The sequence below is a fragment of the Sardina pilchardus genome, chromosome 6, assembly GCF_963854185.1.
Source record: "Sardina pilchardus chromosome 6, fSarPil1.1, whole genome shotgun sequence".
Lineage (NCBI taxonomy): Eukaryota > Metazoa > Chordata > Actinopteri > Clupeiformes > Clupeidae > Sardina > Sardina pilchardus.
This window is the reverse complement of record NC_084999.1, coordinates 32,585,921-32,870,235: the sequence shown is the minus strand read 5'-3', so window position 1 is coordinate 32,870,235 and position 284,315 is coordinate 32,585,921. Positions and strand designations below refer to the sequence as shown.

At 44.8% G+C, this 284,315-nt stretch overlaps 16 protein-coding genes across 39 annotated transcripts in view; 7 read left to right on the top strand and 9 right to left on the bottom strand.

Moving 5' to 3' along the window:
- Positions 1-10,226, bottom strand: part of rbm12ba (RNA binding motif protein 12Ba) — a 10,660-nt gene extending 434 nt beyond the window's left edge. The window contains exons 1-3 of one of the 5 annotated variants that reach the window (XM_062539559.1): positions 10,150-10,226; positions 5,894-5,980; positions 1-1,803 (exon numbers count right to left, since the gene is read on the bottom strand). The exon at positions 1-1,803 is cut by the window's left edge and continues 434 nt beyond it. In XM_062539559.1, the coding sequence (XP_062395543.1) occupies positions 185-1,792 (1,608 nt within the window). In that variant the 5' untranslated portion in view covers positions 1,793-1,803; positions 5,894-5,980; positions 10,150-10,226 and the 3' untranslated portion in view covers positions 1-184. Of the gene's footprint in view, positions 1,804-2,007; positions 2,581-3,064; positions 3,217-5,893; positions 6,120-10,149 lie in introns of those variants that run through there. The other 4 variants (XM_062539558.1, XM_062539560.1, XM_062539557.1 and 1 more) reach the window with 4 other exon arrangements.
- tmem67 (transmembrane protein 67) lies at positions 2,135-19,389 on the top strand. The gene is made up of 27 exons (XM_062539555.1): positions 2,135-2,411; positions 3,506-3,594; positions 3,867-3,963; positions 4,193-4,292; positions 4,869-4,938; positions 5,388-5,459; positions 5,629-5,691; positions 6,805-6,959; positions 7,050-7,158; positions 7,244-7,330; positions 11,548-11,613; positions 11,726-11,882; positions 12,065-12,188; positions 12,272-12,377; positions 12,948-13,004; positions 13,144-13,242; positions 13,344-13,442; positions 13,820-13,906; positions 14,858-14,957; positions 16,210-16,490; positions 16,920-17,000; positions 17,151-17,267; positions 17,598-17,714; positions 17,862-17,966; positions 18,132-18,234; positions 18,447-18,589; positions 18,843-19,389. Exons 1-27 carry the CDS (start codon positions 2,219-2,221, stop codon positions 18,921-18,923), a joined length of 2,958 nt encoding a protein of 985 aa, XP_062395539.1. The 5' UTR covers positions 2,135-2,218; the 3' UTR covers positions 18,924-19,389.
- Positions 19,390-21,508: 2,119 nt separating this feature from the next.
- Positions 21,509-50,426, top strand: LOC134083293 (complement C4-B-like). Of its 2 annotated transcripts, none has more exons than XM_062539554.1 (41): positions 21,509-21,666; positions 21,765-21,960; positions 22,204-22,381; positions 22,476-22,546; positions 22,633-22,721; positions 22,978-23,060; positions 23,388-23,475; positions 23,604-23,742; positions 23,836-23,965; positions 24,103-24,215; positions 24,467-24,628; positions 33,122-33,292; positions 33,483-33,668; positions 33,936-34,088; positions 34,184-34,313; positions 34,414-34,485; positions 34,747-34,956; positions 35,207-35,303; positions 35,387-35,457; positions 35,589-35,728; positions 35,818-36,033; positions 36,116-36,167; positions 36,850-36,939; positions 37,028-37,234; positions 37,342-37,417; positions 37,977-38,172; positions 38,300-38,404; positions 38,541-38,703; positions 38,895-39,097; positions 43,629-43,787; positions 43,903-43,962; positions 44,587-44,677; positions 44,817-44,988; positions 45,233-45,323; positions 45,440-45,514; positions 47,279-47,381; positions 48,891-48,980; positions 49,261-49,356; positions 49,583-49,666; positions 49,776-49,908; positions 50,129-50,426. In XM_062539554.1, exons 1-41 carry the CDS (start codon positions 21,602-21,604, stop codon positions 50,262-50,264), a joined length of 5,142 nt encoding a protein of 1,713 aa, XP_062395538.1. In that variant the 5' UTR covers positions 21,509-21,601; the 3' UTR covers positions 50,265-50,426. The 2 variants fall into 2 exon arrangements, with proteins under 2 accessions (XP_062395538.1, XP_062395537.1); XM_062539553.1 differs by having other exon boundaries at positions 35,192-35,303.
- Positions 50,427-66,749: 16,323 nt separating this feature from the next.
- On the top strand, positions 66,750-82,916 carry LOC134083292 (complement C4-like). Of its 3 annotated transcripts, none has more exons than XM_062539551.1 (41): positions 66,750-66,927; positions 67,026-67,221; positions 67,461-67,635; positions 67,729-67,799; positions 67,886-67,974; positions 68,110-68,192; positions 68,520-68,607; positions 68,736-68,874; positions 68,968-69,100; positions 70,124-70,236; positions 70,476-70,637; positions 71,504-71,674; positions 71,864-72,049; positions 72,320-72,472; positions 72,568-72,697; positions 72,798-72,869; positions 73,134-73,343; positions 73,594-73,690; positions 73,774-73,844; positions 73,976-74,115; positions 74,205-74,420; positions 74,503-74,554; positions 74,891-74,980; positions 75,069-75,275; positions 75,388-75,463; positions 76,067-76,262; positions 76,390-76,494; positions 76,634-76,796; positions 76,980-77,173; positions 77,427-77,585; positions 77,701-77,760; positions 77,960-78,050; positions 78,208-78,379; positions 78,624-78,714; positions 78,830-78,904; positions 79,336-79,438; positions 81,316-81,405; positions 81,708-81,803; positions 82,038-82,121; positions 82,231-82,363; positions 82,582-82,916. In XM_062539551.1, exons 1-41 carry the CDS (start codon positions 66,827-66,829, stop codon positions 82,715-82,717), a joined length of 5,169 nt encoding a protein of 1,722 aa, XP_062395535.1. In that variant the 5' UTR covers positions 66,750-66,826; the 3' UTR covers positions 82,718-82,916. The 3 variants fall into 3 exon arrangements, 2 of the variants coding, with proteins under 2 accessions (XP_062395535.1, XP_062395534.1); XM_062539550.1 differs by having other exon boundaries at positions 73,579-73,690; XR_009939723.1 differs by lacking the exon at positions 82,582-82,916 and having other exon boundaries at positions 73,579-73,690; positions 81,708-81,807.
- An 8,882-nt stretch (positions 82,917-91,798) lies between these two features.
- On the bottom strand, positions 91,799-102,971 carry LOC134082190 (ubinuclein-1-like). The gene is made up of 15 exons (XM_062537837.1): positions 102,497-102,971; positions 102,278-102,379; positions 102,057-102,155; positions 101,580-101,708; positions 101,069-101,175; positions 100,482-100,935; positions 100,290-100,360; positions 99,767-99,896; positions 98,953-99,071; positions 95,135-95,257; positions 94,403-94,546; positions 94,212-94,262; positions 93,479-93,512; positions 92,659-93,211; positions 91,799-92,269 (listed from the first exon to the last, which is right to left on the bottom strand). The coding sequence occupies exons 1-15, from the start codon at positions 102,698-102,700 to the stop codon at positions 92,226-92,228; spliced, it is 2,364 nt and encodes a 787-aa protein (XP_062393821.1). The 5' UTR covers positions 102,701-102,971; the 3' UTR covers positions 91,799-92,225.
- Positions 102,972-105,750: 2,779 nt separating this feature from the next.
- Positions 105,751-130,177, top strand: ptpn23a (protein tyrosine phosphatase, non-receptor type 23, a). 3 transcript variants are annotated; one of them, XM_062539548.1, is made up of 25 exons: positions 105,751-105,968; positions 107,407-107,481; positions 107,925-108,052; positions 108,343-108,419; positions 108,596-108,645; positions 108,915-109,046; positions 110,640-110,720; positions 110,842-110,973; positions 113,636-113,683; positions 113,780-113,836; positions 113,940-113,998; positions 114,092-114,171; positions 114,370-114,484; positions 122,073-122,138; positions 122,242-122,387; positions 122,921-123,226; positions 123,547-123,701; positions 124,056-124,207; positions 124,351-124,530; positions 124,706-127,472; positions 127,744-127,928; positions 128,072-128,176; positions 128,304-128,442; positions 128,592-128,705; positions 128,834-130,177. In XM_062539548.1, the coding sequence occupies exons 1-25, from the start codon at positions 105,885-105,887 to the stop codon at positions 129,446-129,448; spliced, it is 6,048 nt and encodes a 2,015-aa protein (XP_062395532.1). In that variant the 5' UTR covers positions 105,751-105,884; the 3' UTR covers positions 129,449-130,177. The 3 variants fall into 3 exon arrangements, with proteins under 3 accessions (XP_062395532.1, XP_062395531.1, XP_062395533.1); XM_062539547.1 differs by having other exon boundaries at positions 128,831-130,177; XM_062539549.1 differs by having other exon boundaries at positions 105,905-105,968; positions 107,925-108,090; positions 128,831-130,177.
- A 308-nt stretch (positions 130,178-130,485) lies between these two features.
- scap (SREBF chaperone) lies at positions 130,486-160,724 on the bottom strand. Its single transcript, XM_062539546.1, is given in 24 exon segments — positions 130,486-134,582; positions 134,886-135,092; positions 135,308-135,388; positions 136,311-136,477; positions 136,589-136,671; positions 136,854-136,939; positions 141,902-142,433; positions 143,815-143,930; positions 144,326-144,527; positions 147,241-147,387; positions 147,762-148,111; positions 148,299-148,511; positions 148,751-148,849; positions 149,006-149,100; positions 149,761-149,873; positions 151,162-151,288; positions 152,597-152,769; positions 153,501-153,606; positions 154,189-154,409; positions 154,641-154,798; positions 155,338-155,458; positions 159,953-160,083; positions 160,086-160,155; positions 160,482-160,724. Coding segments are annotated over 24 exon segments (3,855 nt in total). The 5' UTR covers positions 160,493-160,724; the 3' UTR covers positions 130,486-134,336.
- A 3,937-nt stretch (positions 160,725-164,661) lies between these two features.
- On the top strand, positions 164,662-168,171 carry LOC134083288 (2-iminobutanoate/2-iminopropanoate deaminase-like). The gene is made up of 6 exons (XM_062539545.1): positions 164,662-164,828; positions 165,730-165,832; positions 166,027-166,081; positions 166,167-166,235; positions 167,078-167,133; positions 167,467-168,171. Exons 1-6 carry the CDS (start codon positions 164,764-164,766, stop codon positions 167,521-167,523), a joined length of 405 nt encoding a protein of 134 aa, XP_062395529.1. The 5' UTR covers positions 164,662-164,763; the 3' UTR covers positions 167,524-168,171.
- A 6-nt stretch (positions 168,172-168,177) lies between these two features.
- Positions 168,178-178,474, bottom strand: LOC134083287 (skin secretory protein xP2-like). Its single transcript, XM_062539544.1, has 4 exons — positions 178,069-178,474; positions 172,025-173,059; positions 169,705-169,782; positions 168,178-169,539 (listed from the first exon to the last, which is right to left on the bottom strand). Exons 1-4 carry the CDS (start codon positions 178,157-178,159, stop codon positions 169,523-169,525), a joined length of 1,221 nt encoding a protein of 406 aa, XP_062395528.1. The 5' UTR covers positions 178,160-178,474; the 3' UTR covers positions 168,178-169,522.
- Positions 178,475-181,529: 3,055 nt separating this feature from the next.
- LOC134083286 (large ribosomal subunit protein eL30) lies at positions 181,530-184,716 on the top strand. The gene is made up of 5 exons (XM_062539543.1): positions 181,530-181,626; positions 181,736-181,784; positions 182,724-182,869; positions 183,093-183,223; positions 184,615-184,716. Exons 2-5 carry the CDS (start codon positions 181,764-181,766, stop codon positions 184,668-184,670), a joined length of 354 nt encoding a protein of 117 aa, XP_062395527.1. The 5' UTR covers positions 181,530-181,626; positions 181,736-181,763; the 3' UTR covers positions 184,671-184,716.
- Positions 184,717-185,289: 573 nt separating this feature from the next.
- LOC134082189 (matrilin-2-like) lies at positions 185,290-204,226 on the bottom strand. Its single transcript, XM_062537836.1, has 14 exons — positions 204,059-204,226; positions 194,526-194,687; positions 193,273-193,845; positions 192,618-192,734; positions 192,009-192,131; positions 190,970-191,092; positions 190,030-190,152; positions 189,568-189,690; positions 189,294-189,416; positions 187,752-187,880; positions 187,107-187,517; positions 186,728-186,880; positions 185,879-185,969; positions 185,290-185,791 (listed from the first exon to the last, which is right to left on the bottom strand). The coding sequence occupies exons 2-14, from the start codon at positions 194,659-194,661 to the stop codon at positions 185,734-185,736; spliced, it is 2,283 nt and encodes a 760-aa protein (XP_062393820.1). The 5' UTR covers positions 194,662-194,687; positions 204,059-204,226; the 3' UTR covers positions 185,290-185,733.
- A 1,088-nt stretch (positions 204,227-205,314) lies between these two features.
- On the bottom strand, positions 205,315-220,079 carry LOC134083285 (lysosomal-associated transmembrane protein 4B-like). The gene is made up of 7 exons (XM_062539542.1): positions 219,834-220,079; positions 217,963-218,074; positions 215,908-215,981; positions 215,452-215,574; positions 214,635-214,730; positions 212,229-212,324; positions 205,315-207,411 (listed from the first exon to the last, which is right to left on the bottom strand). The coding sequence occupies exons 1-7, from the start codon at positions 219,924-219,926 to the stop codon at positions 207,331-207,333; spliced, it is 675 nt and encodes a 224-aa protein (XP_062395526.1). The 5' UTR covers positions 219,927-220,079; the 3' UTR covers positions 205,315-207,330.
- Positions 220,080-220,702: 623 nt separating this feature from the next.
- mtdhb (metadherin b) lies at positions 220,703-233,561 on the bottom strand. Of its 2 annotated transcripts, none has more exons than XM_062539518.1 (13): positions 232,824-233,561; positions 231,916-232,023; positions 231,038-231,128; positions 229,794-229,955; positions 228,361-228,417; positions 227,149-227,319; positions 226,835-226,900; positions 226,450-226,524; positions 226,143-226,279; positions 225,119-225,226; positions 224,412-224,567; positions 223,840-223,963; positions 220,703-222,430 (listed from the first exon to the last, which is right to left on the bottom strand). In XM_062539518.1, exons 1-13 carry the CDS (start codon positions 233,160-233,162, stop codon positions 222,363-222,365), a joined length of 1,662 nt encoding a protein of 553 aa, XP_062395502.1. In that variant the 5' UTR covers positions 233,163-233,561; the 3' UTR covers positions 220,703-222,362. The 2 variants fall into 2 exon arrangements, with proteins under 2 accessions (XP_062395502.1, XP_062395503.1); XM_062539519.1 differs by having other exon boundaries at positions 228,367-228,417.
- A 583-nt stretch (positions 233,562-234,144) lies between these two features.
- ubr5 (ubiquitin protein ligase E3 component n-recognin 5) lies at positions 234,145-270,624 on the bottom strand. 13 transcript variants are annotated; one of them, XM_062539495.1, is made up of 60 exons: positions 270,392-270,624; positions 265,185-265,229; positions 263,713-263,794; positions 263,403-263,479; positions 260,857-260,976; positions 259,893-260,175; positions 259,262-259,487; positions 258,884-259,033; positions 256,818-257,029; positions 255,993-256,109; positions 255,685-255,795; positions 255,338-255,492; positions 254,981-255,098; positions 254,592-254,776; positions 254,236-254,378; positions 253,283-253,395; positions 252,591-252,734; positions 252,126-252,237; positions 251,856-252,010; positions 251,530-251,727; positions 251,012-251,294; positions 250,425-250,551; positions 249,965-250,116; positions 249,720-249,815; positions 248,785-248,908; positions 248,536-248,633; positions 248,252-248,406; positions 247,963-248,054; positions 247,627-247,773; positions 247,090-247,208; positions 246,639-246,765; positions 246,142-246,271; positions 245,858-246,018; positions 245,080-245,319; positions 244,780-244,903; positions 244,564-244,675; positions 244,320-244,451; positions 242,971-243,228; positions 242,241-242,509; positions 241,725-241,936; positions 241,049-241,282; positions 240,877-240,950; positions 240,618-240,701; positions 240,191-240,363; positions 239,908-240,033; positions 239,542-239,759; positions 239,099-239,219; positions 238,364-238,709; positions 238,152-238,202; positions 237,977-238,064; positions 237,718-237,862; positions 237,430-237,560; positions 237,203-237,263; positions 236,899-237,077; positions 236,688-236,772; positions 236,378-236,533; positions 236,141-236,254; positions 235,521-235,665; positions 235,212-235,297; positions 234,145-234,874 (listed from the first exon to the last, which is right to left on the bottom strand). In XM_062539495.1, the coding sequence occupies exons 1-60, from the start codon at positions 270,451-270,453 to the stop codon at positions 234,662-234,664; spliced, it is 8,796 nt and encodes a 2,931-aa protein (XP_062395479.1). In that variant the 5' UTR covers positions 270,454-270,624; the 3' UTR covers positions 234,145-234,661. The 13 variants fall into 13 exon arrangements, with proteins under 13 accessions (XP_062395479.1, XP_062395480.1, XP_062395486.1 ...); XM_062539496.1 differs by having other exon boundaries at positions 239,920-240,033; XM_062539502.1 differs by having other exon boundaries at positions 251,084-251,294.
- Positions 270,625-277,486: 6,862 nt separating this feature from the next.
- Positions 277,487-280,760, top strand: LOC134083274 (Krueppel-like factor 10). The gene is made up of 4 exons (XM_062539528.1): positions 277,487-277,622; positions 278,114-278,344; positions 278,616-279,399; positions 279,752-280,760. The coding sequence occupies exons 1-4, from the start codon at positions 277,587-277,589 to the stop codon at positions 280,015-280,017; spliced, it is 1,317 nt and encodes a 438-aa protein (XP_062395512.1). The 5' UTR covers positions 277,487-277,586; the 3' UTR covers positions 280,018-280,760.
- A 221-nt stretch (positions 280,761-280,981) lies between these two features.
- Positions 280,982-284,315, bottom strand: part of azin1a (antizyme inhibitor 1a) — a 9,481-nt gene continuing 6,147 nt past the window's right edge. For both annotated transcript variants that reach the window (XM_062539524.1, XM_062539523.1), the window contains exons 10-12: positions 284,278-284,315; positions 283,817-284,025; positions 280,982-282,052 (exon numbers count right to left, since the gene is read on the bottom strand). The exon at positions 284,278-284,315 is cut by the window's right edge and continues 78 nt beyond it. In XM_062539524.1, coding sequence (XP_062395508.1) covers positions 281,938-282,052; positions 283,817-284,025; positions 284,278-284,315 — 362 coding nt within the window. In that variant the 3' untranslated portion in view covers positions 280,982-281,937. The remainder of the gene's footprint in view (positions 282,053-283,816; positions 284,026-284,277) is intronic.

Sequence of the window (284,315 nt, the reverse complement as noted above, 5' to 3'; positions counted from 1 at the left end):
CGAACAAAAAACAAACAGTGCTGCAGACCTAACAAATCTGATACAGTCTTCATGAACACGAGGGGTAAAGCTGCTTTGTGTTTTACGTGTTGGCTTGGTTTGTGCTAACATTTAATGTTACCACTGACACCATTATGGCCACTGCAAACAAAGCATTGTGCCCACATTTAACCACGAAATGATATCAATCATTAAGCGTCTGCCCTGATAACATGCTGTCCAGCTGTTGAGGGGTGATGAGGGTGAGTAGAATTTCGTTTCCAAGGAACTTGCTCCTGTGTAGGGAAAGGGTTTCCCTAGCAGTGGCCTCGGTACCAAATAACACGACAGCCTCACCAAGGCCGTTCCCCTTGTCATCTCTTAACAACTTCACATCCTTCTTCTTCGCCACAGGAAACTGATGAAAAATATCTTGGACTTGCACCAATGAGACATCTGCGGGTAAGTTTCTCACGTATACACAGGTTCTACTCAAGTCATGCCGTCTTTTTGGTTCAGCCATCATCATTTTCTTGCTTGAGCACAACTGGGACATCATCTTTTCCCTGGTGATTGATGACACATCCAGGACAAGTGTTCCAAAGCGACTGCCGCTGAGGTTCATGGCAGACACATAATCCTCCACCCGATCAAAAGCAACAAAAGCTGTACTGGTGCGCATTGAGTTTTTATCAAGCAGGTGCTGGACCTTGTTTTTTGGAAGATGGGGACAGCCCAAAAGGGTTTTTATCTCTGTCTTAGTCATGCTGGGCTGGAGGTTCCTTACCATTATGTAATATTCTTCATGCTTCTCCCTGCAAGGTTTTGAGAAGCGATCTCCAGAGTGAGGCCTTTTACGTGTTGGAATGCATGTTTCTTTTTGATCCAGATGTACTTCTGATGAGAGAGTGACTGTTTGCATCTGCGGTGAGGAGCCCCTGAGTTTCATTGTGGCGTAGGTCCACTGCTTCACTGTAGCTTTCCTGATCTTCACAGGAAATGAACGAAGGCTTTTACCATTCCTCTGCAGTCCTACCTCCACCTCGTCCTCGCTGGCTACCTTAACTAGACAACCACGGCAATCCCCCAAACGGACATTCACAAGCACCTTTTGAACACAGAGCCCATGGAGAAAATGCATGATTTCAGCTTCAGTGATAGTGTGTGGAAGGCCATATAGAAACAAGTAACCTGGATCACAGACTGATGCTTCCATTTTCAACTGTTCCTTTTCCACTTTTTCACTACTGGTCATTGGTAGTGAAGGACTAACAGCTGATGGCGAATGACTGGTTTGAGTTGTCCGCAAATTTATGAGAGATTTGCTGCTATTGGGATCCTCTTCGGTGGGTGTTTGTGTTTTTGATTCCAATGCCTGAGCAATACACAGGGCTATCAGCAATGTTGTGGCATCCGGCTGACTATTGCTCAGAGGCTCCACTTTTTCACAAGGTTGTTTAGTTGAGTCCACAGACTGGGTTTCAGGGGAAACTTTGACTTTTGTGGAATCTTTGACTTTTGTGGAATCTTTGACTTTTGTAGAATCTTGCTTCAATTCTTCCTTCAATTTTTCCTTCAATTCTGCTAGGCTGCTGATATGCAATGTTACATGTGATCCCTTCAGAACTTTTCCAGATCTTCTCATGGCAAGTTGGCCATCTTGCTCTGAAGAAAATATGATAAAGGCCTCTCCCAGCTCCCCTCCTGTGATGTGGATAGCACCCTGGGGAATCCATAAGCCACGAAAAAACTCTCGAATATCGCCAGGTTCAGCCTCAATGGTTAGACCCTGTAGACGCAGCACGATGGCCATGGATGGAATTCCTACAGAGAGAAAATAGAATATTTCGAATTAGACAAGCAGTAAACATAAAACAAACGACACAAACCTGCATAGAAGGTCTAATAAAAATCCATGTATTTACTCCCAGAAAGAAAACGACTAGCACGCATGGCTTTTGCACAAAGGTTTAGCCACTCAATTAGCCTACTTCTCGATATGATCAACTTACTGAACATGAAACTCACCAACTTTCCAAGTTCACATATACACAATTGCACTAAGTATGTAACGGCTAAATACTTTATTCACTTAACTAAAACGAACACCGTTCCCGTACGTAGGCGTCACCTCCAGGTCTCCTCTGAGAGAAACGCGGGGCATGTAGGCGCGTGAGTATGCGTGGGTGGGAGGAGGAGGAGGAGAGGCAAAACAGGAAGTTGAAGTAGTCTCTGTACCATGGCGACGAGGACGCCACAAGCGAATATTTGCAGAGCAACTTTTATCATTTTACTTCAATTAAGTGCTTATTCTGGTCAGCTATTCACAATATCATTTCAAGGGCCATCAGACTGTGGGAAAGAGAGCGTTTTTGACATCTCAAGTTTATCCTGCGTTAAGTGCGGACCAAATCAAGTTCCTAGTAAATCTGGTAGGTGCTCGCTAACCCGCGAAGTTAGCCAATACAACCCGAATACAACACGTTAGCTAACAGGTTGTTGATTTGTTGTTTCGTCAGAAAGACCTTCTCAAGTTAATGGAATTGAGTTTAAAGTTACTTAATAACACATAGACCCCTGCTTATTTTACCAGGTTGGTTGTATAAGTGACGTACCTGTCTTGTGCATCCCAGATAACGGTACTTAATTGCCCAGCTAATCTTAACTCCATTAGCATTTTAACGTTATATCAGAGAATGTCTGGTTATATTAACTTTAACATCGCATACAGCGATGGACGTTAACATTTTGGCTTAACTGTCATGCTAGCATAATAAATGCATAGCATGGTGGATACTGTTATCATGTAAGTTAACGTGAGAAATAGTGTTAGCTAATATGACAACTAACGTTCGTTAATCTCTTTTTCTCTGGGCGATAATTAACGTTATTCATACCATGCACATTCAACAACGCTAACATGGTCGTTGTAAGAGCTAACCGCTAGCAAGATGATAAGCAGCTATTAAAGGAATCACTGTTTGAGAAATAATAAACAACCCCCATCATCAATAATGCAGATTGGGATTGTTAGGTAACTGAACACTGGCTGTAATACAATACTTATTAGAAGCTTATGTCAAACCTTAATTTACGAGGCTGAAGTGATCCGACACGGATTTTCTATTCTTTCATACAAACTCACGTCCGCGAGCATACAGTGGAACTGGTCGCGAGTTATCGTAATGCTGTGTTCACGTGCCATGGAAAAGATGCGATTTTCCATTTGTGTACTGGCATTTACCAGTGTGTTGCGTTCTAGTGCTTTTGTTGTCATACTGTTGGGAAATGAGCTCTGTCTTCATTTGCAAAATTAGCTTTTTATTGCAAAGTTTCGCTCAATGAAACGTTGCCATAAAAATCAACATTTGTCATTTGCAAATGAAGACTTTCTTGGAAGACTTTTTTCTACTTTCTTGGATATGATACGACAGGGGAATTTGACATTATTGCGTTTGACTGTTGTCATAGCTTTAACGGCATCGTCGTCCTGTCACACGAGCTAATGGACTTTTCTGCCACGCAGGTCTGATCTGTGAGTGCCAGGTTGGGTATCGTGTGCTTGTCAGCAATGGTGCTTCGGTTGCCTGTCAACGATGTCCTGAATCAAAACCGGTAACAACACATTGAACTTTGATTTGCAGCTAATAGCTTCCACTGTAAAAGCTGTCTATTAGTCGTGGTAGGTAGCTCGTACTTTTATGCCTGTGGATTTTGCTGCGGCTCTCACACAAATAGTCCGTCCATTCATTCAGTCTGGCTATCTAACAGAATATACCACTGAGATAATGCCATTATCATAATGGTAAACCTGACTGTGATTGTGTTTTGTGTGTTTTACATTTTGTGTGGATGTGTAATATGCTGACTTGTGTGTTGCACTGCAGGTGGTGACTAAGGATGGCTATGGCTGCATACGTTGTCCTGGACCTGGTGCCATTGGAGAAGACGGCACATGCCGCTGCCCTGCTAACCACATCCTTGGTGAGAAAGTCAGGGACGCAGATATGCTAGAATATTTGTCAAGTCTGAGAGAGACAAAAAAATAGCTATTATATATGTATGTCTGAGTGAAGTCATGTTCCTATAGATGTTGGTCAGGTACCGGCAATATTGCATGTGTGTTGCAATAGACCATATCAATGTATACAAAATACATCTTGCCAGCAGTTTGCAACACTGGGTTATGTTTGTGTGCCTGTGTCTTTGTCAGTGGAGAGAGACCACAGGGGAAACATTCAAGAAGAGGCCACATGTGAGCTCTGCAACAACTCTGATCCTGCCTTATCGACCCCAGATTCCACAGGGAGCAGGTAACACCCTAGCCTGGTTTACAGACTCACTACTTTGTGTTACTTTGTGAAGAGTGTCTGGCCTCTCACAACTGGGAAACGTTTCCAACTCTAGCATCATAACGGGTGTAGACTTCTACTACTCCCTACTTCGCCTACAAAACTGATAATGAACTGCATCAGCAGTCTGGGTATAACATATTTAGGGCTATCTTTACTGTACAAAAACGTACACATTCACACACACACACACACACACACACAGATACATAAGTAACTAGTGTCATCCCCTCTCATCACCGTTTGGCCCAGCATCTTGGATGTCCGAAGGAAATGTTATTGTATTGTCAGATGCCAGACTAATATTTTAGTGAAATAAAAATGAATAGAGATACTGTGGGGCCAGGCTAGTAACAGCATGCAAAACAACCTGTATTGTAAATAGATAAGTGGTCTGTGGGAGTGGAAAGTGTCACTTATGTTTCATTTAACCTTACAAGCGTCAGAGATACCAGGCGAATGTTGGTGAATGTGTGCTGATCTGCGGTGAAAATGCCAGAGGAGTGTGTGTTGTTGATACTGTGCTGTCTCTGGTAGGTGTGTGAGATGCCATGACTCATTCATAAACACATCCCTGTCCTGCCTATGTGGAGGCTCCAACACCCTGGTAAGATAGAGAGACATACTGCACCTCTTTATTCTCTGCACTGGCTCCCTGTGGCTTATCAATTCAGAATACTCAATTTAGCCTATAGAGCCCTTCATGGTCAGTCACCCCATCTTTCTTATCTCATTCACTCTCACTCTGCTCCCCTCACCCTCGGATCCAACAACCATAACCTGCTTGTCATACCCCACCGGTTTTATTCTTATTTTGTGCATTTTATGTTCGGCTTTCATTCTAATTATGTGCATTTTATTATGTGACGTAAAGCACTTTTCTATCAGTGAAAAGTGTTATGCAAATAAAATTCTTACTTAGATTGTATCATGTAGTGAGAAGTTCAATGCATTGTTTTCTGTTTTTGGATGATTTGTTTTTTTTTCAATTATTCATTTGTTGTTGTCTGTGCTCTCTTTAATATGCTGAGTGTTTATGGATGTTGTACATTATAGGCTGGAGGGCTGTGTCTTCCCCCAACTAGTCTCCCTACCACTGTGGTGGCCAGTGTCAACTTTGCTCAACTGGTAAGGGCACTGTACAGGAATCTGTTGATAAGGTACAGCTTTGCTAAATAGCGAGTGTTAAATGTATGTAACATTGAATATTAATTCTGCTATTGTGTGTGTGTGTGTGTGTGTGTGTGTGTGTGTGTGTGTGTGTGTGTATGTGTGTGTGAAAAAATGTCCTCTGCAGGCTCTTCCCATTCAGTCTGTGTGGTTCTCCAGTTTTCTTTACTCCTCAGCTGCCGCTTGTTTGGTAAGCTTGCAACGATCAGATTGATAAACAGTGACTATTACTTAATACACGGGTAGTTCTTTTATCTTTGAGCTATACATACTGTATTATGTCCCGGTCAGAATGTTAAGAGAAAGCACAGGCAAACAGAAACATGAATCTAGTTTCACCATATTTTGCATACACTTAAATCACACTCAATTGAACACTTTTAACAACTCACAGTTGATTATGCACACCCGTGACGCACTCTTAGATACTCCCAAACTAAAAAGGTAATCCACCAATCCCAATAGACGAATCCAGCCACCTGAAAAAGAGCAAAAATAACTCATGATGAGTCTTTAGAATAAAAAATAAAAAGATGACTCCAAGTCACAAGCTGATCAGTCTCAGTGGCTTCATGTCAACTACAGATAGCGGTCATTGTTTAGTTCTGAGTGGTCCTTGAGTCCGGTAAACGGTGGCGTTTAGCTGCTTCCACCATAAGCTTTCAGTGCACATATAGACACGAAATCGCCAGGTTGTGGCTCCAGTGGTCTCCCTGTGCGTGATACGCGCCGATTTGGCAGGTCTGAAAAAGTCCAAAAACTCAGCCTTTGGGCTGTTGACACTGGATTGGCCATATTGCCAGCCAGGGTTCCAGGGTTCATAAAGGGGTGTGGGGGGTGGGGGGTGGGATTGTTTTGTAGGGCTTTTGATGGTGGTTATTACACTCCTGTTAAGTACCTACCACAAAAAAAACTGGGTAAAAAAAATAATTTCAATCATTTTTTGAGAGTTTTGTTAGCTGGGGTCAAATTGACCCCAAGGATAACGAACGTCGGTAAGATTTGAGGACAACATGAGGGTTAAAGTGACTCCTGTATTATGTGGCAGTGCAAGCTTGTGTCTATAATGTAATAAAATATTATGACCGTAACCATTCAAATATGATATAATATGATTTTAATAAGATGTGATTTATTATTTAATATCATATACATATAATATCATATAATATAATATAATATAATGTAATGTAATGTAATGTAATATAACATATTATATCCTTCATTAACATGTGTGCGTGTGCATAGATTATTCATGAGGAGAAGAGTAATCTCTAGTGACCCTGTTGCTGCTCTGCTGCAGTTGTTCTCTAACAGGACCTCGTGTCAGGTGCTGGGGAACATGTGTGTCATGAACATGTACTCCTCCAGCACCATCAGCAATGACGCCTGTGGGCTCTACAACACCATCTTCAGAACCACGGCGGCTCAAGGCCACACCCAGGACATCACACATTGGTACTGCAAGGACTCAAGTGCAAACTAATGACGTATAGGTAGATTGGTATGGTTGGTGTATACTAATTATGACTGGTGTGGTTTGAACAGGAGAATGAACATGCCCTGGCTATATTATGGCGATCAGCCTGGTTTGGCATCACGTGTGTTACGAGCTGAACCACTCCCCATCGGCTATAGTTTCAGAGGACCTAAGCAGGTAAGAATCTGTGTGAAACATTAGTGCAATAACCACTCTTTGTGTTTATATACTGCATGTATGTCTTATTGTCCTCTCTCTCTAGAACACACAGATTGAGCTCATTGCTGCTGTTTACAATGCTGGAGGACTTTTCTTACGATGGGAAAACCTTACAAGAGGAGCTCTACAGGTACAGTATGAAGTAGCACACACACATACACATATTGCATACTTTATGAATTAGTCCATTTTCACTTTTGAGGAGGCACATATCAAATCACAAGCCAACAGCAAGAGGAGACTTGAACACGAAGTCAGCTGGACAGCTGACAGAGTGGGGGGAGGCTGATGGATAGTCATATCCTGAAGGTTTGACCCCTGACCTGACTATTTCAGGCACATCCTCTCACGTTGCTTCTCTCTTCTTTGCCCCAATTGTCTGCCTTTATTGCTGTTTACTAGTTTTAAAGTGTTAAGATAAACAGGATTAGAACAGGCTGCATAAAATCAAGCATCACTTTTTCAATACACTGTCAGACCTGCCAACCTGTACGCATTTTGCATAGCAACCACTGCCCACAGAGTTTAAAGCTCCGTTTGTAGACACAGTTAGAAAGGAATCTAAGGCTCAGTTTACCAACAGAGTTAGAAAGACATCTAATGCTCCGTTTGCCAACAGAGTAAGAAAGGAATTTAAGTTCCTTTTAGAGATGCGTTTGTGACTGTCAACAGAGTTCCCTATCCTTGCTTGTGTGTGGTGTTAGTAGGACTGAAATTTGAGACATAGCCCTTTTCATAGTCCATTTCTGCTGTATAACATGCTGTAAAAGACCCTGTTTAATTAGTCTTAAGTAATAAGAAAAGAGAAATAAGTCAAGAAAGCAGATAGTGTGTGGTACAGTTAAAATCTTAAGTCTATTAAAACAATATTGTATATGTATAGCTTTTCAAACATGCAGATGTTGACTAGATCACGTGATGAACTGAACCAATATATTCATAACAGTTAAAGAATATTATCTTTTAGGTGAGTTCACTCAATGTTAACCAATGGCAATACATATTGCCTACTGTGCCTCATTGGTGATAATGGACAACCAAGTCTTGTACTAAACTACCATCAGAGTCATGAACACGAATGAAAACATAGCAGGAATACTGACATGATTCCAGAGTCTAGCTTACTTGCCCCAAGCCGCCAACACAGAGCAGACTGGGTCCTGGCGAGCTCTTAGGGCCCAGGTCGTCTTAAGCACGTCTGATGTAACACTGCAGCGATATGCTATGCAGGTGCTTGAGTGAGGCCAGCAACACAGAGCGGTCAGTGTGCGTTGACAAGCTCCCGTAGTCCACGTTGAGCACACTTGACATTAGAGACTGAGACAAGACGTGACACACTAATGCTGGGCGCCAATTATGTGCTTGAAATTGAAAGCACAGATCAGGCTACCAATGCAGGCTATAAATGTGGGCGACGGTATCGCACAAAGCCCAACTTGCACTTAGACAGATGCAGTATGTTCAATAGAGATACCCTTCTGTGATGCTGCAACACAGCGCTTAAGTGATGGGGCCCTGTACCCTGATGCCTTTTATGCTGAAGCGATAGCCTCCACAAGTCAGTGGGCTTTGACAGTGCATGGCCCTCTGCTCGACCTTGAAACAGACAAGCAGTTCTTTCTAGGCATAAAATGTGCAGCCACAGCTGGCCCTGCCGTTTAGACATAGGGCATGCCGCTGAATGACTAAAGAGTCAGCTGCTAAAGGGTGAGATCAAGAGATTGCAAGAGCATTGTGGACTGTAGGGAAGAGGCACACTGGGGCTAAGAGCGGGTGTCATGAGGAACAGCTGCCATTGTAAAGCGGGGTGTGAAAATGCGCACACACTCTGGGCCAAGAGATGCTTTGAGCCTCACTCTGACTCTGACCAGGGAGACCTACAGTACACTATCCTTATGGATGTCTGCCCTGTGCTTGTCTGATGTTGCCATTCTGGAGCAAGACGCAGCAGCACCCTTGGAGAGCGCGTTGTAGCATATCCAACCTCTTACCAACCTCTGGAGGGCGGAGCCAGGGGCTGAGGCTGGGGGGGCCATAGTCTGCTTAGAGGCTGAGGTCTGGGTAGAGCACTCAAGGACAGCTCAGAAAATGGCCAGCACGAAAAGGCCGTCAGGATAACATCTGACTGCAAGGGTGGGGTGAGAGCTTGGCATGACTTCCCACATGCATGAGCATGGCTCAAAGCAGGGAAACTATCTGTGCCTGAACTTAACAGACATTTCTGAAACATATATGTCTTCAAACTTTAAATAGCATGGCCTGCACCTGAAAACAGTAAGTCCTGCATAAGCCTTCTTGGGGAGAAATAGGAGGTAGGTTTACTGCTGACCTAGTGTAGCTGGAGAGGTAGGCAACAACCACCTCCTCTACATGCGGAAACCAAGCCATTAAGGTCAGTGCACACCAAAAAGACTTCAGAAGACTGTACACAGCACGACTATCGACGACTGTCACTTGCCGTCTTTCTGAGTCCTCTAAAAAAAGTTGCAATTCAGAGCTGCACCGACATGTTGAATCGGGCGCAAACCAGCCGGCAGATGTCTGCCGATATAACCGTGCTTCACAAACCTCTCACATTTGGCATAACAACGCTCAAGGACGCCACCGATGCTATTAGACGGCGACGTCGTGGCGGTGTGCGAGGGCCTTTACTGTCGGTAAACTGTCTTCTAAATAAACTTTCAGCACACATACAATGTTGCCAATGCCTCATTTTAAATGTTAAGAGCCTAATTACACTGTCGACAAAGTGTGGAGCTCTTATTAACCTTGTAGATGGGTTAAAAAATAATGAGATATTGGGCATCTTACAATCGACTGGTACATTACATAAAGATATATACAGTTCCCTCCATAAGTATTGGAACACATGCTAAAGTTGACTATAAAGAGGAATATAAAATCAGCTTTTGGAAATTGATCTTCATGCCTTAAATAAAAAGAAAATACCTCTTGGTTTATATGCCAGTTAAGGTCTCTCAGGAGGGGTAGGGAGAGTCAGTGTCCGCAGATCGTCCGGGGGTTCCTGCCCTGCTTCTTGCGCTTGTGTTTAATTTTACCCCTTTGCTCACAGGCTTTACACCCTATCTTGAGCATATCTCATCCTGCCATCAGGAAATAGTTCTCTATTTCGTGTTCCTGTTTCTGCTGACTTCTCGCTGACTTCTCGCTGACCTCACACTTTCTTACAGTTTTTTACTATTAGTATGCCTTTGCTTAAGCTTGTTCAAAACACATTGTATCTATTCAAAACATCTTAAACTATTCAAAACATCTTACATCTAAACAAATTACCTTAAAGGGACACTTCACCGATTAGCATTAAGCTTTGTATCTTTAGAAAACCAGTCATGTTTTTGAATGGTCGTGCATCATTCCCTCAGTTTGCCTTGAGATGGGAGAAATACGGATTTCAATGTTGGACTTCCTGCTTTCAATGATGTAAAAATCATCAAGTCCTATTCATGGGTTTCATTGAAAGATTTTTCATATTTTCCATTTATTGCTGATGGTTAAAGTTTTCATAACCATAAGGCGCTCAGAGAGCGCAGACCTTTCCAAGGCCAAATACAGCCATTACAACGAGTCTGAAAGTGGACCTAGACTAAATATTTTAAGCTATTCAGGGATGAGTGTTCAATTTGTTTCATTCATTCGTCTTGATTAGTAGCGCGAACACAAGCAATAACAAATAATAGGCTTCCAGACGGAACGCTCTGTTGCTTTAGTTGGGATAATGTACACTGCCATCTGAAAGAAACTGAGTGCATGTGCAAGTGAAATCATTTGCATTAGTCAGCAGGTAAGAATTGAACATTGAATGCGTTAAAGAAAAATAAAAATGAAAAAAACTAAGCAAAACCTGTAGGCTTAGCAGATGTCCATAAGTCTACTGTAGCCTATATTCAGGTGAATTAAATATGTTGGCATAGCATGAGGGATATATTTCTTATATATATAAAAAATAGTAGTGAATTGAAAAGAGGTCATAATAAACCAGACATGATTGAATTGAGACCACAAAAGAAAATTGACAACATCCATGTCAGTCCATACTATCCACAATAAGTGTTTTTCATAGGTCAGCATTATTAGGCTCTAAAACAGGTGCCATTCAAAACATTTGTTCAAGGTTGGCAGGTCTGCACTATGGACAGATTCCCCTCATTCCTCTGATGGTTCTTCAGGGTTGTATGTATCATTCCTGGAATTTTCTAATGAGAAACCTCTGAACCACTGAGAAACTATTGTAACTGATCAGCAACACTGGATAATGTCAGTCAGTCATACTCTGAAGTGATTTAATGAAAAGCTCCGTTTTTTCCACTCTTGTTGCTACATCTCTAGCTCTGCCCTGACACCGTCATCAGGCAACAAGCTGCTTACACCTTTGGGACAGCCTACAAGCAAAGTGTGAGTCTTAAAATACACACACACTTATCTCATTCCGCAGAGAAATGCCAAACATTTCAGCGACAGCCATGCTTATTCCTCTGGCACGTGTGTGTTTGGGTTTGGGTGTCAGTGTGTGCTGCCTATTACGGAGATGCTGGCCCGTTTCCCTGAGCCCTTGTTCTATGACATCTTCCTGGTGCTGAGGTCCTCTCAGGGAGAAAGGCGTCTTGTGGCCCTGCCTGTTCTAAATCTCAATCTACAGTTCAATGGACAGTTTATCAATCAAGGTAATGATGCTCTCACACATAACATGCATTCATGCAGTGAACACTAAATCTCACTAAATCTCAGGTGTTCTCTCTCCTGTTGAGCCAGAGTTGAATGAGTTAAAACTAGTGAATGGGGTGAAGTGTGTGAAAGTGTTGGTGTGAGTATTGGTCTGTAACCACGTTGTATGTCTGTGTCGTAGGCTCCAACGTGAATAACTGGTACCTGACGCGCAGGCTGATGATTGTGGACGCACTGAGTGGGCGAGAGAAGAGTTTGAGCGCCGCCCCCAGAGTGCTGCGCGTGGCCACAGACATCAGGATCGGGTGAGACAGCAGGCCGGCCGTGGCCAGAATGTGCGGAGCTGACGCGGTGGTGCTGGTGCTGACGGTGTCCTGTTGTGTCACAGGTTCCAGATGGTGCCGCTGACGCAGCGGGGGGAGGTGTATCCCCCGCTCATCACCGTCTCCTACACAGACGTCCTCGTCACAGACCCTCTCACACAGACCGTCTCTGTGAGTCAACTCCTTCACTATTCATTTTATCAGCACTGAAAAGCACTGTTCATTTCTGAGGGTGTCCTAAGATGCTCAATGTAATATGCATATTATTTTGTCTTCATATATTGACATATGCCCAAAATGTATACTGTAAAACTTCAAATTAAAGCTGAATCTCTTTTACATGCCTGGTGTTCCTACAGGTTTGGATAAATAAAGGCCGGTGTCATAGATTTATTTTTTAATACAGTTTGTATATAATCTCCTAAATGGAAGATGCAGTTTGGCTATTTGGGGAAAAAGAAAACTTTGCCCTCCTTTATTAACATGTGACCAGACTTATACAGTATGTTCATTTTTGTTTCTTGTTCCTTCGGCTGACTCGCTGTGGTTATTTAAGATTCCACGACACTTATCCCAAAGAGTATCCCCCCGGTGTCCTGGCTAAATTCCCAATCTGGCTCCCTAATCATCCCCCAGTGTAAATGGCTCATTCATTCATTTATTCGAGCGTTTCGGCACATAATAGGTGCCCTGAAAAGTGTTGTTGCCTGTATTATTTTAATATTTGGCTGGGATTTTTAGGTGTCCTTCTCCATGGAGTATGAGATGGATCAAAATGAAGCCCAAGTGAAGACCGATGTGAGTTGTGTGCGTGTGTGTGTGTGTTTGTGCATCTGCAGTATTTTGTGTCATCTCTATATATCAGGGTTGGTGTGATACCCTGAAGTATGATATGTGATAAAGTGTCTTAATTACAGTATGTGTGTATGTGGGGCAGATTGCTCTAGGTGTACTAGGTGGTGTAGCTGTGATCTATGCCCTGGTGAAGACAGCCAGCTGGAAGAGAAGAATCATGTCTCAGATAATAGATCTGCAGGTAAACAACTCTTCTTCACAGTCTTGGACCGCAGTACACAGCTGTATAAGACAGCTGTCATTTAAAAAAAAACGTTGTCTCTCTGTTCCTGTCTTTATCAGACCATTCTGAAGTTTCTGGTGTTCTACGCTGGAGATTTGGCCAATGTCTTCTTTGTTATCACCGTGGGAACTGGCCTGTACTGGCTCATTTTCTACAAGGTGTGTGAGTGTGCAGTGCACTGTGCACATGAGTGTGTGGCTTTATATTGCAGAAGTCCTTGTGCCTAGTTTTGCCATTTTAATGTGTCTTCCTTCTTCCTCTTCTGCTTAAAAAAAATTCTGCATGTTTGCTCCAGACACTGGAGGCAAGTGGGGATTTTCCTTCTCTTTGTGTCTCTTTAGTTTTGTGTCTCTTAGTCTCTAGGCCGTGTTTCTTTTCTTCCTCTTTTTTTCAGCCTCAAAGGTAAAGGGCAATAGCTAATAACAAAGTGTGTGTGTGTGTGTGTGTGTTTGTGTGTGTGTGTGTGTGTGTGTGTGTGTGTGTGTGTGTGTGTGTGTGTGCGTGTGCGTCTGTGCATCTGTGTGTGTGTCTCCAGGCTCAGCAGTTTGTGTCCGTGGTGCTGCCGTTGCCTCAGCAGGAGGAGAGCTTTGTGACATACGTGGGCTGTGCGTTTGGTTTCAAGGTGAGAACAACACCTGCCCTCATAGCTAATTTCAACGAAATCCCTCTCCATCAAGTTGTGTCTGTGTTACCTTTTTGCTCTGCTCTCTGTTCTGTCTCGTTGTATTGTGTTCTCTTGTGAATTTGTACATCATGTCCGGCCTCTCCTTTCCTCTCCTCCTCAGTGTGTACACCACATACACTGTAGATGATGTTGTCAAATACGTCAGAAATGTCAAATACAACTTTTGAAGGTGGTGAAGGTGCTGACTTCTGGCCTGGTACCAGTGGTTATAACCTTGATATAGGGAAGCCATGTTTGTTTCCCCTCAAGGCCAAAGCAGGAGACAAAACAACCTTATTGGCCATTGAATTGTTTTCAGGAGTGAGGTGTAGCTATATTTCCGACATGCTTCTGAAAAGTGTCGCTGAGCAGCTGGTGGAAAAACAAGCACTGACTAGAGTGGTGGCTATCAGCTCCGTCGACATGCCACCGAGGCTTGAGGTTGACTTTGCCCTGATGAAGGCCTAGCCAAGGCCGAAACATGTTGCCATTTTTAATGATCATTCATGATTAAGCCCATGTATTTTATGCTTTTTAAGCTTCTTTGAAGAGTGCCTTGATCAATTCAGCTATAATCATGTCACTGAGGCTGTTGGAAAGCAGGGCTAACCAGACCCACACATCAATTCATGGTCCACAACACAGTCAGCAGTCTACAACCACTCCACCTCCACCCTGGTGCTCAAGCTGAATGTGCTCAGCTACTCACTAGAGCTCACAGTCCTATGGAATGCTCAGCTACATCATGCGTGCGCACAGTTATTTCCAAGTAACACTTCAGTATCTCCTTCACAGAGTGTAGAGGTCTGTGTCTGTCTTCAGTGTCGTTTCGATTGGTGGTACCTACCCTGTTTGTGTGATCCCTCACTCTCTTCTCTCATCTCCTCCGTGTGTGTCCTTGGTCTCTAGACGGTGCAGTTCCTCCATAAGCTGGCGCAGCAGCTCACCGTGGACATCTTCTTCATCGACTGGGAGAGGCCACGCAGCAAAGCACTCAAACTGGTGGAGGGTGAGCTCTTTTATTGGCCTCTGCTAATAGAGTTGGCCTGTTTACTTTGGCTTGTGAGATTTCTGAGTAAAGCTTACTATCTATTGCGATCCATCCCTACCACAGAAGGTGGCTGTTTCTGCTTGTAGGAAAAGACACGTGGACTAATTTCGGTATTTTCCTGCACATGCCGTTATTCCCACAGTGGGCCCTTAAATAACCTACTGTTCAAGGTTATGGGTTGCTGTGCACCATGGCTTTGCTATGCTTTTGGCAACGATAAGTTGGTCTTGACAGCTGTTAGGAGTATGAAGGTATAAAATGGTAGGGGAGCTGAGCATTGAATTTATTTCCGTTCCGATTCAAGTTCTGTCCAAATGAGTTATTATTATTGTCTGAGCCTTACGTTACACAGTGGGGTTGCCGCTTTGTTATTTCCAATGTGATCCCCACCATAACTACCCAGGTTACTGGATGAATGCAACATGTGCTGCATGTATGACTACGGTGTGTGCTGTATGTATGACTACAGTGTGTGCTGTATGTATGAATACGGTGTGTGCTGTATGTATGACTACGGTATGAGCTGTATGTGTGACTACGGTATATGCTGTATGTATGTACTGTATGAGCTGTGTGTATGACTACGGTGTGTGCTGTAATATGTATGACAACGGTGTGTGCTGTTTGTATGACTACGGTATGTGCTGTATGTATGAATACGGTATGTGCTGTATGTATGAATACGGTGTGTGCTGTATGTATGACTACGGTATGAGCTGTATGTATGACTACGGTATGTGCTGTAGGTATGAATACGGTGTGTGCTGTATGTATGACTACGGTATGAGCTGTATGTATGACTACGGTATGTGCTGTAGGTATGTATGTATGAGCTGTATGTATGAATACGGTATGTGCTGTATGTGTGAATACGTATGTGCTGTATGTATGACTACAGTATGTGCTGTATGTATGAGCTGTATGTATGAATGTGGTATGTGCTGTATGTATGAATGTGGTATGTGCTGTATGTATGACTACGGTATGTGCTGTAGGTATGTATGTATGAGCTGTATGTATGAATGTGGTATGTGCTGTATGTATGACTACAGTATGTGCTGTATGTATGAGCTGTATGTATGAATGTGGTATGTGCTGTATGTATGAATGTGGTATGTGCTGTATGTATGACTACGGTATGTGCTGTATGTATGACTACGGTATGTGCTGTATGTATGACAGTGTGTGCTGTGTGTGTGCTGGTGTCCAGGACACGGTGAGGGGAGGAGCGCGGCGGCGCCGGTCAGCATCTGGAGGACCTACTTTGTGGCCAACGAGTGGAACGAGATCCAGACGCTGCGCAAGATCAGCCCCACGTTCCAGGTGCTGAGCGTGCTCTTCCTGCTGGAGGTGGCGGGCTTCTCCAGCCTGGCCCTCAGGGACCCGTCGCCCGCGCTGCAGCGCCCGCCGCTCGCCTACGCGCCCGCCCACAGCCAGGTGCTGCGCTTCGGCCTGGCCTCCTGCCTCTGGCTCGCCGTGGGTCTGCTCCAGGTATGTGCGGAGATGAACGAGTAAACACACACTCACACTCATACACACGTTCACACACACCACAGTGTTGCGTTCTCATCTCATGTACCCTACATGATGTCATTGGCTGGGAAGATCAGGGAAGTAGGCCACAGAAGCCTCAGGATGTACACTTCATTCCTCTTCGTTGCACACTTGGGCTACTTCAGCCTAGTGAGGTGATATGACACCAAGGTTCATTTACATGACAAAGAGACATCAGACTACAAAGGTGAAATCCTACAACACCACAGATCCATGAAGGCTGTAGAGGCTGGAACTGACCGCAGATACAAGCTCCTGTGCCCTCATCGCTGTCATACTCAGACAGTAAGTCTGTCAGAAGGATGAAGATCTGAGATAACCTCTCTAAATCTCTGGTGGGGTCTGTGTTTGTTTGTGTGTCTGCAGGTGGTGTTCTTCACTGTTTTCCACGAGCGCTTTGTGGAGGATAAGATTCGTCAGTTTGTGGATCTCTGCTCCATTAGCAACGTGAGTCTGAGCACATGAAGGTTGTCATAGCGGCTTTTGTTTGACAGTCTTTGCTTTTTTAATATTAGGTTCTGTATATGATGTGAAAGTGTGATCTCTTTTGTTGAACTTTGTGTGTGTGTGTGTTTGTGTCACACATTCATGTGGTAGATCTCTGTGGTGGTGCTGTCCCAGCGTTGCTTTGGTTACTACATCCACGGGCGCTCTGTCCATGGCCATGCTGATACCAATATGGAGGAGATGAACGCTAACCTGAAGAGAGAGGCAGTAAGCCAAAGTGTGTGTGTGTGTGTGTGTATATCCAGATATGCAGTGAAAGCATGCATCACTTCTGCGTCTTGAGTTGAGTAACTTTGTTAGTTTATGTAGTAGAGAATCCTAACAATGTTCACTGCTAATTGTCTACCACATTCTCACGTCCTCCTAACACAGGAAAATGGACATTTTAACTTTGAAGAGCATTAAGAAGAATATTGTATATTAAACTATGACATGTGTTTGTGTTCACCATACATTGACATAACTTTTAAGCTTTCAAAACTAACACTGTGCTCTGGGCTCATGTTGCTGTCCACTCCATGTCTGCGCTGCATGTAGGATAATCTGTGTGGGCAGAGGGGCCTGTTGCCAAACTCAGACACGCAGACCTTCCAGATCGCCATCACTGACCGCCTACGGAATCAGTATGATCGCATCCTGGACCCTCTCAGCCGAGTAAGACTCTAAATACACACACACACACACACATACACACACACACACATACACACACACGCGCACGCACACACACACACACACACACACACACACGCAGCAATACTTGCACAAATTCGCAATCGCTCTTGTTCAACCTGTCCACAGAGACAAGGCCCCTCAAGACTGCTGGATGCCTCCTCCAATCCATTTGAGCAGAGCACAAAGGTGTACCACACCATGAACCGGTTCCTCAGCTCCATCATCGAGCATGTGAGTGGAAGGGCCATTGGTCAATAGATGAATGGATGGATGTATTAGGGAGGCTTCTGATCAGTACTGATGGATTGATTGTTTTCATGTTGTGTGGAAACTAAGGCTGGACTTCTTTCAGTTGGTTTTGAGTTGTGCAGTGAGCTGTGTTGTTGTGGCATGCAGGCACATCGGGAGATGGATTACATCGTCCGGGACAAGCTGCTGTTTGAGAGGGTCATCGGGATGGAGTTCATGGAACCAAACGAGAAAAGCATTTTTTACAACGGTAGTCATTCCTCGCCAATGAAACTTAACAAATGTCACAATAGAGCAGACTGTTTGTACTTGTAATGTTGTAGAAGTTGAAAAGAAATAGAAGTCATATTCAACTCCAGATAACAAACTGTTTGTTGTGTGCATGTCTGTGTTTGCCCGTGTGTGTGTGTGTGTGTGTGTGTGTGTGTGTGCATGTCTGTGTTTGCCTGTGTGTGAATGTAGATGAGTCTCACTCCTTCAGCGATGTGCTGTTCTATGGGAATGAAGCGACTCTTCTCATTTTCGACACGCTCTTCTTCTGTGTGGTGGACCTGGGCAGCCAGAACTTCATCCTTGCTGCTGCTCTCACCTACCTACAGCAGATGGTCAGTAGCTTTCATGTGCTGAAATGAAACCTGCCTCACATTGGTTTAACCTGCCAACCTTGTCTCATTCTTCCATTTCCCTCTGTCAGCTACTAGTTATCAGTTCTATATTCTACTTCCTGGTTACTGTTGAATTTTGCCATTAGTAAGCATGTCTGAATTGTATGCCCATGTTTTCTTTTGAATACAGTAAAGTTGGAAGATTAATGGAGTATATCTAGAGATATGATAAGCTTTGTTTTTTTCTATATAGGTATTTCGGCTCATCCGTGATGTATTCGGCAGGAGGAATTTGGCTATGAAAACTCTGGTGGACAAGCGATTCCTCATCTGATGTTTCTCAAGCTCCATCCTGTTACCTCAATGCTGTCAGCACAGAATGCCTTACAGCAGTATCCTATGATTCTGTTACAGAATCCCAACTAGAAAGCAAACACTAAGGCTGTGTGCTAACTCTACACCTGAGTGTAGAAAGGTGGCCAGGTTAGTCTCCGTCAAAGCTGGGGATCTCCAAGCTGAGGCCACTCCTTCAGTGGTGGAGGCCAATCACAGCACTGGCTCCACCTGGCTGTCCAGCCTGGCTTTGTATTTACATTCCCAACCACGGTGCCAGGTCAGTGGGCAGCTCTGTTAGAAACCCACCATCCCGCCAGTGTTGGTTTTTTCTTCTTTTTAAATGACATGTTTGTTTGTTCGTGCTCTAAGAACTGCACTCTTTTAATGTATTTGCTGTTGTAGAGTTTTGTATTGTACATGTTTACACATTTTTTTAAGGAATAAAAGAGATGTTTTTTAAATTACTTTTAGTCCCAATTGTTGTTTGTTTTGTCAGTGCAGCATTGACACTATCCATTGCAAAGGCGTCCATGAGACTTTGGTACCTGGGCAATCATCTGCTCGAGTTGGAGAGAGGGAGCATTAGCCTGAAGGATGGGGCCCAGTTAGCATGGCTGGACCATCAGCAGAGGTTTCACCATACATGCTAGTAAGTGGTAGAAAATCTTTCCAATAGCTAAAGTGAGAGATTATCTGAGCATGTACACAGAGTTCAGCATCATATTCGGTCAGCTAGGGCCTGATATTCATTAGGGTTCTAAAGTGTTAAGTGGCTCGACTGCAAAAGGCATAGAGGGTCCTAATTTAAACAACAGCCAAAGTCTGAAGTTGAACTAAAGCTAATTAAATTGAAAGTGTAACTTCGGCAAAAATGTACGCCAGGCGCTGCATGAAAATAAGCCTTGGAGACAGTCCATGTAAGGCATGTAATATGTCACATGAGATCTCAACTTTACTACCAGAAGAGCTGGTTGGGGGACAGTTGGTCTTCTTAAAGTGTAACTCTTGTTTCTGAAATCGTGAAGCTCTCCACGCGCTGTTGGAAATATAACAATTAATCATAAACCCCTGTTAAACCTAATAATCTGATTCTGCTTAATATAGAAAAGGTTTGGTTCAATTTATTATCCCTATTCATAGTAGGTTGATATTCCCACAATATAGACTGTCTATGAGAATGCCCAATGTCTTATGACATTCGCTTAGTTCTAGGAATAATCTTGTGCAGGTCTCTTCCACGGTCGGTTAATTCGGGCTGTTCCTAAAAATACAATTACTCCTACTACAATTACTCCTAGTTCTGAAAGATGGACAGAGGCTGTCTTCTATCCTCATAAGTGTGCCAAACAGTCTATCACATCCTAAACTAGTGGTTCAGGCTGAGCTAAGATTTGACCGTCTTGTCCAGATCATCGCTGACAAACTGTCCATTGCTATATAGCCTACAATAGTCAGTTCTACTGTAGCTTACCACTTCAGTTAAGTTAACTTCTACGGCGGCGATAACTAATCCTAGTCATTAATTGTGGTAACACCGTTATCTAAGAAAGGCTATGCGGATCTGAGTTTAACTATTTATTTTTCAGGTACAAGTTACTCGATCATCCAACACATTATAGAAGTCCATCTAAATTAATAATGTGAAAGTTACGAAAACAGGTTAAAGGAATATTTAGGATATCATGCGAAATCTTCAGACAATATTCATATTAGAGTGAATCAATCAAGACATGACCGTACATTTGATTACATTTCCTTGTCCAAGTTAACTTCTGTGGACATTAGGGTGCATCAAGTGCCCCTCTTTCTCTCAAAAACTCTTCTATGAGTGAGCGAGAATAAACGGTTCTAAAAGAACATCTTCCTATTGCTATAGTCTTGGCAGGATCAACTAACACTTCAAAATGAATATTGTGAAGCAGAATCTTTTATTCACGTTGCATAACAAATTCCTGATATTGCAAATTTTTTATTACTGATTTATTAACCATTATGGAGATATTCAAGGGTACATGGATTCATATTTCAATTGAGGCTGGCAAAAGATTAGTTGGGAAAGAAAACTCATCTGCCAAATAAAACGTTATGGCATATCCACCTTGATAGCCAGGTATCATACCACAGCAATACCACAGCAATCATTTGGTACAGCTGGGCTGGACTGGTATGAAGAAACCAACCTAAAACATTTGCTGACTTCTAACATGCTTAGTATACTTGACTGACTTTGTGAATATATGCATCTGGAAACAGCTCCTTGAAACATTTTTATAGTGTAAGGTAAGCATTTGTCATGATAGTTTACACATGCTTAATTAATGCGTTGTAAAAAAAGATTTATTAACTAGCTCATTGACATATTGGCAAAACATGATTATGGATGAAAGTTCAGGAGGAATTGGCATAAAAGCACCAACTTGACAAAGCGTGTTTTGCAAACAGCCCTCCCCTAAACGAAACCCAGGCTTTCTGTAAATCACGTGACTTAGGACGGTACATGGGGTCAGCCTGGTCAATGACCACACACTGATAATGGAATTTAGGTTTTGAGCTGTTAATGGTAGGAGTTGAGAAATCTGCCAATGATAAAAGCAGAGAAGGCTCTTCTGCAGTTACTGAAGGCAGGAGTTAGAAGAAGGAATACTTCTGCAGACAGAGCACACATCTCCGACCACGATGAGCTCTGCTGTCTTTTTGCTTTTCAACCTTTTGTGGACTACACAACTTGTCACCTGTGATAGGTAGGTGTCAAGAGCATACTCAAAGGAGTGCCCGCTTTTCCATCGTTATGTTGGTAAGTTTCCTGTTGCTAATGCTTTCTTGCGCTGTCTGTTGTGAGGTTCCTTGTGATGGCTCCCAGTGTGTTCCATGTGGGAGTAAAGGAGCGTGTGTCTGTGCAGCTCGGCCAAACACTCTTCAACAAGCCTGTCACTCTCTACTTAGAGGATGAGATTACTAGAGAGCTGATGTCTAAAAGGGAACAGGTTGTATTTAACAGTGGGGATGAAGGGAAAACCAAGACTGCTGAGCTTGAGGTACCACCAGATTGTATCAACAGTCACAAATATGTTCATGTCAACAAGTACAAAATGATCTATATGTGTTGTTGTATGAAAGTACATGTTTTATGGAGAACATATTATATTTATGAAGTGTTTACTTATTGATACAATCAATCTAAAATATTCCTGTAATCTGAAAACCTTTTTACCAGAGATATTACTCACGTTTTTGAGCTAAACATTCAGAGGACATTTCTAAACTGTTTTTCCTGACAGGTGAAGAATAAACCCTCAACGGATAAACCCTCATCATTGAATGCAGAGCCACCTTATCTACTGCTGGTGTGTGAAATTCAAGGTAAAACAAGGGAGAGCACCAGGGTGCTGGTGTCCAAACATAAAGGTTATATCTTCATCCAAACAGATCAGCCCATCTATAACCCCACTCAGAAAGGTAAAAAAAGCAACACTGTGAAAAATATTAAAACAATCATTTTAAGTAATGTAGACCAAAAACATATTATGTCCTCTGATATCCTTTATTACAGTAAAATACAGAATATTCACACTAGACCATGCAATGAGGCCTCAGGAAGAGAATCTTTTTGTGTCTATAATTGTAAGTAAACCTGAAACTAATCTCTCTGATATTTATTGGCTGTTTTTATGTGTTGATGTTTTCCTATAAATACACTTCTTCCACAGAATGCTGGAGGAAATCAAATTAAGCATTATACAGTAAAATCGACAACTGGAATAATTTCAAAGGACTTTGACATCCCTGATGTTTCAGAGTAAGAGTACTAAATTACACGTTCAAAACCTTGTTCTTTTCTGGGGGTTTTTTTTCAGTTCTAGTTAGAAGCACAATGCATTGTTGTCTCCGTACTTTTACTCTGCACAATGACAATAAAGTTTAATCTAATCTAATGTTATTTACAATGGCCTCACATTATACTGCTGTTCCACTTGCTCCAGTTAAACATGAGCATCTGTCAGCACTTGATTATCACACACATTCATTGTAATGAATTCATTCCTTAACCCTAGACCTGGAATATGGAGGATTATTGCACACTATGAAGGGGATGAGAAAAATGCTGCTACTCGAGAATTTAAGGTCCAGAAGTTTGGTAAGACGGAACTGCTACTCTCATTGCACTGTGATACAGACATCGCATCCAATTTGTTGTCTTTTTAAACACCTACAGAAATTAACTGCGTTGTGAGAGAGAACCACAATTAAACGATCTGCCACACAGAGTACTGATGGTCTAGAGAAGGTCTCATTTTCTTTTATATTTGCAATGCTTTGTTATGTTGTGCAATATACTCTATACACCAAAGGACAGGTGATCATTTCGAATACTTTCAAGAGTTATGCCTAAAGGTTTCAAGTAAACTGAATGGGAAAATGCATTACCTTCTCTTGCTTTATTCATTTCAATGTTTCTATTCAGTTCTTCCCAGCTTTGTTGCATCCATTAAACCAGAGAGAAACTTCTACCTGGCCAACTCTGAGAACTTCTTTTTTTCCATTGAGGCTAAGTAAGATGAGTTACATTGGTCAAAATGATAATATTACTGATGACACTTTAAACTATTTTACATTTCAGGTAGTACAGTGTAAATCGTTGAGCAGTGTAAATCATGACTCATGATTTGTGTTCTTCAAGGTATTCTTATGGGGAGCCTGTGGACGGAGCTTTCCACTCCCGATTTGGATTGAAAGTCCGAGGAGAAGAAGGCTCAAAAGAAAAGAAAGATGGACAGAAAGAAATCAACTTCATCAGGGGCATGGAGCAGACAGGAACGGTAAAAGACTGATCATGCTCAACATTTGGTTCAGTGAAATCATGAGTTGAAGTAAAATCAACCAATCTCTTGGCTCCTGGCATCTTGTTTCAGATTAAGAATGGGAAAGCGCTTATGATAACCAACTTTGAGGAATTCATCAAGCGAATGAACACATCAACACATCAACTGGCTGAAAAAGAGGCAAAGCTTTATATCGCTGTCACAGTCACTGATATAAAAAGTTAGTAAAGAGAGTATGTTTTTTATTTTTGGTATTCCTTGAATGTATTGTATATTTGTTAGAATAGATTGATTTTGCTTTCTAGTTCCTTGTGTAGTGTTTTGATGTTCCACCTGATTTCTGTGGTGCTGCTTGAGGTGGGGAGCTCCAGGAGGCGGAGGCGACTCTTCCCATTGTTCTTCACCCATACTTGGTGGACCTGTCACGGGTCAGCTCCCACTTCATCCCTGTGCTGCCCTTTGATCCAGCTGTAAGGAAAAGTTCCTATTATTAGTGAGCAACATTTGTGTTGAAATAAATTCAGTCAATGTATTTTGACTAAAAATGAATATAGCCTAATGATAGCACATTGGCTTGAAACATTTAGTAAAGATGTATTCATATACAGCTAAAATATGGGATTTCAGTATATTCTTTGATGGAAGAAACCCATGCTTTAGTGGCCTTAACTGAGCATTGAACCATGTTAATCTTTTTTACTGATGTTTTTGTTTTGGAAAGGTTGTTGTCCGGCTTCCAAATGGCTCTCCAGTAGCTATGATCCATGTGCAGATTGAAGTGGCAGAATCCCAAGAGAAACAATGTGACAAAGAAAGTAATAATGACGGAGTTGTGTATTGTACTTTTAACATACCGAGAGGAACAAATTCCTTAACTATTAAAGTAAGTAACTTATTTGTTGGTTCAGAATATCAGCGACCGGAATACTTTACCGTTTTTTCATATTAAACTATGTTATTCCCTTAAAGGGACACTTCACCGATTAGCATTAAGCTTTGTATCTTTAGAAAACCAGTGATGTCTTTGAATGGTCGTGCATCATTCCCACAGTTTGCCTTGAGATGGGAGAAATACGGACTTCAATGTTGGACTTCCTGCTTTCAATGATGTAAAAATCATCATTTTACATCATTGAAAGCAGGAAGTCCTATTCATGGGTTTCATTGAAATCGGTATTTCTCCCATCTCAAGGCAAACTGAGGGAATGATGCACGACCATTCAAAAACATGCCTGGTTTTCTAAAGATACGAAGCTTAATGCTAATCGGTGAAGTGTCCCTTTAATTAAGACGAGTTGATACCTCTCACATTTCATGCGTGCACTCACTGGCTCTGGCGCGCAACGCAACTTTGATAGCATTTAGCTAGCCCAATGCATTCATTAGGATCCAAACAGAGATGAAGTTAGAAGCGACCAAACACCTCCATGTTTTCCATATTAAAATACAGTTACACGAGTAGTCACACGACCAAGTATGGTGAGACAAAATAAAACGTGGTGCATTTCTAAGCAGGCAAAAGGGATAGCTACAGTATATTGTGTGGCGGAATAACATTGGGAGCACTTAGACTCTGCGCAGTAATACCCTCACTCCAAAGAGAAACTGAAAGTGCAAGAGTGAGGATATTACTGCGCCACACAATATAGCTATCCCTCTTACCTGCTTACAAATGCACCACATTCTATTTCATCCTTACTGACCGCCAGAGGCGGTGCTTCAAGCACTGAATAGGCGCGTTCAAGTTGGCTGCGCAGCACAAAAACTGCGCAGCACAAGATGCACGTGGTTAAAAATCTGTCCATGATGGTCTAGATGGGCGTGTTTTCGACTCGGCAGTCGGTATCACATGGCCTCAACTTATCGCGGGAGCAAGGCGTGGCCAGGCGGCTGCTCCGCAAAAGAGCAGCCGGTCTGGAGGTACTGCGGAGAGCAGCGGAGCCTAGACCCTGCCTTCATGACGTCAGGTCTTTGCCCTAATTGGCTTTTACATCCCTGACGTGTGTGCAGGTGTTTAGATGCCTCCCCATATCCACAAGAGTCCGTGCGGGTCCGTGCCTCGTGATTCGTCACATGGTCAAGTCTAGCCAAGTGTACACTACGGGAAGTAGAGAGTGTACAACTTCATAGCAGCGTTTGCATCCCCGCCCCTGCTGCCACCGGCAGCTCTCGTTGCTGCAAAAGGTCATTTGGAGTTGAACTTGAACACGGCTATTATAAGAACTGGAGAGAGGGACTAAGTCCCGCCCCCATTCATTTCAATGGCCCGTGCTAGGCTAGCTACTTCAGCCAAAAAAGTTTGAAATTGGCCGCAGCCATCGATACATCTCGCGCATGCGTAGTTCGAGTGTTTATACCAACAAAGTCACACGTGACCCCTGATGACCCCGGAGAAACCATATGTTCCGGTGTCATCAGAGGATCTGTTCCTTTTCATCTTCTCGCATCGTAGGTTCGTGAGTGTAGTGCTAAGGATCTAAAAGCTATTTTCATTGTTCGTTCGTTGCTGGTGGCCTCGTGGAAATTTAATTTTCGGAGCTGCGGGCTGCTCGCCCTTCAGATGCTGCAACGAACTCCCACCGAGAGGTTTGTTGGCTATTTTGTGTCTTCCTTGGCTGGTTACGTTTTGTTATTGGTTGTTTACTTGTGTCGGTGCAGCGTTTTCGCTCCTTTCCCCGTCATTGTGCAACCTATATTATGTGAGTCAGCTTGTTGTTACGTTTGTTGGTGAAGGCTGTGTTTTCGCTCCCTCTCCCGGCATTGGTAACCTGCGTTATTATTTTGTTGGAAGCTAACTAAGGTGTGCTTGCGGTAAGTACTGTATCGTGGATTGGTGTGCTTGCGGTAAGTAGGCTATTGTATCGTAGATTGGAGCTAGGTATTGTAATTAATCATTGCATGCCCGTTTACTCTTTTCTAACGTTGCGTTCTTTTAGTTGACTGTCGTCAGCGTCTTTTGCTTTGACTGCGCTTTGCTGTTTTCGTGCCAACTCGGTTGTGCCTGTTTCATTGTTGATGCTACTCTATGTGGATAGAGGTTATTATTTGGCTTCTACTGAGCAATTACATTAATTAATTAATAATAATAACGATAATAATAATATAATAATATATATATATATATATATAAAAAAAACTATATATAGGCTACAGGCTATATATGGCGGTGCTGACTCCTTGTTTTTGCAACATTTATTGGTGAAGGTTGTGCTTCCGCTCCCTCTCCCAGTTTCTGTCGCTGTTGTTTTTTTGCAACATTTATTGGTGAAGGTTGTGCTTTCGCTCCCTCTCCCAGTTTTCTGTCGCTGTTGTTTTCGCAACATTTATTGGTGAAGGTTGTGCTTTCGCTCCCTCTCCCAGTTTCTGTCGCTTTGCCGGTCGTCAGTATGGATGGCAGCCACTCCTGCTCGGCCTGTATGGCTCCCCTGCAGCTTGAGGATGGCCATGATCTATGTTACACACCTTGCCTTGGCCTCGAGCATCTTAGGGAGGGTCTTTCTGACGACACCTGCATGAACTGTGGTATCATGCCTTGGGCAGTGAGGGTTAGGCTGACTGAGGTGGAGCAGCTGTTAGGCCCTGCTTCATCTCCTGGACAGTTGACCCCAGCCCAGCGACTGGTTCCTGCACGGGCTGGTCCATCTAGACGACGGGCTGCTGAGACCTCAGGCCCCACTTCCGGGAAGAAGGCTAGAGTGTCTGGGCTTGCCACCAAGGTGGACCAATTAACAGTGGAGCTTGACAACATGAAGTCCCTCCTCCTGGCCTTCCAATCTGGGACTGGAGCGGGGCAATCAGGTTCTGTTGCTACTCCCACAGCCTCCTTGGTTTCGGAGGAGGATGTGCTTTCTATGGCAGCGTCGGCTGCCCAGTTTCATGACTATGCACCAGACGTGCTCCAGTTGGATGGATCCTCCCATCCCTCTGCGGTCGGCTCCCGATCGTCGGCCCATGGATCTGGTGGTACTGCTGGTAGTATTGAGGACTGCTCAATGGGGGCCACCATTCGCATGGCCCTAGCCCGTCTGCAGTTGGACGTGCCACAGGCTCAGCCGGCTCCAGCCAGTGCTTTCTTCAGGCGTGTCCCAGCCCCCGTTCACTTTACTGTACCTCCATCAGAGGAATATCTGAGGGAGTTACAGGCATGCTGGAGGGATTCTAGAGCCCTCTCTCATGCAACATCTGATGGCCGAACCCTGGCAGCTATGCAGGATGCGTCCAAGTTTGGCTTGGACCGCATGCCCGTAGTTGAGCCGACCATAGCGGCTTTGATTGTATCACCCGATGAGGCTCTGAGACAGGATGCAAGGTGTCCTCGTCCCCAGTGTCGGGTTACTGATGACTTGCTGTCAAAGGCCTATGATGCAGCGGCTCGCATGGCACGCATGGGTAATTCCATGTCCCACCTCCTGCTTGCCCTGTCAGCATCCCTACAGGAGGCTGAACTGGATGCTTCCATCCACAGCTTCAGCGATGCTTCCCTTCAGGCCTTTGCTTTAATGTCTAGAGAGTTGGGGCGAGTAATGTCTACTCTTGTTCAGGCTCGCCGGCAGGTTTGGCTGGCGCAATCTCCCCTCACTGAGGCCTGCAGGAGAACCCTCCGCAGTGTTCCGGTGGAACCGGGGGAGCTGTTTGGTTCCGCAGCTCTGGAAGCTCTTGAGCGCACGGTCCAAGCTGGAAGGACTCGCCAGCAGCTGTCTGGGCTTCAAAGAAGTGTGCCTCCTCCTAGCAGGCCTAGAGGTCCTCCAGCTGCCCCACAGCGCAGCTCTCGTCCACAGGCTTACCCCAGGGGCTACCCCAGGGGCTACCCCAGGTCTCAGCGCCCACATCCACAGCCTGCTCAGCAGCAGGCACAGACTTTTCGGGCACCTGAGCAACAGCCCTCTGGGCGACCCCATGCTGCCCGTCGTACCCCTGGAGCCTTTAGAGGCCGGGGGGCCCGGCGCTGAGGCCCCGGGGCCGGCCGTCGGCTGTTTTTCCCAGCAGCAGCTCAGCTACTGGGCTGCTTCCACCAGGGACCCGTGGGTGCTTTCCACCTTGACCCACGGGTACAAACTTCAGTTCCGACGCCGGCCCCCAAACCATGGCCGGGTCAAGATTACCATCATACGCGACCCGGCAAAAGCCCAAGCCCTTGCCCAGGAGTTGTCCGCCCTCCTGGACAAGGGTGCCATCGAGCCAGTAGATCCCCTTTTGCAACCCGGGGGGTTCTACTCGACTTACTTTCTTGTAGCAAAGAAAGATGGTGGACTCCGCCCTATCCTCGACCTGAGGGGCCTCAACCGGTTCCTGAAGGTCTTCAGGTTCCATATGCTGACCACTGCAGAGGTTCTGCGTACCGTTGCCAGAGGGGAATGGTTTACATCAGTGGACCTGAAGGACGCCTACTTTCATGTCCCTATAGCGCCACACCATCGGCAGTTTCTGCGGTTCGCTTTTCAAGGGCGTCATTTCCAGTTCCGGGTGCTCCCATTTGGTCTCTCCCTTTCCCCACGGGTGTTCACCAGGTGTGTAACGGCAGCCCTCTCGCACCTGCAGTCGCGGGGCATGAAGATCTTGCCATATCTGGACGACTGGCTCATCTGTGCGCCGTCCCAGTCTCAGGTGGCCCTGGACACAACGTGTCTTCTCTCCCACGTGGCCCACTTGGGCCTCAGGGTGAATTTCACAAAGAGTTGCCTGGTTCCATCACAGAGCACAGTTTTTCTCGGGGTGACTCTCAATGCGGTCACCATGAAGGCTTGCCCGTCGCCACGGCGGGTGGACGACATCCTCTGCCGCCTCCTCCTGTTTCGGGAGGGCAGGCTGTTTCATTATGTGGAGTTCTTGCGCATCCTGGGAAAACTGACAGCTGCTGCTGCAGTGGTTCCTTTAGGACTGCTGTCGTTGCGTCCCCTCCAGAGGTGGTTGCTCAGCTTTCGTCTGGATCCCCAGAGGCACCGGCACAGGAGACTCAAGGTGTCACACCGTTGCCTTCTTGTTCTGGCCCCGTGGAGGGAGCGTTCAGTTCTCCTCCAGGGTATGCCCATGGGTTCCATTGCATCCCGTCGGGAGACGGTCACAACAGATGCCTCCCTCTCAGGGTGGGGTGCTGTGTGGCAGAACCGGACTGCTCAGGGGCTGTGGTCTGCACGAGACCACTCACAACATATCAATGTTCTGGAGCTGCGGGCTGTGCACAGGGCATTGCAAGCGTTTCTTCCTCTCCTGGGAGGCCGACATGTGCTTGTGCGGTCCGACAATGTCTCGACCGTCTCTCACATAAACCACCAAGGTGGCACCAGGTCTGCCCAGCTACTACAAGCATCCCGGGACCTCCTGCTGTGGGCGGCTCCACGCCTGGCCAGCTTGAGGGCGATGTATTTGCCTGGGGACCGGATTCAGGCGGCAGACTTACTCTCCCGTTGCAAGCCTCCGCCGGGGGAGTGGCGGCTTCATCCAGAGGTAGTTCTCAATATCTGGGGCATGTTCGGCAGGGCAATGGTGGACCTTTTTTCGAGTCGACCCATTGCCCCCTCTGGTTCTCCTGGACAGAGGAGAGCAGTCCTCTGGGCCAGAATGCTCTCGCCCACGATTGGCCGGAAGTTCTCCTCTACGCGTTTCCGCCGATCCCTCTGATTTTACCGACGCCACAGAGGGTCCTCCAGCAGGATCACAGGCTGCTGTTGGTAGCCCCCTTTTGGCCAGGGAGAACGTGGTTTCCACTGCTGCACAAGCTCTGCAGCGGTTCACCATGGCACCTTCCCGACAGGAGAGATCTCCTGTCTCAGTTACAGGGTCAGATCTGGCATCCCGACCCTCTCTGCCTGCAGCTGTGGGTCTGGCCACTGCAGGGCCCGACCCGCTGCTGACTGAGTGTTCGAATGGTGTATGCAATACCATACTGAATGCGAGGGCGCCTTCTACCCGGGCACAGTATGAGTATAGGCGGCAGCTGTTTACTGCATGGTGTTTGGACAGGGGTGAGGACCCTGTGCATTGTTCCCTTCCAAAGATTTTGGAGTTCCTCCAGTCACTCCTTGATGGCGGCCGGTCCCCCGCTACTCTGAGGGTGTACGTGGCGGCCATTTCCTCTCGACATGTTTGGGTGGATAATGGCACGGTGGGCTGCCACAGACTTGTGTCCCTTTCTTGAAGGGTGCGTGGCGGTTGCGCCCCCCACGAGTACGCCGTGCCCCAGCCTGGGATTTGCACTTGGTGCTCGATGCTCTGTGTTTGCCTCCCTTTGAACCCCTGGCTCAGGCGGAGCTGAAGTGGGTCTCTGCTAAAGCTGCCTTTCTCCTCGCCATTACGTCAGCGAAACGTGTCGGCGAGCTTCATGCTCTGTCTGTGAGCGACTCATGCATGAGGTGGAACTCAGATGGCTCAGGGGTTTCCCTGTGGCCGAACTCAGCTTTTCTTCCGAAGGTTCTGTCATCATCGAACCTCAACAGTCCTATCCACCTGGCACAATTTGTTCCCCCAGAGGGGGAGGACAGGTTACAACCGTTGTGTCCTGTGCGGGCTCTGAGAGCCTATGTAGCCGCGACTGCCAGTATCAGGCAGTCGGACCAGCTCTTCCTTTGCTATGGTGGTCCTAGAAGGGGCTGTGCCCTCTCCAGGCAGCGGCTGTCTCATTGGGTGGTGGATGCCATTACCCAGGCGTATAAAGGAGGTGGTCACCCCCCGCCATCAGGGGTGCGGTGCCACTCTACCAGGGCGGTTTCAACATCGTGGGCAGCCTTGCGCGGCGTGCCCCTGGAGGACATCTGTGGGGCAGCATCATGGGCATCGCCGAGTACCTTCTCCAGGTTTTACCAGAGACACTATATATGAGGAGACACTGCACTGGAAAAATCGCCCATTGAAAAGCATGGGGTAACTTCGTAACGCGAAAGATGGCGGTTGTTTACACCGGTTGGCTATGGTTTGCACGTCCCGCCTCTTCCAGTGCCGTTGCTCCAATCATTTGGCCGATCCTTGGCGGTCACGCTTTTTGAAAGCTGCGTCGTGAAGAACAGAGCATGCGCAGTCCAAAATTACCAGTAAGAAAAAGGCTTTTAAAGCGTTAATTTGATACAAAACCATCAAACCTTTTCAGCGATTTTAGTCAGATTTTCATCGCGATTTCAAACATGTGATTTTTATGTCTCTTACACCTCGGAACACGGACATCCAGCTCTCTCCCCATTCATTTAGATAGAGCCTGGTCTTGTTCCGGTCAAAGTCGCTGCCCGACCCCATGGCCAATATGGCTGCCGAGTGACGTGACTTGCTTTAAAAAGACTTTGGTTTTACCGGGTGAATGTTGCTGCTCCCCATCCGTTAGGTGTGGTCCTGTTGCCAGACTCTGCGGGTTCATCTCACTGAGGTGTGTTTTAGATTCCTCGTGACTTTTTTGGTATGAGTCATCCAGTGCTTGAAGCACCGCCTCTGGCGGTCAGTAAGGATGAAATAGAACAAAAGTTACGTATGTAACTACGGTTCTATGAATCCTGGATGACCGCCAGAGCGTTCTGTCACTCAGAATCCTTGTGTACTCGCGAGAAGATTCTGTAGGAACAGATCCTCTGATGACACCGGAACATATGGTTTCTCCGGGGTCATCAGGGGTCACGTGTGACTTTGTTGGTATAAACACTCGAACTACGCATGCGCGAGATGTGTCATTCAGTGCTTGAAGCACCGCCTCTGGCGGTCATCCAGGATTCATAGAACCGTAGTTACATATGTAACTTTCGTTTTATTTTGTCTCATACTTGGTCGTGTGACTACTCGTGTAACTGTATTTTAATAGGGAAAACATGGAGGTGTTTGGTCGCTTCTAACTTCATCTCTGTTTGGATCCTAATGAATGCATTGGGCTAGCTAAGTGCTGTCAAAGTTGCGCCGGGCGCCAGAGTCAGTGAGTGCAGTCATATGAATTCAGACAGCACAACAACAAAAAAAGCCCCTTCCGTAAAAAGTCTGTGAACATTGCGGAAATGGTATGTCTGTCTTCAAGCGGCTTATATCTCCGTTTCTAGAAGACAAATAGGGATTTTGATGAAAACCAGCCACTGTTTAGCTTGGGATTTCTCAGGAATGGAGACACGTAGAAATAAACGGTTTTAACCCACTGAGAGCAGTCTCACCTTTCAAATGAGCCATAGTATGTGTCCATAACTATAACATAGAATACGCTGTGGCTCTACAAAAATAGTCAAAAATGATCTAGCTTGCTGGCACTCTGGGACATAGCTTCCAAAAACAGTGCGGCTTCCAAAAACAGTGCGGCATTCAAAGAGTTAATGGTCTTAAATATTTGAACAATAATGATATAGGCTACTAATAAAATCTCTGTAAGTACAGTATTTCAGTTGAAATGCACATAACATGCCTCTGTCTGTTGTGCCAGGTTACTGTCGAGGGCACAACTCATGAGAAGAAGGTGGTGGCTGCCTCCTCTCCCAGTAACAGTTTCCTATATCTCAGTCCAGTAAGCAAGGTTGTGAAGATTGGAGACCCAGTCAAGTTTCAGCTCAGAGCTGTCAATGCAGACCCAGTAGATGGCTTTTTCTACTATTTGGTGAGTGGGTGCAAATATATGGTGGCTTTATAAGGAGGGACTATACCTAATGGTCCATTCTGTGCTCATGGCATGCTGTTCATTGAAGGCATTGCAGAGCTGCTCAGAAGGCAATGCATTGCTGCTTATATCTTGCCCATAGAGGGCATTGCGGTGGCATCTGAGAACAGGTCTGTTTGTGGTGTTCCAGATTTTCAGCAAAGGAGAACTCAGACATTGGGGCTCAGTGAGGGCCACTGCGTTAACGCAGGCACAGATATTTGTCAGCCATGACATGGTCCCATCATTTCGTCTCGTTGGCTACTTTTACCACAGCAATGGTGATATAATATCAAACTCTATATGGGTGGACGTTGAAGATGTATGCAAAGGAACGGTGTGTAAAGCATTTTGATACTGCATGCATAGTATGTTAATGTCAATATGGGTGAATGAGGGTAATTCATGGGCTTATTGAAATGTTTTCCTCCATTTACTTGGTTTGCATATTACTCCTCTTTGATATTTGAACATTTTTGTTACATGATTGTGGTGTTAATAATGTTTTCCAGATAAGCTATGGTTAGATGGCTTTTTCTTAATATTACTATTAATAATGGCTAGTTAGTAGTTACTAATATTACTATTCTTTTGGCATCTTCAGATGTCATTGTCTCACAGTGGACGAAAGGCAGAACCAGGTAGATCTACCAAAGTGAAGATTGATCTCGGGAACCAAAAGGCTACTGTAGCCCTGCTGGGTGTTGACAAAGCCATCTATGGCCTGAATTCACCCAATAAACTCACTCCCAAACAGGTAGTTCTTTTGAGAGATGATATCTGACATGGCTCTGTACTGTAACGCACACTGCAGTAAGTTTAAATGTTAAATGGACCTTGTCTTGTGGGAAGGTGTTTTCCTCTATGCAGTCCTATGACTTGGGATGCTCGTATGGTGGAGGTTCAGACACAGCTACAGTCTTCAATCAGGCTGGGCTCTCCTTCATCTCCAGCAGCAGCATGAAATCTCAGACGAGGAAGGGTAGGATTACTGACTACACACTGACCATTTCTGTGAGGAAGAATATTCCATCCCAGAGGTGTGATCGAGAAGAACCATTGTTGTCTGCTATATTCCTCAGGGTTCAGCTGTGAATCAGGATTCTGGCGACACAGACGTTCCCTGGACCTGCAGATGAAAATGTCAGATAGAGGTACTCTCTAAGCCTAACCAGAAACATACAGTACTTCTGGTTGTATCGATGCCAAGAGATGAAAGAAACCATATTGGCCTCAACCAATCTGCTTTGATTTTCTATTAAATAAATGAACTGATTGTACACAGGACAGACCGTTTGTAGACGTTTGTGGATACTCTGTAAGCTACAGCTTTATTTCCTATTTACAGCAGTCCATTTCTGAATGATTCCCATTTGAATCATTAACGATTTCTCTCACCTTTCCCTGATTTGTAGAACAGCGCTACAGCGACAAGAGGCTGCAGAAATGCTGCCACAGTGGGTTGGTGCAAATCCCCATGAAGATGTCCTGCGAGGAGCGTGCCAAGAGGGTTGAACTGAGGCACGCAGAGGACTGTGTGGAGGCCTTCCTTGACTGCTGCCGTGAGGGGAAAAGGCTCAGGGAGCAGAAGATACAGGAAGACAAGCGCAAAGGAGTTGGCAGAAGTATGAGCAGTGTGACTGCCTGAAACACAGTAGTGAACAATGCAAAACTCACTGCTGATCAGGGCCGCGTTTCCCAGATCCGTTAAGAAGCTCTGAAGTGCTAAGAACTTCTTAGGAGCGTTCTTAGAACGTTCTTAGAGCGATTCTAAGAAGTTCTTAGCACTTCCCAACGAATCTGGGAAACGCGGCCCTGTACATTTAATGATTTCTATTCATATATATATTTTTTTCACAGCTGCTAGTGTTGAAGACATTGAGGATTTCTTTGATAATGAGGTGCAAACGATTCGCCATTACTTTCCTCCAAGTTTTGGTTTTGTTGAAATACCTGTGGATAAAAATAGAGAGTAAGTTAGTCACCTTACATTAACATTGGTCAATGCTATATACTGTGCTGTCATGCTCTGACTTGGCCTCGTCTGTTTCTTAGATACGATTTGACGATGCCAGATTCTATCACAACATGGGAAATTCAGTCCATCAGTCTTTCTCAAAGCAACGGTAACATCACACACGGTCTACTGTACTGTCTCAGTGTATAATGTACACATATTATGTAGTATGCCTCAGATGGTATTACAATAGCACATATTCTAAATGTTTACTTTATTGTTTGTTCATTACATTTATAGGTATCTGTGTAGCAGAACCTTTGGATATCACAGTTTTCAAGGAAGTCTTTCTTTCTTTGAGATTGCCTTACTCAGTGAAGCGTTTTGAACAGTTGTCCATCCCAGTGATTGTTTACAACTATGGAGAGACGCCTAGAGAAGTACATTGTGCCATACCTCTTTACGCTTTCATGTCTGTTTTTGATTAACACAGCCTTTATTTACAAAGCCTGTTTATCTTCCTATTCAGTTAGCTGTTCACATGAATCAAGTAGATGGACTGTGTTCTCCTGCTGCCAAAACAGCCAACTCTTATCAGAACATCCGCGTGGAAAACGCGTCTTCCCTCACTGTCACGTTCACTGCGGTCCCAATGACACTGGGCTCAATTCCAATCACAATTCAGCTTTATGATCGAGAAGAAGAGTTTGGTGTGGATGCCATTAAGAAGATGCTGTTAGTCCAGGTGATTTACATTAGAGCTTTGCTTCATTTACTTGGCTTCCTTCACTGTCATCGTCAACTTCACTTTCCCCTTCTCTCTCCAGACAGAGGGAGTGCTGGTGAAAGAGGAAGAGACATTTCTTCTTAACTTTAATGGTGAGGTGGCATCTATTGATTAAAAGCTTACATTTTCTAATGTTAAAGGTATACTATGCAGGATTGGCGATTTCATCGCCGGTTTCGCTTTCACTTTTCATTTTCGCTCGTTTTATGCTTGCATATTTCTCTGCAGAGTTTCTGCTACAGCTTTAGCGTGTATATTTGACAAAACTCCTCAATCGGTCAGTCTGCCGTGCCTTTTCATGAGACTTTACATGACACTTCCTGGAGTAGAGCATGGGTGCGTGCCCGGTGTCTCCTGAAGTTGCAAGTGTGGTTTTACCGCTACAGACCACTAGAGCGGCCAAAAAAAACACCGTTCGACCGGTAATGACCCATTTAATCATATATAACAGTATGGAACGAATTGATTAACTGAAAAACGTTGCATAGTATACCTTTAATACTAAGTTGTAGTGATTAATCACATGACAGGGTAAAAAAAATACTAGTTGAATCCTTTTGTTTCAACTCTTTAAAGTAGGGTGATGACAGAAGTTATTCCTGTGTAGTTTTTGCCCCATCTTGTGATGGCGTTTGATATTTGAAAGCACTTCATTAATGCGTTGTGGTGTGATGTTGTAAATTAGACCTAAGGCGTAGAGACTGGAATATATTCTTGTATTCCATAATAGCTACAGCTTAAACAAATGACCACAATATCCCTCTCCATTTGCAGGAACGTCCGAGAGGAGTTTTACCATTCAGGGGCATTTTCCAAACAGCACCGTCCCTGACTCTGGCACCAATGTCTTTGTCAAGTTAGAAGGTTCTAGATTCCATTCACCTTCATAATGAAATGTTGATGTTTCTGTGAAGTTGTTCTCTCTGACATCCCTGAATGCTCTTTGCTGTAGGAGAGGTGTTCGGCCAAGGCACCGCTGTGCCCATGCTCTCCGCCTCCAAGGTGAAGCACCTGATTGACGCCCCACAGGGGTGTGCTGAGCAGACCATGATGCTCATGTCCCCAACTGCCCTCTCTCTGCGCTACCTGGACCATGGCAACCACTGGGTTCAGCTACCACCAGGGAAAAGGGATGAGGCCATCGATTTTATTGAGAAGGGTAGAAATAAAGACGTTGTAGTACATATTTATACGTAAAAAATAGAAATGTCCTAATAAACGGTTGGGCAAGCGGTGGGTAGTGAAATCAGTGTTTCATCTTCTCAGGTTATGAAAGAATTCTGACTTACAAGAAACAGGACGGCTCATACGGCGCATGGCTACACCGTGAAAGCAGTACCTGGTGAGCTTTCCCTCTCCACAACTCTAAATAGAAGTATCTCCCCTTTATTTCAGCAATTTATTTTCCTCTTTTCTCAAAGTGATCTAAGGATCTACAGTAATTTCCTGTGTATTAGCCACATTGTGTATAAGCCGTTTTATGCAAGTGAAAAGAAACAAAACCAATACCACTTTAATACCATCATATGACTGTCCCTGTATATTAACCTCATAGCTGAAGAAATCAGTGAATAAGCCGCAGCTAATAGTTGGGAAATTACGGTAGGGACCTATATATTGTGCTTTACATATGACTGGGAATTTTCCAGTCTCTCTTTCCAAAGGTTCTAATATATACGTAAATCAGAATGGACTGACAAAACTGGACATGACAACATGAACTAGAATTGTATCTCTGAGGAACTGCAAGAATGGGCATATCGATTGATCGATCCCACTAATAATAAAGAACAATAGTGGGCTTGCTTGATCAAGCCAACTATTAATAAAGAAAACTTAAGAAGAACAGTAGTGGACTTGCTTGATCAATCCCATTAAGTAGATTTGCTCTTATCCTGTAGGCTCACTGCCCTTGTGGTGAAAGTGTTGTCACTAGTGGCCGAGCGGCAGGCAGCAGTCACTGGAGAACAGGGAAGACGAGAGAGAGTGATTACAGCAGAGGACATCCAGCTCTCTGTTCAGTACCTGGTGGGCATGCAAAACTCAACAGATGGCTCTTTCTCTGACCCTAAACCAGTCATTCATCGAGAAATGCAGGTGGGTGGCCATTTGTAATGATAAATGTTAAATGCAGTGATATTCAGGCTTGCGGCTATACTCCAGTGACCTAATAGACATGATCCTTTGTGAGTATTGTACATGTGGTTGTGTTGTCGGTCCACAGGGAGGAATTGGAGGTCTGGAGGAAGACGTATCACTGACTGCGTTCATCACCCTCGCCATCAATCATTCTCTCCCTTTCCTGACAAAAGAAGGGAAGGAAAAGGCGGTAAGAGGATAGAAATGGTCTTGCATAGTTTGTGATGAGTATTGGTTCAAAAGTACAAAACACAAAAGAGCTATGCACATGGATGTGTAGTGGCTGCTGTCCTGTAGCTGATTTTTTGTTCTCCTGAAACTTGCAGGAGGCCAGCATCTCTGAATCTACAAATTACCTTGTGTCCCGTGTTGGTGACCTGAAGACACCTTTTGCCCTGGCCATCACAACCTACTGTTTATCTACTTGTCTTCCTGACCGCATACTGTCACAGTCTGCTTGGGCGAGACTTAAGAGTTTTGTCACTAAAGGCAAGCTATGTTATGCTTTGAAATCTGTCTGGAAACACAAAATTATCCAGAAGCTATTATGTACTAGCACTTGTTTGTATGAAAAATATACTGTAGATCTTTCAAAGTCATGCATTTATGGAATTCCCATTTTGTCATGAGAATGTGCTTTGTGTGATACATTCAGCAAATCTATCTTTTCGTTCTATCAGAGGGAGAATGCAAAGTGTGGCGTGCAAATTTTGGGTTGGATGATAGAGGGCGCCATTATATTTCTTCTGAGGCACTGACTGTGGAGACCACTGCCTATGCACTGTTGGCTGCTGTGGCGCAGAAGGACTTGCCGTGGGCAGACGATGCAGCCTGCTATCTGGCAACCCGGGAGAGCTACAGCGGGGGCTGGAAATCCACTCAGGTTTGCCAATCATTCATTGCTAATCTGACCCTTGCCGCTGCTCGTCACTCTATGCCACACTGACCCCTCTGCTGGATGTTTTAGACTTTATAGCTCACAATCTCATAATCACCAGTAAATAGATTTGTTAGACTGTCTTAGTATCCAGTGCAATCCATGTACATGTATTTTCATCTTGTTGAAGAAAAAAATGGAAATCTCATTGTTTTACAGAAAATGGCATCAGATACAGTGAGGAGAAAATGTATTTGATACCATGCTAAAGTTGCCTAAAAAGAGGAATATAAAATCATCATTTGATAATTGATCTTAATGTCTTAATTCAAAAATTGAGTAAAAATAAAACCACTAAGTACCCCAATTTTCTTTGTGATTGAAGAATGTTTCGTAAATAAATAAATGTTCTTCCTAAATGCTAGGGGGAAGGAAGTATTTGACCCCCAATGTAACCCTATGGGAATTTAGCACATAGGGTTAACATAGGGGCAGGCAGATTTTTTAAGGCAGCTATTTCATGGATTCAGGATATTATGCATCCTGATAAAGTTCCCTTGGTCGTTGGAATTAAAATAGCCCCACATCATGGTGCTTTTTCCAGTAGGCCCATGAAGAGTCTTAGGCTGCGTTTACACTGCCAGTTTGAAGTGACCCAAATCCGATTTTTTGCTCTCATGTGGCACATATCCGATCTGTGCCACGACAGTGTAAACAGAAAAAAAACACATGAATTCCGATCTCCTCAGATCGGATACAGGCCCCTTTCGTATGTGGTTTTAAATCAGATATGGATCGGATTTGTGTGCATGTGTCTACAGTCTAAACAGACAAATCGGATATTCCAGTGCAATGCGTCCCACACGTCATTAATCTGTAACAATTTTGCGCCTGGTGACGTTAGGTTACAATTCCAAGTGGGCGCGCTGGCGGACTCGGAGCGTGTTAAAAGTTGCCCTATTTGATACTTTGATAGACTATTACGTTTCCGTAGACCATGTATTGAGAATAAAACATGTGTAGCCTACCTAATTATCTACAATCGTAGGCCTATAGCCATCCAAATATGAATGGTCTACTGTAAATAGCCTACAACCCAGGCGCGTAGGAACCGCGGGGGTCGGGACACCCCCAATGTTGGACCCCCTCCCGAAAGAAAAACGCTGCAAAGTACAGATGTTGTTGATTACTTAGCTCAATTATATCCTCCTGAGTTACGGCCCCATAACTATAGCTATCGCTGCGCATCGGAGGTCTTTTACATTGTGTTTTAAGAATGTTTCCCGAAACGAAGCCCGTCTCAATAATGCAGCATGGAGCACTTCCTCACCTTGAGTGTCTGAAAGCTAATGTAGGCTCCTCTCTCAGTCCAAATATTTAGTGTACGGCCTTCTTTCATTCTTTTCGAAATAGTAAAGAGGATAGCCTATTGTGGGTGAATACAGTAGTCTACGATAGCCTAAATATAGTCTTACAGCTGTCGCTTTTAAATGTAGGCTTATCACTTGCGAAATCGGACGTGGCACATAGCCTAATTATCTGGTTACCTGGATTTAGCAAGTCCATACACTTTATTCATCCTATTATAGGCTATGCTTTTAAAATTAAATGTGTAACAATTTGCCCCTTATTATAATCTACACACTGTCACGACGCACATAAGGTTACGGGCGGATATGAGCAACCGAAGGCCTCGGTTGACTTAAGATAAACGGGCAGAATGCCTGTTTACAAACTACGTCAAACATGCAACATTATCTAACAAATGAAAAAACACAAATGAAAGATGAATAGGCTACTCACTGCATTTTGTCACAAATTAAGCAATGAGTTCGTTCGTGGCCACCTAGCGCGCAACTTACGCGCTGAGGTGAAGGCCCGACAAATACTAATTAACACAAAGCTTCATAATGCACAAACAAACACCCCCTCAAAGTTCAGTGTCCATACGTCCAAACAATAAACATAAGAAGCCGACAGTCAAAAACGACAACGAGATCTCCCAGACACGAAAAACAATGTTTATCTCACAGTTTGTTGAGTATCGTTCCAACACTGATGCGCAAGGCAATCTCAGCTTTCATGTTCGTTAGCTGTATTCCAATGAGAAAAATCCACAAGGAAATGGTCACGGCAATGCAGCATACAGGAATCTTCTAACCACGTCACTTTGTTGAGCTGGCTGCATACAGGTAACAATAGCCACAGCGCGCTCTCCCTGCGTCTAAGGGCAAACCCATTCATTGTGCCCAAAACGCGCATCCATCTGTCAGCTGACATAAAATTTACTTAGATGGCATATGAAAAGTCAAGAAGAAGAAACATATTTTCATTTAAGCAACGTTTATGCAACCACGTAAAGGGAAGCATTGGGGGAGTCAGTTGTCCTACAGACTAGCTGTGTGCGTTTTCAGGGAAGAAATGTGTTCTGAACAGCCTATGTGCAGATGTTCTTCCCAGTTCCAAATAGGTTAAGAAAAAGACTGAAATACATATTTTCAAAGCGGCATCTTACAGAGGGCCATTAAAACTTCAGCAATAGGTTTTGTTTATCTCTTATGTGACTTATAATTCGCCCCCTTTATTTATTAATATAAAAAAATTGCGCGCGCAACGGAACTCAATCTTGTCCCCCCCAATGCTTAGGTCTACTACGTTCCTACGCGCCTGCCAACCAGAGATATTAAGCAAAAAAGTGCCAAATTCAAGCATCGCGATTTGTAGGCTATTAGCCTATTTTTTTAAAACTGCAACTGCAGTTCTGTTTGTTAAACTTTGCTTCGTGAAATTTGAATGTGTAGACTTCAATCACGTCGTTCATTTCGTCAGTCCCTCGATCTGTTTCAAGTTAACATGAGTGCCATTTGATTTATATAGTCACAGCAAATGCAATTAAATGAAAATAAAAAACATGACCTAGACATGTGCGGGTTAGTTGCATAGACAGTAAAAGAGTTAGTTGTAACACCCGTCACTGGCAAAATTAACTGATTTTATCGCGCATGTTGCGAGCAATTATGATTGCGAGTTATGGATTATTTTTATGTGCCGCGATCACACCCAATGAAAGTTAACACAGCAACTTCAAATATCAGTGTTGGACCAATTGCTTCAGACATGTAAGAAATAAGCAGTTCATCAACTATATTAACAGGTTTTATCAAGTCGATAGGACCAAAATAAGCCTATTTAAAGGTTATTGTGAGCTAGCATAATACCGTATGGTTTGCAATGGCTAATCACTCATACAACTAGCTTTTAACAGTCATACATTTGGACCTTTTTTGTTGATTATATATGAAAACATATGTTCTTTGTTTAAGCCAGCAGTGTTTTGTGTTAAAATATGTTATAGGATTCACGATTTTAGCACTGTTACAACCATGACGTTATACTGTTACAACTGTAGCCTACCGCACTTTTTAATGGCTGCGTAGGTTGGAACAAAGGTACATGTCACTGTTAAGTTAAGTTATTAACAAACTGCAACATATTTGTTACATTCTGTTTCAACTTTCATGGAGTAGAGATGTATGACTCTGTTCTGGTCAAGTTTCACTGCTCTCAAGGCTATCGTCTTTGTGTAAAGCTAGTTTGAACTGAGAAAATAAAAAAGTGTTACGATTGTGCTGGTTCTCCCCTACAAGAAACTTTTAGCCCATGCGCATGCGGGCCATTTCAAGTGTCTGGCAAATGTAAACACACATGATCGGATTTGGGTCACTGGCGAAAGTAGATGTAAACATGCAATCAAAAAAATCGGATATGAGCACAAAATCGGATATGAGCATATCCGATCTGCAGTCTAAACGCAGCCTTAATGAAGAGTGAGGCCCCCTGCTGACCACCTTTGTAATCTCAGACAGCCATGATTACCTCTGTCAAGGAGCAGCTCATTGGGTGATTGATGTCCAATTAACACACCTGTTAACATTCACACAGTGATGTATATCAATTACCTCAGAACAGAGACTGTTCACTCCCTGACGAAGGCTTCCAGCCGAAACGCGTCGGAGTACGTTTTTAATCAATGAATTGCCAAATAGAATAAAGGCTTTTTAACTTTTCTACTAGATGAGTGCCTTGGTGTCTTTCACTTTTCTGGACACTTACTAAGCCTTCGACCAAAGAGCACCATCTAGCACCACATTTTCCAGGTAGCACTCCAGCTCAACAATCTTTCTCTAGGCCCATGAAATAGCTGGCCTTTAGAAATATAAATCTGCCTGCCCCTATGTTAACCCTATGTGTTAAATTCCCATAGGGTTACATAGGGGGTCAAATACTTCCTTCCCCTAGCATTTAAGGAAAACATTTATTTATTTACAATACATTCTTCAATCACAAAGAAAATTGGTGTCCTTGGCGGTTTGATTTTTACTCATTTTTTGAATTAAGGCATTAAGATCAATTGTCAAATGATGATTTTATATTCCTGTTTTAGCATGGTATCAAATACATGTGCTCCTCACTGTATGTTCTTACTTGAATAAGCCAAAAGTAAGATTATGACTACCACATCTTTTATATGGTTCAGGACACCATCGTGGCCTTAGAGGCACTTTCAGTGTATGCTATGAGCAGGCCTGAGTCTCCCTACACTAAAATGGCAGTGCACTTCCATGTACCGGGAAAGAGTCAGACTGAGTCCCTTGCCATGAGTGGCAGTCGCCTTCCTGTAGAGGCAGACCTGAAGGTAAGTCAGCATCAGACCCCTCACACACTCCCTGGTATCATCTACAGTACCTTGTGAAAAACAAATGACTAAATCTTTCTGTCTGTCATTTTCTAATTTCTTGCCATTTTACTAGAGGTTGGTCGGACACAGTATAAGTGCAACGGTTAAAGGAGAGGGCCAAGCCAAAATGAAGGTCAGTGTTTATGTGTGTCTATAGCCCTATTCGCACGGGATTAGTATTACCTGTGGACCTCTGGTCATTTTCAAATTATCGCCCCACCTCTGTGTTACTTGCAGCGCATTCGCACGGGATAAGCAAAGTCTGTAAATTACTCTATTTTCACTGACATTACAGCCGGATATGTCGTATGCTAACGTCCGAAAACAACGCACAAAGTAGAAAAGATATGCAATTGCAATAGCAATCACTGAGATGCAGATTCGCACGGGATTAGTATTATCACCGGACGTCTGTGTTTGGCGAAATACAGTAGGTAATTTGCGGCGGAATTTTTACTTTACAAATTACAGACATGGCACATTCGCACGGGACTAAGATCTCAGACATTCTCCGCAATTATCACAAATCACCAAAGGTCCACAGGTAATACTAATCCCGTGCGAATAGGGCTTATGTGTGTTTCTTCCACCAGACTCAGTATTGTACTACCCATTCACTGCAGGACTACATTCCTCCTCAACTTCCTCCTTATTGCTTGATACATATTCAACAAGATACAGTACATTATAAAACATATCATATTGATATAAAACAAGACCAGGCACATGTTAAGACTCATGGTTTTGCTAAATCAAGGTTGTGAAGGTCTTTCATGTCTTGGATCCAGAGATGAGCTGTGATGATGTCGCTATCAGTGTGACTCTAGCAGGCAAAGTGGAATACACTGGTAAGACAGACTGATACAGCATTGTTAATATTCCATAATGCACCGCAATCATAAACAAAAGTTGACTAGAGAAAGGGAGTATGTCAACGTTTGTCATTGTCATTGGCAATCAACTGTATTGTTATAATGCCATGTCCAGAGGAGGTGGTTCAGAATTACAATGAGTATGAAGACTATGGAGATGAGAGACGTGAAGAAGAGGATGTTCCCAGAACGGCAATTGAGTGGTTTGATGCTCGCAGCAGACGGAAGAGGGACACAAAACAGAGCTTGAACTCACAAGAGAATGTTATGTACACTGTTTGTGTAAGGTCAGTAATAACTGAATGTACCATGCACTGACAAATGTGCCATACCATTACTAGGTAAACATTACACCATTACTGGATCAACTTTATTCTATTACTAGATAATCATTAGAATATTACAAAATGAACATTATACCATTACTAGAACGATGGTATGACAGTTCAATTTAAAACAAATTGCATTCACAGTTTTTGAAAAACATAAAGTCATGAATGGTGTATCTGATCAAGACTCTCATGTTCTCAGTTACAATCTGGAGCGGAACCTCACAGGAATGGCCATTGCTGATATTACACTACTTAGTGGCTTTGAAGTTGATGTTGCAGATCTAGATAAGGTGACACATCAAATATCTATTCTTTTCTTTAAAAAAAAAAAAAAAAAAAAAAACCCATTGCATTCATGTGGACACTGTTCAAGACCTCTATTTGCAATGCTCTGTTTACTTTCCAGCTAAAAGAAGGAAATGATCAATACATCTCTCATTACGAGGTCTCCCACAACAAAGTGCTCTTGTATTTTAATGAGGTAAGATGGCCTTACAAAGTCTGACCCTCCTCAGTTGTGTAAACTCATTCATTCTGGTCAAGAAATGTATTTACAGTTTTTTTCAATCGCTAACAAGCGTTTGTCCATTCAGTTGACACATTTTCAAAACTCTAAACACAGTTAGCACAGCATCGGTCTTTCATGGCCATACCATTCACACATTTCATGTTGTTTTCACACAGTATGCAGTCAGTGAATACATTTTCACAATGCTTAAATTTTCTTAACAGACAAACTATACCTCCCAACAAAATAATGGATCGTTTTTGTATTATTTTCGAATGTTAACACACAACATCCCACAATAGTTAAAACAATATTCGAAACCTTAGATACAGTATAAAAACCTCTGCTTCTGCAATGTTATCAATTCAAAAGCAATATATCTCAACTGATAATAAACAAACAATCGAAATATTGATACACAGATGATTTATGTTGGGTAAATTGGGCAACCACAGCTGATTTCTGTCTGTCTTAGACTCAGTGGCAGGGGTCTCTATTACATTGACACTTACACAGTAAAAAGAGGAGGTGATGTTTTTGGAAGCAGAAACGGAAAAAGACAAATACTGTAATGTCTGGACGAGGAAGAGTAAGAGTAAGGGGCCCAGGGAGAAGAGCAGGCCCAGTGAGAGATGCAGTGAGAGGTGCAGGAGCACTGAGAGGAGCAGGTGCAGAGATTAGACACAGTAATTTTGTGGGGGTTTTTTTTGTTCACCCCCTTTTTATCTGGGCTTTTTGCTGTTGTTTTTTGTTCCGAATGCTCTTGTGTATCATGGATATTTTGTTCACTGCAATGCTATAAAACGTTTTCTGTTCTATCATAGTCTACTGTAAACAGTATTTATACTTCACCTCCTGTAGGCCTAGTGAACAGTAAAAAAAAAAAAAAAAAAAATTTGCTTTTTACTGGAATGCATTTGAATGTGAACATTACATCTGGACATACAGTTCCCAACCAAGAAATTTAGTGTAAAAATGCTGGATTGCATGTTTTGCATGCAAATACCTGTAAAACTGAAACATAAAAGTCTATGCAGTTTTTGTAATGTCAACAGTAGCCAGTATTTTGAAACCTAGTGTACTCTGATTGACTGCATGTATCTTGTGAAGTGAAAACAAGCTTCATTCTTTGACAAAATAACTTCATTTTGAGTCAGGTTTCCAGTGTTTTGGTAAAGTTAGTGTGTGCAGAGAAATGACGAGTTAGTGTATATGTAACAAAATGTGGTGTAAGAACATGGGATGTGCTTTTGAGAGGAAAATGATCCGTTTGGCCAATTGTGTTTTGTAGGTGAGAGTCTGTGTTTAGAGTTTTGAAAATGTGTCAAATGAATGGACAAACGCTTGTTAGCGATTGAAAAAAACTGTAAAAAATCATTACATTCTAACTGGGGAACACAGCAAAATGGTCATGGCATTATGAAGCTAAGGGGATACACACAAGATTTCTTCATCCTGTTAATGCATCCAAATATTCAAGTTCTCAGTACAAGCGTTATTTTAAAGTCACACCATTTCAATGAAAGTGAACCTGTCTGGGGCACCTTCACCGCACGCCGGTGACCGGGGTTCGATTCCCGCCCCGTGGTCCTTTCCGGATCCCACCCCGACTCTCTCTCCCGTTCACTTCCTGTCATTCTCCACTATCCTATAACATTAAAGGCATAAAAGACCCAAAAAATACATAAAAAAGACCTCAACCTATTCATTGTGCATTGTTTGTCTGTAATGACATAGATTCTCGGTGGAAGAGAGTGTGTCTCGTTTGGAGCCAGACAGGTAGTCCCCATAGGCCTGATCCAGCCTGCCCCAGCAACGTTCTATGACTACTATGAGCCTGGTAGGTCCTTTGGATTTTACCTGTTTGGTTACTTTAGTTTTGTGAAACGTTGTATTGTTGTTATTGATGATATTCATGAACTTGCTTGACTGTTATGTTTTGTCTTTTACTTGGCAAATAATCAGTTTCCAGCAATACACATATCACACAGTCACAGGGCCGGTTAGCCTACCATATTTGGGTGGGCTGGTCGACATTTTGGATGGGCAACATAGCAAAGCAATCAAATTGGATCAAAATTGACATAAACACACACACAAAACAGGTGGTACTAATGTTGCTGGGCAGTATTTCTGATACATAAAATTGTTGTAGTTAAATTTTATTTATATCATCTGCATTTTATTTTGTTGAAGAAAATGGTTTCGTATTTTGTATCAAAATACTTTGTAGGTGTACTTTTGTAGTTTTAAAATGCTGGCAAATATTTTTAGTAAAAACAAAAAACAAATAGCCTACTTTTGGTGATGACATCATAAAAGTGCAAAACAATGAATATAGCCTCGACTGGTGACGTAGTCATTTAGCCAGACTTGTTGTGATCATAATACTGAAATTCAGGAAGATTATCCAGTGCAAGATGAGTAACTTATAGGTTGATCACACACACACACAATACACTGCCTGTCATACCAACACCGAGTCAGTGTGTACTGATAAAAGAATAGATTAAATAGACAGACATGGAAGGTTTGCAAAGTGATATCATGCTTGTTAAAGTGTATTTTTTAGTACTTTCAAAATACAAAAATACAGTATTTTTTTTTTGATTCATGGTGTGGCAAACGTATTTCGCCTATTTTATTTTTCCTATACTTATGATGATATTTTGTTTTAAAATACATTTTGATGTATTTTTGCCCATCCCTGCCGACAGCTACAGAAACCAGGCAGCTACAGTGCGACACTCTGGGGGCATCTTTAAAATCAGAGTGTCGTACTGTAGACCTCTAGCTATTGGCTGCAGCAACTTGAGCCACTTAGCACCGATTGGTTTCAGGTTTTTTTCTTGTACCGACAGTATTCAGTGACTTTGAGAATGAGAGATCTATGTGAAAAATGCCCAGATGTTTCCTGTAAGGCATCAGAAGGGGGTTTACTTAACATACCTAGATAGGCCTAGTGCACAGAGCTATGTACCAGCTAGCTACCAGTACACTCAACACCAACTCATCTACATCCATGTTGGGTTTGAGGTTGCACACTGCACAGATGCACAGCAGGAAAAAACTCAATGCTAAGACACAATGCTTGGGTGGGCTTAGAGCTGGCCCTGGGGAGTCATGGATTTACTTTTCTCATCTACAATTGGCTTTTTTGCAGACTTTAATAGTTCATTACAAGGACAAAAATAAAGGCCACCTGGTCACTTTCAGTGTTTATAAAGACACCCACCATTTCTCACACGTATTGCTAAATTTTGAATTATGATATGCTACTTTATTGCGATTTGGTTTCTACCAATGTCTTGTTCTTTTTAACCTAGATTGTGTCTTCTGTATTGCACAGATCGGAAATGTAACACGTTCTACTCGGCGCCAAAGAGAAGCAAGATGATATCCAAGCTCTGCTCTGAGGATGTCTGTGAATGTGCTGAAAGTAGGCTCTGAGATCTTTACAATAAGTCAGTCTGAATGGCAGGCATATACAGATTATCATCACCAACTCTCAGATTGATTGATTGATTGATTGATAGATTGACACGCTAAACTAAAATATACATTCTGATTTTGTTAGTCACTTTGAATAGGTAGATGCATTGCACATGACGACTAAAATACCTAAACCATAGTTTTGACCATGTATTCAGAAACACAGTTTGCTCACTAAGAAAAATGATAATTTAGCATGTTTTTCTGTGTGAATTTTGTTTCCTTAGGACCATGTTTCAGAGAAAAGACATTTTCAACAGAATATAAGATCAAGAAGTCCCACCGTTTCGATCATGCTTGTTACAATCCAGTCGTGGAATACGGTTTGTGTGTTTCTCTTGAATTCCAAATTGGCAGAAATAGCCTTATGAATAAATGGAGATATATAATGTAAGATCTTATGGCCAAATTGATCAGGTCAACACCATATGCTTCTTACATCCTGTGCAACCTGTGTCTCTCAGTGTGAGCAGTACAGTTGACTTTAACATGTTACAAGACCTACAGTGGACATCTAGCATTTGTCTGAGTTGACTTGGGTTTTTTTAGGGTACAAAGTCTTCATTAAATCAACCACGCAGAAAAGCAATTTTGAGCTCTACAGTGGCATCGTGAAAAGCATTTACAGAGCAAGTATGTATCCTTTTTATTTGATTGATTTATTTGTTTTTAAACTTTTTGAAAACAGTCCTGAACTTGATGAACTTCCGATTTCATGAGGATGTTCCGTGTTGTTTTGTAGCTGGGGACCTGTCAGTGGGTGTGGAAGACACTCGTGTGTTTGCCAAGAGGCTGCAGTGTAAAGGAAGTCTGGAAGTGGGGAAGACGTACCTCATCATGGGCTATGATGGGACCACCACAGATGCGCATGGACAGTAAGAACACTGATATTTCAGACTGATGAACAATTATAATTGTATATCATTGTGCATGAGAACGTGTAGATGTGTTTTTGATTCATATTTCATTAGAATCCAATGCATACATTTTCCTGCTGGATGGATAATTTAAACATAAAACAAGATACAGAATGTGAATACACATTAAATGTACTGCAGTGGCAGGTAATGGCTGCTCTTTCTGTCTTTCCTGCAGAATGCAGTACCTGCTGGATTCTAGAACATGGGTTGAACAAGAGCCTGATGGCTGCACAGCAACAAAGAAAAGGCAGTATTGTAGAGAATTTAAGGAGTTCATTACAGAATATGAGTTAGATGGTTGCACTCAGTAATCTGCCAAAGGACACACCTTCAATATCTAATTTTGTGTTATTTTTTGACAATATACATGTGCACCGGTATCCTCCAAGGACAATATCCTACTTAAGCTACTCCCTACTACTTGTAATGTGCCATATAATATAGCCTACTTATAAAATGTGAATGGCAAAACATTTTTGTCTTGATTGTTGGTCCATTCAAATCTATCGATAGTAGAGTTTGGTTTCTTGGGTGTCTTTAACATTTTTACTGATCAGAGAGACATTGATTATCCTGACAAGTAATACGAGTTTTGTCATTATGCTGTGGGATGCATGCACATTGAAGCCTGACCTTCAGGCTCAACTGAACCATCCAACACTGTATGTCGCTGGACTACCATGCTGATGGACCTCAAAAGCAGATTCCCCATAAATGTATTTGTTGTAAAATTAGTTTAAAAGTCATCTCACTCACAAAACTGTCCCATAGGTTGCTTAAGTTCTGCTCATAGTCTCAAGTTGCAATGATCAGATCTCTATCCCTTGGCACAAGTGAATTTTCACTTCAAAACACCATGGTGTTTCATGGCTATGAACTAACTGATTCATGTTAGAATTAAAGTCCTAATATTTATACATTCATACATGTACATATGAAAGATATCTGGTCATATCACAGTCACTCTGGTCACTCACACAGGGCTGCCAAGTCTCACGCTTTGAACCTGAGAGTCACGCAATTTGACCCATTCTCACACCACATGCCATACATTTCTCACGCAAAATATTTCCCCATTCAGTGCACTATATGTATTTATTTTTCAAAACGTTGGTCCTTCCCTTGCCGTGGTTCGAGCAAGTCTGATTGACTGACCGCAATAACCAATCCATCAGTCCTTTGTGCCTAAATCTAACCAACCACGGAAGGCATCACGCAATATAAACAAATCAGAGGAAGGCGGGTCTTGGCGTCTCTAATTTATCTTTAACACACAACAGCGCCGACTCCGAAAATTAGATTAAAAATGTTCGGTTACATGTCGGCAGTCCGACATCCTGCCAGTCCGACATCCCTTTCGTCCGACATGCCGCTATTCAGACATGGTGTTATTCCGACATGCTGCCAATCCGACACATTTTAGTACCCCCATTCCGACAGTTTACAAATCCTATTTTTTTCCCACGTCAATTTAACGGACCTATGAGCCCGACGGACGCAAAGTTATTGCGTCCGTTATTCTCTGTTACATTACTCCACGATTATTAGTCACAGCGAGATGAGACCTATATTGCATGAAAGAGCTCAGAACCGGGGCTTTCCAACGAGACTAGACACGTGTCTGTACGATCAAGTATGAAAATAAAAATAAAATCATGAATTTAAATGAAATATCATATTTACAGTCTATATTGCTCTGCGTTCACCCACGCAGCCACTGCTCTCGCTTGAATTACTCCGGGACCAGGCATCGCACAGACATAACACGCATATCAAATGAAAGAGGAGAAACAGAGCTTTCCATTGATACCAAACACATCGATCCTTTTGTGTTATAGAAACAGACGAAGTGACAAATAAATAAGAATCATATAGCTTCGGCTACCGCTTTCGTTTGATTTACTCGTGAAACCGTGGCTAAAAAGATACGGCTTGCATGTCAGATAAAAGAGGAGAGCTAGAGCTATCCACAGATACCAAATACAACCTTCTTAGCCATAAAATAGACGAAGTGATAATAACTTAATTTAGCTCCACTTAGTCCGCGAATGATGAGACAGAGAAGAAAACTGCTTTCACTTCCCCAAGTCGTGCACGCAACAGACACATAACCATATCAAGAAGTCCTCACAATGACATTTTAAATGTGAATCTTTATTATTTTACACAATTGGATATAGTTATGACATTAATAGCCTATTAATGACCTCATGTCGGAATGGCACGTTGTTTGAAAAAAAAAGTTAAATACCGCCACTGCGACCATGAAAAAAAAAAATGTCGGAGTGGTGGGACTTTCTCCCATAAGGAGACATGCCTCCACTACGACAATTGGACGTCAATGTCGGAGTGCTGGTATGTCGGAATGAACGGCGGTAGCCAAAATGTTCTACTGCTTTCTAGATTTTGTTCACTGTTGATTCGCTGTTTCTCCTTGAGTTTCCAAGTTAACGTTAAAGGAGAATTCCGGTGTGAAATTGAGCTTAACTGTACCGAAACATGTTAAGGTGTACTCACACGTGTTTTAGACGCACTTTCACTCACCCCCAGCATTCCGAACTCCTCCGTTTTCAGCCTAGCTTACAGTAGGCTTGAATCTATGAGATTGGGCATTACGTAGCCTATGCAGCTAAATAGCTATTTTTAAACCATTAAAAAGGTTCCATATGTATGAAAGATATCTGGGGCCGGTTTCCCGATAACGTTCACTCTTGGCGAGCTACGAAGACTCCAAAGGTATAACTTACCAAAGTTGTTTACCTTTCTAGTCGTGGTTCCCGAACTATCACTTAGGAGTCTTCTTACGAAAAGCTCCTTACGTCCGACGTAGGCTATAAGGCACTGTCCACCATGAAGGTGCTGAATTAGGTGACATCGATTGCTCAGAAATCGATTTTTTATTTCACGCGGAGGCTTGACAGACTTATGAAAGCGTTCTTTGCACCAAAAAACGTTGCTTATAATAGCCTATCGCCCCCACAACATTCACGCAACTTCAACGTGGATGAACTTATTAGCACACGATGATAAAAAAGTAGGCCTAGTCTAGAAATTAAATTATCTACATCCGCCAAGTAGGTTATGTTTTCATCTGTTTGTTTGTTGGTGTGTTAGTTTGTTTCCCGCATGGATAAAAACATTCGAACGCTTCATGTTTGAAAGCAGAGGCGCTCTCTGAGTGCTTTTCTAGTTTGTTTGTTTGTTTGTCCGTTTGTTTGCAAGATAGGCTAACTCTAAAAGTTAAAGATGGATTTCGATTAAATTTCCAGGGAAGATCTGAAATGACCCAAGGAAGAAACTATTTAATTTTGTGAGTGATTCGTATCACCGTCTGGATGCAGGAGGCGTAGGCTACATGTGTTTGCTTGGAGGAGGTTTGTGCTTTTCTAGTTGAAATAGGCTATGTAGACTTCTTTTTTCACAGCTGATCGACCAACATTCTCATTCAGTATTGTGTGCCTTTGGTTAACATTAAACATGACAGCAAGCCCGCACATTAGGCCTAAACATTGTAGGACTGTGGGGGGAAGCAAAGAATAAAGCGCCTTTAATTATTTTCAAATGCGTGCACGTTTCATATTTGTATGAAAACATTTCCAGAAACTATTTTCTAAATTAGCATACTACATAAAATCATTGGCGAACCAAAATAGTGATTTTGTATCATATGCATGTGTAACGAAAGTTGCTGTAGGGTACAGTGGCGGCGACTAGCGTTGCGAGTCGAAACATTGCTAAGGTGCAGCTAAGAGAGATCTGAGAGTGCTCCAGACCACTCTTACCAACGAACGACGTGCGAAAGACATTCGTAGCAAAGAAGGTTTCGGGAAATGCGTGAGGTACTTAAGGTAGAGCTTAAGATAGAGGTTACGAACTACGTAGCGTTAAGAAGGCTTCGGGAAACCGGCCCCTGGTCATTTCCTGTGCATTTCCAAAGTTCTCAGTATCTCGTTTTAAATGTCAGGACCCTCAGAAGTCTACCAATGCAGTGTGGAGTTACTTGGAACCTTTTTAATGGTTTAAAAATAGCGATTTAGCTGCATAGGCTACGTAATGCCCAATCTAATAGATTCAAGCCTACTGTAAGCTAGGCTGAAAACGGAGGAGTTCGGAATGCTGGGGGTGAGTGAAAGTGCGTCTAAAACACGTGTGAGTACACCTTAACATGTTTCGGTACAGTTAAGCTCAATTTCACACCGGAATTCTCCTTTAAGGCTGCTAAGTCTATCATTGTCCTATACTTGTTGCAGAGCTGTGTAACATTTATTTGCCTCTTTCTTGGTAAGTTCACACTTGAAAAAGCGACTATAATCGGAGCTGCCAAGTGTCACGCTTTGAGTGTCACAAAATCTAGAAAGCAGTAGAACATTTTTAATCTAATTTTCGGAGTCGGCGCTGTTGTGTGTTAAAGATAAATTAGAGACGCCAAGACCCGCCTTCCGTTGCTTCTGATTTGTTTATATTGCGTGATGCCTTCCGTGGTTGGACGGTCGACACATCTCATGCATGCCACTTTCTGAAACTTGGCAGCCCTGTTGCTATCTCAAAACCATATTATGAACGTGCCTTGCCATAGAGAAACACATGATAACGTTGAACATAGGCTATTATGCCACACAAAAACATGGGGTAGGCCTAAGTGGAACTAAATGAAGTTATTATTTTGCTGTCACTTCGTCTGTTGTATGGCCAGAAGGTTGTATTTGGTATCTGTGGATAGCTCTAGCTCTAGCTCTCATCTTTCATCTGCCATGCGTGCCATATCTTTCTGACTGAGTAAATCAAACGAGAGTAGGCTAATGGTAGCCTAAGCTATATTACATTATTATTTGTTTGTCACTTAGTCTGTTTTTATAACACAAGGATCGATTATTTGGTATCAATGGAAAGCTCTGTTTCTTCTCTTTCATAACTGCTAGAAATCATTAGCTACGTTAACCAAACGACCTGGTTATCATTTTTAGCATAGTTAACATTTTAACATACCTGTTAGAAATCATTAGTTAAGTTAGAACTGGAATGTTTAAGCTTTAAACTGTCTACCTTCAGACTATCAGCTTTCTTTAAACTATGCAACCACCATGTTTACCTTAGCTACCCCCTAGTAAACATATCTACATTATCTATACATTTTTGCATTTTCATGCACTGGTAATTCCTTGGAATTGCATTTCTAGTTTATCTTTAACACACAACAGCGCCGACTCCGAAAATTAGATTAAAAACGTTCTACTGCTTTCTAGATTTTGTTCACTGTTGATTCGCTGTTTCTCCTTGAGTTTCCAAGTTAACGTTAAGGCTGCTAAGTCTATCTGTCACGGCCACTGTGGCCGGGTTTAACAAAGTGGAACCAAATGCAGACACCAGTAAACTTGAGTCAAAATAATAGTTTTTAATGAAAGTTGTCTTCACACAGGAAAAACAGAAATCTTCAGTTCAATGCGTCCACGAAAATCCAAAAACAGTTCAAAAACACAGAAGATCAAAACTTGGTAGCTCACTTGAACGGCAACAGCAGGCAAAAACTCACAGGCCAGGCAGAAAGTCTCAAGCGGCAAAAATAGGCAAGTCCAAAATCCAACAAAGTAGAAAGATCCTAGGCAGGACAAAGGCGAAGACGTGGTCGTGGTCGTGGTCGAGGATGCAGAGAGGTTTAGCTTGGCTTGGCTCCTGACAACGTGTTTGGTGAGGAGATAATCCAGCAATGAAGGAGCTTCAGAGCTGGAGTTAAGTGCAGGCCCAGACGAGGGAGAATTGGCCACAGGTGTGTAGCTGCGCTGGGTAGAGGCAGAGACGTGGGCGGAGCAAAACCTGGAGCACAGAGAGGGAGAGAGCACATGACCTGGAGCACCAGACAGGGAAAACATGATCCGGATCAAAATGATCCGGAGCGGATCGTGACAGGACCCCCCCTCTTACGTGCGCCTCTTGGCGCACTACCTGGTGCCTCCGGGTTCAGCCGATGGAAATCCGCAACCAGACGTGGGTCGAGGATGAATCTCGATGGCACCCAACACCTCTCCTCAGGCCCATAGCCCTTCCAATCAACTAAGTACTGGAGGCCCCTTCCACGATGTCGGACCTTCAGCAGCCGCCTGACCGTGTAGGTCTCACCACCCTCAATGACCTTAGGGGGCGGAGGGGCTTTGACAGGGGGAAACAGAGGGCTGGAGGCCAGAGGGCGCAATTGGGAGACATGAAATGAGGGATGGATACGGCTCATAGACAACGGCAACAGAAGTTTCACAGTACAAGGATTGATAATTCTGGAAATGCGGAAAGGGCCAACAAACCTGGGAGCCAGCTTACGAGAGAGTACCTTGAGCGGAAGGTTAGCGGTTGAGAGCAGCACTCTTTGGCCGGGCCGATAGGTTGGGGCAGGGATGCGTCGCCGGTCAGCCATCTCCTTGTACTTCCTGCCCGCATGCACCAGGTGATGTCTGGCCCGAGCCCAGACTCTCCGACAGCGCCTGACAAAGGCCCGAACAGAAGGCACAGCTACCTCTTCCTCCTGGTTCGGAAAAAGGGATGGCTGATAGCCCAAACACGACTGAAATGGAGACAATCCTGTCGAAGAACAAGGGAGACTGTTATGGGCATATTCAATCCAAGGTAGCCACTGGCTCCAAGATGTGGCATTCTCGGACGTGCAACGTAGTGCCACCTCCAACTTCTGATTGGTGCGCTCGGTCTGGCCATTAGTTTGAGGGTGGAACCCAGATGACAAGCTTGCAGAGGCACCGATTAGCCTGCAAAAACCCTTCCAAAACAGGGCAGTGAATTGAGGGCCCCTGTCAGAAACAATGTCTTTGGGTAACCCATGTAGCCTAAAAACATGATTGACTAGCAGTTCAGCAGTACCTTTGGCCGTCGGGAGTTTCGGTAGGGGGACAAAGTGTGCAGCTTTAGAGAACCTGTCCACAATAGTCATGATGCATGTATTATCGGCTGATGAAGGCAGACCAGTGACAAAATCTACAGCAATATGTGACCATGGCCTGTGAGGAATGGGGAGAGGTCTGAGAAGGCCAGCGGCAGGTCGGTTACCGGTCTTATTCCTGGAGCAGGTATCACAAGCAGCCACAAAACTCTTAACATCCCTGCGCATGATTGGCCACCAGAAGCGTTGTGTCAGATTGGAGAGAGTCCGAGCAGTACCCGGATGACAGGCCAGGAGGGAGCTGTGGCCCCACTGAAGTACCTGAGGTCGGACACAGAGAGGTACAAAAAGTTTACCAGGAGGGTCGTTACCTGGACCAGGGTCTTGGGCAAGGGCCTGCTGGACAAGGGTCTCCACATTCAGCAGCGCAGCAGCCAAAAGGCAATGGGGTGGCAGGATGGTCTCAGTAACCACCTGAGAAACGGGACCAAACTGTCTGGAGAGGGCGTCTGGCTTGATGTTCTTGGAGGCTGGTCTGTAAGAAAGCACAAAATTAAACCGAGAAAAAAAAAGTGACCACCTAGCCTGACGTGAGTTTAACCGCCTAGCCGTTCTCAAGTATTCAAGGTTTTTGTGATAAGTCCAAACCAGAAAAGGGGTCTCCGTTCCCTCCAGCCAGTGCTGCCACTCCTCCAGCGCCAATTTTATGGCTAGCAGTTCTCGATCTCCGATGCCGTAGTTCCGTTCAGGTGGAGACAGTCTCCGTGAAAAAAAGGCGCAGGGGTGTAACCGGCCATCCTTTGCGGACCTCTGAGAGAGGACAGCCCCGACACCCGTGTCCGATGCATCCACTTCGACAAGGAATTGTGCAGAGGGGTCCGGGATCGCCAACACGGGGGCCGTGGTGAACATGGTCTTGAGGGTCGATAAGGCAGTCCCAGCTTCCTTGTTCCAAAGAAAGGGAACCTTGGTGGATGTGAGGGCAGTGAGTGGAGCGGCAATGGAACTGTAATTGCGGACAAATTTGCGGTAGAAGTTCGCGAAGCCCAGGAAACGCTGAAGCTCACGTCTGGAGGAGGGGATTGACCATTCGGACACTGCCTTTACCTTCCCTGGATCCACCTGAACCACCCCAGGGGAGATCGCAAATCCCAAGAAGGCTACAGATTGCTGATGAAAGTCACACTTCTCAGCCTTTATGAACAGACGATTCTCCAAGAGTCGTTGCAAAACTTGTCTCGCGTGTGAACGGTGGGCATCTATGGTTGAAGAAAAAATTAAGATGTCGTCCAAATAAACAAATGCAAAACGATAAATAAAATCTCTTAGTACATCATTTACAAGAGCCTGGAACACAGCAGGGGCATTAGTAAGCCCAAAAGGGAGCACCAGATACTCATAGTGGCCAGTCGGAGTATTGAAAGCGGTCTTCCATTCATCACCTGCTTTAATACGGATAAGGTAGTAAGCATTACGCAGGTCAAGTTTGGTGAAGAACTGAGCACCCTGCAGCAGCTCAAAAGCAGTGGACATGAGTGGTAAGGGGTACCTGTTCTTGACGGTGATCTCGTTGAGGCCACGATAGTCTATACAAGGCCTTAAGGACTTATCCTTCTTCTCAACAAAAAAGAACCCTACGCCGGCTGGAGAGGACGAAGGACGAATAATTCCGGCAGCAAGGGTCTCTGAGATGTACTTGTCCATTGCCTCCCTCTCGGGAGGAGAAAGTGAATAGATGCGTCCCTTGGGTGGAGACGTGCCAGGGAGCAGATCAATGGAACAGTCGTATGGCCGATGAGGAGGGAGAGAGGTAGCCCGAGACTTGCTGAAAACACGGCGTAGATCGAGATATTCTGGGGGAACATTTCTGACATCAACATCTTTATCAGGATCTGAGATCTGAGCACATACCGGAAGATGGGCAGAAGACAGACAGGTGGCCATACAGTTAGAGCTCCAGGAGAGGATGGAACCATCCTGCCAATTGATGTAAGGGTTATGGAGCTGAAGCCATGGCAGTCCTAGAACAAGGGGTACATGAGCATTATCCATGACAAAGAATGAAATTGACTCCACATGATTCCCAGAAAACTTTAAAACAACAGGCTCTATTACCTTAGAGATTGGGCTCAGTTTAGTTCCATTAAGAGCACTGGTCAGCAGGGGGTGCTCAAGCTCCTGTAGACTAATTCTGAGCTTTCTTGCCAAGGCAGCTTGGATGAGGTTCTGGTCCGCCCCAGAATCGACAAGGGCCTTGACGGGATAGAGTTGGTTATGAACAAGCAGGCTAACAGAAAACATAAACCTCCTAACAGGGGGAAACCTCTCGACCACACCCACCCGTACCCCTGTTACTACGGGCGGGCAACCCCTTTTAAAGGGCACTGGCGGGAGAAATGTCCTAGCTTGCCACAGTAAAAGCATGCGTTATCATCCCTCCGACGCTTCCTCTCCTCGTCCGAAATGCGAGTTTGCCCAATCTGCATGGGCTCAGGGTCGCTTGAAGGGTGGTCAATCTTCATGGGCAAGGCTGGACTAGGGAAAGTTCTTCTACCTCCTTTCAAGTTGCGTTCTCGCAGACGGGTATCCACTCTCGCAGTCAGATCGATGAGGCCCTCCAAGTGATCTGGCAGCTCATGAGGAACAATCTCATCCAAGACATTGCCATTGAGACCCTGGTAAAAGACATCAAATAAAGCACTGGCGTTCCATTCTGTGTTGCGCATCTCGTCTGCAAAATCTTCAGCGCTTAAACAGCAGGTGGCGCCAGAGTCCCAGACCGAGGTTGCCCACTCCCGTGCTCTGCCAGTCAGAAGTGTGATAATGTAGGCGATTCTGGAGCGCTCGGTGGAGAATGCTGTAGCTTGCAATTCCATTGCGAGGGAGCATTGTGACAGAAAGGAGCGGCATGCACCAGGTTCTCCAGCATACGGCTGTGGAGGGGGCAGGCGTGGTTCCCGGAAAGGAGATGGTGACGGGGGTCTAACACTCAGTTGCTGTACCTGGGCGGACAGGCTTTGCAGATTATCACCCAAAGAGGAAAGGCCATGGTTGACCTGGGAAATCTTCTGTTGGTGAACCCCGAGGAGAGAGCCCTGTTTCTCCAGTGCAGCCCTAATGGCACTGGCGTCTGCTGGTTCCATTTTACTGGCTGGATTATACTGTCACGGCCACTGTGGCCGGGTTTAACAAAGTGGAACCAAATGCAGACACCAGTAAACTTGAGTCAAAATAATAGTTTTTAATGAAAGTTGTCTTCACACAGGAAAAACAGAAATCTTCAGTTCAATGGAGTTGAAGTGCACGGAGTCCACGAAAATCCAAAAACAGTTCAAAAACACAGAAGATCAAAACTTGGTAGCCCACTTGAACGGCAACAGCAGGCAAAAACTCACAGGCCAGGCAGAAAGTCTCAAGCGGCAAAAATAGGCAAGTCCAAAATCCAACAAAGGAGAGCAGAGAAAAATCCAGGGCAGAAAGATCCTAGGCAGGGCAAAGGCGAAGACGTGGTCATGGTCGTGGTCGAGGATGCAGAGAGGTTTAGCTTGGCTTGGCTCCTGACAACGTGTTTGGTGAGGAGATAATCTAGCAATGAAGGAGCTTCAGAGCTGGAGTTAAGTGCAGGCCCAGACGAGGGAGAATTGGCCACAGGTGTGTAGCTGCGCTGGGTAGAGGCAGAGACGTGGGCGGAGCAAAACCTGGAGCACAGAGAGGGACATGGAGGTATTATATATAACTGGAGAGCGTGACTAAGTCCCGCCCTCCATACAAATGAATGGCCGATGCTAGGCTAGTAAATCCGGCCAATTTTCGTCAACGCCATATTGAACCCTGGAGCTCCGATCCAGCGCCAGTCGGCTCTGACCATGCGCAAAGATCCAAAGCTGGAAATGACGCATGGACCTACATTGATCTTTATTGGACATTCTGTAAAAAGAGAGTCATCCTCCAGTTCAGAGGGTGGCGATAATGCACATACCTTGCTTGCCGCGTAACAACAAGCAGAAAAAATTGCTCGGGAACGCACACCTGAGTGTCGCACGGAGTAATGATTGGCTGTAGGTACCCGTCCACCAACATGTACGCGCATGAGAGCTCGTGCCCAACACGGATTTTCGTGCACGGAGCTGGTTCTAAATGCTCCATGGGGCGCCATAATTGAAAATGGCGCTTGCTAACTTGCCGAAGCTAAACACCACAGCCTTGACCCCCTGGAGAGGGAGAGAGCACATGACCTGGAGCAGGGAGACAGGGAAAACATGATCCGGATCAAAATGATCCGGAGCGGATCGTGACACTATCATTGTCCTATACTTGTTGCAGAGCTGTGTAACTTTTATTTGCCTCTTTCTTGGTAAGTTCACACTTGAAAAAGTGACTCTAATCGGAGCTGCCAAGTGTCACGCTTTGAGTGTGACAGTAAAAAAAAAAATTCGCCGTCGGCGGACGGTCGACACATCTCATGCGTGCCACTTTCTGAAACTTGGCAGCCCTGTTGCTAGGATCTCAAAACCATATTATGAACGTGCCTTGCCATAGAGAAACACATGATAACGTTGGATTATGAACATAGGCTATTATGCCACACAAAAACATGGGGTAGGCCTAAGTGGAGCTAAATGAAGTTATTATTTTGCTGTCACTTCGTCTGTTGTATGGCCTAAGGTTGTATTTGGTATCTGTGGATAGCTCTAGCTCTCATCTTTCATCTGCCATGCGTGCCATATCTTTCTGACTGATTTCACGAGTAAATCAAACGAGAGTAGGCTAATGGTAGCCTAAGCTATATTACATTATTATTTGTTTGTCACTTCGTCTGTTTTTATAACACAAAAGGATCAATGTATTTGGTATCAATGGAAAGCTCTGTTTCTCCTCTTTCATTTGATATGAGTGGCATGTTTGTACGATGCCGGTCTCATGAGTAGCCTAATTCAAGCGAGAGTGCTGGATGCGCGGGTGAACGCAGAGCAATATAGACTGTAGGCCTAAATAGGATAGGCTATACCTACTTTGATTTAACATCATGATTTTTTTTTATTTTATTTTCATACTTGATCATAGAGACAAGTGCCTAGTCTCGTCGGAAAGCCCCGCTTCTGCTCTTTCGTGTAAAAATGTTCTCATCTCGCTGTGACTAATAATCGCGGAGCAATGTAAACACTAATCCAGCGCAAACTTTATGGGCGCTGCCATCTTGAATATCGCCATTACTGCGTGCCTGCGAGTGATGACGAGTGACACTTGCCTGTGCTTTTCAATGAAAGCATCCTGTCAGAGAATGTCTAACAAGCAGTGGTGGACGAAGTACATTGATTATGTACTTAAGTGAAAGTATAGATACCTTGTGTCAAATATTACTTGAGTAAAAGTGAAAGTACCCACTTTGAATTTTCACTTAAGTTGAAGTATAAAAGTATTTGCCTTCACATATACTTAAGTATTAAAAGTAAAAGTACTTCAATGAATTATGGTTCTAATGGCTTAATTATAATTATAATTTATCATTTCCACATCAAAGCTCCTGCTAAATCAGCTTACCGGTATATAAGGTGAACTACTAATGCCACTCTTCAAATAGTTTCTTACATTTCTCTATTTGCTTAGAAGCTATCTACAGTGGGGAGAACATGTATTTGATACCATGCTGTAGTTGCCTAAAAAAAGAAATATAAAATCATCATTTGACAATTGATCTTAATGCCTTAATTCAAAAAATGAGTAAAAATCAAACTGCAAACAAACAGATTGCCATGGTAGTTTTTCCAGTAGGCCTATTAGCCTGCCTGTTTGATGCTCATTGAGCTCAATGCAGGCCTATACTGGAAAAAGCACCATGCCAATCTCTAGCTGTGGTGAAGGGTATGATGATGTGGGGCTATTTTAATTCCAACGACCAAGGGAATGGGAAAAGGGAATTTATCAGGATGCATATATCCTGGATCCATGAAATAGCTGTCCTTTAAAAATAAAAATCTACCTGCCCCTGTGTTAAATTCCCATAGGGTTACATAGGGGCTCAAATACTTCCTTCCCCCTAGCATTTAGGAAGAACATTTATTTATTTACGATACATTCTTCAATCACAAAGAGAATTGGTGTCCTTAGCCCCCCCATTATGATAATAATGACAACGTAATTTTGTTGTAGAAAATACATTTGTTAAGAACTATGATGCTGTTTGATTAATTTATAAATGGTACACTGTCACTTTAAGACTTGCCGGCTGCCCTTTATAAAGCGGAGATATCAGTTATCAATGCACTCTCTCCCTTTCATGCATGCTCACACGTTCCCAATTATGTTATGAGTAACAAACGCATAAATTAGATTTGCTGCAATAGAGATTTCAAAGAGTAGGCTTTCATCTCTATGTAACATTGATATTGACATTGTAAATGTAAACGTTCTCTAAGAAGAGTGTTAGTTTGCAGTAATGTTAACCATTTTGGCAAAAAATGGAACGAGAGGGTTTTCATAAATATAACGGAGTAAAAGTACGAATTTTCACTTAAAAATGTAGTAAAGTCAAAGTACAAAGTCTCACCAAATATAAATACTTAAGTAAAGTACAGATACATCAATATGCTACTTAAGTACTGTAACGAATTACATGTACTTCGTTACTGTCCACCACTGCTAACAAGAGATCCCCCTCATGAAAGAAAATGTCAGGTGAAAGGGGACATTGGATCAATGATGTCAGACTGTGCCAAAACTTACCGATGAAGGTAATTTATTAGCAACATAAGGTATTAAGACATGTATTAATGACAGCTAACCTCTGCAACAGCCGCCTATGGAACCAAGGGGCTAATTTCTTAGCAGCCAGCCACGCAGTAATGGCGGCCCTGTGTTACTTCCGTGTTTCGCTGGATTAGTGTAGAATGGGTGTGTTTTTTTGACGCACTTTGCGTCAGTCGGGCTCATGTGCCACCCCATACAAGATGCCGCCCCGGGCGACCGCCCGGTTCGTCCTTACCTAAAACCGCCACTGCCATCCATTGCAAAGGCGTCCATGAGACTTTAGGCTACCTGGGCAATCATCTGCTCGAGTTGGAGAGAGGGAGCATTAGCCTGAAGGATGGGGCCCAGTTAGCATGGCTGGACCATCAGCAGAGGTTTCACCAAGTGGTAGAAAATCTTTCCAATAGCTAAAGTGAGAGATTATCTTAGCATGTAGGCCTACACAGAGTTCAGCATCATATTCGGTCAGGTAGGGCCTGATATTCATTAGGGTTCTAAAGTGTTACGTGGCTTGACTGCAAATGCATAGAGGGTCCTAATTTAAACAACAGCGAAAGTCTGAAGTTGAACTAAAGCTAATTAAATTGAAAGTGTAACTTCGGCAAAAATTTACGCCAGGCTCTGCATGAAAATAAGCCTTGGAGACAGTCCATGTAAGGCAAGTAATATGTCACATGAGATCTCGACTTTCCTACCAGAAGAGCTGGTCTTCTTAAAGTGTAACTCTTGTTACTGAAATCGTGAAGCTTCTGGAACTGGACCATTTTTGACCTCCTCAACAATGTCACTGCTTACTATTTCTGTTCTGACTTTTAAGGCTCCATTCAGCTACGACTAGTGAATACGAATAGTGGAGATTGGTGGTACCGCTGAGTGAAGTTTTCTTTCTCATATGCCTCATATTATGTGATAGGGAACATGTACAATGTTCACCAATGAATGTAAATGTTAGACATTCAAAATATATGCAGCTCACTGTTATGTTTTTTGTAACAGAAGCTAGATATGTCATTAATTGCCATTATTACATTTAAATGTAGTGTAAAGACCATTATTGGAAAATGACAAAAATCGGCCATATTGTCAAACTGAAGGTGCATTGTGGTAGGCCTACTCCTAGATTATTATTAATCTTCTCCAAACTTCATATTTATTGTTTATCCATCAACTGGCATAATAGTATCCACCATATAAGAGTTTTTGAGAGAAAGAGGGGCACTTGATGCGCCCTAGTGGACATGTGACAAGCATGTGACAGTAGGCCCACAATAGGCCCACACTTGTAGCTTATCAAGAGTTCACATGATTGAAAGGGATATCATCAGCCTGGGAATTGGGATTACTTACAATTTGATGTGTTTTCATGCAAAAAAAGAGCCTGGGCTTAATTTTAGTTACACTTTGATACCTTCACCAAATCTATTTAATTTAAACATAAACAAGATCCTAAGTGCCAGCATTGGTGGTGGGTCACCTCAGTGCGCTCACACGCCTCACAATAAGTTGAGTTGGTGCATAAACCTTCTTGATCGTTGCCTGACTACTTTGCCATTTTAATCATGGCTCACAATGTGCTTGGAGAACATTTAGCTGGTGACCAATTTTGATGTGCCATGTTGGGTAGAAGGTGTAATGAGGATGATGAGTTGTATCAGATGTCTGCAAGGTTAGACCAATGGCTTTGACCAGTGTTTGTAGACCCTTCGCGTTTAGGATTAGCTTGGCTCCGCCTGTCTACGTACTTCTGCTCAATGTCTTTTCCCTACAGTACTCCGTCTGGAATAGCTTGATCCGTCCTTGTTTACTGTGGTTTCAGGACACCCAACCAACCAGCAAGCGAAGGGTGTTCCTGAGAGTGACTACATTTAAGTTTCAAGCCTATCGTTATCGTTGTGTCGCCCGTGGTTAACATACGTCATTACCACACGTTAGTGATTCAACTCCAATGATTTCAAACTTCAGACAAGCGTCCACCAACCAGGGAATAAACATTTGCCAATGGATCTAGGTCAGACTCTGAATGAATGTCCTGAGCAATACTTCATACTGAAGCCCAACAGAATCCAGAGTGAGGAGGTCATTTTTTAAGCACTTTAAGTGTTCAGGCCACATGTCTACTGAGCATCTGTTGCTGGTGCAGAGAGAGAATAAAAGGTTCTAAAAGAACATCCTCCTATTAGTCTTGGCAGGATCAACTAACACTTCAAAATGAATATTGTGAAACAGAGTCTTTTATTCACGTTGCATAACAAATTCCTGATATTGCACATTTTTTATTACTGATTTATTAACCATTATGGAGATATTCAAGGATACATGGATTCATATTTCAATTGAGGTTGGCAAAAGATTCGTTGGGAAAGAAAACTCATCTGCCAAATAAAACGTTATGGCATATCCACCTTGATAGCCAGGTATCATACCACAGCAATACCACAGCAATCATTTGATACAGCTGGGCTGGACTGGTATGAAGAAACCAACCTAAAAAATGTGCTGACTTTGTGAATATATGCATCTGGAAACAGCTCATTGAAACATTTTTATAGTGTAATAGTTTTATAGTGCATATTTTTATAGTGTATAGTTTTATAGTGCATTTGTCATGATAGTTTACACATGCTTAATAGGGCTCGGGAACAAGCCTTGCATTCTAGGAATAGCCGCCATATTGGTAGCGCACCGAGCGTAATATCCATTCATTCAGATGCAGAAGACAAGAAGCAGAAATGTAGTATTAGCGATTATTTTCCTCTTGCGATCATGGGTGGTGCTGTTACACCCCACTACACAGCAACACACGACCAAGAAGGCAAAAACTAAGTAACAGGAACACACTAATATAGGCGGGAGTAAATCCATAGTAATCCATAGTAAACTTAGGAGTGAAGCTGCCAATATGGCTGCGCCCGCGAAGTTTTTTACGTCATGATCCCGAGCCCTATTAATGCGTTGTAAAAAAAGATTTATTAACTAGCTCATTGACACATTGGCAAAACATGATTATGGATGAAAGTTCAGGAGGAATTGACATAAAAGCACCAACTTGACAAAGCATGTTTTGCAAACAGCCCTCCCCTAAACGAAACCCAGGCTTTCTCACGTGACTTAGGACGGTACATGGGGTCAGCCTGGTCAATGACCACACACTGATTAGGTTTTGAGCTGTTAGGTTTTGAAATCTGCCAATGATAAAAGCAGAGAAGGCTCTTCTGCGGTTACTGAAGGCAGGAGTTAGAAGAAGGAATGCTTCTGCAGACAGAGCACACATCTCCGACCACGATGAGCTCTGCTGTCTTTTTGCTTTTCAGCCTTTTGTGGACTACACAACTTGTCACCTGTGATAGGTAGGTGTCAAGAGCATACTCAAAGGAGTGCCCGCTTTTCCATTGTTATGTTGGTAAGTTTCCTGTTGCTAATGCTTTCTTGCGCTGTCTGTTGTGAGGTTCCTTGTGACGGCTCCCAGTGTGTTCCATGTGGGAGTAAAGGAGCGTGTGTCTGTGCAGCTCGGCCAAACACTCTTCAACAAGCCTGTCACTCTCTACCTAGAGCATGAGATTACTGGAGAACTGATGTCTAAAAGGGAACAGGTTGTATTTAACAGTGGGGATGAAGGGAAAACCAAGACTGCTGAGCTTGAGGTACAGATTGTATCAACAGTCACAAATATGTTCATGTCAACAAGTACAAAATGATCTATATGTGTTGTTGTATGAAAGTACATGTTTTATGGAGAATATATTATATTTATGAAGTGTTTACTTATTGATACAATCAATCTAAAATATTCCTGTAATCTGAAAACCTTTTTACCAGAGATATCACTCACGTTTTTGAGCTAAACATTCAGAGGACATTTCTAAGCTGTTTTTCCTGACAGGTGAAGAATAAACCCTCAACGGATAAACCCTCATCATTTAATGGAGAGCCACCTTATCTACTGCTGGTGTGTGAAATTCAAGGTAAAAGGGAGAGCACCAGGGTGCTGGTGTCCAAACATAAAGGTTATATCTTCATCCAAACAGACCAGCCCATCTATAACCCCACTCAGAAAGGTAAAAAAGCAACACTGTGAAAAATATGAAAACAATAATTTTAAGTAATGTAGACCAAAACCATGTTATGTCCTCTGATATCCTTTATTACAGTAAAATACAGAATATTCACACTAGACCATGCAATGAGGCCTCAGGAAGAGAATCTTTTTGTGTCTATAATTGTAAGTAAACCTGAAACTAATCTCTCAGATATTTATTGGCTGTTTTTATGTGTTGATGTTTTCCTATAAATACACTTCTTCCACAGAATGCTGGAGGAAATCAAATTAAGCATTATACAGTAAAATCAACAACTGGAATTATTTCAAAGGATTTTGACATCCCTGATGTTTCAGAGTAAGAGTACTAAATAACACGTTCAAAACCTTGTTCTTTTCTGTTTTTTTTTTTCAGTTCTAGTTAGAAGCACAATGCATTGTTGTCTCCGTACTTTTACTCTGCACAATGACAATAAAGTTTAATCTAATCTAGACCTGGAATATGGAGGATTATTGCACACTATGAAGGGGATGAGAAAAATGCTGCTACTCGAGAATTTAAGGTCCAGAAGTTTGGTAAGACGGAACTGCTTCTCTCATTGCACTGTGATACAGACATCACATCCAATTTGTTGTCTTTTTAAACACCTACAGAAATTAACTGCATTGTGAGAGAGAACCACAATTAAACGATCTGCCACACAGAGTACTGATGGTCTAGAGAAGGTCTCATTTTCTTTTATATTTGCAATGCTTTGTTATGTTGTGCAATGTACTCTATACACCAAAGGACAGGTGATCATTTCGAATACTTTCAAGAGTTATGCCTAAAGGTTTCAAGTAAACTGAATAGGAAAATGCATTACCTTCTCTTGCTTTATTCATTTCAATGTTTCTATTCAGTTCTTCCCAGCTTTGTTGCATCCATTAAACCAGAGAGAAACTTCTACATGGCCAACTCTGAGAACTTCTTTTTTTCCATTGAGGCTAAGTAAGATGAGTTACATTGGTCAAAATGATAATATTACTGATGACACTTTAAACTATTTTAAATGTCAGGTAGCACAGTGTAAATCGTTGAGCAGTGTAAATCATGACTCATGATTTGTGTTCTTCAAGGTATTTTTATGGGGAGCCTGTGGACGGAGCTTTCCACTCCCGATTTGGATTGAAAGTCCGAGGAGAAGAAGGCTCAAAAGAAAAGAAAGATGGACAGAAAGAAATCAACTTCATCAGGGGCATGGAGCAGACAGGAACGGTAAAAGACTGATCATGCTCAACATTTGGTTCAGTGAAATCATGAGTTGAAGTAAAATCAACCAATCTCTTGGCTCCTGGCATCTTGTTTCAGATTAAGAATGGGAAAGCGCAGGTTGTGATAACCAACTTTGAAGAATTCATCAAGCGAATGAACACATCAACACGTCAACTGGCTGAAAAAGAGGCAAAGCTTTATATCGCTGTCACAGTCACTGATATAAAAAGTAAGTAAAGAGAGTATGTGTCAGGTTTCGGCCCGGGATCTTTAGGTCCTGGCCGTGTATTTCTTGTTTTCTGTTTTGATTGTATTCTTGTGTTTGCCATGTCAGTCCTTTTCATGTCACTTCCTGTTGTGTTCCTGTTTCCTGTTGTCATGTCCTTGTCTACCCTTGTGCTTTTGTTCCTTGACCCGATCCCTCACCCCGCATTCACACTGTCTCCGTCCGTCAACGGATCACGGAGGTTGGATCTGCCGTATCTGTATTTGCATACACGTGATCTGATTGGCTGACGGATCCGTCGCTGCCTGAAAAGTTGAAAATTTCTCAACTTTCTTGACGGAGGCAACGGAGCTGAAGCGACGGACGGACCCACAATGCATTTCGAGTCTGCCCCATGCAAAGTGAATGAGATCCGTTGACGGACGGAGACAGTGTGAATGCGGGGTCACCCTGCATTCACCCCGTATTCACACTGTCTCCGTCCGTCAACGGGGTCACCTGAGCCTTGTCCCCTGATTATTGCATTGTTCCTTTCACCTGTGTCTTGTTAGTCTTGTTAAGTTCTGTGTATTTAAACCCTGTCTCTACGTGTGTTCTTTGCTGGAGTCTTTCAGTCCTTGTCAAATCGTAAGTGTCCTCTGTGCAAAGTCTTGATTTTTGTGAGTTTTGACTATTTTTGGATTTCCTTTTGCCTTTTGGAATGTGGTTAGATTTTTTGGAGTTTTTTAAGAATCTTCTGAGTGTTGGACTATTTTTGCCTGTTTTGTGGGGTTTGTTTTTGCTGAATCCTGATTTTTGAACAACCATTTTGAAGCTGAGTTTTGACATTAAAAATTCTACGAATCCTGATTTCTTGTCTGCTTTTGGGTCCAATCCTGCGAGCCGGTCCTCAGACCGTGACAGTATGTTTTTTTATTTTTGGTATTCCTTGAATGTATTGTATATTTTTAGAACATATTGATTTTGCTATCTAGTTCCTTGTGTAGTGTTTTGATGTTCCACCTGATTTCTGTGGTGCTGCTTGAGGTGGGGAGGTCCAGGAGGCGGAGGCGACTCTTCCCATTGTTCTTCACCCATACTTGGTGGACCTGTCACGGGTCAGCTCCCACTTCGTCCCTGCACTGCCCTTTGATCCAGCTGTAAGGAGAAGTTCATATTATTATTCAGTCAACGTATTTTGACTAAAAATGAATATAGCCTAATGATAGCACATTGGCTTGAAACATTTAGTAAAGATATATTCATATACAGCTAAAATATGGGATTTCAGTATATTTTTTGGTGGAAGAAACCCATGCTTTAGTGGCCTTAACTGAGCATTTTGGCCTCTTATTGAACCATGTTAATCTTTTTTTACTGATGTTTTTGTTTTGGAAAGGTTGTTGTCCGGCTTCCAAATGGCTCTCCAGCAGCTATGATCCATGTGCGGATTGAAGTGGCAGAATCCTATGAGAAACAATGTGACAAAAAAACTAATGATGACGGAGTTGCGTATTGTACTTTTAACATACCGAGAGGAACAGATTTCTTAACTGTTAAAGTAAGTAACTTACTTGTTGGTTCAGAATATCAGCGACCTTAAAGGAATACTTCACCGTTTTTTCATATTAAACTATGTTATTCCCTTAATTAAGACGAGTTGATACCTCTCACGTTTCAATGCGTGCACTTACTAGCTCTGGCACGCGGCGCAACTTTGATAGCATTTAGCTAGCCCAATGCATTCATTAGGATCCAAACAGAGATGAAGTTAGAAGCGACCAAACACCTCCATGTTTTCCATATTAAAATACAGTTACACGAGTAGTTACACGACCAAGTATGGTGAGACAAAATAAAACGTGGTGCATTTCTAAGCAGGCAAAAGGGATAGCTACAGTATATTCTGTGGCGGAATAACATTGGGAGCACTTAGACGCTGCGCAGTAATACCCTCACTCCAAAGTGAAACTGAAAGTGCAAGAGTGAGGATATTACTGCGCCACACAATATACTGTAGCTATCCCTCTTACCTGCTTGCAAATGCACCACATTTTATTTGTCTCATACTTGGTCGTGTGACTACTCGTGTAACTGTATTTTAATAGGGAAAACATGGAGGTGTTTGGTCACTTCTAACTTCATCTCTGTTTGGATCCTAATGAATGCATTGGGCTAGCTAAGTGCTGTCAAAGTTGTGCCGGGCGCCAGAGCCAGTGAGTGCACGCATTGAAACGTGAGAAGTATGTATCAACTCACCTTAGTGAAGGGAATAGCGTAGTTTAATATGAAAAAACGGTGAGGTGTTCCTTTAACAATATTTTTCCTTAATGGTCTTAAATATTTGAACAATAATGAGATACTAATAAAATCTCTGTAAGTATTTCAGTTGAAATGCACATAACATGCCTCTGTCTGTTGTGCCAGGTTACTGTCGAGGGCACAACTCATAAGAAGAACGTGGTGGCTGCCTCCTCTCCCATTAACAGTTTCCTATATCTCAGTCCAGTAAGAAATGTTGTGAAGATGGGAGACCAAGTCAAGTTTCAGCTCCGAGCTGTCAATGCAGACCCAGTAGATGGCTTTTTCTACTATTTGGTGAGTGGGTGCAAATATATGGTGGCTTTATAAGGAGGGACTATACCTGTGGTCCATTCTGTGCTCATGGCATGCTGTTCATTGAAGGCATTGCAGAGCTGCTCAGAAGGCAATGCATTGCTGCTTGTATCTTGCTCATAGAGGGCATTGCGGTGGCATCTGAGAACAAGTCTGTTTGTGGTGTTCCAGATTTTCAGCAAAGGAGAACTCAGACATTGGGGCTCAGTGAGGGCCACTGTGTTAACGCAAGCACAGATATCTGTCAGCCATGACATGGTCCCATCATTTCGTCTCATTGGCTACTTTTACCACAGCAATGGTGAAATAATATCAAACTCTATATGGGTGGATGTTGAAGATGTATGCAAAGGAACGGTGTGTAAAGCATCTTGATACTGCATGCATAGTATGTTAATGTCAATATGGGTGAATGAGGGTAATTCATGGGCTTATTGAAATGTTTTCCTCCATTTACTTGGTTTGCATATTACTCCTCTTTGATATTTGAACATTTTTGTTACATGATTGTGGTGTTAATAATGTTTTCCAGATAAGCTATGGTTGTTCTTGGTTAGATGGCTTTTCCTTAATATTACTACTAATAAATGCTAGTTACTAATATTACTATTCTTTCGGCATCTTCAGATGTCATTGTCTCACAGTGGACAAAAGGCAGAACCAGGTAGATCTACCAAAGTGAAGATTGATCTCGGGAACCAAAAGGCTACTGTAGCCCTGCTGGGTGTTGACAAAGCCATCTATGGCCTGAATTCAGCCAATAAACTCACTCCCAAACAGGTAGTTCTTTTGAGTGATGATATCTGACATGGCTCTGTACTGTAACGCACACTGCAGTAAGTTTGAATGTTAAATGGACCTTGTCTTGTGGGAAGGTGTTTTCCTCTATGCAGTCCTATGACTTGGGATGCTCGTATGGTGGAGGTTCAGACACAGCTACAGTCTTCAATCAGGCTGGGCTCTCCTTCATCTCCAGCAGCAGCATGATATCTCAGATGAGGGAGGGTAGGATTACTGACTACACACTGACCATTTCTGTGAGGTAGAATATTCCATCCCAGAGGTGTGATCGAGAAGAACCGTTGTTGTCTGCTATATTCCTCAGGGTTCAGCTGTGAATCAGGATTCAGGCGATACAGACGTTCCCTGGACTTGCAGATGAAAATGTCAGATAGAGGTACTCTCTAAGCCTAACCAGAAACATACAGTACCTCTGGTTGTATCGATGCCAAGAGATGAAAGAAACCATATTGGCCTCAACCAATCTGCTTTGATTTTCTATTAAATAAATGAACTGATTGTACACAGAACAGACAGTTTGTAGACGTTTGTGGATACTCTGTAAGCTACAGCTTTATGTCCTATTTACAGCAGTCCATTTCTGAATGATTCCCATTTGAATCATTAACGATTTCTCTCACCACCTTACCCTGATTTGTAGAACAGCGCTACAGCGACAAGAGGCTGCAGAAATGCTGCCACAGTGGGTTGGTGCAAATCCCCATGAAGATGTCCTGCGAGGAGCGTGCCAAGAGGGTTGAACTGAGGCACGCAGAGGACTGTGTGGAGGCCTTCCTTGACTGCTGCCGTGAGGGGAAAAGGCTCAGGGAGCAGAAGATACAGGAAGACAAGCGCAAAGGAGTTGGCAGAAGTATGAGCAGTGTGACTGCCTGAAACACAGTAGTGAACAATGCAAAACTCACTGCTGATCAGGGCCGCGTTTCCCAGATCCGTTAAGAAGCTCTGAAGTGCTAAGAACTTCTTAGGAGCGTTCTTAGAACGTTCTTAGAGCGATTCTAAGAAGTTCTTAGCACTTCCCAACGAATCTGGGAAACGCGGCCCTGTACATTTAATGATTTCTATTCATATATATATTTTTTTCACAGCTGCTAGTGTTGAAGACATTGAGGATTTCTTTGATAATGAGGTGCAAACGATTCGCCATTACTTTCCTCCAAGTTTTGGTTTTGTTGAAATACCTGTGGATAAAAATAGAGAGTAAGTTAGTCACCTTACATTAACATTGGTCAATGCTATATACTGTACTGTCATGCTCTGACTTGGCCTCGTCTGTTTCTCAGATACGATTTGACGATGCCAGATTCTATCACAACATGGGAAATTCAGTCCATCAGTCTTTCTCAAAGCAACGGTAACATCACACACGGTCTACTGTACTGTCTCAGTGTATAATGTACACATATTATGTAGTATGCCTCAGATGGTATTACAATAGCACATATTCTAAATGTTTACTTTATTGTTTGTTCATTACATTTATAGGTATCTGTGTAGCAGAACCTTTGGATATCACAGTTTTCAAGGAAATCTTTCTTTCTTTGAGATTACCTTACTCAGTGAAGCGTTTTGAACAGTTGTCCATCCCAGTGATTGTTTACAACTATGGAGAGACGCCTAGAGAAGTACATTGTGCCATACCTCTTTACGCTTTCATGTCTGTTTTTGATTAACACAGCCTTTATTTACAAAGCCTGTTTATCTTCCTATTTAGTTAGCTGTTCACATGAATCAAGTAGATGGACTGTGTTCTCCTGCTGCCAAAACAGCCAACTCCTATCAGAACATCAGCGTGGAAAACGCGTCTTCCCTCACTGTCACGTTCTCTGCGGTCCCAATGACACTGGGCTCAATTCCAATCACAATTCAGCTTTATGATCGAGAAGAAGAGTTTGGTGTGGATGCCATTAAGAAGATGCTGTTAGTCCAGGTGATTTACAGTACAGCTTTGCTTCCTTTACTTGGCTTCCTTCACTGTCATCGTCAACTTCACTTTCCCCTTCTCTCTCCAGACAGAGGGAGTGCTGGCGAAAGAGGAAGAGACATTTATTCTTAACTTTAATGGTGAGGTGGCATCTATTGATTAAAAGCTTACATTTTCTAATGTTAATACTAAGTCGTAGTGATTAATCACATGACAGGGTAAAAAAAATACTAGTTGAATCCTTTTGTTTCAACTCTTTAAAGTAGGGTGATGACAGAAGTTATTCCTGTGTAGTTTTTTAGTTTAGTTTAGTTTTTAGTTCTTGTGATGGCGTTTGATATCTGAAAGCACTTCATTAATGCGTTGTGGTGTGATGTTGTAAATGAGACCTGAGGCGTAAAGACTGGAATATATTCTTGTATTCCATAATAGCTACAGCTTAAACAAATGACCACAATATCCCTCTCCATTTGCAGGAACGTCCGAGAGGAGTTTTACCATTTCGGGGCATTTTCCAAACAGCACCGTCCCTGACTCTGGCACCAATGTCTTTGTCAAGTTAGAAGGTTCTAGATTCCATTCACCTTCATAAAGAAATGTTGATGTTTCTGTGAAGTTGTTCTCTCTGACATCCCTGAATGCTCTTTGCTGTAGGAGAGGTGTTCGGCCAAGGCACCGCTGTGCCCATGCTCTCCGCCTCCAAGGTGCAGCACCTGATTAACGCCCCACTGTGGTCGGCTGAGATAACCATGATGCTCATGTCCACAACTGCCCTCTCTCTGCGCTACCTGGACCATGGCAACCACTGGGTTCAGCTACCACCAGGGAAAAGGGATGAGGCCATCGATTTTATTGAGAAGGGTAGAGATAAAGATGTTGTAGTAAATACTGTATATATACTTAAAAAATAGAAATGTCCTAATAAACGGTTGGGCAAGTGATGGGTAGTGAAATCAGTGTTTCATCTTCTCAGGTTATGAAAGAGTTCTGACTAACAAGAAACAGGACGGCTCATACGGCGCATGGCTAGGCCGTGAAAGCAGTACCTGGTGAGCTTTCCCTCTCCACAATTCTAAATAGAAGTATTTCCCCTTTATTTCAGCAATTTATTTTCCACTTTTCTCAAAGTGATCTAAGGATCTACAGTAATTTCCTGTGTATTAGCCACATTGTGTATAAGCCGCAGGACAGTGTTTTATGCAAGTGAAAAGAAACAAAACCAATACCACTATAATACCATCATATGACTGTCCCCGTATATTAACCTCATAGCTGAAGAAATCAGTGAATAATCCGCAGCTAATATTTGGGAAATTACGGTAGGGACCTATATATTGTGCTTTACATATGACTGGGAATTTTCCAGTTTCTCTTTCCAAAGATTCCGATATATTCGTAAATCAGAATAAAACTGGACATGACAACATGAACTAGAATTGTATCTCCGAGGAACTGCAAGAATGGGCAGGTGCAGATCGCCAAAAAGATTGTAACAGTACCTCGTTTTAGAATCGATTGATCGATCCCACTAATAATAAAGAACAATAGTGGGCTTGCTTGATCAAGCCAACTATTAATAAAGAAAACTTAAGAAGAACAGTAGTGGACTTGCTTGATCAATCCCATTAAGTAGATTTGCTCTTATCCTGTAGGCTCACTGCCCTTGTGGTGAAAGTGTTGTCACTAGTGGCCGAGCGGCAGGCAGCAGTCACTGGAGAACAGGGAAGACGAGAGAGAGTGATTACAGCAGAGGACATCCAGCTCTCTGTTCAGTACCTGGTGGACATGCAAAACTCAACAGATGGCTCTTTCTCTGACCCTAAACCAGTAATTCGTCGAGAAATGCAGGTGTGTGGCCATTTGTAATGCTAAATGTAAAATGCAGTGATATTCAGGCTTGCGGCTATATTCCAGTGACTTAATAGACATGATCTTTTGGGAGTATTGTACATGTGGTTGTGTTGTCGGTCCACAGGGAGGAATTAGAGGTCTGGAGAAAGACGTGTCACTGACTGCATTCATCACCCTCGCCATCGATCACTCTCTCCCTTTCCTGACAAAAGAAGGGAAGGAAAAGGCGGTAAGAGGATAGAAATGGTCTTGCATAGTTTGTGATGAGTATTGGTTCAAAAGTACAAAACACAAAAGAGCTATGCACATGGATTTGTAATGGCTGCTCTCCTGTAGCTGAATTCTTTTGTTCTCCTGAAATTCTGCAGGAGGCCAGCATCTCTGAATCTACCAATTACCTTGTGTCCCGTGTTGGTGACCTGAAGACACCTTTTGCCCTGGCCATCACAACCTACTGTTTATCTACTTGTCTTCCTGACCGCACACTGTCACAGTCTGCTTGGGCGAGACTTAAGAGTCTTGTCACTAAAGGCAAGCTATGTTATGCTTTGAAATCTGTCTGGAAACACAAAATTATTCAGAAGTTATTATGTACTACTTGTTTGTATGAAAAAGATGGATCTTCTAAAAGCATACATTTGAGGAATTCTCATTTTGTCATGAGAATGTGCTTTGTGTGATACATTCTGCAAATCTGTGTTTTCGTTCTATCAGAGGGAGAATGCAAAGTGTGGCGTGCAAATTTTGAGTTGGATGATAGAAGGCGCCTTTATATTTCTTCTGATGCTCTGACTTTGGAGACCACTGCATATGCACTGTTGGCTGCTGTGGCGCAGAAGGACTTGCCGTGGGCAGACGATGCGGCCTGCTATCTGGCAACCCGGGAGTGGTACAACGTGGGCACTCAGGTTTGCCAAATGCCAATCATTCATTGTTAACCCCTCTGCTGGATGTTTTAGACTTTATAGCTCACAATCTCATAATCACCAGTAAATAGATTTGTTAGACTGTCTTAGTGTCCAGTGCAATCCATGTATTTTCATCTTGTTGAAGAAAAAAATGGAAATCTCATTGTTTTACAGAAAATGGCATCAGATATGATCTTACTTGAATAAGCCAAAAGTACAAGATTATGACTATCACATCTTTTATATGGTTCAGGACACCATCGTGGCCTTAGAGGCACTTTCAGTGCATGTTATGAGCAGGCCCGAGTCTCCCTACACTAAAATGGCAGTGCACTTCCATGTACCGGGACAGAATCAGACTGAGTCCCTTGCCATGAGTGGCAGTAGCCTTCCTGTAGAGGCAGACCTGAAGGTGAGTCAGCATCAGACCCCTCACACACTTCCTGGTATCATCTACAGTACCTTGTGAAAATCAAATGACTAAATCTTTCTGTCTGTCATTTTCTAATTTCCTGCCATTTTACTAGAGGTTGGTTGGACACAGTATAAATGTAACGGTTAAAGGAGAGGGCCAAGCCAAAATGAAGGTCAGTATTTATGTGTGTTTATGTGTGTTTCTTCCACCAGACTCAGTATTGTACTACCCATTCACTGCAGGACTACATTCCTCCTCAACTTCCTCCTTATTGCTTGATACATATTCAACAAGATACATTATAAAACATATCATATTGATATAAAACAAGACCAGGCACATGTTAAGACTCATGGTTTTGCTAAATCAAGGTTGTGAAGGTCTTTCATGTCTTGGATCCAGAGATGAGCTGTGATGATGTCGCTATCAATGTGACTCTAGCAGGCAAAGTGGAATACACTGGTAAGACAGACTGATACAGCATTGTTAATATTCCATAATGCACCGCAATCATAAACAAAAGTTGACTAGAGAAAGGGAGTATGTCAACGTTTGTCATTGTCATTGTCATTGTCATTGTCATTGGCAATCAACTGTATTGTTATAATGCCATGTCCAGAAGAGGTGGTTCGGAATTACAATGAGTATGAAGACTATGGAGATGAGAGACGTGAAGAAGAGGATGTTCCCAGAACTGCAATTGAGTGGTTTGACGCTCGCAGCAGACGGAAGAGGGACACAAAACAGAGCTTGAACTCACAAGAGAATGTTATGTACACTGTTTGTGTAAGGTCAGTAATAACTGAATGTACCATGCACTGACAAATGTGCCATACCATTACTAGGTAAACATTACACCATTACTGGATCAACTTTATTCTATTACTAGATAAACATTAGAATATTACAAAATGAACATTATACCATTACTAGAACGATGGTATGACAGTTCAATTTAAAACAAATTGCATTCACAGTTTTTGAAAAACATAAAGTCATGAATGGTGTATCTGATCAAGACTCTCATGTTCTCAGTTACAATCTGGAGCGGAACCTCACAGGAATGGCCATTGCTGATATTACACTACTTAGTGGCTTTGAAGTTGATGTTGCAGATCTAGATAAGGTGACACATCAAATATCTATTCTTTTCTTTTTTTTAAAAAAAAAAAACATTCATGTGTGCATTCATGTGCACACAGTTCTAGAGCTCTATTTGCAATGCTCTGTTTCCTTTACAGCTAAAAGAAGGAAATGATCAATACATCTCTCATTACGAGGTCTCCTACAACAGAGTGCTCTTGTATTTTAATGAGGTAAGATGGCCTTACAGAGTCTGACCCTCCTCATTTGTGTAAACTCATTCATTTTGGTAAAGAAATGTATTAAAAAAATCATTACATTCTAACTGGGGAACACAGCAAAATGGTCATGGCATTATGAAGCTAAGGGGATACACACGAGACTTCTTCATCCTGATAATGCATCCAAATATACAAGTTCAAATATACAAAGTCACACCATTTCAATGAACGTGAACCTGTCTGGAGCACCTTCACCGCACGCTGGCGACCCGGGTTCGATTCCCGCCCCGTGGTCCTTTCCGGATCCCACCCCGACTCTCTCTCCCGTTCACTTCCTGTCATTCTCCACTATCCTATAACATTAAAGGCATAAAAGACCCAAAAAATACATAAAAAAAGAGCTCAACCTATTCATTGTGCATTGTTTGTCTGTAATGACATAGATTCTCGGTGGAAGAGAGTGTGTCTCGTTTGGAGCCAGACAGGTAGTCCCCATAGGCCTGATCCAGCCTGCCCCAGCAACGTTCTATGACTACTATGAGCCTGGTAGGTCCTTTGGATTTTACCTGTTTGGTTACTTTAGTTTTGTGAAACGTTGTATTGTTGTTATTGATGATATTCATGAACTTGCTTGACTGTTATGCTTTGTCTTTTACTTGGCAAGTAATCAATTTCCAGCAATACACATATCACACAGTCACAGGGCCGGTTCTAGCCTACCATATTTGGGTGGGCTGGTCGACATTTTCGATGGGCAACATAGCAAAGCAATCAAATTGGATCAAAATTGACATACACACACACACACAAAAAAGGTGGTAATACTGTTGCTGGGCAGTATTTCTGATACATAAAATTGTTGTAGTTAAATTTTCTTTATATCATCTGCATTTTATTTTGTTGAAGAAAATGGTTTCGTATTTTGTATCAAAATACTTTGTAGGTGTACTTTTGTAGTTTTAAAATGCTGCCAAATATTTTTAGTAAAACCAATAGCCTACTTTTGGTGATGACATCATAAAAGTGCAAAACAATGAATATAGCCTCGACTGGTGACGTAGTCATTTAGCCAGACTTGTTGTGATCATAATACTGAGATTCAGGAAGATTATCCAGTGCAAGATGAGTAACTTATAGGTTGATCACACACACACAATACACTGCCTGTCATACCAACACCGAGTCAGTGTAGTGATAAAAGAATAGATTAAATGGACAGACATGGAAGGTTTGCAAAGTGATATCATGCTTTTTAAAGTGTATTTTTTTAGTACTTTCAAAATACAAAAATACAGTATTTTATTTTGATTCATGGTGTGGCAAATGTATTTCGCATATTTGATTTTTCCTATTTGATATTTTGTTTTAAAATACATTTTGATGTATTTTTGCCCATCCCTGCCGACAGCTACAGAAACCAGGCAGCTACAGTGCGACACTCTGGGGGCATCTTTAAAATCAGAGTGTCGTACAGTAGACCTCAAGCTATTGGCTGCAGCAACTCGAGCCACTTAGCACCGATTGGTTTCAGGTTTTTTTCTTGTACTGACAGTATTCAGTGACTTTGAGAATGAGAGATCTATGTGAAAAATGGCCAGATGTTTCCTGTAAGGCATCAGAAGGGGGTTTACTTAACATACCTAGATAGGCCTAGTGCACAGAGCTATGTACCAGCTAGCTACCAGTACACTCAACACCAACTCATCTACATCCGTGTTGGGTTTGAGGCTGCACACTGCACAGATGCACAGCAGGAAAAAAACTCAATGCTAAGACACAATGCTTGGGTGGGCTTAGAGCTGGCCCTGGGGAGTCATGGATTTACTTTTCTCATCTACAATTTGCTTTTTTGCAGACTTTAATAGTTCATTACAAGGACAAAAATAAAGGCCACCTGGTCACTTTCAGTGTTTATAAAGACATCCACCATTTCTCACACGTATTGCTAAATTTGGAATTATGATATGTAAGGGATAATGTATAGAACGCCGGTCATTATCGGAAAATAATTCCCAACAGGATGAACTGAACCCCGACGTGCAGCGGAGGGGTTTTGCTTCGTCCTGAAGGGAATTATTTTTCGATAATGACCGGCGTTCTATATATTATCGCGCTTATTATACGGCTACTTGCCAAAACGAGAAAAGAAACTCATCTCAATGTGTCTTTAGCAATGACTTGGCTACCGTTTCGTGTTTTCCGCAACAACTAGCGGAGTGAACCTGTTACCATTGGCATCGGTCATTATACCTTCGGAGCGTTGATTATGCAAAAATAACTGACCGTAGAACGTTGGGGAGGTCCATTCAAAGTGAATGGGAGCTCCCTCAACATTCTAAAGAGCCGTATAATAAGCTACTTTATTGCAATTTGGTTTCTACCAATGTCTTTTTAACCTAGATTGTGTCTTCTGTATTGCACAGATCGGAAATGTAACACATTCTACTCTGCGCCAAAGAGAAGCAAGATGATATCCAAGCTCTGCTCTGAGGATGTCTGTGAATGTGCTGAAAGTAGGCTCTGAGATCTTTACAATAAGTCAGTCTGAATGGCAGGCATATACAGATTATCATCACCAACTCTCAGATTGATTGATTGATTGATTGATTGATTGATTGATAGATTGACACGCTAAACTAAAATATACATTCTGATTTTGTTAGTCACTTTGAATAGGATAGAGTGGGTAGATGCATTGCACATGACGGCTAAAATACCTAAACCATAGTTTTGACCATGTATTCAGAAACACAGTTTGCTCACTAAGAAAAATAATAATTTAGCATGTTTTTGTGTGTGAATTTTGTTTCCTTAGGACCATGTTTCAGAGAAAAGACATTTTCAACAGAATATAAGATCATGAAGTCCCACCGTCTCGATCATGCTTGTTACAATCCAGTCGTGGAATATGGTTTGTGAGTTTCTCATGAATTCCAAATTGGCCTTATAGCCTTATGAATAAATGGAGAGATATAATGTAAGATCTTATGGCCAAATTGATCAGGTCTTTGAACACCATATGCTTCTTACATCCTGTGCAACCTGTGTCTCTCAGTGTGAGCAGTACAGTTGATTTTAACATGTTACAAGACCTACAGTGGACATCTACACTAGCATTTGTCTGATTTGACTTGGGTTTTTTTAGGGTACAAAGTCTTCATTAACTCAACCACGCAGCAAAGCAATTTTGAGCTCTACAGTGGCATCGTGAAAAGCATTTACAGAAAAAGTATGTATGCTTTTTATTTGATTGATTTATTTGTTTTTAAACTTTTTGAAAACAGTCCTGAACTTGATGAACTTCCGATTTCATGAGGATGTTCCGTGTTGTTTTGTAGCTGGGGACCTGTCAGTGGGTGTGGAAGACACTCGTGTGTTTGCCAAGAGGATGCAGTGTAAAGGAAGTCTGGAAGTGGGGAAGACGTACCTCATCATGGGCTATGATGGGACCACCACAGATGTGCATGGACAGTAAGAACACTGATATTTCAGACTGATGAACAATTGTAATTGTATATCATTGTGCATGAGAACGTGTAGATGTGTTTTCGATTCATATTTCATTAGAATCCAATGCATACATTTTCCTTCTGGATGGATAATTTAAACATAAAACAAGATGCAGAATGTGAATACACATTAAATGTACTGCAGTGGCAGGTAATGGCTGCTCTCTGTCTTTCCTGCAGAATGCAGTACCTGCTGGTTTCTAGAACATGGGTTGAACAAGAGCCTGATGGCTGCACAGCAACAAAGAAAAGGCAGTATTGTAGAGAATTTAAGGAGTTCATTACAGAATATAAGTTAGATGGTTGCACTCAGTAATCTGCCAAAGGACACACCTTCAATATCTAATTTTGTGTTATTTTTTGACAATATACATGCACACCGGTATCCTCCAAGGACAATATCCTACTTAAGCTACTCCCTACTACTTGTAATGTGCTATATAATATAGCCTACTTATAAAATGTGAATGGCAAAACATTTTTGTCTTGATTGTTGGTCCATTCAAATCTATTGATAGTAGAGTTTGGTTTCTTGGGTGTCTCTAACATTTTTACTGATCAGAGAGACATTGATTATCCTGACAAGTAATACGAGTTTTGTCATTATGCTGTGGGGTGCATGCACATGGAAGCCTGACCTTCAGGCTCAACTGAACCATCCAACACTGTATGTCGCTGGACTACCATGCTGACGGACCTCAAAAGCAGATTCCCCATAAATGTATTTGTTGTAAAATTAGTTTAAAAGTCATCTCACCCACAAAACTGTCCCATAGGTTGTTTAAGTTCTGCTCATAGTCTGAAGTTGCAATGATCAGATCTCTATCCCTTGGTACAAGTGAATTTTCACTTCAAAACACCATGGTGTTTCATGGCTACGAACTAACTGATTCATGTTAGAATTAAAGTCCTAACATTCATACATGTACATATGAAAGATATCTGGTCATATCACAGTCACTCTGGTCACTCACACAGGGCTGCCAAGTCACGCAATTTGACCCATTCTCACACCACATGCCATACTTGACATTTCTCATGCAAAATATTTCCCCATTCAGTGCACTATATGTATTTATTTTTCAAAACGTAACTTGGTCCTTCCCTTGCCGTGGTTCGAGCAAGTCTGATTGACTGACCGCAATAACCAATCCATCAGTCCTTGTGCCTAAATCTAACCAACCACGGAAGGCATCACGCAATATAAACAAATCAGAAGCAACGGAAGGCGGGTCTTGGCGTCTCTAGGCGTCTCTAATTTATCTTTAACACACAACAGCGCCGACTCCGAAAATTAGATTAAAAACGTTCTACTGCTTTCTAGATTTTGTTCACTGTTGATTCGCTGTTTCTCCTTGAGTTTCCAAGTTAACGTTAAGGCTGCTAAGTCTATCATTGTCCTATACTTGTTGCAGAGCTGTGTAACTTTTATTTGCCTCTTTCTTGGTAAGTTCACACTTGTATAAGCGACTCTAATCGGAGCTGCCAATTGTCACGCTTTGAGTGTGACAGTCAAAACATTTTTCGCCGGATGGTCGACACATCTCATGCATGCCACTTTCTGAAACTTGGCAGCCCTGTTGCTAGGATCTCAAAACCATATTATGAACGTACCTTGCCATAGAGAAACACATGATAACGTTGGATTATGAACATAGGCTATGCCACACAAAAACATGGGGTAGGCCTAGGCCTAAGTGGAGCTAAATGAAGTTATTATTTTGCTGTCACTTCGTCTGTTGTATGGCCTAGAAGGTTGTATTTGGTATCTGTGGATAGCTCTAGCTCTAGCTCTCATCTTTCATCTGCCATGCGTGCCATATCTTTCTGACTGATTTCACGAGTAAATCAAACGAGAGTAGGCAAATGGTAGCCTAAGCTATATTACATTATTATTTGTTTGTCACTTCGTCTGTTTTTATAACACAAAAGGATCGATGTATTTGGTATCAATGGAAAGCTCTGTTTCTCCTCTTTCATTTGATATGCGTTGCATGTTTGTACGATGCCGGTCTCACAAGTAGCCTAATTCAAGCGAGAGTGCTGGATGCGTGGGTGAACGCAGAGCAATATTAGACGGTAGGCCTAAATAGGATAGGCTATAGCCTACCTACTTTGATTTAACATCATGATTTTTTTTTTTGTCATACTTGATCGTATACAAGTGCCTAGTCTCGTCGGAAAGCCCCACTTCTGCTCTTTCGTGTAAAAATGTTCTCATCTCGCTGCGACTAATAATCGCGGAGTATGTCGGTCGGGCTCATGTGCCGCCCCATACAAGATGCCGCCCCGGGCGACCGTACCTAAAACCGCCACTGCCATCCATTGCAAAGGCGTCCATGAGACTTTGGTACTGTAGGCTACCTGGGCAATCATCTGCTCGAGTTGGAGAGGAGCATTAGCCTGAAGGATGGGGCCCAGTTAGCATGGCTGGACCATCAGCAGAGGTTTCACCATACATGCTAGTAAGTGGTAGAAAATCTTTCCAATAGCTAAAGTGAGAGATTATCTTAGCATGTACACAGAGTTCAGCATCATATTCGGTCAGGTAGGGCCTGATATTCATTAGGGTTCTAAAGTGAAGTGACTCGACTGCAAAAGGCATAGAGGGTCCTAATTTAAACAACAGCGAAAGTCTGAAGTTGAACTAAAGCTAATTAAATTGAAAGTGTAACTTCGGCAAAAATGTACGCCAGGCTCTGCATGAAAACAAGCCTTGGAGACAGTCCATGTAAGGCATGTACTGTAATATGTCACATGAGATCTCGACTTTACTACCAGAAGAGCTACGTAGTAGGGGGACAGTTGGTCTACTTAAAGTGTAACTCTTGTTTCTGAAATCGTGAAGCTTCTGGAACTGGACCATTTTTGACCTCCTCAACAATGTCACTGCTTACTGTTTCTGTTCTGACTTTTAAGGCTCCAGTCAGCTACGACCACGAATAGTGGAGATTGGAGGTGGTACCGCTGACTGAAGTTTTCTCTCTCATATGCCTCATATTATGTGATAGGGAAAATGTACAATGTTCACCAATAAATGTAAATGTAAGACATTCAAAATATATGCAGCTGTTATGTTTTTTGTAACAGAAGCTAGATATGTCATTAATTGCCATTATGTAAATGTAGTGTAAAGACCATTAGGCTATTGGAAAATGACCAAAATCGGCCATATTGTCAAACTGAAGGTGCATTGTGGTAGGCCTACTCCTAGATCATAATTAATCTTCTCCAAACTTCATATTTATTGTTTATCCATCAACTGGCATAATATTATCCACCATATAAGAGTTTTTGAGAGAAAGAGGGGCACTTGATGCGCCCTAGTGGACATGTGACAAGTATGTGACAGTAGGCCCACAATAGGCCCACACTTGTAGCTTATCAAGAGTTCACATGATTGAAAGGGATATCATCAGCCTGGGAAATTAGGATTACTTACAATTTGATGTGTTTTCATGCAAAAAAAGAGCCTGGGCTTAATTTTAGTTACACTTTGATACCTTCACCAAATCTTTTTAATTTAAACATAAACAAGATCCTAAGTGCCAGCATTGGTGGTGGGTCACCTCAGTGCGCTCACACGCCTCACAATAAGTTGAGTTGGTGCATAAACCTTCTTGATCGTTGCCTGACTACAGAGGCGTTGTTAGACCTGGGCATTCGGGGCCCTGGATCTCCGTGCCTTACAAAATGATGAAAATCGCCAGAGTTTTTTTTATAAGGTTCAAATTGAATGCCACGGTCAGCAGCCCCTAGCCTGACGTGATTGCCGCTAGTGGCGTCTAGATTTCTAGGCTATTTCTTAGCAGTCACAACTTAGCCTGAGAGCCAGAAACACAGGTCTTCAAAAAGCGCTGGTCCAGTTACATTTGACAGTGTGATAAAGTCTCTAAATATTCAAATATTCCGATCACAGTGTAATTTTAACAGACACTACCTTACACTGACAGATTTTGACTGGGGATTTGGAAAACTGTTCCAACACACATCTGAATCTCTGCGAGTTTTTGTCATATAAACATATAGCGACACCATTAGAAACATTTAATCAACTAGTTTCCAAATATAGATGTTTTAAAAAGAAAATGTATAGATGTCGCTTTGTAAAAACAATAAAAGTAATTCCGAGGATTTTCAGTCATCTCACCTTAGAGGTTAGATTCTCTGCCCGAGCCCGAGCCCGACCCGCGGGCCGGGTCGGGCCGATATTTCCCGCCACTATCCTTGGGCCGGGCCGGGTCGGGCCTTTGATCAAGCATTTGTGTTTTTTAAAAATATATATAATTTCTTTATTAGCCTAACTGGGTGGGGAGACTGCCATTATCCGAAATATTAAATATATTTTTTAGCAAAGTAGGCTTAAGTAACAAAATGTGTAGGCTACAAAGTTGCAAGTTACAAAATGCAACACCTGTCATGCGCACGGTCTCCTCCACTGGCACGCATCACACTGCTGCTCTGCTGTAGAACATTGTGTGGCCTAGCTTAAGCGCAACATGGAGATGGACGATATAAAGAAGAAAATTAAATCAGGAGAATTAACTTTGAGCAAGTCTGGAGGAAAGTCGGACGTATGGAAGAGTTTCGAACAAGTCGTGGACAGTGACAACATTTGCGTTGGCGTTTCGTTTTGACATTTGCGTTTCTTCATTCGGATCCATTTGTGATCCATTTCAGAATAAACAAACAACGAAGTTTACATGCTTTATTATTCATTAAGATAGGCCTAATTCAGATTTATGTAGGCTAGTTCAAACAACTCGTAATTGTAGTTGAGAACGTCAGTTATAAGGCTCACGCATTTAAAAAAGTGTCTGGTTTAAATCGGGCTCGGGCTCATAATTACAGTTAATATGTCGGGCCGGGCCGGGCTCGGACACAACGTGCACGGGCTCGGGCCGGTTCGGGCTTAATTTTTTGGGCCCGATCTAAGCTCACCTGCAGCAGGCCCATTCAACTTAATTTGCATTTGAAAGAGCCATTCATCATGAGACACATTTACTTCTTCTTCTGACTTTTTTCCAATTTGTAGTAAAGTTGCTTAACATTTTTGAATGTTTTTCTTACTTTTATTTGGCCATAATACTGTACATGTTGTAAATGGCCTGTAATTGTCTTGTGATTTGTCTAAATGTAATAATATTTTTTACTGACAAAAATTGCCAATAAGTATCGGTATCGATGAAAATGCAAGAAAAAGTATCGGTATCGTATCGAATCCTTAAAGTGTGGCATCGCCCATGTTGGTACAGCAGAATAGTTTTTGCTGTGAGATGTACAAATATTATCACGAGCGGGGGAGGAGCTGTGAAGGGGCGTGCCAATCCACACCCACTGGCCAAGTCTGACAGACTACAGTAGCCTGTATGTGTGTGTGAATGTATGTATTCGAATAAAATTATCTTTAAAGAAAAAAAATCTTTGTATGAATGTATGTATGGGTGAGCAGTTAAGCTTTAAATGTAGGCTACAATATCATGATAAAAGAATTTGGCTGCCTGCATTCCTCAGCAGTGCTTGCCACGGTCATTAGCATCGTTAGCACCTGACCCTGAGTTATAGCCTATAAGCGGTTATGCTTTAACTTAAGCATAATAAAAGAAGCACCTGCATTCCACAGCAGTGCTTAAACTCTCTATGGCAAGGCTATTAGCATCTGTTCCTGCGCTATGGACAAGCAGTTATGCTAGAAAATTATCATAATAACAGACACGTGCATCTCTCAACAGTAGGCTATTTTGTTGTTGTTGTTAGAAAACGAACACAGCATGTAGGGAAATTCCATATAGCCTATAACTGCATGATTCTGAATTGATTATTATAAAAACAGTGTGCATTAACATTGTGCATGATTAAGAGAAAATAAAGATTATAAATAAAGGAATAGGCTAGGAAATATTTGTATGTGTCAGTAGCCTAACTAGGCTAACCTAAGGATCACAGTGGTGATTGCGTTGCTGAAATGAATGCCCAGCGGAACTGTAGCCTAATCAGAATATCAAATCATATGACTGCAAGGGTTCATTATTCGAGAGAGAAAAAAATGTTTCGACTTTATAGCCTAAACGGTGTATTATCCCCACATTTATCTCATTCTATCGACATTTCTGTTGGTTTTCTTTCAACAAGTCATGGGTCATCTCCTTCTTGCCTCCTGCCATATGGTGAGTGTGTTGTGTAACAATTCCAGTATGTTCAAGGAGTATTTATTTTGTTGTTGTTGGTGTTTAGCCTAAAATAGGTCTTGAGAGTTTGAGTCAGTGAAAACTTAACTGAAGTTCCTTTTCCAAAAAAAAAAGGCGACCAAAACATGGAAAAAAGATGCCAGCCGAACAACTAAACCGCTCACAAAAAGTAAGGAAACTTGACTTTGGCCCATTATATCTCCCCTTTAGTAATACCAACCAGTAAAGTGTTTCATATCACTTTTATCGTTGATATGTCACCTTTACAATGAGGTATAGCTTGTAAGCATAGGGCAATCATGGAATGAGCAATACAGCCAAATGTCTGAGTAGTGCCAACCAAAAATGTGCCAAAATGGCCAGTAATAGGGTTCTGCTGCCAGACATCTCATTTTGGGCTTCAAGTGCTACCAGGTGAGTTTAGATACCGGAATGAGATTCTGGAGCCAGTGGCAATTCCATATCTCCAGAATATGGGACCAAATGCCATCCTCCAGGATGACAACGCTCACCCCCATAGAGCTGGGATCATCAGAGAGTACCTCCAGAATTTGGGAGTGGAGAGGATAGAACGGCCTGCCGTGACGTGAGTCCAGACGTCAACCCAATTGAACACTTGTGGGCAGCTTGGGCGTGCTGTACGTGCCAGAGTCACCAACAGATCCTTATCGAGGAATGGAATGCCATCCCACAGCAGAATGTAGCCAGGTTGGTGACCAGCATGAGAAGAAGGTACCAAACTGTTGTGGCTGCATATGGATCCTCTACACTCTACTGAGGACCCTGACACTGAGTATAAAATGGACGAATGTATGCCCAACATGTTTTGTTTCCCTCATTTCTGTGGGAGAGTGCAATCGTCATTGCTTGAAGTAACAAAGGTGAATTCCAACAGCATAACAGGCCATTTTGGCACATTTGTCTTTGGCACTACTGTACCTCATTGTAAAGATGACTAATAAACTATGAAAATGACATAGAACACTTTAGTGATTGGTATTATTAAAGTGGAGATATAATGGGCCAAAGTCAAGTTTCCATACTTTTTGTGAGCAGTTTAGTTGTTCTTGCGAGTGAACATGTAGAGCTATACGACATGACCAACAAGTTATACCACTTAATACTGGAACTTACAAAAAATGGTATAAGTCAACGGTAAATAAATCACATTTTGTATACTACGTAATTCAGACAAGATATACAAATAAACTCATTTCATTCCACCAGGTCATTCACTGAAGAATGAGGAAGACGTCTTTAAACTGGTCGGAAAATCAACTTCTAGCTCTATATTTTTCACGGTGTAAATATTTTAATCAAATCTGCCTGTCCCTTTTCTGTGCATTAGTGATTATACACATCATGATTGCATTTTGTTTGGTGACTTGATGAAAGCATACCTCAGAACTATTATTGAGGGTTTTCATGTTGCAAGACCAGCCTAAAACGTTATACTGCATCTATGGCCTAATTATGCATCATTAGGGCACACACACACACACACACACACACAGTCTAATGGTAATGAAGTACACACCTCATTCAGGTGAATACATTAACATGCCTATGTGCACAAAACTAAACCGCTCACAAAAAGTAAGGAAACTTGACTTTGGCCCATTATATCTCCCCTTTAGTAATACCAACCAGTGAAGTGTTTCATATCATTTTTATCGTTGATTTGTCACCTTTACAATGAGGTATAGCTTGTAAGCATAGGGCAATCATGGAATGAGCAACACAAGCAAACGTGTAAGTAGTGGCAACGAAAAATGTGCCAAAATGGCCTGTTATGCTGTTGGAATTCACCTTTGTTACTTCAAGCATTGACGATTGCACTCTCCCACAGAAATGAGGAAAACGAAACATGTTAGGCATACATTTGTTCATTTTACACTCAGTGTCAGGGTCCTCAGTAGCGTGTAGAGGATCCATATGCAGCCACAACAGCTTGGCACCTTCTTCTCATGCAGGTCACCAACCTGGCTACATTCTGCTGTGGGGTGACATCTCCCTAACTCGAAAGACAGACCTTGTTATCATTGAAGGCAATCATCATGCAGTTAGATACTGGGATGAGATTCTGGAGCCAGTGGCAATTCCATATCTCCAGAATATGGGACCAATTGCCATCCTCCAGGATGACAACGCTCGCCCCCATAGAGCTGGGATCATCAGAGAGTACCTCCAGAATTTGGGAGTGGAGAGGATCTAATGGCCTGCCGTGAACACTTGTGGGATCAGCTTGGGCATGCTGTACGTGCCAGAGTCACCAACAAAACCAGGTTGGCTGACTTACAACAGATCCTTATCGAGGAATGGAATGCCATCCCACAGCAGAATGTAGCCAGGTTGGTGACCAGCATGAGAAGAAGGTGCCAAGCTGTTGTGGCTGCATATGGATCCTCTACACGCTACTGAGGACCCTGACACTGAGTATAAAATGAACAAATGTATGCCTAACATGTTTTGTTTTCCTCATTTCTGTGGGAGAGTGCAATCGTCAATGCTTGAAGTAACAAAGGTGAATTCCAACAGCATAACAGGCCATTTTGGCACATTTTTCGTTGGCACTACTTACACGTTTGCTTGTGTTGCTCATTCCATGATTGCCCTATGCTTACAAGCTATACCTCATTGTAAAGGTGACAAATCAACGATAAAAATGATATGAAACACTTTACTGGTTGGTATTACTAAAAGGGAGATATAATGGGCCAAAGTCAAGTTTCCTTACTTTTTGTGAGCAGTTTATTAGGCTGGGCGAACCCTGCCTGAACTTCCGGTGAATTTGGATTTCACCCGGCAGCTCAGGCTGGAAACCGGCACATCTATCTCCTGTTCCCTGCCAGAACTTTTGGCTCCAATCAGAAACTAGCTTATTGAAAAGACATACCGCATCGTTGGTCTGAAGGACTATCCAAGCGTACAGTGTCATTTGAACGATTCCCATTGATCACGCCTCTTGTGCAGTAGAAACAAAGCACAGCCTCCCCATACTAATGTTCAATCTTAAAAAGATTGAGCTTAGTATGGTGATAGCCAGACTACAAAACTATTACATACATATGAGAACCCATATTCAAAACTTTATTCAATGTATTTCTTTTCAACAATATTATATTCCCATTAATATTTAATATAAGTACAAAACATAGATATATCTAATGACACTAGTATAACACTTTTCTTTATGACCCTGTCACATACACACATGCAGAAGATTCTGTCTTTAGGATGTCAGAGCATAACCCACCAGTGCCAGAACTCACTGATCCACTTTGGCCAAAACAATCCAAGACTACATCAAGAACTATATGAAACACCCGTCTTATGTGGATTTGAGCCCTTAGGCCTAAAATGTCATAGCTCTGTCCCTTTTTTACACAGGACACAAAGGATCAAGACTGATTTGTAAGACCACACACTCCCACAACCCCTCTTGCTATTAGGAGTCGTTAAGAGCAGAAAGCGTGCCATCATATGCTTGGGATTAACAGCATAGACAGCTTCACTCAGTGGTATTTAGAACACAAGTATCCATTTCCAAAGAGATGACACAAAGGTGCCTCTTAGGTTAGTGTGAATGAGCAATGTGTGAGTGCGCTTGTGTGTGCACGCACACTGATCTCTCACTCACTGAAGTGTCTTCAGCCCCTTTGGAGGATTCTTGCCTCCACCTAAAAGAAATAAATGCCAAAATAAATGAATAATCAGAAACTCTATTGTTTTACTATTCGAGTTGGCAATCAAAAGGTTTCAAAGAAACACTAATTGTATGCTTGATGTGCTGAATTTGTGCAAGATGGGACCAAGTCCAGAGATGTGAATGTTGATGCTTGAGCCTCGTCTTTGTTACAGATCACTGGCAAAAGAAATGAAGCTTCTGACTGACCTCTGCCAACTAATATTTAAAACTTTTCACTACAGTAAGTAACATGTTAACCATAACAGACATGTTTAAGGTAAGGATGCTAACATTAGCAGTGCCATGTAGTTGTATTGACTCATAAAAGTTTCCAAAACTTTTAGCGCCAACTAGTGGTTAAATGCTGCGCTGCCATCTTACCATGAGAGACATTGTGCTGGACTCCTTCTGAAAGAAGGCTGGTGTGTGGCTCTGGACTTCCGTCCTTAAGAGAACAGGAGAGCATGGTCTGATTGATACCCTTATGAGGACCGTCCCAAGCCGGAGGGAGCTTGGCCTGGGGGAACGATGCCTGCAGTGCCCCTAGTGAGGCTGCACCTGAGTGGGGGCACACCTGGGCTCCCACGGCCCCCTCGGACTCTGCTGCCTGGCCTGGGGGAGGGGACAGGCTTGGGCCCAGGGGCTGCTGGGGCTCCACAGGCCGCTGGGGCTCCACAGGCCGGAAGACGAGGCTGGGGTCCCGGCAGGTCATGCCTAGCAGGGGCTTCGTCAGCTGGGGTGAGGGGGCTGCTGGGTGCCCCTGTGCTGGAGGTAGATGGAGCTCTTGGATGCGTCGCCTCATGTCGCCACTGAGGGCATTCAGCTCCTGACACACGACGGCCAGAGAGGGGGAGGGATCTGGGTCTGCCCCGCCCACAGAGGACAAGGGGATGATGAGTGGAGGGGAGGGCCTGACAACTTCCTCTTTGGATTTCTATGGGAGAGAAGAGAATGCAAAGCAGAGAATAAGCGTGAACAGTAAGCATGTAAGTGCATGAGAATAAATGTGTGCATGTGTGTGAGAGTAAAAAGAGTTGGGAAAGCACATCATGTGTAAGCAGCATACATCTTGATATGAAGGAAAAACATGCTCTGAATTCAACCTGTGTAGTATGCACACACCAAGTCAAGAGTCTGTATACAAACCAAGTAGTATGTACAGATACTTAGAGTAGATTTTAAGTGGATGGGTTGTACGCACCTTTAGTTTGGTGTTTGTGACTGATTTGTTTCGTCTGCAATGAACAAAGGAACAGATCAAACATCATTGGTCAATATTCAAGTCAATAACCTTGTCATTTAGCGTCACTGCAGCATGAGAGATATTTGTTTTGCTTAGTTGCTTACAAGCATTAAAGCTGCTCAGTGATACAAGAACAAGGCAGTTCACAAGTGCTTATATTTCTGTTTGATAACTTCATGGGGAAAATATTTTAATGCAAGAGCAGAATGGACAAATAAGCCAGAATCTGTTGCCTTGGTAGATTGCATGGCAGTGGGAACCATAGACTGTAGTCTATGGATGTCTGCTGGTAACCATCTGTCACAGAGCTGTGCAAGTAAGGCACCCTCATCCACTTTTCATTTTAATGTAATAAAGGCAATAGTAATGATAGCTAGTTGTAATTTCAAATGACACTTCCCTCATTTAAAATATTACCTTACCTAGCAGGATGGCTAGCTACAGGGTAGTGAGGAGTAGCCGCATGAACTGGAATAAAGTTATGTTTCTTCAAATCCAAACTCTAACAAGTTACACCAAGTCTTGAAATGATTTGTGGATTATGGCAAATTGTTCCTAAAAACCCTACGCAGCTTTTGTAGAACTTCCCATGTCTCACTAGCGGCTAATGTCTTCCAGAGTTAGCGAGTCTTAGTCTGGTGTATAGTATGGTGACTGATCTCTACACAATGCACACACAAGTTACAGTTACCTGATGCTGGTGGGGTTAAGATGGGCTTTGTGAGTCTCTTTCAGTAGAATGCTATAAAGGCACAGGGAAATAAGACAGTCATAAAAGGTGTGTAGTGGAAGAGCAGTATACTGTGATCATAAGGGATGTGTGGTGGAATAATAATGTTCTGTAAGGGATGCACATTGTTTCATAAGGGCTCCATAACGCACCTGGTGAGCATCCAACCTTTAGGCCACAGCGGCCTCACCTCGCTCTTCAGAAAGCTCCTCAGGTATTCCTCAGGGTCTGGCTGTTGTTCCTTCTCCTGTTCATGAAAACTCAGCTTAATCCGGACAACTTCGCACAAGAGAGCCCTGCAGAGACAGAGAGACACAGAGAGAGACACAGAGAGAGACACAGAGAGAGACACAGAGAGAGACACACAGAGAGAGACACAGAGAGAGACACACACACACAGAGAGACACAGAGAGACACAGAGAGAGACACAGAGAGACACAGAGAGAGACACACAGAGAGACACACAGAGAGACACACAGAGAGACACACAGAGAGACACACACACACAGAGAGAGACACAGAGAGAGACAGAGAGACACACACACAAAATCTGCTTCAAAGCATCTTATTGTGTAGCCCATTAAAGTGGTGCTACGACTGAGTGGTACATACACTGCTAGCATAGAATGAAGACTCAGACACTGTTCAGCTTACAGTATTAAAGATGAATGAAAACAGCATGTGGTGTAGCAGAAGACAGACGACACTGGTCCATTTTAATAGCTCCATGACGTAAACTTCATTTGGTGTGGAAGGTATCTACCAGCATTCATGTCTCTATTCATGTAACAGTACTGTGCAATACTGATCAGTGTTAATGTGTCTCTGGGAACTGTCTTTATGTGGAAGATATTGGTCAGTGTTAATGATGCATGGCTCTTACCTCAGCTCATCATTCCAATGGAACCACTTCTGTGGTGAGGTCATTCCCTTCCCAGCACACATCTCTTCTTCAGGTCCTACTTTCCCGTGTTCCATCTCACTCCCTTGGCCCTCATGATGAGCTCTAATCACAGTTCAAAGCAGTGTCTTAAGGATAGGATGGTGAATATCCTTTGGCAAAGTCAGAGCCCTGACTTAAATCCTATAGAAAATCTGTGGATTGACTTGGAGAGCAGTCCATCGCCATTCCCTACAGAATTTGACTAAATGTTAACATTTCTGCACAAAAATATATAGCAAAGCTATAATAGAGACATATCCAAACAGATTGATGGCTGTAATGAAAGCAAAAGGAAGCTTTACAAAGTATTAAGTCAGGGGTATGATGACTTTTCAACCCTGTTATTCTAGTTTTTAATTTTTTATTAATTTTCAGAACTGTTGACTTTTTTTTCATTATTTTGATGTTGTACAGCTAAATTTGTCAATAAAACTGGAAAAGATTTTTTTTTTTGGAAAGGGTTTTGATTTCAGGCTGTTTTTTTTCTGGAAAGGGTTTTGATTTCAGGCTGTAAGACAAAAAAAGTAACTATTTCAAAAGGGTATGATGACTTTCTATAGGCACTGTATCTCGAACCACACAGTATAGACCCTTACAATCAGATTTCCGGTTGAAATGTTCAGAACCAATGCAGATACTTTGAAATGAAAATTAATATGAATAGGACTTTGTACAACATTATGCTATCCTAATCCGCTATACAAAGTCGACTTTATGGAACACATGTCTTCCATTGTTTACCTACGCCAAGGAGGTATATGTTTTCGGCGTTTGTCTGTCTGTCTGTTTGTCTGTTTGTTAGCAAGATATCGAAATCCATCCATTACTTTTTGAGTTGAGATATTCAGGGAAGGTCAGACATGACCCAAGGAAGAAACATTACATTTTGGGAGTGATTTGTAATTCCGTCGGCATTTATGTATTTAGCTTAGTGGTGTAATGGCATGGTATGGTCACGTGGTGGCGATTTGAATAGTTTCGGTTCAACTGTATGACAACCTAGGAAGAACAATGCAGGTGGAGGTAGCTGCACTCTCCCGAGTGCTTTTCTAGTTACCATTACCATTGTTGGTCCATATTACCATCAGCTCAATGTTGTTTTCTGTGCCTCTGGAAATGCCTTAGGAACACACGTTTGTTTCTGCAGGGTCTAGGCCTATGAATACATGCATGCCCAACTGAATTTTGAATAATTTTGCTGGAGATTTGAGGCATTTTGCACGAGCAATTGTGGGTTTTTTGTGTAGAGTTTCGAAAAAATAGACAGAGTTTTGAAAATGTGTGTGAACAGTTAACAGAGTCAGTTAACTCATTAACTGCCATTGACGTCTTTAAACGTCAATTTAGACACAATGGGGAGGGCTCCTGGGTGGGCTTGGGAACGATCTGGCAGAGTTTCAGGCTTGTAAACAGACTGCACTAGCGATCCGAACCTCTAGATGGCAACAGTGCCATTTGGATCATTAGTATCTGCCTAGAGTGCACAAGTCATGCAGAGACAACTAGCAAACACACTGAAGATCGACCACAGTGGATCTAGTTTGCACGCGATGCAGGGCATAAATATGCTTACTTCTTACATCAAGGATGGAAAACACGTGAACGGTATGATCCATTTACATTGGATATTGCGATATAGACTAACAACAACCTTGCTAGTGCTAGCTTGCTAAGTCTAGCATCCTGTTCAGAGTCTATAGCGACCATCAGAGTCCCTAGCAACCATGACGAGACTGACGAGATAACAGTGCAATCGTGGTTGACATACTACTGAAACGCTAACGTTAAAAAGTTGATTTTCACAAAAAGATCGTTTTCTCCATGTTTTGGTCAAAAACAGGTGTTTTTAGCAAAACTAACCCATGTTCTACTGACGATTACTAAAGAACGGAAAACGATAGAAACAAGCCGTTTTTTCCTGGTGAAAGAAGAGAGTCTACTCTTTCATTTGGTACCTTCGGTGTTTACATAGTCATAAAGCTCACCGTTCGGTGGATCTTGGAAAAACAGTCAAAATGCTGTAAAACGTCTGGCAGTATGGAGCGCTCTGCACTGAAAATCGCTGGCAGCCAATGAGTTAACAGACAGATAAGCTTCAATTAGACACTTAGGCAACAGACATTAAAAATGAGACTGGGACAAAACGACAATAGTCGGCTTCACACTGTCGGGCCAAAGCCGAGCCAGCCGTGCCGTGCCGGGGCTAATTGCTTTCACACCTCTTGGTGCGGTGCTGACTGCGGGCCAAATCGGGGCTACTAGCCCCTGATTTCTGGCCCAACAAAGTAGTTGGGCCAGCCGGGGCTACTGTCGGGCCTGGGGCGGTGTCAAGGTGAAGGCGGAGTCAACCCGTTGCTGTGTGTGGAGTCGACAAACATGCACGTCTAATTTAGAGATAGCGGTTATGTCCATGTTAAAGATCATGTAGGCTAGGCTAACTCCATCCAGAGATCACCATGTAGCACAGTAAAAAGTGAAATAACATAACTAACATAGACAAGCGTCCCACTAATTTAGGCTAGGCTATATTCCTGCCAGTGTGCTTTCTACGACCAAAGATCCTTAAATATTATTAGCCCAGCTTGACGTTACATTATAAACTTTATCATGCTAGCGCAAATTTCTCCTTATAGTACACCAGAAGAATACATAAACGCCTGGACATGTAGTGATTTTCACCATAGACCTAAAAGATTTTCACCGCTTATGAAAATGCCATTGCAGGTCGTTTGTTTGTTTGGAACAGGAAATCGCGTTGCCGGGGACAACAGGACATTTTCACTGACGCACTCCGACCCATAGATGTATTATGTCTATGCTCTGACCCCTTTCGTTCGGAAATTCTAAAATAACTATGTTTGTTAATGCTTCAAAATAACATTTAATAAATGAACCTTACATTTTCCAGTAGCCATAGATTTGTGGATTTGAACAAAGTCCCGTTTGGTTCTTAGCAGGAGCGTCTACTACTGCCTTCAAAATATTTTCGTTAGCCTACTCTGCGCTCGGAGTTTGGTGCTAGGCTGTGGACTCGCGGCATCGTCGTGAAACTAATTCCACTGGAGCTCCATGCGGATTTTTCTGTCTATGGATTACTGTAACCTACACACAGCCTTACAAAAGTTTACTGCTCTTCCAGTCAGGTAAAATGTCATTTATGTTACATAACTCATTTAGATACACGTATGTGTCTGTGCCATGCGTTTCTTTAGGAATTCACCGTCATGGTTAGCCCTATAGAAATTAATAGGGACACAAACGGACAATAAATGGTGACTGACTGCACAGCATAGGAAAGAGAGATACGGGACTTTCTGCTTATCCTGCTTGAAAAGGTGTGGTAATGGTGACGTTTTCACAAGCGAGGGCGTGCCGAGATGTAATGCGGAGAGGCTAATGGCCTGACAGTCTGAACGCAAAGGTGAGGCTTGTGGACCCGGGCTATTAGCACCAGTTTGGCCCGAAGTTAGCCCGGCCCAAGCTGGCCCGACGGTGTGAAGCCGGCTATTGAGACAACTGACACCATAGCCATCGTCATTGATGCTGAGAGAACCCAGAATTGAGATCACAGACATAAATTATGCCAGTTAGGAAAACTGAGATTACAGACATTGCAGACAGTCAGCCATCCTGTGGGAAGCCAAATAGCTGTGTTCTACAGACTAATGAGTATACATCTGTGTAGGGTCACATATCCAGCCACAAATGGAGGAGGACTCAAGTTACTATCTAGGGTGGGTGTTTGTGTGAGTTCATACTTGGTGCTTTGGGTGGAAACAAAAGCCTGACGGTCTTCCTGGAAACAGGCAATTTGCTCAGGCATCGTCATGGCAATGGCCTCCTTGAGTTTGTGGAGGGCTTCCGGGAGACTCCCAATCTGATGATACAATCACACAACAGAGGAGAGTGTGTGTGTGTGTGTGTGTGTGTGTGTGTGTGTGTGTTAGTTGGTTTGTGATTAAGTTCTGTAGAGTTCTGGGGTATTCTCACTGTATTCTGGTGTGTTCATATGTTACTCCTGTGTGTAGTATAATGAAGAGAGGTCCATACCATTGTACATAACTTTGTCTAATACCAAAAGCCTGACCAGATGAGGACACAAAGGGAGGCTTAGGCCTGTGACTATATACCATCAAGAGCGTCAAACTGCCCTGTTGCTCAGGAACATGATCATCCATGATAAAATGGGAGATAGCGTGTTGTTCTGTTCAGGCTAGTATTTTCCATCTGGTCAGAGCCTTGTTTTGTGCAATGGTTGGAACCTGCCACGTTAGCATGATTTCCGTTAATATGTTTTTATAAGTATAACAGACTTTGTCTCGTCTTTGTCTTTGACTTGGTTTTGACTTGGAGACAGATTGAGGAAGCCAATCGAGGAGCATATTCTGTCAGGATGCTAAGCAGCCGCCCTGTGCCCTGTTGTTCATTGTTTTACCATCTACAATAAATCATCAATTCTGATCCACCCGTCAAACCTTACTGAGAGATCATCTTCAGTACAGACATTACAACTAAAACACAACGCAACAACCAGAGAACCCAGCAGCTCTCTTTAGGAGTGTGCACGTGTACCTGTGGCTTCAGTACGAGCTTGCGGGCCCTCTTCAGGAGCGTGTCTTTGCTGAAAGGCAGGTGAGTGGACAGGTGTGTGAAGACACGTGAACGTACTGCAGGACCCAACTCTCTGCTCCGCACTTCCACACTATGGCACACACAGAATTAAACCATGTTCAGGACAAACATTTGGGAGGAATAAAAAAGACAAGAACATTTAAGATAAAGGGTATTCATTGGCTTCATCAGGTCCCTTTCCACAGGTGTATACAATCAAGCACCTAGATTATGAGTGCAGACTGTATGGTGCTTGATTAACACAATTGTGGGAAGGGACCTGATGAAACCCATGAATAGAGAGGGAGGAGTTGGTAACACCACAAAAGAGGTTCAGAGAGAAAGGTATGAGAGTGAAAGATGAGAAGTGTGAGTGTGAAGAGAGGGAGAAAAAAGTAGACCTATGAGTGAGTGTGTGTGTATGTGTGTGTGTGTGTGTGTGTGTGTGTGTGTGTGTGTGTGTGTGTGTGAGTGTTCCACTCACTCCAGCAGTATGCTGTTGACTTTCTGAGTGAAGAACTTCAGTTTGCTCTCCCCCTCAGAGACCTTGGCAGCCTGTCAACCACAAGAAATCAAAAAGTCCAAAAGTGACCTGTATCATTAGTCTAAGCAGAGTGGCTGGGTTTTGTCTGTAAGGTTGAACTGTCGAGGCCGAGTGCAGCGGTTGTGTGCTCACCAGTGTGAGCTCCCTGATGCTCGCCCTGAGAGGTGAGGGAAGACCACGAGGGGGTGTGGACAGAAGCTTCTGGTTGCAGTCAGACACAGGCAGGTCAACGCTGGGCCCTGTGCTCTGTTTGGCCAAATCTGTTGGTGGTGTGTTTTGACCATTTACCCCAGTAGATAAAGTAATCTGATTGGCCAATGGGGGCGGTGGAGTGCTGTGATTGGCCCCACTAGTTGGGGGTGGGGAGAACTCCAGTGGAGTGGGGGGCGGGGCAATGAGAGGTCTGTCAAAATGGAACTCCTGAAGCTTCTCCTGCTGAAGCTTGCGGAGGACGCTGTCCAGACTCAACAGCCCTGTCCGAGGGCGCCTGGGCTTCTTCTGGGGGGGAGGACGCCCCTCCGAGAGCATCGGCTCAGAGGAGGTGGGGAGATCCTCAGGGAGGACAGACTCTTGCATGAGGGGGGAACTGAGGAGGATGAAGATGAGGAAGAAACTCTTTAATTCAGAGATTAAAGTTTAGAAGCATGACCAAACAAAACTTTATAGTAAGAATACTACAATTACTAACAAAGCTAGCAAAATAAAGTTTTCTGCTCAACTGTTTAATGCACTCCATAGTGATGTTTGGGAGTTTCGCTTCAGTGGTCGCCTCCTCCAGCTTCTTTTTTTTGGTCAACTTTTCACCTCCATCTTTCAGCTTTCGCTTCTAATGAGGACAGATCAACACAGCCTGACTGGATTATGTGCATACATGCGAGGCAAAGAAACGGAGATAATCTTATTTGGAAATTACAAGAAATTGCACAAGTGCTGCTACAAGAGACAGCCGTCTCTGTCTGGTCATCATGCCAATGTTTGTGGATAATAGGGGACAACAGATGCTTATTGGTTAACTGATCAATTCTATTCTATTTGATTTACTTTTTAAATTAATGTACCCTTATAATCTTTCATTTTCCTATGTTTTCTTTGCTGTTTAAACACACATTACTTTCTTAACCTACTATTTTTGCATGTTTTTGAATGCGCGTTTGTGAACCCTTCGAATTACCACCATATGTATTTTGTGCTATTAGAATAAACCTGACATGCCTGTGCGTGCATTCCTACCTTTATAGGTATATTGGGTTCCTCTGGGTCTCCGTCAGAGCCAGATAATTTGCGGAACTGGAGTGTGCCACAGTTGATGTAGAAGCCACCATGTTCCGTGGTGAGAGACGATGGCACAAACTCATCATACTGCAACAAGACACAAGCAAACACAGCACCACTGATTAGTGTGTGCACACACACACACACACACACACACACACACACACCCACCTTAGAATAAGTGGGTGTGATAAGATGCAACATCAACAACAGTTAAAACAAAAGGAGTTAAATGTGATCGTGTAAACACTGAATTCACTGGATTAAAATTTGGCAACATATCAGGAATATTGCTCATAATATCTTTACCTCAATGACAATGTCATAGGCCTACAGGCTGCTAATGAACAAGGGACAATAATTAATTTAAATAATCTCAAAAAGATGTTGGCAGTGACAAAATAGGGAAGGTGTAGGCAAGGAGTAGGGACTCACCGCCTCAGAGTTATCAATAAATGAGTCCTCATCATCATAGCCGTCACCAATGTCCACCAAGTCCGACATGCGGTCCCTTCTCGGTTTGTCAGGCCCTCCCTGAAAGATGGAAATGTGGATGAAAACAGAGGAAATGCTGGAGAGCGAGCAACAACTTAGCAAACAAACGCCTGTTATGTGTGTCCATAATGAAGAAGCCCATGTAAACACGACATGCTCACATATTTGGCTTCAAACTTTTTTGCCAGAGCCTCAAGTTCATTTCTCTCGCTTTCTGCGTCCACCTCTTCCAAAGTTTTAGGTCGTGCCTGCGTTTCATGGGCCTGAGGATCAGGAAACAAACGCTAATTTAGCATATAGCCACGTTAACATAAACGGCAAACACGTTGTAAAACTTAAAGACAACAGGTGTTTAGCTTCAAGCCAACTATTGTATGCACCTTGACCAACTCCGGATAGCAGAACTCTGGGCAGCGATGTTCGTTGGATGGAAATAGCTGCAGCTTGAAACGGACGGTTGCCACCGTCTCAACAACGGTCGTCTCCGGGTTGGACTCTTTATCGGGCAGCTTTGGTGCGGGAGCCGCAGGTAGAGGAACATTATCGGACAGGGTGGTGAACTGGATTCGACGCGGCTGTGCCATGATCCACAATAGACAAGGTGGAGGACACCAGTTGCAGGGGAGGAGAATCTACACTAATTGGACGCAGGTTCGCGGACCCGTCAAGCCAAGTTCCCACGAATATCTTCAGCCCCCTGAGGTCAGCTGAGATAAAATAAGTATGTACTGTAGCCTACCACCGTGCACACTTATTTCCGCGCGCGCTGCATTTGAGATCTCCGGTGCGCACGCACCTCAGTAATCACCCACCACCAGAGGCTGACATCACGGTTCAGAAAGTAGAAGTCCTATCAGGTATTTGATCCAACCATTTTGAAAACCAGCTCATCCTAATTAGCAGTCAGGTAGTAGCCTACAGATAATGAGTGATATCACCTGTGTTACGTGCAGGAACCGCGGGGTGCTCTGGTACCCAACCGGTGCGCACGTGCAATGTTACAAATTTGTGCATGCAGTTTACAAATCAGCCTGCTCTTTGTTTCCCCCTCACATATCAAGTCAATTGTCACATGTCAAGTCACATTTACAGTATTTACACACACAATGATGCAATTGACCCACATGCTCACAGAAATAAAATAGATAGGCCTACATACAAATAAGTGACAAAAAATAAAATACAGAAATAATAATAGCCTAATAATAATAATATCATATCGTCATCATCATCATAATAATGATTTTAAAAAAGTGATGAACTGATTATGATTGTAGATAAAAGAAGATATGTTACTAAAACTACTATAGGCCTTGAGAAAAATGTACAGTAAAGTTAAAGATGCTAGTTAATATAATGCTGAAAGGAAATAGAAATAAGATATATACATTAACAAACAGGGGGAGAATTAATGGACATTAAAGGCAAAAGAAAATAGATAGATCTTTAGTCTAGTGGAACAGGACTTCATTTATATGGAGATTATTCCAGAGTTGAGGAGCAGCAACAGAAAAGCCCTCACCTTTAGTTTTTAGGGTTGCATTTGGGACTGAGAGATGTTGTGCGGAAGACCTCAATGGCCTAGAAGGACAGTAGGGACTTAAAAGGTCACAGATATACTGTGGTGCCATCCAATTTTGGGCTTTGAGAACAAAAAGCTACATTTAAAAACAAATTCTGTGTTTGACAGGCGTAACCACCAGTGACAAAAGCTGCACTAAGTTCTATAGTTATTCTAAGCATTATCTGCGCAAAGAATATCATTGTGCACCTTAAGTAGAATAGATTCTGTGCTGTAAAGTTTTCTAAATACTAGTGTGTGCACATTTTCCTGAATATGCACTCATTTTACTAGATTGTGCTCTCATTTTAATAGGGCTCGGGCACACACGCGTTGCATTCTAGGAATATTGCCGCCATGTTGGTAGTGCACCGAACATAATAATCCATTCAGTCAGATGCAGAAGACAAGAAGCAGAAAATGTATAGTATTAGTGATTATTTTCCTCTTGCAATCGTGGGTTGCATTGCTACACCCCACTACACAGCAACATACTGTACGACCAAGAAGGCAAAAACTAAGTAACAGGAAAACACTAACAGGCGGGAGTAAATCCTTACAAGGCGCAAAGGGTTGGGCGCACTAAGGAGGGAGGCTGTCAATATGAAATAAAGTTTTCACGTCACAATCCAGAGCCCTATTGTTGAAATTGAGTGCACTATTTGGTCAAATGAGCACAAAATATAGTCAAATGTGTGCACAATTGAGTAAAATGAGCATACTATTTAGTAAAACGTTTGCACGATTTAGTCAAATGAGCCCACAACTAAATTGTGTACACAATATAGTAAAATGAGACCACAATTTTGTAAAATGAGTGCACAATTTAGCCTACTAAAATGAGCGCACATTCTCTCGATACACAAAAATATCTTGCAATGACACCTCTTGGGTTCCGTAGCATAGTCATGTACATTAATGGAACAATATGATTTCCTCTCATCCAGAAACTGCTTCTTCGGGGCCATGCAATCTTATCGAATGGAATGAGTTTTGCAAATGTCAGTAGGCCTATTTCGAATCTCTGAATTTGTAGCGTGTGTAAAGTAAGTAAGTACATTTAATTTATAAAGCACATTTACACACAGCATAAGCTGACCGAAGTGCTGTAGAGTGAAAGACTAAAAAAGACACAAAATAATACAAAGTAATAATAAAAAAAAGAAGATTTGTTAAAACATGGATAGTGAAATAAGTAACATTAAAGACAGGCCACACAACACAGAACATATAGAGAAAAACAGAAGTACAGGAATAGGGAATAAGAAAGGCCAGGGAGTACAGGTGGATTTTTAGCCTGGATTTGAAGGCAGAAATGGAGGGGGCAGATCTAATATCCAGGGGGAGCTGGTTCCACAGACGTGGGGCAGAAACAGCAAGGCTCTGTCTCCCCGCTGTTTGAGCCGTGAGCGCGGCACATGTAGGAGCCCTTTGTTAGTGGATGGAAGGGACCTTTGGGTAGAGTGGAGCTGGACAAGGTTTGTGATGTACGCTGGGGCCAGCCCATTAAGTGCCTTAAAAACAAATAATAAAACTTTAATCTGGACCCTAAAAAGAACTGGGAGCCTGTGTAAGTAAGGAGGCTAGAATGGGCATAATGTGCTCACGCCTCCTGGTGCCAGTTAGAAGGTGTGTGTGTGTGTGTAATAAGCTATTATTTGGACAGTCAGTAATTCTGAACGGTGAATTGTATGTATAATAATAATTAGTAATTCAGATAGACTAATAGTCTACATAGTAGGGCAGCACTGTGTCAGATAGAGGCTATTTAGGCCTAGCTTGCCTAAGAGTCATTGGGTAGCCTAATCTAGTGCAGCACACCTACAATCATACCTCTTCACACAGATAGATAAATTATCTTAGAGATACTACGACTACTAGCCTACTGTGCGCTTTCAATAATACTCACAATCGACAAAGGTCTAAAAAACAAAAACTTCCAAAGCGCAACTACATCACAGATTGTCTAGTTATATGATGGAGCAGTGATGGAGAGACAAACACGACATTTCCCACAATCCTTTAGAGATGACGTAATCTCCTAAACATTCTAAGCTTCCTGTTGGAGTGTAAATGGGGACATGACACAGACGTGTGTGGCATAAAATTTCAAATATTTCTCTGGGGTGTGTTTGTTCTTCACTGGGCCTGAAACATCATTGGATTTAAAATATTGACGCTTTGACCCGGCGGGGTGGTTGACTGCTATGGAAGCGGTACCTCGAATGCCGATGATATGGCTAGATTTGAAAGAAGCAGGGGAGTTCCAGTTTAGCACGTCTGTGAAGCAGGTAAGAAGAGGATGAGTTAAACATCACGATGAAGCATATTATTCATCTTACTTTGTAGAACGAACTAAGGAAAAGTACTGCCAGACTAAAATAACAGTAAAACAATGCAATTAGGTTTATTGTTTGCCTCTGCTAACGTCAGACTCGCCGGCCGAGTTCTTAGTTCGCAATCAGTGATTGCTAACTTGCCCTGTCAACTGCTAACAGCTAACGTAAATAACGTTTGCGCTGTCACAGTTTTAGGACATCTTGTTTAGTGTGTAGTTAGCTCAAACTCCCTGGACTGTATTATTGGATAAGCAGGCTAGCTAGCAATGACACAATCACCCCACCAGGTTACACCAGGTTACCTGAAGTCAGGGGATGATACCATGTCAAGCATGTTTTGTGCACACGAGTGCTTCTTAAATCCAACTAACGTTAGCTTGGTACCAGTCACAAACATCGTGAGGCTGAATTGGCAGGGATCGATTAATAAACTAACTGGTGTATTGAAATGACCTACTGTACGTAGGTGGTTGACAGAAGTTGACAGAAGTCTAGGTAGTTACACAGGAAAGTGTGTGTGTGTGTGTGTGTGTGTGTGTGTGTGTGTGTGTGTGATCTTGGCTTAGGACGTTGCAGTGATATTCTATTAATGTAAGCTACATTCACTGATATTGATTTTTAGACTCGTTCTCTTTGTCAAGAATTAATAAGTCAGAAGGAGGATGTTTTGGTCAGGAATGGTTATCGGACCTGAAAGACTCACTGTCAAATGACCTATTAGTCATCCTCGCTTCTTCCTCGTGTATAGATAAAGAAAGGGCCTTTGATCGTCTTGGCTTAGTGCCCGTAGAATCTTCTACTCTACACTCAATTAATGACTTCTCCAGACCTCACCTACACAGCCTACATTATGTTTTTGAACTGTAGCTGGTTGTTGTTGGCCCCTGACCCATCTTCTTAAATGATTCAGTTGTTCCTGGAAATCCCAAGTAGCTTAATCTTGTGCTGTTGCAGGGACAGGCTAGTCTAGCAGTAGTCAGGATCAGTCTGACTTGAGTGGTTTGTTTACATCATTATTAAGAACCTACAGCAAGGTAGGAGGAGATAACCTAGCTCTTTGATAATTAGATAGGATGACTGGATCAGAAGGGGCAGAGGCATTATGGCCTTGGGATTCACCAAGGAATTGAATATGCTTTTATAAGAGCTAAGTAAATATTACACATGATTTTAATAGATTTTTAAAAAGACTATATTGCTACCACGACAGTACAGAGTACAGGTAGGTGCTATAAAGATAACCCTAGCACTGTGAAGCATTTTGAGTCCCTAGCCAAGCTCCATGTAAATGCAATGTGTTGCATTAAACTAAAGTTATCTCATCTGACCAATCTGAAAAGAAAAGCAACAGTTCTGTTTTTGTGGTAAATAAAACCTTCCCTTTCCGTAGTTCATATTGAAGAACTATGGAGAAGATCCGGATGGTTACAATGAGCAGCTGAAGAAACTGGAACAACTTCGGCAGGTATTACCTTTGACAGAGAAAACTGTAAAAGAAGGACATTCATTTTCCTCACCACAATGCCATGGAGTCAGCAAACATGGGCTACCTAAAAGACTAGGAGAATGCAGGCTGTAATTGAACAGTTACTGAACATCACTGTAAACAAACCCACCCCTTCACCTACACCTTAACAGCACATTTTAGTTAACAGTGTCAGCAGATAGTTTGTTGTATAATCTGAGCATCTGTTGATAATCTAGACAGGACGAGCCAAGTTAAGTGTGCCTCAATTTTGTAAGTGATCTAAAAACAAATCTATTAGCTTAGAGTACAAGCTAATTAATTAGCCTTGTTAGTTTGATCAGATTGTATAAGTCTAACAAGGGCCTTTCCTTTGTACCAAATGTGGAATTCCTTTCATATCTAGCATTTAATATGTTGTTAAATGTATGTGTGGTTGGCAGAGTGCTGTAAACGTGACCCGAGACTTTGAGGGATGCAGCACACTGCGGAAGTACTTTGGGCAGCTTCACTACTTACAAAGTCGTGTGCCCATGGGGCCAGGGCAGGAGGCCGCTGTGCCCATCTCCTGGTGAGCGACCACATTGTGTCCCAAAACTGGAATACAAAGTAAATGTGTGCTGACTGAATAAAAGTCTGAATTAATTTGGCTATTTTGCAGTTTGAAAAATATAATGCCCTGCCTTTGGGAATGAGTGTTAGAATATCTGAATTCAGAGTTTCACCCTCTTGTAGATAGGATGCGTAAAGCTACATTATTTCTTAAATGTTTGTTTCCGAACATTTAATCTCTATGTGACCGCCATTTCAACTCTCTGCAATCCCTTACACATTCTATGTGCGTTTTCTCCTTTCTCACAGGACTGAGATTTTCTCTGGGAAGACAGTCAGCCATGATGACATTAGCTATGAGCAAGCCTGCATCCTCTATAACTTGGGTGAGTACCATTGTGTCCATTCCCCTAGACAGGGTGCATTATGAGAGCACAATAGCCTCAGTGTGGAGTGTGCTTTTGTCATCAGATGGCTTTGCTGCGTGACCGCTGGCTGTGTTCAAGCAGACCAGTCACAGACGGGCTATTTCCTGATGCTAACGCTGTTTGTGTCTGTTTAGGAGCGCTGCACTCCATGTTGGGAGCCATGGACAACCGGGTGTCTGAGGAGGTGTGTGGGAGCCTGAGGCTAAGCACAGGCAATACTGAGCTGAATTGAAGTGAACTGTCTGTCTGCATTGTTATTTGGGCAAATAGCTCCATAGAATCCATGTAAACATGGTCGTCTCCTGTCTGTTTTGATGGTGCTTTGTCCTGCCATTGTCTTTGTTTATTCTTCTCATTTTCTTTCTTTCTCACTCCATCATCATCACTCATATTATCTATCATGTCCATTTTATTCATGTTCATGCCTCTCCCCTCCTCTCTTCTCTCATCCAGGGAATGAAGGTGTCTTGCACACACTTCCAGTGTTCTGCTGGGGCCTTCTCCTACCTCAGGGATCACTTCAGCCACAACTTCAGTGTGGATATGAGCCACCAGATCCTCAACCTCAACATCAATCTCATGCTGGTAGCCACTACTGCCCCACACACTTGAACACACATGCATTCCACTTCTAAAGGTTTTAAAGGCCACATTTAAACTTAAGTAAACCTTGTGTGCTACTGGACTCTTAACTGTACATGCATATGTAACACACCTAAGCATTGCTTACTAAGCCTTAAATTAGTTGCCAGTGTTGAATAAATAGAATGAATAGGTACATACAGTGGGGAGATAATGTATTTGATACCATGCTAAAGTTGCCTAAAAAGAGGAATATAAAATCATCATTTGACAATAAATCTTAATGTCTTAATTAAAAAAAATAGTAAAAATAAAACCGCTAAGTACACCAATTTTCTTTGTGATTGAAGAATACATCGTAAATAAAGAAATGTTCTTCCTAAATGCTAGGGGGAAGGAAGTATTTGACCCCCTATGTAACCCTATGGGAATTTAACACAAAGGGTTAACATAGGGGCAGGTAGATTCTTATTTTTTAAGGCCAGCTATTTCATGGATCCAGGACATTATGCATCCTGATAAACTTACCTTGGCCGTTGGAATTAAAATAGCCCCACATCATCACATACCCTTCACCATAGATAGAGATTGGCATGGTGCTTTTTCCAATAGGCCTATTAGCCTGCCTGCCCCTATGTTAACCCTATGTGTTAAATTCCCATAGGGTTACATAGGGGGTCAACTACTTCCTTCCCCTAGCATTTAAGGAACACATTTATTTATTTACGATACATTCTTCAATCACAAAGAAAATTGGTGTCCTTGGCGGTTTTATTTTTACTCATTTTTTTAATTAAGGCATTAAGATCAATTGTAAAATGATGATTTTATATTCCTGTTTTAGCATGGTACCAAATACATGTGCTCCCCACTGTACATACATATCAATTATTAGAAATAACCAGAACATGTAATTCCGAGGAATTATCAGTTCATGAAAATGCAAGGAGGCATAGTTGACTGACAGTTGGAATGACTGAACAGTTAAATAGTTGAGTAGTTTAAGTAGTTATAGATTAGTAATTATTTAATAGTGAATTATTGTAATGAAGACTTTCATGTTGGAACAGTTATGGGCAGAGGAAACAGTTGAACAGGATCTGTAGTCTCAAGAGTCAATTGTGTGTTGACAGAGTAAATAGTTTAAAAGTTGAATGTAGATAGTGTAATGGATGTTGATAGACAGAAAATATATTCTGGGAGCCAATCAGATTGCTGGATTCCAACATTAACAGCAAATATACATTGCTCACGTGTCCTTTTCAAGACCTACGTTACAAAGTTTGAACTACGTTTCTACATGAAACAGTTGAAGCTGAATCAGACACAGACATTTTGGTTAGGAGAAGGAGAAGAAGAAGAAGAAGAAGAAGTAGTAGTCTGATCTCCACTGTAATAATTAAATAGAAATATTCAGAAGGAAATAAGATTATCAATATGTTTTTCTAGTCATCAGGAAGTCATCCTTTTTTTATTCTGCATAAGCATACCCTGCTCTAATGCAACACACCTACAGTACTTACACTGGCCTGCCCTTTTGGTCTGTTTAATGAGTAACATGCTGCAGTATGACTCTTGCCTCTGTCTTGGTTTCAGGGCCAGGCCCAAGAATGTCTCCTGGAGAAATCAATGCTGGATAACAGGAAAAGTTTCCTTGTGGCTCGAATCAGTGCCCAGGTACCTGATGACCTTTGACCTACTGTAACATTTGAATGACCTCATACTAAATCAGCCGTTTGCCATTACCATATACTGTACTTCATACATGTTTTGTCTCTGAAAATGGTGGTGTGTTTAGGTAGTGGACTATTACAAGGAGGCATGCCGGGCATTGGAGAACTCTGAGACAGCGTCCATGTTGGGAAAGATTCAGAAAGACTGGAAGAAATTGGTGCAGATGAAGATCTACTACTTTGCTGCTATCGCTCATGTAAGTTCCTGTAGAGACACAGAGGATTATGCTCTATATCAGAGGTTCTCAACCTTTTTGGAGCACACCAAAGGTCAAAAGCAAAACGTCAAGGCAAACCGACTTGTGGTTACTGATTATATAGTAGGGGTGGCACGGTTGTTGAAAAATGCTCCGAACCGTGCGGTTCGCATGTCACGGTTCGGAGTGTGTGTTCGTCGTACGGTCCTACGGTTCAGGCTAGTTATGGCATGCGCAATTGATTCCCATATGTGACGATGTGTTTCCCTTACGTGCGAGAGTAGGAGTATGGAGTTTTGAGTGCTGCGCGCGAGGTTTTAGAAATGACAAGTGCGAGAGATCATCCCTTGCGTGGTCAAACTGATGCACCTGACGCTGCTCGGGTGGAAGCATTTAGTTCTTCCGCAAATGTAGACTAATGCGCGCAACTTTACCAAACAGTAGAAGTAAACTCATTCTCCTTGGCCCGCTCTTGTGCGCGCTCAATGGACACCCGCCCTCGACATGCACATTAATCCAAATGAAACATTCACAATCGTGAACGCAATGACGCACAGAAGACGATTAGCTAAATTACTGTTAAATGCGGTTAGCATCATTAGAAGGCAATGCTGCAGACATTTGATAAAAACTCTTGCATTCAAGTTGACTGACCATCTCAATACCAATGTTTTCAACTCCCAGGCTTAAAAGGGCCTGTCCCAAGGAGAAATAGTATTAGCTTACCTTGAAACTAATACACATGTGGGGAGACTGAACAGTCCAACCAGTAGAGTATGATGAGCTTAGCCTGCGACTTTGTTTACAATATTTTGAGGCTTCAGCCAGACAGCTGAATTTAAGAGGTGGAGTTATAATGAATAGTAGGCTATAATCTGCATAAAGTTTGCTGTTATGGATATCAGACATGTCAGTATATAGAATGTATAAATAATTACATAATGTGTGTGTGTTTCAAATAAAGACAAGCTTTACATCTTGTTAAAAAATGATTCACACTATATGAAAGGAGAGCGATAAAAAAGATTGTGCTGGTGCACCATCCCTGCCAAATAAATTAAAAGATTGTTGAAATCATCAATGTCTTCCCTCTTGCTTTATCAAAATCTCAACTGTAGCTTAAAGTTTCCTCAGACAATAATGTGCTTTATGTGAAGTCAAATTCAGTTTGTGCATTCTCTAAATACTCTAGCCTAATTGTGGATGATTAAGCTATATGCTGAAATATGTTTCTGGAGTGTTAAAGAGTAAAAGAAAAAATAACAACAAGAGCCGTACCGAACCGAAAACCGTGACCCTAAACCGTGATACCAACCGAACCGTACATTTTGTGAACCGTGCCACCCCTATTATATAGTAGTGTTATGTCACACACATCACTATTAGGCTATAACAAGGGTGTTCATTCATATGCCCTTCTTTTTTCTATACAGTGTCCATGAGCTAAGAGCACTGCGACAGGCATATGCTCACACGATGCTGACTGACCTTTTTAATTAAGAAGCTGTGTCATTGGTGCATTAAAGAAATAGCCCAATAGCCCGTTTCATGAGGCTGTATAAGAAAGGCTTTGGGTTCTTCAAAATGCCATGGCACACCTTACTTTGCCTCATGGCACAGCAGTGTACCTCTGTACAGTTCAGTTCATTGGTTATGGTTATGGTGGTGGTGCTTAGCAGACACTTTTGTCCAAAGCGACATACAAACAAAACAACACTAATTCAATTTAGCAGTTGATCATACTACAGTAATTTCCCGCATATAAGCCGCATCGTGTATAAGCCGCAGGACAGTGTTTTATGCCAGTTAAAAGAAACAAAACCATATTAACGGCATATTAACTGCCCCCTTGTATTAACCTCATAGCGGAAGAAATTTTGCAAAATCAAAGTATAAGCCGCGGCTAATAGTCGGGAAATTACGGGTATAGTGTTGTTGACTAAAGAGAATAGCTACTTAACAATAAATAGTGTCAATATAAGCAATCCAATGAAAATAAAACAATGACTAAATAGGAGAATAGTAGATAAACAATAAAGTCATTCAATCAATTACAATAACAATAACTATGGAATAAAAAACTAAAATAAAACAATGTTAATTTAATCAATGGCCTAATGGTAACAAAACAACGCTAACACATACAAACTTAACCCTAAGAACATTAATAGATTAAATGCATATTGAATAAATATGCCTTCAGATTCCTTTTGAACCTACATTGAACAGCAGCATGGTGGTTAGGCCTACATTGAACAGCAGCATGGTGTTCTTGAACATTCCAAACTCCAAACTGTTTAGAACCAACCACTGTTCCATACAGCTGGCCTGAGGTGCGTTCAAGTTCACCTAACTTAGGCGAACATAGGCGAACATTTGCGAACGTTCGCAAACAGTATTCCGTTAGCCTTGAGTTTTTGGTGAATGTTTGCTAACAATCGCTAACAGTCTGAGGAGGTGGTGTGCCGCGAACATACAGTGGAACTGGACGTGAGTTTGACGAACGCAACAATGCAATTACTGTTAGAATGGAAGGTTAACACCAAATCGTTCAAATGTAACAGTTCAAAGAAAACATGTTCACCTCGAACGTTCGCCTATGTTTGCGAATTTGAACGCACCTCTGTTGTTTTGTTGTCCTCACTTCCCCTTCTGTCCACAGCTGCATATGGGAAAACAGGCTGAGGAGCAGCAGAAGTTTGGAGAGCGGGTATATATACACCAGCCAAACACGTCATTCTATCTCAACCTTTATCAGCTAACTATTCATTATTTTCACTTGTATTCCACTTTTTTTGTCCAACAGTTGGCTTATTTGCAGAGCTCTATAGATAAGCTCAGTGAAGCTATGAAGTTGGCTAAGGTATGTTTTCTTAAACCATAAATGATAGTCAGTAACATTTATGGTGGATAAAATAGGAAATGATCAATGTGATGTTGTTGTCTCACTTCCTTGAATGGTCCAGGGTCAGCCAGACAGTGTGCAGGAAGCTCTGAAGTTCAGTATGGATGTAATCGGCGGAAAGTAAGTGTCTCTGATATGACACACACACACACACACACACACACACACACACACACACAACAATTTACAATATTTTCTTTTTTACCTGTGTAGGTTTAATTCTGCAAAGAAGGACAACGATTTCATTTACCACGAGACTGTCCCATCTTTGGAAACACTACCATCAGTAAAGGGTAATGCAGCAAAAATTCATTAACGCCTATTAAAGTCCTTACTTGATAGTGTTATATTAAGGAAGCGTGCTGGTCTGTAGATTCAGATAGATTCTGTTCAACTGAAAACGGCTGTCTAGATGGACACCCAATTACTATAAAAGTGCCGTTCTTGGTCTTTGGTAACTACATTGCTCCTCCCGTTCCGATCCCACACAGGTGCTCCACTGGTCAAAGCCCTGCCTGTGAATCCGACCGACCCCACGGTCACTGGTCCAGACATCTTCTCTAAACTGGTGCCAATGGCTGCCCACGAGGCCTCCTCTCTCTACAGGTGAACAGTGCAGCCATCTGTGAGCTAATTTCAGACAGAGTGATAATTTGCGTTGTTGGTCCTGTAACACTGGCAGTACCATACACATTGGTTATTATAATCACTCTGTAAAATATGTGGAGTTTGGCTGGTTACGGATGACTGCTACCAGAATGGTGTGTCGTTTAGAACACAGGAATGAATCCAAGAATTATTTCTCAATTGCATTTATTTGCCATTGGCTTCTTTCTCTGTTGTTTTCTCCAGTGTGGGTTACAATTGCTGTATATTGCTGGTATCTACAATCAAACAAAGCAAGCTTTACTGATACAAATCATAATAATAATAAATAATAATACACTCACATAACCACAAAGGAAATCTTTAACCAAATGAAGCATTTAAGTTATCAAATTAATATCAGTGCAAAAAGATTAAATAAACTTACAAAGTCATAGACGCAGCAAACACATGTGGCAGGCCGAGGAGCAAGCAGTCAGCACAAAGAGACACACACACACTAGTGAGGCTGATTGACAATTATCATCAGGTGAGGGAAGCTTCAAGAAGTGGGCGTGTCTCCCAATAGAATAGCAGGAGTTTGACTGGGATTTTGAACAGCCGCCCCCAAATATGATGACATATTTGTCGGAAACAAAAAATCCCAATCATACAGTAGGATCAGCAGGAAAGGCAGGAAGAACGATCAGACGGCTGACAGGACGAGTGAATAGTTTGCCATCTATGGTGACCTCAGCCACTCGAATGCGGCCATCAGAACCAGGCAGGACCTTGGTGACCGTCCCTATAGGCCAGGAACTACGAGGGAGCTGGGGGTCCATCACCATGACAACAGCAGAAGATGAGACGGCGGGACCATCCTTCTTCCACTTCTGACGGGACTGAAGGTTTGGGAGATAATCCTTAATGAAGCTAACCCAAAACCTGTCAGCAAGGATCTGACTGTGTCTCCACTTCCTATGGGTCAAGAGCTCAGAATCAGCATACATCACTTGAGGAAGAGATGCGTCTCGCCGCCCCATCAGGAGAACATTTGGTGTTATCGGGTCAATATCTGAGACGTTCGATGACACATAGCCAAGGGGTTTTGAGTTCATTATTTCTTCAACTTCAACAAGTACAGTATGAAGAACTTCCTCTGTTACAACCTGAGTTCCTAAAGTGACACGCAGAGCAGATTTAATGGACCTCACCTCACGTTCCCAGGTTCCTCCAAAGTGAGGGGCATGTGGTGGATTGAATAGAAACCTGATTTGCTGCTGTGCCAGTTTCTCTTGAAGCGTAGGGGCAAGTTGAGCGTAGGCTTCTCTGAGCTCCCTTTCGCCACCTCGAAAGTTTGTGCCCTGGTCGGATATGAGCTCGAGAGGACGTCCTCTCCGGGCTATAAACCGTCGAAGAGCCAAGAGAAAGCGGTCAGTATCAAGGCTAGACAGGAGCTCAAGGTGAAGACATCGGGTAGTCTGACATTTGAAAAGAATGCCCCATCTCTTCTCATGCCTTCGGCCAATCTTGATGGTGAAGGGGCCAAAACAGTCCATTCCAGTTGACCAAAAGGGAGACGGAGTTTGGAGACAGGTAAGTCAGCCATACGAGGAAGAGAGGGAGAGCTCTTCCATTTCTTACAATCTACACATGTTTGCTGAACCTTCTTGACAGCTTGCCGGCCACGCAAGACCCAGTATTTCCGCCGAAGTTGGGCAAACACTCTTTGTGGCCCAGGGTGATGCAAGGAAGAATCAATTTCAGAGATGATTAGAGAGGTAAGATGATTCCTAGGGTCTAAGACAATTGGATGGATAACATCAAGCTCAAGATCCTCACTCCGACGGAGTCGGCCACCCACTCTGATCAGTCCTGTAGCCGGATCATATTCTGGGGCCAGTTCAGCCAGGCGACTTTGAGGAGGGACATCCCTGCCACTTTCAAGTAACTTGTATTCTACAGGGAAATCCTCTTTTTGAGCTTGACTGAGTAGATGGAGCTCTGCTTGGGCATGTTGTGGTTTAGTGGAGTCCAGCTGCATACTCTTAGCAGTAGCATCCAGTAGCGCTGTCCAGGTGCTGAACTGGGAATAGTCAGATGTTAATGGGCTGTCAGATTGCTGGACATGTCCACAGAACAGGGATTTTCTCAGTTCTTGCACAGCTTCATTGGGGGGTAAAACTGGGAGCTTCGGCCACTGCTCTCTGGGCAAGTACAGAAAAGATGGCCCTGAGAACCAGCGACTAGTATTAGTGAGTTCTGTCAACTTCCTGCCCCTTGTGATGTCATCGGCAGCATTATTGGCGGTATCCACATACCTCCACTGTTCGGACTGAGTGTGCTCAAGGATTTCTGTGATACGATTTGCCACAAAGACTTTGTATCTACAGGTGTCAGATCGAATCCAAGTTAGAACAGAGGTGGAATCGGACCAGAGTATGACATCATTTATGGGCAAGGTCAGCTCTTTTTGCAGAAGGTGAGCCAACTGAGACCCAGCTAAAGCAGCACACAGCTCAAGACGTGGGATGGATATAGTCTTCTTTGGGGCTACCCTGGAACGGGCCATGATGAAGGAAACAGACTCATCTCCATGTCCATCTGTTACACGTAAGTAGGCGACTGACCCGTATGCCTGTTCAGAGGCATCACAGAACAGGTGAAGCTCTCGGGTGCAAGTGGATGCATCAGTTCCTACTAAGCTGTACCACCGGGGAACCTGGACGCTGACTATTCCCGGTAACTCCTTCTCCCAGGTGGTCCAGGCCACTTTAATGCCTTCTGGGATATCTGGATCATCCCATCCCCTAGCTGGCTTCATCCACAGCTGTTGGAGAATGACCTTTGCACGTGTGGTGAAGGGAATAATGAACCCGAGAGGGTCATACTGCCGGGCAAGGATACGATATAGAATCCGCATGGTTGGGACTGTGTACTCCACTGGGCGGTATTTAAAGCTCAGTGTGTCATGTGAGCAATGCCAGGTGAGTCCAAGGGTCCCTTCACATGGGTCAGCGCAATCATGACTCAGCCAAAGCTCAGAATGGACAGAACGTGCTTCAGCAGGTAAGTGGTTGATTACAGAGACATGGTTACTGGCCCATTGACGGACCTCAAAACCCCCTTCAATCAAAGTGGAACGCAGTTTGTCGACCATGGCTTTGGCTTCGGGAACAGAGGATAGGCTTTGGAGGCAGTTGTCCACATAAAAGGAATTAAGAACTGAAGACTGGACATCAGGATGTTCTCCAGTAAGACTCTGAGCATGCCGTTGGAGTGCATATATGGCACAACATGGACTGCACGTTGTGCCAAAGGGCAAGACCTGCCATTCGTGGACTTCAGGGGGAGTGTCTCTCTTCATACTCCGCCAGAGGAAGCGCAACAGGGGCCGATCAGTGGGTAGCAAACGGATTTGATGGAACATTCCCTTTATGTCCCCACTGATGGCAACCTGATGTTCTCGGAAACAGATGAGAACTCCAAGCAAGGAAGGGCCTAATGTTGGACCTGGCAGCAGGTAAGTATTAAGGTCTTCACCCTGGTGTTGGTAGGAACAATTAAACACAAGGCCATTATGCTCCACTAGATGATGGGGTATATACCAGGCCTCATGGCTTTCTCCCACTTCACATGAACTCAGTTTCTTGACGTATCCGGCATCAATGAGTTTTTGGATCTCCTGCTCATAGATGACTGCACGTTCTGGGTTCTTGGACAACTGTCGTTCAATGTGACGTAAAGATGGCAGGACTGCTTCAGGAGGCGCATGTAGTAAAGGGGCATTTTTGGCTCTGAGCAAAGGAGTGGCATATCGCTGTATTCCATTAATGTCATGGCGCTCTGTTTGTTGTTCTAGGCACTCAAGGGCTTGCTGATCCTGCTTGGATCTAATCACAGTTTTAGGATTCTTAGAGTATGGGAAGATGTCGATCTGCCACAATCGCTCCACATCCCTCTGTAACTGGTCTTGATCAGGAGAAGCAACGAAGAAACAATGAGTATCAGAACTGGAGTCCTGGCCCAGAGAGATTGGTCCATGCAATGTCCATCCTAGACGAGTATGCAGGGCAGCTGGGCTTCCAGGGGGGCCAAATCTCACACGTTCCACAGAGCACAGGAGATGAGAATGGTCTGCTCCCACCAGCAGCAGTGGTCTGACTTTATGGAACTCTTGCAGCCTCAGGCCTTGGAGGTGCTGGTAACGTCTCTGCAGAGTGGTGACTGGGTAAGTCTGCTCAGGTAGACTCAGTTGCTTAGCAGTAAAGGCATTTTTGATTTCATATGTCTTTTGCTGATGGGAAGCTGATGAGATAGAAAAGGACACTGTAGCACCCTCAATTCTCTCTGTGCCTTGTCTGATTGTGCGTAGGACTAAGGACTCAGCCGCCCCATGGAGGCCTAAATTCTCCGCAGCAGAGGACAGGAGCATGGTTCTCTCTGAACCGTCATCCAGAATGGCATAGGTCTCCAGGGATTTTCCTTTATGAGTCAGGACGACTTTTACTACCTTAAGGAGTACAGAGTTGAATCCACTGGGCCTACTCAGATAGAGAATTTGTTGCTCACTTCTATGGATATTCACGTCATGCAGGATTCCTAAATGCCGATCTCTGCATTGGGGGCAGCCTCTCTTCAGGTCACAGTTGACGGAACGATGAGAACGTCCACACCTCCAGCAGCGGCCATTGTCCACAATCCACTTCCTCTTGGCTTCTACATCAAATTCCTGAAATTCAGGACACTGACTAAGATGGTGATCTTGACTGTCACAGAAAGCACAGGACGAGGATGCATGCTCACTCAAGAATTTCACATGTGGGTTGGTGTTTCGATTCTGGGTGTGAACTCTGGCACTCTCTTCCAGACTTACACCTTGAAGGAAAGTGGCAGTAGGGTGGACTGATTTCATGGTTCCTCCATCTCTGGCTGGTGGCCTTATGGCATTTCGTGCTTGCTCACTCACTCGAACAGCCAAACTTTGACATTCTGCTTCCTCCTCTAACCAATTTGCAAATTCTATAAGATTATACGGCACATCCGGTCTTAATATTCGGGCTTGTCTGGCAAAACTGGCAACTTGGTCAGCGGGAAGCTTACTGAGCAGTTGATGGACATGAGATGCACAGGCTAGCTCCTTTGCACCTTCATCATGGCCCCAGGACTGAAGCATGCCTACCAAAGCTCTGATACGTACGGCAAACTGACTGAATCCTCGGGAGTCTCCAGAGCGAACACTTGGAAGGCTCTGAATGGAAGTGATTTCTCTTAACACTAGGTGGTGTGGTTGGCCGTACCTCTTCTGAAGAGCTTTTAAAGAAGTGGTGTAAGGCTGTGGGTGATGAGCATAGGCAAGGGCAAGATGACGAGCTGAATCCAATTTCAAATGGTCAAGAAGAATATGATATTTATACTGCTCATGTTCCTCGGGTGGCAATAAGTTCTCCAAAGCCATATTTAGCATGGCAAACTCATGAGGGTCTTCTCTTCTAAAGAACGGGAACGAAGGCTTTTCATATGCTGACCTTCTGAGATGAGCAAGGGGCACTAGTGTGGAGGGCACAGGAACTGATGATTGGGCCGGAATACAGGAAAGAGTGGCTGCAGCAGGATGGGGCCTACGAGGATAATGCACCTGATCAACAGGTGCCTCATGAGACTGGGGCACTGACACGTTGGGAATCAAATCAACAACAGAATGGCACTGGACATTTCTAGGATGACTATCTGCATACTCTTCTAAGGGCCTAACAGGGTCAGCTAGTGCCGGGGCCAAAGGCAAATGGCGAGAGGAACGAACAGGAATATCTACAAAGTTATTGGCAGGGGCTGTCACTCTAATCTGTGAGGCTGGTGCAGGCTGGAGGGGAGCCTGAGGAGGTTGTGGTGCAGCAGCTATTGGAGCCACATACTCTGGGTGGACGGGTGGAGCATATGGCACATTAGGGACAGGATAAGAAAAATAAGGAGGCCTGAATAATCCACCATTTTGAAAGTAAGCTGGATATGATGACATTAGCGGCGGCATCCATGGAGGGCATGGAGGGCATGGAGGGCCTGAAAAATAGAAAGCATTTCCTGGCAGTTGATTATATTGGAGGGGGACATCACTCCTCGCTAACTGGGAGTCACTGGGATAAAGACCTGGATGACCAACTTCACTATAGATATGAGAGAACTCTTGGTTGGCACCTAGTGGCTGATTCAGGTACTGTGGAATCGGATTGAAATTCATAGAGGCTTGTGAGGTTAAGTTCCTCTGACAAGGAATTGCTGGCTCAGGATGTGCATGAACATTTAGGCCAACATTTATGTCTGGTGGTTCTCTACTTGCTCGGGCTAAGGGTGTGGGAAGCATAGAGGCAGGTGGAGGTGGAAGAGTGCTTTGTCTACTAAACCTTGGTGGTGAGGGGAGAGGCAGGTTTTGTCTTTCTTCCTGGTGTTGACGAAGACATTCTCCCAACTCCTGCACAAAGGATGTCCTAAAGTCCACTGGTGGATCTCTCTCTCCTGCCTGTCTCTCTGGAGATGGGTTTTGTGAATCGGAAAGGAAGGAAGAGCAATCACTTCGGATCTTCATATGCCTCATCATTTCTCCCAAATCTATTAGTATACCTTTCATCTGTTTTACCTCCTCAGTCAGAGATTTCACATCTGTGTTTCCATGTGGCAGCAGGCCTTCTGGATTTACTCCTCCTTGTGATTGACCTTGAACATTTGTAGCAGAAGAGTGGGGATGTACCATTTCATAATCCTGATGCCACGCAGGAGGCCTCACATGCCTAGCTGAACGCTTCAGTTTCCCAGGGTTGTCTTCTGACTCCATTCCAGCAGCCTCTCCGGCTCGAAGGACCATGTAAAATATGTGGAGTTTGGCTGGTTACGGATGACTGCTACCAGAATGGTGTGCACAGGAATGAACACAGGAATGAATCCAAGAATTATTTCTCAATTGCATTTATTTGCCATTGGCTTCTTTCTCTGTTGTTTTCTCCAGTGTGGGTTACAATTGCTGTATGCAAGCTTTACTGATACAAATCATAATAATAATAAATAATAATATACTCACATAACCACAAAGGAAATCTTTAACCAAATGAAGCATTTAAGTTATCAAATTAATATCAGTGCAAAAAGATTAAATAAACTTACAAAGTCATAGACGCAGCAAACACATGCGGCAGGCCGAGGAGCAAGCAGTCAGCACAAAGAGACACACACACACTAGTGAGGCTGATTGACAATTATCATCAGGTGAGGGAAGCTTCAAGAAGTGGGCGTGTCTCCCAATAGAATAGCAGGAGTTTGACTGGGATTTTGAACAACTCATATACGATATCAGGCAGTGGTAGGGTAGTGGCTGAAGAGCTGGACTAGTATGCAGTAGCCTGAAAAGTGGTAGGTTCAATACCTGGTTTTCCACCCTTGTGCCCTTGAGCAAGGCATTCCAGAGTTGCCCTGGTAATATAAATGAAATATGTAAGTCGCTTTGGATACAATTGTCGGCTAAATTGATACATGTAAATGTTTAGATAAGGTTATGATAATGAAGTACAACGACTGTCAATACTAATGAGATTTTCTCTCTCGTCTTCCCCTGATGAAGTGAGGAGAAGGCCAAGCTGCTGCGGGAGCTGGTGACCAAGATTGACGGCAAGAACGAGACACTAGAGTGAGTGGTTGAGCTAGACCTGACCCACCGGATCCTTTGCATCTCTGTGTTTGCCCAGGCAAATATGTCTGTCTAACTGAACTGGCCTTGTGTGTCCCCCCAGGCAGTTTATGGACTCTGTGAGCCTGGACCCAGACTCCATAGATAACATGGACATGTACAACACCATCCCTCCTGTGCTCATGGAGAAGTGTGCCGCTCTCAGCGTCAGACCGGACACGGTGAAGAGCCTCATTCAGTCCATGCAGGGTAAGACTTTTTTCCTTTCCTCCTCAGGCTTTCTTTTGTGTTTTTACTTTTTCCCTCTCTTCTCATTCTTTTCTTAATTCATTCTCAGCGATGCCTTGCTGGCTAGTTATGAATCATGCATGATGTAGAGATGTAAGACCCATTCACGTTGTTGGCAATGTTGCCGTTGCCTCAAAAATTTAAATGATATCAACTTTTGCATTGTGCTACAAGCACTGTGAACATTTTGTGCACTTAACACAGGCGTGTTCACTGTAGAGTTGCACAGATTATCAGCTGGTTTAGAGAATGGTTGGAACAGTATGCAGACCCGATTGGATGACTCCATGGTTTTGAAACCGAATTTAGTATACTGGGTAATGTTTTTATTCATTGAGATTTGTCTGGGTGGTTGATGAGACCTTTTTCTGTGGCTCAAAAGCTCAGAAGACATGTTTAAGATTTCGGTTTACATGGACTTCAACTGAGGCAGTTATTCTAGTTTATGGTGGAGAGCGCTGCACTGACCTCCTCCATCTCTGCTCTCTCCCCAGCCCTGTCAGGCGTGTTCACCGACGTGGAGGCGTCGCTCCGGGAGATCCGGGACGTGCTGGAGAAGGACGAGGCCGAGGAGCGGAGCCTGCAGGAGGCGGCGGGGAAGCAGGCGGTGCCCGCTCAGCCCGCCAGCCTGGCCGAGCTGCGGCGCGACCTGGAGAAGTACCTGGAGTACCACGAGAAGGCCAGCTTCACCAACACCGAGCTGCACCGCGCCATGAACCTGCACATCAGCCACCTCAGGCTGCTGGGGGGGCCACTGGACAGCCTGAGAGAGGCGCTACCCAGGCCAGAGCTCAGCGAAGGTGAGAGAGAGAGAGAGAGAGAGAGAGAGAGAGAGAGAGAGAGAGAGAGAGAGAGAGAGAGAGAATTTGTAAGTATGTGTATTTGAATGAGAGTGTGTAAACGTGAACCTGAATTATGCATAAATTAGTGTGAGGGAAATCTGCACAAATTAATATTAATGGTAGTCTTACAATGAACAGAGCTGTAAAATGTACATCTCTATGCTCTGTGGATATGCATAGTATATAGTCCCTGACTTAAGCAGCACAGATAATACTCTACATACAATAACATCTAAAGACGTGCCTGACATAGGTGTATACATCTGCTCTCACCACAGAGGATGCAGCGGGTCTGCAGTGCATCAAGAGGATTCTGGGTAAAGTGCAGGAGATGCGAGACCAGCGCGGCTCCCTGGAGAAACAGCTGCGAGACCTCATCCAGCAGGACGACATCACCACAGCGCTGGTCACCACAGAGCGCGCGGAGATGAAGGTGGTGCTTCTGTTCTGGCCTCTCACCTCGTCTGCTCAGTTCATTACATTACATGAAATCACTTTATTAGCTTACACATTAGAGCATGCAAGCAGATAATCACAACAAAGTTCAACTGACTTAGGTTAGTTACCCAGCTAGGTAGCATAGTCGAATAGCCTTGGATTCCTCTTTTGAATCTTTTCAAATGAATGCATAGGTATGAATGCTAAATTGCTACCAAGATTATACGATCAATCTGGACATAGACAAAAATGTATTATGAATGTATCTGTATCTCACAAAATAATAGTTCATAGTGTCAAATCGGTACATTTTTCCCGTTGTGTCTGATTGTCACACTTTTTATTTTAGAGGTTGTTTGAGGAGCAGCTGAAGAAGTATGACCAGGTGAAATTGTACATCGACCAGAACCTCTCTGCTCAAGAGAATATCCTGAAGGCCCTGACCGAGGCCAACGTCCAGTCAGCCAATGCCCGGAAGGCCCTCGCCGACACTGAACACAAGTGAGTAATAGTGGAAAGATTATATTCACGCTCACCATAGATTTGGTTACGATGGTCAGTGATGTTGGCTGCATCAGGCATGATGAAAGGAACCAGACAGTCCTGAGAAGATGGCTGAAGTCACTCTTTCCTTCCCTTTGCAGGTGGAACAGCACTGTGCAGACGCTGGTGGCGTCGTACGAGGCTTACGAGGACCTGATGAAGAAGTCCCAGGAGGGGAAGGAGTTTTATGAGGACCTGGAGGGAAAGGCCACCAAACTGCTGGAAAAAGCCAAGGCTGTGTGCCAAGCCAGGGAGGAGGAAAGGCAAGCTATCCTGGAGAGGTGAGATCAGTAGGCTTGAATGGGAACTACTGGGGTTGTAACTCATATTTATTAATAGGCCTAAAAATGATTCTGTTATTTGTTTTTACTGTAGTAAAGGTAGCGGTAAGCCTATTTTTCAGAAATGTACATTTACCATTCACTGTTTCCTTCTCAAACTATTTCAACTTCTCAGAGAGCTCCAGAAGAAGGCCCCACAAAGACCCACCGCTCCAAAGCCTGCACCGAAGAAGGCCGCGGACATCGACCCCAATAGCATTGAGGACCCCGAGCTGGCGCAGCTGACCGCTGCTATTCTGGCCCTGGGAGGAGATCTTCCGGAGGAGCTACTGAGCATGCCGCCCGAGTTCGCCCTGCCCCCCTCGGCGCACGCTCCTGTCCCAGGCGTGCCCTCCAGCTCCTCCATGCAGTGGCCTCCCACTGCCCCATCGGGGCTCTACGCCGGGCCCATGCGCTTCCCCCACAATCTGCCCCCTCCTGAGCTCCTGGCTCGCATCTCTCGCCTCCCCGCCCCAGGATACCCCCAGAGCCTGCCTCCAGGTCGCCTTCCCCACCAGCTTCCCCAGTTCTCCACGCCACAGGCGCCGACCTCTCAGCCCCCGGTGGTCTCTGCCTACGCTCCGCAACACTCACAGCCCCAGATGGGCCCACCTGTAGCTCCAGGCCCTGCCACAGCTCCGGCTCCTGTCAGGCCATCCACCACAACTGTGGACAGCATCCAGACTCCCATTCCTAGCTACGCGCCTATCCCAGGCCAGCCGATGCCACAGGCACCAGGTCCTCGCCAGCCAGTGCCACTGTCCACTGGGTACGCGCCACCCCCACAGATGGGCCCCTACCCTCAGTATATGCAGCAGCAGCAGCCGGGAGTTCCCCAGGGTTTGCCTCCACAGCAGCAGCAGCACCAGCAGCCCCAGCAGCAGCAGCAGCACTTTCCCCAGGCCCCTTCATCTATACCTGGCCATCAGCCACCGCACTATCAGCCAGTTCCCACACAGCAGCCAGTGTCCCGGCCAATGCCAGGGCCCCAGGTGCCAATGCAACCTCAAGGCCAGTACCAACAGTACATGCCCCAGCAAAGGCAGCCTGGGCCTCCGAACTTCCCACAGGCTTATCTCCCTGGGCAGGTCCCACCTGGGATGCCAACTGGGGCACCTTCTCCACATTCCCACCATGGTCAGTCCCAGCTTCAGCAGGGGTATCCCCCTGTGTCCATGGTCCCTGGGTCCCACCCAACACAGGTGCCTGTTAGTGCAGTTGCACAGAATCAGATACCCCAACACAGTCCCCATCCACAGGTGCCTCCCACTTCACAGCCAATGCCTCCGGCCTCTATGCCATACTTACCCCATGTGAGGCAGCAAATGCCCCCAGCTTCCCAGCCATATATGACCCCAGTCAACCCCCAAATGCAGCACTCTCAGCATCCTCAAATGCCCCTGCCCTCTCAACAAATGCCCTTGGGGCCTCATATGCAGATGCCACCGGGGTCCCAGCCAAGAATGGCACCCCCTAACGCTCAGTTGCCACCAACTTCTCAACCCATGCCCCCTGTATCTCATCCACAAATGCTGCCTGTGTCAAAGCAGTTGTCACCTCCACCTCACCCCCAAATGCAGCCTGGCCCGCAGCAGCCCCCCCACCCCGCTCACCCTAACCAGATGCCCCCTCAGCCCCTTCACCCACACACATTCCAGCAGACGCACTTGCCGAGGGGTCCTCAGGTCCAGATGCCCCCGGCCTCAATGCCCTCCCAGCCTCCCATGCACCCCAACGCTCTGCCACCTCAGCGCCACCCTCACCCTCAGGGTATCCCACAGACCCATCCTCAGATGCCCCCTCACATGGCCCAGCAGCCCATGCGTATGCCCCACCAGCCTCTTCCGCCCCACGCTGGCCCTATGGTCTACCCTGGAGCTCCTTACATGGTCCGCCAGCAGGGACCTTCGGTTCCCCCCCAACAGCCGCAGTCTCAGCCTTTGACTCCACAGCCTCTCACCCCCCAGCCCATGCCCCAGCCCCCCCCTGCAGCCTTCGCTCCCTCTCATGGCGGAAATGTGCCGCCTGGACCCGTACAGCACCCAGGCGCAGTGGGCTCTGGCCCAGCACCTCAGAACATGATCCCACCGATCCCTCCGTCGACCGGCGCGGTAGGGGCCCAAGCGCCCAACGTCCTCCCCTCCCCAGCCCCGTCTCCATCGCCCTCGCCCGGGCCCTCGTCTTTAGGCATGAACCCGCAGCGCCCATCCCCTGCCCTCACGCCTGTCGGGGTGACTCCGCTCCCTCAGGCTCCGTCATCCTCCACCTCTTCCTCCTCCTCGTCTTCCTCGTCCGGCCCTGCTTCGGAGTCCCTGTTCCAGCGGCAGAACTCCAGCACCGACGACCTGCTCTCCTCCAGCCCCGAGAGTCAACACGGTGGCACCAAAGACAACGTCCTGCTGCCCACCAAAGCCGACCCCCAGGAGGACGGTCAGAGGCGCAAGAAGTCCGAGGCCGTCCGGCTCATCGAGGGCGACCCATACCAGGCTCCGGAACGGATGTTGCGACTCTGCGCCGAGCTGGAACGTTTCCGAGCCACGGTGCAGTCACTGGAGCACCCGACTGGGGAAGGGGGTCTTTCGGAGCTGGATGCCCGATGGAAGGAGCTCCAAGACCAGCAGGAGAAGGACGCCAGGCAGCTCTCCATTGCCATCGCGCGCTGCTACACCATGAAGAACCGACACCAAGATATCATGCCTTACGACCGTAACCGCGTTGTCCTGCGCTCGGGCAAGGACGACTACATCAACGCGAGCTTCATTGAGGACTTGTCTCCGTACTGCCCCCGGCTCATCGCCACCCAGGCTCCCCTCACAGGAACGGCGGCCGACTTCTGGCTCATGGTGTACGAGCAGAAGGTGTCGCTGGTGGTCATGCTTGTATCCGAACAGGAACTAGAGAAGGTAGGGATACTAGTGTTGCCCCGCTTTGGGACAAGATGTACTTCCTAGCATAATGGTTAAGCATTATGTGAATGACTTCTGTTTGAATGTAAAGTTCTATGTGGGAAAATAAGATTGTGCCCTTAACCTCCACCGCTTATTTATAATGAAAATAGTGTTTTACCACAACAGAAGTAGCCTACACGTTATTTACAGTGCTGTATCATTGCTAATTCACAACATTTCATCTATTTCATTCCATCTGTTTTTTGGGGTTTTTTGTCGTCTGTAGCAAAAGGTGCTGCCTTATTTCCCCTCCGAGCGAGGTCAGCAGCTCGCTCAGGGACCAATCACGCTCACCCTCACCACCCAGAAGAGCACGCCCACACACGTGGAGCGCATGATCAGCCTGCAGTACCGTGACCAGAGCCTCAAGCGCACTGTCATCCACCTGCAGTTCACCTCCTGGCCTGAGCTGTGAGCCACTTCACCACACACACACACACACACACACACACACACACACACACACACACACACACACACACACACACACACACACACACACACACACACTCAATTACCTTCTTTTATCACCATCTGTCTCCCTTTCCTTGCAGTGGACTGCCTGACAGCAAGAGCAACCTGATACGCTTCATCCAAGAAGTCCATGGCCACTTCTTGCACCAGAGGCCTTTACACACTCCTGTTGTGGTGCACTGCAGGTGCAGAACCCTAGAGACCTCATTATCTATCAGCCTATCAAACAGAGAACCACAAAATGATGAATCTTTAACAAATGATTGAGCAGTGAACTCATCTCCTCAACTCACCTTTCCTTGTGTTTGTCAGCTCTGGCGTGGGCCGCACTGGCGCCCTCTGCCTGTTGTATGCTGCACTGCAAGAGGTGGAGGCTGGAAATGGCATCCCTGACATGATCCTGTTGGTGAGGAAGATGCGGCAGCAAAGGAAGAACATGCTGCAAGAGAAGGTCAGTGTGTCACATATCAGAGGTGTCTATGACAGGCCCGTGAGGGTAGCTTTTCCTAAGGACCAATAACTCCCGTGGAGTGGAAAGGTCAAGTTTGATTAACTTCAAAGTCGTTCTAACTATGTGATTCCTGATTCTGAATCCTTCAGTTGCACCTGAAGTTCTGCTATGAAGCTGTGCTGAAGCACACAGAGCAAGTCCTTCAGCGCCACGGCGTTGCTACGACCCCATGCAGTAAGACTGTCAACAATGCTGCCATTAAGGTAAAAATTATTCACAAAAATTGTGAATCTGTTGGGGGAAAAAAGTACATCAACTAAAAGAATGCCTTGCAGAAGGTTTTCTCCTTAGATAACTGATAATTTCCTTTCTCTTTCTGTCATCCAAGCAGCCCTACTCCAGACAGGAGTCCCAGGACATTGTCCTGGGCGGAGACCTGCCCATCAGCTCCATCCAGGCCACCATTGCCAAGCTCAGCATCCGGCCCCAGAGCGGCAGCGACTCGGAGCAGGACTCCAGCCTGGATCTGTACCCCTCTGCTCCAGCCGATCTCTCCCTCCAGGTGGCCCCCGAGTGCCCGAACGACACCGCGCTGCACGACCCCTTCCCCAGTGAGCCTCAGCCTTCCTCCTTCAGCCCCCCTCCTTCCGTCTCCTCGTCCTCCTCCTCGCCGGCCAAAGTCCAGTCCCCTTCGCCGCCGGCTAACCAAGGAAACGGGTTCGTGGAGCCTTCCCCTGGCTCTCCGACGTCCAATCACCACACCGCACCTGCCTTGGACTCATCAGGGACCGCTTCTCCTCCCCCTGGCCCCACCTCCTCGTCTCTGGACCTGCTGGCTTCCATGACGGCCGAGGCCTTCACGCTGGACGCCGCGTGCCGGGGCAAGCCGCGCATCAACAAGCAGAGCTTCCTCCAGCCCCAGGAGGGGCAGGGCTTGCAGGGGCCGCCTGAAGGCGACGACCCCCTCAGCAACCTGGATCCTCTCTGGACCCTCAACAAGACCTGAGGCGGCGAGAGACGCTCCCTCTCCTTCATCCATTTATCATGCCAGGAGATTCCTGGATCTTCTTCTCTTTCATCTCGACACCCTGACGTTGTCTGTGCCTGTGGGACCGTGTCACTGTGCGTCTGTTTATTTATATCTGAGGGACAGGGGAGAGGATCTCCACACCCTAGCACTCCCCAGCCTCCCCCCGCTCCCCCCCAGCCCAGTTTCACCGTGTTCAGCATTCCAGAACTGACCTCAGCATGCACCTCTCTCTCGTGTCCTTCACCAGCGCTGGACACTTCCATGGACTTGAATTCATTCATTCAGTGTCTTTGCACCAAAAACAAAATGATGGTTGACATGATTGAGGCTTTATGGTGAAGTGCGCTTGCTAGCAGAGAGAATGTTCTTGTACAGGAGGCCTTCTTAAGGACTGACAAGTTGGTTTCTGAATTGGCACGGTTCCACTTTGCTGCTTATTCTGTGGCTTGTCTCTTGTCAAGATTATTGCACACGTCTAGTGATATAGCGATCTGCTATATCTATCATATGGTATTAACAGTAGGGCCAAATTGTAGCTGGAGATTAAGACCTAGGACGTCCTAGACTGATTGAAGTACTACTTTTACACTTACTGAATTGGCACCTCTACATCATTGCATTCTAACGAGTTGATTCTTTCTTGCCTTTCTTTTAACAGTGTGTATATATCTCTCAATATCTTAATTAAAATATGAATCCTAGAAAGTGTCTTGTGCAATTTATTTGTCAAAAACAATGTCAGACAGAGAATTATGTAATACTCAATATAAAACCATCATCTAGAAATAAATATGGCAACAAACCAGGATACACCACTGAAATGAGCAAAAATCTTCTGATGCATGTGGAAAAAATGATCATGCAACTTTATAACACAAGCATTTGTGGTGTTTTATGTTCACATTTCCTATGGTAGATGAACATAATTAAGTAATCGGTGTACTTGCTCCCACAATTAACTATGAGTGGTCTGGCTTCCCTCTAGATGTAATGGAGACAGACAATAGAGACAGTTTAAGGTATCAAAGCCTTTTTATTTGTAAATTAGTACAAAGTCTTCTTCCTGTGTTAAAAATAGTACAGAGCATTATTAGTTACATCCTCTAAAGTTCTCCTGCCACTCTGTAGCAATGGGACGGGGAGGGAGTCACACCAAGCCTCAGTCACACACAGCAAAATAAAAATGTACACCCAGTCTCTCTCTCTCGCTCTCTTTCTCTGTCCCTCCCCTGGGAAACATTCTTCATCAACCCCCATAGGTCTGCAGTGCAACCGTGGTCGTCTCCCCAAATGCACAATCAAACTCGATAGGTCATGAAAGAAGAACTCTCGTGCCAGTAAAGGTCCGGTCTGAAGTCTTCTAGAGTTGATCCAACTCTCTTCACAAAATTATATGTATGAAAGAAGATATTTTTGCCAGCAGGAAGTTATAGGCTCAATATTCCGGTCAAGCTGCCAATTTTTCTTTGACTTGGAAAAAGTAGATGTTTCCAATGTACACCTACAGTAGGAAAGCATAACAGCTCAAAAGCTGTTCTTACCATAAATGGTGCCCACATCTGACCAAAATTGATACTGAAGTGATGAGATGATCCGAGGCATCTCTATGCATCACTAGGGTATGTATCCAAGTCTTTATCTTGTGTACAATGGCTATAGCCACTACTTGTCAGACCATCCATAAAATGAGCCTTGGTCCAATGACTGGATTCAGTGAATACTGACTACAGGGTACTGAGTGAACCTGAGTGAGCCGTGCCTGTGAGCCATGACTGGCCACCTGGTGGTCAGATGCCACACATGGATGTGGGGACACCCTGAAATGGCAAGAAAAGAAGGGGTGGATAAACAAATCCTTTTCGTTCTAATCAACCCGAACAACCTTCGTCTGTAGATGAACAAATCAGGAAAAGGAAAAAGTATAGAGAACACAGTGCAGCCTTAAAGCTTGTGACAATGGCATGGTCCCCTACATGGACAGGATCGATGCACTGCATTGTACTCATGTCCCATAATGAGCCTATGAAACCGGAGGCCGGGTCAGTTAACAAATGCAGGTGGCCCATTACGCCAGGATAGCCACATTACCGCAGGTATCTCATTCAAAACCAGCTTGGCGGCTCACTCCATTGAATAGTCATCCCAGCGAGGAGGCGTGTTAACCACTTACCACCGGCTCATGTGAGCACACACAAACCAGTTATCTGCAGGCCACTGGGCTACGAGGATTCTGATTGTGTGCTACGAATCTAATAACCAAAAACATCTAAGGAATGCTATGGGTTGGCTGGATTCAGGTGGTGGTGATCGGGCTCAAAACTGTAAGGCTAAATCTGACTACATGCTACTCGACTGTCAGAGGTTCAATCACTGAGAGAATTTGGACAGCATTCTTCACAACACTAAAAGAGACCAACAGGGAAAGATGACAAAAAGTGCCACTGTCCCACCCCCACTACCAAGATCATAATTCACATTTCAACCATCATTTCTATCTGGTTTTTGGAGAACCTTGAAAAAAAACAAAAAACAAATAATTTATACTAATAAAAAATCTACAAAATAATCTAAAGCTTTCTCAGTCACTATTTACATCGAAAAAAAGCTAATAAATTACAATAGACGTTGCTGTCTGTTCTGTGCATTCCTACTTGCTTGTATGGGTGTTTTTGCTTTCCAAACCAATCAAATCCTTGTAAAGTAAACCTTTGTGGTTGTCTACCAAGCTGTTGAGCACAACTAAGCATCCAAACAACCATGGATACAATTCAATAGTTTTCAAAGGTGCTTTAAATAACTATATTTGTGATCCTTTGAGGACCCAAAGAAAATGTGGAGAAATGGCATTTGAGAATATGTGTAATTCTGTATTAGTGTCTTAATGTCTCCACTTACATACATGGATTGGATGTGCAAATGTTAATGTGTGTGTTAGTGTTTTGAGTGTGCGTGTTACGTGAGACGTTTGTATGTGTGGCGTGAGAGTGTGGATGTGTGTTTGTGTGGCTGCAGAACCGACTGCAGCTGTACATTCTCCATACGCTGTTTGTTTAGTGGAGGAGTAGAGGCCTAAAGAGACTGCTGTACTGCTCGAACGTCTCTAGAAACACCCTCCCATGAACCAGTCCGCTCACGTGGACTCGACGACAGAGACGAGAATTAAACTGGCTTCTGCTGCCTTCACCTGGTCCAGACCCGTCGTCTCAAAACCATCAGACTTGTTGCTTCCCTTAAACATAAAATACAGTAACGCTCTCATCTGGTCCCTGTCCACAGCTCCACGACAGACCCAACTCTCTTGGAACAGCAGCTGCTACAGTTGCCCTCTGTAAACTGCCGGACTGCACTGGCCCATCCTTCCAATCAGCCAAGGTAAAAGAAGGTTGGCAAGCGATCAGGATGAGCCATTCTACAAACACGGAAAAATAATAATAAATGGCCAATCCCTCGATAACAGCTACAGTCATTGCCTAAAGCGCATATGGACAGCCAGTGTTTTGGCGGGCCTCCCAGCTACGAGTATGAAGGGAAGGATTAGCAATGATATAGAGGTCAGCTTAACGGTGACCGACGCAAACATATCGTGATGACGGATCACCAGCACAAATATACTCTGTACACGTCCACTGAATCAAGACTCTGGGTTGGGGTTCCCAGGAGTACAGCTACATGGGGTTGAGGTGTCAAGCACCCACCGACAATAAAGACCGTCTCACCTTTAATCTACACTCTCAGCTCCTGTTGATATTAATTTCATATGTATCGTCATTATTATTAGATGTTCAAGTTCATCAATTAAAAGATTCGATTTTTACTTCAACACTCCTGACCTCGTCTCCATCAATTATTATGCAAGAGGCAAAGGGTCAAAGGTCAAGTTTAGTACAGTTTCATACAAATTGTGTTAAAATTGTTTATAAATCCATCACTAATAAATAATAGATTTAAACATTTAAAAAATAACTAACAACCCCCCCTGGAGGCATCAATGATTACAGTATCTTTCAACACAACCACATCCGCAAACCACTCAAACATATAGCTTTAGATTATGCTCATCAGCAGTGTCTTCGCATTTCATTTGTCACCAAGCACTATTACCTTCGAACTCCACACGCACACACACGCGCACACACACACACACGCACGCGCACACACACACACACACACACACACACACACACACACACACACACACACACACACACACACACACACACACCCGCTCGTGACTGCTGTCCTTGGGCATACAGCTGCACAGCGTTCCCAACCGTGGGTACGCCACACGGAGGACGGGCTGCTGCTCCGCTCTGCCGAGAAGAGCGCTCCGGCTGGCCTACGTGGTGCCTACACGGGATCAACACGCAACAGCAGCAGCACTCGCACCATCCTCTGAGGAGTAGAAACACATTCTGCTGGAACAAGTCCATGTCCTACCAGAAAAATACAAAACTGCTTCAAAAAAAAAAGCTAGAGGCCAGCAGAGGAGAAAAAAGAAAAGAAAAAAGAAATGATTTCGAACCCTCCACCCAAGGCAGTTCTGCTTCATAGAGAGAGCCCCTCTGTGGAGGAGGAGTCTGTCCATCTGCCCTGGACAGACTGCCGGCTATTCGTTCGCCTGTGTGTCTACGTACGGCGAGAGCAGAAGAGTGCTACACAAACACAAACAAGTGAAAGCTCAAACCACAGCTGAGAATCAGACAGAAAAAAAGACAGACGGGTTTTTAAAAAAAGAGAGAGAGAGAGGGAGAGATAGAGAGAGAGAGCGCGAGAGACAGCGCCATCAGTGCAGTCAGGCCGTGGCAAGTCCTCCGGCCTGAGAGAGGTCCCTCTCGCCATCCTCTCCGGTTCCTCCTGAGCACGCTCAGTCCAGCTTCTCCAGCACGGAGGGCACGTAGACGAGGCTGAGCTCGCTGCCAAAGTCGCAGACGATGGCGGCGTTGTCCAGCACCAGCAGCTGCCGGACGCTCTGGCCCTCGCTGCTCTGGCCCAGGTACACCGTCTGCAGCAGGTCCCCAAAGTTCAGGTCCCAGAAGGAGACGCAGCCCTGACCGCCCGTCACCAGCAGGCTCTCCGAGATCACCCCCAGACTGGCCCCGCAGCCCACCTCCTGAGGGGGAGGAGGAGGAGGAGCAGGAGGAGGAGCAGGAGGAGAAAAGAGAGAGAGTGTGAGAGAGAGAAGACAGGAGGATGAATTTGACCCTGTAGGCCACCATTCCATCGTATTAGCATGTTCACTGCTGCTAGCATGGCACTTGAGCGTGCAGTGCTACATACACAACATGGAAACAAAGTACAACCAACTCACAGTTTGGGCAATGAACATATGGCCCAATCAAGAAGACAACAGTAATACGCACAACACCTACAGCCATAGCCACACACAAACACACTTGCAGACACAGACACACACCTGCTGAATGGAGTAGAGCTTGATGCCAGTGCTACGGTCCCAGATGCAGATGAGGTCGTCCAGCCCGCTGCTGATCACACAGGAAGTTGTGCACACCAGTGAGGTCACGTCACCACGGTGACCGTAGACATGACTCACCCGGCTTCCCGTCAGGACATCCCACAAACAGATGGCTCCATCCTGCCCCCCACTGGCCAGAACCATGGTCTGCGGCAACATCAGTTCATCATCAATACCAGTCCAACAACTTCAGCCAAAGACATTTCTGTTTTTCTGCAAGTTCCCATCAGTGCCAGACTCTGGTCACAATTCGTCAACTTATTGGATGTTATTTTGTTAACTTGTTTAACTTATTCGTTAAGAAGTTAAGACCATGAGCAGCAGGGACAGTTGAGGGGAGCTGGTCCGAGTTGTGTCCTTACCTGGTCTATGTAGATGGCAGTGATGCCTCCAGAATGGCCCTGCAGGGTGAAGAGGCAGCAGGAGTCCTCCAGACGGTACACCTGACACACACAGAGGACAAGACTCAATAGCACAAAGGGTCTTGAAGACGGCGCACTTACTGACTACAAGGGACACCACATGTGTCTGTGTGTGTGGGTGGCTGAGAAAGGGAGAGAGAGTGTGAGTGTGTGTGTGTGGGTGAGAAAGGGAGAGAGAGTGTGAGTGTGTGTGTGTGGGTGAGAAAGGGAGAGAGAGTGAGAGTGAGAGTGAGAAAGGGAGAGAGAGTGTGAGTGTGAGTGTGAGTGTGTGTGAGTGAGAGAGGGAGAGAGAGTGTGAGTGTGAGTGTGTGTGAGTGAGAGAGGGAGAGAGAGTGTGAGTGTGAGTGTGAGTGTGTGGGTGAGAAAGGGAGAGAGAGTGTGAGTGTGAGTGTGAGTGTGAGTGTGAGTGTGAGTGTGAGTGTGAGTGTGAGTGTGAGTGTGTGTGGGTGAGAAAGGGAGAGTGTGAGTGTGAGTGTGAGTGTGAGTGTGAGTGTGAGTGTGAGTGTGAGTGTGAGTGTGTGTGGGTGAGAAAGGGAGAGAAGGTGTGAGTGTGAGTGTGAGTGTGAGTGTGAGTGTGAGTGTGAGTGTGAGTGTGAGTGTGAGTGTGAGTGTGAGTGTGAGTGAGAAAGGGAGTGTGTGTGTGAGTGTGTGTGGGTGAGAAAGGGAGTGTGAGTGTGAGTGTGAGTGTGAGTGTGAGTGTGAGTGTGAGTGTGAGTGTGAGTGTGAGTGTGAGTGTGAGTGTGAGTGTGAGTGTGAGTGTGTGTGGCCGAGAAAGGGAGAGAGAGTGTGAGTGTGAGTGTGAGTGTGTGTGTGTGTGGGTGAGAAAGGGAGTGTGAGTGTGAGTGTGAGTGTGAGTGTGAGTGTGAGTGTGAGTGTGAGTGTGAGTGTGAGTGTGAGTGTGAGTGTGAGTGTGAGTGTGAGTGTGAGTGTGTGTTGCCCTCACCCTGACTGTGTGGTCCTGGCTGCCCGTGACCACCCTGCCGGCGGCGGCTTTGAGCACAGTGATGGGCTTCTGGTGGGCACACTGCACCGAGCGCGTCAGCTGGCAGCTGATCACGTCCTCACTGCTGTAACACGGCGAGGGGGGCAGACTGCCACGCCCAGGGGGGCCTTCAACAACAACAATCATCATCATCATCATCATCATGCTACAAACACCCCCTCAACACACAAAAGAAACACACACACACACACACACACACACAGAGACGTTGCACTCACCACGATACTGAAGCAAGCCATGAGGCTTGTTAATGTCCACGGTGAAGAAATCCAAAGATCCATTCAACCGGGCTGCTACAATCCTGCAATATCAACCAGAACCATCATGCACTGCATCTTGATGAGACACTAGGATAAGCACTATAGAAAATGCGGAGTAATAAACTCCGCTGTGGTCATCATCAAGGCAGCTGCACCATGACCCACAATGCATAAGCGAGTGTGTATGAGAGCGAATATGAGGGAGTGTGTGAGAATGAGATACCTGTTGTTGAGGAAGGCCAGTGCGGTAATCCCTGAAACTCCATCCTCGTTCCTGCATCTCAAGGAGCCCTCCACTGCGTCCCACAGCTAGGAGCAAAGAAAGGACTCTCTTAGACATTCCTCTCACCAACCACTACACCCCTTTTCATCATTCTTTCTTCAGGGTACCAACAAGATCCTCCAACTTCAATATGAGACCTTATAATACCATTTCAAATTAAATTCAATACAAACTTAGCACCGATTTGTTTTCCTAGAGGCCAAAGTGAACAGCCCACAACCAGGGTAGCTCGGTAGGTAGTAGCAGGTACTTCATGGGCTGCTGTATGCATGTACAGTACCCTCCAGAATTATTGGCACCCTTGGTAAAAGTTGACTAAAAATAGGTATAAAAAATAATCTTTAGGTGATTTATTGTACTCCCACAATGAAAACAATGAGGAAAAATATACCCTGCAAGGCAAGCAAATTTATTCTGAGAAAAAGGAAAATCTCATAAATAAATAAATATTTTTAACAAAAACAGCTTGCTCACAATTATTGGCACCCCTGAAACTTATTATGTACAACATTTAACAGGAGCATTTTCCTATGTAAATGCAACGTTTTAAAGTAAATCAGAGTGTCTGTGAACTTTCAGAAGTAGTTCATGGCGTTCTTTTTCACTATGGTATGAAAATGAAGTCACTCAGAGGCTAAATCCTCTAGTCATTTTTCAACATTGGAGAGACAAGAGAATACACTAAATTGAAATAAAAAGAAACTGTGTTGACATTTGTAAGTAAGAGAATGTCTATGGAAACTAGGTATTTTGTTGAAAATGCCTATATTTCCAGTTAAAATGATGACTAAAAGGTTCTAATCATCTGGAAATGTGGCAAACATGCTTGGACAAAGACCCATGGCTATTTTGCTCCCACGCACAGTATGGAGGATGGTATGATAGGCAAAAAAATCCATAAGAACCACTGTTGAGAGTTACAGATTATTTAGACAGCATGTCAGGTTAAAGCCAGTAGAGTCATTTAATGAACAATGTAAATGGCAGGAGTTACTGAATGGTACCATGACATGTCTGGGAGTGTGGTCTATTGTCAGATGAAAATAAAATTATGCTCTTTTGCAAAAAACACTTAAGGTTTCTTTGGCGTACATAGAAGAATGACTATACTAAAAAGAACCCCATGCCTAATCAGAATTATGGTGGAGGGGCTGTGCTATTGTGGGGCTGTTTTAATTCCCAAAGGTCTTGGGAACCTAATTAAGGTGCATGGCATCATGAACACCAAGAAAAACCTGAACATTTTCAAAGGAAATCAAACAATCTCTGCCAAGGCCCTAAAAGTTGGTCATGATTGGATCATTCATCAGGTCAATGAACCAAAACAAATGCACAGATCAAAACAAATATGGTTTACTGAACACAAAATCAAGCTTCAGACATTGCCATAGCAGTCCCCTGATCTAAACTCCATAGAAAAACAGTGGGATGAGTCAACGAGAAGAATGCACAAGTGTGGACCTAGCAATCTGGACGATCTGGGGAGGTTTTGTAAAGATGAATGGTCTTAAATCCCTTACTTTGTATTCTCAATCTTTATAGGGTGTCAGAGAAGAATATTACATGCTGTTTTATTGACAAAGGGAGGTTTAAGAAGGTATTACAAGTAGGGGTGCCAATAATTGTGAGTGACGTGTTTTTATTAAAAACATTTATTTCTTTATGAAATTTTCCTTTTTCTCAGAATAAATTTGCTTCCCTTGCAGGGTATATTTTCCCTCATTGTTTTCATTGTGGGAGTACAATAAATCACCTAAAGATTATTTTTTATACCTATTTTTAGTCAACTTTTACCAAGGGTGCCAATAATTCTGGAGGGTACTGTATGTACAGTGCCTATAGAAAGTTATCATACCCTTTTGAAATAGTTACTTTTTTTGTCTTACAGCCTGAAATCAAAACCCATTTTCAAAAAAATCTTTTCCAGTTTTATTTACAAATGTAGCTGTACAACATCAAAATAATAAACAAAAAGTCAACAGTTCTGAAAATTAATAAAAAATTAAAAACTAGAATAACAGGGTTGGAAAAGTCATCATACCCCTGACTTAATACTTTGTAAAGCTTCCTTTTGCTTTCATTACAGCCATCAATCTGTTTGGATATGTCTCTATTATAGCTTTGCACACCTAGATAGGGGAATATTTGCCCAATTTTCCGTGCAGAAAAGTTAAAATTTAGTCAAATTCTGTAGGGAATGGCGATGGACTGCTCTCTTCAAGTCAATCCACATATTTTCTATAGGATTTAAGTCAGGGCTCTGACTTTGCCACTCAAGGATATTCACCATCCTATCCTTAAAGGGATAATCCGGAGTGAAACGCACTTTAGATCAATTTTTCGGACTATTGGGAGTACGTACGTTGAGTTGACACCAAAATCATGTCATTCGGATGTATTTTGAGAAAGTTCGAGCTCACCGTTTTTAGCCAAAACTCGTTAGCCTGGAAGTGACTCGGGCATGTCCTTTCGCCGCTACAAAACGCTATTTTTATACCTCTTTTACTGTTCCAAACAACACTACACTTGCGCGGTAGTGAGTAGAGGGTCCCTAAAGCCAAACCGAAGTATCCCCACGTCTTTATGTGGTCGGATAGAGAGTCCAGAATGAATTTAATCGAGTCAGTACCTTTCCGGAAATGGCGCTGCTGCAGCTAGCAACGCTGAAACAACACTTTATTAACATTTCCGGAAAGGTACGGACTCGATTAAATTCATTCTGGACTCTCTATCCGACCACATAAAGACGTGGGGATACTTCGGTTTGGCTTTAGGGATCCTCTACTCACTACCACGTAAGTGTAGTGTTGTTTGGAACAGTAGAAGAGGTATAAAAATATCGTTTTGTAGCGGCGAAAGGACATGCCTCAGTCACTTCCAGGCTAACGAGTTTTGGCTAAAAACGGTGAGCTCGAACTTTCTCAAAATACATCCGAATGACATGATTTTGGTGTCAACTCAACGTATGTACTCCCAATAGTCCGAAAAAATGATCTAAAGTGCATTTCACTCCGGATTATCCCTTTAAGCCACTGCTTTGTTCTTTTGGCAGTATGTTTAGGATTTTTGTCGTGTTGGAAGGCGAATGACCTCCCCATCCTCAGCTGTTTAGGAGAGGGACGCAGGTTTTCCTCAAGAATTTTGGTGTACTTGGCAGCATCCATTTTCCCTTCTATCCTGACCAATTGCCCAGTCCCCGCTGAAGAGAAACATCCCCAAAACATAATGTTGCCCCCACCATGCTTCAAAGTAGGTATGGTGTGTTTTGGGTGTGTTTGGGTGTGTATACTGTGTTTGGTTAGCGCCTGGAGCTCAGTCCAAAAACTTAAATCTTAGTCTCCAAAAAGTTCGATCTTAGTCTCATCTGACCATATAAGCTTTTTCCACATGGTAGCAGAATATTCCAGATGTGTTTTTGCACTGAACTTTAAGCGCAATGTTTGGCGAAAACCAACACAGTACACCACCCAAAACACACCATACCTAGTGTGAAGCATGGTGGGGGCAACATTATGTTGTGGGGATGTTTCTTTTCAGCGGGAACTGGGCAATTGGTCAGGATAGAAGGGAAAATGGATGCTGCCAAGTACACCCACATTCTTAAGGAAAACCTGCGTCCCTCTCCTAGACAGCTGAGGATGGGGAGGTCATTCGCCTTCCAACACAACAATAATCCTAAACATACTGCCAAAAGAACAAAGCAGTGGCTTAAGGATAGGATGGTGAATGTCCTTGAGTAGCAAAGTCAGAGCCCTGACTTAAATACTATAGAAAATATGTGGATTGACTTGAAGAGAGCAGTCCATCGCCATTCCCTACAGAATTTGACTAAATTTTAACATTTCTGTACGGAAAATTGGGCAAATATTCCCCTATCTAGGTGTGCAAAGCTATAATAGAGACATATCCAAACAGATTGATGGCTGTAATGAAAGCAAAAGGAAGCTTTACAAAGTATTAAGTCAGGGGTATGATGACTTTTCCAACCCTGTTATTCTAGTTTTTCATTTTTTATTAATTTTCAGAACTGTTTACTTTTTTTTTCATTATTTTGATGTTGTACAGCTAAATTTGTTAATAAAACTGGAAAAGATTTTTTTAAAAATGGTTTTTGATTTCAGGCTGTAAGACAAAAAAAGTAACTATTTCAAAAGGGTATGATGACTTTCTATAGGCACTGTATGTGTATATGTGTTTATCAAGATAATAAATAACCTTGCTTGAGACAGACACAGTTCAGGCTAACATTGTCAAATACATTAGTGTAGACTAAGCTTGCACTGTAAATTTGATTTAAAATGTTTTAACCTGCAGCTTCGTCAGATTGCAGATTGTACTAGTTAGTATGCTTAACCAACCAGTAATCTTGTGAGAACAGAATTCACATTACATGTTAAGCTGTGTCCTGTAGGAAGGGGTACTCCAAATTAGGCCATTTTGACTACATCACGTCAATCATCATTGCTTTAGTCTTGTTTTGACACATGCCAGTTAAGGGGCAATTCATCTCTTATTCACCTTAATCATTCTTTACTATATGGATGAAGTTCTCTGTTAAAGTGGTCTGAATTTGATCCAACTTTTGCCCAATCTAAATGGTTTAAACGTCATGAATTCTTTATCACAGAAATGTGTTAAAGCCTATATAGTTGTACACAGTAGCCCAAATGTAAACTCATTGTAGACCTATTTTTAGTAAATACCAAAGTTTCAAAATAAACAAAACTTTGTTTATATAGGCCTTTGGAATCTATAATAGCATGGTATCTACTTACTCCTATAAAAGGAAAGAATATGACCTTGTGAATGAATTCAAAACTTTTAAGGCCTTAATTTAACAATATTAAATGTAAGATTTTTTTTAACACATTTAAGCCCCCGTGGGTAGCCGGTTTCTTTCTCTCCCTCCCTCTCCTGCATTCCTCCTCTTCTATCAAAATCTAGTTTTCTCTCTCTCCCTCTCCTCCATTCCTCCTCTTCTAACTCACCTCTAGTTTCCCGCTGCTCCTCCCTGCGGCGATCAGGTTGCCCCTGAGCTCCATGGCCCACACGGAGCTGTCCCAGTCGGGGGGTCCGGCGGCGGGGCGCTCCGGGGTGAGGGTGGGCTGGTCGCCCAGGCTGCGGCGCCGCTGGTGGAGGTGGTGTTGGTGGTGGTGGTGGAGGTGCTGGTGGTGCTGCGGGGGAGTGCCCACCGGCGTGTAGCTCAGCGGCGGCGAGGGCTCGTGCTCCTGGTACGCCTTCTCCACCAGCCCGCCGAAGTCGTAGCCGGCCGCCGGGTGCTCCTGCGAGGGCGGCAGGTCGCCGAAGTTGGTGTCGATGAGCTGCGTCAGGTCGGGCTGGTCTCCGAACAGGGCCGGCCGGGTCGGGGTGACCCGCCGCCGCAGGGGGAAGCCGTCCGCGTCGGTGCCGGCCGCCGCCTCCCTCCCGTCCATCCTGCACAGGCCGTCCAGCTCGGGGCCGCACATTGAGTCCCAGCCGTCGCGCTGCTCCCATCCACTACTGCTGCTGCTGCGCCGCAGCCTATACACACACACACACACACACACACACACACACACACACACACACACACACACACGTTCATCAAACCAGTACAAGTACAGAGCACAACACACCTAAACTACACACAAGCAGAACACAACACCCCTAAACTACACACAAGCACCGAGCAGAAGACCAAAACTACACACAAGCAGAACACAACACCTAAACTACACACAAGCACAGACCGCAACACCTAAACTACACACAAGCAGAACACAACACCTAAACTACACACAAGCACAGACCGCAACACCTAAACTACACACAAGCAGACCGCAACACCTAAACTACACACAAGCACAGACCGCAACACCTAAACTACACACAAGCAGAACACAACACCTAAACTACACACAAGCACAGAGCACAACACACCTCAACTACACACAAGCACAGAGCAGAAGACCAAAACTACACACAAGCAGAGCACAACACCTTAACTACACACAAGCACAGACCGCAACACCTAAACTACACACAAGCAGAGCACAACACCTAAACTACACACAAGCAGAACACAACACCTAAACTACACACAAGCACAGACCGCAACACCTAAACTACACACAAGCAGAACACAACACCTAAACTACACACAAGCACAGACCGCAACACCTAAACTACACACAAGCAGACCGCAACACCTAAACTACACACAAGCACAGACCGCAACACCTAAACTACACACAAGCAGAGCACAACACCTAAACTACAAACAAGCACAGAGCACAACACACCTAAACTACACACAAGCACAGAGCAGAAGACCAAAACTACACACAAGCAGAGCACAACACCTTAACTACACACAAGCACAGAGCACAACACCTAAACTACACACAAGCAGAGCACAACACCTTAACTACACACAAGCACAGAGCACAACACCTAAACTACACACAAGCAGAGCACAACACCTAAACTACACACAAGCAGAGCACAACACCTTAACTACACACATAAGCGCAGGATCATCAGGCCAACACAAGCACCGAGTACAACACCAAAACTACACACCACATCACCACAGGGAAACATGACAAATCAACACAACACTATTGCTGTCAGAAACCACCAAAAATAAACTAACCATATTGAATACATCAAGGTATCACACACATTCTCCTGTGACCTGTTATGGATATGTTAAGTGTCCTAAAAACACATTTATCTGATTTTAAGCTACACAGAAATATGTAATATTCAAGATAAGAGAAAGTATGCAAGATCGATGATAGGCAATTGTTTTTACCCTTTAAATATCAACATTTGCCATCTAGTTTGTCAGTGTGTGGGAGAGTGATGGAACATGTCCAATCAGGCCTGGTGCGGTGGTCAGATACTGATCAGGTCTTACCCGTTGTTGGGGATGACGGTGAGGCAGTCTCCTGTCTGGGCGTCCCACACGCGGATCTGTCCTGCCAGGCAACAGCTGGCCAGCAGCATTCCGTCGCTAGCCAAACACTCGATGTCCTGGGGAGACCAGAGATGCACACACACACACACACACACACAACTGAGAAACCACACACTCCACACTCGAGCTGCAGAACTGCTCATTTTCCAAAATGAGTATGCAGTACACATACAACATCAACACAGTGGTCTTCTGCAGGCACTTTGCTGAATCACTGCCAATCAATGCAGTTCATCAAGGTCAACTGAATTTAATCAGCCCATATTCAATCAGCCAATAAAACCCATATTCAAGCTGACAGCACATTAAATAGCCATGCATTTTGCATGCAGGCTGATAACATTAACACCTTGGTATTCTGCAGGCAATCTTGATACTGCTTTACGATGGTTGGCACGTGTGTGTGCCCGCACGTGTGTGTGTGTGCGTGTGTGTGTGTGTGTGTGTGTACCATGCTGTGTCCTCTCAGCAGCAGTGGTGAGATCTCGCTGATGGGTGGCGAGTAGCCGTACTCGTCGCAGGGCAGCTCTCCGCGCCGCCGTCTCCCGTGAGACACCCCGTTCTGCCCGTAGTTCCGCGGGCACAGCACGCGGTACAGACAGAAGAGCAGCAGGACCAGGAGCACCCCTGCAAACAGACCCAGAGCTGCCACTCTAGAGAGGGAGAGGAGAGAGAGAGAGAGAGAGAGAGAGAGAGAGAGAGAGAGAGAGAGGAGAGAGAGAGGGTAAATATGCAGTTTATTTTAAAGAACACAAGATCATTAAAGGAATACGCCACCCAAAAATGAAATTAAGCTAGTCTCGGTCACCCCCAGAGTTAGAACAGTGAAAAAAACCCGGTTAAAATCCGTTCGGGCATTCTCCTGCTTTGGGAGCAGCGATTTTAGCTTTAGCTTAGCACAGTTGCTGTAGATGATGGGTGTCAGTGAGCACGTCCTCCAAAAAAGTGACCGAGACGTCTACATTTTTTTCTAAATATATCTTGGGAGCCGTGTGTTCAAAACGAGTACAAATCATAATGCAAAATCGAACGAGACTATTACCTGGGCAGATCTTTACTTGGAACTATATTCAGCCTCATCGCCGACGAAGCACCGCTAGCTAGGCGCAAAGTTCTCACGTAGCAGTCTCACTGATCTATAAAGAATACCTGGATAGAGCATCTACGTCAAAATTCTGAAGCCTACATGGCGGCGGCCATTATGGGACCACTTGCCATAGGAATGCCAAAGATCGTATAGTTACTAAGATGAATCATAAAGGGGTTTTTCAATGGAACAAAATAGCAGCACTTCCTGCCTCCTAAAGGGGCGTGTTCAGTGACGAAATAATCGGTTTAGAAAGGTGTAGAATTATTTCTCCCATATAAATACCTCCGTTTGCCTCCTAAATGGGAGTGGCAGTTGCGTCACAATGAAACCAGAATTTACCCTCATATGAATCGTCTCGCTTTATAAACCGTCTCTGGGAATGCATAGACAGTAAAAGACAGTAAAAGAATGTTGCCGTTCTGCAACAATGGAATTGGAACACCACGCCGCCATTATGGGACCACTCGGGACAGTTCCATTGGCTTCATTGTTGATGGGTCAGTAACAATGAGATAGTCTATCCAGGTATTCTTTATAGATCAGTGAGCAGTCTTGTAAACTCCCAACTTCTAGATTCGACTGGAACTTCACGGGATGGGATTCAAGTGGTGCTACGTGAGAACTTTGCGCCTAGCTAGCGGTGCTTCGTCGGCGATGAGGCTGAATATAGTTCCAAGTAAAGATCTGCCCAGGTAATAGTCTCGTTCGATTTTGCATTATGATTTGTACTCGTTTTGAACACACGGCTCCCAAGATATATTTAGAAAAAAATGTAGACGTCTCGGTCACTTTTTTGGAGGACGTGCTCACTGACACCCATCATCTACAGCAACTGTGCTAAGCTAAAGCTAAAATCGCTGCTCCCTAAGCAGGAGAATGCCCGGACGGATTTTAACCGGGTTTTTTTCACTGTTCTAACTCTGGGGGTGACCGAGACTAGCTTAATTTCATTTTTGGGTGGCGTATTCCTTTAAGAGATTAAAGAATTAGCGATTAACGCTCTGATAACATAATATGATCTAAATAGCTTTCCAGTTTCTGATTACAAATACATGTCTCACTACCAAGACGAATGGACTCGTCAGCTCAGCTAAGAAACAGTGTCACTGGCCCATACATCACATTCTTCTGATACAGAAACGAATAATTGCAAACAATCGTTTTATACTATCCATAACATTTGCATAAATGTTTCTGTGTTTGAGGTGTCATGCAGTACAAGTGTGTACACACACTCACACACACACTTCAGTTACTTTGGAACTTCAGTTGCTTCTTGTCCAATCACAACCATACATATCTAAACTCTAAACTCAATGACCGATTGAGACTACTTATTAGATGTACCAGTCATTAAGCAGCATTAACCAAAGAGTAGAGTAGAGTAGAGTAGAGTAGAGTAGAGTAGAGTAGAGTAGAGTAGAGTAGAGTAGAGTAGACACACAGCTCCAGCAGGGGAAAACGCTGCTCTCCATTAGAGACAAGAGTTTACTCAATGCAGTATACAGGTTATGACTCATCACAGCAAGGGCAAAGAAGGAACTCTAGAAATACCAGAACTTCAACTGTGATCAGGTAACTCACCTCACACACACACACACACACACACACACACACACCTCTTTACAGAGTAGATGAACTCAACACAGAACTCATCAGATTTCACAACATGTGCAACTCTTCCTTCCTCTCCTCAACGACACCGAAAATGAGCAACCTCTGCGTTTAGTTTAGGACAGACAATGCCTTTTTATCAAAACACAATGTCCACCATAATGTTATATGGCATCAATGCCACTGAAATAACCGAAGAGAAGACTTACGTACATTATGCATTCCCTCATCTGGACGAGCGCCTACAGTACATGTTGGAGGGCTGCCGACACAAGGCAGCGCACATATTGATCAGCTTGACATGACCGCCAGTCATATCAACAAAGATGAGTCCCTGAACATCAAGGCTACAGTGAGGTGGCCTTGGAGGTCTGACCAATGGCCAACACGCTAGCCATATCTGATCATCAGACTTCAAAGCACACCCATGAGCCGACACACACACACACACACACACACTTTGACCCTGCAGGATACTGTCAAGCTGAAACATCACAGTTGAAAAGCGCCACAGGCATGTGTCCTATGCGGTGCCTGGAAACCCTCTACTCCCCAAAAGGATTCATCACTAGCATAAGATTCTTCACATCGCTGAGCCAACTGATCCAGAATGGCCCAGCGCTGTTTGGTGCGAAGTGTGGCGTGCTCGTGTGGAGACTGACTTGTAAAGGGTGAGGTCCGTCTGCAGGTCGGGGGCCCTGGGGTGCGGGGGAGGGGCGTGGCGCGTGTCCTGGGGGTGACGCATCTCCATGGCCTCTTGAGGCGTGACGTGCAGCGTGACCGGGATGACCGGAAGGATGCTGATGTACCTGCGGAGGGGGGACGGACAGACGGACAAACGGACGGACAGGCGTCACGGTCAAGGACAGAAGACGTGGACAGACATGATATGATATCCTACCTACATCTAGCAACAGCTGAATTCAAGTCAGCCCAGTCCAGCAAGTTCAAACACGGCTATTGAGCAACACCAAGTAGCAGATAAAAATGAAGGTCAAGTGTGCCTTAGTGGAACTGGGCCAAGTACACTGCGTACAGTACAATATTTGGAAGCAGTTTGTAAGCTTCTTCCAACAATTCCTCCACTTGTTGCTCGTGCAATGGGATCTAAAAAGGGTGTTGTGCACTCTAGACTGGGATCCTTATGGAAGAGGCCATATTGTGTGCTGAGGCGCATACTCACTTCTTGGCTAGCGTGATGTTGTAGTAGCTGAAGAGCGAGGGCCAGTGGCGGTAGGACAGTCTCCTCCAGCCCTCCTCGTCCTCCGGGCCCCACACGATCTGGGGGCTGCGGCCGTCGTGGCTGCCGTGGCCGTGCGATTGGTTCTCGGGGATGGGGGTGGGCTCGGGGGCGGGGAGCACGCTCAGAGTGCTGGTGGGGTCGCCTCCTGGGAAGACCGGGGCCACCCCGAGGTGGGGGGGCAGGCCAGCCTCTCCGAGGGGGCTCTGCTCGGACACCTGGGCGGCCAAATAGGTCCTCAGGCCGGCAGGGTCAGTGTAGACGAGGATCCCAATCCAGATGACCGTGCCCATCTGGACAAGAACAGCAAACAATAGCAGTGAGTTACCAACACGGTTTCATTGTCATTATTGTTATCAACAGAACGCTTATACATGCGTATCAACTTTCTTAAAGAAACTGACATTTCTGAGAGTGCTGTGATACAAAGTCTGCTAGTCAATTCCAGTGAGCTGTTGGTCCTGATAGCTCTACTCTTACCATAATGATCCGCTGGGCCAGGCGGGTGCGGGCCAGGAAGTAGACCACCCGCAGCCTCTTGGGCAGCCGAAGGTTCCGGAAGGCCGGCGTCTGGAGTGTGATTGTGTGGGGGGAGGGCCGCGGGGGAGGGGGCGTCTCTCGGGGGCGCAGAGGGCCAGGTTTGGAAGGGGGCATGCCCACCTCGGCCGGAAGACGTCTGTTCAGGTCAGCCAGCTGAGTGGGTGGAAGGAGGAGCGGGGGGACAAGACCGGGAGACCACAGAGAGATTAATCAAGGAGAGGGTGACGTCCAGCTTCAGAAAGTACTAGCAACCGAGACAAACGATTGGGATAAACAAATGTGCAGCACTAGCAAGGCATGATGGAGTCCATGTGTGAGCTCAGGGCACGGGGGGGGGGGGGGGGGGGGGAGAAAAGCAAACATGGCGCGCAAACAGAGCGCTCTGCTCTCACCTCCATGCGACGAATATCGATGGAGAGGATTGTGGTGAAGAAGAACATCTGCAGGAAGAAATCTGACACCAGGCCAACCACAGCAAACAGACAGAACTCCTGTGACGAGAGGACAAAGAATCAATACTGGAGGAATGATAACTAGAGTGTGCGTACAACGACTTGATAAAGAAGAGCCCCGTCCTCTCCCAACATAAAGTACATGAGAGAGTGTCTTGGGGAGAAGGGCTGAGTAGCTCTGGAAAACTGCAGTACCTGGATGGCGGGCACTAAAGTAAAGTATCCAATGAGGATGATGCCAAGCTCTGTAGCCATGTTCTTCATGATGGACCAGCTCTCATTGCTCAGACCTGAGACACACATTCACATTCAGGATTAGTCACAAAACAAACATTCCAGCCCAGTATGTCAAGAGGTTTAAGGCCACAGGAGTCAACGTGTGGGCTTCAAGGGAAGTAGTCCAGTCAGTGCACTTATAACCTTTTTCTCACACAGGGGTGTACTCTACTGTAAAAGTTAACGAAATCTGGTGTTTAGTCATATGGTCATAAACCGTCTCTCTACTAAGTTTGCTAAAAACTCATTTTGCAAAGAGCTGAAAAAAGTGGGTTTTTCTTAACGTCTTCATACGTCATATCATCAGTATATTGTTAGAATCGATCAACTAGCGTGGGTGAAATTTGAATTTACTCTGCAGGTTGGTCTGGAAAAGAACCCATTGTTTCCTAATCACCAAAAACCCACAAATACTGTACGTATTTTCTTTGGGACTAAGTAAACAACTGGATTTAAAACCTTTGCTGACAAGAAATGTGTTTGCTGCACTTCTGAAATGATTTGATAAGACACGCAAGTTTAATTTCACTTGTGAATACAGCTTTGGAGACAATAAAACCACAGGTTCGCCTGGGCTCACCAAGGCCATCAATCAACATTTACTTTAATTATACATATCAATGTATAGTATAATATCAGTGTACTTTGCAAACGCATACAGATTCTAATCTCACCTTGGGCAATACGCAGTTTCACCTCCAGATCAACAGGGGTGGACACCACAGACTTGGTAAGGACCAGTACATTCTCCAACCCAATGACCACCACCAGATAGGGAAATATCTCTCTGGAGTAATGAAAGACACATACAAACTCAAACACATGCATAAATACATACATACATACATACATACACATAGTAGTATACTGATACTGCACTACTCCCACCCTCTCTTCAATTGTATATTGCATCCTGCGTCTTGCCTGTGCCTGTTGGGGTGTCCACGACCATGGCATACCTTGACTGGGACAACAACAGGGACAACAGCCACACTCCCCTCCGGACAATTGTATTACCCTATCCCACCCATAACATCTATTTATTTGTAAATGTACATACTGTATTTATTCCTTTATTCTTATACATAGCTTATTGCTTATAGCTTGTTTTATGTTATTGTTGAGTAAAGTTTAACCGGTGTCAAATTCCTTGTTTGTTCACGCAAACCTGGCCAATAAATTCTGATTCTGATTCTGATATCCTGCATGTATGAGGAGAGCTAAAAACAGACAGTCAGCTCCTCCTGATATTAAACCTCTAGCATTAAACACAGTGGATTTATGCTTCCCCTATTTCAACACTGAAAAGAGGACAGGATATTCATTCTGCTTTCAAATGGCCCACAGAAGACGATAGCAACAGAGATAGCTACACTCCCAAAGAGGTATGCGGGGGAAAGTTCAGTGTGCAACTGGACTAGGCCAGTGCTATAAAGGTGTGTGTGTGTGTGTGTGTGGAAAGGCTGGAGGTATGTGGGTCAAAAGTGTTGTGTGTAACTGGATTAGGCGAGGGCCATAAAGATGCCAGAAGTGAGTCCACACACTTCAAACAAGGAAGGAGTTACATAACCCACGCTGCTGGGTGACCTCCTTGAAGGCCACCTTTGGTGTCCAGCTCTGCGTGTGCTCTGTGCTCTGTGCACTGTCAGGAAGAACCCAGTGATCTGAGAGAGAGTTGTGTGTGCTTGTGTGTGTGTGTGTGTGTGTGTGTGTGTATGTGTGTGTGTGTTTGCATGGTGTGAGCTCAGACCACTGTGACAGCAGACGCAGATGTTTCCTCTGATTGGCCCAGAGACGGCGGCAGTCCCCGCCCACCACAAACTATCCCGACACGGAATCCCCCGTCACAGCTCCCCCAAAACCACCGCCATGGCCGCGGCCAGTTGCACATTAACCTGCTCTTGACTTTAACCACTCCACTCGTCTGGAGAGGAGTCAATGAGCAGATGAGCATGCGTGTGATTATGTGTGTGTGTGTCAACATGACATGAATTTGCGCAAGTGCATGTGTGTGTGAGTATATAGTGTGCATGTAGCAAGTGCATGCAGTCTGTGTGTGTGTGTGTGTCTCTCACCCTCCGTTGAGGGTGGGCGTCAGGCCAAAGAGGGTGCAGAGGCCCACTGACATGAGCAGAGAGCTGAGCACGGTAACCACGGCAGCGAGGGCCAGACCCCATTTTGATCTCACCATGTCAATCTTGCCTAAGAGCACACAGAGAGAGGAGAGGAGAGGAGGAGAGAAGAGAGGAGGAAATGGACAGATACAGAGAGGAAGACAAAGTGAAAGAACAAAAATGTTAGTGTGGGTGTGAATACGTGCAGAGAGTTATCAGGAAATGTGTGAGCATGTGCATCTGTGTGGGAGACTTGAAGATTAGGAAAATCTCCAGCAGAAACTTGCTCCTGAGAGATAATTCCAGGAACTATGCAACAACACAGAAACACACACACACACACACCAAATCCACCCTTGTGTGTGTGTGCGTGTGAGCGAGCGTGAGCGTGGTCTGTGCACGAGACAATGCTGGCGCTGTGGTGGTGGGGGCAGAGGCGTTGGCATTGGCATCGACGGCGTCACCGAGCCTTGCGCCTTATCAAGAGTGAATTCTTGCGGGCTGAAAGCCGAATGTACCGTTCCGGGAGGATTATCCCCCAGCCAGACTGGAACAGCCTTGGCCACGGCTCAGTCAAACAAACCCTGCGGCTGACCTTCTCTAATCGGAGCCAGTGATCTCCTGCCAGGCCTCAGCTGCAGTCCGGAGGACACTGGCAAAGAAGTGGAGTAACCGCAGTTTGACTGATTTCACTAGGCCAGAGGGACTGAGCGCACACACACACACACACACACCAGAAGTACAGCACAGGGTATCTGAAATACATCAGTGAGAGCCAACATTTGGACTCAAGAGGTCAAGAGTAGGGCCTTGGTTGATGACCAGTCATGACTTGGGGACTGTCAAAGGCTAAAGAGCTTGGTATCATCCTCATCAAAACCATCCAGGTACAGCAGCACTCAAGAGATACACAGCCCTTATCTCAAAGATGCGCTTAGCTTGTTGTGCCTTGTGCTTATGTCTGATCTAGTACACTGATCTGTGTGTACTAGACTCCTAAGCGCTTGATGTTGGTAGAGGAATGGGCAGGTTATTCATATATGACTTCCAACATCAACGTATGTTTAAAACTTTTGTTTAAACAAAAAGTTTGTTTAGAAAACCGCAAAAAACACCTGATGATTCATGAACTGCCAGGAAATCAGCCCGTTTAGATTAGGTTGAGAGAGGCATGGGAGGATTAAGTTCTGTGGTATAATTGCAAAACTTTTGCCAGGAAGTCTTCAGTAATATGTGTTAAAAACTGTTAAAGTATTGAGAAATGATGTGTGTCACAAGGAATACTAGACATGGAGTAGGGTGACTTCACATATGATTAGGAAAGGAAGTGTATGTGAGTCTGAGTGTGTGTGTGTGTGTGTGTGTGAGAGAGAGAGTGAGATAGTTGGACACATACGAGTGGAGAAGTAGATGTAGGCGAAGAGGATGATGTAGGTGGTGACCAGGGGGATGAGCTCAGCGATGCCGATCTCCTCTTTGAAGTGAACGTGCAGCATGTGGTCGTCACGCAGGCTGCAGTTCACCGAAGGATGCAGCTGCTTCAGCCGGGCACGGAGGCTACTCAGGAACCTGCACGAGAAAGCAGCACACACACACACACACACAATATAAACAGGGCAAATGGTCAGAGGAAAACACACACTTATACATAAACAGAAGCCACCATAAACATATACACACACTAAACAAAGGAATGAAAGGGACTACACACTACAAAGCTGCACAGTTAAGCATGCACACCTAACAACATGTTCGGAAAACAAATAAAGACACACACACACACACTAAAAATAAAGCATCGGCCTGCTGCCTAAGCAGACTGGCCAAGAAAAACCCAAGAACAAGGTCACACAAATACATCAACACAAGTTAAAGGATAACTCTCGTACACATCCTTGACTGGCAAGATGGGAGCAGGCAGAAAAACCAAGTGAGTTGTTCAAACCTTTCGTTTAGTAAACTGTGTACACAAAGAATGTTCTCAATGCTTGAGTACATGTGTAGAGGCACTGATACTTCAAGCAAGTTTCATGTTGTCGAGTCTTCAGTGTTTTAAAAACACTGATACATGATGGCGCCATCATGTATCAAAATAGTAGTGCCCCTGTCATTCCCATTCAAAATGCCATTTGACCCGAAAAGCGCAACACAGACAAGCTTAAAAAGTGGTGCTTCCGACATTATTACGCTTTCAAACTAAAGTTTGACTCGGGTACATTCACCAAAACACCCTAGGATGCATCTTGGGCGAGAGTTATGCTTTAACATTCATGCAGTGTCCTGGTCTGGACTGGACTCACCGGGCGTCATAGTGACTGAGCACTATGGTGATGGTGTAGGTGACCGCACGCTTCCTTCCGTCCAGACTGACGCCTGTGTGCTTCCCCGGCACACCAAACAGCAGGTCTGAGACCAGAGAAAAGCTTGTTAGTGTCCCATTACACACCGAACTACATATGCAAAACAGCACGTGTGCTGGACAGGGCAAGATCAGGGGTTCATGGCCTGATGACCATCACCGCTGACATCCCCTTGGACTGGGAGCAGGATCAGAGGCTACTGTGTTTGGCTCCATTAATGATCATAATCTCAACTTCGATATAAAAAGAGAAAAGTTAAAAAGTATGAAGCTAAACAATGCATTTGATGGAACGATAACCTCTGCTTTAAAGGTAGTTGTGCAGTACTACTGATGATCTTCAAGTGAAATCAGAAAAGACCACGGACTCTTCAGGGGGCACAAATTCATTTGCAAATATAGACATACACAACAGAGAAGGCAAATGGCCAAGACCATCACAACCTTTCCAAGTGGCAGCCCTTTTGGCATAATCATCACCAAATGAACACCAAGGACCTTTGCACAGAGCTCCCCCCTCTCACATGCAGTCATCCAGACCCACCTTTGTATCCCTCCCTCTCTCCCTCCCTCTCTCTCTCTCTCTCTTGCTCTCCCTCTCCCATCCCTCTCCCTCTCCCATCCCTCACCTCTCAGGGTAGCGGAGGTGTGGAGGACTTTGGGTTCATGCTTCTGGACAGTCTTCAGGAGGTCAGGGTCCGAGTCAAATAAATCCTGCTGGTTCTGCCAGTAGTTGCCAGGGGAGACCAACAGGCAGCCGTGTTCAGGCAGGACTGCCCGCATGCGTCGTAACCCTGGCAACAGGTCAGTCACCTGCAGACAAAGCGCCTCCAGGCTGCGGACACCCGAGCTGTGAAGGATGGAGGGATAGAGACAGCCAGGGAGAGATGAAGAGAAAACATGAGACAAGAAAAGAAAAAAAAAAAGAGCACTCATGCAAAACTAGCACAAAGACTGAAATGGAAAACCTCATTGTTCAAATGGAAAATGAGAGCGAGAGTTACATCTAAGCAGGACCACACATGTGCACGTCCAGCTAGTGGAGCCTTAGCGCGGAGGCCCGGACGAGAGGCCAGCTCACCTGTCGGAGTACACATGGTTGCGGATCTCCTCCAGCAGGTTGAACACGCGGCCCAGGGGCGAGCGGAACACGTCCACCGGCACTAAGGTGTTGTCCCAGGGGGACACGGCAGCCTTGACCAGGACCTGCTGGATGTAGGCCACGGGAGGCCCTCGGTACTGAGAGAGACAGAGAGCAGAGAGGGAGGAGACGGAGCCGTTAGTCAGGAAACACCAGAGCCAGGCCTGGAAATGCACTTACAGAAATGTCCCTTTGGGAAGCTCTTGAAGAAACTTCCATTTCTACAAATGAATTAATAAAACTGTGGTGTGCTGACTCAAACAGAGTTTTTTATTTTTGCATGCAGCACAAAGCAAGGAAATAGTCTAAACAGACTTTTAGTAGAGTACAGTACTGTACAGTAAAGATTAAATATTTCCTGAAAGTCCGGTTTTTAAGCTCCGTTCAATTTCCGAAAGCCCATCATTCCATTGAATGAGCTTTAACAATTCTGGCCTGTCCTCACAAGAGAGATCTGGAATGCGAGTAGGTGTATTTGAGCAAGTCCATATCTGTGCACATTATGCACACACATTCACATTCATTCATACGTGGGTGTGGCTGCATTTGTGTGAAAGTGTGCTTGTGTACATGCCTTGCATCAGTATGCGACTGCACGTGTGAGTGTGTGTGTGTGTGTGTGTGTGTAAGCTCTTACCCACTCAGGCCGCTCCCCCAGGTCTCCCTGTGGCTCATGGGAGGGGACGATGTAGTCTCGCAGGCCGGTGGTGAACTTCTCGGGCCCTGTGCCAGGCAGGGGCAGCTTCAGCAGTGGGTAACTGACAAAGGAGGCATTTTAGGAAAGTTACATTGTGCAGAATACACACTTATACACACACAAACACACATACACACAGGACATACCTTGTGCGTGAGAAAAGGAGGAGGGTAAAATATGAAGTAGCTGAGACATGCATTCACACAGAACGCTCAAATACCACTGCTCTCCCATATGGAAAAGGCATGATGTTTTGGTAGCCAACCACAACGCCTTGCCTTAGAGCCTTCCCTCCCTCATCACAAACAAACACCCACAGTTCGCCTGTTGAGATGGCGCGGCGCAGAAGAAGCAAGGCTCTATTCACGGGGCCATTTCCAAGGAAATGGGAAATATTACAAAGCATGGGTTTGTTCCTGAGAGGGCAGCGCAGGGGGAAGAGGGCACGGGCGGATCATTTCTCATGGCCTCCGTGTTGAGATAAGCAGCCTGCAGCAGCACCCTGCCTGCCTGCCTTCCTGCCTCCACTCCCTCGGTACTGAGAAAGGGCTCTTACGAAACGGGGGCCCGCCGGCAACCACAGCACCTTCCCCTCTAAGCTCCTCTCACCCCAGGTGTGTGTGTGTGAGAGGGGGGGGGGGGGTGTGAGAGAGAGAAAGAGAGAGAGAGAGAGACAGAGAGAGAGAGAGAGAGACTGGGGTGAGAAAGAAGAGGGCGGGAGAGTGTGTGTGAGAGTGAGTAAGACTGTTCGTGTGATGCCAAGAGAGCGTAGGGACGAGCTCCACCACATTCTTCTTACTGTGCGTTCACACCAAGACCGTCAAAAGCGTCAGGAGTGCCGGAAATTCATTTTCTATGGAGAGTCGGCATTACCGGCGTCAAAAGCGTTCTGGGCGTGAGCGTGGCTTCATGAGCTTAACGGGCGTCAAAAAAAAGTTGAGCCTCAGTTAAACTTTGTGATAATTAGCTATGACACGGTTCGGCGTCAACTAATCAGAATGTCAAACTCCCAGGATTGCTGATTGTGGTTTGTCCGAATGTTTCACGTCATGGCTTTAACGCTTTCGGCGCTGAACTGGGTTGAGCGTCGGGCTATGAGCTTCACCAGCGTCTTTGACGCTTTTGACGGTTTTGGTCTGAACGCACAGTTACCGGTCGCCACTGAAGCCCCACGTGCTGTCGTGGCTACCGCTAGAAATGGAACAGAAGATCTGTGATTGACGCCTACACCCTGGGGCGGTCTCGTGCTGTTCACCTGCATTCTGTTTAGTGGGGGGAGAACACACTTAGGGGCAGTGCATGCTCTCAACAGGTGTTTACGGGCAACAGGGATGTGCTGCGATTCCTCACATTCCAGAGACTGAGGTGTTTTTCGAAATAGATGCCGTTTCGCAACGTTTGAAAATGGCAGGGGGTGCCTTCTCCATTTACTAAGCATTGCTGCTTAGTGTGAGATTTACTGTATTGCGAGATCTACAGTACATAGCTTACCCTGCATCTTGTAGACATGGCCTGCTAGACAACTAAAACACTGTTGTGTGATCAGAAGGGTGCAGTTTGAGAAAATCACATACAAAAACAGACTCAAACCCCACAGTGCAAAGTGGATCTTGGAACTTGGGTACAACATCCTGTCTGACGGTCAACTTTTATCTGTAACAGCCCAAAATACCAGTGTGTCCCAGCACAAAATCCCAGGCTTAGGACGTAGTCAACACAGAACCAAACAGTAACTGGAACTGCGAGAAACACACAGTCTCTTGAATTATACAACTATATATTCTATATTCAGAAAGTCATCTTTACACGTGTATGCACTGGAAACCTTTCCCACTTTGACTCAATGTCACCCTTCATAACCACTCGTGAAACATTAACCGACAGATTCAAATGAGTTACAGGAAAATTGATTCTGCGAGGGAGCACGTGGGATGCGTCTACGTTTTAATAGCGTCTCCGAGCAATCGGCCATTCCTCGGGTGAATGAAATTCTCCTGTACAGGGGCAACACAGAACACAGAGCCTGCCTTTCTCAGGGCGCCGGGCTAAATTGGCAAATTGTCCCCCCTTCTCGCCCTGCTCCCTGAAGCTGACTCAGGTCACTGTACCTCCACAAAGGCCCGTTTTGTAGCTCTGACAGCCTGGGAGAGACTCAGCAGATGCTGGTTCCTTTTCTCAGGGCGCCACTTTCTCACAGGCAGCTTCTTTCTTTTCTCCGCCTGGGGGTCTGTCCTTTAAGCGAGCTCCAGGACTTTTGATTCACTCAAAAGCTGACGGGGGCTTAAACAAAACGCAGAGCTTCTCTGGCGCTCGGACAGAGTTCTGAGAAAGCACTTTTTCAGTCTTCGCACTGGTGAGTTCCCCAGCGCCAGACTCGGGCCCTTTGATGTAATCTGGAGTGACCAGATCTGCCCAATTCGTGATCACAGCTCCGTCTAATCCAGCAGAGTCTGCAGTTCAACGGGGGCAACTCTTGTGTGCTTCATCACTCTCTGGCTGAAAACACTTGCAGTGGGCCTCACCCGTCCAAGCATCAGCATGGAAAGCCACATATTTTGGGACCTTTTTGAAGTCAAAATACTTCCTGAACAGAGTTTGCTTTGACGTCAATAAATGCAAAACTTTCACGTAACCATATTGTCATTTGCTTTTGTTGTCTTGCCTCAGCACGCATTTGATCTTTGTTTCAAAGGGTTACACATGGATAAACGAACACAAAAACACTCTCAAATGTTTGTTCGTTCATTTCAAGAGACCAATGCAACCAAGACAATGACAACTAACTAACTAACTGTTATTCACAAAGATTCTTAAGGCTAAAGGTAGCTCCTAACTGGTGAAACTCAATAGTTAAACTGCTAAAAGTAGCACCTAAGTCTGGGATGCACATAACGCCACCAGCAACAACCAAAACCATCAACTGTTGAAACATAAACTTGTGTAATATTGTAATGTAATATTTTAATATACATCAAATGAAACTACTTCCAGTCTATTTAAATGTGGTGTCATCATACAGCTCCATTTACAAATGTTGCAAAGATACGGTATCAATACGCAACGTGTTCCATTATGCTCCTATTTCATCGGTAGCCGCCCGGTCGTCTTTATTTATTTATCTTATGTCCTTCGTGGTACTCATGTAGAGCATGCCTACTCATCAGCCCAGACCTGTCACTCATCAGCCAAGCACTGAAGTCACTGCAAGCAAGTCTCTGCCTGAGAATTGACCTCAACCAAAGCAACGGAAAACTCCTGAGTTTCAAGAGTATTCTAAGTGGTAAGATCAAAAGATTATTCGACACTGGTGTAGGATGTGTCACTTTGACAACAGGAAATGTCCTCATCACACGTCATGGCCTCTTTTACGCCAGTGATCCACTAGCACGCGATGCGAACTCCGCATCGCACTATCCCCATTCATTTCAATGAGAAGCGAATTCGCATCCCGCATAGCATTCTGGGTACGCGTTGCGTCGAGAGCTGTGGTTGCGGTGCGTCGGAAAAGTTCAGCAATCCCCAACTTTATGCAAATTAATCAGTCCATCGCGAGCACATCGCGAGGCAAGTATCCAATAGTAGAGCAGGTCGCTCCTGACGTTCAACAACATGCATTTTCCGGTAGTCTTGGCTTTACCGCCAGTAAATCATTTGCCATAATATCAAACGAAAAACTGATTATTGGAACGTGAACTTTTCCCTGTGTGTATGATTGGACTCATAAAGGGACAGCATAATGTGCAATGAAGCACGGAGGAAGCGGAGATTGTTGATGATGAGGGTGAGTGTTCTGAAGTTGACGAAAGTACTTGACGAAACTACTTGTTCATGTGTTCAGATTAGACTGTTAGTAATTTGGTTGTCAGTGGGAAATTGGCTTGCACTGCTATCACAGTTGGCCAATAATTTAGCTTTTGGTTGGTTCGCCGTAGGCTACCTGTCCTGTTTCACCCATTAAAAAGGGAACGCCTACCAAAGCCTACCAAAGCGTCCACGGGGAGGGTAGCGTAGCGAATGAGTAGTGCGATGCGGAGTTCGCATCGCGTGCTAGTGGATCACCGGCGTTAGACTACCTGCGGTTATGCTATGCAACTGAATTGAATCACTAGGCTAGGTGAACCCTGCATGAACTTTGGAGAATTTGGATTTCAGGCTGGAAACGTGCACATCTACCTGTTCCCTGCCAGAACCTTTGGCTCCAATCAGAAACTGGCATCTGAAAGACGCACCGGATCATTGGTCTGATTGGTTGAAGGACTATCCAAGCATACAGAGTCATTTGAGCGATGCCCATTGATCACGCCTCTTGTGCAGTAGAAACAAAGCGCAGCCTCCCCCATACTAATGTTCCATCTTAAAAGATTGAGCTTAGTATGGTGATAGCCAGACTAATACATCAAAACATGACCTGTTAAATGTGACCCAATACTAGAGTGAACAGACTGAAAAACGGCACAAGTGCACCAATATCCAGACCGATCCCCTCCTCCACAGATGCACACAGCCCCTCAGCAGCAGCAGCAGGCCCAGGGCCAGCGGCGGGTCCCTCACTCACCAGCAGGTGAGGATGCTCGCGGACGTGAAGAGGATGATGGGCACGGGGTAGGAGGCGCAGAGCAGGCCGTGCCGGTAGAAGGCAGCCGAGATGCTCTCCCGAAGACGCTCTCGCACCGTCATCCTGCAGGGGTGGGGGTCAGCTGGACGCCATGGGCACGCGGCGGGCAGGCGAGCGGGGGGCACTGGGGACCATTCAGGGACCTGGAGAGGGGAGAGACAGGGTCAACGTTAGGTCAGTCACAAGCATAATCCTTGAGTGTATGGTCTAAGACTATTGTGTTCTGCGTTTGCTTTGACAACTAAACGACTTACTTAATACTTCAATGTAAATATTAATAAAAGTGCATAAACGAACATGTTAATTATAAAGAATGCAATCCCGGTCAGGACCATTCAAGAGAGGCTGGGTGTAGATGCCATGGGAAATGCCTCGTCATTATCAGAGCATGAGCAAAACAAAGAGAAAAACAACCCAGACAAACCAACCCCAGGCATGAGCTCCACCTCCACCTAATTTTATAACTCACTTAGAGCACATGTAGGCAGAGGATGGGACCCATGAGTGCCTGACGCAGCCAGAGAATTCAGCTCCCCTGGGTCAGGTGACTATATAAAGGCAACACACACAGCACAACAACAACAACTTTTATAAGGATCTATTTCCTTTCATATTATCCAGACTTCTTTAAGTCGATGGGTTGGCGTAATCAATAGTTTTAAAATAGATTCCTCTCTACAGTCAACACACACACACATTTTTCCAGACACATGCACGCACACACACACACACACACACATTTTTCCGGACACATGCATGCACACACGCACGCACACACAAACACACATTTTTCTGGATACATGCGCGCACGTACGCATGCATGCACACACACAAACACACAGCTAACTATGCCTGTAGTATCACCTACCTGCACATTCCTCCTCGGAATGTACCTCCAGAGTGTCTATAGCACACACAGTAGTCTCTAAATAATCCCCACCCACTCTCACCACAAACACGCTCTTTCAACTGACAACACTTCCACCACTACAACGCCTTCTCATTGCAACTGCCTGCCACACAGAAGCGTTAATCTGACGAGAGCTAGCCAGCGCCACAAATGCACTAGTGATGAAATAGCTGGTTGGGATCCATTTTGGAAGACTCCGAGGGTCAACTTGTTTACTAGTTTAAGGGGATATTTTCTGTGATGGACACTGGGATGAACTGCTGAACACCAGTCACCAGTGGAACCAGACTGTTTGTGCTTCTGATGGAGTCATGAATCACAACCCACATACAAGGTGCTGCTCACAGTCTGTGCTTCTTCCTCTCTCTCACACACAGACATACACATCTCACGCTCTGTCCATCCCTTCATCTCCATCTGTCTTGCTCTCTTTTCTTGATTTTGTCTTTGTAAAAGCCCATATTTCTCACCTCTCTAGTGAGGTTACACGAGTATGCCAGAGGCCTTGCTTTTGGCAGGTACTCAATGTTTCAGTCAGTGAGCTAATCCAGGATTGAGCTGCTCACAGCCACGCAAATGAGGCTCAGGTCCATCCCTCTTCTCTTTCCACTCCCCCCTTCCCGCTGGCTCTTCTCTCTCTCTCTCTCTCTCTCCCTCCCTCCCTCACTCACTCACTCACTCACTTGGCCCGTCTCATTATTTCCACTCTCTCCCAATGCCTCTCCTTCATTCCCTCAGTCTCTTTACCTTTGCCACCTGATCAGAGAAGCTTAAAGAGGTAACATGACGCACAGAGAGCAGACTCCACATCCCACCAACCCAAACAAACAGCAGACTCTACTGGGCTCAGGGTGTCTGTGTTATTATGAGCAACCTTAAATTCAAGAGAACTTGTCAGGTTTAGGAGTTCTGGCTCATGTCCAGCAGGCACGTGCTCCTGTGTACAGTACATGCAATGGTTCTGGCATTAAACACCAACATAAGCATTGGAGCTGCAGCCGAACAAAGAATCATTTAAACTGTATTAGCGGGGAGAGCAGTAGACTTATCGTTCATTACACTGCAATGGGGGTAGATTTTCATGCAGATTACATGTCATACACAATACAGTGGGGTCAAACTGAGGACACAGGTAGCAGCCATGACAGGAAAATAAAGAATCTAAAATAAAATAAGAAATGCCTAGGGCAGAATGAAAATGAGTAATACGCCACAAAAAGCAATTTCCTTACAGGCCGAAGGCAGAAGAGACCGTTCAGATAATCAGACATTAAAACACACTTCAATGCAAGATACTTCATATCATGGCTATTTTTACTTCATGGTCGCCACAATAACAGTTATTGTTCTCCCCGACCCTATGAAAAGACGGGTAGGACTACCACTTACACACGACTCATTTGACACGATTTAATTGACATTTTCCCGCCATTGGTGTCTTTACAAAGGTAGTTAGTGAATGTTAACTACTAGCAAAAACTCAAGTCTTGGAGGTTCACAGAAACATGTGCGCTGCCGCTACACGGTGCGCATTTGCTTCAGCTACATGGTGTGTGTTTGCTTGAGATATCGATGGCTTTGCTTGAACCCCCTGATCTAACCGAAATAGGCTGCTCTCTAGAACGCAAACGGTGAGCGCTTTCTCAGAAGTGAAAGGCAACAACAAGAAAACATGCCTGACTATGAATTTCAAACAAATGTCTATGTGGTCTGCACATTACTCCACCAAGTGACAGGCAAAAACGTGTACGACGGGGTGATGCAACACCAAGGTAACAGTAAACAACAAAGCTAACGTTACAGTAGCAAACCGCATGCCAGAGAAATGAAGAGAAACAACTAAACTTCTAGTGCTTACGAAAAGGCTGTGCTCGTCATGTTTTTTGCTAATCCATAGAAAGTGTTGCGACGCTAATTTAGCGACTGGCTATCAAACCAGTCTGAAGCCATTAACGCAAAGCAATTAGCGTAACGTCTCCTACGTGAACTACCGAGTCCACAAAACCACCAAGACAAATGCGCTGAAAACAACGTCCCATTAGAAGCATTGCATCCTGTTATTGTAACATGAACGTCATCCATTACTAAAATCTTTCTACAACTCACCTACATCACTGCTCTTCAATTTTCCCGCGATAAACTCTATATTGCGATAATTTTTACTCATATCATACTTCGGATACCAGGACATTTAACATCATCATCCATTGTAGCAGCTAACATAACGTACAATATGAAATAATCGATCTGGAAAACCATCCTGAAATATTAATTGGTGCGATATGTTTTCAAATTGTGACTGTTGTCAACATCTGGTGTGTTCTCAGCCACAGTCCAAGAACAGTGAAATTAAACCTCTCGAGTTACAGTAACAACTACGTTGACTTGAGATTTTAATCCCATCATGTTTCTGTCGGAGTTCGCGAGTTCATGACAGGTGCTGGCTACATGTCACATCATACACAAGAACCCATGCCATGCTTCAAACCATGCTGGAAAAATTGCTGTATGAGTCAATAATCAGAACATGTTTAATGTTAACTTCCGTATCTTTCAGCACATAAACTTAACGTTATGGACGCGATCAATATCCCATAACATTAACTCAATGGCAACCTGCAGCAGCATCCTGCTTGCTAAAAAAGCTAGCGTGTAATCTGTAATAAACATAACCACGAGTTCTCTGGATCTGTTCAGCCATTAAAGTACCAAGCTTCTGACTAATGTTTGAATATGGCAAACGTACATTTAAACATCTTTACTACGTATTCTACCAGCATCAGCTAGCTCTAGCAACACTGCTAACTTAATTAAGAGAAGTAACGTTACACCTATGCACCTCGCGGCTCGTTGTACTTTCAGGAGGATGAAATTAGCAGGGGCCTGAAGCTACCTAGCTAGCTGCTGGAGAGCAACTGGTACAACGTTAGCTAACCAATTTATCAGTGTCTCTAAACATTTAACTGGCACTTACCAAGACACATTGATCCCTCCGCTTTACCAAACACTCTTCTCCAGATAGTATTTTGTAGACGCACCATGAAGTATATTCCGCGCTAGCTCATGAGCAAAGCTGATTGCTACACTGCATCATGTCACGGCGGTACACAGCAGTAACACTACAGGCTAGTATCATACACTACTGGTAGTTGGTTCATCGCACAAAACAGTTCCCCCTATGCACAATGGTTCCCCAGTGCTCCATTGGCTTCAAAAACACACGTGGTTACCATAGGTGGTGGCGTATTGCATAGGTGGCTTACGATTAGCCTGAATTCTTTTTCTAAAATAATAATAATAAATTCATTCATGAATAAATTAATATAAAAACGTAACATAGGCCTACTTGAAAAATGGAAATCATTAACTTAGTAATATGATGCCAGTAGCCTATGTTACGTTGAATAATTAAAGCATGGATTAAATGGTTAACAATTTCTTTTTAAATCCAGAAAATAAGCAAAGGGCAATATTATTAAGAAAAGGGGCCAAAGGCAGGGTAACAAGAGCGAATTTGGAGAAGCACATCAGTGCATATGCTCTGGGGAAAAAAATGAAATCATTAAACTGAAAATGTGTGTGTGGTACTTAATTCATGATGGGTGCACATCCGAAACATGTGCATTTTCACATACACCCATGAGCTTTCGGAGGAGACTGATTTGATCGCAGCATATTCTATGGTTGTTTTCAGCTTTCTATGGTAGGCCTATGCACGCACAACGTACAACAGGCACGTAACGTCATTCAAGTAACTCATTGAACCGAAAACACATTCCTGGTTGGTTCTCTAGGATACGCAAAAGTGTCGCCGTTAAGCCCATTGCCGTTTTGCCCAACTATGTCCGCTATTATTAGAAGAATCGTTAACACCGCGAAGGCTCCCGCGGCTATTGGACCTTACAGGTAAGATTGTAGCAATTTTCTGTTCTACACGTGAGACATTTGGCGTTCAGGTGTTCAGTAAAACACCTGTGACTTAACTTCCCGAATACCGTGCAATCTTTCTTTGTGCTTATGGTAAAAAAATGTAGGCAAATACTTTGCACTTTGGTTTTAGGACCTTGCCGCAGACCATATTAATATCTTGATATTTTAGGAGAAATGAATGTAGGCTGCAGCCTAGGCTTCTTATGTTGGGGAGTTTCCCTTTTCTTCCAATGACAGCTCAGGGAGGAGTTTCTCTGTGGATGCAGCGTCTGCTCTGAATGCCTGATTAATGTGACCCTGGCGTGGACAATGTAATTGTTGTGCTATTGCCCAATAGCATAACTTTTCCTCATCTTGTGCATAGATGGTGTGTTGTGCAATAGTGTCAACAAAGCCTTTTCCAGTGAATTTGTCGTCCTAACTGGAATGCATTAACAAGACAGAAAGTAGGCTACTAGCCAACAGAGGGAGACAAAAAGGCATCAACACCGGTTTCCTCAGTAGGCTTACTCACATTGAATGGACAGCTATGTGACGAGATTTTGACAGGACAATACATAAGATCCTTGTCTAGTTGGTGAAGTAAACCCTTTTTCACAAAATGAAAATAGGCTGCACATAATCACATAGGCCTAGTTTTTTTTAGTCATATTTCCTACAAAGTTGCACTACAGAACAATTGTGAATTAAAGTACATTTCTTCAACCAGTATATGTTGTTTACGTTCAAAGTCATCATTGTTAATTTTAGACGATGCTATAGTTGTTCTATATCAGCTGATGCACTTCATTCATATGGTGGTGAATGTCACCGAGAAACAGGGCTTCACACAGATCAAACTTCCAGACATTTCCCTCTTTTCTGGTTCTTCATATAGCCAGGCGGTGGTGGTGGAGCGCACCGTGTACATCTCTGGTCAGCTAGGGATGGATCCAGCCTCTGGCCAGCTGGTAGCAGGAGTGCAGGCCCAGACCAAACAAGTAAGGCTGGGGTCACATCACTTGGAAAAAAATATATTATTAAATGAAAAAAGAAAATGAACATTACTTGATACATATGGTATTCCAGTTCATTGTAAGAATCCCTGCTGTGAGGCTTTTATGTTATTGATTTTCATTGAGAGAAAAATCTGTCGATAAATGCAACGCAACGCAAATGTGTTTTTGTTTCCAAGGCTCTCATAAACATGGGTGCGATTCTGAAGGAGGCTGGGTGTGAATATGAAAATGGTAAGAGTAAATACTGACCATGGTTGATTACTAATTAGCTAAGTCTAGTAAGTAAACACAATAATAATTTTGCCTCATGTTTCAGTTGTGAAAACCACAGTTCTTCTGGCAGACATCAATGACTTTGCCAATGTCAATGAAATCTACAAGCAGTGTAAGTACAATATAGTAAGAAGTGCACCAAGATATCAGACAGACAAGGTTAACCCCCTTCTCATCATCTTCCGATGACTTATGGAACGAAACCCACGTCGGCCTTGTTTTCATCATTTGAAATTCCTCAAATGTTCACTAGGTGGCGATCAGTCCTCTCTATATTGAGGATCTGCTGGGAAAAGAGGCGTGGGCCCAGGGGAGACATGTGGCACTTCTGTGCGGGGTGGATCCAAATATGCACAAATTGCAGGCTGGGCTTGAACAAGCTCCACTCTGATTATCTTCACTATGGCACTGGTTGTAAAAACCCATATAGTTTTAGCCAAACTCTTGCTGTTTAGTTCACATTTCGGGTCATGTAATCAAGTCCGTGGTGTGGTAATTGCTCATGAGGATTTACATAGAAAAGGGCCACCTAAGGTGTAATGAAATACCCTGGTCTTATTTATACCGTCTATGGGTTTAACAGTTGTCTTTAATGATTCATAGCTTGAACTAATTGCGACTGTTTAAATGATGTATTTAGCTGTTATTGAGTAAGATTATGAGTTTGAGGGTGCTGCCTGTTCACACCATAATTTAATACACTCCAAACTGGCAGAAACAGAGTTATGCACATGTTCACATGGCCTCGGGTGCTATTGCATGCAAAGAACCGGTTCTAGGAGGGGTCCTACCCTCTTGTTCATTTTGACATGGACATGTCTATTGTATTCTGAATATCACTGTTAATACCTGAGTAAAAGACAGAGTGTCTATCCACCCCAGGCCCTGTTCAACTGTAGGTACTTGTTCCATATCTGATGCAGCTAACCATGTTCTCGTTTCTGTCTCGTTCAGTCTTCCAGAAAAGCTTTCCTGCACGAGCAGCCTACCAGGTTGCCGCACTTCCTAGAGTGAGTACCATGTGGTGGGACTCGCCAGGTGTCCACATGTTTTTGTTCTAAAAATAAAAGTGCTTGATAATTTGCTTCAACTCCTCAGAATGGCATAACTTAAATATGAACCTGTCATTCAGGACTTAACTAGGTTGAATATGATGTACTGCCTGTATGCGCCATATTCAATCAGTCATTGTAAATATGCTGTTCACTGGCCGTTCATTCCAGTTTATGGAGAATTCTGATTCGGCATTTGTGGGCAATGATAGCTTCATAGCAACACTTGTAAACAGTCTACACAAACTGCTATTGTTTGCATAGAAGGTTGACTCTCTCCTCTCTTGACAGGGTGGCCTAGTTGAGATCGAAGCTGTGGCCGTCCTAGGCCCCATCACAGATGCCTGAAAAGCCTTACCGACACACGCTCTTCAACTGGACAGAAATCAACATTACCAAACATGTGCCTTGAAGATTCCGCTCGTGCACAACACTCACATTCTTCGTTAGGGAGGATATTCTATTTCCTCCATTTAAATGCAGATTAATTATGTTCTAATCTTAAAGGCATTAGAGTGCAGGGTTTGATTAGGCCATGTAGGGCCGTCCAGGACGCTGCTGGGATCCGCACCTCCCTCCCTCGTCACCAGGCTGCTTTCACTTGCCTCATTAACTGTTAATGAGCAGCGTTTGGGGCTGCTCTCCTGATAGCTGCGGCCTGTTTTGTTTTCCTCCGCTTCATATTTCAGCATTGTGCTGAGTGGCTGATCGTCCCTGAGGATAGCTGCAGCTCCTCTCTATACTAGTAGGCAGCTCATGGATGGCTTAGCTTAGCTTAGTTTGATTTAGCTTAGTTTACGGGGAAATTAGTATTCATTCTCATTCTCAAATCACAGAATACTGGCTGTCTGTAAAATAATCAACTTTTGCCCGGTCTGAATTTGTTTACTTGATCATCACTTGATCAGATTGACTTGACTTGAATTTGTACTATGTGAAATTGCACTATTTTCATTGAATATCAATACAAATGAAATAAAAATCATGGGAGTCGTATTTATTAGTAACAGCAACTTTATTCTGTACACTAAAAAGCTAGTGTGAAAGCTGAGAGATGAGTATATTACAGATGACAGTTGATCTCTGCATGTTACACAGTAAAACAAACATGTGAGGAAAGCACTTGTTCCTGCTTTTACAGGCCTACATGAACATGACCTAAATTCACAGTGAGAAAATGCACCAGGAATCCTATGAAAGGTGTGCAGATCTGATCCAAAGGCAAGAAAGTGAAGAACTTCGAGACTTTGTTTCCACATTGGTCCATAATTTGTGCTGATACAGTATCTGGAGGCAACACTGGATAGTTCATGTTGTTTGAGTGCAGCTGAGATCGCAGGTTGATCTCCCAGACCCAGAAGGCTGTATGTCAGTGGTGGAAGATAAACGGTAGAATTCCATCAGTTCCTGCTATAGTGTTTTGTGATGGCAACTGTCTGAAAACAAACAAATCCCAAATGTGCTCTAATGGGTCAGCCATACAAAATGCAATCTACCTTCAGTATCCAAAACATTTTTCTGCATAGATAAACAGACAGACATATAAACGACAAAGAGAAAGATAGAAAAAGTAGTAACATGCATGCAACGACAAATTAATTTTCCAGAATGATTAAGCGTAAGAGTACCTCCCCCCACTTCCGAAAAAAAAAAACCTTTATTGACATTCCACATTAGCAGGATTTAGAATAACATGCTGCGTTCACAAAGGCAAAGTACCCTTCTTTGGACCCTGCCTCTCATGCCTAGCGCCAGAACACATTCTCTCTTTTTTTCACAGTTGTTACATTTTTGGCTTGTTTTCCTCACATAGAATGAAAGATGAGTGTAGTAGTACTGGGCCTCTGTTACACACTCACAAACCACTGCACACAATCTCACTGGAACCGCCTGAAGATGATGACGATGTGTGTGGGTCTATGCACGTGTGGGGAGAAGTCGCCTTCACGTTCCGTCTCTCATATAAACCTGGAGTGAAGTGTTGTTTCCATGGGCAAGGCCTCCATTTTGCCTCTGTATGCCATTCTGTAATGGCGATTTTCCCTTTGAAAAAGCTCAGGTGGCTCGAGGCACTTTCATCAGCTTTCAAATACATTGCTAATACAAGTACATATTTACAAATGGTAGAATCTCCACTGCTCCAGATTTACAGGCAATAAAAGGCACCATGGTGTCAGATTAGTAATTATTCCATTTCTGACAAATGGTCTGCATATTGTTAGGGGTGTGTGTGTGTGTGTGTGTGTGTGTGTGTGTGTGTGTGTGTGTGTGCAGGCGCATGTGTGTAAACGTATTAATTTATTCTTTGGGCTACACGTCAACCATGTTTGCTGTAGGCGAGTCTCCTCTACTCTGCGCTGGCAGCTGAAAGACAATAGAAAGACAAGATTGATGTGAGTCACAAGAAAGAGGACACAAAAGATGTTGGAAAAGATGTTTAAGTGAAGCACTGTGTACACGACAGCCCCACACGTAAGCTGTAGGAGTTATGGGATCACTGCAGTGAGTTATGCTAGAGGCCTCTCTCACCAGGGGTCTCCTCAGTCTTGGGGGTTTCTACTGGCTCCTCCACTTTGGCCACCTCACTTCCTGTCTCTGCCACACCCCCTAGAAAACAGAACCAACAGACAGGAAGTGAGTTGCTGGCATTCCCATGAGGGGTTCCACGTGAGACATTCCATTAGCCTCACAGGAGAAAGCTGGAAATATCACAGCGACCCCCACAGCTGATTAGCAAGACAAGTAGCCGGCACACTGGCAGTCCTCAGTCGGAACAATGAAGAGTTCCTGATGTACAGGAACAGCTTGTTTCGGCGGAGCTGGTTTGGTGAACTCCAGTCCCTCATCGTCTCCCTGACACATTCTTAAGACATAAACAAACACCCCCAGACCATGGCGGATAGGGAGGGGCTCTGCTCCTATAGAGCCTGTGCATTAGGGAGAGTGGCTAGTGGCATTATGTAACGCCCCTCCTGCACGTGAGGCCTCTCTGCCCCAAAAGTACAGTGTGTTCTTTCAGTGTTTGAGAGAAACTACTGACAACCAGTTCAAGTACATGAGGTGCTTTTTATGGACTGAATCAATATTTGCCAGTGCTATTAAGCATTTAACTCCAATCAGTTTTATGGACATTTGAAGTCAATGGTGAATAATCAGTAATGTATATCTGTATACACATACAAGAGGAGTCTCCTGGAACAATTTTGTTATCATTTACCACCTTTACATCACTTTACAGTGGTTCCTGGTTGGAGTGCGGAGTGGGTGGATGTGTGTGTCAGTGTGTAATTGGGCCTTTGCCCCTTGGGTCTGTATGAAAATAGAAAACTGTTCTCTTTGCATTCACCTCATGGGAGGCCTCTCACTGAGTGATATGAGAACAGGATCCCACTTCCAGCTCACTGGAACTGGAAAGTCTTGATTGTAAACCTCAGCCACATGTGCTTGAAGTGGTTTTGGAAAATCTCCATTACAGATGGTCTTAGCGAAGGTAATGTATGACACATACATTGCAAGGAAGAGCATGTTGAATAAACAGTTATATAAATAACTAATACATTGTTTATCCATAGTTGTTTTTAACAGTCTAAGTGGACAAGTGAGGAGGATCTTGACTTGGAACAGCCATAAGTATTGCAGCTTGTTGGATCACAATAGGCATGATTATTTCCCAACCACACAGAGGGGGACCAGGTTCATTTGCATTGGAGCTGCTGAGCAGTGGATACACACACATCTTATGTAATCTGAGGCAATAGTGCATAAGTTTACTGTGGTCCTTGGCAGGGCACAAAGAGAGAAAGACATGGAGTGTGTGTGTGTGTGTGTGTTTGTGTGTGTATGTGTGTCTTCATGTGTGTGTGTGTGTGTGTGTGTGTGTGTGTGTGTGTGTGTTCGCACATGTCTGAGAGAGAGCCTGTTGTGAGAAACAACAGCGTCAAAGGAAGAGAGTGACACACTCCACTGCAGCATTCTAGTGCTGTGTGGGGCTGCTTTGTCTCCCAACAGCGTTAAATGTGCTGTTCAATGTTACAACAATATCTATTCTGTTCATCACCAAGACTAGACAAATCAAAAGGCCACTTTGTGTGGACAGATTCGGCCTTGACAAAGTTATTCACGAAACCTGGTAGAACTGACCCATATACATTGAGATGTCAATGTATGTTTTGTGCTAAATTCCTAGCGCTGCTGAACTCTCACTTCTCTGTTATGATGCTGGGCTGAACATGATTATGCTGAGTGTGTGTGCATGTGTGCTGTAACAGGATCTAGTCAGGGGAAACAGAGGGGATGTCAAAGCATACTTTAACGCCAACTCCTTCCCTTCCTTGCTGTCTACGACAGGAATGAATGTGAACATTTTAGCAGAACATCCCCAAAAAAAGTCCCACAAAAGTGGCAGTTTTGTCTAGTGGACCCTTGATGCTGCTTTAAGAGAGGCTTAGAGGTGGACACGGGTCTTCCACAGGTTTTACTATGCATCTACTCAGAAAATACAAGTAGACGTCAGCCAGAGGCCTGAATCACTGCCATCTTTGATCAGGCAGGGTCAGAGGTTAAAGGGTGACTTAAGTCAGCAGTACCAGACCCGCAAACTAAAATGGCCGACTGACAACTACAAATTCCTAAAAGGTCACCTAGGAGTGGCGGCACCAAAAAGGAATGTTTCAGTGACAAAACAAGACTCCTGCAGATGGGTGGATCACAATGCCTAGAAGGCACTTTTCCTGTTAAATGCGCTATATAAATAAAATGACTTGACTTGACTTGACTGTTGGTTAAGACCGTATTAGTTGGGAATGATCAACATCTACATGAGGACAAAAGTGTAACATTAATGGCGTACCCTCGGGGGCTGCAGCTGGAGCGACTTCCGCAACAACAGGCTCCACTGCTGCGGGGGCTGCGGGGGCTGCCTCTGGAACTGGTTCCGGGGTGCTGACTTCTGCTACAGGGGCCACCTCCACTGGGGCGGCAGGTTCAGGCGCCTGTGCTGGTGCTGGTGCTGGTGCTGGTGCTGCCTCTGGCTCTTTGGTCTCCTCTGCAGCAGCGACTGGAGTGGGTTCAGCTGTGGGGGCGGGGGTGGGCTCTGGTGCGGGGGTGGGCTCGGGCTCTGCGGGGGCTGCTGCTTCAACAGGGGCTGCGGGTTCTTCGGGAGCGGCGGCGACTGGCTCCTCAGCGGCTACTGGCTCAGCAGGTGCTACTGACTCCGCTGCGACCTCAGCTGCCGCCGATTCAGCTGGTGCAGCGGCCTCAACGGGGGCAACTTCAGCGGGGGCAACGGCCTCAACGGGGACTACAGCCTCAACAGGGGCAACGACTTCGACGGGGGCAGTTTCGGCCGGGGCAGGAGCTTCAGCAGGGGCTGCCGTTTCGGCGACTGCTGGAGCAGCTTCCTCAGCTGGCACTGCCGTTTCTACAGGTGCGGCAGCCTCTACAGGTGCGGCAGCCTCTACAGGTGCAGCCTCTACAGGTGCGGCAGCCTCTACCGGCGCCGCAACTTCTACTGGGGCCGCCACCTCGACGGCGGCCACGGCCTCCACCACCTCCGTTACCTCTACAGCCGCTGGGGCCTCGGCAGGGGCAACTGCCTCCACTGCCTCCACAGCCACCTCGGCCTCTACAGTCTCAGCGGCCAGAGCTGCCGTTTCAACGCTTTCCTCGGCAGCCGGTTCGACGGGAGGTTCAGGTGCAGTCACAGGCTCTGGCTCAGCGGGGGCTGCCTCCTCCACCTCCAGACTCTCTGTGGCTTCGCAGGCCTCGACGACTGGCTCCTCCACGGCCCCAGGCAGCAGCTCATCCGGTAGCGCACTCTGAACCGGCAGCTGCATCTGATCTGCAATGGTCTCCGTGTCCTCTGCGATGATCCCATTATGGGCAGCTGTCATAGGAGAGAAAAGGGAACAAAAAAAACAAAACAATGAAAAATGACTTCAAACATCAATCAAATAGTGTGGACAAAACATTATGAACACTAAGTGACATTGAAGTCAATTCATCACAGAACCGGAGAGGCCACATTGATTGAACTAACCACATTCTTTTTGTAATGTCTCTGGTATTAGAGGGGTGTGATTGGCAAGACTAGAAATTATGTATCAGTAAGAGTAATGTCATTTCAGAAAGTCATGGTGTTTATAAGGCTGTTGTCACATTGATGACTCCCAAGGGTGTCACTGAAATTACTTGAAGCAAAATTATCTACGCAGGTTATAATGTTAATCTCTTGTCATGGAAACAGACAACACTAAATCACCTTTTAAAAAGGCTTTGCTGAGACAATAGCAGCTAAGACAAACACGTATAGGATTAACCAACACAAATCATCATGACAACACCTGTTAGACCATTGCCGAGGTTAATATTTATCTTCCCACAAGTATGGACATGCGGTAGCCTAGGTTGCCATATCACCCAAGCATTTCATAACTTTCCTGGTCATTTTAATGGAATCACAGATTAGGAGCAACACAAACCTCAGTGAAAGTGGATAAGTAGGCTAGAGAGCCCTGACCCAATCTAGTCAATCCAGAAGAAATGAAGAACCCCAAAGGCTAGAGAATCCTGACCCATTCTAATTAATCCAGAAGAAATGAAGAACTCCATGCTGCTTTATTTCTAGAGCCACATTTCATCAACACATCATCCATGTGAAATGGCTCAAACAATGTTCAGTAGGTTTGGGTACTGAATGGTAAGGCATAAAGACGTACACACGTTATGTCTTTGGCAGACTGCATGGGAAATGTGGGTATCAGATCCATTGTTTCCTCTACTTTAGACTGGGACCATATCCAACCTCGATCTAATGAAATAAAAATGTAAACTGATGTAGAAAAAGACCGTTTAATAAATATTGGAATAATCCTTTACTACAAAACCACTTAACTTCTCCAGACAGACAGCATAGGAGAAGTCTTTCAGAACCACTCGACTTCTATAGACAGACAGCATATGAGAAGTCTTTCAGATGTGCTATTCAAACAATCTGAATAGACATTATGGACAAAATCAGACAATGACAGGAACCATATATAGAGATAGAGTATGTCAACTTCTATTAGCACACATTAATGTGCACAATTAATACTTTCCAAACAAACTTCACTTGAACAGCCATAGCAACAAGGCAAAAAGTACAAAATCTAACCAACAAGGCAAACAAAAGATACTATCTCGGTCAGGCCTGCACAAAGCCATTTTGTTCAGAAGAAATGCCTAAAGCCACGCATAGAACAAGAGTGAAAAAAAAAACAAATATCCTTTTTCCGTGGCTGGAAATGTGATTTACTGAGATGCATGTTTGTGTAAACCCTGGGAGATGGATCTGATGAGTAGCACACTCCCAAAACATGTGATGGGCTGCACTCTTTTACACCACCCTACCCTACGGTGACAACATGTCCCTCTACTCCTCGACCTGGAGTGTCCAATAGAGAATACATATACCTGAAAAACAGTATCAAAACAGACCAGGCCTGTGAGTCATAGCTACGCAGTGGCACAGTTAATCCCATCAAAACTGGCTCAGGGCTGTCTCTTTGAAACAATATGAGCGATTTGGGAATCATGCACGCCTGGTGAATCCCAAATGTTCAAATTAAACGCCTTTCCTCTGTTGATGCCCCCAACTTCCTGGTTGTGAATGTGGGAGCCCTCCCAAGGCATGAGAGAGAGGGCAATGACTGGAAAGGAATGTGATGGGCCAGCACAAACCACCAAAAGTGGAGCAAGGCAAAGCAAACAGCCAGTGTCCTTCGCAGAGCCCCCCAAAATGAACAGTGTGTGATGTTGACGGTTCATGGGCCCGATCTCTCCAAACACTGCGAGACGTGTGCGTCCCCCCCCCATCCCCCCCCTGGGCCAGCAGCGCTCTGCCGGACGGGTCTGCGTGAGACATGTCCTGTTGTAGGGGAGAGCGTGGCCAGTGGCCGCGCACATGGCAATGCCTGGCTTGGTTTAACTTAAAGAGTGCTGTGCAGCACGGCGTGGGGGAGGGGGAGGGAGAGGGGTCATGGAGCGCACCTGGCTCATATTACCCTTCTGGGTCACGTGCCTGGGTGGGAGCTGAAAGAGACGTTCAGGCTGGAGGCTGTGTGCATGTCCACACGTATGCTGCTGATGTACATATGTAAAGGCACTGGCATACAAAACACACACTCTCTTGCTATTGGATGCCTATTCCACAAGACGTGGGTCTTTTGGAACATCCTGATCAGAGAGAGAACACCACTCATGCACATCCTTGCATCCTTACAGTGTTTGCGGGTTCAGAAATTGTTGTGTCGAGATTAAAGTATGGTGAGGGATCACACATCATATAGCTCCCATATAAATTCTTTAATTGCCAATTAGCATTGGCAACAACATTGGAAAATAGAGCTTATATTTTTTTAGAATCTAGGCTGTACAGTGTGTGAATCACACATGTACTATCAAAAACACTTTATTCCACACCCACGCCATAAACTTCATTGGCATCACTGTGGAAGGTAAAATGCTTTGTTTTCTGATGGCGCGATATGGGACCAGTAGGCAGATAGGCTGTCACTGCCCAATGCTGGCATGAGAAAAAGACGGACCGAGACAGAGCCCTCTCACAGCAGAGCACTGGGGCCGGATGATTTGTGTGTCAACATGAAAAATGGCCAAGGATGACAGAGAACCCAGTCAAAACAGTCCTGGGCCGAGGGAGGAGGGGCACTGTAATGTTGGATGCAAGACAGTGACCGAGTACAATATATCACTCTCTCTCTCCCTCTCTCTCTCTCTCTATCACCATGCTGCCTTACCGGGACAACATGGCACAGTGTAGGCTGAGATGGTGACGTAAGTCTCTCGAACAAGCGTCTCTACATGTCCAGGTGACCAGCACTCAATGTCCAGACAAAGAAGAAGGCCAAGCATGGTTTGAGTGGTGCCAGGGACTAGCCACGACTGATACCAATCGTGCCTGCTTCTGCCTTTGGCCTGTCTCTGGAGAAAGAAACGCTGAAATGGGGCAGCTTACATTTCTGACCCGTTTGAAAATAACAAAACATTCCACTTCATTTTTGCCGAAAGCAAATATACACATCCAGTGGACAGACAATAGGCCAGTTCTTTCACATTTGCCTCGGAAGTATTGCCAATAAAATAACTAAAATTAAAGCAAGGTGTGAATTAATGAAACACTGATAACACAGACATATACAGCTACAGTCCCGCTTCAACACTGAAGAAATAGGACTGTAAAGTGGAAGGCTATATCCACATCCACATGGGAGTACAACAGCCTAGACAGCAGGCACACTCTGTACGTTAAAACACATTACATAACGTTGCCTCAGCTGGGGAGAGTGTGCTGCTGGAGCCATGCGATGCAAGGGCAATGAATGGACAATATGTGGCCTATATGTGTGAGTGTGTGTGTGTGTGTGTGTGAGTGAGAGAGTGTGTGAATGAGTGTGTGAGTGAGAGAGTGTGTGTGTGAGAGAGAGAGAGAGAGAGAGAGAGAGAGAGAGAGAGAGAGAGAGAGAGAGAGAGAAAAGAGAGAGTGAAGTAAGAAGTTCTTGCAAAGCCAAACAAATGGCCAACACCAGTTTACACAAATCAACAATGGGGGGGGGGGGGCATTAAAAGACTTTTCTATGTTATCTGTGGAATGCAAGCAGTAGGTGTTTGTTTTTTCTCTCCTCTCCCCAGCGTAGGAACCCCTCCCCCCAGACTTGCATGTCTTCAGACTGCTCGTGGCATATGGGTGACGTGTAATGATTGTCTACGATGCTTTTCACCACCATAGTTTTTGCTAAAACTTCACAAAATGTCTATTTATAGAATCATGTAGTCAATGGTGGGTTTAACTAAGGTGTTCCATTGCTAGCAGCTCCACCACTGATCAGGAATGTATGCTGTGAGCCTCTCCCAAATCTCCACTTCATAACAGTGTGCTAGTGCATTGTTTCTCGCCTTATAATAAACAGCCCCGACCAACGTCATTAGTCTTGTTGAACAGGTGTGCTTGAGGCAAATTGCACCTAGGAGTCCTGATGATGGACCCACTGAGGTGTGTGATCTCTATTTATCCACTTCACTGATTGGGCAGAGGAAAAGCAGCTCTGCATTCTTGCCCTAGGGGTGCAGATGTACTTGTTGGCATCCGAGAGTGAGAGTGTTTCATCAGAAATGCAAATGTTGTGCCAACAACCATCCAAAACCCTTCTGAGGTCTGCTTTTAATATCTTCCCTTTGTAACTCACAAGCCTTGGTAATAAAGATCAGTAGCTCAGTACAGGGTCAACAATCACTTAGTCAAATGTTATGATTTGTCACGCTCCAACAGTCTCTCCCTCCCTTATATCACTATCATTCCCTGAGATGAAACAAAGATTCAGGTCTGACTGGCACACTTCCTTTCCCTTCATATCCTGCTTCAGGTTTAGCCAACTCATACGCTCAATTAACTCTGTCACAGGAACACTATGTTCTTATACTGAAACTCTACTGTTATTATCTATATGAATCTATACATTTCGCCTAAGCTCCTTTATTAACAGATCATGTTACATAATCGATCTCCCAAATGCGTCGCAATATGCTGAGTGCACTAAACAATGCACACAAATACAGTGGGTTACAAACTTTGCGCACAATCGATGGCGCGTCCCATGCACTCAATGCCTTCCTTGTTAAAGCATCATATTCCTTCACTTAGCCTACCAATTACACGTCAGTAGGCCTATAAATGCATTGCAATCCTATGCTAAACAGGATAAATACAAAACAAAAGACCAGACTGGCATTAAAGCTGCTGAACTGAAATAACATATTTCAAGAGTGAGAAATGCTTAAAGACATTCTAGGAAACGCAGGCCTACATGACTTGGACAGAATGTACAGTGTGCCACTTACCGAAAGTTGTGTCTCCATTACTTTCTTCGGGTTTAGTGCCTGGTCGGTTCTCTTGGGCCACGGTCTGCGAGCTGGAAGAGGAACACCCCATTTTGTTTTATGCACAAAGAGACGAGGCAACTGATGGCTATTTTATCACTTCAGGAACGTATAGTACAGCCCTTATTCGTTCACAAAATAATCTGCAATGCCAGCGTCAGATTTGTGCAATTCACCGAGCTACTCGATATTTAGGAGTAGAGGCAACGCAGCATATCTCCCTGTCGGTTGTCTTAATGCATGACCTTCCAACCTCATTCATGCCCTAGACAACGACGCGTTGTGAGCTCTGAGTCTGACACAATGAAATGAGCGTGGAGAGGACGCTTTAAAACTGGCAAACTGTTGCTCTGAGTGTGGAAAAGTAAGTGCTTTCGAGCATGCGTGAACCAGTCTGGCTAGAAAGAGCCTGGCTACTTGTCTATGAAGTGCTGGAATGAATCCACCTAGTGGTGATGGCGATGGACGGTCGTGCGGTTGCAAGCATATGGATGTGTAGGAATGGTTATTTGTGTTTTTACCCAGTTCTATTTGAAAAAATGAAATTAAGAACATTGTATTTAGAATTAACCATTAATTAAAAAGTGTCCTCACATTATCACGCTGGGTTTTTTTCATCAAATATACACGCAAACCAGGCTTATTTGTAGCCTAATTGCATATGTTTGTGTGAGCCTATGCATGTTTTATTTCGATATGCTTTTGTAAGATCAATCTTTTAATATTGCCATCATACAACCCTGGCCTGAAGAGACGACACAGGGATGGTTTAATGGTGACAGGCAGTTAGGCTAAATGAAGGTATGTCGCCACCTATTGACATGGAATGGTGCTATTCAATGTTTTCTCATTCACTACAGATTGCATTATAGTGAATAATCATATTGTTGTTCACTCTGTACTGGATGAGTGGATGTCCAGAACGCAGACTAAGTCTGGTAACAGTGGGCTCTTATGGTAGGATCAATGGTATCCTATGATGATACTGAGAATGTGTAGGCTACATGTTATTTTGTTAGGGCCTTCAATGGGCCTTTTTAATTCCAAACATGCAATTATATACATGAATTATTCCTTATGTCTTGTAGGAGTTAGGAACCTGAACGCCTGAAAGCTTCACATTACAGACTGTGGAAATGGTAGACCTCCAAGAATCAAGAATCACCTCAAATCTATCATGTGGACTTTCTATCTATTTCTATCTATCCTTGTGCACAAATCAACCTTGCACTCAAATGTTATACAATCTCATTATCTCGTGGGTGCAAAATACAGCCAAGGCATCATTACACACACACACAAAAATCAAGTACCTGTGCTGAAAAGTCTTTCAAAATTGAGAAAAATGTATGCCCAGTAACTACCGAAGCAATTGTGTGAACAGTAGCCTAACCATAGATGTATTTTGCGGTATTTTGAACATTCATCTACAGGGATTCCTATTCAGCACAATGTCTTGACAAAAAGTCAAATTGTCTTTTTAAATAAATATTCCATCATTGACCCATCGCACCATTTACACCCTAATTAGCAAACATGTTTTCCACCAAAAAGAAAAAGAAAAAGAAATAAAGGAAAGTACATTGTTGCGTGATTTTAGAAGAAAGAAAAATGTGATCCAATTGTGCATGATGGATTATTTTATGAAATGTTACAATGTAGTGCAGGAGACAGGCTGAAATATGGCTTCATTAATTCCTGCTAAATATAGATGACCTGTCACTAATGCTACCCATTGAACAAAGGTGATACAGCAGCTACTGGGCATGCTTGAGCCCTGCTGGTGAATTTGGCAAGAACCAATAATTCATTATATTACATAAGTATTCACTCATTAATTATATAATTTTGCTTCGGACAAAAGCGTCTGCTAAGAACCAACAATATAAACATAATTATCTCCACCAGTACACCAACTTTGATCTTGCAGCATATTTATTCAAGTGAAAATAGATGACCAAACCAAACCAAATCACAGTTATTTGAACATATAGAACTAAAATTATACAATGAATTAGGGTAGTGTTCATTACCACCTGCACGCTGTGCAAAGGAGGAAAAGTAGAAAAAGCAGAAGAGCAAGAATAAACAGTAAAATAAAATTAAAAAGGTGAAGGTAAATAAATAAATAAATAAATAACTGCTTTAATGGGCTTATAAAAATGTAAAGAGCTGGAACAGTTATACATTCACGGTCCATAAGGCTTGGGGAAAGAAGTTCCTTCGAAGTCTTTCAGTTCTGACTGAGCCATACAAAAAGACTGTGGTTAGGGTGGTGATAGTCCTTTAGGATTTCCTTTGCCCTTGACTGGCAAAGGCTGATGCAAATGTCCTGTAACCCAGGTAGATTAGTCCTGACAACTCTCTCCTCACATCTGATCACACTCCATGCAAGGACATTGTATCCTGAGAGCTGCAATTTCCGTACCAAGTTGTTATGTTCCCAGAAATAACAGACTTTATTGTGGCAGAGTAGAAGACTCCACAGAGATCCACAGAGTAGAAGAGTGTGTGATTTCTGTGAAATATCCTCAGAGATGTTTATACCAAAGTATTTGAAAAGCTGCTTACTCTCTTTACAGAGGCACCATATATTTCCAGTGGAGTGTGATGATGGAATGTCTGCTTCTCTCGTCTGAAGTCTACCACCAGTCTCTTGGTTTCAGAAACATTCCGTTCTAGACTGTTTTCCTTATACAATGATGTCTGTCAGTGTCAGCTCCTCAACTTCATTCAGATAGGCTGTCTCATCGTTGTTGGAGATGATTCCTATCACCACTGTATCGTCCACAAGCTTTACAATGGAGTTGGAGTTGGGTATGGCTAACTGTGCAATCATGAGTGTATTGAGAGTAAAGCAGGGGACATCCTTGGGGAGCACCGGTTTTGAGGGTGATTTTATTTGAGGTGAAGTGCCCAATCTTCACCGCCTGAGGCCTATCTGACAGGAAGCTGAGAACTCAGCAGCAAAGACATGGGCTATGTCCTAGGTACTTAAGCTTTGTGACCAACTTGGTGGGCACAAATGTCAAGCTATAGTCACTAAACTATAGGCATGCGTAATTTCCCTTTCCTTTATCTAAGTGAGAGATAGTGGAGTGGAGTAGCCTACAGATATGGGATCATCAGTACTCTTATTTGGTCTGGATGCAAACTGGAGGAGGTCTAAAGAGCCTGGTATGGATGAACAGAAGTCCTTCTCTCAAAATATTTCATCACCACTGAGGTCAAGTTTTAGGCACCTGGGGACTACAGAGTTGGTTAGGGACAAATTGAAGATGCATATATCTCATAATGTGAGATAACCTTCATCTAGTACTCTATTTCCCCAGCTGTACATCTTCATCTATATCTTCTTATAGGCTACCCTCTTTTGTCAACAAAGGCCTTTATGAAAGGTCATTGTGTCAATGAAGTTACTTTGAATCGAGTTGAAATTCGCGCTGGTGACGACATTAAAGCGTTGCATCTTGGGACAATCTCTCTTTCTAGCCTAGGCCACATCGGAGCACACAACCGGTAAATAGTGTTGTGTGTTTCAGTGGGAATATCATTCCCACTTGAGACTTTTCAGTTGTCACATTCACAATTTGAATTGTTGAGATTAACCTTTATCTATTTCACTTAGGTGGGTCGGAAGGAATTCAACAGCAAAAATGGTTGCCGCAAAGAAAACGGTGAGTGAACTGCACTCCCACAACGTGCTAACTAGCTAGTTAGCCAAATCAGCGTAGGCTACATGCAAGGGTCGCTGCGAGGCATTTCACGTGGTAGTGACTAGACGCAACACATGGCGAAAATAACGTTGTGTATATCGTCATGTTCTCGTAAAAACACTGCGAGTTATCAAAAGTGTGTTATGTTATCCCAGTGTGATGGTGTTTTGGTAACTCGTTCTTGATTTACATTGTGGGGCAATAGTTCAGCAGTGGCTGGCTAGCTGACTGAGCTAACGTTAGTTCTTATGGGCAAACTCAACTTCCTGTACGTATGGGAAATATGCTGAAATTGTGAGCGAACATCTAATCAGAGAGGGGAGCGGTCAAGCAATCAAGGATCTTTGATTTAAATGCACTTGTTGCTTTTCTGGTACTAGTGATCAAAGAGTGATCTCTCAACCAAGTATCAGAATCTACTGATGACAAAAGTGTGACACAGCTGATCTCCCTCACCGCGAATCATTCTCGTCTGTCTGATCACTCCATGGTCTGCACAGGGCTAGTATTTCGCAAGATAAAAAAAACCAACACGAGAATATGCAGATCAGATCTCTACGGTCTTTTCTGTTCTCACCCCTGCCTTGTTGGTGACATTTAACTAGTAATACGGATGCCATCTTATGTCTACCATACACAGCCTTGACTTCTTTAGTACGTTTTGAAATGAATAGCAAGTTAAGCATTCAGGTATCAAGCATTCAGTCATTATAGTGCTGACGGCTTGCAGAGAAATCAGTACTTTAACCAGCACACATAATATGCAGTCAATTTAGCAGGCAGACAACGGGGAGTGATGTTTGTTTGTTTGTTTGTTATGTGGGGGAGGTAGTCATCCGAATGTATGTTGTGTTTTGATTGTTATGATGTCTGACCTTGGACCGTCGTGTGGTTGATCAGAAAAAGTCCCTGGAGTCCATCAACTCCCGGCTCCAGCTGGTGATGAAGAGTGGGAAGTACGTCTTGGGCTACAGACAGACGCTCAAGATGATCCGCCAGGGCAAAGCCAAGCTGGTCATCCTGGCCAACAACACCCCTGCTCTTAGGTAATTTAATGTGTTTTGGACATAAATTCTTGTATAAGACACTGGGGGATGCGGCACTCAGTCCCGTTTGGAGCTATTTGTAAGGGGTGGTAAAGGAAAAGGTTGTGGTTCAGATTTCAGTCTTTGATCATATCAAATGATGTAATATTGATACGATTACTGTTCTGCTCCCTTTGCAGTTGTTTTGTGGTGTTATGTTCTACTAATCATGATTTTCCTGCAGGAAATCTGAAATTGAGTATTACGCCATGCTGGCCAAGACGGGAGTCCATCACTACAGCGGGAACAACATAGAGCTCGGTACAGCTTGTGGTAAATACTTCAGAGTGTGCACATTGGCTATCATTGATCCAGGTGAGTACAGCAACACTTGGGGGCCCAAACTTGAATTATAGGTGAAGCGTCTTCAAGGACCTTCCTAAGGTCTTAAATCTAGCTAAAGCTAAATTAATAACCCAGCAAATTCAATTTGCTAATATAACTCCTTGAGCTAGACCTTAGCACAAACATTGATGAGTCGGCTCAGTACTACACAGTAGCTTTAGTTCTCCCACAAGAATTTTGCTTGTTGACAAGACTGCCTCCATCTATTTGAGGGCTCTAGATGTCAAATCAAAGTCGTTGTGGTTTGTTTTCAGTAGTCTTTTGAGGAAGGTGGTGCACTACTGGGTATTGGCATGCCATGTTTACTGGGGCAATCAGTCCATGCCTTGAAAGTGTGAGTTTGGGAGTCTAGTTCAATAGACTTATTGTGTTATTCTAGAGGTTTGTTTTGGGTATATGTTTCAGTCCCAGTCCTTGAGGATCCTGTCCTCCTTTCCAAAACTCAGATGAACATTTTCCTTAGGGTGGATTCCTCAGCCCCTGTGAAAATGTGCCTTGCATTTGCAAAACGCCAACCTTGTGCCTGTTGGTGTGAAATATGGATTGTTTCTTGTTGCTCTCTCTTTACTTCAAGAAGAAAACGTTTTACTTCATTTTATGCATGCCTTTGTATATTGTGTCCTAGTCCTTTGCGTTATTTCTCTTTTGCACTGGATCCTGTGGTACTTCTGGAAGAGTAGACCTCTAAATTACTCGTTGTCCTCTAGATTTCTGTGAGGTGTGCGTGGTGTGTGTGCGCGTGTGTACGTGCGTGCGTGTTCGCATGCTTAAAACTTCTAATCCTGATCTTCTTCATTGCGAATCATTCTCGTCTGTCTGATCACTCCATGGTCTGCACAGGGCTAGTATTTCGCAAGATAAAAAAACCAACACGAGAATATGCAGATCAGATCTCTACGGTCTTTTCTGTTCTCACCCCTGCCTTGTTGGTGACAAATATGGACTTTGTGTAATTGTCTGTCCATTATTGAAATCTTAACATTAAAATACAGACTTCAATTGGGAGAAAATTCCTTGGTGTAACATTTGTTCCTAAATACTTACGAGTTTGTATCGGGCTGCAGATTGTTTTTCTCTGATTTCTTCATGATTTTGGCTAGCACTTTAAGCTGTAACGCCGCCATGAGTCGTCATGTTAGACCCCTAATGTTGCCCCCTTCCCAACAGTATTCCCTTGTACTGATGTATACATAACCCTACATTCAGTCTTAAATCTGTGACTAGGGTAACCAGGTAGATGTGCTACACAGACCAATCTCAGTTTGTCAGTAATTGTCTCCCATACTGTCCAAGGGTTAGAGTTGGGAGTCTGGTGTGTGGTCTGGTGTTTTCTGTTACTCATACTGTGCTTTTTTCCACAGGCGATTCCGACATCATCAGGAGCATGCCCGACCAGCAGCAGCCTGGTGAGAAGTAACTGTACAGTCCACGCCCAAAGTTGTAATAAAAAAATATTACAAAAATTGTTCTCTTTGAATTCATTTTTTTCCTAACATGGCTATGGCCACTTTGAAAGGAGAATATTGTATACAGTGCAAGAGCCTCGCAGTTTTGTTCTGAAAGGATAGAATCTGTGATTGTTTTATGGCTGAACTCAAGTTTGACAATGAACAAAAGTCAGCAGTGTGTTTGAGTCAACCACAGAATTCAGAACTCATTTGGCAGAGGACCTCTCTTACTAGAATCTTCAAAGACGAGTCTTTAACTTTAACCATCATTAACCACCCAGGCTCATATCTGAATAGACATTTCCAAGTACATTAAGTTCGGTTTGTAAAAATAGTAGTACTTTTCATTTCTGAAGCCAGGTTTTCACATCTTGGTTCAGAAGGTCTACCACACAGCCCACAGCGTCTCTTCACATCTTCAGGAATAGTTTTATAGCTGAAAGTGCTTAAAAATATATATATATCTAACTGGTATATAGAAAATAATGTTGCATGACTGTGTCTATGGTTTAAGGCTTTAAGAAATAACATTTTGCGGGATAAATATATTGGCTCGATGTACAAGGGGTTACATTAAAATATACACACTTGTAATTTAAAAAATATCTTTAATTTATAAGTTCCCATATTGACAAAGGTTTGTCAGATTAATTACACATATCCTAAGTGTGCCGTTATTGTACGAGTTTCAAGATCAATAGTTTATTCATATATTGTTAGGAAATCAAGTTGTGTGAATTCAGGATTTGCTACCCAATGCCTATGCTGTTTGTGATTAGTAATGGTGTAGGTAAGAGCTTGTGTTTTAAAGGAACAAATTCTTTACTACCAAAGTTTACTTGGGTAGTATCCTTGAAACTGTATATAAGACAATATATAAATACAAAAATACAAAATGGCCCCATCATTCAGTGTAGTACATCTGCTCTAGCTTAAATGCAACTTTATAGATCCCTTCAATATATCCCCCAACCCACCCCACATACTGAACAAAAGGTAGGTCAAGGCCTCCATGGTACATTGGTCTCTCTCTCACTTGTGCCTTCTGTGGTTCTCCAGGCTTTCTATCTTCTTTGTCACAGCTTCCAGTATTGGCCAGTTAAGGAAAAGAGAAGCTGTACGACAAGTGTATTTTAAACGGACAGTCTGTATTGTCCTGGGATCTGAAAGGATATGTTTCTGGGTCAGTTTTTGGATTTGCTCTGCAGCCTGGTTCTGGAAGGCTACCAAACTGTTGCACTCACATTGGTCTGTAGGAGCTGGTTTACCTAGGAAAGAGCACACAGAGATGGACACAGTGCAACCATTAACAAACTTGAGTCATGTACAGTTATTAGGTTTGGCCAGTAGGGGGCATAGATGCACCAGTAAAATGAAGTCACTAAGGCCTAACAGGGACATTACATTTGTCATCTGTGTTCCTGAGCAAAATGGCTGTTGATTCAGCTTCGGATAGAATGGCATGGTCTCTGAAGGTCTGTGTCTGCCACAGATGGTAAGCATTTATAATGCCATTAATCATTGTGAGGTTAGTATACTCAGTCATAACTGTAAGTATGTACTAAAGATTGGCAGAGCTCAAAAAATGATCACCTGAATCACCTGAAAGGCGTATAGAATGAACATGTACATTGATAAAATGATCTGCATCAATCATTTGTTTTGATGAGGGCTCCATGCTTACTGTCTGTCTTCCAGAGTGTTGTAATGCCATTTTGCAACACATAACCTATAGCCTTGTGTAAATCATACATAAAAATACTTCCAAGTTCACTTTTATGTCCAAGACCTTGAAGAGGGGAACTGGTGCACCGAGTTCGAAGCTCAGGCAGAAACAGATGTGGCACAGCAGGCATTTCCTTATACTAAGAGAGGGACAAGTACTAGCCAGCAGCTTTGGACATCTCTATGTGGTACCATAAAGTGCTTCATGAAAGCCTTTCAGTTTCCCCAAAACTAGCCAGACATAAGATAATTTACCCATAGCGTTATACACAGAATGGCAAAAGAATGGATTCCAGGCTACCTTGACAAATCTCAGCCTTGAGTTTGTCAGTGATGTCTCCCATGCGATTCAAGTCCTCAGCGTAGTAGAGATGCTTCTCGTCTGGCTCTGAGGCAATCTCTCTGAGCTCGTCCTCTATTGCTTTCCCAACGCCCACAGCGTATATCCTTACACCTGTAGAGGAGAATCCTAGCAGTTAACCCCATGTCTGACACTGCACCTAAAAATATATGAAACTCAACAATAAGACATCAATAATGGGTTTCATGTCAAATTGACCTTTAACTCCAAGTCTGATGCTTTCAGTACCACACTACACAACAGAAACACACATATCATATCAAACATGTTCAACTCAAAGGCCTTAAGAACCTCCAGTGAATGTTGGCATGATAGGTACCCGCTTGTTTGGCTTTGGTGGCCCACCCAGACACATCGTCCTGCGAGCGGCCGTCGGTGAAAACGATACTGACATGCGGGACTCCGTGCCGGCCTCCCTCGGCCGTGGAGAAGCTGCGCTCAAACATGTGCCTGAGCGCCGAGCCCGTCATGGAGCCCCGGCCCATGTACTGCATGCTGGAGACGGCCTGCTGGATGGCCTGGGTGCGGTCGTGCTGGGCCAGGGTGAACTCGGTGCGCACCTTGGTGGAGTACTGGATCAGGCCCACCCGAGTGCCCCCTCTGGACACAGCCAGCGCCTCCACGATGTCGTTGACCCACCTCTTCACTCGCTCAAAGTTGGCTGTCCCCAAACTCTTAGAGCCATCTATCACAAACACTAAGTCCATGACCCCATCTCCACAATCAGACTCTGGGACACAGAGAGAAAAACTTCAGTGTGATGATCATTTTTAGTGATATATTTGGTAATACATTTTCACATTTTAGTTTAGTCTTCAGAAGGCAAGGGTAGTGCACTACATACCATTGATTGTGACATACATTCTAAATGGAAGTTAAATTAGAGTTAGCATCAATTGCCATTGCTAATCAACAGCACTTTATATTCACACACAACACAGTATGAGATCTGAAAACGTCGTACTTTTACAGTTCTTGCTATTCTCAGCCAGTGTGTAGCCCTCAAAGCAGATGCAGACGTAAGAATCAGATCCAGCCGTGCCAACACACTGATGCTCACAACCATGGTCCACAGTCTGACAGATGTCCAGGCCTGGTCACAAGAATACGCACAAGATAAAACTACAGCATTGTCATCAGGATTAAAATGGCTTCTATAAGTCTTATGTAAAGGGGAAAAAAATCATTTTCATTCAAACACGAGTAACCGTGATACCTCCTCAGAATTTGGAATTGAATTGTTGCCTATATGTATCACATTGAACATGTGCCATTAACAATTCCACGAGCGGACTCAAAGTCCAGTGGTCAAACAGCATCAACCACTGGTCTACACTGAAGAAAACTACTCATGGCCGTTCCTCTGCCCGAGGGTGGAAGTCGGGTCCCAGTGCACCTGCTGTCAGAGGTATTACGCATCTGTGCGGTTATGAAAGCAAGGCAGCATCTGTGCAGTGGGTCGGCCACTCTGAAGGAGGAGTTCTAAGCCTGACCCTTCACAAGGACAACAGCGCTGACGTCTCAGGTAAACATTACGTCAATGAATACATAACACACATTCTTTTTTCTATATAATGATAGTCTAGAAAATCACTCCTTTCAGAAGAGATGGCGTATCATTCTTAATGTCATAGTATTTTGAAGACAAATACTTAAAAATAGTGTTAGAAGATAACAAAATAAACAAAATAATACAGTACTAGCATTAAAAGAAAGTATCTAATATCTACAGACCAGAGAGAGTCACATCAGGACACAAACAAGCAATTAGGAACAGTGATATGAAAGGGACTGATCTCACTATGCAGTCAGACATGACAGTCACGCCGATGCGGTTGGATCTCCCACTAACAAACTAGCCACATCAGCTTTCTTCTTACTGTACATCACTTCCTACACAAGTCATACATTTTTAAAGAAGAATGTAAACATGACTTGCTCTTAATGAGCGGCAGTAGTGTGTGTGTGTGTGTGTGTGTAAGAGAGAGAGAGAGAGAGAGACTGTGTGTGTGTGTGTGTGTGTGTGTGTGTGTGTGTGTGTGTGTTTGCCTGCCACAGGGCACCCTGCCTAGTTGGCGCTAGCTGGTCCATATATTCCATTTAATCCTGGGGGTAAAAAACTCTCTCTCTCATGAGGACATGGATTAACGGCGGCCATGACATTCGTTCCCAAATTACATAACACAAATACCAGCAGCAAAACACAACGCCATAAGGGGAGGCTGTCACTGAGTCCTCTCATTTCCAGTACTCTGCCACTCTGAGCTAGCACATGAGGGGAAATTATTGACATCTTTTCCTGACATAACATCACTTACCGGTACATTACGTGACATCATTTCAGAAATACGGTATTAAAAATGAGAGACAGTGAGGAATGTAAATAAAGCATTACTGGATTTTTGTAACACTAATATTGAGATTTAAGGATAACAAGGGTAATCCTTCAGCTGCTTAAAGGTAAAGGAACTGTACAGGTAAACAGAACAGTGGCACACAAACTTACTTTTGCAGGTTTTGCCATCAGGTCTCAGTGTGTAGCCGTAGCGACAACGACACACAAACGAGTCGTCTGTGTTGACACACTCGTGTTCACAGCCGTGATCACCCTGAGCACAGAGGTCGATTTCTGCAGTGAGGAGAATTGGCAGTAGGTAGTAGCATGTGTTAAGTCATACAAACTAGACACTTTTTAGTCTGTGATGATATAACTGTAGAATGGAGCTAATGTAATGATTTCATCGTAATCTGCCTTGGGTTTCTGTGGGAATCGGTCTTACTTTTGCAGGTTTTGCCATCAGGTCTCAGCGTGTAGCCTTTTCGACAGCGACACACAAACGAGTCCACTGTGTTGACACACTCATGTTCACAGCCGTGGTCACCCTGAGAACAGCGGTCAGTTTCTGTGTAGCAAACAAGAGCACAGTGCATATTCTGATTTAATTATGAAAACACACACACACACACACACACACACACACACATTCTCACACACACACACACACACACACACACACACACACACACACACACACACACACTCCAAAAAACAAAAAGCTTATCCATTTAGGATAACAAACACTAGAAAAGAGATGCAAGTTTGTCTATTCAGGAAAGCACACCCTCAAAAAGAGATTTGTCCATTTAGCTAACAGCTACTCATATATTCACACAAGATGCTGTAGTTCTGATTCAAACCCTGAGGTGGTTCAGTTCAAATCTACAGCCAAAGACACACTTACTTTTGCAGGTTTTGCCATCTGGTCTGAGTGTGTAGCCTGTCCGACAGCGACACACAAACGAGTCCTCTGTGTCGACACACTCGTGTTCACAGCCGTGATCGCCCTGACCACAATGGTCAATTTCTGAAGACAAAACAATAAGATGCATAAGGAAAATCCATTTATATATAGGCTACTCACTCCCTGAACATACAAAGTAGCATATCCTTTCATGTATGGAATAAGATTGCAACAACTGTCACTTTTATCTCCGAGAGAGAATGTGCCAATGTTTTACTACACCTCGGAAAACAATATATATGACATTCATACTAGATTAATATTCTGTTCATGATGAAAGCTTAGTGCCTAAGGCATGATAATGGTAGCAGATATAACCATGATTCATCACAATCTGTATTGAGGGAATACTGGTGACTTCCAAGAGTCCGACTGAGTCCAAATCATAACGCAACACTCCTTCCCTCCCTTTGGTGTTTAGATACATAAAGTGTAAGTGCAAGAGTGCATGTGTGGGGGAGGGCTGGGAGGAGAGAGTGACTCCGTGCTGGTCATGTGGATTTCAACACGGCTGTGTGGCCACGCGAGGCTCCCAGTCTCTGTGCCAAAGAGTAGGCAGAGGGGCCCAGAGACCAGCTGCAATTTCATAACTCTGCACAGCGCACAGGAAGCACTGACTGAGCCAAGGGTGAAGGAGGAGTATGCTCTTTTCATTTTGAGCCAACGACCACAAAGGGATCTTAGGGAGGTTGCATGATGATACTTTCAGTGATGTGCAATGCACTAACTGATCCATTTTAGTGATGTCTGGCAACATCCACTGTACTTGCTCTATAGCTCAAATAGAATCACAGTATACTTCTAGAATCATTAGGATATAACAGGAGACATCATTCAAACAAAGTGCTGTGTGAACAGATCACATGACTACGGTGCTTACTGCTACATGTCTTGCCGTCCAGGTTGAGGATGTAGCCCTTCTTGCATCTGCAGATGTAGGAGTCGGCAGTACTGATGCAGTCGTGTTCACAGCCGTGGTTCCCCAGGTCACAGAAATCAATTCCTTTAAAAGGTTAACCAGAGTGTCTCATTTGACCACTCTCGTATTTATTTTTGACTGAAAGAAAGACAGCTTACTATGCTTCCTGGCACAGTTAGTGGGACAGAACACATAAACTTGACAAATTTGCGAAGGCACAATAAATAAGGAAGAGCAACACAATAAAAATGTGTTGAACAGGTGTGCCCTGATGCTTTCCAAAGATTGATTTAAAATGGTAGTTAAAGGTGATCTAATTGATGTTGTGTGTTGACGTTCTAACAAAACAGAGAGCTAGCCTGTCCCTCCCTCTTATGCAACTGAAACTCTCCTGAACGTGCATCTCGACAGTGAATGGCTGGAAAGGTTAGTTATCTTTCATGGTCCAGGCTGCACCAGGCTGCTTTTGTTGTCATTTTGGGAGCCTGGGCTGTCTACAGAAACTGCATTTTTAAACAGTGTATTCAGTGGACAGGCAGCTAGCAGATTGTGAGGAGATGTTTGCTGTATGTGACAAAAAATGTTTGAGCTTAGACACCGTGTAACATCGCTTAGAGCACCTTTAAAATATTTTACTTCAGCAGTTTTCCTGATGGCAAAAACCAATGGTTAACCTGGCAAGCTTACATTTGAAAAAGTACCCTCTCAAAATGTAACTGAGAAAAGATATTGCCTGTGTCATGAGCCCCCAGTTCCAGCACAACCTCAGCTATTATTTACACTTCATGGTTCATTTGGGAGAATGTGGGGGAACACTTAACTTGACACCTTCCTTTATGAAGCCCACACAACTCTGCCATGGAGCAGACCTATCCGCCATCACCGCTGACAAAGGGTTGTGTCAGCTCTTGAGAAATGGCAATGGAATCAAATAAAAAAAGAACCCCACAGGAGATGGCTGTACTGTATGAAAGGCAGCGTAATAAAAGAGGAGTCTCACTGCGACATGTCTTCCCGTCCTCATCGAGCTCGTAGCCTTCTCGGCATCCGCACTTGTAGCCCTCAGGGAGATTGGCACAGATGTGTTGGCACCCATGATCCACCTCAGCGCAGGTGTCCTTCTCTAAGACAGGTGCACACCACAAGGGCCACCGTCACGAGTTGGACAAAATGGGACTCTCTCCAGTAGAAGTAACAATCTCCATCTCTGCTTCTTCTATCTCGTGTTTTAAAAGTTCATTGATTTACACATCACATTTTTTATCATAGTTGAACATGACAGCACCAATGGTTTCGGAGAACCAGGTGTATAAACAGTGAAATCATTTTAAATCAAAAGTACTATTTCGGGGGGATGTGAAACCAGTTGAATTAAATATCATGAAATCATAAACTTTGCCAGCTGGCTATTCCATCTTAATCCAATAAAACTGTGGCTCTGTGTGACTGTAATGGGAAAAAGAAATGTCTATGAACCAGCTGTTTTAAGGGTCTTCTACTCCTACTTCTTGGGTAGAATTCAGGTTTTACCTTTCCAGAGCACACATGGAGTTACGCTTGTGGTGCGACATAAGATTTGATTTAGGTCTGATTTGTGGTCAGGACTCACCACGGCACGTTTTGCCGTCGGAGTTCAGGATGTAGCCCTTCCTGCATCTGCACATGTAGGAGGTAGGCGCACTGACGCAGATGTGCTCGCACTGGTGGTCCACCGCCAAACACAGATCTGTAGTTCAAATGACACAGACACAGACACACACACACACACACACACACACACACACAGACACCCCCCCCCCCCACACACACACACACACACACACACACACACACACACACACATACACACATACATACATACATACATACACACATACACACACACACACACACAGAAGGATGGAAAGATAGACAGGCAGACAGACAGTGTGTGACAGACAGATGGATAAACAAACAGGCAAACACACACACACAAACACACATACACAAACTCCACACAGACACATACACAGAAGGGTGGAAAGATAGACAGACAGACAAACAGACAGACAGACAGACAGACAAACACACACACACACACACACACACACACACACACACACACACACACACACACACACACACACACACACACACACACACACACACACAGTGGTGGTCTCAGTGGTCTGCCACATATGTTAATAAACACCATGACATTGTAGAAAACACAGTACTATAAATACCTGAAATGAAATTCTGAAATGCTTTAACCCCCATCTCACCTGCACAGAGCTTGTCCTGGAACACTGACGTGAGAGTTTCGATCTGGCTGAAATTGGCAACCAGGAAGACATGCTCCTCATGGGGCTCGCTGCCAATCGCCCTCAGCGTCGCCATGTCAACCCTGCCAACGCCCACCGCGAAGATCTCGATGCCCGCCTGCCGCGCGTCGGCCGCCGCCTCCTCGACCGTGTCCTGCGGTCGGCCGTCGGTCACCACCATGGCCACGCGCGGCACCTGCATGGCCTTGGGCCGGGCGCCCTGCTCCTCGGAGAAGGCCTCCTCGGTGGTGTAGCGCAGCGCCAGCCCCGTCATGGTGCCCGAGGCCAGGTGGGCCATGGCGTGCACCGCCCGCTCCACGTCGGCGCGGCGGGTGAAGGCGCTGAGCGAGAACTCGCTCTGCACCACGCTGCCGTACTGCAGCAGGCCCACGCGCGTGGCCTCCGGCCCCACGTCCAGCACGCTCAGCACGTTCAGGATGAACGCCTTCACCTTCTCGTAGTCGTCCGGCCGCACGCTGCGCGAGCTGTCAATCACGAACACAAAGTCCAGGGGCTTCCCTTTGCACTGGCTCTCTGGGGTAAGACCAGGTGAAATAGGATTAGCATCCTTGACTATCCTGAGATTACACATAGCTGCCTCAACAACCACCATAATTCTTCAACAGGTTAACTCCCAACACACTGAATTTGGGTTTTAAAGCATATGATGATGCCATGTGTTGACATAAAGATATACTGTCATTTAAACAGTCGTTGTCATTGTTGTAGGTCAGTGCTGCAAAATAAGGCCGGATGCCTACTTCAATGGTTTGCGTCTGGTATCATACACAGTATACAGTAACAGTAAGCTTTAGGAGGGCAGTTCTCCATAATCTAAGCAACACAAGGGTATGCTGTACGGTAGCCACCGTGGGACTTGGCACACATATAAAGAGAACTGTCTCTGGAGTGAATACATTAAGGCTTGGCACACTTCTCCGTTGCAGTGGATATATTTGAACGCTGTCAACACTGAGGACTTGATCATCTCCATCAGCGGAAACAGACACTGGCAAATCCTCAGGTGGACGTGAAACGCAAACCCACACCCCCTGACCCCGACCCCAACCCCTCACCTCTCAAACACACACAAACACACACACACACACACACACACACACACACACACCAAACATGCATGGAAACAGTCCAGCCATTCCATTATTCCACCCACCCCAGTACTTGACTCGGGTGTCTGATTTCTCCTCTCTTACCCAGCGAGTTGGTCTGCAGGCCGGTGTCCCGCTGGCCTTTGGAGGAGAGTGGGAGTGGCCGCTGCCTCTGTCGGCCCTGTCCACAGGCCCCAGGCCAGGCCAACAGGCAGAAGAGGCCAAGGACCACGGTCCTCATTTCAGTCAGACGATGAGAGCTGGCCACTGAGACAAACAAGACCACAGCAATAACCATGCAGTTATCATGGGAACGAACATGTGGTAAGGGCATTCCGAAACCAAACAAAGACAGGGAGTCTCAGACAGTGACCACTCAGAGAGTTGACCTTTGACCTTGGAGCCATTGTAAATACTCGTACCCGTCTTGCAAGTCACCATGTTCCATATTTCAATGCACCCTATCCGAAATGCCTGTATGCATCTCAAATAGAAGTGAGGTAAGACAAACACATTACATTACCGCAGACTCCTGCACAGACAGCATTCGATACAAAATAATAAAGGGATGGAAGCTTAGCAGTATTAGACCACACTAGTTGCAACATTAGTGATTGAAATAGTATTATTACTATTGTATATGGAGTGAGCAAGCTATCTTTCGTTATACATTATCCCCAGCTGACGGTTGACAGGTGATGACAGGTCACACCATCTTCCTGACGTTTAGTCTGGACATTAGCAAAACATCTTTGTAAACAGGCTATTTGTATATTACAGGTGCTAGGCCTGTACGACAAATCTCTCACACACGTAACAAATTAAGAACAAACGTGGGAAATGTCTCAGCAATGTTAAAGTGTCACCTCTACAGTATTTGAATCAAATTGATGTTGTTGGTTAGGCTACTGTGAATTGCGCTGGAACTTCACTAAAACAACCAAAAACAGTCATTTACCACAAATATATCCGTTTTCTGTATGTTTAGGATAGTTTCAGACAGTATACCGTATCATAACTACAGCAAAATTCGGTGTTGCTGTAGTGGGGCGCAAAAGCCAAAACATTGAATGACGTACCTAGGGGCGGGTTTTGGGCGTGTGTGTGTGTGCATGTTTGTGAGACGTTCCTCCACAGGTGCTGCTGATAATGGAGACCATTAGCAGGACCCGTGATTGGTGGCTGAAGGGGGATAAAAGCCGACCGGGTCCTCTCATCGGTGCGTTCCCTTTGTCTGCAACAGGCGCCCGGATACACTCCACGCACCGCAACCCACGAGAGCCGAGACGTCGGGACTACCGCCTCTGATTTCCTATCTACAACAGCGAGCTGGCCGAACATCTGTACGGACGACGTGAGGACAGCGAAAGGATCTTACAACGCACTCAATTGTTCACGTTGAAGGAAAGTAGTTGTGCCATTGTTCTGTGAGTGGGCTTTAACCCGCGATTTATTGTGGATACCCTGCTCATTCATCTCCTCCTCCTCGCAGTTCCGGGTGGAGTGCTGACTGTTGTCGTACAAGAACGAACACTGGCGACGAGAGGTGCGAGCTACCTGCTTCGGTCTGAGGAGCACAGAGGCCGAGACGGCCGCGACTTCCTGGTTCCGTGTTGTGGAGTACGAACTGTGGGCTGGGTCGTGAGTGGTTGCTGGACTGTTTTATCATTCATCCATTTATCCTCTGTACAAATAGTGTGTGCTATTGGACAGGCTACAGTTAAGTTAGTGTTGGGCTGCTCGCTACTGTTGCTTTAGAAGTGTGTGCGGGGTGGGAGGATTCATGGTGTAAACATAACTCTAATGTAGTAGCAATTACGTGTGTGCGTGTCACCTTAAGAATTATTGTGCTGTGCTGGTTTGATTGAATACGTTCACCACTTAAGTTTGCGGTTATTCTGCCTTGCTTTCACGATAGGGTGATCTCCTGTGTGCGTGTGTGTAACGTGGCTTGTGCACGAGTGTGAATCGCTAGTAGTAGGTCTACCTGCGTTAGAGTAACTGTGAACAGGACTTCCCTCCCCTCTAGAGGGCGCTAGATCATCCATACTGGTTTAAAGCTGTAGTGTCAGCGGGTTGCATTTAACTAAGCTTCGGCCCCTAGATCATCCACACTGGTTTAAAGCTGTAGTATCAGCGGGTTACACTTAATCAAGTTGAAATCCATAGAGCATCCACACTGGTTTAAAGCTGTAGTATCAGCGGGTTACACTTAATCAAGTTGAAATCCATAGAGCATCCACACTGGTTTAAAGCTGTAGTATCAGCGGGTTACACTTAATCAAGTTGAAATCCCTAGAGCATCCATACTGGTTCAAAGTAGCTAACTAACTACTATTCCTAGATATTCCACACTTGTCTGAAGCATCATTATCTAATTGTGTGTATATCTATAATTGCAAATGTGTGTTTGTTTTTATATGCCTGTTTTTACATTGTAATAAAACTTGAGTTTTATATATCTAGTGTGTCTGTTGTTGTACCTCAAGGGTCAGTAGTAAAATTCCTGCTTCCGTTACAATTTTGGCGTAGTGTCTGGCAGGACCCTTGACGTACACAACAATGAGTAACGGCGAGCAGCCTCAGTTAGTAGGAGTACAGCCTCAAATGGTAACTGCATTTATGCCATGGTTTATGGGTGGGCCATGGGTCCCAAAGTTTAGTGGGGAAGGGGGTGCATCAAAGTTTTTAGAATGGAGAACACAGATTGAAGCTTTCATCCGGGCCCAGGGGCTGAATGCAGAGCAACGAGTGGACTTTGTATTAAGTGCATTGGAGGCAAATGCCAAAAGAGAGGTAGTGCTGTTGGCAGTGGATAAACGTGATACTGACATTAAGATCTTAGAGGCCCTGGGTGAGCTGTATGGAGGCCAACAACCTGTAGCTCAGCTAAGGGCCCAGTTTTTCAACTGTAAACAGGAACCCGGGGAGACTGTCAAGGATTTCATTCTCCGTTTGCGTGAGCTGCATTACAGTTGGAGAGCTAGGGATCCTCTCAACACCGGAACTGATGATGAGCTACTGCGGACACAGTTTTCCATGGGCCTGAGAACGGGATCGTTGAAGCAGGAGCTACAGCGGCAGCTGCGAAGGGCCTCAATGCTGACCTTCACAGAGGCTTGTGAGGAGGCAAAAGCTTTGGAGCGGGAGCTGGTCCATACAGAGGAAGCCAGTGCCTTTCCAACTTTTGCAACAACATCTCAACCACGGCCTACTACCCCAGCCACTGAGTTTCAACAAATGAAGGAAGCCCTGCGGACCGAACTGCGCCAAGAGTTGAAGGAACAGGTAACACTTCTAGGCAAGTCGATTGTAGAAGAGCTTCGAGGACGCTGGGAACCACCGCAGGAGACTGAGACCACCCCTCGAACATCTTGGCGTCCACAACCCAGTGCCCCCCAACGCCAACGCCTGGGATCAGCCCCTCCTGGACAGTCCTCTTATCAGTGGGATGCCCAAGGCCGAGCCATCTGCCGTGACTGTGGGGAGGCTGGACACATCCAACGATTTTGCCCGCGGCGACGCCCAGCCCAGACGGGTTTTCGGTACCCCCGGTCACAGCAGGGCGAGTGAACCGGGAGGGGCCCCCGACTGCGCCCCAACAAAGGCCCTCCATGGTTGGTAGATGCCCCGAAATTGAGGTGTTTGTCCAAGGCCAAAGAATTCCATGCATACTAGACACTGGCTCCCAAGTCACCCTTTTTAGCCAAACTCTTTTCCAGCGCCACTTCGGGGAGGAGTGTATACAGGATCCTAGCAGCATATCATGGCTAGCCTTGAAAGCTGCTAACGGCCTTCACATTCCCTATGTAGGCTATGCAGTCCTAGACTTTTGTATTGGGGGACTAGATGTTAAGGGTAAGGGGGTAGTTATCGTCCGTGACGACTGCATTAATACCGAATATGGACTCTTGGGAATGAACGTGGTTGCAGATTGTTGGGCCGGGGTCTTTCAAGGTGGGCACCCAGGAATCGCTGCATTTAAGTCTGTATTTTCCCCCTCTGCAGACAAAGTCTGGGATGCAGCCTTCGCCGCCTGCCAGAGGGCCGAAGCGTCTACGACTGGATTGGAGCTGCAGGGTGTGGCTAGACTCCAACGGCAGCCCCCGGTGGTGTTGCCCGCCTCCGCCGAAATGATCGTCTGGGCCAACGTACCACAAGCTGCTGGCCTGCCCGATTGCCCCGTCCTAATTGAAGATCTGGAGGACCATGGATGTGAATGGCGAGTGGCTCGATCATTGAGCTGGACCAAGGGAGGGAGAGTCCCCCTGCGTATCTGTAATCCAAACCCATTTCCAATGGAACTACCTCAACGATGCCCCCTGGCCACAGTCACTCAAATCGACCAGAAGGATGTACAAGGACGGACGAGACTAGTTCTACGGAATACTGGCCCCCAAATCATCGAGGTTGATGTACAGCAGGTGGGACAGACCCTTAGTGATGACCACCCAACCCTAGCTCTCCATGGTGAAGGGCTGGACATTGACCAACAGGCCCAGCTGAAGGCCCTCTTGGAGAAGTGGTCTCATGTGTTTGCAGCCCATGACGAGGATTTTGGCCGAACAGCAGTAGTCACCCATCAAATCCCCACCGGCACGGCACCCCCGATCCGGGAGCGTTATCGCCCAGTTCCCCCAAACCTCTATCCAGAACTGAGGGGCTTGTTGCAGGGCATGCTCGACAGTGGGGTTGTGAAGGAGAGCTCGAGTCCATGGGCTGCTCCCGTGGTCCTTGCCAAAAAGAAGGATGGCTCGTGGAGATTTTGCGTTGATTACCGCAAGCTAAACGCGGTAACCCACAAAGACTCCTTTCCTCTACCTCGCATCGAGGAATCCCTCACTAGCCTGTCCAAGTGCGAGTGGTATTCCACCCTTGACCTCGCAAGTGGTTACTGGCAAGTAGAGGTTGCACCGGAAGATCAAGAGAAGACCGCTTTCACCACCCCCTTTGGCCTATATCACTTCGAACGTATGCCCTTTGGCCTCTGTAACGCCCCAGCCACGTTCCAGAGGCTGATGCAACGTTGTCTGGGAGCACAAGTGTATGACCATCTCCTCATCTATCTTGATGATGTCATCGTCTACTCACCCAACTTCACAGCCCACTTGCAGCACCTAGAGCAGGTTTTTGCCCGCCTCCAAGAACATGGCCTGAAGCTACAGCCACGGAAATGCCACCTGTTCCAGAGGAAAGTAGCGTATCTGGGACACGTGGTCAGCAGTCGAGGAATAGCGACTGATCCAGACAAGGTAGCAGTTGTTCGTGATTGGGCCACCCCTACGACCGTAAAGCAAGCAAGATCCTTTCTGGGCTTTGCTGGATATTATCGGCGCTTTATCCCAGCCTTCTCCAAGGTAGCGGCCCCCCTCCATCAACTCCTACAAGGCCAAGCCAACAAACCCTCTGCCCCTATCCAATGGACACCGGGTTGCCAAGTGGCCTTTGACCATCTAAAGCAGGCCCTCCTCAGCGCCCCCATCTTGGCCTATGCAGACTTCCAGCTTCCGTTCCGATTATATACTGACGCTAGCTTGGACGGTCTCGGCGCAGTCCTAGCCCAGGTCCAAGAGGGAAGAGAGAGAGTCATAGCATATGCCAGCCGTAGCCTTCACCCCACTGAGCGTAATGACCAAAATTATAGTTCCTTTAAGCTGGAATTATTAGCTTTAAAGTGGGCCATTACAGAAAAATTCAAAGACTATCTGTGGGGAGCTAAAGTCACTGTTTTTACCGATAATAACCCCCTGGTCCATCTTGAAACAGCGAGACTGGGTGCAACTGAACAAAGATGGGTGGCCCAGCTTGCAAACTACTCATATGAGCTACGCTACCGTCCAGGGACCGCCAATCGCAATGCTGATGTACTGTCACGGCTACCGGGAGAGGCAACGGAGCACATGGTGCACACCGCGGCATGTATGACACCGAGAGAATCACCTGCCCTGCAGAAACAGTGGGGGGAACAACAGCGGAATGACCCTGATTTGCAACTCCTGCACAACTGGAAGGTAAGCCGCGAACCCCCTGCAATTAATAACCCTTCTACCTTGTCTCCACAAATTCGCTGCTTGCTCCGGGAGTGGTGCCGCTTAGAGCTGTGTGATGGAACCCTGGTGAGATGTGTTGCTGAACCAGATACAGGCGCACCGGTGAAGCAAATCATCATCCCAGAAGCGCAGGCCCGACCACTTTGGGAAGAATACCACAAGGCAGCTGCCCATGCGAGTGGTGACAAAATGGTATCCTTGTTGAGAAGGAGGTTCTACTGGGTGGGCATGAGTACAAATGCCCGGAAATGGGCAGCAGAATGTACCACTTGTCTAGTTGGGAAGTCAGGAGCCCAACCCAAAGCTCCCTTGTGCCCAATTGTTTCTAGTTACCCCTTTGAGACTGTGGCGTTAGATTATTTGTCCCTTGGAAGGCCTTCTGATGTGTACCAATACATTCTTGTCATTACAGATCTTTTCTCCAAATACGCCTTGGCTGTACCAACCAGGGATCAGACGGCCCCCACCACAGTGAAGGCCCTGTGGACTGCACTTATTCTACCTTTCGGCTGCCCGGAGCGAATCCTCACAGACCAGGGGGCAGCCTTCGAGTCGACTCTGATGCAGCAGCTATGCACAATGTACGGCTGCAGAAAGATACGCACCACCCCATACCACCCACAGGGCAACGGTGCGTGCGAAAGGTTTAATCGCACCCTCCTATCCCTGCTGGGCACCATTGAAACACAGTCCCAGTCCCAGTGGCCTAGCCGGCTACCTGCACTCCTACAGGCCTACAACAATACCACACACTCAAGCACTGGGATGACTCCACATTATGTAATCTTTGGCCGCCATGCCAGGCTACCAGTGGATATGTTGTATGACGTGGCACCGCCCCAGTGTAGAGATGGGTTAGATGGTTGGGTCAGAAGCCATCATCAGACTCTTCTGCAAGCCTATGCGACTGTCCGTAACAATGCAGAACGCCGCAACCACTGGAACCAGAGGCACTACAATCAGAACAGCCGGACCTTGCCACTGCTGCCAGGAGAAAGGGTGTTGATAAGAAACTTCCGCCGCAGGGCGCAAGGTAAACTTGCACCACAGTGGCTCCCAACACCTTTTGTGATCGTCGGACAGCCCCATGGTGACCGCCCAGTGTTCACTATACAGCCAGAGGGTAAAGATGGTCCGTGTCGAACCCTCCACCGCAACAACTTGCGACCATGCCCAGGAGACCCCGTGACGACCATTGACGACAGAGAGGGAGGTCACCAAGATGAGCGCCATGAGTACAGACCAATCCAGCCTCCGGAACCCTTGAGGCCTGCTGCTCCGACGGTAAGAACCCACCCAATTCCACCATCTCAGTTTGACCCTGTACAGACCCCAAGGCTAGGACCAGCCAACGTACCACTCAACCCTGCATTGACCTCACCTCTGCCTTTTGACTCTGCTGCGCCCTCGCATGAAGCCCCTGGCCCAGAATTGCGAACGGTAGGGACTGGTCAGGATATAATAGCTCCGCCACAGACAATGATAGAGCTCTGCCCAGCCCCAGGACATGACCAAAACCCAGAGACACACGCCCCTAGTCGGTATCCATCCCGCCATAACCGAGGGAACCCTCCGGCCCGTTACCGACCTTAAAGCCGCAACAGCGGTTGGTGCTCGGGACGAGCACTATTAAAGGGGGGGGAAAACAATGTAGCGGGGCTCTACAGTCAAAATGTTGAATGACTCGTCTAGGGGCGGGGTTTGTGCATAGGTGTGTGTGAGCGTATGTGTGGGTCTGCTGTTATCAACTTTCAAGGCCGCAACAGACCGGGTAACCAACTGAACAATGGGACACTACATCAAATACTGGACTGGACTCTTAGTGCTCGGGACGAGCACTCTTAAAGGGGGGGGAAATGTAGTGGGGCGCAAAAGCCAAAACATTGAATGACGTACCTAGGGGCGGGTTTTGGGCGTGTGTGTGTGTGCATGTTTGTGAGACGTTCCTCCACAGGTGCTGCTGATAATGGAGACCATTAGCAGGACCCGTGATTGGTGGCTGAAGGGGGATAAAAGCCGACCGGGTCCTCTCATCGGTGCGTTCCCTTTGTCTGCAACAGGCGCCCGGATACACTCCACGCACCGCAACCCACGAGAGCCGAGACGTCGGGACTACCGCCTCTGATTTCCTATCTACAACAGCGAGCTGGCCGAACATCTGTACGGACGACGTGAGGACAGCGAAAGGATCTTACAACGCACTCAATTGTTCACGTTGAAGGAAAGTAGTTGTGCCATTGTTCTGTGAGTGGGCTTTAACCCGCGATTTATTGTGGATACCCTGCTCATTCATCTCCTCCTCCTCGCAGTTCCGGGTGGAGTGCTGACTGTTGTCGTACAAGAACGAACACTGGCGACGAGAGGTGCGAGCTACCTGCTTCGGTCTGAGGAGCACAGAGGCCGAGACGGCCGCGACTTCCTGGTTCCGTGTTGTGGAGTACGAACTGTGGGCTGGGTCGTGAGTGGTTGCTGGACTGTTTTATCATTCATCCATTTATCCTCTGTACAAATAGTGTGTGCTATTGGACAGGCTACAGTTAAGTTAGTGTTGGGCTGCTCGCTACTGTTGCTTTAGAAGTGTGTGCGGGGTGGGAGGATTCATGGTGTAAACATAACTCTAATGTAGTAGCAATTACGTGTGTGCGTGTCACCTTAAGAATTATTGTGCTGTGCTGGTTTGATTGAATACGTTCACCACTTAAGTTTGCGGTTATTCTGCCTTGCTTTCACGATAGGGTGATCTCCTGTGTGCGTGTGTGTAACGTGGCTTGTGCACGAGTGTGAATCGCTAGTAGTAGGTCTACCTGCGTTAGAGTAACTGTGAACAGGACTTCCCTCCCCTCTAGAGGGCGCTAGATCATCCATACTGGTTTAAAGCTGTAGTGTCAGCGGGTTGCATTTAACTAAGCTTCGGCCCCTAGATCATCCACACTGGTTTAAAGCTGTAGTATCAGCGGGTTACACTTAATCAAGTTGAAATCCATAGAGCATCCACACTGGTTTAAAGCTGTAGTATCAGCGGGTTACACTTAATCAAGTTGAAATCCATAGAGCATCCACACTGGTTTAAAGCTGTAGTATCAGCGGGTTACACTTAATCAAGTTGAAATCCCTAGAGCATCCATACTGGTTCAAAGTAGCTAACTAACTACTATTCCTAGATATTCCACACTTGTCTGAAGCATCATTATCTAATTGTGTGTATATCTATAATTGCAAATGTGTGTTTGTTTTTATATGCCTGTTTTTACATTGTAATAAAACTTGAGTTTTATATATCTAGTGTGTCTGTTGTTGTACCTCAAGGGTCAGTAGTAAAATTCCTGCTTCCGTTACATTGCTTCAGGAAGAGGAATGTTTGTAAACACACCGTCCCTGTAATGTCTTTTCATTATGTCACTGAGGGAGAAACTTCTCTGCTGCCATGCCAAACCACTAGCCGTACTGCGTTTACACGACGACACAGGTGAGCTTTGGTTGTTAATGTCTAACGTAGGTTATGTTACAGTCGTCCATTAAAAAAACAGTTCAGTTGTCAGTAGTAGACTAGCAGTCATAACAAAGTGGAGTGCAAATGATGCCACTTACCACAGTTCAGTAAAAGATTACTTTGTCCAGAAGAGTGAGGGGCGCAAAAAGTGGCTCTCTGCGAGTATTCAACCTGTGCTAGGCTGGAGGAAAACACTTTCACTCACACTCAGACACACGCACAGATGTTCTCTGCCTCCCACCGGACGCATTCAACGTTTTTTCTCCCTCTCGCCTTCTGTGGACCCCGCGTATGTCTGTTCCTCCTCAGCTCCCGGTTACGCCTGAAATCGTGCATTGACACTCCAAACTTAACGACAACCTGTTTCATTCTTACTGATTTATATATCTTATGACTGAGACGCCAGAATGTGTAGTCTGCTATGTAGTCTCTAGAACTCTACAGTAGGCTACTACAAATATGTGCAAGTATTCTTTTTCATGAATTAATTAAATTAGCTAATGAAAATTGAACTCTTTTTTTAAGGACCCAGATAATTATGATAGGCCTATATGGATAGGATAAGGTCCATTTGGGTCCAATACGAAGTAGTAACCTTTTCGAAAGAAAGGGGTAGGCTAAACAAAGGTATACAAATCAAATTATTATTTAAATACCTACGAAGCAGTCTAGGTTATGCATTTGTAAATAATGAACAAAAGCTATGGAACAGCTTGAAAACTCCCCTACCTGAAGTATTTCTTCTGAAAACATCACAAAAGTGCCCTCATATAAACCAAGTGGAATTCATTCCTCTTAGTCACTTAGTTGTCTGGTCCTCTTCTGGGAGTTCTCCTACATGAATGCCAAATGTTAGCCCTGAATGTACTGCACTGTCTGACCTTAAAGAGGTAATGGTAGAGGAAAGGAAAGATTGGAAAAGGGTTTTGTACCTGGATGTGGTCGAGCTCAGTCACCGTGAGAATGAATACCTGTTGTACAAAGTGAACCTTATGAGCCTGTTGCCCACCACTCGTCCACAGGGGGTTTACGTGAGGACTGACTGGTGCAGGTATGTGTCTGAGCATGGAGGTGGAATAATGGAGTCCTTTGCATTGGGGCCAAACGCCTTGAAGGTATAGCCATGCATTCATATACAAACGAAATGAGAGTATTTCTATGCACTTCTGAAGGTCTCTTCACAGGTTAATTGAAAAACTCTTACATTTGTAGAAACATTGCAACATAAATTGTTGTTCATTGGGGAAAAAAGTGTTTTTCTCATTCAAGTACAGTATGTAGTGAAGCATTGCTCTCTTTACATCACCTTATCAAGTGCATTGATTAGGCATAAACAATAGTTTGGTTGACACATTTCTCTTTATTTTGTCATTTTATTGCTACAAATTAATTCTTTTGTCAAACTGGCTTTCACCATGGTTAGAAAAAATGTGTGATATAGGAGCGAAGTTGTGTATGTCGGTACTTGTTAGATTAATGCACATATATCATATATGTCATATCTTGTGAATTGTAGAAAAATGTAATGCTTTGTAACACTATGGAAAAGCACATCACACTTTAATTTATTGTGTTGCTATTGTTTACATATGTCAGAATTATTCTTTTCAAAGATTCATCACATGATTAACTGATGTTATCCTGTATTTTAATTAATAATATCAAAAATACTCTATGAATGCACATGTACACAAATGCACTGGTGACCATTTGCAATGACAAGAGACTTGGTTAGACATCATAAGCCCATAGCTGGATGTGTTCACTAAGAGTCTGTTGGGAGTCGTCCCATTTATGAATACTTAATACAATATTAATATCATAACTACTGGTAGTAAGTCACAACTATATGGGAAGCACACAGACTCACTTAAGAGGGTGACCAGGCTTCTTCCTTTCCAATATGTAATAATGATACAGGGCATGTTATGTAATCAGTCCCACCCGTATCTTGTGAGGGTTTGTTGTGATTGTTGTAGCCAAAAGTGGTTGAATTTAGTACGGGACCTTTCAAACATTGTGGTAAAAAATTGATGAAAAGCAACCGTTAATGATGCATAAGTTCCCTTAGTATCTCCTTTTTTGCACGAATACTGTGGTAACAGAATGTTGCAACCTGCTCATTTCAAATGAGGGAAATCTCTGAATTGGGTTTTGCATTCGCCAAATTCCTGGAAGTCCATTTGAAAGCAAATAAAGAGGACGGTGCTCTTAATATATAATTTTCTTGGAGAAAAAAATAAACAGCACCAGCATAAATTTGTATTGTATGTACAGTCTGTGCTAACCTATATTTTACCATGATAACACAAGTATTAGTTAAAAATAACCACACCAATTTCATCAATAGAAAATAATCAAATATCATGTGGCTACGGGGGTATAGGGAAGTACTGTATGAGAGACATTAAGTCATATGAGAGAACAGGAAAAGTGCAAATCTTTGGGATTATCACACAACGCAAACATCAGGTGTCCCAATGATTCCAGGCATTGTTTCTAAAGTGCAACATACATGATTTACACAACAAATCAAATATGACTTCCCAATAAATATCACAACAGTAGACATGCTAATCAGAAACAGAGAGAGCAGAAGGAATATGGTAATGATTCAATGCCTCTCCTTCCTGATCACAGGACTCTTTGGATCTCGTCTAATTGTGTCACCCTTCACACTTGTACAAAAGTTTGAATAAAAAATACTAACAAACAACAAACAAAAACACACCAACTAAAACATGCACCTACGCTCAGCTCACCTATTCAGCTGAATGTGGTTACAATACTTCACTCATCCAACACAAAGCACAAGCATCAGGGTGTGAAACCCTGCATAAATACCACAGTCACCCACATAAACATGAATAACACCAGCATAGCTTTTCTATGGAGAAGGAACACATACAGTATGTGTAGATGGGAGGCTAAAGGCTCTGCAGAGGGTTCAGAGGTAAGTAGCTGTGATGTCTTTAAAGAGATGGCTGTTGACAGAGCCATTATTCTTTTTTTGAAAAAAATAAATAAATAAATAAATAGAAAAATGTAATGAGATGGCTGATGACAGAGCCATTATACTTTTTTTGTGTTGCCAGATAGCAATTAATTGCGTGATTGGCAATAATAATCATAACTGTAATGATAATAATTATAATAGATCTCAAGCCATTTGTGTTGGAGGCAACTCTGAAAAAAAATGTATGAAGTAAAGCTAGATGTAGATGGCTGGGAAGACAGCAGCCTGAGATGAAGTTTTGGAAGGTGAATAAGATCACTCAGTGGCTTGAACCCAAACTCTAGTGGGTGGAATACAATGGAATGGAGCGTAAGATACAGTGAAGTCCAGGTTGCAGCAGAGGAGTTCCTTTGCTCAGGCCGACACGTAAGGAGGGGGGTTGTGTTTGGGTGGGACAGTTGTCATCATGGAGTCGTCATAGGGAGGCAGCAACACCTGTCAAACAGTAAATGAAGACATCATAAAAAAAAACGCTGTTGGCAAAAGCCTGTGCATCTTTTCATGGGTGGACAAGCAAACAATGTGATTACACTCTGATTAAATTGAAGGGACACTGGCTGACCAGTCACACTATACACCGCAGACCGGAACAGCGATTGTTACAAATGATACATGAATAACTGCCTTTTGCTATTTACCCTTCTGAATGTGATATTAGACAGATAATTCTATTATTGCAATGGTAATGCCTGTGCACTGTTCACTTTTTGCACTTCATCCACGGCAAGCCACCATGTACCATCTGACTGTCACCGCATTGCGTGGGCACTTGGACATACTGCATCATATTGGAATCAGAAATCACCTCACCATTGCACTTTCATCAGCATCAATAGTGTTGTCAGTGTTTTGTATGTGCGTGTCATATAAGCCACTGGATGGCTATGTCCTCAGGATAAGTAAAGCATCCATCTATCATCTGTCTACAGTGTATCTCTGCTGTGGACACGCTGTTCTGTTGGGTGACACACACGACACACGTTGAGTGGCATCAGTCTGTGAGCGTGTCCATGCCTCCGCCTGGACGTGCCAATGTGGAGCAGGAGCCCAGCAGAGGATTTCCAGCGTCTCCCAAAGCTTATGATGTAACGCGCACTGGGCGGGTGGGGGCTGACGTGGGTGGGCGGGTGGGGAGGAAGTGGCAGCAGCGCGGCATCATTATAATGATTTACACAGAAAACACACCAGCAGCAGCAGACAGACACGTCCACCAACTCTTAACCCTTTCTGTGTGCAGACGCTACAGGGCTACAGCCAAACATCTGCAGAATAAACCGTATGCAGAGCAACAACACACACCATGATAGAGAAATGAAGCATGTCTTAAAATCCAATGTTCAGCACACATGGGCACCTTTGCAAATAGAGTATAACGTGGTTCGCTAAGCTTCTGATAATGTTACTGTCAGTGAACCTATTCAAATGAGCTTGTGATTCAATAATACTGTTCAGTGGTGAGCACTGCAAATTAATGGTGGAGGGCAGTGACAGGCGCTTTATACCTCTGTACCTCTATTATCTAATTAAATCTAATTTAGTCGAATCTAATCAAATAGCTGTGAATGCTTGGCATTGGAATATGGGAAGGCACAGCATGAGCAGAGTGACAAAAGTGCTAATTACGCTTCCTGTGTGTGTGTGTGTGTGTGTGTGTGTGTCATCGGTGTGTGCTCTTTTTGCACATGAATCTGTGTGTCTGTGTCTTTAGCGGAGCAACATTTGAATGAGTTGTCAAAATGATGAGACCACTGCAAATTAGAATATGTCCGTCAACTCATTCGAATGTCATTCAGCAACCGTAAGATGACATCAGAAAAATGTGCAGTGGTCTCTTCATTTTTTCCAGAGCATGTCTCTCACGGTCTGTGTGTGTGCTTGCTGGTGTGTGTTCTCACACACATGCGTAAGTGCATGTTTACGTGCATGTATCTGTTTAGCACATGGTCATGGTTTTCCCATTGCTGCTGTGTATTGTGGTGCACCAGCTTTCCTGCGGTCTTCAGCTACAGTGCGGTACAGTGTAGTCCAGCAGAAAAACAATCAGGCCCTGTGGTCTCAGAAATGACCATCTGTTCCGCTCTGAACAGCCGGGGTCAGAGGACACCGCCGCCGACTCCTGACACCACTAAGCAGCCTCCGTCACACACACACAACAGAATGCGACACTTAGCCCCTGCTTTGCCCATCGGGTCTGCCCTGCTCAGCTCTGCCCTGCCAGGCCTGTGTGGATGTAAGCTGTTAAAGGATTAGAGATGTCCAGAGACATACGGATACACACCACAGACTGGACTGTGTCTGATCAAAGCGTGCTTCAACCTTACAGACAGTATCATAAAAAAGGGTTTCTCTCTAAACCTTAAATCACTGGTGTGACATGCAACCTACTCTAGTAGAATGTAACACAGTTCTGGAGATTCTTTACCAAGCTTGTGAAAATGGTAGTCAAGCACAATTTCACCTTTGAAAGGGTTGTTTTTCACGCACACTTGCCAAACCTTTTAATTTCCTAAAACATTTCATTTGGAAGGAGCTGTCGTGTGAAGGGTGGAGAGAGGTGGCCTCCCTCCACCTACAGATGTGTTTTCACATCCCCTACCGGGAGCCATTAATTGAAAAGCACGGCGAGGACAGTGAAGGCAAAGTGAGAGCTGGCTGTTCTAGCAGTCGGTTTGACTTCCACTGACCTACGCTAAAGAGCAGACGCTCTCTGCGGCTGGTTAGCCCATCACGGGCAGCAGCAAAACATAACATCACATCACTAAACAAAAACACACATCATTGCTTACATTCACATCCTAGACTAGCTATAGTTCCCAAAAGACAGTGTGTTTTTATGCCTATGAAGACAACACATACATCAAGAAATAGGTCACTTCCAACTCAAACATCATTTAGACACGAACGAGTAAAAAGGAGAAGTTAATCCACCTCCACTGACAAGAGCTATGAAGAAAGGAATCTTCCATTCATCACCAGGCTCAGTGCTGCAGTGGATGAACAGGACACAGAGGAAGCCCTGCACTCTCCCATGTGGACCATCTCTGCTGGGTTTGCACGATGCCATGGGCAGAAATGTTGTAAATAAAAAACTATCAAAGACAGAAAAGCGTCAAAAAGAATAAAGGACGAGTAAGTTATACGCTGGCTTGGAATCAAGAAGTGCACAGTATCTAGGTATGCTTCCTCTTGCATGTATAAAGCACTGCACTGAAAACTGCTTCTGACATCTGAAGTGCTGAGAATATGGAATGAGCATCTGGCCTCAGTGCCGTAACAGCTGCTACACTCTGATATCAGTGAGGCATACTTGTGGCTGTCTAGCCATGCGTCCATTCAATTAATCTAAGCTGATCTGAGGTCAGCTGAAAAGAACATCAGATATAGAAGGGGACAGGAGGAAACCCCCGGTGAATGGACAATTTAGTCCTTCCCTGAGTCTGGTGGTGATCAATTCCAGCAACCACACACGTCGCTTGTTACACTGACCACAGCTGGACACACGAGAGTCACATAAGAGCCCCATTTGTCCCCGTCTCCCTGACATCTGTGTGGTCCAAATATTGTACCAGGATATCAATTATTGACAGCGTGTAACTCAGCTCCTTGCCCCGGCACTTTGACAGCAGGCCCTCCTGCATAATACCAGCATTGTTGTGCTAGCCCGGGCAGCCTCAGTCTCCAGAGCTGGAATTGAGATCGAGTCGTGACTGATAGAGAAAACAGAGAGAGAGAGAGAAAGAGAGAGAGAGAGCAGAGAGAAAAAGAGAGAGAGAGAGCGTACTTCCCCTTCACTACCCGCTATCTCCATACTTATTTCCGACTGGTAATTCTCCTCCCCGGTTGGATCCGCTCGGACAGTGACGCAGACAGGAGCGGATCACAGGCCGGTCCCAGGCGGGGCAACAGGACACCGCTAGATGAACCTGACGAAGCTGGGCTGTTTTACACAGCGCCGTGTCCATGCTAATGGCTTCGCCAGTGGGGAGCTCCATCTCCACACAAGCTCTGCGCCTAAGCCCCCATTTTATATTTCCTTCCTCCTCCAGCATCATGGCTTTACTGCAGGAACGTTTGGAGGATGTGTGTGTGTGTGTGTGTGTGTGTGTGTGTGTGTGTGTGTGTGTGTGTGTGTGTGTGTGTGTGTGTGTGTGTGTGTGTGTGTGTGTGTGTGTGTGTGTGTGTGTATGTGTGTGTTGGGGTAGGGGGGTGTAGCTTTCACGTATGCGGACCGGTTTAGGGGCCTGGATCCTGGGAGGCACATTTTCGCCTGCTCCGTCTGGTGCCAGTGTTGTGTTTGGACAAGCACAACAGACGAGAACTCCTGACTTGAGAAATATGTAAGTCTTTATTTAAATGTAAGCCAGGAGGTTTAAGTCTTTATTGAGTTATAAACTGCCACCTGAGCCCAAGTGTGATCTTTATTGACAAATGGTAAAATGATGCTTGTAAAGTCTTTGTAGAGGTTTAAACTTAAATGTTCCTCTTTAATGCTACAAGTCGATATGAGAATCCTACATGGCTGCCTTCCCTTGCTTACAATGGCTTTCTTATTCTCGTTCTCTTCAGATGAGGGCGTATTTTGGCTGCTTGCTTTGGTGATTCTGGTGAGCAAATGATGTGGAACACCACTACTTTGCTTTCAGTTGGAAATGTTCTGGAATAGTCCAGAAAGACCCATCCATCTAAGGTGGAATGACTCCTGTGGAAAACTAAGGCTATCCTGAGAGAATTGTCTGCGCACCAGACTCACTTCAGCTCGAGAGACCACTGTCAGGTCGGAGAATAAAAAATCCACAAAGCCCACACACAACATGTTGTTCAGTGTTTCAACCACTGAAGCCAGAGAGGGGGAATCACAGTCCTCCAGTACCTGGAAGTCAGCTTACTTATTCGTCTGCTTGAAAAGCCCAGTGAAATGCTCATTAAGGCTGCTCTGATGGTGATGTTGGTGTGCTTCTGTCTCTGGGCAATTAGGCAGCTAGCTTTGATTAGAGCCTGCACCAATGGGACATGAGCACTTGCTAGTGAAGCCTACTTGTTGCACATGGTAGCTTTGTTGGTGATTCTGTGTTTGCTGCTTTCGTTATTGTTGTTGTTGTTGTTGTTTGTTGTTGTTGTTGTTGTTGTTGTTGTTGTATCCCACATCGTGATGTGCCAAGTTAACTAGGCTTGGTTGCTGATTGGCTGCTGAGGGAAATCCCCTAACTGCAGCACCTCTCCTGTGTACATGTGAAAGCAAATCAGGTACTCACCGTTGTGTCATTGGTAGTGACATAAACCAGGACGTCCGTGGTGCCCTGTCCAGTCACGTATCTGTAGCAGTTCCACACACAGGCGATCAGGTAAGCCTGGGAAGAGGAAACAGCGGTCAGTATGAGAGAGAGAGAGAGAGAGAGAGAGAGATGCATAAAGAAAGAACATGAAAGTCAGGAAGTAGTCAAGACAACGAACTTAGCGTCACACAAAGCCGAGGAGTTCAGCCCTTGGAGCTCGGATCTTGTGGCCCGCTGACCTGACAGAGAGCCAGCTCGAGAGACTCCAAGGTCTTTTCAGAGTGCACCAGGCGCCCGATCCAGCGCCCGATGTGACCATAAGCCTTAAGCTCAACATAAACGTTGTAACAGAATTTCAGAAATAAAGACAAGAGAAAGACAATGAGTCAACTCACTACTTGGCAGGCATCTACAAGTGCTGTCATCTGTCAACAGCAACACGGTGGACAGTACTGAATCAAATCCACATAACTCAGATGACTCACTCTCCCAGAGAGGGATGCCTTGCTCACACTCAACTGAGAAACAAGCGTGCAGTGGTCAAACTCTCAACATCTCCCAACAACATCTCCGCATCATTGCTTTAGCAGCAGCGAATCAGAGGTTCTGGCCAAACACAACACCATCTGTTAGAAATGGCTAGATCCTACACAAAAGAGCCCCAAGGACATCCCACTCCAGTGGCAGGACTTCAAGCGTCTCATCTGGCCATATCACCATTTAGCCGGCCTTTCCAGGGCGACAGAACAGTAGGCCCATTTGTCGACGCTGTCATTATTGGTTATTAACGTATTTGATCACACTTTACATCACAATGGCCCATTCTGCTGTAATTGCCGGAGTACGTACGGTGAAACACATCCTGCAGTCACTAATTGACGCACTGCTACCTGATATCTGGAAACACAGCTTTTAGGGAATGATCCTCCCTCACCAAGGTTGTTCAATAACTCTTTGCCTGCCAGACAGAATTTTGTCTAAACAAAGAGTAGATTCATAACTTTATACATTTAATTTGAGCTCTGCTATCTAACTTCATTATATTTGAATGTAGCCAACTTGATGCAAATGTGATGACCCCTCTGCACCTACTAGCAAAGCCTCGGTTATGTAAGGGTACGCCTCTGTAAAAAGTGCGCATGGAACCAATCTAGCAATTATTAGGGCTTCCACCAGTCCCCTTTAACCCCTTTAATGTTCCTATTACAAGCTTGTTTTTGTCATTTACTCATTATATTATGTATTTTAATAGCATACTGTAATGCACTGTTTTTATTATGGTTGCATACCAACAACAACAATCAAAATAATTCAGAAAACAATTGAATAATCAGAACATTATATCAGTAACATCACAATAGCACTTGGCATGGGTCCATGTTCAAGTCCTATGTCAAGGCCAAGAATGAATTATATTCAGTCTCAGTCACAAGTGAAATATTCACAAATCCACAGCAATCTCCCTGAAAGCTGACCAGGAACTGTTACTGACCCTCCATTGGTCTTGAGTATATAATCCACCATCACACCTTCCTCCTTCTCTCGGTTCAGTTACCTTGAACTAAGTTGTCTTTGTTACCACACAGCTTTGATGTGTAAGAAGCCCAGTTGTAAGGTTAAGGACTATTAACAGGCACAGAGAAGCCTGCAGAAGTACAAGTGCAAAACACCCAATCACCCCGGCCATGTATCACTACTAATGTGACAGCACCCTGACCCCTGGGGCCCAGAGCAACGCCCTCAAAGCACCACAAGAATGGCTCCCTCTATTGCCTTTAAAGTCGGATTTGAAGTGGCCGAGTCTGGAGGATGCCAGCTGATCTGCCCTATGGAATTCCGGGGGGAAAGGCTATTACACTTCGTGATTTTGTAAGTCGCTCTGTACAAAGGCGTCTGCTAAGTAAGTACCTCCGCTTCATGTAAACAGCGAAGCCTGAAGAATGTATGCCCCATTATTGAGGGTTTTCTTGTGTGACGTCTCACACTGTGTGCTGTGCCCATGTCAACCGGGAGTCCCAGAGAGCAGGTGATTCTGAAACAGATCTGGCTCTGACCTGGTGCGGGGCCAGCAGCTCTGACCCAGATCCTCTCTGCAGTCCACTGCCATTAAGGGTAAGTGTGTCTCAGGTTAGACACAAACCTACACTGGCATGTGAGCTATGGGGGCAGCCAGTGCTATAATTAATCTGCTCCCACCACAGGCAGGAGATCTACTGAGTGGATTCAAACCGAAATGGTTGAAGGACAAAACACCTCTTCAGTAGCAACAAGGAACTGTTATAATGTGGACACAAACACTCATCCAACTCAACATTGACATTACAGATTAAAGGGCAGACCTCCAGCTTACCACCATGTGGCTCTTTGAGAGAGAGATTTAGTTACCTTGAAGGCCAAGATGCAGCCAATGAAGAGGAGGACGATGAAGACGAGGCACACATTCATGTCCATAATCTCCTCTTTGTAGGGGAAGTTGCCAGGCTGGGAAGGACAGAATAGGACACAAACGTTCAAGGACAACACTGAAAAGATTACTACAAATCAGTATACCTCAGTATGGCAGACATATTCATTGATAAATTAAGTAAGGGATAATGTATAGAACGCCGGTCATTATCGGAAAATAATTCCCGACAGGATGAACTGAACCGGCCCGACGCGCAGCGGAGGGGTTTTGCTTCGTCCTGAAGGGAATTATTTTCCGATAATGACCGGCGTTCTATACATTATCCCGCTTATTATAGGCCTACGGCTACTTGCCAAAACGAGAAGAAACATACCACAATGTGTCTTTAGCAATGACTTAGCTACCGTTTTGTGGCTTCCGCTAACAAAATAAATAGTTCGCCACACAGATAGAACGTGACTGTTGCCATTGACAGCGGTCATTATTTTTTTCAGAGGTCCTCTATCAAGAAATAATGACCGGTAGAACGTTGGGAAATCCCATTCAAGTCAATGGGGCGTTCTACTTGCATTGTGAAGAGCCGTATAATAATTCATGTTAAATTAATGCTTTCACTCTTCAGTGATAAATATCTTTAAAATGAAAACCAGTTCATTTTCTCATCACCTACCGAATCTCCATGGGAGACTTAAATTCCTAATACTTGGCGTACATGATATTGTAAAATCCATCCATCTTTCAAAGGAATTAGCCTGATAGCGAAGCCAGTCTCCTTTGAAAACCTGATTTACTCACCAGCTGTTGGAGGTAATCCTGGATGGTGTTGGGATAGACGATAATGCTAATGGCTACTAAGGTGTTCAGTGCAAAATCAAAGACTTGGTAGCAGAAGAATGGGATGATCCAGGCTGCATGTTGCTGGGAAACAACAATAAAAAAACAGTGTTACAGTGTACATTGATATCTAGCCTAATAATTTATAAACATATTTCTTTCTAAAAACAATAATTGTAATACTTTAATACTAATTTCAGGAAAAAAACCCTCAAACCCATTCAACATTTCATGTTCCTGCAGTTTAAATCATAGATCTGATTCTTAGGAATTTGCCTTGCAACAGGCAAGCCTTCACTGCAGACATGTTTTCCAATGTCTTATATCAAGAACATGGCATAGGCCTAGTGGTCACACTCTCACACCATCAACAGACAACAGATGGAGCACTAAAGGGTCCACATGACGTTTGGTTACCTTGTATGCCCCGTAGGTTGCCATTCCAGCAATCATTATCATGAGTAAGGAGATTGCGGCGGCGATGCACATATCTATGGATAAACACAAGAGAGGGGGCGTCGGTTATGAGATGAGGGGGAACATGAATCAGAGTGGAATTAATAGCACAATAAAAGTGACTCTTCCAAACGAGGCCTGGTGGTGTTGTGTGCCTGGTTTTAACGAGTCCTGCACTGCCCTGCCGTTCTCCCTGCGTTTGGGGCCTTACGTAACCGCGGCTCCCTCGCTCCCTGCTGAGGCCAAGCACTGGGTCTGCTGGAGGTGCATTATGGGAAGTGATGCGAGGGGAATATCAATCCCAAAAATAGCCAACGCGCTCTATTCCCATGAGTCACTGGGACACCCAAACAATACTGGCCTGTCAGACTCATGCGCACACGCTCACAGTTTTAGGGGTTTTCTGTGTAGGTATTTGAATTGTTTCATCCAGAACCCCTACAGGAATCTTGATTTCCTTCTGTGTACAAGCATTCTCAGTGTCTTTGTAGATTTATGTGCAAGTCCATTAGCTCATGTGGACATGTTAGATTTTATTTTGTTGTGAAAAGAAAGCCAGAGCATGCAGGAATGGCCTTTGAGTGACATTGCCGGAGGCTAGCTCTGCTGAATACCATCCACTCACTGACATGTCTCACGCTGAAGTCCCTGACCTCTTCACAATCTAAACCTACCCTTAAGGAAAGGCAACTCTACTGTGTGAATAGCGTTTCTCTACGGTTGAATAACCAGATATGAAGTAAGGAAATGATAATGACTCTTTTTAAATAGATTGCTACTTTGGATAAATTGTTTATTGGTTGCTGTTGTATGGCATACAATACGGTTGGTATCAGTGAACCCAGCTCCAAAACTTCTCATTCCTACATATCCCCCATGCATGAAATAGGATGTTAGCCTTGTTAGCCACAGCCTTACTCTCTCACTAGCATGACTATCTCAGCAAAATGTTCACTGGCATGACTGATACTCTAACAAAAGAAAAACAGAAAACAAAACAAAACAAAAAAAGGGAAAAAAAGGGACACCCTTCCCCTTTTTTAACACGCTCGCCATACTTGCAAAACGTACAGCAGCACATTGTAAAGGGGCAGTTCCTGCGTTACAAAACCATTGGTGCCTTTAATAAAAGCCTGTGACCTGAAGCCCAGTGTGCTGTGGCCCGGGCTCAGCCAATGACAGGGGATCACAGGGCCACCTAATCCCCTCAGAACTGGGACAGCGGCATCAGCGCTAATGCGAGGTGGCGGCGCCACTACGGCCACCTCAGCCATGAAGAGCTGCCCGAGATGCAGCATTCTTGACTGGCAGGCTGTGCAGTGCCACCGCCGGACACTTTCAAGTTCCCACAAAGCTCAGCTGGCCCTTAACGAGCGTCCTCAGAGGTGTCAGGAGATGTTTTTCATAATCACCACCCCCTCTTAATCTACAGTTTAACTTTTGTCCACATTAGGCCACAATCTTTGCACATCTTATTATCTCAGAAACATTATTTTCATCGTATGAATTATATATGTTAAAGGTGCTCTAAGCGATGTTGGGCAACGTCACTTCTGTTAACAAAACAAAGAGCTAGAAAGCTACTCCTCCTCCCTCCTGTGCAATTGAAAGTTTCCTAAACATGCATCTCATCGCTTATTGGCAGGTTGCACCAGTCTTTTTAGTTGCCGTTTGTGGAGCTTGGGCTGTCTACAGAGACTGTGTTTTTTCACAGTGTGTTCCGGGTACAAGCAGCTAGCAGATAATGAGGAGATGTTTGCAGTATGTGACCAAAAATGTTTTAGGCTAAAAAACAGGTGACATTGCTAAGAGCACCTTTAATGCATTCTAATAATTATCTATGTATGCTTATGCTTGTTAATATTATTTTATCTTAAAAGATGCATACATTATACAGATTGAAAACAAACACTGAGCCCTGCTATCTTCCCTTGGGTGAGAGGATGCAGGTAAAAGGTGAAAAGTGGGAGGCGCTGGACCTGGAGGCTGTGTGCGAGCGGGTTGTTAGAGACTTACGGGAATCATCCATGACGTCAAGGTCGTTGGCGATCTCAGCGCTGGTGAGGTGGTAGTGATCGGGGTCACTGAGCGCCGTGAGGAGGATGAGCATCACCACCGCATTGATGAGCTGCAGGGGGGAGACACACGTCAGACCTCCCCATACCAACTTTTCAACAAATCACCGTCATCTATCTGTCTGTCTGTCAGTCTCTCTATCACCAGCTTAATCACTACTATCACCACCGACCCCATCTTCATCATCTTTATCATTATCATCATCATCACCATCATCCTCATGTGATGGATGAGATAAATTACCACATATATTGCCTCACCGTACAGTACAGTGTGTTATGCCCTGTCAGAGAGAATAACTTTAACAAACTATTCAAAATGGCTGAAGGTTATTTTTGTATTATTGTGACATTATTAAATCACAAATAAATCATTTAATCCAGCTACCACTGTAACAAGCACCCTAAACATACTGATGACAAACAAACATATGGTGCACCTTCTGTCTCACACCTTGGTGCTCTTAAAATACCCGCAGACAGGCAGCAAGTAATCGTATAATGCTCCATATAACATCTGGCAAGAAGCATCGCCTGCACCCACCGAGGCTTGTTTGCATGCACAGACTTGGAATAAGATTACACCTAAACCATTAGATCACACGGTCCCCAGGTGCTGTAGTTCGTTTAGAAGCAGTCTACGTAGGGGAACTGTTCTGGAATGACTGCTGCCACAGGCCTTCTGATCTCTCCAAAGCATTCAAGGAAATATTGTGGGCTTCTTGAAAAGGAAAGAATATTTCCAAATAATAAAGAAGTCTGGGAGGGAAAGCACATACAGAGTCCTTGAAATAATGTCAAGCATGACAAAATAGCTATTCTGAGATTTTTAAAAAAGGACAAGTAATTGTGATTTTTCACCCTGATAAAAATGTATTGACTGGATTTTATGTGATAATGTCTCCCTCCCTCTGCTATGCCTCCTGCACTAACAAGACAGTAGACACGCTCTCTTATGTCATCAAATTCATGGCCAAAGGGAACAATTATGCTACCCAGCCAGGTAGTAAGTAAAACAACAAAGCTGATATATCACAGAGATAAAACCTTTTGAATTAATGACAATATGAGAAGGCTATTCAATGTCAGTGCTGTAATGGAAAATCTACCTTTGTCTCTTACAAAGCATCTGCATTACAGTCAATTAGATGAGGTATCAAATGGCATTACTGCATCTCCAATGCCACTAAAACATTAATCAGAATATGGGAAAGTAGGCCTACATTACGGCTAGACCAAAACACAACTGAACATGTGTGGACTTTGTGAAGGATTAAAGAAGAGAAGCTTCTTATTTTACAGTTAAGCATAAAATATAGGCTAAATATGTATATTGTTTGAAATGAATTTAAGCACAGATATTATAGGCCTACTGGCTGGCCTATAATAATAATAATTAACATAATTACTTTCTTATTGTCAGACTAATAATCAATAGTCTTGTCTAACAAACACATCAGCGAACAGATATTCATCATTAGGTTTAGGCGAGCTGTAGCCTAGTCTGTCTAGTGTTGTCTAGAGGAAAATTACTGGAGTTTCTCAATGGACTTGAGCAGACGTCGCAATCTACATAGGCAATGGGAGAATAGCCTTGTAGCAAGTGCCTTTGACATTTAGAGCGGTCATTCCAAGACTGACATTAAACTCCACTGGCTACTCCATCCGATAAATGGTGTGAACACCTTAAAGCACCTCAAGACTACATGTTATTCACATACTGTCAGTCACAGTAAAAATGAGAGGATGTCAGTCACGATACAGCAATGTATTATCTATGCAACTGTAGTCTGTACACAGACGCCAGCTTACCATGTACCAGATCCCAAGGATAATGGTGCCTGTCCGAACATGACAGCAGAGGCAGCAGCTTGTCGTGTACAGTCGGTCCCACGGGGAAATCATATTTGCAGACAAAGTCACCGTTTCATGAAAATAGTCTGGAGAATAACGTGCGACACGATTTGGTATGTGGTAGAGCTCCTTTCCTCAATGTGGCATGATCGTGTGGATCAGTAAACTCTCGCCATGAGTCGGTGCGCACTGCATGCACGGCATAGCAACAACATCTAAACTCGGCTTTAATTGACAGACAAACATCGGTGTACCATGTGACCGGAGCTGGGTTTCAAGCGGGATCATCATAAAGTGATGTAACGTTGTTTCGAGAACGTAGAGACAGACGCGCTGTGACGAGAAAATACAGGATGATGACGGATACCTAATAGCCTAGTAGCCCTATGACATATTTCCCGTAAAGGTGAATTAAGTCCAAAAACAAACAGTTAAATGGTTCCTGTCCAGACACCCCCCAATATTTTCGATTCAACAGTTTTCATATAAATAAATGTAGGCCTATGTTTTGTGGCAATATCCCATCCAGGCTACTTGAAATTTCACAATTCAATTCATTGTAATTTCAATTGCAATTTATCCAGAATGCCAGATACACCACACATTCTGCTGTTTTATTTTGTTACATTGGACAGCGATATTCTTTTTCTTTGAGATGCAGTGAATCATCTTCAAACATTTGCTCATAAAAAACACTTACCTACTATTTACTTCTCATCTTGCCTTGCTAGCTTACAATTTACTTTTACATCTGGCATGTTAATGTAAAGTCTCCAGAATTACATGATTGTTAAGGAAGGAAAGAGACAAATAACTCACACGAAAAGTAGATACAAATTACAGTTTATTTTGACAAATTAACTAAGAATTGTAACAATTTTCTTGAATTTTAGAAGATCAAAAAGTATTTTTTTTAGTGATTTGGTAGAAATAAATAATAACACTAACATACGTAATAAGATTTAGGGGGGTATGGTAAGATAAGGCAGGTTATCAAGGAACCTAAATGTTCTCCCATCACTGTGTCTACCCACTAGTGCACCCACTAGCAGTAAGACACCAGTGCAGTAACTGTGCTGTGCAAACGTGCTGCCACTGCAACATCAGTTGCACAGCCTGAAATAGGCAGGGAGACAATGGAAGAAAATTAACCAACATCAGTCTACAAGGTTGTAGCCGTATGAAGACAAAAATTAACTCCCAACAGCGCAAAAACATCTGCTTATCACACCTCTACCAACCCCCCCATCCACATAAATTTTCTCTCTGCCCTGCATTCATCACATACAGCACAAGAAATAGCTGACATGATCTCTCCCAACTACAAACTATTAGTTAATAAGGCATTATAATTTGTTCCTGATGCTGTACTGATCAAAACAGTTTGAAGTTGAAATTCCTCTTCTTCGTTCTCACATGATTACTCCTCAGAAAGATACCAGCTATTTCACACAGATAATCAGCAGAAGATGTGTGCGAGTAAACACACACACGCGGACTCACACACACAGATATGTTGGAAAGGTAATACACAGCACGTTTCAAAGCTCAGCCTTGAACAGTAGAAAACTGCCCATTTGAATGAATTATTATTACTATATTTCTTACATATGGCTTGGCATTCTGATCTGAAGAGGTTAGAAATAAGTGTCAATGTCATGACTGTACCAATCAACATTTCAGAACATTTAAGATACCTAGATGTGATTCATTAAAGCAAAAAATGACCATAACCACCCCCCCCCCCCCCCCCCCCCCCCCCAAAAAAAAAAAAGCAGAGAACACTCAAGTGCTGGAGGACGTTATAGTAATCAGATAGCTGAGAAGTACCCACTTTGCAACCTCAGGGCATCCCCCAGGAGCTGAGGAGTCTTTTTAGTTTGAAACAGACTCCTTCCATAAAGGCCTACATACATGCCCGACCTCCGGCTCGGGAGGAGTGAGGAGTCTGGTGATGACGGGAAGAGCTTTAGCAGAGGGCGAGAGAAGCTGCATCAGAAGCACAGTGCTACAGGCTACTAGTTTGAACAAGCCACTGGACAGGCCCGCGCCAGGACCAGGCCCGAGCCTCGCATCAACACTGCGAAAGACAGCTAGAGTCCAAACGTCAGCGCTTTTCAATGGACTCATAATCAACACAAGTAGTAGTAGTAATAATAATAATAATAATAATAATAATAATAAAAAAAAAACAAAAGAAAAACAATGATCAAAATGACAAAATACAAAATTCTTCTCATGGAACATCCACCAGAGGATCTCACGTAGTGGACAGTGCATCATCTAATTCATTCACACAAAGGTCAAAGAAGGTGAGACTAGCAATTGACGTCTTTTCTTTTAAAAAAAGTAGTCACTTCATACAAAAGTCTGTACACTCTTCAGTATTGCATATGCATGATCTTTCTGGTCTTAAAAATCTTTTTTTCCCCCACCCCACTCCTTCCTCTTTTTTTTGCATATAAACTCTTGATGTGAGTCTGCAGCTCATGTTTCCCTCCTGGCCTTCTTCTTCTTCACCTGCTTCGGAGACTCCGGCTTGGCCTCGGGTTTGTCTGGAGAGGAGAAAGCACAAGAGGGGCTCAAACACGGTGGACATGGCCACACATCTTTAACATCTCCAGATGAAGTGTATATACATCGTTATCCTCAAGAACAAACTAGAATGCCATTTTGGCACCGGCAGACCTCTTATGGGAAACCCCCAAAAACTAAATGTTTGGAGCACCTACCCTGCAGCGACGCACACAGCCAGTCCAGTTAAAGGTAAATAAGCACTGCTAGTTAAAGCTAAACGTGGACTGATATTTAGCAGGCACAGCACTATGCACAGCTCAGGAACCGAACCAGAGTCTACTGGTGGTCAGACGGCACTATCCACAGCTCAGGAACCAAACCAGAGTCTACTGGTGGTCAGACGGCTCAGGAAGCGAGAGTCTACTGGTGGTCAGACGGCTCAGGAAGCGAGAGTCTACTGGTGGTCAGTGAGTGATGTTAGTGCTGCTCCACCCCTCCCACCACATAGCAACACTGTGCTGTGTGATGAGGGCGGAAGGAGTCGGGCCAGAGGTGCTGGATGCATTAGTGATGGCGGCCAACGCACACGCACACACACACACACGCACGTACACACACACACGCACACACGCACACACACACACACAGACCGGCGGGCGGGCAGGCAGAGGGGCAAGCAGGCACGGCTGCTGTGAGCACAGACCATCTGGCCAGCCCACTTCCTCACGAGCCCATAAATCAGCACAGGAAAAGCTGCTCGCCCAGCCCACTAGCAGGGAAGATGGGGAGCACATACAGGAGCCATCTGCTGGGGAGACGGCGAGGAGCTGGCGAGGGAGAGGAGCGTGACCTGGGAGCACATGAGCTCCTCCACAGCTCTGAGGGGAGGGGAGGGGAGGGGAGGGGGGACGCCTCACATGGCCAGACACAGTGGGGTAACGCACAACTCAAGCAGCCCACAGTGGTGGCAGAATGAGAGACTGTTATTGCTGAGCGCTTCTTTTTAACCAGAGCCATCATCGCTCACCATCAGCAGAAATTCACACAGACATTATGAGGACCATTAGAGGAACAAGCTACTGTAGATAACGGATGTCTGCAGGTGTATGAATGTGTATGAAGTTGCACATTTGCTCCTTGCTCTTCAGATGGAAATATTTCTGGGTCAAAAGTAGAACACTCCACACAGCTTCTCAGACATATAAAGCAGTAGCCCCCCCAGTCTTGAGCGCTCTTTAGCAGGTTTAGCAGCTTGCTTGTGTAAGTGCAAGTCAACAACCTGGACGCGTAAGCGGAGCTGCTCAGTGTTCCCGGTTCATTGATGCGTCGACCAACTGTGGCTGATCATCTTACGGTCCCCTCGGTGGCCGCTGTGCCTTCTCGGCAGTGAGGGTGAGGAGGTGGTGGTGGTGGTGGTGGTGGTGGTGTCGTGTGTTGGGTGACTCACCCTGGGCAGGAGCCGGGCCGGCGGGCTGCTTGCCAGCGGCTTTAGCGTCGGCGGGCTCCTGTGGCACTTGGGAGGGGGTCTTCTGGACGGCCTTCTCCTGCACGGCGGCGCGGGGAGGGTCAGCCTGTGACAAGGTGGTGGTATGTGGCTGTATCAGTATCTTTGACCCCAGTCCATCTAGTTCAGTAGCTGGTAGAACACTCAAGGCATGCGACATCTGACACATTGCTGTCCGGTGCAAAGCACACGGATCAAAAGGGACAACTGACAGAACTCTTAGTGAAAACGTATGCACATATGCACAATATATTAAAACCAGGAATGTACACAGAATAAACATTTATATTGTCAGATCAAGCTCAATAGCTTGCATGTCTGTGGCAGCGAAGTTGAGCCTTGAAAATTAATTGAACAGCACAGATGCCTGGCTAATGGCAACTTAGACCAACAGCTGACTTTGCACTCGCTGCGTCCTGCTGCACTGCATATTAAAATGGTTTGTATGTGTCAGGGTATCTATCCCAGTTCACATTCCTGTGGAGTGGACACTACTAGATGGGTGCTGCACTGACCTCGGCGGGGGCGGGGGCAGGGGCAGGGGCAGGGGCAGGGGCAGGGGACGGCTTGGCAGGCTTGGCGCTCTTGGTGGCCTTGGCAGCAGCTTTAGTGGGGGCCTGTGCGGGCGGAGGGGGAGCCACTACCTCCACAGGGGTCTCCTTCAACTCCTCCTGAGGACACACACAGCATTGGGGTCATTTGGGTTTCCCTCTGTACTCAAGGTCAGTCATTAACAGTCTACCTTGTGCAGATATAAAGTTTGGTTCCAAAACGATATATACACCTTCATTTTAATGAATTTGTATGATTATTATTGTTTGATTTATCTTTACTCAAATACATCAGCAATTGTATTAATATTACCTGAAATAAACAATTATTTGAACATACTTTTAAAAATGGAGATAGTGTTTTGGAACCAAACATCATATGTTCTCAATTACAAACATTACATATAAACAATTAGATATGAAGATAAAAGCAATTTAAGTACAAATTCAAATAATGGAGAACATGGTTTTGTAGAGCAGAGAAAACGGTTCTGTTCTGCAGGTTCATGCTCATTAAAATGCAATAGGTGACTGTGCCCTCTAGAGGTAGTGTGGGTAATTAAAAAGACGACTGCGTGCCATCGGCAGCTTGTGCCACCAGCTTGTTGTATGACGGAGCACAACAGGGCCTTTAGAAATCACAGCAGGGGAGGGCTGCTTCCTGTATCTACCTGAGCAGTTGGTTCAGTCTCATCGGCCTTCTTCTTCTTCTTCTTCTTTTTCTTCTTGCCCTTGCCGCCCTCACCCGGGTCAGCTTTGTCCTTGTCGTCGTCGGAGCCCTGCGATTCGGAAAGATTGCAGTGTTGGGAGTGTTTCAGTGTCTACACAGGTGCTGCAGGTGTGCTGTTTATGTGCGCATCTCCCTGGTGCTGAATAAAAGGTACGGACGGCAGGCTAAGTAATGGAACGCAGGCGGTCGGTCCACATGAAGCATTCGTCAGACTACAGAGGACACCTTCAGATTGTTATGCTGTGAATTTACGAGGTAACCCCGAAACCCCCCCCCCCCCCCCCAAAACGTGTCAGAGTAACGAATGAGGTGCTGAGCATTTCCCTGCAGAGCGTGCCGGTTACGAGCGGGATCTCAGCGCCTGCGATTGAGCTGTTGTTCCAGGTCAGCTCAAGTCCCTGCGCAGCGCTCCAGCCCTGGGCCACGGCACAAACAGGATACAGCAGCGGTGTTTTTACAGGCCACTCCTGAGCTGTAATCACAGCTGCCCTGTGCTCTGTGGTGGACAGAGGAGAGCAAGGCATTTCTCTCCCTCACATGGAGGAGCACTTACACTTGTTGCTAGGGGGTGCCGCTCATTTGTCTTTTATATGTCCTCCCTTCCTTCCTCGGTCCTCATTCGCACTGATCTAGATAAGGAATGATGGGGCGGCTAAAATGGGATGGTCTATCCATTGCTAGTTATAGATCAGTGGGAATGAGCCTGGAGGACCGAGCATCGAGGATCGAGGAGGGATCTAGCTAGGGAGTCTAGCTGGGCAGCTACAGCGGAGAGCTCAACAGTCAATCAACTGGATTTACGAGGAAATGAATATGCCGCCCTTAACAACTGAACTGTCGCACTTCAAAAGCAACAACACACTGGTGGGAATGGGGATGCTTTGTAAAACTGAAGAGCAGAACAATATTCTTTGCGGTGTTAACTGTGGCTAGTGCTGGTCCCCTAGTGTGTGCAGACGGCCCACCTGAGCATCTTCAGCGGTGGCGTTGGTCAGTGGGGCGGCGGCGGCCGTCTCTGGAGGAGGGGCGGGGGCCTCTGGCTGCTCGTAGTTCTCCCACGCTTCAGACGGAGCGTTCCAATCAGAGGACGGGTCCGCGCCATCTAGCAAGCACACAGCCAACAATACTTCAGTTAATACACCCACATAGAGGCACACTCACACAGACCCGGCTCTAGAAGATACCAATGGGGAGGTTTCGATGCTCGTTTGGACATATTGTGTAAAGAACGGCAGTGTCGGTTAGAGGGAGAGATCAGGGGGGAGATCTTACTCAGTCCAGACCACTCGTCGTCCACGGGAGGCGGCTCAACCCACTGAGGCGCTGCCACTGGCCGAGACTCCATGGCTGAAAAACAGAAAAATAAACTTTTTTAAAAATTTATTTTGCGACCCCCTCTCAGCTGTCCCAGTTCAAAAAGCATTACTTTTGGAGCCCAAAGTTGTTTCATGTCATTTACATAGATAGTGAATATCTGCATGCTAAAATACCTATCAAACTAAACAATTTCAGAATGTCTGAAATATAAGTGGTCAAACTGCACCATCTACAGGTCAGAGTCAGAGACAGAAATGCAGAGGGTTGAAGCAATATAAACACTAACTACTTAGCTGCTAAATATAGACAAACTGAAATGGTACAAAAGTATACAAATTACCAGATGCTGGGAGGCCCAGTCCAGGGAATGCAGATGGGATTCCCCTGTTGTCCACAACAGTCCATCCTAGAAGGATCCCAGAGAAAACAAACTTAAGAATGCCTGGCACTGTCTCCCTTTAAATGTTGAAACAACACAGCATTCTAGCAGAACTCCAATGTGGCTTGTGATAGTCGTCTTATTTGTGTGTGATGGACTTGATTGTGTTGATGTGTTATAAAACTTGTATATTATGTGTGTCTGTATATAAATGTACATATGGGTATTTGTTTAGTCAAAAACAAAAAAAAGTTAGGACACATTTCAATCTGTACCTTCGATCTCCTGTGCCCAGACGGACACCTCAGGATTGGTCTGGATGGGTTTCTTGGGCAGGGCGGTCCAGCTCTCGGCCTTTGGAGACTTCTTCTGAGGTGGGATTGCCACACCAACGTTGTTCCATTCCCCTCCGTTCACCGCTGGAGTCTCCTCCCAGTGGGGAGTCACTGGAAGACAGACACGACTAATCAGTGCCTCCAGCCTTCCACCACTACACTGTTTGCAAATCCAATCCAATGCAAAATCAACAACTCATCACATTCATAAGCAACTCATAAGGCATCCTAACAGTTAGGCCTGTGCCACCGACAGAGAACCAGCTCTGTTCCCAGTTCGCGAACCAACATATGAACTGTTCGGAGCATTTCCACCAAACAAAAGCCGGTTCGGAAAGTGGCACCTTGGTTCGGAAGTTGAATCAGAAAATAGTCGTTTTTTTTCCTGCGAACCGGAGCGGGCATGTCATTCAGCCAATCAGAGGGGAAAAGGCTGAAACTAAAAGCATGACTTTTCCGTCCATAGCAATTGTTGCCATGAGTAAATAAAACTGTGCATATCATTCTCCCGTTTATGCATCTCATTAACTTTTGCTTTTGCATGCAACACCCATTGTTGATGACGCATCCTTGGTTCGGTTCAAAACTGGAGGAAATGCAGGCTGGTTCACTAGATTGTACCACAGTTCAAAGATCTCAGAACGGCACCAGTTCCACACCGGGTTCGCCGTCGGTGGAAAAAAAGACTATTTAGTGTTACAAAGCATAGCCTATAGGTGCTGCTTCAAAGATGCCCACAGCGATTCTGGATGACGCCACATTCGTTCATATTTGAACCGAACACTAAAAAAAAAAAAAAAAAAAAAAAACAGCAAGCGAATTCACCAATCCCTTTCCTAAACCCCCCTTCTATTTCCCCAAACGCTCGCCCCCTCACAACGAGCGTCTGGAACAGTTTTGTTATGTTTGGGGGATCAGCTCGCTCCACTTTATTTGTTTCCAGTTCACAGAGCCAGGGCTGAGTACAAAGACCATTTTTTACAGTGCAGTCACGGAATGGAGAGCTGGCGGATTGTGAGGAAATATTTTCTGAATGTGACAAAAATGTTAAGGGGAATCGCTTCGGATCACTGACGGGCACCTTTAAGAAATTAAGAACTCAGAAAAGGTCATAATGGCATCTGGTGGACTGATGTTGGGTTGTCAGCTGACCTTTACCTGGAGTGGCCACAGGCTCTGCTTTCTCAGGTTTAGCACGGACAGTCACCGCTGCAAAGGAGGCAAATACACAAATACAGTCTGATTAACCACAAAATGCAACGCATATTGCTCGAGGAGGAAGGGTTAAAGTAGATGTAAACACCAGACATTTACATCACATATTTACTAAATGCCACTGTACTAGCCTAAATAGATGTTCCGCTTTTAAAATCTTAAAACTCAGAAAATCAGTGTGGATGACAAACAATAAACCAGAAAGTGAACATTTGAAGCATTAACAATCTTGAACAATAATGCAAAATATTTTTTTATAAAATCATTAAAAACACAGCAGGTATGTAATAATAGCTGCAATGGCTACAGTCTGTCGCTTACACACAGACAGAATTGAAGGTTGGCGCTCAGAATTTTGTATGTGGTGGATTAGCCTTTCCACAAGTTATGGTTTGGCAAAAAAAAAAGAATAGCGTTTAGGGGTTCCAGCTGACCTAATTTTGTGCACACCATATTTTCAGCAGCTTTGCCAAAACCCATTCATTTTTCATGGGGATTTTTTTTCTTTGAAAGGCGAAGAGTAAAAACAACATATTTCCTGCCATCTTAAAAAATTCTATTCCAGGTTCTCTTCAGCAAAGGAGTTAAAATTACTTTGAAAACAAAAAGAACTGTGGCATCTTTAAATAAATCTGTGTAGAATAAAGATGAGGTCCAACACCTTTCCCAAATAGGATATTCTTAATATCTAACCAACTCTATTTCTTTTATATATCATACAAACAAACATTATTAAACTTGAATTATATATGAACTACATTATTGAATATATATTATATGAAGTATTGAATTACATTATTGTATATGCCTCAGTGGTTAAGATAGTTTCAATCCCTCCTAAGGAGAATGGAATAAAGATCTCCCAGGTGGCTCTTATAATTTCAGGAACTGAAACAGTCACATGGAACAACTCCCTTGGGGCCAGACAGCACTTTCCACCTGAACTACAAATTAGCCATCTGTTTGCCTGCAGTGGCTCGCTGAATCAGTGTGACGAGACAGAAAAAAAGGTTTCAGTGACTCCCACAAGGTACAAAAACACACACACACACACACACACACACACACACACACACACACACACACACACACACACACACACACACACACACACACACACACACACACACACACACACACACACACACACACACACACACACACACACACACACACACACACACACACACACACACACACACACACACACACACACACACACACACACACACACACACACACTGGTAAAACATACAGACACAGCTGCTGTGTGACACTCTGGTGACAAATGTAACTTCCTGTGTGCTGGCCGATCTGGGGGCTACGTGCAGCAACATGCAGCAGATCTGTGTGCTGAGCCGCAGCTGTACCTTTGCTCTTCTTCTGGGTGGTGGGCTTGGCCGGCTCAGGAGCTGGGGACGGGGTGGCGGGGGGCTCGGCTCCTCCCGGGCTGGGGGAGGCGTCACCCGTGCCCTTCTCCTTCCGTTTCTGCTGACGCTTCTCACGGTTGCTGACTTTGGTTTCCCAGTTCCCTGAATGTCAGAGCAGAATATCAAAACCCTGGTCCTCATGCAAAAGTGCTGCATGCAGCCTGCTTTCATTTAGTGGAAAGGCTGCCAATGCCTAGAGCAGTGCAGATGACATGCAGCAGCTCACAAGGGATTCATGGATGAGAGCACATAATGTGCAATGAGTCAGAGCTCGCGCAGTGGCTCTGCACAATTCAGAAGTCATTTAACCAAACAGAGAGAATCCAATAACATACTGTGAACAAGCTGAAAAATGCTGACGTGTACAAAACGCAAGGAAAACAGCAGTCATAAAAAAGAGGGAAAAAAGGGAGACCAAATGTGACCCTTCAAAGTGAAACCAGTCTTTTCGGTAAAATTTAAAAACATAAGTTATTGACCTCACGTGAACGGCCATAAACTAAGCTTTCCAACGATATGCATATCGAGGGTATTACACAAACTATCGCTAACCGCATCCAAAGTTGACATGGTTCTCCTGTCACCAAATGCCAGAAGAGGATAAATTACCTTTTTTAAGCAGCGTGGACAACAGGAATGACTGCAAGTGTTGAATCTTCGCCGGGTTTAACAGTCAAGACGTATGTTTTTCCGTTAAATTAGTTCACGATATGAAACTGTAGACTGTATACTGTCGAATTACGCAAAATTCAACCCGGAACTTTGTTTATTGTGGATTTTCTCTAACGTCATGCGCAAAGCGACTGATTTCGCTTTAAAGGGTCACAAATGTGCACCATGATTACTTGGTGAGTAGAATACGCCAATCACTCAAGAACCGATTTGAGTGACTATGTACACTTGAATTGTTGCCCGGGCTAAAATACAGGGATGTAAGAATGAGGAGTAAAATGCTTCCCATTTTATATGTCATGCCTCAACTGATGAAACATCAACTAATGCACTCACAATGTACTGTTACAAGAGCACTAACTGTTTCTGACCTGGTTAGCCTACTGAGCATTGGAACAGCTGCTGAGGCATCCTGACATCCTCCTCTATTAGTTCACACTTCCGTTACATGAGCACAATGCAAAACACTGAAGAATCAGTGAGACCAGAGATTCGTTAAGTAGGCAGCTTACCTTCTGGTTCAGGCTCTTTGGCAGGAGGAGAAACAGGAGCCTTGGTCTCTGGAACGGAGGCAGCTTTAGGCTTCTTCTTCTTGTTCTTTGCCTATGAACAGAAAAATGCACCATTTTACCAGACTATAAGCTCTATACAATTTAATAACCCCTGCCCATACCATTTCATATTACATTTCAATTACATAAGAAAGAAGGTATATTTACAGTTTGTCAGACAAATAAAATCACCAGCAAAATAGTATGTCTACTTCTAACACCATCAAATGCAATAACAAATTTGACTTAGGACAAACCTGGCAGCACTAAATTGGGAAGAACTGAAATTCTGTAGCAGGAATAGCTGAATCTGCAAGTTCAGACTGCAATCTGATACTAGCAGCTGGGTCAATCATATCACTGTACTTTCACTGCCAGTTAGCAAGGACAAGCAGGTGCTGGCTCAGAGCACCTAACAGGCCTGTACAGTATGCCAGTTTCTATTGAGAGTAGGTTTTTAAAATGCACTGTGACCAATGGCATTTGTGCTCTTTTGTGAGGGAGAAATGAAATGTTCCAAGTCCAAGGGGGGGTTGACAATGATGCGTCTGTGTCTTTTATGCATATTGATACATTATTTAAGGTGTTAGATGCATTCAGAGGGCCTGACTATGAGACACAGACCAGAGGGTGGCATCAGCAACACAATAATGTGTTTACAGTTAATTGCAATAATGGTGAACACCATTTTTACCATGCCCTCCATACCACCTCATCCATCAAACATAGCCTACTGAACTTATTGTAGTTAATTGTTAGGGTTTCTTTTCCTCCAAGGCTACGGCACAATAATAGTCACAACACCGACAAAAGGTTTCCACAACCTACACACTCCTCACCTTGTCAGTCTTGTTATCTGGAGTGGCTTGCTGGACAGCAGGAATTTCTTCAGTCACTTTTACTTCCGGCTGTTGTTCGACAACAGGGCGACCGTTTGCTTGAGGTTTCTGTAGAGGATTGGGATGATATACTTACAACACATACCTAGATGTTACACTGACACCTCCACATACGTTGCCAGGCCGAGGAAATAATCATACATCGCACGTTACCAAACGAGAAACGTAATTTCAAACCATTAAAAATACTGGACCACTTATTTTAGCCAAGCTGGTAGCGTTATGTGTTCATTTCACCTATGGGCAGGTATATTAATTCAGGAACATTTAAACATAAATGTCAGCAAATATGGCATTCCATGTTCGCCAGACAGTTATCTAAACCAGTCACTATATCGGGGCCTGGTTTTATTTTCAGAACATTACAACACAAATCCCCAAATTAGCTGCCAAGCTAGGTCGCTGAACTGCCAGGCACCACGGCACAGATAACGTTAACTAATCTGTAATTGCATGCCGACTATTAGCCAGCTAACAAACACTTCTGCTTTGACTATGAACGAAGCTAGCGCATATGACTTCAGATTGAACGTCTAGCTACTACACAAACAGTATTTATCTTATCTTGAAATGTAGGGCAGACCTATCCACCCATCAACAAAAAGTAGGAGCTAACACCGGTAACGTTAAAGTTAAAATCAATGGACAGCCAACCAAAGATAGCTAAGTGTAGCCAACCAAAGATAGCTAAGTGTATAACGTTAACTTTGGCTAACGATAATTGCTAACTTTGACGTTGACTGAGCTCAGCCAACCTACAAGCTAACTACGCTACTTTCAACAAGTTCCTGAATGATGTGGCAAATGTCACCACGTCATGTGGTTGATTTTTGGCAAAGACACGTTACCTTCTCAGATGGTTTCTTTTTGCTCTTCTTCTTCTGATCTTCGGGTTTGGTAATCTTTACAGCTGGTTTCACCGTCTCCGCTATGGTCTCAGTTCTTTTCGACCTATCTTTACCCCTAAATAGACCACGACAAACAAAGGCCCAAACTACCACAATCACCAATAATCCCATACATGCCGTTGAGAGGATAACCCATGGCGGATACAGATCAGGCTTCAGACCCAAATCCACACCGAGTTCTGAGTTGAGATAACCTAGGCCAGAAGACAGGAGCTCCTTCAAGCGGGCCGCCAACTGCTCAGCTTGCTGAGTAGCAGCGACCTGCCAGCTCGCTGCCATCTTACACTAGAACCGAACGGTAATATATACTGTGTGATAAACTAAACTAACATAGTTGTCACGATGTCTGCAAACAAACTGGAAAGGGACTAATCGTTCGCCGAATTTCGACCACTAGACTGACGTTAGGAAGCTTCTGGACGTTCAGAGGGCTGCTAGCTAGCTGATTCCTGGCAATCACCTTGGTTGCCGCGAGTTGGTATTCCTCTGGTTTGATGGTAGATTTTCGCTCACCGTTTCAGCAAAGACGCAGTCTTGTTATACTTAGATGATTTAGTAAGATGAGAAGGCTCTACAAACACAGACACTAAACTTACTGAAATCAAGCATCAGAGAGGTAGCAGCTAAATCTGTAGTCTGCTTGCTTGGCGAGGCTAGCTAGCTAATTCTCGAAACTAGCCAATGGATTGAAACTTCAGAATACCGCTTATTGATTGGATGGCGTCACCATACGGAGGGGTGGGACATTTTGACGTCTACTTCCTCAGGGGGACACAGGGGGTTCTCAAGGGCCGTCGCTCAAAACTGCCCTTCAACACTGTTCATTTTAATCTTTAATTGTTGTCAGACACAATTTCGATTAATCAATTAATACTTACTACATAGCATCTTACATTATTCACCACCTGCAAAGTTTTACACAGGTTTAGGTCTACTGTAATTGAGAGTTGTACAACATAGTATATAATTATTACCCCCTAGCGCACGTTAGCAGACAAATCCTTGACTCATGAATGCAATGCAATACCGATTTCTGTGCCAAAAGGCGCTGACCTTAATTGAACTTCCTATAACCCGAAATGTGTAGCTGTTGTTGCAACAGATGTTCCGAATCCCTCTAACTTCATGACAGCTGGCTATGACATGTGTCATACCATGTTTGAGAGGTAGAAACATATGTAGTATGTTTAAATCAATCTATTCATGCTTACACACAATGTGTTAGTATTACTCAGGTAAACATGCCAAAGACCAAAGAAAAGCCAGTAGTTGCATCCAAGTTTATTCTGAAATTCCCTACTCCCCCTATACAAGAAAAAATGACTTTCCACAAAGGCAGCTGTGATCTCTCAGTGATAGTAAGTTTTCTGTCATGGGCAGAAGGGGAAGAAAAAATTCATAATCACAGTGTAAATTTTTTTTGTTAAATATTTTCTGCTGTCATCTTTGGCTGGGGCTCGGCAGACAGTTTCATGTCGAACAGATGATTCCTGGGACATTACAGTTCAAGCCAATGGAACTGAGAGCTGCGGGCTCAACTTCACAAAGCCAATGCAGGAATGTATATTTATTTCAGAAAAAAAAGAAAATAAAAAATAAAATAAAACAGAAAATAAAATAAGAACAAGCCGTCTGCTTTCACAACAGATCAAAATTACCGCCAGGGATGCGACAGCATTTCTTTAAATTCCATAAAATTGTATAGACAAAAAATAAATCTACAAAAATGGAACTAGTAATATTACACAACAGTAAACATGTTTTTTTTCCGTCAACCTCTACACAAAACCGAAGTTCTTGGTCTTGATGGCTAATAAGAGTTTCTGTTTGAGAATCTGTTTGGAGGAGTAGAGTGGCACATAGAGGCGGGAGATGCAGGTGTTGGCGGTGGGCAGGTGCTGGTCATCTGGAGGCCGGATGGTGATGGAGGGCATCGGCTGGAAGCCCTCCTCGCTAGCCGGCAGAGATGGACTAGATGTCCAGAAGTACACCTGCAGCGGCACAGGGACATAATCAGGTTAGGGATACACTTCACCAAGACTGGATCAACGGTTACAGCAATTTCCCACATATAAGCCGCATTGTGTGTATGCCGCAGGACAGAGTTTTATGCAAGTTAAAAGAAACAAAAACATATTAACACTATATTAACTGTCTTATTAACCTCATAGCTGAAGAAATTTTGCAAAATCAATTCATAAGCCGTGGCTAATAGTCAGGAAATTACGGTAATACCCGTTTGTAGGAATTTATCATTATGTTTTTAATTCAATGTGAAATTACTGTAGTAAATGATGGCAATAATACAGATGGCAATAGTTGTCTTACCAGATCCTGCCTTTCTGTCATACTCATCTTCTCAACAATGGACCAAAACCAGCGCTTGAACTGTAGAAGTTTCTCAGCATTTTCCCCTGCGAATTCAGCAAATGGTTAATCACTGTGATCATACAAAATACGTCAAGTAAGAACATGCTTCTTACATCTGACATGTAGAAACAACTAAAGATCTAGATGTTATATCAAACTATAAATGATTTGATGTCTACCATTTTGAGAGATGCAAGGGCCAAATTACATTTCTGGCAGAACCTAGTCATTTCCAAGATCTCAACATGGCCTGGTCTCAACTCTTACCCGATTCATCGTTGAATGAGGTGAAGCTGATAAGCATCTGCACATTGACCTCTCCACACCCATTGACCAGAAGCCGGAAGTCCTCTGCTGTGAGGTCCTCCAGAGCATTCTTGGGAAGCACATCTAGGAGCCCCTTTCTCATTGCCTGCCAGGGAGCATACCATCATTCCAATTAACGCGTGGGCTCTACAAATCCAGTGTCATGCCTTGACCTAATTTTAGCCCTTTATTTCCAGAAACTCATGCCTGGTCAGTTACACCATAAAAGGAAACACGGCTGGGCAGAGCTGCCGGTATCTGAGGCTGTCAGAGACTGACGGCAGTATCAAGGACAAGATGACACTGTCCCAGAACACCACACATAAAATGGTACAGTCATACAAAAATATCATTATTTATATAGATTACATATTGTTGGAGAAATTATTGAAACATGTATTCTCATAAAGTGTCCTCATTTCATAACTCACTCATCACAATCATCAGGATGTGAACAGCAGTAGAGTTGATTATAATCATAGGACACTTTAGGAGAATACCAACATATAAAGAGTACACATCATGGCAGACAACAACTAAACATACTTTCCCAATTTCTAAGTTCAATACAGCATACTTACATGCAGAGGCTGTTCAGCAACCACCAACATTCTGTGCTCTGCATACTTCCTCACATACTCATAAACATTCAAAGGGGTCACTGGCATGTTCACCCCACCAGACAACAGCTCCACCTGAGGGGAGAAGAGAACGGATCGGATCAGTAAGACCACATGCTATTGTTTGTGGTAAAATGATTGACAAAACAAAACAAAACAAAAAAAACATGATTGCTATCAGCAGAACTGGACGTGTACCTGTCCAGCGCCCTCCTCTTTACAGAGGTCGATGGCGAAGGCCAGGTCCATGGCTGAGAACACGGCCTCGGCCTCCCCAGCCTGGGAGTGGAGGATTAGCTGCCGCAAGCTCTCATACATCACGGGGTCGAAGAAGGCAAAGTCATGCCAGTTCACCTGCAAACCAACGGCAGAGACAGTTTAGGATATGGCACCCTGTCAAATGTACAGGCCACCTGCATTACATGGCAATGTAACAAATAAAGGAAGAGGTGATCAAAAAAGGAAATAAAAGGAAAAAGAGAGAAGTAAACCACATCTGTGTGCTTACCTTTCTCCCGAGCAGCACTTTGATGACGTGTCTATTCAAAGTGATCGGGCACAGCTCATTCTGCAGCAAACAAAGCCCTAGTATTCTGGAAAGGGGACAAATCAAATCACTTAGTGCTTCACCACCATTCTTCTGGGTACCAGTCTTTATGTGATCCCTTTAAGAGAGCGGAGGATTGTGGAGGTGCAGTGGGATGGGTGGGGGTGCTTACCTGCCAATGTTGCGGAAGCAGTTGAGTCTGGCCTCCGTGTTCTTGCCCGGTCGTGGGGAGTAGAAGCCCCGCTTGCCCGGTTGGTAGAACAGAGGGGCGTTATCGTCCCCGTCATCGGGGTCGTCCAGCTCCATGTCCACCACGCTGCGGGTGGAGCCGTGCCTCTTCCTGTTCTCCTGCTGTAGAGGTGGACAACAGACCCACGTTACCATGGCAAAGATGCATAACAGAGGGCAACATAGCCTTCAAAACCAGACCAAACCAGTGCAACTCTGATGTGAGCTCCCCGTGGACAAAAACAAACCTGTGCTTTCTCAGGGGCGTCCAGGACACCGAGGTCCAATATGCTGTCAGCACCGTTTTCCCTGAAAGGAAAACCAAAAATACAAAACATTAATACTCAAGGCACGCTTGCACAGGTCATCCATGGAACCCAACCTCTGATTTACAGATGGAGTAAATCAGGGTGTCATTTCAGATTAAGCTGAAGCTTGACTATGGAGAGAGAGCAGCAGCTGCAGCAGTAATTACCTTCCATGTGCGATAAGGAGCTCCATGGCCTCCTCCACGCGGGCCCTCAGGGAGTCCTCGCTGGCCAGGAGCAGCAGCAGCTGAGCAGGGGACAGCTCCAGCAGCATCCCCGTGATTTTACTCGCAAACGCCTGCAAACACCACATTACTACTATTACATCTGTATCTGTTGTCCGACAGCTCTCCTGATTACAAAGCTATATTGACTGCCAAAGGTTGACATACTGTTGATGCTCAATGAGGTACATGGATTTATAATAATAAAATTACAATTGGAGAGAGGCGTACCGGTTGCATGGCGTGTACCCGGGGGTACAGCCGTTCTCCCAGCGCCTGCCTGTGTGCCGGGAGTGGGTCCGGCTCGTCGCTGGGGTTTCCTTCAGAGGCAGGCCTGAAGGGCCGGGTGTCGATGGACAACTGCCTTCTCGAGTCCCTTTATTGAACACAGGGAGCACAGAGCATGGGAGTCAGTCTAGGAGGTAGGAGTTCATCTAGGGCAAAGGAGACGACTGCCATGGAACCGCCACCAATACCATCAGATACTCACCTGTCGCGGTCCCGCCGGGAGCCAGCGCGCAGCCCCCCGCTCCTGCGTTCCCTCTCCCGGTCCCGGTTCCTCAGGCGTTGCATGAGATCTGGAGACACACACACGCACACACAACAGCGGTCAGTTAACAAAAGCGGCAACTAAGAGCTAAAGGCCAAAGCTGTAAAGAGTAAACCTTTCAAATCTTGTTCTCCTATGTTCACGCCCAAGTCAGCGAATGCAGCAACTGCAGCAACAACAGCAACAACAACTGTTTTTGGTCTATTTGTGTTACAACATGACTGTTGAAACTGACAGAAAGCTGCAAGAGATGCAGCAGAGTTAGACTAAGCCATCCTCTGTGATGCTGCGTGGGTGTAAGGTGTAGTAGTAGCAAGGGTCACGTACTGCTGGCCTGCATGCCCTTGCTGACGCTCTGCACGCAGTCCAGGTTGGGCAGCTTCTCGTTGGACAGGAAGGCCTGGGCGATGGCCGTGTAGAAGCTGCGCGCCACGCCGCTGCCCTCGCCCGGCTCGTCCTTGAAGGTGACCTTGACGCGGTGCACGGCCATGGGCGTGGTGGTGCAGCGGCGGCCGAAGTGGGTGTTGAGCTGCCGCATGGTCTGCTGGATGAGCTGGTCGCGGTCGCGGTCCACCTCCAGCGCCAGGTCCCGCGACTGCAGGTTGCGCAGCTTCTCCATCTCCCGCCGGAACTTGGACTCCTTCACCTCAAAGCCGCCCAGCTCCGTCAGGATCTGCCACGTTTCAAACGGAGAGAACGTCAACATCTCCTACTTTTACACCCATTACCGTAAAGGTTTAAAATGACTCACTTACATCCTCAATACTATTGAAACACTAATATAACACTACAGTAATTTCCCGCATATAAGCCGCATTGTGTATAAGCCGCAGGACAGTGTTTTATGCCAGTTAAAAGAAACAAAACCATATTAACACCATATTAACTGCCCCCCTGTATTAACCTCATAGTGGAAGAAATTTAGCAAAATCAATGTATAAGCCGCGGCTAATAGTCGGGAAATTACGGTAAGTGAATGTTCATGAATAAAAGACATCTGTTCCCTGAGCCCTGGGCATCTCAGTAAGTGTGACGGACAGAGAGGCGTGCGGAGGGACTCACCGATCCTGGCTCAGCGCCCACGTCCTCCATGAACACTCTTCCAAACAGCTCCAGAGAGAGCCGCCAGCGGCCCAGCAGCATGTCATGAGAGATCACCATTCCCATAAAACTACAGTGGGGTCTGACACACACACACACACACACACACACACACACACACACACACACACACACACACACACACACACACACACACACACACACACACACACACACACACACACACACACACACACACACACACACATTACTCCACACAGATCTGAGACAGACACATTACACTATTCTAATAACTACGGGAGTTTTTCCAATATAGCTAGCAAGGAACTGGCAACTGGTTGAATAGTAGCAGTTCCCACACAATCAATAGCCATGTCAACAAAGCCCTGTTGTCTGGCTAGGACAGGATGTTCCTACGGTTCCTGGGTTGCTGGCAGTCCTACCTGAAGGAGGGCAGTGGAGGTCCGTCGCTCTCGGTCAGGCCGATCTCGGCCAGCAGGCTGCTCTTGAGCTGGGCAGCCAGGTCGTGGGGAGAGGGGCCGGGCTTGGAGGTGTCCATCTCCTGCTCCGCCGCGGCCTGCTCCTCGCTGCCCCTGGGCCGTGACTCCATGCTCATCACATTCTTCATGTTGGCCGAGTACGACATCTTAGTGGGTAGAATCTGTGGAGACGGGGTTCCCAGAGGTTTAGCACGGCTTGGTGCAAACATCATATGTACTTGTACTTGACATGCCAGCAGCAACTGCCAAGTCTGAACTTTGAAAATAATTTATAAAGGAAGATGGAAATGGGCATACTCCTGTACTTACTCCTTTGCTTACCTCTAGGCAGTTCCTATCCACCGACATGTCAGCAAGTCCTTTGCTGGCCATGTAGGAGGAGGAGTACAGCCCTTGGCTCGGTCGACCAAACAGGTCCTCCTTCCTCGCATTGGGCTGCAAGAAGCAGAAAAGACGAAGATGAGGACAAAAACAAGAACATCACAGCAGAGTCTCTGATTATTGTCAAAAACGAGAAACTGACCAAAATAAAAAGAAGAAAAAAAGAACTGTCTATATAGTAGAAGGAACCAGACTGGGGTTCGAGGCTCACCTGTAAGAGGTGGGGCTGATCAGCCAATGGGATGGCTTCAGCCAAGGGCACTTCAAAGGGATTGGGCGGGATGCAGCCCAGGAAGGTCATGGAGTCCGAGCGGCGGAAGAAGGGGTGGTTCTGTCCCGTCTCTGCGGGAACCGGCTCGTCGTCCTTGTCTTGCAGCGTGGAACCTGAGAGAACACAACACCGAGCAGAACATGAGCATGGAACACAGCGTCCGCACACAAGAAAGGTCATCCAGGGTTCCTGCAAGAATTCTGAAAAGAAAGAATGGATCGTCCAGAGTAAGCCATGCAGACATTCAGACGTACAGGACATTAAAGATAATGGCAGCCAAAACCAAAAAGCTCAGAGACCGAGCGAGTCAACACACATCTTTAGGAATCAAAAGGCTTGTTCCCAGACCGCCTATGCTCCACGGTACCTTTGACAGCCGCTCGCTTCTTTTTGCCTCCTTTCTGCCTAACTGCCTTCCTCTTGTGTCCCTCTTCGAATTCCAATGCAAAACCTAACAGTAGTAGTTGCGTAATAGCATGGGCTTGTTATTTTTGGGGTTTAATTGGAAGATTCACACTTTCACGTCAAAAAGTTCACTCAGATTTGTTTTCCAAAGAGCACCAACTCAAAAAGTGAGAGCAGATGTGAATCTCTGGATGCATGAAGCATCCGCCACACACACTTACTCTGATTGGTGTCCTCGTCGTTCTCATGCTCCGAGTCCTCATTGTCCAAACCAAGCTCCAGAATTTCTCGATTCCTGCAGAACAAACAGTTGGTGAGTCTCACATGATTGAAATAAGAGTCTCCACGGTCCAATGCGCTCATCAAAACACCCTAAGCAGGAGGCGGACGGACCTTTTGCGGTCCATCTGTGGCGTGTCCAGCGTGGTCTGCTGGTTCATGGCCTTGATCCAGTAGATGAGGGCCTGGAAGACGTAGGCCACGTGTTTGAGGGAGCACACGTCCAGCACGGGCAGCACGTCCGAGTGCTCGTCGTTGTGCGAGCGCATCAGCGACAGCGCGTAGTTCAGGAAGTCTCCGCGGGCCGACATCATGCCCTGCCGAGCGGTCAGCAGTGTAGCGGCGCGCCTAGAGCAGGAAGAGAGCAGGAAATGAACCATTAATGATAATCGCAATGAATGTGCACGTCCACATTTCCTTCAAGTACAGCTCTGGAAGTGTGTTAGAATTTACAGTAGGTCACACCACCAAACTACTATGGCAAAGAAATTGTATCAAACACACTTCACCACAGTTGCAGACCATGCTGAAATGGTCAACAATTGTCCCCAGGAAATAGACTGGGTAAACCCAGCCCAATCTGCCAGAGATTTGATTTCGCCCTACAGCTCAGGTTGGAAACTTGCACATTTATCTGATTGTTGGTCTGGTCTGATCGTAGTCTTCTAAACTATGCCCACTGATCATGCCTCTTGTGCAGTAGAAATACAGTGCAGACACCCCAGACTAATTATCAATCTCAAAATATTGAGTTTGGAAACGGAATGTCTGGAAATGTGGAGGCGTGTACCTGCGGCCCTCCAACGTGCGCAGGCTGGGCTCCTCGCGAGCGGTCATGCGCTCTCGGCGGCCGGCGTGCTGGGAGGCGTGCAGCGGGTGGCTGGGGTGACCTGGGTCCCCGGCGGAGGACAGCGCTGAGCCGTAGCGCAGCTGGGCCTCTGTGGAGTCCATAATGGACACCATCCAGTTCCAGGTGGGGATCAGCTTGTCCTCCACATAGTTCTACACACATGGACACAAAGACACAAATGACCTTACTGACCAGGGGTGGCTCCTTTGAGTGCAAATCAAATCTCCCTTTTCATTCATTCATTCACTCATTCATACAGATCTGTCTTGAAAATGAGTTTTTTTCTTGTTGTCTGTTGACTGTCAATCACAACTACCAACATGCACAGTAATAAAAATAATAGATTCCTGAAACCATATAGAAAATAAATACCACATTAATTTATTTCTGTTGGGTTCATTTGAATTTTCTGTGAGAAAACACGCGCAGTGTGAGACCTGCTGACTCCAGACCCACCTGCAGGTTGACGGCGTCCTGGTAGGTGAGCTTGACGGCGGCCGGGTACTGGGAGTAGACCAGGTGGTTGTACTTGGGGATGAGGCCCATGAGGTCGGAGATCTGGCGGATGACGATGCTGTAGGCGCGGGCCAGGCTGCTGGCGGACGTCAGGTAGCTGCTGGAGTTGCTGGCCTCCAGGGCGGCGGCGGCCACCGCCGCACTGTTGCTGATGGCGCTGCTGCGGCGCAGGTTGGACGGGTCGATGTAGATCAGGCCCGTGGAGCTCGCTGGGGGAGGGGACACACACACACACACACACACAGATCATCCCTGAGTATGCTCCTCTGGAAAACAGCATCTTTACAGTCGCAAAATGTAAACACGCGTCTTGTGTGTTGAGCACAAGGAATCAATCTTGTAGGAGGGCTTTGGCGAAGGCATTAATTGCCCTACATTTCTCATGCTTATTTGAATCACACACTAACTGCTTGTAACACGTTACTTCTTATCTTATCTAATGACTCACAAAACCAGCATAGAGATGATGTCATTAATCAAAATCAAGGTGAAAGGTGAGCGTTCAGACCATACAACAATGGGTGCACGCACCTGATCAAAGCTGCCCTTCTCCAAGCTCAATGTGCATTATTAAACGTGATAAGCGCGCAGATTTGCACATCTAACTGGCTCTATAAAATGATGAGGTAATGGGAAGGTTGAGGGGGCTGACGAGGGAGGGGGGTCTGACCTGCGGGCGTGGAGGTGCTGGACGGGGCGCCCCCTGCTGCCCGCTGGCTGGGCGTGGTGCGCACGGCCCACTGCATGGAGCGCGGCGCCTGGGCGGCGCTGTTGGCGTGCGCCGTGCCCGTGGTCCTCTCCAGCGGCTCGTCCACCAGGAAGGTCTCCTGGTCCACGTCGTCGCTCTGGCTGCTGCTGCTGTCCGAGTCGCTCGAGTCGTTGGACTGCGAGTCGTCCTCTGAAAAGAAGGCAGGGACACTGCTGGCACCTTGAAGGGGAAAAGTGGAAGGAGGAAGAGAGTTCAAAACAGAGAGGAGGGGGGAGAGGAGGAGGGAGAGGAGGAGGGAGAGGAGGAGGAAGAGGAGGAGGAAGAGGAGGAGGAAGGTGTGGAGGAGGTGTCAGTGTGGCCATAACGCAGTAGAATGCCCCCGATGGGAGTTGAAGGTTAGTGCTCCATGCCAAACCATTACCACCTCAAGGACACCTGCCACTATCTGTGCTATCTCTAGACACCACACACACTAATCACACAAGCACCACACAAGGCATGGACTGCCGCTGGAGCTCAGAGTAAAGTTCAAACACAAGTGTGTGAATCAACGTGTGTGTGTTTGTGTATATGCATGTGTGTGTGATTCCTCTCGTTCAACCAGTGGTGTTAGTAGCAGATGATGAAAAGCTTAAGACAAACCAGATCAACATCTTTTTTTTTTTTTTGCTGCTCAAACTAAAAAATAAAAGCGTGACTTATCACGTGTGCATACATCCACACAGGTTAGCAGGAACAAGAAGCACGCCGATTAAGTTATTCTTTATATTAGGGGGGAAGAAAAAAAGAAACAGCAACCCAGTTATTGGTTAACAAAGCAAGTGATCCTGGTTGAGGTGGGGGTGGGGTGGTGATCTACACTGAGAGCACATCTCCACATTAACTCTGTGTGCAATCGCCACGATCACTCGGCTCCTGACATATATGCATTAAGACAAAGAGAAGCCCATACCAAAGATGGGAAATGCCAGGGACACCCTACTGCCTGCAAATGAAATAGAGGGCGTTGAGCTAAACACTGCATCGCATTCCAGCAGAAAACAAGTGCTAGTCATGAGCTCTGAAACAGCTAGCAACCCTATCAGTGGCAGTGGTTAAGTTGCTTTTAGAATGTCAACTGTCCTCTATATGGAACTGACATATGACCAATTCCCTGGGCAAACACACTAGATTCTACACAGATTTAAGCATCAATACAGACTCCTTGTGCGGTGACAATGGCAGCAGAGTAGCAAAAAGCTTGTCTGTCTATGTCATACATGAATTACTAATCATTTCACATTCCACTGGTCATCACTTGAGTTAAATACCTGCTTCAGATCCGGCAGTTGCTGCCGTGACCACACTTCTCCGTCCACTAGCATTGTCCTGGTTGCTGTGGTTACTCTCGCTGTCACTCTCGGTCTCCGCGGCAGCGAGGAGATCCAACTCCATGTCACTTCCTGTAGGAGGTGCAAGAGATAGATGAAGGGCATTGCCAGGGACCCTGTTGAGTTGATGGTGTGGAGTGTGTGAGCTTGTGGAGGCGCAAGCGGCACTCTTAACGGCACTCACCGTCCTCATCGTGCTCGTCGTGCTGACCCTCAGCCTCCGCGTTCTCCTCCCCCTGCTCCTCCTGGTCGTCATGGTGATCCTCCTCTCCAGCAACACCCTCCACCACCTCCACCTGAGAACAGAAAAGCGTTTAGCGGCACGTTCTGAAGCTTAGAGGAGGAGGAGGAGGAAATGCTGATGGAAACGGTTGTTAGGGGGTCTGATGGGCTTTCCTACCTCCTCAACGTCAGCGGACACAATGTCGTCCTGCTCCTCGTCGCGCCCGCGAACGGGCTGGGATTGGCTGCTGCGGTGGGGTTGGGGGGTCCGGATGATGTAGGACGAGGCAGCCTGACTGGAGCTGAGAAAACAAACAACAGAAAACAAGGCTGCATGTAAGCACAGAGACAAAAAAAACAATACAACGCATTCATTCAACACTCAAGACTCAATCACATGCCACGGGTCACAAAATGGCCGTCTTTCCTGGTATTTAGCATGTGGTCAAGGTAAACGTGTAGGTGGCGTAGGACTCACTTGCTGGACTGGTCAGGGGAGGGCCGGGGCGGCAGCGGCTCTACGGAGAAGAGCTCCTCGCTGCCCTGCACGGCGTCGATGCTGGTGCTGGCCAGCGTGAAGGGGGCGGTGGGCCGGGCGATACCCATGCGCACGGGCACGATGAGCGACTCGGCCACGTTGCACAGCTCCTCCACCGCGTACGGCAGCAGAGCCTGGAACACGCGCCGGCACTTCCCTATGGGCTGCGGGATGAAGTTACTGGGGGACAAAGAGGACACACGGCTTCAGTTTCACTGGATCACTTTTCACACCAGCCACAGAAAACCTAGCTCACATACATCTGATGATCTTCACATCGAAATGTCTAAGTCAGTGTTTTTCAACCTTTTTGAGCCAAGGCACACCTTTTTCATTGAAAAAAATCCTGAGGCACACCACCAGCCGAAAATTTTAAATAAAATGAAATTTTATTGAAAATGAAATTATATAAAACTCTGTAGCCCGTATTAACGATATCAAGTCATTCTTGTCAAAATGTCTTGAATAGGAATCAAATGAACACAAAGACAATTCTTTCTATTCACTCTTTTTTAGACCAATTAGGTGAAATTGGATCATTTCCCACGGCACACCTAACAATGTGTCACGGCACACTAGTGTGCCGCGGCACAGTGGTTGAAAAACACTGGTCTAAGTAGCGGATCTGCAATAAACACTAGAGCTAGGACGATGTGAATATAAAAAGGCCAGCGTGAATATTCATAAACACCACAAATGTACTGAAGGCCAAGCGTACTTTTTCTTCTTTGACGAGGCCATCTCCACGCTGAGGATGACAAACACACGGGCCACTGAGCGCAGGAAGCGCCTGGTGACGGTCACCGCCTCCTCCCGCCGCCCAGGGGTGTATTTATTCTGCAGCTCCTTCACCAGCGTGCCCAGGAGCGTGTCGATGAACTACAACACACACACACACACACACGTAAATATCATGCTACGGCCACACAAATAAGTATTTTGGGTGCATAACTGAAGCTGTTGACCGGTCCGGGAGTCCTGGGAGTGCGAGGCGGTGCTTACCGTGATGTCCGGGGCACACTTGACGATGAGGCAGTGGGTGAAGCAGTCCAGCCTGATGGTGCCGCTCTGCTGGTTCAGATACACCTGCTCCTCTGGGAGGAGGTGGGCGATCCTACTGCTCGCACTCAGCCTGGCACAGCACACACACACACACACACACACACACAAATGAGCTTGGTGTGTTCCTTCTACCTCGGCCCCTCAATCACATGCACGTTACAGATTTAAGGAACACATCACTGCCACCTACAGTCCAAAGCTCACTATCACAGCTCAGCCATAAAACAGAAATGCTCTCCACAATTAGAATGCTATATGGATACATGCTAAATATATGTAGATATACTGTATAATGTTAGACATCTACACTGGCCACATGACAGCAGGTACTGATCAGAGAGACACAGACAGAGAGAGAGAGAGAGAGAGAGAGAGAGAGAGAGAGAGAGAGAGAGAGAGAGCGCGAGAGAGAGCGAGAGAGATATGAGGGGGCTTACGGGTCTTTGTTCTCCTGGGAGCCGAACATGATCATGGACTTGAGGGCGTTCCAGTCCTGCAGCACGCGCTCCAGGGCCAGCTGGGCGAAGCGTGGCGGCTCCAGGTCGTGGTCCGGCATGTCCGAGTCTGCAAGGCGGGCCGACACACGCGCAATATAATCAGTGACTCAGGCCGTGGAGAGCCACTGCGGCACGGTAACTGACACCGCGTGGGGAGATAAATCCCCAACGGTCAGGCTCATAAGGTTGTGAAGCGCCTATGGCGCACTGACACCGTGTTTATTTTTGCGAGAGTGAAATGGGACAGTAAATCATATGGCCCTGTAATTTTTTTTATGTTCGACACAAGAGCCACTGCTGTGAAAATGTCAGGGTCTGTTAGGGGACCGTCTACCAGTCGCATGCGGGCAGGCACCCGCAGTCAGTCAGACACACACACACACGCCCTTACCCTCTGCACTGGCAGCTTTGCGATTGCGGTCTTCTCGGATGCGGGGCGGCCGGTACTGGCAGTGTTCCACACTCTGCCTGGCAACTGTCTGCACCAGGAACAGCAGGATGTGCTCCCCCCTGCAGGCATCAAGACAGCAGAGAGAGAGAGAGAGAGACGCACACAGAAAGGCAATGACAAAGGAGGAGAAGTACAGAGTGCAAAGGAAAGAGAGAGAGAACGAGAAGAATGAGTAAACAGAACATTCCTACCAATATGCAGATGTAGTTTTGCTGGAGTATGAAAACACACAGCTAGTCCCTCAGCACATGCTCTACATCAGACTGATCGCCAAAAACATGAGCAGAACGCTTTATTTGTGCTATTGTGACATTACTGCACTAAGTCAAAGGACAAGGTAAGGTACTGTCTTAAGAGCTAAACTTGGGACAAGGTAAGGCACCGTCTTAAGAAGAACTAGTCTACTGTGCGTAAGCTCAGGACGTGTGTGTGTGTGTGTGTGTGTGTGTGTGTGTGTGTGTGTGTGTGTGTGTGTACCTGCTGTTGGGGGTAGTGACAAGGTTGGTGGTTGTGAGCAGCCTGTAGAGGAGGTCCAGACGAGCAGCCTTCTGCCCAGCGATCAACGTCTTGCACTTGCATTTCTCCCAGCAGTCGCAGTACGCAGTGGGGGAGGTCCTCTTCAGCCTAGAAACACACAGATAGCAGTGCTGTTCAGTTGCTAATTCATTCTGTTGGTGTAGCCCTACAATATATGAAGCGTTAGCTGAGAAAGAGCTAGAAAATGATCCAAAGAAGGACTTATGAAAGCTGTTTGAAAACAACCATATGGGACTGTGATTGAGAGATTGGACAATGGCACATTAGTGTACGTACTTGCAGTCGTGTCCCTTGTGGCAGACCCGGGCACATTCGGTGCAGCAGCACAAAGATTCCAGCAAACCGCAGGTCCGGCACTCAAAGATGTCCTTTAGAGGGAAAAGAAAGTCAAGTACCACAGTGAGAATCAATACATTACAAAACAATCAATCAATCAATCAATCATACATCTGTATTCCACTTAGAAAACTCATTCAAATCTTCTTTACGTCTTTAAATCAAATTGAACTAACTGTGGCAATGCACCTCTGCCAGCTGTGACAGGTGCGTCAGCAGTGGCGCTCACCTGATTGATGTGCTCGGCGCCGGTCCAGGTGAAGCTGCAGGTGTCGTTGCAGCAGAGCACGTAGAGGGGCGAGTCGTCCGGGTTGGTGCCCGACGGGCAGATCATCTCCATGAACAGCGAGTCGGCGTCCTCCTTCTCGCCGCTGCCAGACTCCCCTAACACAAACAGATGGAGGCCTTTTAATGAAGCACATGCCTACCGGAGCTGGAGCGCTATCAAAGGCACACGCGACGTGTTTTCCCCGCGTTGGGCAAACAGGCGGGATCGGGGCGTGGGATCCTCACCCTTAGCGATTTTCTGCGCCGCTTCCAGGACCGTGATGGCTGCTGGGTAGGCTCTCCCGCTCACTGCCAGCATGAACGGAGTCATTCCACGCGCATCCCTGCCACACACACACACACACACATCAAGATATGCAACCTCATTCAATCAGAATTCCTCTTTCCAGAGGAGGAGAGAATCTGGCACAGCCGTCCCAAGGGAGTGGGCTGAGGTGGGCGTGTGTGTACTAAAAGCAAACAGAGGGTGCGTACTTGGCGGAGAGGAGCTGGCGCAAGTGAGGCCGCAGCACCACGCTGTCACACATGAGCTTGAGGATGAGGTGAGCGTTGGCCTTGCGGTCTTTGGACTCCACCACCGAGGGCTCAGACGACGGCCCTGCCCAGGGAGAGAGAGAGAGAGAGAGAGAGAGAGAGAGAGAGAGAGAGAGAGAGAGAGAGAGAGAGAGAGAGAGAGAGAGACACACACAAATGACACATTAGAGCTGGAGCAGACACCCCACACAAGCGGCCATTTAAGGCCTCCCACCGCAGGACTGTGTGAAGGACGGTGCACAGCCAGACAAACAGATGCACCACGCCAGGATGACACACGGACTTTCCCCAAAGCCATGAATGGAGATGCGCTCAACACACAGACATACTTAGCTCCCGCCTGAGCTTGTCTGTAGGTGTCTGTTGTCTTTGCTACTGTGTGCAGTGACGTTGACAAGGTCACCAGACTCGGTGGTCAGCGGAGGTGCTGAGAGCATCTGGGGTGCTAAAGCCTGTCTTGTGTCTTTCTGCATCTGTGTGAGTGGACGGATTTGAACGCATGCATTTTAAGCAACTGTGGGAACAGGAGCGCTAAGCTCAGCCACTATATTGCAAATGCTCAGAGGGTGAAGGGCCAGGGTGGCAGTGTGTGTGTGATGTCAGACATGCATCTGAGTGCATTTGTGTTTGAGTGTGTGAGTAAGCGTACGCGTGTTTCAGTGTGTATGTGAGGTTGGGTCCGTTTTGAGAGTGTGTGTGTGAGATTGCATGTGCATCGGAGTATGTGTGTGAGCACGTGTGTGAGTGAGTGCATGTGCACTTGAGTAAGTGTGTGTGACTGCATGTGCATCTGAGTGGAGTGAGAGTGTGTGTGTGTGTGTGTGTGTGTGTGTGTGTGTGTGTGTGTGTGTGTGTGTGTGTGTGTGTGGGCTCACCGGGGATGGTGGAGGTGCTGGGGCCCTGGCTGGTGCCGGTGGAGGCAGTGGTGAGGGAGCCCACTGCAGGGGCCAGGATGAAGTCAATGTCACCATCTAGCAGAGAGAAGCACCAGGGGGAGACGTTAGGCTGCCAGCGTGGGACGCATGAGGGGGCATGAGGGGGCATGAGGGGGCCACATGGCTGCAGAACAGGCTGCATTCATGGGGGGCACCGCCAGCAGCTCTGGGTGTGGGGGACTTACCTGGATCCATGGGAGGGGGGTCCGGCACCCAGCTGGGGGGTGCGATGGGAGGAGACACGGGATCCTGGTGGTCACTGGAGGAGGGGCCAGACTCGTGGCGCCCGAGGCCCGCTGCCCTGAGGGAGCGTCTCATCATCTCTCTCAGTCGCAGGCTGGAGAGTAGGGGGAGAGGGCAGCCATTAGCACATCTCATACACAGAAATACAACACATTAAGGTCTGGACACAGTGCTCAGAACAACGTTCAAAGTAATATTCTTACAGGGGAGTTACACGTCTCTTTTTTGGGACACCGTTGCGAAAGTACACCCAACTGTCGCATCCGGTGTAGTTACTTCCATTGATCATAGTGATTATTATCCTTTTGAATGAAACAGCTGAGCTAAAAACTATGTTGTAAATGGGAATATTCTGGACAGTGTGTGTGACGACACTGTGAAAAGTGGAGCCTGGCGTCTCACCCTCGGCTGCTGGAGGAGCCGGTCCTGTTGCCCGAGCTGTTGCTGGACACCACCGAGATGGCGTTGGCAATGGCCTCCACCGCCGACAGCCGCTCCGCAAACGTGTTCCTCTCCGAGCGCTCGGCTTCTGGAAGACAGGCAGGCTTGAACAGTGAGCCGCAGAGGGCAAAGCGCTAGCACAGCAGTAGCTTCAGAGCCCCACTAAAATTAGGAAACCTGCTTCTGCGCTCGCATCTCTATTCCAGCTCCACAAATGAGATATTTATGACTCCAAAGGAGGAAAAAGCGAGAGGACACGGCCACTTTTGGATAGCTGCGCATGTCATTATCGTTAAGCCTGCCAGGGTCCGTGTAAAACTCCCCCTGCGGCGTGGACAGGCAGGTTTGGACAATGAGCCGTTGCAGTAACCAAGCAGCCATCTCTGAGGAGGACAGCTCTACTAAATTAAGAAGCAGGCTCCTGTACTGTATTTCTATTCCAGTTTCTAACATGAGATATTTATGACTAAACTATGACAAGAGTGGAAAACAGTGAAGCTCCGAAGCACTTGTGGGTAGCTGTGTGTGTGGTTGTGTCTGAGCCTGACCGGGTGCTTGCAGGACTGCCCAGCTGGCCTGGCCAGCCTCGGCTCTCGGAGCGGCGGCTCGGCGGGCCGTACCTTCCTCCTCCTTGGTCTCCTTGTTGCTGACGGGGAAGCAGACGGAGACGCAGGCGTGCAGCACGTTGCGGTTGCCGTCGCAGCGGTGGCCCAGCAGGGCGTCGAGCGCGTGCGGGTTCTGCTCCAGCAGCACCGCCTGCTCCAGGCCCGCCAGGTACTGACGGCACGCCTCGTAGTCGCAGCGCAGCACGTGCTGCATCAGGGTCTGCTTCTGCACACACACACACACACATTTTTATACAATGTCAGTTGGTTCACGTTCACGATGCATTAAGTATAGTTCAAGCAATTAGCACTAATAACTTGAATATAGTTTTATGTATACTCAGTGAAAAGCATGTTTAAGTGTCTGGAAAAACAGAAAGGATCAAACAGAAGTATGCGCAGTAAAAGTATCCTAGATGAAGATGATAAGTGATCCCTCAAAGCTACAGAGCAGCCCTTACCTCCACCGCCATGATTATGACAGCAGCTTTCTTTTTGATGGTCGAGTTGCTGGGGAGATTGACGAGAGAGTGAACTCCCATGCCTAAGCTGGTGATGGGCGGCAAATCCAGCCAATCAGGGTCTCTTATCCCACCCATACAGTCTTTGGCCATGGGGTAAATTGTGCCGTTGCCATCGCGCAGGATAATTGGAGATTCCTGAATTAACAACAACCAGAAGATCGAAATGAATGGCCAAAATGACATTTCCAAACAAACTGGGGAGAATGTCATTTCAATCCATCAACACAAAGAAGAAAAAAGCAAAGTAAGAGCAAGAGACTGACCTGTCCTGCGGTGAAGATGGCCACATTGCGTTCGCTCTGACCCAGAAAAGCCAGGTTGCTGGTAGGAAAATGATTCTCCTGCTCAGCTTTCCCACTTGCCAAGTCAAAGATACAGTACCTAACCCAACTGCCTGTTTTCAACACGGCATGGACTCCTGCAGCAGAGAGAACGGGAACGTTAGCACTTTCATAGGACACCAACAGACATACACCAGAGAATGAGAGTACACCAAGACAAAGGAGATGGCTTTGAAATGAGGCACAACTGACCTTTGGAGTCAACATTCACGGCTAGAATTTCAGCCTTTTCTGGGATACAAAGTTTTTTAGGTGTGCGCTGAAAGCAATCAGGAACTTTAGGAGTTCCCCCAGTTTTTACAACCTGCAGATGGAAAGAAAACAGCGAATTAGTGAAATGGGACACCGTTGCAAGCAGAACTTCTTCAGCTTATTCTAAGGGTAACTTCTGCCATTTTATTTCTGTGTTGAGCGTATATATGTAGCTGATCTATTCTGGAGCCTGGGTATGCATCTGTGTGGTATGTGAATGCTCTGCTACAGTGGACTCTTGAACGTCATCAACGATAAATATAGCACTACAAGTGTGCACACACTAATCAGCACCTATAATTGATATCCAGAAGAGCCACTAGCTCTATCTGAGTGTGTGTGAGAGAGACCGTGTGTGTGTGTGTGTGTGTGTGTGTGTGTGTGTGTGTGTGTGCCTGTGCGTACCTGTAGTTCATCTATTCTGAGGAGCCTGCAGTCTTGCAGCAGTGAGGAGGGGTCAGAGTCAGTGGGAGCTGCGCTCTGGCTGCTCACGCTGCTCGAGGTCCCTGGAAATTTCACAGCAACATACGCACCATCGACTTTTAGCACCTTGAGTTCAAAAGAGAAAGCTGTTGCAAATGAGGCGTCATGACAAGGCAACACACAGGACAGGACACACACAAAAGACAGAGAGAGACAGAGCATACAATTCCAACAGCAGCTGGACTCATTTCTTACAATTACATTTACACTTATACAAGATGTCTATCTTTACAATCCATTTCTTTACTAAATTTGAAATTCTTAAAAGTATCTCTAATACACAATGGTAGCCATTCAAATAAAAAAAATATAACGTGACTACTGTTTATACACATCTATTTTCCAATACAAAGAAAAAAAACGTTAAATATCAAAATACTGTAATGTCAAAATATCTTGTCTACTGCTTGCCGTAAGCAGACATGATTTACAACAGTAGAGAAGTAGAAAAACAAAAACAAAAAACAAACAAAAACAAACAGCCAGGTGCCTAAGTATTACAGCTAGAGCATCTCCATGTGAGAACAGAAAGGACAGCAGAGGAGACAGGCCGGGGGAGGTGCTCTTCCCCAAGCCGAGCTGCGCTGAGCGGACGCTCCGCGGGCACCACCCACCTTTCCCACGGGGACGTTTTTCACGTCCTCCACAAACACGACCTCGCGCAGAGGCCACTGCTCCTCGTTGACTTTCTCCTCCTCCTTGGGGGCCGGGGTGGAGCGCCGCCGCTCTGCAGCACAGCAGGACACACGTTAGACACACCAGCGCGGCGCCTGCGCCCACCTACGCCAACGCTAAACGCACGGAACCTTCCGGAGCAGTGCGGCTACGTCAGCCTATCCCCATCCCCCCCGTGAGAGCGGCAGGAATAATAATAAATAAATAAATAAATAAATAGGCCATGATAGATTTTTTCGCTTGTGCCATTTTTTATGTCAGGGGATTGTGAAGAACTGACTATTGGTTTAGTGTACGAGTCGGTGTCTGCTATTTGGAATCTTGCTCCTCATATTTCCGCGTTAAAAATATTCACCACAGGATGAATCATGTTCCATAATTCCGAGCTACTTCTGGACTCGAAACAGTTGATCTGTGCAGCATTTCTAGGCCGAAGCATTCATTATCATGTAAAATAAGCCCTGGATTGATTTGCCGCATGGTGAACAGTATTATTTTGGAAACGGAAAGCATTTTTTAAAAGGGGTCTGTTATTTCAAACAGGATCCGCACTTGGCAACAGCAGTACATTTCTGTGCTGTCAAGACACAGAATTCAAACTTACCTCAAGCTCTTAGGACTTTCTCTCAAAATATTCCCTTCAGTTAGGAAAAATGAGTTGTGCGGCTTAATTCCACACACTGATATTAACTGCGCTTTTGGAAACCAGACATCATCCTACAAACAAGTGTATGAGTTCTGGAAACTTTCTATTTCTAGTGACTCCAGATCTCTGTCCTGGCCAAGCACTCTTCCTTTCCACCAAGTTACAAACAGTATTAGTACTTCATTTATATGTATACGTTTATGTATGTATGCGTGTGTGTGTATGTGTGCGTGTGTGTGTACTTACTGTAAGGCAGAGAGGCGCTACTGGCGATGGAGGAGGCGTCGCTGCATGTGGAGGCGGGGGAGGGAGGGGGACCCATCTCAGTCTTCACCAGCTCGGGTTTACTCTCCGCCCTGCACAACACAGAGCAGCATGCCAACAGCACACTTACTACTATTATAGCAGCACGTCTTGTGCACAAACACACACACACACACAGGCCACCATGCATCATTTTACAACAACAGACTGCTTAAAAAAAGATTTCAAAAGGAAAAAAGAAGAGAAAAGAGAAAAAGAAAGTTCAGAAGTTCTGAAGACTCATAAGGAGGGGGGGGGGGTTGAGTATTCAGCAGAGTGGGGGGAGCTGCTGGTCTTACTTGGCCTCCTGGGTCTTAGTGCTCTTCTCCATGTTCTTGAGGCTTTCTGGCGAGCGCAGTTGGAACCTGCAGCTCTCGTTCATGTTCCACACCGACTCAAGCAGAACGCCCACCTTAGGGATACCAGCGTTGACCGAGAAGGCCACAGCTCCAGCATGGTACAGAGGGTTATTCCTCAGGCACACCTGCAGAGGTAAGACAGATGGATTTTAGGTCTAAATCTTATATAGAAATGAAGACTATCTGGCACAAACAAACCCTCATTCCCACTTAAATGCCAGCCACAAAATAACTCAAAGTTTAACACCAGCAACAAATATAAAAATGGCCAATAATTCATTATAGTTAGCTAATTTAGGACTGAGAAGACTGAGGAGAAGTTTCTGGACCTGTGTTCCCACGGTGATGTTGGGTATGGACGAGATGCCAGCACTGGACTTTGGCTTCTTGTTCTTGGCTCGAGCCTTCTCCAGCATCTTCTTCCGCTGACTAAACGGCACCACGCCCCTGGGAGGAGGACAAAATGACCATTTCAAGCAACCAGCAGCACCGCCCTGAAAGCCCTTCACTACCATGTAATACAGGTCAAACTAAGAACTCTCCAGCCAGAACAGAACACAAACAGCCAACCTAGAGCCCTGAAGAGGCCTTGCTCACATTCTTTGAGATAAGTGGACATTAAACTGGCGGGGTAATCAGTGCTGTGGCTGCCTCCCCTCAGTAGGGCGTGTGTGCTGTGCGCTCACCACCAGTAGAGGCTGTTCTCCAGCTGGGCGCAGGTGTAGAGGGCGCAGCAGTGCAGCGAGACGATGCGCTCGCCCTGCAGCTCTGGGAAGCTCTGCGCTCCGTGCTCCAGCTTGGAGGCCACTGTGCTCAGGGAGTCATCCACCCACGTCGCCACCTGCAGGCCACACACACACACACACACACACAGCTCAGTGCAGCTCTAGTATTGAAGAGCCAGTGTAGGCAAGTGGTTTACTACCGGCACCGTACCGCAGGTCTTGGCAACACACAGTGATCATTTCAATATTACAAAAAAGTTGGATTACGGTTCACTGTTCTCAGTGCAAATTCAGCATCAACGTCTTACCTTGTTGGTCTCAGTGGCTACAGTAGCTCTGATACTGTTGGCGGACAGAAGCGTGATCTTCTCGTTGGTCAAGCCCAAAGAGGACACCCGCGGGTGATGGATTGAGGGATTCTGGAGAATACAGGAGAGAAGTTGTCAAGAGTTGGCCCAAAATATTTTCTAACCTTAATATGCTTAGTACATTTCCTTTGCTAACTTTGTAAAGCTAACAGCTACCATGTAATTTCAGCCCAACATAAATGTGGCCATTAATTCCTTAATCAGAATATCTTGTTTCTAGACATTCAAGTTGTTGTGCAGTGCTTTACCTGTGCGTTTCTGTAGGGTTCAGGGTCACTCCACTTCCACTGATAGAGCTCTCCCTTTGAGCTCACTGCTACTAGCTCAGAGTACAAGGCCGCAATGCACACAAACCTCGTGCCGTCCTGCACAAGACAGAACCCAACAAAACAGCGAATGAATATCCCCTCCACAGCCACAGCAGCGTCAGCCTCAGCCTGCACATTAGCTAAATGATCCAAGTCTCTCAGCCGCCATGTTGAGCGGTGTGGCGTCACACTAGCAGCCCGAGCACCAAACCAGCTGGCGGCACTAATTACACCCCCCATCAGTCACACTAATGACATCCCCCGGCAGGCTGCGGAGAGCAGCGCCACGCCACTGGCACACCGCTCAGCTGGAGCAAACACCAGCACACCCACGGCCCGCTTCATATGGCCACACTAGTGCTCTGAGCTGGATGCTAAAATGCTGCACTTGGTAAAAAGGTAGAAAGGCCTCTTATGAGCGCACAGACGTAGGGATAAACAGAAAAGGGTGTTAATACAAATAAAGTGACTTGACACTGCAAATATTTTGTTTCTAATTCTGCATCTACAGTGTGTCCCGTATAAACATGCTTCAGGGCTTTGAGCTCACAATTATGCCTTTAACTTTGCACTGGCTTTAAACAAAACTGCTTCAACAAAATCTGCTAAAAACCACTATCACTCAAGACACGTCTCCTCCTCCAACCACTGAGGTGAGCTGCAGGCAGAGGGGAGCCATGATCTCGTTTTAAAGGCGGCAGCTTTTTGCTCTTTTTGAAGGTTAGTGTTTAGCTTGTCTTGTTTTTTTGCCCGGTGGGGGCGCACCTTGTCGGGCCACCACTGCAGCTCCTCGCTGAGGGAGACGGGGCTCTGCAGCGGCGCGCTCTTCTTGTCCAGGCTGGGCTCGCCCTCGCGGCTGGTGGAGCCGCGCTCGGCGTCGAAGGAGGCGCCGTCCAGCCAGCGGCGCTCGCGCAGCCGCAGCACCGACTCGCGCTCCCGCAGCAGCTCCGAGTCGCGCTCTAAGGGGAGAAGGAGAACTGGTATGCAATCGGGTCACACCAGCGGGATAAAAGTAAGCCACTCTCTGGGAAAGACCCTCGTTCACATGATGAGAATGAAGAAAAATGAACGTCAGTAGAAAGGACACTGGGACACGTGTGGCACCAATGAGGGTGAAGCTAGATGGTGAAATAATAATAATAAAAAATAAATAAATAAAACAGGACGGTGTGTGACAGCAACGCTCCTGTCTTTGCCGTGTGTTAACACACAAGCTTGTCAGAGATTATGAAATGGTGAAAAAAAAAAAAAAAAAAGCAAAATGACTGCGTTGTACTTCAGGGAGTTCCTCTTTACTCGACATCCTTTATCATTAGGCCTCCAGGGTTCCTCACGCGGTAGGGCCACGCCCTGCGAGCGCATGGAGTGAGTCGCGCCGGTGAGGGCGCCCCGGAGGCTAAATGACAGGGGGTGTCCAGTCAAGGGCTCGCTCAATTATCTCATGTTAGGCTGCAGTGGTACGACAGGGCGTGTGCTAACACTGAAACCCTGCGTCTGGAGGCACTGCGGCCTGGTGGGGCTTTCTCAGAGGGCTCACTGAAGGGGAGGGGGGAGGGGGGAGGAGGGGGGCAACGGGGGCTTCTCTGACCACAGTTCAAACCAAACACACACACACACACACTTTACTAAACATACACACACATACACACGTTAGCAAAACATTGCAATGAAAAAACCCTGTTTTACTTAAACAAAAATGTTTGTCATTGGTTATAGCAGTGTTTGTAGAAACTTACATTTAGCAACTCGATCAGCTATTCTACCCTGAATAACTCAATGCCACAGGAAGGAAGTGCAAATGTATATCAGCCTGGTTGGCTAGCATTATTTGAGCGGTTAACGTTTCAGCTAAAGCATACCAGTGTGCACTCTGATACGAAAGCGGACTTCCCCCTCTTCAAGAGGAACGCAGACAGACTCTGGCCTCCAGACGGCCTCCGTGGCTACAGATGAATGCCTTCCTGAGGCCTCCTGATGGGGACTGCTAGGCCTAACTGTACACCCACTGATAAAACAACACTCTGGCCTGTTGTCACCCCAGCAGAGGCCGACACTTTACATCAGCACAACTAATGTAGGGTTTCTTTTGAGTCAAACAAAATGGAGGACCTTTTTTTTTCCTACACATATACCCTGACCAAAAAATGTATTTTCTTGACAATCTTCATCTTTGACATCGGCACTCCACAGAAAGTATGAGCTAGCAGACTATAGGAGCATAACCATTGCTCATGGACATTGCCCATCCAGGTTTCCTTGAAGACACTACAACAACAGGTAAAACAACCTGACTAATAGAAGGTTATATTATATGGTCAGGTTAGGCTATATTCAATGCCTGTGACTTGAGACGAAAGCCCATTTCTGTAAATGTCAAAATCAGCACAGCAAACGGAATATTGTATAAGGTTTCAGTGCAGACTGTAATAGGAGAGTAATAAGCTCCTAACAAGTGGGTGTATTTCTACTCAGGTTACAATTCACCAAGTCTCCACTAGCTCCATAAATCGAAAGAGTCTGGCACTGAATAATATGAAGACAACAAATAAGAGGCACAGTGACTGTGGCTTGGACTGGTCTTATTTCCCAAAGGTATGCGCTGACTGGTGCAATGACTAGAAATCAATAACGTCCCTTTTTTCCCCTGCTATGTTATATTGAACAAATCTCATACGTATGATTTTGCAAACAGACCAACTGTGGCTGATGTTCTCCAAGGCATTGACTCACAATGGCTAATGAAATATAAGGCCCCTTGAATTGAAAACACCAAATATAACCCCTAATTCGTGGATATCTGTGTGCGAGAGTGCACATGCGTGCTTACTTACCTCGTGAGGAGCTGAGGCGTGACAGGGAGGATCGGCGAAAGGAGGGGTAGCCGAAGTAGCTGATGTCCTCAGAGAACATGGCGTCTGCGTCAATGATGACGCTGGGGTGAGCCGAGTGGATGTCCGCATCCAGCAGAGACATGAGGTCTTCTGTGGGGCCCACAAGCAAACAGGAGATTTGGATAAGAACAAACAAGTCCTGCTTAAGTTTGAGTTCATATTTTAGCACATCCTACTAAGCACATCCTAAGGTCAACAAGAAAGGTAAAATGTCCTAATCTGTTAACGTACAACAAACACAACACGTAGCTAGGATCCAAAGACAGCAGTGGAAACCCGACAATACACAGCATAGGCGGCTGTCTGTATGTTTGTTACCTCTAAGAGTGAGAGCGCGTGTGTGTGTTTGTGCAAGGGAAGAGATCAGCAGCTGCGCGGCCGTACCTCCGGGCAGGTAGGACTCGCTAGCCGTGTCGTCCCCGTCGTCCCCGTCCTCGTCGTCGCGGCTCAGCAGGTTGTTGACGGCCAGGTTCACGTCCAGGTTGGTGCGCTGCAGCTCGCGGATGATCACGCTGCGCGACTTCCCCTGCAGCACCACCTGGGCCTGTGGGGACAAGAGGCGAGGGGAACGGGTCACAAGCAGCGGGAACACACACACACACACACACACACACACACACACACACACACACACACACACACACCTCAATTGGCCTCCTCGTAATGAGGGAGCGCAGACACTTCTGATGCTGCAGGTTAATGGGAAAAAAAATCAGCACAGAATATTCTATCATGACAATTAATAGCTTCCACAGCAGGCAGATTGGGTTTTTCGTCGACCCCTCTTAAATCCCTTTGACAGAAGGCGTCTCAAAAATAATGTGTGCATAGAATATCAGAGAAGCAACATAGACACTGACACAACAATAATACTCGGTGCTGTGTGTGTGTGTGTGTGTGTGTGTGTGTGTGTGTGTGTGTGTGTGTGTGTGTGTGTGTCGGTGGTTACCTGAGAGATAAGCTCCTCAGGGATGACTGATGCCGGGATGACCGGTTGGGGCTGGCTGCCCAGGAGGCCAGAGCCGCGGTCTCGGCCGGTGCGGATGACCCGCGTCTGCCGGCGTGAGTCCCTGGCTGCCGTGGAGGAGCGGCCGGACGAGCCTCCTCCTCCTCCCCCTCCGCCGCCCCCTCCTCCGGCGCCGCTGCTCCCGCCGCCCCCGCCGGCACCGCCTCCCCCGCTGCTGCCGCCTCCGCCGCTGCCTCCGCCATTCACCCCGGAGCTCCAGCGACTCCTGCGGCACGCACACACACCAGACGTGGTCAGAGGAGAAAAGAAGTGCCGCAATACAACACTGCACAGTTGGTATTTCTGAAAGGACTCATGAAACGACAGCATAGTGGATCTGTCTTGTATTTGTTGGAGGCAGGGAGGGACAATAGGATAGCTTGTTTCAAAATACCACATAATGGGTACATCGGTAATCATATCACAACATAATTGATGACATAAATCCAATATCTAAAATATATTTTTAGCTGTAAATACTGGTTCTCACCAGCTACTATTCAGCAAAGAGAATGATCATTATTAGACTTCTTATGCCCATGTGACCAGAATATGCTGACGCCCACATAACCAGAATGTGCTGATGTGTGAAAACTCAAATAAATGTGAGTTTTTTGCATGTGACAAAGATCTGCTTTTATAGCTTAAAGTTTGATCAGACCAAATTTGGACAAAGCTGTGTTTTTGAAATACTAAGTGAACCTAAAATTATGGTTGTAATCTGATCGTTTGGCTTTCATCTGTAAGGCTGTTGAGGCTTTTTGGCTTTTGGTGCCTTTAGGGACCTACATTCAACTCAGGGACTACAACACATAATCCCCTGGCCAGGAGAGGCACGGTAGACTGAGGCGGCCCAATTTTACCTGATTGGCTAAATGACTGAGGGGGGCCCCCTGCCAGAACTTACCCAAGGGTGTTGCCTGCCAGTCTGCCCAAAGTGTCTGAACCAGGCAGGAACCAGGGCGGATCACTAGTCCTGCCTGGCCTGGAGCTCCTTCCTGCCCCTGACCCACTGCTCAACTTTGAACTGGAAACAAAAGACGGGAGATCAGTTACAAACCTAGTGCCCCACACACTGGGACCAGATGAGCACACCTGGACAGCCCAGGTGGTGCTCTAGGAAAGCGCTTTCGCCTTTCTCTTTTCATGTTTCATTTTCTATGGCATGGCATTGGATTTTATCTTTAATTACCTATTTTTTATTGTTGCTTCTTAAGTCTAAGATGGAGGGGAAATGGGGATGACGAACATGGCAACACCCTTGGGAACCAGATTTGGCTGCATGTCGTTCCTCCGTACTGAAGGCTAGGCTCTGCACTGAGTGATTGGGCTTACTCAACATGGGCCTCGCTTTAATCATCTCACATCCAGATCAGCAAATGGATAGGAAGGCAATGAGTGTAACATCACCGGAAAACCAGGAGGCGGCCATTTTAACGGCTGCTTTGCCTCAATATATCACACCGAAAAGGGTACATCCATCAGTATACCCAGAGGACTATTTTAATATAGTTTACAGATATGGATGGCCAACCAAAAAGGTGCTTGTTGTGGGCTGGTGTTTAGAGGCAGCATGCGGCAGAGAGGTGATGCAGTGTCTTACCTGTGATGCTCCTTTACAGAGTCTCACAACACAAGAGCGCTAATCTACTCTTCCCAGCAGGCTACCTGGCTACTGGAAACAGTGAGCCTGACATTTTATTTACATCTCTTACAGAGCATGTGTGTAAAGTTCAACTATTTACATATCTTAAATAGCATGTGTGTGAAGTTCAACTATTTACATATCTTAAATACATGTACACTTTGGTATGTACGCTTTAACTTGTGTCAAGGCTCAAAGCTTCCTCCATCGTTGCTTCATAAATGCTTGAAACCAATCACACACACACACCACAAAAAGAAAATGCCAAGCATAATTTTTGAAGTGTCATACTTAAAATTTTTACAAGGCAGTGGCAACAATTTTACAGACAAACAAAACGTCTTTGCTTATTAACAAGCTCCATTAGGTGCCATTACCCAGATGCTAGTGTTTGCTTTTGTTACAACCTACTGGGCAAAAAAGGGTCGTACAAAACTGTGCATGGTGTCTTGGGACTGTTTGGATATAATCCCCACGGTCTTCATAATTTACCACATGTATAGCTAAAGGGCACCAACTCCAGCACAGTCATATATTGCTGATGGCCCCACAGCACATTGGCACTTTGATGGGAGCTGGAATACCATCATGCCATGCCAGCAACATTAGCTGGCCTAAAATAGGAAAAGGGCATCCAACTCTTCCTCTTCAATTCTCATTTTTACTATTCTGCTGTTCATGACCAGTGGCAGCATGCCAAATTAGGCTTTGCTTTAATGGCATTACACTTCAAATGGGGGCGTGGAGGGGGTTGTCTGCATTCCAGAGCTGAGGCCGTCATTGGGAGTCCCGATGAAAAATCCACAGGCTCTGTTTCCACTAGCTTAGCAGCAGAGAGCCACAGCAGCACTGCTGACTGCTCAGGGCCATTACCATCTGCACCATCTTATTTTCCCTGAGAAGCCCAGCCTGTTTCAATGCGCCTGGGCACAAACTACAAGCGCTGCAGAAAGGGAGGGGGCGGGGAGGAGGGGGGGGGGGGGGCTCCAGCCAGAAGCATTATCTTCAGGACTCTTCAAGCTGACTGACAAAAAGATTGGAAAGAGTGAGAACGGAGGAAGTGAGGGAGGGAAAAGAGAGAAAAGTTTGGTGGGGGTTTTTTTACGTTCCATTTGGAGAGCAGTCATGTTGGCAGGGGCTTGAGGCACGTCGACTAAGTGCTCAAATGCAGGCTTGTAGTCTGGGCACAAACCCCCAGAGGAGCCGACAGACAACGAGTCTCCAGCAAATAAGCTGTTAAAATGGATTCCTACAGGCCGGAGGGAGCTCAAGTCAGATGGTGACATCTCAAAATCTAATTTAATGTCACAAACACTGGTGGTGACCATTCTATAAATTCCACAAAACATGTTTAAAAAAGAGGCTGTGTTGGATAGAAACAGATATATATATATAAAAAAAAACATGCGCACACACACAACCTCAAAAACCTTGGTGATTAATTACAGGGTTGCTGGAAAAGGACACAAATAAATCAGCATCGGACATGCTGCAATTCTGCTTCCTTCTCTGCTGACTACACTGTAGAGGCCGGTACGTAAACAAACAGAACAGGGCTTTGAATGGGCCCAGTGGTCACGGTCACCACAACAGGGCACAATTGGCTAAATACAGATCCTGGAGTCAGGTTAATATTTAAAAAGCTAATAAAAAAGGGGGCCGAGGGTAGTGTTTCGTACACTGGACGTGCCGGGAGACCAGTCCAGGCGTTTAGGAGGAAATTAGGCCCAGTGCCTGAGTCTGCGTAATGTGTGGGGGGAGTTTTTTGGAAGGAGTGTCAGTAAAGGCTGAAGGAGTGGAGGCCTCACCCCTCTGTGCCGTCTGCTTTCCCCAGCTCCAGGCGGTCTGGCTGGACAGCAAAACCTATCCGACACACACGCCCATCCTGGAACAAAGACACACACTTTAAGTCTCCTCCTGCACCACCCGTGATCACAGGAGACAACATCACATCTGGAAAGTGGATATCTACTAAGTGAACCTACGGCTTTACATGATTCAGTTTAATTACTAATTCATTTTCAAACATGCAACATTGAGTCATACACTTAAATTGAAGTGCAACACACCGTTTTCCAGTTATAAGACAGTAAAAAACCTCGCCGGAGATATCATTACCTCAAGGAGAAAACCAGCATGGTTTGGTCCAACCACACATTGTTTCAACGTGGCCTGCTCAAGAAGACTGAGGTGGGGGTGGCTGCAAAACACAAAAGGGAGGCATACAGTTACAATCACTTGGTCCGGTCCCAGAATATTTAGCCGTCTTCAAGAACACACATGAACCTCAAAGTGTTCCCCATAGAATTTCCGACCAGAACCTCAAACAAGCAAGTATGTCAGGTCAGGGTCCCCAAGTAGGTTGCGTAAGGACATACCGTGGTGGATCTCAACAATGACAAGGCACCGACTGGCAATTCTGTAAATCTGGGACCATTTTTAACTCCCTCTTAGCACTACTCTTTGTATTGTCACACAGTGCACAAAAGTCAAAAAGAATGAGATCTTTTTTATTTATTTATCTATTCATTCATCATTTTGTGCACTTAAGCTGTGTAAATAACAAAATATTCACTAGAACATCAGTTAGTAAAAAAATATTTTTAAAAGTAAACTCTGAAGCGAGTTTCAGCTTGCCAGCAACATGCCAGAGCCTGTCTTGTAGAAGTGTAGAAGTATGATTTGGGCCAATGTCCGATGCTAATTACGACTGCCTACGCTTAGCATTTCACCAGTCAAACATGTGGGACGTGACGGCTGACACTTGTGCAACATCATTAGGGAGTAGACACCTCTACAACTGAGCTTGTTACACAGTATACTCATAATTTCCTTGGAGATATTAGAATCTTTTTTCCATCTGCTGAAAAATTGGCTGTGCTGGAAGCCAAACTGATGAAATGGGAACTGAGAATGGAGGCATACGTGATTGATGGGCTATATTTTTTGTTTCCCCAAGTGTCCCCAGAGTCTTGTCAGCCTGCCCACCCAGGGCAGCTCATGACAGGGGAAACCCTGAACCTCTGCTCTGGGATATTCAGGGGGTGGATGTGGCATGCTGCAGCAGAACACATGCGAGCAGCAGTTGTCAGGCCAACACCGATATTCTATAGCTGACACCCTCCCACATTTTCCAACTTCCAGGGATGTGGGACAGCGTTTCAAATAAAGTTAACGGGGCTGACTGCTATATCTGTTCTTCTTCCCATCACTGTTGGGGTATAACCTTATAGTTTAACCATTAGGAACAATCTCTCACCACACACTTGCCACACAAAACTGACTTGCATCATAAGAGCAACTTTTAAAAATAATTTGAACTTTAATAAATTCCTGCAAATTAACAGCATTAAAAAAAATCTATGGAGTAGCTTACATTTATTGAGCACTTTCCTGTGCACCGAATAAAGGTTCTGGTTAAACATAATAAGATATCCATGTCTGAACATCCAACTCGATCCAGTGGAATGCAGAGCGCATTTACGGGCCGCCGTGCCCCCATTAAGTAGCTGGTGCGTGGCCCTCCAGCAGAGAGAGCCCATTCACACACATGGTATTGATCAGATGGGGTTTCATGAGGTTTGTCTTACCTGTTGTAATTGTATTTGTTGAGTTTCTCAGAGACTTCCCGGAGCCTGTTCAGAGAGACAGGAGAGAAAAGGTGTTAACAGGAAGGCTTCTTCCTAGCAGTAATTGTTTTAGTCACAAACACATGATTGGGCCTCATTGATGGTGTCGCTTCAGGGGTGTAACAACCTGGATGTACACTAATTCAAAGTCAAACATGGTCCAAGATTTGACATGTCAATAATTACCATTTAATGGGCAAAACATTCCACCAGCCTGACAACCTTGGCACGGATGTAATGCTCCATCTAACAACTACTGAAGACACAGTGTGGGAATGCCAATAAGAATTCAAGGTGACAATGACCATCTCTTTTGCAAATCCATTTCCGGCCAGGTACACCAATGCTGCTAATTACCATGGCCAGCTGGCTGCTGCGCTGTAATGAAGAGGACAGGGCACAAAACCAGATGGGGGTGGGACACACGGGGGTCTCCACTCTCGCCTCCCCAGGCAGGGAGCCAGGCTGCACCATTTGACAGCGCTGGACTCAGAAAGGTCTTCCTGTTGCTGCGCCGACTGCACAGCACCCTGCTGCTGCTGCAGGGGTTGAGGAAGATGCTTCTAAACATTCCTGACAAGAGTGTGCAAAGCTTTTCGCAAACTACGGCTCGGACACTAGGACCGTGACCATCACTCTCGGGTGAGCTGGCCAGTGGAGGGGGGGGGGGTGCCCATGCCTCAGGGTCACGGACACGAAGCAGCCGCAGCTGGATGAGGCTTAACTGGGCCACAGCGCTTCCTCTCTCACACAGCACAAGAGGGACTGGACGTGGAGCCCAACTGACATCTGCAGTGCCATACAAGTCGCACAGACGCACACATGATCAGCTGAGATAACAGGTCCTTTTGATGGTCAATGGGGAGGGGGGAAGGGGGGGGGGGGTAGCCTCTTATTTCCCCTGAACGGTTTTTACTATGAATTTAGTCAGAACGTTCATAACGGCTGCAGGTTTGAGGCCTGGATCTTAGCTATGCTGCACTTACATCTGGCATGTCTGGGTTGAGCAGAGAGAGAGTCTACCACAGCTGTAATAAACGCTGCCCTGAGAACAAAGAGGAGTCCTATTCAGTTCCCATCATACCCCATCAGAGTCCAACGCAGGGGCTGTGAGTCAGTAGTGGGGAGCTCAGGCGACAGACAACTGCGCTCCCCAGGTGGCCATTTCTCTCTGATTAACCTCCAGAGACAGGCAGGAACAGAAGCTCTGGGCGTTGGAGAACAGCCCCCGAATAAAGCACACACACCCGACACCCCTCCTTGGACAAATTAGGAGGAAATATAAGCCCTCCCAAGACAAGGGAAAAAACAAAACTCTTAAAACAACCTTGTGGAAAAGGGGCCCAAGTTGGGAATTCAGAATATGTTGAAGTTTGGCATGTTTAACAGGCTTTACACCAGCTATGGCATGGTACTGCAGGTCACTGCAGATACAGAATGCCTGGGAAGTTGACCAAAAAAACAAAGAAAATCAGGGGGCTTCAATTACATGCAACAGCAACTGCATGCACTCTGAATTGTTTCAGAACAATTACAGATGAATCACAACCAAACTATCAAAAAAGGATTTGGGACATGGTATTACAAAACAAACCACCAATTAAAACTTCCGTTTCTGAATTTAAATGCCATACATTCATTTTAATTCATAATCTGATCCAACCAGTGAGGAGCCAAAGCAGATTCCTGTATGTCTCCAGAGACAGCCAAGCAGATGGCCACAGCTGTGCCATGCGGGTCGAGGACAAAGTCAGAGGCTGTGCGCTGGGCGAAACATTCACAGGCCTGCCTGCAGTGGTGTGGACTCCATGAGCCGCCAGACCAACTTTCACAGCCATTTTCCACTGAGGCCTCTCCCTGGGTCTGAGCATTTCATCTCTACATGGGCACTGTATTCGGACATGCCACGGCTCTGCCAACATAATCACATACTACAGACCAACGCAAACACATCAATTCTAATGTACACAAATGGAGAGACTTGCCTCACATAGAGTCACTGTTATAATAAGGGAGTAGGCTTATGCCCTTTGTCCAAATGATTATGTATGGACTTCTTAGAACTAGGTTAAATGTGCATTCTATTAAAGTGCACTCATTTGAGGCTGTCCTCAATACCAAAACTATGGCCTATCACTTTTAAACAATTTCTGCTAGCAACTCAAAACACACTACCACAAATTGCAGTGTGTACTATTGTGAAGCTCTTATCAAGGCTTGGTTTAAATAACAGCACCCCAAATCAGAAACAACTCATCATTCGTGCACCCACAGGTCAAACCGAAATTGAGCAAAGCTGACCTCTTCTTATCACTGGTACTAGCAGGTTGTCTCCATGTATATTTGGTTAATGTTTACAGTTACAGAAAGTCAGGATGAACTCATACAAAACACTGACGATTTGATTATATAGGCTTGTTTAATAAAGAAAGGGTGAAAAGTACAGGCCGTGGTTTGGGGCACAACACAAATTGACTCTCACCTATAGCTACAGTAATGGCATGAGATCGTAGTTGTGGCTGAGACACAAACACCTCTGGACCCTCAGCACATGGGCCTGCCTCTCAAAGGGACCAAATCTAATCTGTGGAGGTCAACCCACAGCTCATAAATGGGGACCACTACCTGAATTGGCCTTCATTTCCTGTGAGAGCGACACAGTAGGAAAGCTGGTGAATCACATGTCTCATCAGTGAGATAAACAATGTGTCAGTGGCAGGAACTAATCTGTTGGCTGTACTGAGGGAAAAGATCAGGAATGACAAAACTGAGCCGTTGCTTCATTAAGGTAAAGACACGAAATATGGAATCAAACCAAATTAATCAGTAAAGCATGGTATGACCTGCAGTGCAGAACATTACAAACATGTTGGGTTACTCATACCAATTCCTCTCTTAAAATTCTGTATCTCTTTGACTTTTGACACACACAATCCCAATCCAATGTGTACACTCTAATCTTCCTCATAGCCTAACATGGTCAGAACAGCACTGTGTTTAGAAAAGGCAAAAGAGATTATAAAGGCTACTCTCACAGCAACATATAAACTAGGCCTACATACATTACAAGGTTACACAACTGAAGCTAAAGTCTAACCCTGCTTTTCACTGAAGGTCAAACAAGAACATCTAGCCTATATGAACAGATTCCCTGAGTCTTAAAATGGACTGACCCAGTAATCTATTCAATTTCAACATGGACAAAAATAGGGTTGCTATGAATCCCTTGCAATTTAAATATATGTACCATGCTGGGTTTTCTAAAAAAAAAATGTGAGTACCAAAATGACAAAAGTCTGTTGATCTTTGAAAACCTGTGTTACAGAGCAGTGGCCTAAATAACACACTTGCAAAAGCAGTGACGATCAAGCATTCTCTACTGAACTTACTTCCAGACTCAATACCCTCTGCCTCAAATCCCACACAGTGGGAATTGACTGATAAATCAAACATAAATGTACAGCAACTTGATACATTAAATAAGTCCTAAGCGAGGTCAGATGACAGAAGAATGACAGCACATGATGGCTCGGGAATGCTGTACATCTACGGTACTGAGAATGAAGGAACAGGATTGAGTACTGCAACCTGCATAGTAACAACAGAAAAAGTAAACAATGTGTGATAATCGACCTGATCGATCTCCTGGCTGCGCCAAAGTTTTTGCAAGAAAATAACACTGAAAGAACCGCAAATTTATCATTTAACATAATTATTATCAAATTGAGCCACTAATTGAATGTCCTTGCAAAAGGAAATTAGTCATTTGGTTCATGAAACATGTGTTGCGAGGTAACACTGTATGACCGTGCATTTGCAGCATGGAATAATGTTACGGCTCATTTACTGTCAGTAACATTTTATAAAATACAACACGAATGCATACCATCAATCAACAGCAAGCTTTGAGGTGCCAAATGAATCAACGTTTACGTTAACGTGACACGTTACAATGCAGCTATGCTACTTAAGTGAGGTCGGCAACTTGCTAGCTTAGTAAGCTATCGATGCCTTCCAGCCAACCGGAACCAAAAGAGCTCGCTAATGCAATTTAATTTAGCTTTGTGTCTATGTCTACCCATATGCCTTACGATAAACTAAAGGTATATAAGAAAAAGAGTAAGCATCTGATCTATAAACATCTAAAACGTGTTACTGCTAATTGAAGTAATAGTTCATAATGTTTTACGTTTCAATTTAGTACACTCCTCAAACAATAATTTACACTTATGCTAGAAGGCTATCACCACCTAATAGTCCGTTACACAAACTGACGTAGCGCATTCAGTTTGCCACCTGCCTTTTCCCTTGACTAGCCTAACATCTAGCCATCAAAGCCAGGTGGCTAATCGTACCTTACAGTTAAAGGTTAGCTGGCTAGTTAACGTTAGCTATAAACAATTCAGCACACCAATCACAAACAAGATGGCTAGCCGAATGGCTATCTACCGTTTATCGCTTCGCCAGCAACATTTCCCTAAACGTCACATGACAATTAACGTTAAACTTGACCAACATTGACAAGCCTACAATAACGTGACATTATGATAAAGATTATCAGCAATCATTTTCCGACATGTCAATGACAAATCTAACAGTTGACTTGCTATGTATGCAAGCCTTGTTTGGTGATAGCTCGTTTGAAAGATAGCCTGCTAGCTAATGAAACAAGCAAACAGCTAACTGGTTAGCCATCAAAACTAGCCATAAGGCTAGCTACTTTTTCGACAGATTTCTTGGGTCATCTGTCATCAAACACCTCCTAATGCGATGATAAATATGTGCGTAGACCAAATAATGCCATGCGGAATATAAATATTAATTTGCATCCCAAATACAAGCATAGCAAAACACAGATATTCCCTCTCTTTCTTGACCCCATCCCCCAACCCGCATTGTCCGCCTCAACTTTGACTATCGGCCAATCATTCCTGCTAGCACACGGCTAGCTAGCAATTAGCCGTCTAGCCACAAAGCTAGCAGTAGCTTGCTAGTAACGTCGAAGTAGTCTGGACAAGATGCCGGCCACAAAACAAAAATTGAAACACGAATATATGGACCATACTGAAGGAGCGGTTTCTGATGGTGAAAACATAAAATGTACAATGTACCACACCCTGTGCATAAATATTGATTTAAACCCTCTTTTCCCCGCCCGCAACAAATACCTGTCATTGAGCTGGTCCTCGGTCCCGGGCAACGGGTGAACCACGAAGTGTATAGACGTCATTATTTCAATCCAAATAAGACGAAAATGTATGTAGTATGGGGGGAATATTATTTTCCAGGTAACTACAACTTTGTGGTTTCATATAAGTCCTTATAACGAAAGAAAACCGGAGCTTTGCTCTACAGCCTCCTCACCCACATGCCGCCATCTTAACTCTACAGGCTCCTTCGTTCTGTGCCGATAAGCAAAGATACAACAACGATTCTGGTTGGTCCTTGAGCAGTAACGAGAAAACATGTTATCGTGAACGGGATTGGTTTAGAGAATAAAGGCAATGAAAAAACACTACATCAAAACCCTACAGTCAAAGCACAGTCTGATGGCCATGTGCTGAAATAAAATAATACTATCTGTTTTGTGAAACGATTTTGAACACTGCATGCCCCCTGTTATTTTGGAGAGACAGACTACTTCATAAAAGACGATTAATCATTAAGGCTGAAAGTTGATATCTGACATAGCCCATTGAAACATACACAAACTGCATGCTGAGGTACATGAGGCCTTCACTTTGAGGGCTGTAGACGAAAACAGCTATCCCAATCAAATCAGCGACCAATGTAATGGGTGATTATGACATGTCCCATTACAGGGAAACTATGAACAATTTCTGTGGTAGGCAAGTTCATAATATTGAGGCTTATTGGGAATTTAGTTTGTAATTAGAACTCATTGGGTATCCAAGGCAGTGCCAGGAGTATACAGACAGTAAGAGGAGAACAGTTCATCCAGTTGTGTTTCTTGTTCCATAAACCTTGGCCCTTTCGTTCTGCCCTCCAAAGCCCTAATGTGACCCCTAAGAATGTCCTAGGCATGTCATCTCATTCTAGGTTTATTCAGGCTTAACTGATGGCGCTGCAAGGAACCAACAGGGTAGAGTAGCTCACTTTGCTGGGCCAGTTCTGCTCACCCACAGCACATTTTGCTGCTGCTGACCTATAAACTATTTTGATTGATCTAATCACTGCTTTTATAACAAGCTTGTTTGGTTTGTGGGTAGGCAAAAAAACGGGTCCTGATGGACCCAACCAATTCAAAAGGCATTCTTTAGTTGCAGTGATCACAGACACTACCACTATTTTGAGAATCAAAAATATTAGCAAGGTATCCATTCACCTTCTGTACCACTATAGTAGTCCTTCATGGAAAGGATTATTCCAGTTGTACTCAATTCTATTCAAAAGCTGACAAAAATTCTTCATATGAAGGATATAAATTGCAGTATTGTTGCTTTTAGCAGGGATGACATGTCATATTTGAAATGTATGTCATGGCACTCTAAGTTGGAGTCGTAACACTAGCGCAGTTCACAAACAGCAATGAAAAGGAGGAAAGGGCAGAGGATGAAAGCCTGTAGTTCAGTGGAAAAGAAACTGCACAGGCAGGTTGGGTGAGGAGTGGGAGGTTTTAAAATCTCGCTATATTCGAGGGTGAGGGGAAGAAAAACATGAACAACCAGATTGATCTGTCAAACTGATCTAATACTTGCATTATAGTCTCTACACTGGGCATACAGTATCTGCCAAACATCCTCAAATATTCTAGCATTATACAATAAGCTTTTCAAGAAGAACATTGCGAATGTCATTTGCCCATGCAAAGGTATCACGCACATGTGAGAAGTCAGTAGGTTCATGATGTTGAGATTGGAGAAAAAATCCAATGTTATTGTCAATTTGTGCTTCAATACAGATGTTTCACATTGTTAATTCCAATGTGATTCATAGATTAACAAATTTAGACTTTTTCAAATTCACTTGGATTTATGAGTCTATTATTAGTGACCACATCAAATGATTAACAAACGCTCTGTCCCTTTCCAGAGGTTTCTTTCTCATGGACTAATTTTAAGTTTACAGAGGTGTCATTTTGTGACAAGCCTTTACTAATGGCCGTCTGTGATATGCAATGTAGATCAAAGCATTTATTCAAAAGCAGGATATATCAACCTGTATTTTATTAATAATGTAAAATAAGAAGTGCATATATGCAACTGAACATGGAAAGGCAGCCTGGTTTGTATTTAGACAAACATGAGGATGTTTACAGTTGCAAAGAGAATTTTGGGAGTCCTTTGTACTATGAGAGCAAGCTCATTCCAGGTTAGAGGTCAAAGAGGAATGCTTTCAACACGGAGCAGTCTTTAAGAAGCTTTGTAATACATTTCCAAATGCTTTACACCTCTCTTTGCTAACAGAGGTACAGCACTTCATGTTTCATTCAAATTGACATATAAATTTGCAAATATTTTCTTTCTGAACGGGAAAAGATGATCTGAACTGCTATTTGTGTTAAACAAGAAATTGCTGCAGCTGTTGCTGAGGTACAAGCCCTAAGAATATAACCAACACATTGGGGAATAGTTATGTAGCGTGAGAGAAAATTGCACAATGATAGCAAATGGCATCAAGGAATGTACTATTTTAAATTTCAATCTCCAGCCTTTTTTAAAGGTAGAATCAGAAGGACGTCAACAATTATAGACTCCTCTGCATAGAAGGCCAAAAAAGAAGTGTCAAGGGAGATTCAAATAACCGTCTGAGTTAAAAGCATCCACATGCCATAACCCCAGCAGGTGGCAGCCTTTGGCCTTAGTTATCCTGTGTCCCAGCTCAGCTAGGTGTGTAAACTCGGGCAAACATGCACGCACGCGCACGCACGCGCACACACACGCACTCACTCACTCACTCACTCACTCACTCACTCACTCACACACACACACACACACTTCTCGCTCATCTATAACTGTCTTCCATATCATTGAAACATTACATTACATAATTCAGGGGAACAGTCATGCAGTTGTGGAAAAAATACTCATGACATGTCTATCTTAATTTCATATGCCTTATTTTGCTGTATTGCTAGACATCTCAATACTCAAGTGTGATAATACTGTAAGCAATGAATGAAGTTTGTTACAATATTGCTTATTCCTGTCTGGTCCTGTGGAGGGATGACTGCTGAAACCGGTCTTGAGCCTATACATAGATATGAATTACAAGCACAATCTGCCTAGTTCTATGAACACATGCAGTCCCTCTTCCCCAAAAGCTGTACTGTTAGTTTTACAAGAACATCTACTGAGGGGGAAAAGAAGACTTACCATAACTCCGTAACAGAATAGGTGTTTGCATAAATTCATGTTGGAATCACAGGTCAGAAGAGGCACTTCATAATGGGATACACTTCATAATGGGATACAACATGACAGGTGACACATGTTTGAAACTGAGGTGATGGATTGCGATCAAACCTTTTGCTGATAATATTCCATAATTATAACCAGTCAAGACAAGAATTCCACTATTGCATTTGAAGGGAATGGATCAAAGTTGCATTGAATCTTGACTTTATTTGCAGATATTTAACAATTCAACGTCTGCCTGTCTAGCAAGACTAGGCCTATATGAAAAACAAATACACAATTTGTTATATGTAAGTAAGAACGCACAGAATTGTCTAAATATTAGTCTCATGCTCATGTAGTAAACCAGGTTGATATATAACTTTATTGCTAGGTCATTAAACCTAGAGATTTTTTGGTAGACATCTTACCTCATGCTTATTTGGAACTGTGACCAGTTAAATACAAATACTGCCAAAAGCTATTTTTAGAGCAAATTCTGGTAAATGTGTCTAAAAATGACCTTGTGGGTAAATATCACCACTGTGTGACTGTCACTAACCTCCCAAAAGTTCAATGCACTGGCAGCTTGGGCCTTGGGGTATGCTAAAATTATCATTGATAAGTACTAGATAGGAAGCATAATGTGACCTCATTTATATTTCAGAGGGCTTTTCACAGAGTTCTGAGAGACATGTCCTCGTTCAACTCCTAGACAAATGTTACAGAATGTGAGTTCAACTGATGGACAAAAGTGAATGAGTAGGTGTAGAGGATTTACTGAAATGAGTGGACACTTGGCAGTCACACTAGAGATGGATGGATGTTTATTGTCTTGTTTTTAGTGCCATTTTACAACTGGCAATTGCCTGCCCTACTGCACTGAGTGGTCTGGGAGGGGTGGAAGGCACATGTCCTTTGAAGTTTTTTTTAGAAACAACATTAAATTCTTTGTGAAACCGTTAAAGGAGAAATCGAAAAGCAACTTTTCACATACTGTAGATCTCCATTTCTCAAGGTCACTGAGTACTATCCGTATGGAAAAAAATGAAAACAATTGATTATACCTATAGCATGAGTTAGTTTCAACACCCAAAGCAGCCAGGCAGTTATAGCACTACACACTGGGGGCATGAACATGCGGGCTCGCGGAGTAGTCACAGAAGTTGTGGGTTAAATTCCCAACCGCCACCATTGTGTCGGCTCTTAATGAGCTGCTCCAGGGAGACTGGCCCCTGCAAATATCTGTAAGTTGCTTTGATAAAAGCATCAGCTAAATAAACTAAACACACACTGTTAATGTTCTGCATTACATGGATTGGAGTGCGATTTCATTTGACGCAATGACACCGATAGTGCATATAAGATGAGCCTGAGAGGAATTAGGGCAGAACTCCTTCCAAAGCCTTTGTCCAAGTTGAACGTTTCTCTGGAGAAGTGTGTGCCTTCATTAATGTCTTGTTTTGTCTTCAGGTCATCACATAAATTCAAGCAGATGTGCAGTACATAAGATGCCGTCCATGATTTGGTTTCACAAAATGTTATAGAGTTTTGCACTCAGCAGCCAATCATATTTACACCCCTCCCTTGTGAGCTCTTGAGGCGTGTGTTGATTGGTTGAGACGCAGCTAAGGCATGGTCTGAGCCACCATTTGTTTCCCATTTACAGAGCCAGGACTGTGTGAAAACATATTGACCGCTTGAAGACCGTGAGCAATTCTCTGAATATGATTATAGAAAGGATTATTCAATATTTAATCGTGACAAGAATTAAAAACATCAACAATGAACAACATATCAGTAGGGAGACATCATGGGTGGACTAGCAGCAGCCCTTGTCACTCAGGCCATTTCACTGCATTTCACCGGCTCATTTTGGTAACACAATCTCAGGGGCCGAGTTTCCAGAATAATCCTACCCAGTGCTGCCTAGGGCATGGGTTCTGGAAATGAAGCACTGTGTCAGAGAATCCTTTGCCCTTGCAACCATAAGTTAGGGCGCACTCAGTCACTCACACACCCCACCACACCAACAGGCCATATCAGGTGTAGTAGCACTGACCTGAAGCATGGCATAAATGCCTGAGGAGGGGCCTGGGGGGGTGGGCGTCTGGCTCTCTCGGGCTGGACATCTCAGGGGCTACGGCGTTGTAAATCCTTGGATTCCCCCTACTGGAGCGGGATATGAACATTAGAACAAGATCAAATTCTCTAATTTGTAAAGGAATTCTCTAGATTGACGAGAAAGTGTCTTAGCTTGTATGAAAGCGTTTAAATGAGTAACTGATTGAATTGGTTCACACATGCACTCGGAGGGCAGAGGCACCTGGAGGCAGGTGTGGTGTAGTGACTAAGTATCATTAAGGGTTACTGTCTGGCAGCCTCAAACACCTGCACCAAATCTGCAACCTGTGAATAAACAAGAGCTGAGGTGGCAGCTGGTGCTGTTAGTCAAACAGATCCTTGGCACGGTCCAGGCCAGGTTGGCGGTGCCAAAGAGGATGAGCTAGAGAAAGGTTACTCCTTAGCATCAAGCACTTCATCAAGTCACAAGGAGCGCCACCAACTGGAGAGGGCATGGATGTTGCTCATATAAATAACTTTGTTGTTGATTATGTTATCTTGGGCCTATAATTGGATTGTCTCTCCTGCCAATTACTCTGTTATGATTTTGTTAAGCATTGCCATTCAAAGTTAAACCTAAGTTTTCCATATTAATGGAATTGAGGCATTGGAAAATTACCTTAAATTATCATCAATATATTCCTTTTCATATTGTTTGTAGAGATTGAACATAAGCATTTATTTATATCCAAGGCAATAGATACAGGCGGTTAGAAGGTTGCCGCCCCCTCTGTGGGGGAAAACATGCTAACATCACACATGAAAGTCAATGGGCTAACTCGCTAGCAGAAAACAAATGTTTTCCCCCACGGGGGGTGTTTCAGCCATGGTTAACACGGTAACTGGGGGCGGTAACCACGGCTATGACGAGATGCCGTCTGTATGTATGCAAGACCAGTTTGATTTGAACATCACAGCTGTTAAGACAGCAGACACAGAGGAAATGTGAGAAGACCAGTGTGGTGTGAGGACAGACCAGATCAGATTGTGTTCATTTGGCTATTGTGTCTGCCCTTTGCACCCCTTTGTTCCCAGATCAAGGCTAGACGGGTGGGTCTTCCCTAATCCACACAATCACAGGCCCATGCTCTCAGCAACATGCATGCCACAGAGGAATCAGGATTCATGCAGCAGAAGAAAAAAAAGCTTGCACAGGCCAGCCACATTTTTGGGGGTGATTCTGTCAATCATTTATTACAATATGCCTGCAATGTTTATTATATTTTATTTTGCTTTTATGAGATGCATAAGTGTAATGCTTCAGCAACATAGATGACCTTTAATTCTTAGCAAGAGTTTTCAGAAAAAATAAACTGCCTTTAGAATTGGCTTTCGGGACAAGTCGCTCACATGCCCTAAAACAGAGGGGAACATGAAATCTTGAAGAACTCATTTTAGCACGCAGTTCGTCTATTAAATAACTACACTGACATTTGCTTAGATCAAGCCAACGCCTCCCTCTTAGTACCCTTTAAATATTGGTTATACAACAGTGTCTTAGACTTAGTCCAAATGACCATCATATTAGGATACAAGTATTCCCATGTTTATCGACCTGTCGGGTTGTGACTCACTGGGGACTTACCACACACAGGTCATCACAGTTGCACGCCCACGGTGTTGTGTACCACGCTATTTTCACGGCGTGTATCATCCACTGATCACGCGTCAAATATCCCCTCATTGGTCAAAGCTCCACACACCTTTGGCTGTGATTGGATAGTATGTGCACCGTGCCCTCCCCTAGTATCTGCATTTGAAATGCTGCCTGAATGAAGCTGGGAAAAGGTAGTAGAGATACTCGCATCCTGAACTGTGATACTTGTATCCAAATACTCAACCACGGAGTTACAGGATACTTTTTTAAAACTGTAACGCAAGAATGTTTAACACGGTTCCTTGTGTCTCTACTTGCACTGTGAGTATATTATAGAACATGTGGTTCATCTGTCGGGGTAATTGGTGTAATAGAGGGATTTGTGGTTCTTTTGTGATATAGACCTAATGTAGATTAAGTACAGTTTGAATTGAGTTATGTTATAGCCTACGTGACCCATGTCTTGTAATGCGTCTCTTGTTGCGGCACAAGAAGCGTAGCCCTGCCCAAATACCCGATATCCGTGTAGTGTTTGGGAAAGTGGGTGAGGGGTTATTCAGTTCAGTGCTCACGCACTTCTCACGCGCCAGTTCACTTTCGATGAATGTTGGAAACGTATGCAGCATTCATGTCCATCATACCATTTGTGTGTTAGTCTATGTGTGTTTGAGTTAAGGTGTTTTTCATGTGCTTGAGAAGTCGTTCAATCTAAGTAGCCTACCATTCTACAATGTAGGCCTACTGCAGTACATTACATGAGTAGCCTACTATGTGAGTATAATGACAGAAAGTTCTTTTGTTTTGACTAACAGGAAAATTTGGGAAAGATGGATGATGACCGTTTACAAGACAGCCGACAGATGGCAAAGCTTTCCACAGACATGAACGAAATGGAGGCTGTGGAGGTCCTTATGTCCATAAACAGCAACTGGAAGAATAGGAGTATGCTGAGAAAAGAGCTAAGGCCCCTGACTCCCTTCTCAGACTCTTCCGGTGAAGAATCCCTTCTCCCTGGCCCCGCACAGTTCCATCCCTCACCTTGTGTAAGTGTACACGCCATACTGTTTCTAACTGGAAATAGCTGTAAAACTAAAGGTCATGATGAAGGTCAGTAGCCTATTTGATAGAATAAAGCATTCTTTAATATAGATATTTAAATATGGAAAGTTGTTGTGGACATTCAGACCACACCCGTCACGTTCTTGTCGCATGCTAACGATTGTGTCATTGTGTTGAGTCACATCACATCCAGAAAACAAGCTCTGACTAATGAACCGATCACTAACCCCCCTTTCCTCTGTTTCCCTTCCCCAGTCATTACAGTGTATGACTCCGCCACACAGTCCTGTGAACCTTGAGCCCTCGTGTGTTACCATAGATGCTCCAGTTCAGACTGCCCGTTGCTGCAAGGACAGGTCGCGGCCAAGGGCCCAGGCCACCAGTGTGATCATGCACACATCAGACGTCCAGTCGTGTCCATGCTATTCTGAGAAGACAATCAGCGCGAACACTCCATTACCTCTGCTCATTCCAGACGGGCCGAACAAAGCCCAGGTGGGTGGCTCAGCTGGAAAAGATCCAAAAGTACACGTGGCCCCCTTGTGTGTACCGTGTCCTTTTACTACACTCAAGGGCTCAGAAACTGTCGTACTTCCTGATTCAGCAGCAGCAGCAGCAGCAGCAGCAGCCGGTTTTTCCATTGGAGGAAACACTTTTTCAATGCCAGTTCAGTACCGGATCATCCCTGCTGCCTCACCAATGAAAAACTCAGGAGAGGCCGTGGCACTGCCGCCTACTGACAGTCCGACTGTTCTGTGTCAACCTCCTGTGGTTCTTGTGGGTCATCAGATCCCCAGGGGCTCTGTGATGTTCATTGTGCCTCAGCCCACGGCTCCCAAACAGCCAGTGGCCATCACCCCGGGAGGCACTAAATTGGCCGCCATTGCCCCGGCGCCTGGCTTCGGGCCCTTGGTGAGAAAAGTCAGCCCTCAGTCAGAAGACAGCGCTCGGATTCGCAGCCATGTGTGCAGCCATGCTGGGTGTGGGAAGACGTACTTCAAAAGCTCTCACCTCAAGGCACACATGAGGACCCACACAGGTGAGAATCAGCACAGAGAAGTCTCCCTGCCGTTAGAGCTAATGAGAACATGCAGGAACTTTTTGAGCAATGTTGCTGGGCGAACGAGTGTCCCTGAATACTTTTGTTCTGGCACATTCTCATTGATATTGTGCAACATTTGTATTCTGGATCAACGTTAATCATCAGGCAAATGACGATCATCCAATCAGAACACAGTGAGCTAGTTATGTGGTTGCTCAGCAACATTGCTAAAAAAAAATTGCCTCGGGCCACAAATCACCACCCTAGGACTCTGTGTGCACTTGTATCCAGTTTATTACTCACGCTCGTGTTACATTAGTATTTGTCTCACACTCTACTTTTTTAACAGGGGAGAAGCCATTCCCATGTAGCTGGGAGGGTTGCGAGAGGCGCTTCGCTCGTTCGGACGAGCTGTCCCGCCACCGCCGCACCCACACAGGGGAGAAGCGCTTCACCTGCCCCGTTTGCCAGAGCAGGTTCATGCGCAGCGATCACCTGGCTAAACATGCTCGGCGCCACCTCAGCAGCAGCAGCAGAATGCCCGGGTGGAAGCTACAGATGGGCCAGCTGGGGCATCTCACAGCTGTGTGTCGCCCCCTACAGCCACTCACATGAAACTGCCACTGGGGAGAAGAGCAGGGCAGTTTACAACGGTCAATGAGGAGCTTGGGTTCAAGGAATGTCCAGCTTCTGACAGTACACTGATGCAGGTGGTTCAGTTGGAGAATGATGTGCACACTGAAATGCAAAGGCTAGAAGCAAGTCTCATCACTGTATTTTATCTGATAAGGTTGGATGGTGAACCTAACACCAGATACCCGACAAGTGCCTTATCGTGGATTTTCTTGGGATACAACACTAGGTGGCAGTGTTCCTATTATGAAGGGGTGCAGTTAGGACAAACAGCACATTGCTGATAGCAAGTGAAGGGCATGTAAACATGTGGGCTACTTTGACTGTTTTTTTTTTTTTTTTTTACTGGTTGCTACAGTAATATAGGTTACTATTTAAGAACTACTGCAGATGCCTCCATGTTGGTACGTGAGGACTACGTTAATGTAGTGTTTGGGTTGTTATTATCTATGTGTGTAATAGAACTCCTGTTCTAGGGGAGCACTGACCAATATTAAGATTGCAATAAACTTTGAGACTATCAGGGATTCCTTAAAAGTATTTTGTACACACGTCAAAAAGTCACTTTAATGTTATTTCTGCTCATGTTTGTTTTTCATGGAGTATTTGCCAACTAAGAATTGTGAAGAATTGTTACAGTATTTTGTACACTGTGAATAATGTTCCAACATGGAAATAAATCCTTTTTTTTTTATGTCATTGAAGAATACTGAGTCGATATGCAATCATTTTAAAACAGTACAATTCATGTGTATATTAATGTAATTCAGGTAGGGTTCAAAGTTTCACAGACAACATTTAGAAAGTACATACCAAACATTTGTGATAGTCAAGAGACATTGATATAGACTTAAAGCATATTACCAGTTAAGGCTATAGCCTGCTATTTAAACTTCTCCCTGTCAACATGCTTCAAAGTCAGGTTAGGAACCAGAGCCAATTCAAAAGCTTAGTTTAAAAATATCCTCTTGAAAAAAATCAATGCATCACTCCAGAAGGATTGAAATTTCGTAAGGGCATGGTAAAAAAACAGTTGAAGGTAAAATTCAAGGTAGCCTTGTCGAGGTCTACACAACTGCACCTTAACTTCCAAAAAATCCAGCAGCACTTCCTCAACACCATCTATATCACTTACTAAGCTGAGTAATGTTTTGAGAACCACAATAGCATCCACAGCAGATGCGAGGCAGTTTGCTTTTCATCATGTCCAGGCAAATTGTCAGCTGCTTCCCAGCCTCTGCACAGTCGTGGCAGCATTTGTTGCAAAGCAACAGCATGAAGCAACATACAGTGTATCAACACTGCTCATTTGGTGCTTGTAAACGCGTCAAATCCTTCAGCCAAACCAGTGCGATTATTAAAATACAGACCCTCTCAAGGTCATTCACAAGATGGCAAAGGGTTTTGATGACAACGGCAATGTACAAAACTGGGTTGATTAATGTCTGGTAAGCATGCCACATAACATCAAAATTCATCCCCATATCAGGTCTGTGGGGACATGTTCTTGAGGAGTTTAGCACAATGAAACAAATTGGAGCAAAACGAATCATGTACTCGTTTCAAATCATTCTTTCAGGTTTGTCTTCATTGTGCGATAAATACTTGACGTGTGCTGGACCGTCAGTTTAGTTACAAGTTCAGAGATAAATATATATCTCTTTGAAATGTTAGATTTAAAAAAAGTCTGTGTAAACTGTAATGGCATTAATAAGCCGGACTGTGAGGGTCCCTTGTTGACAAGTCATTCTCTGTTCGATTCACGCTTTTATTTCTGATGAAATGCATGTCGCTCATCAACGTCTCTGAAACCTGAGAACCAGGCTACCCCTTGCCTCTGGAATGTCAACAAGACCAGCTCTGTAGAAACCAGAGAGCCGGTGGGCCATTAGTGGTCCTCCTCTAGGCTGGAGTGGACACAGTGGTTGCATGCGGACCAGACGGTAAACTGTAGGGCACCAGGGAGAAATTCTTCATGGATGTGTCCAGACTGATGCCCAAGTCCTGCATCTCGTACCTGGGCATAAAAATAATCACATAAAACATTTCAGAAATTCAACACCATTTGGAAGTAGGTGCTGTAACGCTGCCTAACTGTGTTGCCACATGTCACCAGAGGAGGGAGCTGTGACTGCATTACTGCAGAGCCGTATATAGGTTTCTTGGTGTTTTAAGCCCCCAACGTTGACTTCAAGGAAAAGTCAAGCAAAGGTTAGGTGCCTTTAACTTGACCACTGCAGCGCTGCCTGGAGACGACGTTGGGGGCTTAAAACACCATCTAGCTATAAATAGAGAGTTTGGACAACTGAAATCATGGGTGCCATGTTTCATCCCAACGACAGATGATTCTACAGTGTAAACCTGTATGGGGCAAATCCGGTATGTTGAAATAAATAGCAAATTTTCGCCATTAACAGGCCTAAAAGTCATATTATCAATATTTGTCAGTACGGTATGTAGAGGGCCCTTGCAGAAATATTCCAGAGTACCTTCAATATCTAAAATTAACCTGGAATTTATCATCATAAGTCAAAGAGAGAAATTGACATGTACCTTACACAATATTGAGTAATTAACCCTCCAGTTTTGTCTCTTGACCTTCTACTCCCATACGTCTTTTTGAGTCACGGGGAAATTGTGCAATCGTTTTCCACTTCCCCATCTTGCACTACAGTCACACGCGCAACAGTTCGGCATTTTTCAAATAGTAACTGTATTTTTTTTTTTTTTTTTTCTTACAATAATTTAGACATGTCAATGGAGATTTGCTGAATGTTGGAATGAAACACGGCGATCATGAAACACGTGACCACTTCAGAGGCAATCGCTAACGGGACAGCTCAGAACATTCGATTGGTTAGTTGTCACAACTCTATACCAGTGTTTTTCAACCTTTTTCGAGCCAAGGCACACTTTTGTCATTGAAAAAATCCTGAGGCACACCACCAGCCGAAAATTTTAAATAAAATGAAATTTTATGGAAAATGAAATTAAATAAAAATCTGTAGCCCGCATTAACGATATCAAGTCATTCTTGTCAAGGTGTCTTGAATAGGAATCAAATGAACACAAAGAAAATGATGTCTATTCACTCTTTTTTAGACCACTTATAATAATATGTGACCCTGTAAAGCGGAACCAGTCGTTTCGGTAAAATTAATTAAATTAAGTTATTGTGCTCACGTGAACGGCCATAAACTAAGCTTTCCAACGATATGTATATCGAGGGTATTACACAAACTATCGCTAAGATAACAGCATCCAAAGTTGACATGGTTCTCCTGTCACGATATGCCAGAAGAGGAGAAATCACCTTTTTAAGCAGCGCGTGCACAACGGGAATGACAGCAAATGTGTTGAATCTTCGCCGGGTTTAACAGTCAAAACGTATGTTTTTCCGTGAAATGCGTTCACGATATGAAACTGTAGACTGTATACAGTCGAATGAGGCGAAAATGTGAAATTCAACATTTTAACCCGGAAGGTTGTTATTGTTGATTTTCTCAAAATAACGTTGTGCGCAAAACGACTGATTTCGCTATGAATGGTCACATATGATAAACTTATGATAATTTCCCACGGCACACCTAACAATGTCACGGCACACTAGTGTGCCACGGCACAGTGGTTGAAAAACACTGCTCTATACATCAGGCTCTGCATTACTGCTGAGCTGCGCACTCCTATCTAGGGCAGACACAAGTTATCTCTGCATGCAGACTTGGACATCCAACATCAGCCAACACAGACTTTTCAAGTGAAGGTGAAGCAACCCGCTTACCAGTCACTAGCAGAGATCATGTAGAAGACAGGCGGCTTGTGCTCGTCGGAGGCCGTGGCTCCCAGGCTGTTGGCCCCAGTGTTAGCGAAGAGCAGCCAGTCCCCAACGCTCAGCTCGGGCAGCAGGCAGCTCTCCACCACCTGGTCCAGCCCATCCATGGACGGCCCCCACAGGCTGCTGGAGAACAGCGGCTCCTCGGGGGACACCGCCTATGGCCACACAAAACATACAGTACAGTGGTTATGACTTGTCCAGTCTATGGCCAAGTCTAGTCCTATAGTCTGGCAAAAAAAGCACCATTGACGTCCTTTTAGCATGTGCTTTTCTATATACAGGGAAGATGGCTATTGCTCTGTGACGGTGTAATCATTTGATTTGAGCTTTGGATTTTAGCAAGAGAGCTTGACCTAGTTTAGCATTTCAGCAAGCACTGCAACTCTTTTTTCTCCTCGAACACTTACCTTTTGCACTGTGGGGGCTGGGATGGACTCTTCGAGCA

Bases quoted from the DNA above. Each gene is read 5' to 3' on its own strand.
- ubr5 (XM_062539495.1), bottom strand. From the start codon at position 270,453: ATGACGTCTATACACTTCGTGGTTCACCCGTTGCCCGGGACCGAGGAC. The intron at 251,295-251,529 runs GTAAGGGCTGCT...GTGTGTGTGCAG, and splicing joins TCATAATCATGGCGGTGGAG to AAGCAGACCCTGATGCAGCA. The intron at 236,534-236,687 runs GTAAGCACACAG...GTTGGTTTGCAG, and splicing joins AAGTGCTGCTCGGGAGAAAG to GTGAACTGGCATGACTTTGC.
- tmem67 (XM_062539555.1), top strand. From the start codon at position 2,219: ATGGCGACGAGGACGCCACAAGCGAATATTTGCAGAGCAACTTTTATC. The intron at 3,595-3,866 runs GTAACAACACAT...GTTGCACTGCAG, and splicing joins GATGTCCTGAATCAAAACCG to GTGGTGACTAAGGATGGCTA. The intron at 17,268-17,597 runs GTAAGCCAAAGT...CGCTGCATGTAG, and splicing joins CTAACCTGAAGAGAGAGGCA to GATAATCTGTGTGGGCAGAG.
- LOC134082190 (XM_062537837.1), bottom strand. From the start codon at position 102,700: ATGGCACAGCCGCGTCGAATCCAGTTCACCACCCTGTCCGATAATGTT. The intron at 102,156-102,277 runs GTGAGCATGTCG...TCCATCTTTCAG, and splicing joins AAAAGTTTGAAGCCAAATAT to GGAGGGCCTGACAAACCGAG. The intron at 100,361-100,481 runs GTGAGCACACAA...TGTGGTTGACAG, and splicing joins GCATCAGGGAGCTCACACTG to GCTGCCAAGGTCTCTGAGGG.
- LOC134083286 (XM_062539543.1), top strand. From the start codon at position 181,764: ATGGTTGCCGCAAAGAAAACG. The intron at 181,785-182,723 runs GTGAGTGAACTG...GTGGTTGATCAG, and splicing joins TGGTTGCCGCAAAGAAAACG to AAAAAGTCCCTGGAGTCCAT. The intron at 183,224-184,614 runs GTGAGTACAGCA...TTTTTTCCACAG, and splicing joins ATTGGCTATCATTGATCCAG to GCGATTCCGACATCATCAGG.
- LOC134083287 (XM_062539544.1), bottom strand. From the start codon at position 178,159: ATGGGGTGTTCCTCTTCCAGCTCGCAGACCGTGGCCCAAGAGAACCGA. The intron at 173,060-178,068 runs GTAAGTGGCACA...CTCCTATGACAG, and splicing joins TAATGGAGACACAACTTTCG to CTGCCCATAATGGGATCATC. The intron at 169,783-172,024 runs GTACGCCATTAA...TCTGTTTTCTAG, and splicing joins TCCAGCTGCAGCCCCCGAGG to GGGGTGTGGCAGAGACAGGA.
- ptpn23a (XM_062539547.1), top strand. From the start codon at position 105,885: ATGGAAGCGGTACCTCGAATGCCGATGATATGGCTAGATTTGAAAGAA. The intron at 110,721-110,841 runs GTACCTGATGAC...TGGTGTGTTTAG, and splicing joins TGGCTCGAATCAGTGCCCAG to GTAGTGGACTATTACAAGGA. The intron at 127,929-128,071 runs GTGAGCCACTTC...CTTTCCTTGCAG, and splicing joins TTCACCTCCTGGCCTGAGCT to TGGACTGCCTGACAGCAAGA.
- LOC134082189 (XM_062537836.1), bottom strand. From the start codon at position 194,661: ATGAGGACCGTGGTCCTTGGCCTCTTCTGCCTGTTGGCCTGGCCTGGG. The intron at 191,093-192,008 runs GTGAGACTCCTC...AACCTTTTAAAG, and splicing joins GGACGGGAAGACATGTCGCA to GAATTGATTTCTGTGACCTG. The intron at 185,970-186,727 runs GTAGCCTGGAAT...GCTCTTTCCTAG, and splicing joins CAAGGCTGAGATTTGTCAAG to GTAAACCAGCTCCTACAGAC.
- LOC134083285 (XM_062539542.1), bottom strand. From the start codon at position 219,926: ATGATTTCCCCGTGGGACCGACTGTACACGACAAGCTGCTGCCTCTGC. The intron at 218,075-219,833 runs GTAAGCTGGCGT...TCCCCCCTGCAG, and splicing joins TCCTTGGGATCTGGTACATG to CTCATCAATGCGGTGGTGAT. The intron at 215,575-215,907 runs GTAACCAAACGT...GTTGTTTCCCAG, and splicing joins CAACCTACGGGGCATACAAG to CAACATGCAGCCTGGATCAT.
- LOC134083293 (XM_062539553.1), top strand. From the start codon at position 21,602: ATGAGCTCTGCTGTCTTTTTGCTTTTCAACCTTTTGTGGACTACACAA. The intron at 34,089-34,183 runs GTAGTTCTTTTG...TCTTGTGGGAAG, and splicing joins ATAAACTCACTCCCAAACAG to GTGTTTTCCTCTATGCAGTC. The intron at 36,168-36,849 runs GTGAGGTGGCAT...CTCCATTTGCAG, and splicing joins ATTTCTTCTTAACTTTAATG to GAACGTCCGAGAGGAGTTTT.
- LOC134083292 (XM_062539550.1), top strand. From the start codon at position 66,827: ATGCTTCTGCAGACAGAGCACACATCTCCGACCACGATGAGCTCTGCT. The intron at 74,421-74,502 runs GTGATTTACAGT...TTCTCTCTCCAG, and splicing joins AGAAGATGCTGTTAGTCCAG to ACAGAGGGAGTGCTGGCGAA. The intron at 78,905-79,335 runs GTAAGATGGCCT...GTAATGACATAG, and splicing joins TGCTCTTGTATTTTAATGAG to ATTCTCGGTGGAAGAGAGTG.
- LOC134083288 (XM_062539545.1), top strand. From the start codon at position 164,764: ATGTCCGCTATTATTAGAAGAATCGTTAACACCGCGAAGGCTCCCGCG. The intron at 164,829-165,729 runs GTAAGATTGTAG...TTCTTCATATAG, and splicing joins GCGGCTATTGGACCTTACAG to CCAGGCGGTGGTGGTGGAGC. The intron at 166,236-167,077 runs GTAAGTACAATA...TGTCTCGTTCAG, and splicing joins CAATGAAATCTACAAGCAGT to TCTTCCAGAAAAGCTTTCCT.
- mtdhb (XM_062539518.1), bottom strand. From the start codon at position 233,162: ATGGCAGCGAGCTGGCAGGTCGCTGCTACTCAGCAAGCTGAGCAGTTG. The intron at 227,320-228,360 runs GTCAGCTGACAA...TCTGTCTTCCAG, and splicing joins TGTGGCCACTCCAGGTAAAG to TGACTCCCCACTGGGAGGAG. The intron at 226,525-226,834 runs GTAATTTGTATA...TCTGTTTTTCAG, and splicing joins ACTGGGCCTCCCAGCATCTG to CCATGGAGTCTCGGCCAGTG.
- LOC134083274 (XM_062539528.1), top strand. From the start codon at position 277,587: ATGTTTAACACGGTTCCTTGTGTCTCTACTTGCACT. The intron at 277,623-278,113 runs GTGAGTATATTA...TTTGACTAACAG, and splicing joins CTTGTGTCTCTACTTGCACT to GAAAATTTGGGAAAGATGGA. The intron at 278,345-278,615 runs GTAAGTGTACAC...TCCCTTCCCCAG, and splicing joins AGTTCCATCCCTCACCTTGT to TCATTACAGTGTATGACTCC.